The 269,119-nt window shown below is 52.6% G+C and overlaps 88 protein-coding genes across 88 annotated transcripts in view; 45 read left to right on the top strand and 43 right to left on the bottom strand.

Annotated features, from left to right (window-relative positions):
• Positions 1 to 2,784, bottom strand: part of PG994_008737 (uncharacterized protein) — a gene marked incomplete at both ends in the record, with an annotated part of 3,165 nt that extends 381 nt beyond the window's left edge. Inside the window, 6 exons of the mRNA XM_066860146.1 lie at positions 225 to 1,018; positions 1,088 to 1,108; positions 1,559 to 1,674; positions 1,727 to 2,369; positions 2,536 to 2,632; positions 2,687 to 2,784. Coding sequence (XP_066713735.1) covers positions 225 to 1,018; positions 1,088 to 1,108; positions 1,559 to 1,674; positions 1,727 to 2,369; positions 2,536 to 2,632; positions 2,687 to 2,784 — 1,769 coding nt within the window. The remainder of the gene's footprint in view (positions 1 to 224; positions 1,019 to 1,087; positions 1,109 to 1,558; positions 1,675 to 1,726; positions 2,370 to 2,535; positions 2,633 to 2,686) is intronic.
• A 1,296-nt stretch (positions 2,785 to 4,080) lies between these two features.
• Positions 4,081 to 5,235, bottom strand: PG994_008736 (uncharacterized protein; the record flags this gene model as incomplete). The annotated part of the gene is made up of 1 exon (XM_066860145.1): positions 4,081 to 5,235. One exon carries the CDS (start codon positions 5,233 to 5,235, stop codon positions 4,081 to 4,083), a length of 1,155 nt encoding a protein of 384 aa, XP_066713734.1.
• A 4,386-nt stretch (positions 5,236 to 9,621) lies between these two features.
• On the bottom strand, positions 9,622 to 10,383 carry PG994_008735 (uncharacterized protein; the record flags this gene model as incomplete). Its single annotated transcript, XM_066860144.1, has 3 exons — positions 9,622 to 10,128; positions 10,255 to 10,262; positions 10,326 to 10,383. The coding sequence occupies 3 exons, from the start codon at positions 10,381 to 10,383 to the stop codon at positions 9,622 to 9,624; spliced, it is 573 nt and encodes a 190-aa protein (XP_066713733.1).
• A 1,238-nt stretch (positions 10,384 to 11,621) lies between these two features.
• PG994_008734 (FAT domain-containing protein) lies at positions 11,622 to 23,377 on the top strand (the record flags this gene model as incomplete). The annotated part of the gene is made up of 9 exons (XM_066860143.1): positions 11,622 to 11,676; positions 11,774 to 12,256; positions 12,291 to 12,403; positions 12,474 to 12,851; positions 12,916 to 15,945; positions 16,019 to 17,491; positions 17,574 to 22,643; positions 22,695 to 22,961; positions 23,027 to 23,377. The coding sequence occupies 9 exons, from the start codon at positions 11,622 to 11,624 to the stop codon at positions 23,375 to 23,377; spliced, it is 11,220 nt and encodes a 3,739-aa protein (XP_066713732.1).
• Positions 23,378 to 25,251: 1,874 nt separating this feature from the next.
• Positions 25,252 to 27,224, top strand: PG994_008733 (uncharacterized protein; the record flags this gene model as incomplete). The annotated part of the gene is made up of 4 exons (XM_066860142.1): positions 25,252 to 25,741; positions 25,801 to 26,324; positions 26,369 to 26,951; positions 26,998 to 27,224. 4 exons carry the CDS (start codon positions 25,252 to 25,254, stop codon positions 27,222 to 27,224), a joined length of 1,824 nt encoding a protein of 607 aa, XP_066713731.1.
• Positions 27,225 to 28,791: 1,567 nt separating this feature from the next.
• Positions 28,792 to 31,071, bottom strand: PG994_008732 (uncharacterized protein; the record flags this gene model as incomplete). The annotated part of the gene is made up of 3 exons (XM_066860141.1): positions 28,792 to 28,906; positions 28,965 to 30,903; positions 30,990 to 31,071. 3 exons carry the CDS (start codon positions 31,069 to 31,071, stop codon positions 28,792 to 28,794), a joined length of 2,136 nt encoding a protein of 711 aa, XP_066713730.1.
• A 2,448-nt stretch (positions 31,072 to 33,519) lies between these two features.
• Positions 33,520 to 33,759, bottom strand: PG994_008731 (uncharacterized protein; the record flags this gene model as incomplete). Its single annotated transcript, XM_066860140.1, has 1 exon — positions 33,520 to 33,759. One exon carries the CDS (start codon positions 33,757 to 33,759, stop codon positions 33,520 to 33,522), a length of 240 nt encoding a protein of 79 aa, XP_066713729.1.
• A 715-nt stretch (positions 33,760 to 34,474) lies between these two features.
• Positions 34,475 to 38,355, bottom strand: PG994_008730 (phospholipid-translocating P-type ATPase; the record flags this gene model as incomplete). The annotated part of the gene is made up of 3 exons (XM_066860139.1): positions 34,475 to 34,511; positions 34,557 to 36,242; positions 36,299 to 38,355. 3 exons carry the CDS (start codon positions 38,353 to 38,355, stop codon positions 34,475 to 34,477), a joined length of 3,780 nt encoding a protein of 1,259 aa, XP_066713728.1.
• A 3,622-nt stretch (positions 38,356 to 41,977) lies between these two features.
• PG994_008729 (uncharacterized protein) lies at positions 41,978 to 42,692 on the bottom strand (the record flags this gene model as incomplete). Its single annotated transcript, XM_066860138.1, has 2 exons — positions 41,978 to 42,627; positions 42,671 to 42,692. The coding sequence occupies 2 exons, from the start codon at positions 42,690 to 42,692 to the stop codon at positions 41,978 to 41,980; spliced, it is 672 nt and encodes a 223-aa protein (XP_066713727.1).
• A 2,952-nt stretch (positions 42,693 to 45,644) lies between these two features.
• Positions 45,645 to 46,214, top strand: PG994_008728 (uncharacterized protein; the record flags this gene model as incomplete). The annotated part of the gene is made up of 1 exon (XM_066860137.1): positions 45,645 to 46,214. One exon carries the CDS (start codon positions 45,645 to 45,647, stop codon positions 46,212 to 46,214), a length of 570 nt encoding a protein of 189 aa, XP_066713726.1.
• Positions 46,215 to 46,725: 511 nt separating this feature from the next.
• On the bottom strand, positions 46,726 to 47,136 carry PG994_008727 (uncharacterized protein; the record flags this gene model as incomplete). Its single annotated transcript, XM_066860136.1, has 1 exon — positions 46,726 to 47,136. The coding sequence occupies one exon, from the start codon at positions 47,134 to 47,136 to the stop codon at positions 46,726 to 46,728; it is 411 nt and encodes a 136-aa protein (XP_066713725.1).
• A 727-nt stretch (positions 47,137 to 47,863) lies between these two features.
• On the top strand, positions 47,864 to 48,797 carry PG994_008726 (uncharacterized protein; the record flags this gene model as incomplete). Its single annotated transcript, XM_066860135.1, is given in 3 exon segments — positions 47,864 to 48,228; positions 48,291 to 48,606; positions 48,624 to 48,797. The coding sequence occupies 3 exon segments, from the start codon at positions 47,864 to 47,866 to the stop codon at positions 48,795 to 48,797; spliced, it is 855 nt and encodes a 284-aa protein (XP_066713724.1).
• PG994_008725 (uncharacterized protein) lies at positions 48,788 to 49,012 on the top strand (the record flags this gene model as incomplete). Its single annotated transcript, XM_066860134.1, has 1 exon — positions 48,788 to 49,012. The coding sequence occupies one exon, from the start codon at positions 48,788 to 48,790 to the stop codon at positions 49,010 to 49,012; it is 225 nt and encodes a 74-aa protein (XP_066713723.1).
• A 468-nt stretch (positions 49,013 to 49,480) lies between these two features.
• On the bottom strand, positions 49,481 to 52,596 carry PG994_008724 (uncharacterized protein; the record flags this gene model as incomplete). Its single annotated transcript, XM_066860133.1, has 2 exons — positions 49,481 to 51,586; positions 51,637 to 52,596. 2 exons carry the CDS (start codon positions 52,594 to 52,596, stop codon positions 49,481 to 49,483), a joined length of 3,066 nt encoding a protein of 1,021 aa, XP_066713722.1.
• A 2,973-nt stretch (positions 52,597 to 55,569) lies between these two features.
• PG994_008723 (uncharacterized protein) lies at positions 55,570 to 56,128 on the top strand (the record flags this gene model as incomplete). Its single annotated transcript, XM_066860132.1, has 2 exons — positions 55,570 to 55,748; positions 55,813 to 56,128. Coding segments are annotated over 2 exons (495 nt in total), but the record flags the coding sequence as incomplete, so codon positions are not given.
• A 118-nt stretch (positions 56,129 to 56,246) lies between these two features.
• PG994_008722 (uncharacterized protein) lies at positions 56,247 to 57,197 on the bottom strand (the record flags this gene model as incomplete). The annotated part of the gene is made up of 1 exon (XM_066860131.1): positions 56,247 to 57,197. The coding sequence occupies one exon, from the start codon at positions 57,195 to 57,197 to the stop codon at positions 56,247 to 56,249; it is 951 nt and encodes a 316-aa protein (XP_066713720.1).
• Positions 57,198 to 58,759: 1,562 nt separating this feature from the next.
• PG994_008721 (polysaccharide deacetylase) lies at positions 58,760 to 59,921 on the top strand (the record flags this gene model as incomplete). Its single annotated transcript, XM_066860130.1, has 5 exons — positions 58,760 to 58,931; positions 59,008 to 59,082; positions 59,148 to 59,220; positions 59,309 to 59,676; positions 59,848 to 59,921. 5 exons carry the CDS (start codon positions 58,760 to 58,762, stop codon positions 59,919 to 59,921), a joined length of 762 nt encoding a protein of 253 aa, XP_066713719.1.
• Positions 59,922 to 62,723: 2,802 nt separating this feature from the next.
• On the top strand, positions 62,724 to 64,174 carry PG994_008720 (uncharacterized protein; the record flags this gene model as incomplete). The annotated part of the gene is made up of 2 exons (XM_066860129.1): positions 62,724 to 63,167; positions 63,194 to 64,174. 2 exons carry the CDS (start codon positions 62,724 to 62,726, stop codon positions 64,172 to 64,174), a joined length of 1,425 nt encoding a protein of 474 aa, XP_066713718.1.
• Positions 64,175 to 65,359: 1,185 nt separating this feature from the next.
• PG994_008719 (uncharacterized protein) lies at positions 65,360 to 66,219 on the top strand (the record flags this gene model as incomplete). Its single annotated transcript, XM_066860128.1, has 2 exons — positions 65,360 to 65,650; positions 65,710 to 66,219. The coding sequence occupies 2 exons, from the start codon at positions 65,360 to 65,362 to the stop codon at positions 66,217 to 66,219; spliced, it is 801 nt and encodes a 266-aa protein (XP_066713717.1).
• A 6,423-nt stretch (positions 66,220 to 72,642) lies between these two features.
• On the top strand, positions 72,643 to 74,268 carry PG994_008718 (uncharacterized protein; the record flags this gene model as incomplete). The annotated part of the gene is made up of 1 exon (XM_066860127.1): positions 72,643 to 74,268. The coding sequence occupies one exon, from the start codon at positions 72,643 to 72,645 to the stop codon at positions 74,266 to 74,268; it is 1,626 nt and encodes a 541-aa protein (XP_066713716.1).
• Positions 74,269 to 76,307: 2,039 nt separating this feature from the next.
• Positions 76,308 to 77,640, bottom strand: PG994_008717 (uncharacterized protein; the record flags this gene model as incomplete). Its single annotated transcript, XM_066860126.1, has 2 exons — positions 76,308 to 77,277; positions 77,345 to 77,640. The coding sequence occupies 2 exons, from the start codon at positions 77,638 to 77,640 to the stop codon at positions 76,308 to 76,310; spliced, it is 1,266 nt and encodes a 421-aa protein (XP_066713715.1).
• Positions 77,641 to 79,438: 1,798 nt separating this feature from the next.
• On the top strand, positions 79,439 to 80,022 carry PG994_008716 (uncharacterized protein; the record flags this gene model as incomplete). Its single annotated transcript, XM_066860125.1, has 2 exons — positions 79,439 to 79,825; positions 79,864 to 80,022. The coding sequence occupies 2 exons, from the start codon at positions 79,439 to 79,441 to the stop codon at positions 80,020 to 80,022; spliced, it is 546 nt and encodes a 181-aa protein (XP_066713714.1).
• A 2,571-nt stretch (positions 80,023 to 82,593) lies between these two features.
• On the bottom strand, positions 82,594 to 83,802 carry PG994_008715 (uncharacterized protein; the record flags this gene model as incomplete). The annotated part of the gene is made up of 1 exon (XM_066860124.1): positions 82,594 to 83,802. The coding sequence occupies one exon, from the start codon at positions 83,800 to 83,802 to the stop codon at positions 82,594 to 82,596; it is 1,209 nt and encodes a 402-aa protein (XP_066713713.1).
• A 2,890-nt stretch (positions 83,803 to 86,692) lies between these two features.
• On the top strand, positions 86,693 to 89,819 carry PG994_008714 (uncharacterized protein; the record flags this gene model as incomplete). The annotated part of the gene is made up of 6 exons (XM_066860123.1): positions 86,693 to 87,726; positions 88,189 to 88,451; positions 88,507 to 88,541; positions 88,595 to 88,954; positions 89,014 to 89,217; positions 89,397 to 89,819. 6 exons carry the CDS (start codon positions 86,693 to 86,695, stop codon positions 89,817 to 89,819), a joined length of 2,319 nt encoding a protein of 772 aa, XP_066713712.1.
• A 471-nt stretch (positions 89,820 to 90,290) lies between these two features.
• Positions 90,291 to 92,520, top strand: PG994_008713 (efflux pump antibiotic resistance protein; the record flags this gene model as incomplete). The annotated part of the gene is made up of 8 exons (XM_066860122.1): positions 90,291 to 90,600; positions 90,662 to 90,907; positions 90,976 to 90,991; positions 91,054 to 91,636; positions 91,696 to 91,865; positions 91,916 to 91,941; positions 91,991 to 92,021; positions 92,076 to 92,520. The coding sequence occupies 8 exons, from the start codon at positions 90,291 to 90,293 to the stop codon at positions 92,518 to 92,520; spliced, it is 1,827 nt and encodes a 608-aa protein (XP_066713711.1).
• A 1,089-nt stretch (positions 92,521 to 93,609) lies between these two features.
• Positions 93,610 to 95,078, bottom strand: PG994_008712 (uncharacterized protein; the record flags this gene model as incomplete). The annotated part of the gene is made up of 3 exons (XM_066860121.1): positions 93,610 to 94,447; positions 94,604 to 94,828; positions 94,891 to 95,078. The coding sequence occupies 3 exons, from the start codon at positions 95,076 to 95,078 to the stop codon at positions 93,610 to 93,612; spliced, it is 1,251 nt and encodes a 416-aa protein (XP_066713710.1).
• A 5,507-nt stretch (positions 95,079 to 100,585) lies between these two features.
• PG994_008711 (uncharacterized protein) lies at positions 100,586 to 100,878 on the bottom strand (the record flags this gene model as incomplete). Its single annotated transcript, XM_066860120.1, has 2 exons — positions 100,586 to 100,707; positions 100,821 to 100,878. The coding sequence occupies 2 exons, from the start codon at positions 100,876 to 100,878 to the stop codon at positions 100,586 to 100,588; spliced, it is 180 nt and encodes a 59-aa protein (XP_066713709.1).
• A 1,626-nt stretch (positions 100,879 to 102,504) lies between these two features.
• On the bottom strand, positions 102,505 to 103,857 carry PG994_008710 (uncharacterized protein; the record flags this gene model as incomplete). Its single annotated transcript, XM_066860119.1, has 1 exon — positions 102,505 to 103,857. One exon carries the CDS (start codon positions 103,855 to 103,857, stop codon positions 102,505 to 102,507), a length of 1,353 nt encoding a protein of 450 aa, XP_066713708.1.
• Positions 103,858 to 105,011: 1,154 nt separating this feature from the next.
• PG994_008709 (uncharacterized protein) lies at positions 105,012 to 105,872 on the top strand (the record flags this gene model as incomplete). The annotated part of the gene is made up of 1 exon (XM_066860118.1): positions 105,012 to 105,872. One exon carries the CDS (start codon positions 105,012 to 105,014, stop codon positions 105,870 to 105,872), a length of 861 nt encoding a protein of 286 aa, XP_066713707.1.
• Positions 105,873 to 106,530: 658 nt separating this feature from the next.
• PG994_008708 (uncharacterized protein) lies at positions 106,531 to 109,495 on the top strand (the record flags this gene model as incomplete). Its single annotated transcript, XM_066860117.1, has 7 exons — positions 106,531 to 106,812; positions 106,907 to 107,177; positions 107,277 to 107,562; positions 107,684 to 107,882; positions 107,908 to 108,237; positions 108,294 to 108,662; positions 108,695 to 109,495. 7 exons carry the CDS (start codon positions 106,531 to 106,533, stop codon positions 109,493 to 109,495), a joined length of 2,538 nt encoding a protein of 845 aa, XP_066713706.1.
• A 1,142-nt stretch (positions 109,496 to 110,637) lies between these two features.
• PG994_008707 (Ras-related protein Rap-1) lies at positions 110,638 to 111,471 on the bottom strand (the record flags this gene model as incomplete). Its single annotated transcript, XM_066860116.1, has 1 exon — positions 110,638 to 111,471. The coding sequence occupies one exon, from the start codon at positions 111,469 to 111,471 to the stop codon at positions 110,638 to 110,640; it is 834 nt and encodes a 277-aa protein (XP_066713705.1).
• A 3,607-nt stretch (positions 111,472 to 115,078) lies between these two features.
• On the bottom strand, positions 115,079 to 115,778 carry PG994_008706 (aldo/keto reductase; the record flags this gene model as incomplete). Its single annotated transcript, XM_066860115.1, has 3 exons — positions 115,079 to 115,288; positions 115,450 to 115,632; positions 115,674 to 115,778. 3 exons carry the CDS (start codon positions 115,776 to 115,778, stop codon positions 115,079 to 115,081), a joined length of 498 nt encoding a protein of 165 aa, XP_066713704.1.
• A 587-nt stretch (positions 115,779 to 116,365) lies between these two features.
• On the top strand, positions 116,366 to 117,747 carry PG994_008705 (uncharacterized protein; the record flags this gene model as incomplete). The annotated part of the gene is made up of 4 exons (XM_066860114.1): positions 116,366 to 116,620; positions 116,682 to 116,975; positions 117,089 to 117,502; positions 117,541 to 117,747. The coding sequence occupies 4 exons, from the start codon at positions 116,366 to 116,368 to the stop codon at positions 117,745 to 117,747; spliced, it is 1,170 nt and encodes a 389-aa protein (XP_066713703.1).
• Positions 117,748 to 118,291: 544 nt separating this feature from the next.
• On the top strand, positions 118,292 to 119,945 carry PG994_008704 (glycoside hydrolase family 13 protein; the record flags this gene model as incomplete). Its single annotated transcript, XM_066860113.1, has 2 exons — positions 118,292 to 118,690; positions 118,827 to 119,945. 2 exons carry the CDS (start codon positions 118,292 to 118,294, stop codon positions 119,943 to 119,945), a joined length of 1,518 nt encoding a protein of 505 aa, XP_066713702.1.
• A 466-nt stretch (positions 119,946 to 120,411) lies between these two features.
• PG994_008703 (uncharacterized protein) lies at positions 120,412 to 121,284 on the bottom strand (the record flags this gene model as incomplete). Its single annotated transcript, XM_066860112.1, is given in 2 exon segments — positions 120,412 to 120,906; positions 120,925 to 121,284. 2 exon segments carry the CDS (start codon positions 121,282 to 121,284, stop codon positions 120,412 to 120,414), a joined length of 855 nt encoding a protein of 284 aa, XP_066713701.1.
• A 1,084-nt stretch (positions 121,285 to 122,368) lies between these two features.
• Positions 122,369 to 122,620, top strand: PG994_008702 (uncharacterized protein; the record flags this gene model as incomplete). Its single annotated transcript, XM_066860111.1, has 1 exon — positions 122,369 to 122,620. One exon carries the CDS (start codon positions 122,369 to 122,371, stop codon positions 122,618 to 122,620), a length of 252 nt encoding a protein of 83 aa, XP_066713700.1.
• A 625-nt stretch (positions 122,621 to 123,245) lies between these two features.
• Positions 123,246 to 124,480, bottom strand: PG994_008701 (uncharacterized protein; the record flags this gene model as incomplete). The annotated part of the gene is made up of 2 exons (XM_066860110.1): positions 123,246 to 123,982; positions 124,051 to 124,480. The coding sequence occupies 2 exons, from the start codon at positions 124,478 to 124,480 to the stop codon at positions 123,246 to 123,248; spliced, it is 1,167 nt and encodes a 388-aa protein (XP_066713699.1).
• Positions 124,481 to 125,677: 1,197 nt separating this feature from the next.
• On the bottom strand, positions 125,678 to 127,145 carry PG994_008700 (uncharacterized protein; the record flags this gene model as incomplete). The annotated part of the gene is made up of 4 exons (XM_066860109.1): positions 125,678 to 125,869; positions 125,968 to 126,412; positions 126,475 to 126,811; positions 126,953 to 127,145. The coding sequence occupies 4 exons, from the start codon at positions 127,143 to 127,145 to the stop codon at positions 125,678 to 125,680; spliced, it is 1,167 nt and encodes a 388-aa protein (XP_066713698.1).
• Positions 127,146 to 128,081: 936 nt separating this feature from the next.
• PG994_008699 (peptidase family M28) lies at positions 128,082 to 129,602 on the bottom strand (the record flags this gene model as incomplete). The annotated part of the gene is made up of 4 exons (XM_066860108.1): positions 128,082 to 128,156; positions 128,222 to 128,393; positions 128,456 to 129,143; positions 129,203 to 129,602. 4 exons carry the CDS (start codon positions 129,600 to 129,602, stop codon positions 128,082 to 128,084), a joined length of 1,335 nt encoding a protein of 444 aa, XP_066713697.1.
• Positions 129,603 to 130,708: 1,106 nt separating this feature from the next.
• Positions 130,709 to 132,531, top strand: PG994_008698 (uncharacterized protein; the record flags this gene model as incomplete). The annotated part of the gene is made up of 5 exons (XM_066860107.1): positions 130,709 to 130,920; positions 131,115 to 131,225; positions 131,267 to 131,345; positions 131,567 to 131,912; positions 132,002 to 132,531. Coding segments are annotated over 5 exons (1,278 nt in total), but the record flags the coding sequence as incomplete, so codon positions are not given.
• A 222-nt stretch (positions 132,532 to 132,753) lies between these two features.
• Positions 132,754 to 134,867, bottom strand: PG994_008697 (uncharacterized protein; the record flags this gene model as incomplete). Its single annotated transcript, XM_066860106.1, has 4 exons — positions 132,754 to 132,987; positions 133,029 to 133,149; positions 133,315 to 134,348; positions 134,484 to 134,867. 4 exons carry the CDS (start codon positions 134,865 to 134,867, stop codon positions 132,754 to 132,756), a joined length of 1,773 nt encoding a protein of 590 aa, XP_066713695.1.
• A 982-nt stretch (positions 134,868 to 135,849) lies between these two features.
• On the bottom strand, positions 135,850 to 136,852 carry PG994_008696 (uncharacterized protein; the record flags this gene model as incomplete). Its single annotated transcript, XM_066860105.1, has 3 exons — positions 135,850 to 135,966; positions 135,999 to 136,231; positions 136,330 to 136,852. 3 exons carry the CDS (start codon positions 136,850 to 136,852, stop codon positions 135,850 to 135,852), a joined length of 873 nt encoding a protein of 290 aa, XP_066713694.1.
• A 639-nt stretch (positions 136,853 to 137,491) lies between these two features.
• Positions 137,492 to 138,697, bottom strand: PG994_008695 (uncharacterized protein; the record flags this gene model as incomplete). Its single annotated transcript, XM_066860104.1, has 1 exon — positions 137,492 to 138,697. The coding sequence occupies one exon, from the start codon at positions 138,695 to 138,697 to the stop codon at positions 137,492 to 137,494; it is 1,206 nt and encodes a 401-aa protein (XP_066713693.1).
• Positions 138,698 to 141,893: 3,196 nt separating this feature from the next.
• PG994_008694 (uncharacterized protein) lies at positions 141,894 to 143,206 on the top strand (the record flags this gene model as incomplete). The annotated part of the gene is made up of 5 exons (XM_066860103.1): positions 141,894 to 142,080; positions 142,232 to 142,307; positions 142,392 to 142,595; positions 142,696 to 142,917; positions 143,071 to 143,206. The coding sequence occupies 5 exons, from the start codon at positions 141,894 to 141,896 to the stop codon at positions 143,204 to 143,206; spliced, it is 825 nt and encodes a 274-aa protein (XP_066713692.1).
• Positions 143,207 to 143,617: 411 nt separating this feature from the next.
• PG994_008693 (peptidase family M28) lies at positions 143,618 to 146,574 on the bottom strand (the record flags this gene model as incomplete). Its single annotated transcript, XM_066860102.1, has 2 exons — positions 143,618 to 143,869; positions 143,977 to 146,574. 2 exons carry the CDS (start codon positions 146,572 to 146,574, stop codon positions 143,618 to 143,620), a joined length of 2,850 nt encoding a protein of 949 aa, XP_066713691.1.
• Positions 146,575 to 147,642: 1,068 nt separating this feature from the next.
• Positions 147,643 to 150,314, bottom strand: PG994_008692 (uncharacterized protein; the record flags this gene model as incomplete). Its single annotated transcript, XM_066860101.1, has 4 exons — positions 147,643 to 148,898; positions 148,955 to 149,568; positions 149,640 to 149,889; positions 150,230 to 150,314. The coding sequence occupies 4 exons, from the start codon at positions 150,312 to 150,314 to the stop codon at positions 147,643 to 147,645; spliced, it is 2,205 nt and encodes a 734-aa protein (XP_066713690.1).
• A 2,710-nt stretch (positions 150,315 to 153,024) lies between these two features.
• On the top strand, positions 153,025 to 154,312 carry PG994_008691 (uncharacterized protein; the record flags this gene model as incomplete). The annotated part of the gene is given in 2 exon segments (XM_066860100.1): positions 153,025 to 153,725; positions 153,745 to 154,312. The coding sequence occupies 2 exon segments, from the start codon at positions 153,025 to 153,027 to the stop codon at positions 154,310 to 154,312; spliced, it is 1,269 nt and encodes a 422-aa protein (XP_066713689.1).
• A 648-nt stretch (positions 154,313 to 154,960) lies between these two features.
• Positions 154,961 to 155,311, bottom strand: PG994_008690 (uncharacterized protein; the record flags this gene model as incomplete). Its single annotated transcript, XM_066860099.1, has 2 exons — positions 154,961 to 155,165; positions 155,226 to 155,311. The coding sequence occupies 2 exons, from the start codon at positions 155,309 to 155,311 to the stop codon at positions 154,961 to 154,963; spliced, it is 291 nt and encodes a 96-aa protein (XP_066713688.1).
• A 28-nt stretch (positions 155,312 to 155,339) lies between these two features.
• Positions 155,340 to 156,153, bottom strand: PG994_008689 (uncharacterized protein; the record flags this gene model as incomplete). The annotated part of the gene is made up of 3 exons (XM_066860098.1): positions 155,340 to 155,791; positions 155,838 to 155,948; positions 156,021 to 156,153. The coding sequence occupies 3 exons, from the start codon at positions 156,151 to 156,153 to the stop codon at positions 155,340 to 155,342; spliced, it is 696 nt and encodes a 231-aa protein (XP_066713687.1).
• Positions 156,154 to 157,620: 1,467 nt separating this feature from the next.
• PG994_008688 (fungal specific transcription factor domain-containing protein) lies at positions 157,621 to 160,785 on the top strand (the record flags this gene model as incomplete). Its single annotated transcript, XM_066860097.1, has 6 exons — positions 157,621 to 157,808; positions 157,876 to 157,993; positions 158,026 to 158,418; positions 158,475 to 158,624; positions 158,660 to 158,749; positions 158,893 to 160,785. 6 exons carry the CDS (start codon positions 157,621 to 157,623, stop codon positions 160,783 to 160,785), a joined length of 2,832 nt encoding a protein of 943 aa, XP_066713686.1.
• A 2,136-nt stretch (positions 160,786 to 162,921) lies between these two features.
• On the top strand, positions 162,922 to 164,822 carry PG994_008687 (uncharacterized protein; the record flags this gene model as incomplete). Its single annotated transcript, XM_066860096.1, has 3 exons — positions 162,922 to 164,358; positions 164,714 to 164,746; positions 164,805 to 164,822. The coding sequence occupies 3 exons, from the start codon at positions 162,922 to 162,924 to the stop codon at positions 164,820 to 164,822; spliced, it is 1,488 nt and encodes a 495-aa protein (XP_066713685.1).
• A 2,865-nt stretch (positions 164,823 to 167,687) lies between these two features.
• On the top strand, positions 167,688 to 169,743 carry PG994_008686 (uncharacterized protein; the record flags this gene model as incomplete). The annotated part of the gene is made up of 2 exons (XM_066860095.1): positions 167,688 to 168,717; positions 168,851 to 169,743. Coding segments are annotated over 2 exons (1,923 nt in total), but the record flags the coding sequence as incomplete, so codon positions are not given.
• An 8,852-nt stretch (positions 169,744 to 178,595) lies between these two features.
• PG994_008685 (uncharacterized protein) lies at positions 178,596 to 180,300 on the bottom strand (the record flags this gene model as incomplete). The annotated part of the gene is made up of 2 exons (XM_066860094.1): positions 178,596 to 179,100; positions 179,312 to 180,300. 2 exons carry the CDS (start codon positions 180,298 to 180,300, stop codon positions 178,596 to 178,598), a joined length of 1,494 nt encoding a protein of 497 aa, XP_066713683.1.
• Positions 180,301 to 190,556: 10,256 nt separating this feature from the next.
• On the top strand, positions 190,557 to 191,525 carry PG994_008684 (uncharacterized protein; the record flags this gene model as incomplete). The annotated part of the gene is made up of 2 exons (XM_066860093.1): positions 190,557 to 190,604; positions 190,695 to 191,525. 2 exons carry the CDS (start codon positions 190,557 to 190,559, stop codon positions 191,523 to 191,525), a joined length of 879 nt encoding a protein of 292 aa, XP_066713682.1.
• Positions 191,526 to 192,174: 649 nt separating this feature from the next.
• Positions 192,175 to 193,180, bottom strand: PG994_008683 (uncharacterized protein; the record flags this gene model as incomplete). The annotated part of the gene is made up of 2 exons (XM_066860092.1): positions 192,175 to 192,457; positions 192,543 to 193,180. The coding sequence occupies 2 exons, from the start codon at positions 193,178 to 193,180 to the stop codon at positions 192,175 to 192,177; spliced, it is 921 nt and encodes a 306-aa protein (XP_066713681.1).
• A 550-nt stretch (positions 193,181 to 193,730) lies between these two features.
• PG994_008682 (uncharacterized protein) lies at positions 193,731 to 194,762 on the bottom strand (the record flags this gene model as incomplete). Its single annotated transcript, XM_066860091.1, has 2 exons — positions 193,731 to 194,421; positions 194,485 to 194,762. The coding sequence occupies 2 exons, from the start codon at positions 194,760 to 194,762 to the stop codon at positions 193,731 to 193,733; spliced, it is 969 nt and encodes a 322-aa protein (XP_066713680.1).
• A 959-nt stretch (positions 194,763 to 195,721) lies between these two features.
• Positions 195,722 to 197,530, bottom strand: PG994_008681 (ferric reductase like transmembrane component; the record flags this gene model as incomplete). The annotated part of the gene is made up of 2 exons (XM_066860090.1): positions 195,722 to 197,055; positions 197,143 to 197,530. The coding sequence occupies 2 exons, from the start codon at positions 197,528 to 197,530 to the stop codon at positions 195,722 to 195,724; spliced, it is 1,722 nt and encodes a 573-aa protein (XP_066713679.1).
• A 509-nt stretch (positions 197,531 to 198,039) lies between these two features.
• On the bottom strand, positions 198,040 to 198,442 carry PG994_008680 (uncharacterized protein; the record flags this gene model as incomplete). The annotated part of the gene is given in 2 exon segments (XM_066860089.1): positions 198,040 to 198,242; positions 198,253 to 198,442. The coding sequence occupies 2 exon segments, from the start codon at positions 198,440 to 198,442 to the stop codon at positions 198,040 to 198,042; spliced, it is 393 nt and encodes a 130-aa protein (XP_066713678.1).
• Positions 198,443 to 199,670: 1,228 nt separating this feature from the next.
• PG994_008679 (uncharacterized protein) lies at positions 199,671 to 200,417 on the top strand (the record flags this gene model as incomplete). The annotated part of the gene is made up of 2 exons (XM_066860088.1): positions 199,671 to 200,064; positions 200,140 to 200,417. 2 exons carry the CDS (start codon positions 199,671 to 199,673, stop codon positions 200,415 to 200,417), a joined length of 672 nt encoding a protein of 223 aa, XP_066713677.1.
• A 1,903-nt stretch (positions 200,418 to 202,320) lies between these two features.
• Positions 202,321 to 203,605, top strand: PG994_008678 (uncharacterized protein; the record flags this gene model as incomplete). The annotated part of the gene is made up of 4 exons (XM_066860087.1): positions 202,321 to 202,413; positions 202,573 to 202,797; positions 202,864 to 203,469; positions 203,561 to 203,605. The coding sequence occupies 4 exons, from the start codon at positions 202,321 to 202,323 to the stop codon at positions 203,603 to 203,605; spliced, it is 969 nt and encodes a 322-aa protein (XP_066713676.1).
• A 765-nt stretch (positions 203,606 to 204,370) lies between these two features.
• PG994_008677 (uncharacterized protein) lies at positions 204,371 to 205,741 on the top strand (the record flags this gene model as incomplete). The annotated part of the gene is made up of 2 exons (XM_066860086.1): positions 204,371 to 204,476; positions 204,675 to 205,741. 2 exons carry the CDS (start codon positions 204,371 to 204,373, stop codon positions 205,739 to 205,741), a joined length of 1,173 nt encoding a protein of 390 aa, XP_066713675.1.
• A 757-nt stretch (positions 205,742 to 206,498) lies between these two features.
• Positions 206,499 to 207,597, top strand: PG994_008676 (uncharacterized protein; the record flags this gene model as incomplete). Its single annotated transcript, XM_066860085.1, has 2 exons — positions 206,499 to 207,049; positions 207,111 to 207,597. 2 exons carry the CDS (start codon positions 206,499 to 206,501, stop codon positions 207,595 to 207,597), a joined length of 1,038 nt encoding a protein of 345 aa, XP_066713674.1.
• Positions 207,598 to 209,542: 1,945 nt separating this feature from the next.
• PG994_008675 (uncharacterized protein) lies at positions 209,543 to 211,176 on the top strand (the record flags this gene model as incomplete). Its single annotated transcript, XM_066860084.1, has 2 exons — positions 209,543 to 210,615; positions 210,669 to 211,176. The coding sequence occupies 2 exons, from the start codon at positions 209,543 to 209,545 to the stop codon at positions 211,174 to 211,176; spliced, it is 1,581 nt and encodes a 526-aa protein (XP_066713673.1).
• Positions 211,177 to 211,978: 802 nt separating this feature from the next.
• On the bottom strand, positions 211,979 to 212,755 carry PG994_008674 (uncharacterized protein; the record flags this gene model as incomplete). The annotated part of the gene is made up of 2 exons (XM_066860083.1): positions 211,979 to 212,328; positions 212,398 to 212,755. The coding sequence occupies 2 exons, from the start codon at positions 212,753 to 212,755 to the stop codon at positions 211,979 to 211,981; spliced, it is 708 nt and encodes a 235-aa protein (XP_066713672.1).
• Positions 212,756 to 213,776: 1,021 nt separating this feature from the next.
• PG994_008673 (uncharacterized protein) lies at positions 213,777 to 216,715 on the bottom strand (the record flags this gene model as incomplete). The annotated part of the gene is made up of 4 exons (XM_066860082.1): positions 213,777 to 214,193; positions 214,253 to 214,742; positions 214,801 to 214,925; positions 214,994 to 216,715. 4 exons carry the CDS (start codon positions 216,713 to 216,715, stop codon positions 213,777 to 213,779), a joined length of 2,754 nt encoding a protein of 917 aa, XP_066713671.1.
• A 2,370-nt stretch (positions 216,716 to 219,085) lies between these two features.
• On the top strand, positions 219,086 to 219,526 carry PG994_008672 (uncharacterized protein; the record flags this gene model as incomplete). Its single annotated transcript, XM_066860081.1, has 2 exons — positions 219,086 to 219,143; positions 219,249 to 219,526. The coding sequence occupies 2 exons, from the start codon at positions 219,086 to 219,088 to the stop codon at positions 219,524 to 219,526; spliced, it is 336 nt and encodes a 111-aa protein (XP_066713670.1).
• Positions 219,527 to 219,857: 331 nt separating this feature from the next.
• Positions 219,858 to 220,393, top strand: PG994_008671 (uncharacterized protein; the record flags this gene model as incomplete). Its single annotated transcript, XM_066860080.1, has 2 exons — positions 219,858 to 220,080; positions 220,122 to 220,393. 2 exons carry the CDS (start codon positions 219,858 to 219,860, stop codon positions 220,391 to 220,393), a joined length of 495 nt encoding a protein of 164 aa, XP_066713669.1.
• A 1,592-nt stretch (positions 220,394 to 221,985) lies between these two features.
• On the bottom strand, positions 221,986 to 224,011 carry PG994_008670 (uncharacterized protein; the record flags this gene model as incomplete). Its single annotated transcript, XM_066860079.1, has 4 exons — positions 221,986 to 222,729; positions 222,770 to 223,169; positions 223,248 to 223,821; positions 223,885 to 224,011. Coding segments are annotated over 4 exons (1,845 nt in total), but the record flags the coding sequence as incomplete, so codon positions are not given.
• Positions 224,012 to 225,092: 1,081 nt separating this feature from the next.
• On the top strand, positions 225,093 to 226,902 carry PG994_008669 (Prefoldin subunit-domain-containing protein; the record flags this gene model as incomplete). The annotated part of the gene is made up of 3 exons (XM_066860078.1): positions 225,093 to 225,950; positions 225,997 to 226,210; positions 226,280 to 226,902. 3 exons carry the CDS (start codon positions 225,093 to 225,095, stop codon positions 226,900 to 226,902), a joined length of 1,695 nt encoding a protein of 564 aa, XP_066713667.1.
• Positions 226,903 to 227,698: 796 nt separating this feature from the next.
• Positions 227,699 to 228,561, bottom strand: PG994_008668 (uncharacterized protein; the record flags this gene model as incomplete). Its single annotated transcript, XM_066860077.1, has 3 exons — positions 227,699 to 228,049; positions 228,166 to 228,365; positions 228,549 to 228,561. 3 exons carry the CDS (start codon positions 228,559 to 228,561, stop codon positions 227,699 to 227,701), a joined length of 564 nt encoding a protein of 187 aa, XP_066713666.1.
• Positions 228,562 to 229,085: 524 nt separating this feature from the next.
• PG994_008667 (RNA polymerase II transcription factor B subunit 3) lies at positions 229,086 to 230,203 on the top strand (the record flags this gene model as incomplete). Its single annotated transcript, XM_066860076.1, has 2 exons — positions 229,086 to 229,827; positions 229,860 to 230,203. The coding sequence occupies 2 exons, from the start codon at positions 229,086 to 229,088 to the stop codon at positions 230,201 to 230,203; spliced, it is 1,086 nt and encodes a 361-aa protein (XP_066713665.1).
• A 1,064-nt stretch (positions 230,204 to 231,267) lies between these two features.
• PG994_008666 (uncharacterized protein) lies at positions 231,268 to 232,218 on the top strand (the record flags this gene model as incomplete). The annotated part of the gene is made up of 1 exon (XM_066860075.1): positions 231,268 to 232,218. The coding sequence occupies one exon, from the start codon at positions 231,268 to 231,270 to the stop codon at positions 232,216 to 232,218; it is 951 nt and encodes a 316-aa protein (XP_066713664.1).
• Positions 232,219 to 233,507: 1,289 nt separating this feature from the next.
• On the top strand, positions 233,508 to 234,677 carry PG994_008665 (uncharacterized protein; the record flags this gene model as incomplete). The annotated part of the gene is made up of 2 exons (XM_066860074.1): positions 233,508 to 233,783; positions 233,874 to 234,677. 2 exons carry the CDS (start codon positions 233,508 to 233,510, stop codon positions 234,675 to 234,677), a joined length of 1,080 nt encoding a protein of 359 aa, XP_066713663.1.
• A 1,081-nt stretch (positions 234,678 to 235,758) lies between these two features.
• PG994_008664 (uncharacterized protein) lies at positions 235,759 to 236,640 on the top strand (the record flags this gene model as incomplete). The annotated part of the gene is made up of 2 exons (XM_066860073.1): positions 235,759 to 235,772; positions 235,866 to 236,640. The coding sequence occupies 2 exons, from the start codon at positions 235,759 to 235,761 to the stop codon at positions 236,638 to 236,640; spliced, it is 789 nt and encodes a 262-aa protein (XP_066713662.1).
• Positions 236,641 to 238,169: 1,529 nt separating this feature from the next.
• On the bottom strand, positions 238,170 to 238,673 carry PG994_008663 (uncharacterized protein; the record flags this gene model as incomplete). Its single annotated transcript, XM_066860072.1, has 1 exon — positions 238,170 to 238,673. The coding sequence occupies one exon, from the start codon at positions 238,671 to 238,673 to the stop codon at positions 238,170 to 238,172; it is 504 nt and encodes a 167-aa protein (XP_066713661.1).
• Positions 238,674 to 242,068: 3,395 nt separating this feature from the next.
• On the bottom strand, positions 242,069 to 243,844 carry PG994_008662 (uncharacterized protein; the record flags this gene model as incomplete). The annotated part of the gene is made up of 6 exons (XM_066860071.1): positions 242,069 to 242,296; positions 242,353 to 242,610; positions 242,652 to 242,952; positions 243,021 to 243,267; positions 243,293 to 243,480; positions 243,510 to 243,844. The coding sequence occupies 6 exons, from the start codon at positions 243,842 to 243,844 to the stop codon at positions 242,069 to 242,071; spliced, it is 1,557 nt and encodes a 518-aa protein (XP_066713660.1).
• Positions 243,845 to 244,901: 1,057 nt separating this feature from the next.
• Positions 244,902 to 245,752, top strand: PG994_008661 (uncharacterized protein; the record flags this gene model as incomplete). Its single annotated transcript, XM_066860070.1, has 4 exons — positions 244,902 to 245,125; positions 245,194 to 245,393; positions 245,440 to 245,539; positions 245,617 to 245,752. The coding sequence occupies 4 exons, from the start codon at positions 244,902 to 244,904 to the stop codon at positions 245,750 to 245,752; spliced, it is 660 nt and encodes a 219-aa protein (XP_066713659.1).
• Positions 245,753 to 245,819: 67 nt separating this feature from the next.
• Positions 245,820 to 246,794, bottom strand: PG994_008660 (SET domain-containing protein; the record flags this gene model as incomplete). The annotated part of the gene is made up of 1 exon (XM_066860069.1): positions 245,820 to 246,794. The coding sequence occupies one exon, from the start codon at positions 246,792 to 246,794 to the stop codon at positions 245,820 to 245,822; it is 975 nt and encodes a 324-aa protein (XP_066713658.1).
• An 818-nt stretch (positions 246,795 to 247,612) lies between these two features.
• On the top strand, positions 247,613 to 248,245 carry PG994_008659 (grpb/dephospho-CoA kinase; the record flags this gene model as incomplete). Its single annotated transcript, XM_066860068.1, has 1 exon — positions 247,613 to 248,245. The coding sequence occupies one exon, from the start codon at positions 247,613 to 247,615 to the stop codon at positions 248,243 to 248,245; it is 633 nt and encodes a 210-aa protein (XP_066713657.1).
• A 230-nt stretch (positions 248,246 to 248,475) lies between these two features.
• Positions 248,476 to 248,898, top strand: PG994_008658 (uncharacterized protein; the record flags this gene model as incomplete). The annotated part of the gene is made up of 2 exons (XM_066860067.1): positions 248,476 to 248,663; positions 248,766 to 248,898. 2 exons carry the CDS (start codon positions 248,476 to 248,478, stop codon positions 248,896 to 248,898), a joined length of 321 nt encoding a protein of 106 aa, XP_066713656.1.
• A 2,674-nt stretch (positions 248,899 to 251,572) lies between these two features.
• On the top strand, positions 251,573 to 253,149 carry PG994_008657 (uncharacterized protein; the record flags this gene model as incomplete). The annotated part of the gene is made up of 2 exons (XM_066860066.1): positions 251,573 to 252,614; positions 252,698 to 253,149. 2 exons carry the CDS (start codon positions 251,573 to 251,575, stop codon positions 253,147 to 253,149), a joined length of 1,494 nt encoding a protein of 497 aa, XP_066713655.1.
• Positions 253,150 to 253,249: 100 nt separating this feature from the next.
• PG994_008656 (MFS general substrate transporter) lies at positions 253,250 to 255,380 on the bottom strand (the record flags this gene model as incomplete). The annotated part of the gene is made up of 5 exons (XM_066860065.1): positions 253,250 to 253,405; positions 253,481 to 253,756; positions 253,831 to 254,509; positions 254,590 to 255,068; positions 255,144 to 255,380. 5 exons carry the CDS (start codon positions 255,378 to 255,380, stop codon positions 253,250 to 253,252), a joined length of 1,827 nt encoding a protein of 608 aa, XP_066713654.1.
• Positions 255,381 to 256,320: 940 nt separating this feature from the next.
• PG994_008655 (uncharacterized protein) lies at positions 256,321 to 258,860 on the top strand (the record flags this gene model as incomplete). The annotated part of the gene is made up of 5 exons (XM_066860064.1): positions 256,321 to 256,436; positions 256,701 to 256,929; positions 256,950 to 257,467; positions 257,500 to 257,765; positions 257,827 to 258,860. The coding sequence occupies 5 exons, from the start codon at positions 256,321 to 256,323 to the stop codon at positions 258,858 to 258,860; spliced, it is 2,163 nt and encodes a 720-aa protein (XP_066713653.1).
• Positions 258,861 to 259,118: 258 nt separating this feature from the next.
• PG994_008654 (uncharacterized protein) lies at positions 259,119 to 259,451 on the bottom strand (the record flags this gene model as incomplete). The annotated part of the gene is made up of 1 exon (XM_066860063.1): positions 259,119 to 259,451. One exon carries the CDS (start codon positions 259,449 to 259,451, stop codon positions 259,119 to 259,121), a length of 333 nt encoding a protein of 110 aa, XP_066713652.1.
• An 808-nt stretch (positions 259,452 to 260,259) lies between these two features.
• PG994_008653 (uncharacterized protein) lies at positions 260,260 to 260,622 on the top strand (the record flags this gene model as incomplete). The annotated part of the gene is made up of 1 exon (XM_066860062.1): positions 260,260 to 260,622. One exon carries the CDS (start codon positions 260,260 to 260,262, stop codon positions 260,620 to 260,622), a length of 363 nt encoding a protein of 120 aa, XP_066713651.1.
• Positions 260,623 to 261,483: 861 nt separating this feature from the next.
• PG994_008652 (uncharacterized protein) lies at positions 261,484 to 262,456 on the bottom strand (the record flags this gene model as incomplete). The annotated part of the gene is made up of 2 exons (XM_066860061.1): positions 261,484 to 262,260; positions 262,331 to 262,456. The coding sequence occupies 2 exons, from the start codon at positions 262,454 to 262,456 to the stop codon at positions 261,484 to 261,486; spliced, it is 903 nt and encodes a 300-aa protein (XP_066713650.1).
• A 1,796-nt stretch (positions 262,457 to 264,252) lies between these two features.
• On the top strand, positions 264,253 to 266,393 carry PG994_008651 (cellobiose dehydrogenase; the record flags this gene model as incomplete). Its single annotated transcript, XM_066860060.1, has 8 exons — positions 264,253 to 264,456; positions 264,483 to 265,122; positions 265,201 to 265,385; positions 265,416 to 265,482; positions 265,537 to 265,586; positions 265,631 to 265,724; positions 265,806 to 266,038; positions 266,124 to 266,393. Coding segments are annotated over 8 exons (1,743 nt in total), but the record flags the coding sequence as incomplete, so codon positions are not given.
• Positions 266,394 to 267,067: 674 nt separating this feature from the next.
• On the top strand, positions 267,068 to 268,375 carry PG994_008650 (uncharacterized protein; the record flags this gene model as incomplete). Its single annotated transcript, XM_066860059.1, has 4 exons — positions 267,068 to 267,202; positions 267,265 to 267,539; positions 267,629 to 267,851; positions 267,989 to 268,375. 4 exons carry the CDS (start codon positions 267,068 to 267,070, stop codon positions 268,373 to 268,375), a joined length of 1,020 nt encoding a protein of 339 aa, XP_066713648.1.
• Between the last annotated feature and the right edge of the window lie 744 nt (positions 268,376 to 269,119).

Below are 269,119 nucleotides of genomic sequence, written 5' to 3'. Positions count from 1 at the left end.
CCGGTTGTCGAACTAACAGCTTTCTCGAATATTGACGGATTTTGCTGGAACAGGGCCACATTAAGCAACCTAGTCATCGCCCCTACCTCCGATGCTAGCTTTTCAGGGTCGGGTAGGGGTGTTGTGGGGTCCGTAAATGTAATGTTTCGCAGAGCCATCAAGTAGTTAATCGGTGGTACTTCGGGCCCAGGCTCGAACCTCGGCTCGATATAAAGGCGATTTACATGGCTCGAGAGACAAGGGTGTGTCCATGCCAAGTCTCCCCGTTCGGTTGAAGTGGTTCTGTGCGAGGAGCGCGGCATTCACGCACTTTAGCTATGGGGACGAGATGGGGGCGACGGATCCGGTGCTTATGGACTGCTCCGAGAACTGGGGAGGGGTCGAGATTAGTTCTCGTGAGGATAGTGCGCGCCAGGGGCTTGCAAGATGGCACAGTTGTGACCCCATGAGTTCGTGCAGTATAAGACTCGGCACGAACGTCCAGCATGCGATCGAGGGCAAACGGTAAGAAGTAATACTCTTCAGTCAGCCATGGCGGCAGCTTAGTGCCTGTCGTCAAGTAGAATTTGGCGATGGTGAAGTGATCGTTGTAGCCATTCGCCGAGGCGTTCCATGCTTTGAGCAAGGCCCCCAGAGAGTCGTCGGTTACAGTCGGGGTTTGTAGTGCGGGGATCTGGACAGCTTCGTCCGCGGCCACGGGGAGTTCATTGAAGAGAGCACCCAGACTGACGGACAACGCATTGCCTAGGATTGAGATAAAGCAAACGATACCAAGTAGTATATGCCTTGCTTTAGCTGCTTTCCAAAGTAGAAACTGTGGCGGCAGTGAAGTGTACTTCAAGTCAACGGATCTAGAACCGGAGCTGTGGCCCCGCTGTAACTCGGTGAAAGGTTGGATCGTGGCCAACAGACGGTTGAGGAGTACCCAGAAAGCTTTCGACCAAGGTGGCAAAGACAATCGGGACATAGTTCTCCAGGATCTCGAGAGCCAACTGGCTGTCCATTGGTAGCGGGAGGCCTGTAGTGAGTCTCTGTTAGTCGCCGATCAGGTCTCGTAGAAAAGTACAGTCATGAAATGGGTACTTACCCCGAGAGCGCCGTTCAATAACTTTCAAATAGGTCAGGTATGACATCGCTGCCACTAACACCAACACAAATGCCAGACCACTGAGCGGTTTCATTGTTGTAGGTATATCTGGTTTGTATAGGCGAGAGCAATAGTGGCCGTGATTGACTTCCAGGGCGCTTGGCGAGTCAACCATGTCGATCTGAACCTTTTCTCAATTTCTGACGTCCTGTAGATAGAAGTGGTGTTTCTGGAGAGCATGGCGGAACCCATCATCACTCTCAGAGTCTTCCCTAGACAGCACCGTTCTAAGAGCGCTACTCTGTTTGGCCAGACCTGCTACACCCTTGATAGAGTCGGGGTCCGAGAATAGTTTATTGCTGCCACATAGGCATGCCCACAATAAGAATAGGTTCATTACTGCCACTGCGATAAGTAGGCTCTCGACCGCAATTGCGAATCGTCGGCTCACGGCTATCCCATAGCAGAAACTTCGACAATGCCAGTGGCGTTATCCATGTCGGGGCTGGCCTCCAGTGAGTTGATACGGGCCACTGTTATCGAGAACATGACCTGATGCATTGCCTCGAAGGTGCTCTTGAGAGGTTCTGGATCTTTTTAAGACGGACAAGTCGGTAACATTGCTCCCCAAAGCAAAACCTATCACATTAGACAGAGTATGTTGCAGTCCGATCCCCATGAAATGGCGGTCGTCGCTCACTCGGTAGGTGACAGAGTATTCATCTCCTCCGTCTCCCATATCCGGTGGTTGCCCACCACCCAGAAATGATTCGAACGCCGTCTTGTTGAATTCGCTGTCGAGTCTCTCGGCGGTCCCCAATGGCTGTATGGAGTCGCCATGCTCAGTTTGGAGCACGGATTGATTCGAAGACATGGATACTAGCACCTGTTGTTTCCAGTATCTAGGCTCACCAAAAGAGGCTGTTATTTCCACCTCTCCAGGACCCTCTCCGGTAATATGATCATATGTTGTTTGGCTGTACCGTCTAGCCCACACGAGAAGTACCTGGTGGGAGTTCTCTTCGGGGCAGAGGCCTGCTAGGTTGAGACCATACTCTGACCAGCTGTTGGTCTCCCACCCAATATAATGCATAGTGTATGGTGAATAGTCGTCAACTGGGATGTCCTTTACCCTGCAGCCTCGGCCATTGTCGAATTCGTAATAATTGCGCCATCCTTCCCACGATGCCTTTGCGGGCCAGCATTCGAGATCTGTCGACAACTTCGTCGTGGTGACCGTGAGGTTGGTGTCCTTATTAATGAGTTCCGATTCTCTTTGGAACTGCGCTGGCAGTAAGGCGTAACTGGGAGCTGTGAAAGGAGGGTAGGGGGTGGTCGAGGAATATCGTGGCGTATGCGGTGTCTAGCAGCATTCCATCCATCCAGCGAGATTGGCGACTGACTGGTGGTAATTTTGACGCAACCAGGAATGGCGTATCTACACCTACAGTAAGCTTTTCTATCTTCAATATGGCGCCCTGGAGAGGTGTGATTGCACATGTGACGATCAAGACGATCATCCCACTAAGAAACACTGGCCAGTGCCTAAGAGCGATTAGCCAGTCATTCATAGGAGTACTTTTGATGCCATGCACTCACCTTTTGGAGGCGGCCTTGAATGGTACCCATGCAAAGAAGGTGGAAGGATAGTCAAGTAGAAGCGTGTCTTCTGCTGGCGCCCCTCCAGACTTTGACATCTCTATCCACGGCTGCATTCGTTTTGTGTCCGAGGCAACCCAGTTCCATGCTAAACTATACACCACAGCAACCATAGTCGGGAGATAGAGATATGCCAGATTCACGACTGGAGGAAGGTCGTCGGGTGATTTAGACAGAGCCAACCCCCCTCCTTGTTGTTGGCTCTTCTCGCAAGGAACTCGATCACCGCAGCCAGGACTAGTGTTGTAATGAACAAGCACAACAGTGCAGGGGGGGGTTCAAGGTCCATGGCTTCCATCCATCGCGTTCTGCATGGAGATTACTATACAGCAACGATGTGTATGTTGAAGGCAGGTATCCTACCTTTGGCGCTATCCAAGCGGTGACCTCCATTCTTAATCCCCTGTTGTCTGCCGAGAAGAAGGTTTTGGGATGAATTGCTCACACTGCGAGGATTATCCGGACGGAACGTGGGCATTGATGCGGCAAAAATGCAAAACAAGAAGAAGAAGAATCTGATAATGTACAGTAAAGTAAAACAGACAAGTTAGAAACGCAAACATTCTCTTCCACATAGGAATTGGGGAACAGAGAGCCATTTGTATCGAACAAAATGCATACAGAGCAGAGGAGTCGGCAATGTGCACGTTGAACCAACAACGACTTATAGGCGGCTCCTCGTCCAATCCTATGCCAATGTATTCGGATGAGGTCCACTTCACCATGCGGCTATCCACAAGGCCCGGCGGCTACCCAGAACGGGACAGTTATGTTTACATCCGGTCAGTATTGAATGATAACTAAGTAGTCAATGTTTTATTACTTGGTGTAGTAATCTTGTATTAGTCGTATGATAGGAGTTTCATATCTCCCTAATCGGTCTAGAGGCAAAAAGCCCAAGCTGGAATTGGTGTATTCTGCACTATCATCCTTGGCGACCCGAGGAGATGGTACAGAACTGATAACATGCATGTACGGCAGTGGCTACTCTCTTTCTTTATCTCGATCATAGCTTGGATGATATATAAACAAGTATAGACATGTTTACCTAACCATAGGGAAAAAGCTGGGGATGATCCAGTGTTGCTTTATAACACCACAACATTCACGAAAATGGGTATAGCAAGTCATGAGATTGTACATTGTTGTGATCTGTGTAAATTTTGATGTCCTTCCGTTAATTGGTATATCCAGGTGCCCGTGTAAAACAATAAGAATCTATGTACAGTAGAAAGTAAAAAGTGTCCCAACGCCGTCCAATAATCGTTTCACCAGCGGTCCAGATATATCCAAAACCCCGCCCATTAGGCTGAAAGTTGCTTTCTGGCGCATTTCTAAGCACGGAATACTCTTACAACCCGCTTCGCAGCGGACATCTTCAGCTCACTGGACTCCCCAGCTGTGCACTTGGTGCCGGGGGCCATCTGCATGACAGGTGACCAAGTCCCGCTTCCACACTGCTGGAAGGAAGAGCCTCCAACGCAGTTCCATTGTCCGTCCGTGCACTTGCCTGTCAATGCACCAGAGGAGCCGGAACCCGAGCCAGAACCCGAGCCAGAGCCAGCGCCCGGAGCCGGGGCAGCAGGCGCAGAGCTGGGCGCCGGCGCAACAGGTGCGGAAGTAGGAGCTTGCGTAGGCGCAGCGTCAGGCTGCTTGGTCAAGAACACCCCACCAGGAGCGGAAGCGCTGGGCTTAGAAGCCGGGGCTGAGGCAGATGGGTAGCTCGATGCCGGGCCCGAGGGAGAGGGACCGGAGCCGGAGCCAGAGCCAGAACCAGTAGCTCCACTGAACTTTCCACACCCGCCCTTGAGCTCAGTGTGATCAAATCCGTATTTACCGATGTTGCTCTCGACGGATGGCCCTGGGTTAGGGAAGACCCAGTCGTTCTCAACCACGGGGGTTTCGCAAGTGTTGACGCCAGGAACGTTGGCAACGTAAATATCAGGCAGCGCATCATAGTTGGCCTTGTCGCCACCCTTGCCCGTAAGCTCTACGGCACCGCAGTACATGTAGAACTCTCTATTTCCAATGCGGTTGAGCCAGGACACGGAGATAGTGGCCTTGCCAGCAGGAATGTTGTCAGGGATCTTGTAGTCGTAAGTGTCTGGGTCGATAGCGGAAGCGCTCGCAGGGAAGCGGTTGTTGTTCAGGTTGCGGGCCGGGCAACCACCTTCGATACTGTGGATGACCTTCCAGACGCTTTCTGGTGTTGGGTTGGTGTCGTATGAGATAGAAATCTGGCAAGAACCACCACCGTGAACAGCGGTTCCTACCCATTGGAGAGTCTGCTTGGAACCAAGCTCAAAGTTGTTCATGTTTGAGCCTGCCGAGAAGGTTCCGCCTGGCGTGCCCTGGCAGGGGAAGTCGCCGCCACTCAAGGGGTTCTGTTTCAGTTGCGGCGTCGTAAACGGCTTAGGGCTGCTAATGAGCATGTGGGCGTTGCTGATGGCGAAAAGCCCAGCCACCACGAGAGTCTTTGTGTTGATCATTGTGTGAGAGTGTGTTGATATATCGTTCCAGACGATAAGTATCTTGTTGTTCTCAGGGATGAGTTGTGATAGTAGTCAGGGATGTAAGTTTTGTTGAGTCTTGTCTAGAGTGAGACACGCAAGGTTAGCCAAGGATCACGACATGGGTTCTAACTTATACCCGGTCCGTCTTCTCTTTACTTCATTGATTAACCTATACTCATCCTTGCCTCCTGGCGGACAAAGAACCTCGTTATTAGGCTTGACTGGCGTCCAGTCCGCAACACCCACAAGAGTATTGTGCACTTTGACAACCCGACAAAGAGGTTTTTGTCACACGTATGACAAGACAGATGGTCCTACAAGGAACAGGAAGTGTTTAAGGAGCAGTGGCAACTTACTCAGTGCTGCTTTGTCTGAAAGAAGAAACAAGAGCAGATGACTAGTCAACAAGGGACAGAGATCGAGCTAGATCGATGTGTATAGTTCAAGTTGTGAGGACTCGAATGAAAGTGCTGCTCCAGGCTAGTTGGATCAAGGCGAGTGAAGAAGAATAGAAACAAAGGGACCTGGCCTCAAGGAGTGAAGGGAAAGTCTGATAGAGAAAGATCTGTCACTGGCACTGCTGGTGTGATTGTTCAAGTGAAAGACAGTGTAATGAGTAGGGAGAAACGACCGTCTTATAACTGACAGAGAGGCAACAAAAGAATGGAAAGGCAAGCCGTCAATCGAGACAAACACTATGGTGATGGGGTTGAAGTCGACGAGAGGGACGGCGAAGTGGAGTGTGCTGCAGGAACCAGCGTCGAACTAGGGACGATTGGCTATAAGAGGAACGGAGTAGAGACATGGCTGTGCTCAGGGGTTCGATCCCGAATTCCCACTTAGAGCACAGATTTCAGGGCTGGACAAGCCTCCCAAGGATTCCATCACGACAAGTCGGGCGCAGTGCCGTCCTGCCATGAAGAGATCTACTCGTTAGGTTTCGGAGTACTGGTGGAGGCGGGACGGTGGAGTTGCCAGGGGGCCAGAAACATAAAGTCGATGAGTGCAGATGATTGGATCGAGAAATGTTTCGGCTTGGCAGCCAAGGTGACTAGACCCCGTCCTAGTGGCTGACAGATTTTCCCCTTATGCTGGTGACCATAGGTTCTTGATAGAGTCAGGCACGCTGAGAACGACTCAGTTGCCCCCCTGAGTAGGTACATGCTTGAATGACTGCCAAACACCAAGTATATACCATACACCATATCACACGGAGTTAGTGGCATGTTGGGATTGGTCTCGACTGACTCCTGAGTCTGCTCCGCGCCACTTGGGAGAACCGTCCATAGCCAAACACACTACTATAGCCGCCACGGCTTGTCCAATCCCTTTGATGGACCGAATAAGCACTTTACTTTTTCATCTGAGGGAAGATTACCCAAGACGCTTGCCGTTGAGATGTCAGATGATCTGCAGGCACAGAGTAATAATAAGCTTACTCCTCTCCAGGAATACCTACAGTAGTGGATGCACCACTGCACGGACGCCCCCCAAAAAGGACTTTGGTGCAGTAAAAATACTTGTCAGAATGTTTGGACGAATTGGTACAGTGGGCCGATGCACGTCGCCGAAGGCCGTACCGGGTGGCCATTCAAGTTCTGGAAAGCAGCACAGAATACGCAGATATGCGGCGCAGTACGTCAGTCCCAGACTTTTTCACCCTGCTCCCCGGATCCCTGCACCCCTGTCGCGAATTGCTGAAGATGTTAGCAAACACGGCTGTATCACTCGACGGCAGTCAAGCGTTACGCAAAGCTCCCAGAAGAGATGTCCCCAATTCCATCAGCTGCCCCTTTTGGGAGTTTGAGGCCATCTAAGGGGGAAGCTGCTCACCAATGGCGATTTTCTATAATATTCTCTAAACTAGACTGGTGAGGCCTCAGCCAATCTTTGCCGGTCCTGCAGGAAAATCTGTCATTCAATCCCTGTCGCAGACCCCTGCGCCGGTGCGGGGATTTCCTTAGCTGGTCAAGCTGATAGGATCTGCAGCTTAGACTCACCGACACCACTTGGACTGGCCCCCCCTATTAGCTTACATACCTACGATTGCGCTACGACGTTTACACATGCACCTTTCCATAGGATGGCCAGGACTCCCAGGCTACTGCACGTGTAGAGCAGAATGGAAATCTGAAACAAGCCGTGTCTCAACCTCACGATTGCACTTCGAAAAGTTGCCGTTGTCACGTTCATCATCATCCTACCCTCAGTGTGCACAACTACAATACATGTAATCAATCATCCTGAATGCCGAACTCAGCGGCAAAATTACTACAATCAGTACGAAGGTATTCTGTATTTAGCCGGCGCTCCGACAGTGGCGGCCCCTCTTTCGTGATCCCATCCCCATCCGCAGCTAAAAACAGGTAGGACATAATCAATGCCAGGATGTAGGTTTACTACTGTTGTGTCTGAGCCTGCGTGGCGAGGAAGGGCCTTGGACTGAACTGGAGCTGTGTCTGGCAGTGCTCAGTACCACTATTTACTGGCGTCGGCGGCCGCTGGCCGCAGTGTGTGTGCCCATCAACAGCTGTCACTCGGGGACTTGCATGATGTTGCGGGCCCACAGATCTCGCGCTATATCGGGCAGTAAGGTCAGTAAAAGTGGCGGTGCGCCTGATTAGCTTTGAGGCTTCAGCCGATCACTTCAATGCAGTGACCATAGCACTTAACAGCGGCGGCCTCCACGCTACTGTACTCACTCAACTCAGCGCTCTAGCCTCCACCCTGACCTAACGTCTCGTGCACTACAGCGAATGAATGCAGAATCCCGAAGCATACCTAACCTATCTCTCAGTAGGCACATCGCTTTCGTCAAGCGCAAACGAAAAGTTTGCTTTTGCGTCTTCCTACTGATGTACGTGAATGCCAGAAGGAAATACAAACGATACGTCGTATGGAATTCCACAGAATAGAAAAATAATTTCGTCGGCTGCCTCGTTAATTGCTTTGCCACAGTTACATCAAAAAAGAAAGGGGAGACTGTAAGTGAGTAGTGGTGAGTGTATCCTCGTATGCGCAGGCGCAGGGCCCATTCAGCAAAGGCCTGCCCGTTGATCTACGGCTCGATTGGTTGACCCGGCTGGGTGTAACGCCAGTACGGGGTCCAGGGGTGCGTCTCCCTGCGTTTACCGGCTTTCAGGATTGGGCGAGTCCCCAGGCCGCATAGAACCCGACCTCCAGAGCTGTACGGTAACAGGTGCCACGAGCTGAGCAGAAAACAGTTTCCATCTGGCGGCGTTTCCCTTACGCCCACTTTCTACCTGAGAAACATACAGCTTTTGGAATTGAGGCAGAGCGCTTACGGGAACTGTAATTATTGCTTACTCTATTGGCTGGAATTAGACAGAGCCAGTAGAGAGCTCGGGCCAACCGGGCGGCAACTTTCGCTCGTTATACCCAGAAATAGCCAATGTCGAATACCAGGTCGAGACTAAAGTTGGGTGGATCGTATACGCTGATTACTCTGTGCTCAACTCGTATTTTAGAAGGCCGGTCAGCCGGTGTTTACAGTACCATTTGGTGATATATCCATGAAGGTAATACGATATCCTGAGCTGTGTTCTGGGCTGTATACCAGAATGTAAGTAGTTATCGGATTCTAGCTAAGAGAGATTCATACTTTACTGCGGCTAACAAGTGCTTGGCGATGTCTCGCGAAAGTGTCCCGCAATAGTATTACAGCACCGAGAGCCAGCCTGCCAGCTGTCCCTGGTGGAGTTGATATTCGGCGCCTAAAGACTACCCAAAGACTGGGAATTATGTGGAGCCTTCGAGCAGCATTTGTTTTCGAACCTGGTTTTCACGACGATGGCAATAGGCTACAGGCAGAAGTGGTACTCGTCGTCAGTTGGATGCCTCTCACCGAGTCTCACTTCGGTCGCCGGCGTGTCGCTGGGGTGCTTGCGTACATTCCTACCCGAACACACGAGGTCGGTTTTAGTGGAAGACATGGCAGCTGAGGTGAGGTGAACCTGAAGAGATACTTACATATTCTTGTGACGTACTGTAGCTTGCTAGCTATTTACTCATGCAAGGGAGTACGGGCAGAAGCGCCGACTTGAAATGTTTGGAAAGACGAGCCACTGCACTGGCTCATCTGACTGAGCTGTACCACTGATGATTGCTGATACTGCTAAGTGTACGCGGAGAAGAACAATTTCTATGAGCAAACCGCTGTGTATCCCATATCTGGCGGCCATCTGATCCTCTATGGTTCTATCGTTTCATAGCTTTCATCATCGCTTCTCGCAACACATTACTTTCGGCCTAAATCCCCACTGAATAGGTCTCTCTATGCAGCCATACAGACTGGATCAAGAACGACTTTGCGCCTGGCGGTTAAGTTTGTGCGCCCTCAAATTAGACCGCAGCGTCCTTCGCTTCCTCCACCTCAGTTGGGGCCAAGTGATCAGTGTCGTCGAAGCCATAATCCTCGCGCGTCCACTTCCTCATCTTCTGGGTCCGGAACTCGTGGTAGTCCCACTCGCGCGGCTCCAAGCGGTCCGGGTGCTGGAAGACGTAGGTCTGGCACTCGGCCTCGTCGCCCTCGACGTTGCCCTCGCCCTGGTCGTCGCCCACCTTGGTCAGCAGCTTGACGGTGACGGTCTCGCGCTCGTACTCGAAGCCCTCGAAGGCGTCCAGGTGGAACATGTTGGCATCGATCAGGCCCGTCACGTACGTGCCGCGGACGGAGGCGTCTTCTGAATCGGTGTTGTCGCGCGTGATGCCCGGGTAGTCGGCGTGCTGCACACGGCGGCGGCAGAAGCCGTGGAGGACGGCCGGCTGGAACGTGTGCAGGCTCTTCAGATCGGACGCGTCCATCGTGGTGTTGCGGTAGGCGACCGTGAAGAAGACCTCCGGTGCCATCTGTGTAACCCACGTTAGTATTCAGCCACCCATGATATCCCACAAGGCGCAGATGCACTGTATAGAGAGATTGGCAGTGACGGGTTCTCATCTGAAAAGCAACGAGTGCTTGGACTGATCACTTACTAGAGTTCCTGTTCCATGTTAGCTGCTGGTCTCTTGATGCGGGTGTGGATGCGATTCATGGTCTCACTTACCGTAGAAGAATGCAGTATGAGTGTGGCCGGTGCCATCGTTGCTCGACTCGTTCGTCATCTTTACTTCGCTTTTCTTGATTCTTGTTGAGTTGTCGACTGGATGAGGTATTGGGTGGTGGCGCACTCTAAGATGGGATCTGTCGTTTGAAGGTCTGGAGTGATATGATTTGATCTGATCAGGTTGCGAAGGAGAGGATGCCTATAGCTCTTCACCCAGACGAAACCCAGTAAACAAGGCTAAGATGTTTGTTTGCCGGCCTGACAGTTGCCTCAGAAATTTGAAATATTCCGCATGCAAATGTGTTTGTTTACTGGCAGGCATCAACGATTGAGGACGAAGGGCAACGCAAGTGCACTTTGATAAAGAAACAAAACATGTAGCACAAGCTGAACGACCCAAGTATAGACTCAGAAGCGCATTCAACTTCTTCGATTGTACAATTTTCTAAGGCGCCGATGTATCAATCATTGCTCTCTGGACAAGTCCCTGTGACATGTATCAGGTATATTATACTGCAACCCGCGGTTTATATCCTCAGTTGAGTCAATGGGAAATCATTACCTAAAGCACTCCAGATTGCCTACCTCCTAGGGATCTACCCCTCCAACTGCCCGTCCCGGTAAATGGGCTACCATTGATGCAGGCGCGCCGATGATGAGGGGCCAATCTGATTCACCTGCAGCTCCAAAGATAAGATAAGATAACCTACCATCTCAAACGGGAATTAGGTAGGATAAGATGATGATGTAAGCATATCTGGGAGAGGCTCTTCGGAAAATCCTTGGAGCGAGACTAGCGCGCCCCACATGGAATTGGCAGCTCGAGGTCCCTCCACCACGGTTTCTGTCGCGTTTCTCTTGCACTTGCAGGTTGAGCTTCAGCCGGTTGTAATAAAGTGCAGCCTTGAGCTACACGCTTTTGACTTGAAGCGACTTACGACCGTTTTTCTTCTCATGATACCCCAATCTTTCGTTCAAGTCAATTAGCAGCTGTACAAACCATCATCAATGGTAACTTGTACTGTCTTTGGTGCTTTTGAGAGCTTCCTTCTTTAATTTTCCTTTCCGCCAAGTCCAGTAGCATCTTCCAGTGGTGCAATATCGCGAAAAGTGAAATACGACCGGACGACGAAAGCCCATCGCCATATTGTCGGCGCAACAACACCCATGCGCGCATTTGCGCAGACATCCCATCGCGCTTGATACTATAAGGCCCGTCCTCGGTTTTGCCCATCATCAACACATGCGCATGTGTAATTTCGCAAACTTACACTGCGAGTACGCAGTCATCTCACTATGATGGCGCTCAACTTCGAGGATATAGTCAAGAGACTGACTATTGCGGACTTTGGTAAGTTCGATCTGATCTTTAGATGGAACATCCCACATATATAATCCCACAAGCATTGCGCTGCCACATAGGCCCTACTAACCGCGACAATCTACAGAGGCGAAGAGCAAACTCGAGGCTGCCACATTGCTGCGGGACAGCCTAGATCATTACACAGGCAACCCGGTGTCATACCCTCCCTTCCTCAAACGCGTAGTCCCACTGCTCATCAACGTCCTCCGTGGGCCATGTCTGTTCCAGAACAACTCGCCGGAGCAGAAGCTTCGGAACTGCGTCCTCGAAATATTCCACCGATTACCGACACATCAGACGTCACCCGAACCGTTCGAGCCGTATGCAGAGGAGGTGGTGGACCTTCTCATGCAGCTGGTTAAAAACGATAATGAGGACAACGCGACGTTATGTGTCAAGATTATATCGGATATTATGCGGCACCAGCCAAAGGTGTTGCAAGGAAAAGTGCAGCCGTTCCTCACTTTGATCCAGGAACTGTTTGAGCAAATGGAGCGTGTGGTGCGGGAACAGCTGGACAGCACGGCCGTTCCATCCAATGCGACAGGCGCCCCGTCGACGCCCGGCAGTACCCAGACGAACTTCCAATCCCCCTCGGCCAGGCTCTCCAGTGGCTTCCGTCACTGATCTGGGCCAGGACTTGCAACAGCAGAGTCGGCCTCTGCTGAAGGGCATGCAGTCATTCAAGGTTCTTTCCGAGTGCCCTATCATAGTGGTATCGGTCTTCCAAACATACCGGGAGCATAATACCAGCCAATGTCAAATTGTTCGTTCCTCTGATCAAGTCCGTCCTGTGCCTTCAGGCGAAAGCCCAGGAGCAGGCGCATGCCGAGGCCAAGGCCAAGGGCCAGACATTTGCGGGAGTTAGCCCTAATATCAAGAACCGCGCCGCTTTTGGTGAATTTATTACGGCCCAGGTCAAGACCATGAGCTTTTTGGCATACTTGTTGCGCCAGTATTCTAGTCAACTGACCGACTTCCTGCCAACGCTCCCCGACATCGTGGTACGCCTCCTCCAGGATTGTCCGCGAGAAAAGTCTGCATCGCGCAAGGAATTGCTGGTTGCCATCCGCCACATTATCAACTTCAACTTCCGCAAGATATTCCTGTCCAAGATCGATGAGCTGCTAGAAGAGAAAACCTTGATTGGCGACGGCTTGACCGTTTACGAGACAATGAGACCTTTGGCATATAGCATGTTGGCCGACCTGATACACCATGTTCGAGATGCACTATCCCCGAGCAGATAAGGAAGACCGTGGAAGTTTACACCAGGAATCTCAAGACGACTTCCCTGGTACAAGCTTCCAGACTATGAGTGCCAAGTTGCTCCTGAACATGGCAGAATGCATTGCGAAGATGCAGAACAAAGTCGATGCGCGCCACTATCTACTCATGGTCCTCAACGCCATCGGGGACAAGTTTGCGGCAATGAACCGCCAGTATCCCAACGCGGTCAAATTGTCCAAATTATATGCTCAGCAGGCCGCTGACCAAGAGCTTGATACATATCTTGCCGACAAGGAGCATCAGCCAGATTGGGATGAGACTGATATTTTCACCGCGATGCCTATTAAAACGTCAAACCCTCGCGATCGTGGAGCTGATCCTGTTGTCGACAATAAGTTCTTATTCAAGAACCTCATGACTGGGCTAAAGAACACTTTCTACCAACTGAAGACCTGCAATCTTGGAAAGCCTGTCGATCCCACAGTTATACCCACTCACTGGCAGGAGGTCTCGTACGGGTTCACTGCCGAAGAGGTCAAAGTGATCGTAAAGCTCTTCCGAGAAGGGGCTTATGTGTTCCGCTACTACGAAATCGAGAAACCCGCTGCTGAGTCTCAATACGCATCACCAGTCGAGTACATGGCCAATTTCTACATGGTTTCTAGCAGCAAGGAAGAGAAAGATCTTCTGGAAACATTCGCCACAGTGTTCCACTGTATCGACCCTGCTACGTTCCATGAAGTTTTCCAACAGGAGATTCCAAGGCTGTACGAAATGATCTTCGAGCATACGGGCCTATTGCATATACCCCAGTTCTTCCTTGCGAGCGAAGCAACGTCGCCGAGCTTCTGCGGCATGCTGCTCAAGTTTCTCTTGGAACGGATCGAAGATGTTGGTTCAGCTGATGTGAAGAAGTCCTCAATTCTACTACGTCTCTTTAAGCTGGCTTTCATGGCAGTTACGCTGTTCGCCAACCAAAACGAGCAGGTTCTCCTTCCCCACGTTGTTGACATTGTCACGAAGTCTATCGAGTTATCTACGAAGGCCGAAGAGCCGATGAACTATTTCTTACTTCTACGGTCTCTGTTCAGAAGTATTGGTGGCGGTAAATTCGAGCACCTCTACAAGCAGATTTTGCCTTTATTGGAAATGTTGCTGGATGTCCTCAACAATCTCCTCATGGCCGCTCGCAAACCTGCCGAGCGCGATCTTTATGTCGAGCTCTGTCTCACTGTTCCAGCACGTCTCAGTAATCTCCTGCCTCATCTGAGCTTTTTAATGCGACCGCTTGTCGTGGCCCTGAGAGCCGGTAACGACCTAGTTGGCCAAGGCTTGCGTACACTGGAATTATGTGTTGATAATCTTACGGCTGAGTATCTTGATCCGATCATGGCACCGGTTATCGAGGAGTTAATGAATGCGCTCTTTGAGCATCTAAGACCACATCCTTATAGCCATTTCCATGCTCATACAACCATGAGAATCCTTGGCAAGCTTGGCGGTCGAAATCGGAAGTTCATGACCGAAGCTCTCCCAGTCAACTACCAGAATTATGCCGATGATCCAGCAAGTTTCGACATCCGATTGATAGGCTCAAAGAGGGATAGGGCTTTCCACGCTGAATTGGGTATTGCCTGTGCCATTCGAAAGCTAATGGAGACACCCAAGCCAACAGCGAAAGGTGCTTCTTCAAGACAGTATGATGGATTCTACAAGAAACAGGCACTCCAGTTGATCAAGGCCCAGCTAAAGCTTCGCATTGGGTTTGACAATCTCCCGGAGGACCTTCCTCGACTGGTTCGACTGCAGGCACAGGATTTCCTCGCCCGGAAATGTGACAACGACTTGTCAGTATTCGATTCTTCTGACCGGGAGCGATCGGTCGTCAAGAAAGACGAGCAAGACCAGATCATGAAACGCCTGATTAAGGCAATTATGTTTGCCCAGTCTTTGCCAGAATTCAGAGACGAGGCCGACGTGTTCCTGATGAATCTATGTCGACATTTCACAATCATCGAGGTTGGGCGCGGCCTGATAGACCTGAAGCGAAGCGGCAGTCCTTTCAATGTCAAAGCTGGCGAGGGCCCCCTATTTATTGACACTCGTATCCTATGCGACGCTATTGTCGAGTCTTTGGCGTCGGATCTGCCCGAGGTGCGAGATGCCGCCTTCCGTGCCATTCGGGCTATGTATGATTCCACAGCGACCATCTTTGGGCCTGGGCAACAAGTTGGGCGTCTGCCATTCTTTGGCCATCTTGCCAATGTTTTCTCCCATGCTTGTTATGAGGAAGAATGGTTCACCAAGACTGGTGGCAGTCTTGGCATCAAATACCTGCTAACAGAGATCGAGCTTGGGCCTGGCTGGGTTGCTGGCAAACAAGACAACTTTATCCGTTCCCTCGTATATGTTATCAAGGATATGCCGCAGGACCTTCCGGAGAGAACCAGAAACTGTGCTCAGGAGACACTTGAAATCCTCCTCAAGCAGATCACTCGGAACGCGAAAAAGGAGGATGCAATGTTCCCTACGCCCCAACCCGGACAGCCGCCAGTCAAACCCCCAAGGCTCGCAACCATATGTGTTCTCTTCAACGAGGAATTATCCCACCTCAACAAGCACGTGCGGGCGACGGCAAGGCGCTCGCTTGAACTCATCGCGCAAGCCACTCAAGTTGAAATTTGGGAGCTTCTGGATCCTCTCAAAGATCGTCTCCTGACCAACATCTATCCCAAACCCCTTCGTGCGTTGCCCTTTGCAACGCAAATTGGGTATATCGATGCAGTAGCTTACTACATGAGCCTAAAAAATGACTTCATCCCCTTTGACGATTCGCTCAATCGGCTGCTTATGGAGTCGCTTGCATTGGCTGATGCCACCGATGAGTCGTTAGCGGGCAAGCCGCAGGAGTTCCGGACTCACGAATCTATCGTCAACCTACGAGTTGCCTGTATCAGAATCCTTAGCAAGGCTATGAGTTTCGATGATTTCTCGAAGGGCCAGAACAACCCTACAAGGACCAAGATAGTATCAGTGTTTTTCAAATGCCTGTACTCTGAGTCGAAGCCCACCATCGAAGCGGCTAATGAGTCTCTCCGAGCTGTGTTGTCTCACACGAATAAGCTACCCAAAGACTTGCTTCAACAAGGCCTTCGACCTGTTCTTGCGAATCTTCAAGACCCTGAAGCGATTGACGACGCATGGCCTGGACAATCTTGCCCGGCTCTTGCGTCTGCTGACTACCTATTTCAAAGTGGAGATAGGAGCTCGGCTGCTCGACCACATCAAGAACCTCGCAGATTTGACGGTGCTACAGCAAATCTCCTTCACGTTCTTCGAGCAGCACAGTCAAATGAAGGTGATTGCTGCCGTGTTCAACATATTCCATCTTCTCCCGCCGGCAGCCGAACAGTTCAAAGAACGCCTAATCGATACGGTGCTTGAGCTGGAGGAGAAGTTGAGACGAACGCAGCACAGTCCTTTCCGACTTCCTCTTTACAAATATATCAATCGATACCCCCAGGATATTTGGAGCTTCCTGTCGAGCAAGCTGGAAGACATCAAATACGGACGCTTCCTTGCTCAGGTCTTGTCGACATCGGATAGCCAGGTACTCAGAGATCACGCCGCCGCTCATGTAGATGCTCTCACCAAATTCTGCGGCGAGATCGTTGGTGCCAACAAGGACACCAAATATGTCACCATCATCAACACAGTCAATGTCCTAGATGCTCTTAGCCACTTCCCTAACGCTCAGGGCTGGCTTGGGCGAAAGGATATCATCAGTTGGTTACACCTTGTCGGGAAAGATCTAGAGCGCCAGCTTCGCAGCAACCATCTCCCTCCCCACCTGCGCTTACCGGCCAACCAAGCAGCTGAACAGTTGATGGCGATCTTTACAAAGGCTCTTGCGCTTAACACCAAAGACCTTGATTCTCTGTTTGGCTTGGTTGAGTCCGTGACTTCAGATGATTTCCGAGCTACTTCTGCTTTCTTCCAGTTCATATACAAACATGTCATTTGCAACGAATCGATTGATTACTGGAAATCGGTCATCCTTCGTTGTTTAGACATATACTCCGGTAAGCAAGCGAGCCAGAGAACGAAATGCTTCCTACTCCGAAATATCGTGAACCCCATCGTGGCCATGGACATCATGCGTCACTGGAACCAGCTCGACCAGCCTAAGCCCCAGAAGCTTATGAACCGCTCGGTCATTGAGTCCATCAATGCGAAGATCTGGAAGGTCAACCTAGGTGACCCGCAGGAAGACCTAGCCCAGCCAGGAATTGACCACACTAGAATGGAGGTTCTTCAGCTGTCTGCCATGCTCGTCAAATACCATCATGCTATCTTACAAGATGCTAGGAAGGACATCATTAAGTTTGGTTGGACCTACATCCGCCTTGACGATGCAATCAACAAGCACGCCGCCTATGTTGTAATAGGGTACTTCATAGCACACTACGAAACCCCTGCCAAGATCGTCACCCAGGTCTACTATTCGCTACTTCGGACAAGTCAAAACGAGGGACGAGCATTGGTCACGCAGGCCTTGGAGCTAATGGCCCCTGTCCTCCCCCAAACGTTGCAACGCGTCGCCTAGCGACCGCAATGCAGTCTGGGCTATGGCACCGCGACGGATCCTTGCCGAGGAAGGCCAAAACGTCCAGCAGATGACAAGCATATTTCACTTCCTCGTCAGACACCCGGATTTGTTCTTCGAGTCTCGTGACAAGTTCGCCTTACTCATCGTCACGTCTCTTAGGAAGGTTTCTGCGCCACAAAGCTCTTCTAACGAGAGTAAGAAGCTTGCCCTCAACATGATGTGGCTAGTCTGGGAGTGGGAGCAAAGACGTGTTGATGGTGTTCATAATGGCACCGCCAGGACTACGTCCGAATCTCCAAACTCCAGGAAACGGCGCCTCGAGAGCGATCAGCCAATATCCTCCCCGCCTACTGTTCGGCAGCCAGTGCCTACCAAGGAGTACCAGATACCGGACCAGTATCGAATCAAGATGGTCAAATACCTGGTTGAGTTCATCGCGCAGCTCAATGAACGGTACCGTGTGCCATCGGCTAAGCCAAGAGACTCTCCTCCGGGCGCTGCTTCAGCATTGCCTCCTCAGTCAACTGAGCTGTGCAAGAAGGCGATGTCGTTGCTGTACAACCTGCTCCAACCGCAGTACTGGGGTGACTTGGAGTGCGATTTGTTCCCCAACGTGACGGAGGTCGTACTTGCTAGCGAGAGGACCTCGAAGATTCTTAGCGCAGACCCCAATGACAAGGAGGCGTACGATGAGAAGTTCATTACCAACATCATCAACACTCTTCAGGTCGTCCGCACAATCTTGAACTTCAAAAAGGATGAGTGGATCGTCAGGAACATGCCATCCGTGCAGAAGGTCCTTGAGAAGAGCTTGAGATCTGATAATCCAGAGCTGCAGGACTGTCTCCATTTTGCAGATAAAGAATACGACGATGGGCGGACCATGAGATCTATTGTGCAGCGTATTCTCGATGCAGCCCCCGAGGATGTTCCTATGGAAGACGCTGATGTCGAAGGGGAAGCCGAAGCGCCAACGTCTGAAATCGTCACCTTCCTCTCGATGATAGCTACAGAGACCTTGAACGCATCGAATTACGTGTCGGGTGTGAACATTCTCTGGTCTTTGGGGCAACGCAAACCTTCGGTCATTGACCAACACATACCAGCCTTGATGAAAGCTCTTCAAGTCAAGCTTGCCAGAGAGCATGTCACGCATTACAGTGCTGTTACATCTCACCAGCTGGGCGTGACGGCAATACGTGCGGCAGACCCAACTGCCCAAAACGGGGAGATGTCCGCCCACGAACTCGAGATTCAGACAAACCTGATGATCAAAGCAATTGAAGTCACGGCTATGCGCATGGAAATCCTTGGTGACAACCGGCGGCCATTCCTCAGCGTACTGGCCACCCTTGTTGAAAAGTCTCTCAGCATCCCTCTCTGCCAAAAGATTCTTGAGATGGTCGAGGACTGGGTATTCCGATCCGAGGGCACATGGCCTACACTCAAAGAGAAAACTGCTGTGTTGCATAAGATGCTTTCGTTCGAACACCGAGCTGATCCTACCATGCTCACGAAATTCTTGGAGCTAGTCATTCGCATCTACGAAGACCCAAAGATCACTAGGACGGAGCTTACAGTTCGTATGGAACATGCGTTCTTGATAGGTACCAGAGCCCAAGATGTTGATATGCGCAACCGATTCATGGCCATCTTTGATAAGTCTCTGTCACGGACCGCCACTGCTCGTCTGCAATATGTCATCACGGCGCAGAACTGGGACACATTGGCCGATTCATTCTGGCTTGCGCAGGCCTGTCAACTTCTTTTTGGTGCGGTAGAGGCCAATTCGAGCGTTCAACTTCACCACGAGGATTTCCGAACACTGCCCGCATCGCTTGCTTTTGGCACATATGCCAAGGATAGCCGGGACCCATCGGCCATGGCTGATGATAAGTACGACACGTTCATGGCGAATCATCGACGATTTGTTATGGAGGTGGGTGATGTCAAGCTACGAGATGTCATTGAACCCCTCATACAACTGCAGCATGTTGACACGAATCTGGCCCATGAACTCTGGGTGGTCTTGTTTCCCATCTACTGGTCTGCCACCCTCAAGGAGGAGAAGACCGATCTCGAGAAGGGCCTGGTAGTTCTTCTAACGAAGGATTTCCATTCACGACAAATAGATAAGAGACCAAATGTTGTGCAGTCTTTGCTAGCTGGCGCTGCTAAGGCATGGCCCGAGTGCAAAATCCCCCCTCATGTGCTGAAGTTCGGGGCTAAAACCTACGACGCTTGGTACACAGCGCTTGTTCAGCTCGAAAAAGCCGCTGTTAAGTCTGACGGGGAATCATCGACTGTCCGCGAGAGCAACCTTGATGCGTTGGTCGAGCTCTACGCAAACCTCAAGGAGGATGATCTCTTCTACGGTACATGGCGCCGCCGCTGCCACTTCGTGGAGACCAATGCTGCTCTTTCTTACGAACAGAACGGCATGTGGGACAAAGCTCAGAAGATGTACGAAGCGGCTCAGATCAAGGCTCGCACTGGCGTGATCCCCTTTTCTCAGGGGGAGTACATGCTCTGGGAAGACCACTGGGTCTTGTGTGCTGAGAAACTACAGCAGTGGGAAATCCTTCAAGACTTTGCCAAGCACGAAAACCTCCAGGATCTTCTACTAGAGTGTGCCTGGCGCAGTGTTGAGATGTGGCAGAACCAAGAGCACCGGGACAGTTTAGATCACATCATTAAGGGTGTGATGGATGCCCCAACTGCCCGACGGTCATTCTTCCAGGGTTTTATGGCTCTGCTCAAGCTACATAACAATAGGAGTGCGGAAACGCAGACGGACTTCAACAGAGTGTGCGACGAGGCAATTCAACTGTCGATTCGCAAGTGGCACCAGCTACCGCGACGCCTGACAGCTGCTCATATTCCCATGCTTCACAACTTCCAACAACTTGTCGAGCTCCATGATGCGAACATTATCTGCCAGAGCCTAGCAAGCACAACCCAGGCGAATCTCGACGTGAAGTCAGGCGAGCTCAAATTACTCCCAGGTTCCTGGCGAGACCGACTGCCCAATGTCTGGGATGATATTACTGACTGGCAAGACTTGGTTACATGGCGACAGCACATCTTCGCACTGATCAACAGTCAATATCTCCAGCTGCTTCCCCAGCAAGGCCCCAACGCTAACGGCGCTTCCTTCGCATACCGGGGCTACCACGAGACAGCCTGGATTATCAACCGCTTTGCCCATGTTGCCCGCAAACACAACCTTCCAGAAGTATGCATCGCTCAACTCAGCCGTATCTATACTCTGCCGAATATAGAGATCCAGGAGGCATTCCTCAAGTTGAGAGAGCAGGCCAAATGCCACTATGAAAACCCGGAGGAGCTGAGCAGTGGGTTGGACGTGATCAACAACACCAACTTGAACTATTTCAACGCCCAGCAGAAGGCCGAGTTCTACACACTCAAGGGCATGTTCCTGGAGAAGCTGAAACAAAAGGAGGATGCCGATGCTGCCTATGGCACGGCGCTGTATTACGACATCAGCAAAGCCAAGGCTTGGGCCGAATGGGGATACTTCAACGACCGCAAATTTAAGGAAGACGCAACCGACCTCAACTCGGCTAAGCAAGCTTTGACGTCGTATCTCCAAGCCATTGGCAGCTACAAGAATGGGAGAGCTCGAAAGCTTATTGCTCGTATCCTCTGGCTTCTGAGCCTAGACGATGCAAATGGCACGATCGCCTCTGGCTTTGAAGATTATAAGGGCGACACCCCTGTCTGGTATTGGATCACATTCATACCCCAACTCCTTACCGGACTTGGACACAAGGAGGCGCCCAGGGTTCATGTCCTACTTCAGAAGATTGCCAAGTCTTACCCACAAGCCCTGTACTTCCAGCTCCGAACCAATCGCGAAGACATGCTGGTTATCAAGAAGAACCAAGAAGCCAAAGAGAAGGCCCGACAAAGAGCACAGGCTGCTGCCGCGACCAACGGGAAGCCGAATACCTCTCCTGCACAGGCCAAGCAAGAGAACCCTCAGGCGAAGACGGAATCCGGCTCGAGACCTCAGACAGCCAGTGGCGAAGCCGCTACCCAGCCCAAGGCCGAGCCAAGTGACGAGAAAGCTGCCTCTGCTACACCAAACGCTGGCAGTGTTCCTCCTCCAGCATCCACGGCCGCGGGTGACCAAAAGACCGAGACTGCTGCAGCTGCAACTGCAGCCCCTTCAACCACGGGTCAAAAGAAGCCACCGTGGGAGTTGACAGAGGAGATCATGTCGACCCTGAAAACAGCATTCCCTCTGCTAGCACTCTCGATGGAAACTATGGTCGATCAGATTCAGAAGCACTTCAAATGCCCGCCGGATGAGGATGCCTATCGGTTGATCGTCGCACTACTGAACGATGGCCTTGCGTACGTTAGTCGTATGCCTTCTTCGTATGCCAAGGACGTCAAACTGCCTGCTGCGACCGAGACCAACATCACACGATTTGCGGAGACAATCCTGCCAGCTCACATCAAATCCTCATTCGAAACCGACTTTGTATCCGTCAAACCAACAATGTACGAATACATCCATAAACTGCGCAAGTGGCGTGACAAGTTCGAGGAAAAGCTGGATCGTCGCAACCCTCGGGATACGCTGGAGCGGTACTCGAAACATCTCAGTGATTTCCGATACCTGAAGTTTGATGATGTAGAGGTTCCCGGCCAATATTTACAACACAAGGATAAGAACCAAGACTTCATCCGTATTGAGCGCTTCTTGCCTAACGTGGATCTGGTCCGAGCAATCGGCGTCTCTCATCGTCGCATCACAATCCGTGGTCACGATGGTAGCATCCATGCATTCGCCATCCAACACCCAGCAGCACGGCACTGCCGTAGGGAAGAGAGAATCTTGCAGCTCTTCCGACATCTGAACCAGACTCTTACTAAGCGGAAGGAGTCTCGGCGCCGAGATCTACAGTTCACTCTTCCACTGATGGTTCCCCTTGCACCGCACATAAGAATCGTACAAGAGGATACCTCCTATATCACCTTGCAAGGGATTTTCGAGGACCATTGCAGGCGCAATAGCATGCAGAAGGACGAGCCGGTGTTGTTCACGATGGACAAGTTGAGGGCGCTCATTGAGCCCAAGGGAGCGGTTAGTCAACCCCTGCACATGGACCCTGCCAGTCATGCTAACATAAACCAGAAACACGATTCTGGCGTTAATGCTCGCCTTGAAGTGTTTACAGCGATCCAGGAGAAGTGGGTTCCTCATACCGTCGCCCTGGACTATTTCCAGGCCACCTTCCCCGAATTCTCCGAGTTCTGGCTGTTCCGACGTCGCTTCTCTTACCAGCTTTCGGCTTTGACTTTCATGACTTATATTCTCTACATGACGGGCCGATATCCGCACAAGATCAATATCGCGCGAGGATCGGGCAAGATCTGGGGATCGGAGTTGATGTCGTTCATGGCACCGGCCAAGCCTTTCTTCCACAACCCCAGCCTGTGCCGTTCCGACTTACGCCCAACCTGCAGACGCTCATGGGTCCTCTGGCCACCGAAGGCATTTTCAGCTGTGCCATCATGGCCATCGCGCGTTGCCTCACCGAACCCGAGTTTGAGCTCGAACACGCACTCACGCTGTTTGTGCGTGACGAGATGATCTTCTGGTTTACGAGCAGCCACCGGGCGATCCACCTCAACGAAAACCAGTTGCGTGACACGGTGCAGACGAACTGCGACATGATTGTGAAGCGAGCAGTCAGTCTGGCGGCTAGTCCCGTGGGCAACCTGCCGGCCAACCAGACGGTGATTGATCTGATTGCGAAGGCGGTCAACCCGATCAACCTGGGGCAGTGCGATGCTCTCTGGATGCCCTACCTCTGAGCGGGGTACCTCTTTCTTTCTTCGTTGGGGTGGCATGTTTCGGGTGACTTCTAATTTGCATTGCGATGGGGGTGCAGCGAAGGCGTTCCTGGCATTGTACGATGGCGATTCCAAAAAGACTTTGTATCAGGGAATGGATTCTGGCATCATCATGTCTAGGGTCAGGGGAGGAGAGAAAGGCGTACGAACGCCGATGGGCTGCCTTAAGGCAATGGTAAACCCAGATTATGTATAAGAACTGTTGATTGTAATTTGAGTGTCTCTCGAGACACGTTCGCTATTCTAGACACGAATAAAATGTACGCCTTGTATTCATTATGCACGACATCTGATTTTGCTGGGCACCTAGAGTCTCCAAAATGCCAAGCACATGCTAGAGATCCACGGGGCCATGTTTAAAGATGCAGCCGAAGTGTGGTCGTAACGGCCGAAAGTTTGACTGGTTAGTGGAATCTTGTGCTTCCGGCGCACTGGAAGCACAGATGACGGCTCAACCCTACTTGGTGATAGAAGCACATCGAGGACATCATCAAATGGGCGACCCAAAGAGACTCGACAGGTTCTGGACAGGCCAGTCTCGAATGATGGGGTAGAAATAGTGCCATCCGGAAAGAATTTTGTCTATGTAGGGTCGCAAAATACTACTATCCATCGCGATATGAGGTATGTACTGAAACAAAATGGGGGGAAGTGGTGGGGACTGACGGCAGCAGCTCAAGTGACGACTTGCTCCATCCAGGCGGCTAGCCAGGGGTCAGGCCAATCAGAGGATATGGGCCAGGGACCCCTGAACAGAATGAGCAGAAGCTGGGAATGGGGGCGCTGAAAAGGGACCCCTAACCGCAGGCACCGCAGGCACCGCAGGCACCGCAGGAGCTCTGGGATTGCTGGATGACTAGCCCCGAACCTAGGTACGACTTCGCCCTCTCAGGCACGAGTTCATCAGTGGTAAAAGAGTAAAAAGGGAACAGAACGAACAATCATCCCGTCGTCTAATTGGCCAGCGCTCCTCGACTTGCCTTTGTCTTGGTGCATGCTGAGGTCCTGACAGCTGACATATGCCAATCCCGAACCCTGGCAGCGACCGAAATAATCTGGAGGGGGCACCACCAACTAACTTCTTCTTTGTTTCCTGTTCATTCCAAGTCAATCAGTTGAATCAGATTCAATTCAATTCAATTACATGCACACAGCTCGCTGCCTTGCTTTTTCTTGGCCTTTGCCTCGCCCATTCGATCTGCTCGATTATCCCAATACGTACATCCTTATCAATCCAGCAAATCTGGATCTCAACCAGTCTCTTAATTTCGTATCGTTTAATTTGGACATCCGCCGATTGATCCGTTCATTGCTGAGGACACACACAAGCAACTGCCAAGCACTGACTGATCCGCCTGACATCTCAACCTACCTCAACCTACTCTTTCCACATACAACAAGGTTATCTTGACAAATCCTGCTCGCCGGGTCTACCCTCTCTCTGATCGACCTTGGTCTATATACAAGCTCAATTTTAAGCGACATACGTAGGGGGTGTTTGGGGGGCAACCGTCATCGTCACCGTTCTCCATTCCTGCCTCTACTCGAGCACTCAGCCAACAAACCAATCAAACGCTCGGCTCGAGCCAACGTCTGTACCTCAACAGGGGAGCGATCGACCACGCCCCTCTCCAATCCTTTTACCAATCCTCCGCCCCCAGATCTCCCGCCTTCTACCAACCACTTTGCCAGCTGCTAGGATAGGCTCCTTTTCCCGAACAGTATTGCGTACTTGAATGGTTTAATATATATCCCCCCGTGGCCGAGGACAGAGGGAACGGTAAGGCTCGCCGTCCCTCAACCTCGCTACTTTCTCCCACCCCTCTTTTGTAACCATGAAGTTCACCGTGATGAAACTGTTTCGGCGCAGCAAAAAGTCCAAGGGAAAGATAGAGCCCCAGAACTTCAATTACGACCGCGACCAGCGCTACCCCGACGCCTACTCCAACTCCAAGCCTACCAACGGCCACAATAAATACTACAATGGCTCACAGGCCTATCCTACCGGCTCTGCGCCTTGGCTCGATCTCCCCGTCCCGGTCTTGCAGAGGATCTTCACCTTCGTCTGCCCCCATTCCCAAGACGAATCCTACGAGAACTGCGAACAGAGCGCCTTAGAAGATGCTTGCATGCTGTGTGACCAACGAGACCTCGCCCACGCCGGCATGGTTTGCAGGAAGTGGCGCAAGGCTGCTATCCCCGTCCTGTACCACAGCATCCGTATCGACTCGGTTCACTACTGCGAACGCGAGATCTTCCTCTCCGACAAGCGCAAGCGCAACAGCAGTCGTTGGGACCGCAACGGCGTGCCCGAGGACACGGCCGGTGCGCGCCTCTCTCTTCTCTGTCGCACTCTTCGAGACGACCCTACGCGCCTCGGAAAGATGGTGAACTTCCTCAAGACGCCCTATATGCTACGGAGTCGCGCTCCTCGGCCCTGGCCAGGACCATCGCCGTCTTGCCCAACCTGCGCTATGTCGACCTGCCAGACGGCTTCTTCGAGGACGAACCGGCCTACACGACGCTCAAGTTCGAGGTCCAAGCCCGCTGTCCGGATCTTAGAAAGATGACGTTCAAGGCTGGGAGCGAACGGAGCCTCGAGGCCCTGAACAAAGGTGACATCTGGCCAAATCTCGAGGTTATGGAACTCGTCAAGATCAACGTGGATCCGGCTGCCTTGCGCCATGTCCTCTCTGTCTTGCCCAAGTTGCGTGCGTTGAAGATCACCGACAGCTACGTTGTGGACGATGATATCTTCCAAAACAACGATATGCTGCCAGCTTTTCCGGCTCTGGTTGAACTTGATCTCGTCGAGACGCCGCGAGTCACATCGGCCGGACTCGCCGCTTACCTTTCCCGTCGCGATGCACAGATGCGACTGAAGGTGCTCTCCATCATCAGCACCGGCGTGCGCCCACAGAACCTCCAGGATTTCCTGGCCGACGCCCCTAGGCTCCAGGCCTTAACTATGGTGAGCGAAGTGGAATCCGCGTTCCCTCTCTCAACACGCCTATTCCGCCTATCGCAAATTTCTCTCTGGAAACCTTGCGCTACGAGATCACCGCGTCCCCCAAAATGAGCGCGTACATTGGCATGACGCAAGGCTACTACAACTACCTGGCTCAGTCCCTCTTTGCCGGTGGTCTACCGCGTTTATCGTCTCTTTATGTCCGCGACCCCGGCTTTCCGGATACGATGGCCGGGTTGCCGCCGCCCATGCCATCTTTCGCTGGTAGCGGTTCTGCTCGTCCGAGCAGCTCCCATTCCATGAAGCTGGCGCCATCGCCATTCGCTGCGCCCAATCAAAACCGGTTCAGCAGCAATAATCCGTTCGCTTCTGCGGCTTCTACAAACCCATTTGCAGGGGCAGGACATGGTGGTTTTGGCCCGCCCGTCTTGAACTTGAACCAGACGCTCGAAATCTACACTAAAGGCGACGAAGATGATATCGACTGGAGCATCGTGAAGATGGACCCTATCGACGCACCCGGATACGGTGGGGGTGGTGGCCGCCGAGGGCATGCTCGAAATGGCAGTTCAGCCTCCACCAAACGTCCCCTTAAGCTCCTATGGTCTGGCAGATGCCGGAGCAACTTGGCGGGAAGGCGCTGCGGGGGCTCGAAGGAGTGTTGTGATGTCCAACGGGACAGGCGGCTTCCTCGCCGTCCCCTCGAGCCCTGAAGCTCCCACAGGACGCCGCAGTTCTGGCCTGAGAAATGGAAGCATGGATTCGGGTGGCGCTAGGGATGAGTGGCCTCGCCCTATGAGCAGCTCGGGAGGCAAGGGCGACAGGGACTTGTGGCGTTGAGCTTCTCACGAGCCTACTCTTTGCTATGCGTTTGCCTGTATCAGTGGTGTGTCATCAATCGACATTGGAGGCTTATTAGGAAGTGTTATCAATAGAGGGCCACCCTCGAGTACGGCTCCTCGGCATGATTTGCGGAAGGGAATGTCCACGAGGCGGACGTTATGGATTTCCCCGGAGGCAGGCGATCTGCCCAACGCTGAGGGCGATACTCGCTCATTCGACCGTCTTCTTGCGGACGGTGCAACCGCCTGGCAAGAGCGACAACAACGGTGCGCCAAACGATAAATGCAATTCAATCATGCGGCATCGCCATATGACCATCAACGGCCGTCAATTTCATACCACAGAAGATGAGAGCGCCTCTACAGGTGCGGTAGGCAGAATAAGGGGGAGAGGGAGGGAGAACTGGCCCAGACAAACTATTGGGCTTTTTTTAATCTATGGAGCGATATGAAAAGGAAAGTCTCATGCCAAATCACCTTTTTCAATGTACCACTACAATTTTCATGATGAGATGAAAAAGTACCACGGCCGCTGCACAGGAGGTATACACATATATATGCTCGCCTTTGGCTTGGAGCAATAAGGAGACGAGAGGGGGCAGCAGTTTGCTGGTGGATGGTTCTTCATACGTATACCCGGATTTTTTTTTGTTTCTTCTTCTCTTCGTCATATCTTTTTATTCGATTTGGTTTCTCTCTAAAGGTGGCTGCAGCCGTATAAGACCTGTCAGGCTTCGTTGCTGCTTGCCTAATTTGTTTGTCGTTGGTCGCGATGACGGACAAGGGGGGCAAAGGGGTAGGAAGAAGTTGCCCGGGACAAGATTGACAGCAGATTCGATGTTGATAGATTGAATATTTCAAAGTTACCAACGATCATGATGGTGCCTTTCCTAATTTGCTGAATCCTATGTGTGTATTTATCGTAATTATGGTCCAGAGCAAAATGCACTCCTAGGCTATATAACATGGTGATAATAAACAAGAGTCGCACATTGCTGAAAACACACGCATAAGTCTTGACGGATGTCATTGAATATTTAATTCCATTTTGATTATAAACACCGAGTCCCAAACCATACACACACACTTATAATACTGGTAAGTAATAATACCCGAACCCGACCAATCAATACCACTTTACAATAATAATTCATACACACGTGGGCCGGGGAAGAGGAGAACCCGACACACATACACACACCAACGCAGACGAGGAGAAACGGATGAAGGGGACAAGTGAAAAAGCTATGCTGTTGTTATGCTTCGTAATGCTGTTGCTGTTGCATAGTAGTTGAGGGAGGCAAGAGGACGAAGCAAAACAGCCCACTCAACTGCCAGCTAATGCGTTAATCTTTAGTGAGTGCTATGCAAATCAGGCCAAACGAAAAAGGAGACGAGAAAGTGAGAGTGAGGGCTATGCAGGGCTCTCATGTCTCTTAGCCACATCCTTTCGTCCCAAACGTCGTTCAATCGTGCCCCTTCATCCTCGTCAGCGCATGCTTTGATCCTCTAAGCTCCAATTTAGAGGAATCCGTCCAGTCTACAGATGTTCTCGTACAGCCAGCCTAGTTGCCGTTCAATGGAACACTTTCGAGCGGGCTAGCTGTCCCCGAGATACCTCCCTTCTGCTTGGTCCGCAGAGTCAGAGGGAAGGGATACTCATCAGGATCTTCTTCCTCACTAGTTCACAGTTAGTTATGTCTCTCTTCCCCATCACATTCTGGGTCATTCCACTTACGGAAGCTTCCAAGCCACGTAGTCCTCAGTGCTCAGCCCCTCATGGCCCTCCTGCAAGCTAGCAAAGTCGCCAGGCGTCATCATACCCGCACGGTCGCGGGGCGATCCGGGCACAGAGAACGGCCGGGAGATCTTCTGGTCGCCAATACCGAAAGAGTCGTCCTCGCTTTCATGGCCTTCTCCGCTGAAGGATGCAGGATACGCCCGTCGCAAGGCCAACTGTCGCGCCTTGACGTATTCCATACCCATCCTCTTCCAGTCGAGGAGATCGCTAAGTCGCTCGGTTCGATTCCGTTGGTTGATACGTTGGCGGCGGCTCTTTTGGCAGAACTCCAACATCTGAGACGTAAGCTCGTTGACCGAGTCGTCCACGCCCTTGTTGCGGCGGTCCACAATGTAGATACCGTAGTCGCTCGAGTTCTCGATCAGCTCCTCCATGTAGCAACCGAATCCGGACAGATTAGTTGTGATACTTGGGACACCCATGACTGTGCACTCTGCCGGGGTGTAGCCCCAAGGCTCGTAGTAAGACGAGAAGACGCCCAGGTGCGTACCCCAACCGAAATCATCGTAGTCCATGGGCAACACAGGATTACTCGCGTTCAGGAACTCTGGGTGGAATACGACCTTGACGCGGTCTGTAGGGTGGTTGAAGAGCTGAACCCGGCGCAACTGGTTCAGGATGGGATCGTCGCTATCGTTCACCATGTTATGCGTAACAATGGGGGGTAGACCGTGTCGCTTCATAGCAAATAGACGGCGGCGAAGCAAGACACGGTCTGCACTGGTAATGAGCTCCTTTTGGTCTGGCAACGGGTCGCCATCGTGCCACTTCAGTGACCGCTCAAAGATGCGCCGACCAATGCCGCGCTCGATGACATCAACGGTATCCCGAAGCGACTTGATCACGGCCTGGCCTCTAAGGGCTTCTACCGTCAGAGACGAGGTCTGGGCAGGCATGATGATGAATGCCACCACAGTGGTCTTGCTGCCTGCCGCCTTGAGCCGGTGGTTCAAACGGGCCAGAGACTCGATGAACATGTCCACGCCCTTGTTTCGGAATTCGTAACGGCCTGCAGTGAAGAAGTAGAGTGTATCTTCGGGGTTGAAATCGTAGTGCCCGTAGAAATGGCCACGGACAAAATCATGGATCTTCTCCTTGGACTGCTGATGCAGGTTCTGGAACTCGTGCATAGCTGAGAACTTGGTAACGTTCAACCCATTGGGCAATACACCGTCAGGTTTGCGCTTCAGCAGATGTTCGCTTTCAAAGGCGGTAATGTGAGAGACGGTCGTGAAGACATCACAAGCGTGGGCAGCGGCGCGCTCAATGCAGTAGCGGTGGTAGATGCCTCGCTTGCCGGCCTCGGCGTCCACATCAAACCACTGAAGGTTGTTGTAGAAGTCGACCGAGCCAGCACACAGGTAACGGCCGAGGAGGGTGGCATGGGTTGTGAAGATGGTTGTGACATCCATGCGGCGCTTCTTGGTCAGCGGCAGCGCAACACCAGCAAGCCATTCGTGGAAGTGGGCAATAACAGCCTTGGTCTTTTGGCGCGAGACGTACTCGCCAAGAAACCACGCGACCAGGTAACCAAACACAATGGCCTCGTTTGTCTCGTTGTCGCCAGGAGGGGAAGGGATGCTGGCAACATTCCAAAGATCCGCCTTCCACTCGTCCAAGTACTTGTAAGCCGTTTTGGTATCGATCAAAAGGACCCTCGGGGCGCCCTCAATAAGCCAGCGTCCATAGAGAATGCCAATGCCCCGGTTCCTCATGGCCTCGATGGACTCAGACAACTCGGGTGACGTGGGCTCCAACTCTTCCACCTCGACAGCGGCCGAAGCGTGGTTGAGAGGGCCAATAAGTGTATATCGGTCGCCATACTCGGCTGTCGTAACGGGAGCCTTGGACTTGATCACGGAATAGATACCACCGACTACATGGGGCGCATTTTAGTCTCTGGGAGCCGATTGGAAGGAAGACACCGGGGGAAAGCAGTATCTCTGGTGGGTGTGTACTTACCACGATGGGCAACCTCGGTCGCCACCTCGAACAGGAAGTGGTCCTTGACCTCTCGGGCCGGTCTGCCGCCGTTTTCGCTCATACTGACTGCCGACGACAAGCTGCGGAAAGCCAGGTAAAGAGACCGAAGGGTGAGCGAAGAAGGAGTTGGTTAAAAGGTAGGAGGGCTACAAGATTAGAGAAGACGATCGTGTTAGTCCAATGCGCGCAGGACGAGTTGGTAAAAGAGGATGAAATAAGTTTTTTGACTTTGTTCACGCAGCTTTCCAAGACCCGGGTTTTGGACTCGGACCTCACCCAACTGTGGAAACTAAGCAAGGCAGGAAGAGTGATGCAGTGTGGATAAGAGAACCTTCCAAGATCCAAATGCCAGTAGAAGGCAATCCCGATCCGAGGCACGCAACTAAAGGAATAAAAAATGCGAAGGATAAACGGAGGGAGAGACCCCGGTCCGAGGTGATTAGAGAGAGAGAGCTCCCTCGCTTGCTTACTTACCGGGCTTGAAACTAGACGTCACTCCTTGATCGGCTTTGAGAGAAAGAGAAAAAAAGGTAAAGAGGAGTCTGGAATCAGAGAAAAGCTCTCGGGGAAGGGTACGAGAGAGATCGAGAAAGAGGCCTTCCAATTGCTGAAGAACCAAACAACAGCTTTCACTTCACGTGCAACAACCACGAGATCTAAGAAGAAGGTGATGTGGTATGTGGGAGAGGATGGGAAAGAGGGAAATACGACTTACAGAGTTACAGCAGGAAAGCTGGAGACAGTGGAGGTAGCAGCGAGGTGGAGGCGGAGATTGAAGACGGAGTGGAAGGAGGAGAGACCGAAGTAGTATCCATCCCAATGCATGTTGGTCGCCTGTCTGTCTTCAAGGTTGAGAGCTCCGTCGCCTCTTTGCTCGCTCTCAGAGAGAGTGTGTGTACTGTACTGTACGCAGAACAGTCGAAACAACCGCCCATTGTCGAGCTCTCCTCTAAAAAAGACGGCCCAACCCAACTGTGCAGGCGATGGTGTCACTGTGCATCTGAGCTCTCTCCCTACTGCGGCCAATTATCTCGGGGCATTTTAGTGCATGCCATCCCTCTTGCAGCTTGCAAAGGTACCACCGATCAGAGCTGGGAGGTCTAGAGTGATGTTGTTTGTGCCCATTGCCCAGCACGGAAAGCCAGCGAGACAGAGCTATCCCAACGACCCCCCAGAGACCCCACTCCAGCGACTAGGGCAGGCCTGGCAGCAATTGTAGCTCGGTGGTTGGGCAATGGGCAAGACGGAACCACCTAAATAACCCCAGCCGGGTGCCTGCGGATTGGCCTAACCTCATCTTACCCATGGGGGGATTGGGCGGGGGGTTCGTCCTTAGCTGGATCTGATTGCGGGACTAGGTAAGTAGCCCTTGTTAGCACCAGAGCCCCGTCCACCGCCCGATATCTAACGAAAGTGCGATGAGATGCTAACAAAAAAAAACTGGTGATGACGAAAAAAAGCATGCATACTTCACCCCTGTCTACTTTCGCTTGTCGCTTGGCCGCACGCCCAGCCCAGGCCGTTGAGTTTTATCGAGTACCTGAGTCTGAGTCTGGAATCAGATTTCAGCTCAGCACAGGGCAAATGACCATTTTTCCCCGTTGATCCTCATGCCGTCCTTCCAGTTACGAGCTTGGGGTTGTAGATACGGCACACATCATAAACGGATGGTGCCAAACCTGTCTTTCGATCATCATCAGTTCCAGGCCTAAGATGATGTCGTTTTACCCGCCGCATAGCAGCAGCAGCTGAATAAGCAAACGAAAGTTCCCATTCATTTCAATTCCCGCTCAAACAGTGTAGGTACGGGGAGACAGACGGTTGTCTGGCCATTTTCTCTCTATGATCTAGTGACTCTGCACCCGAACAGACATCATGTTCGAGCCCGCTTATGCTTGACCCCCCAGTCGGTGCAGATGGTGCCACAGTATCCCAAGGAGGGTTGTATGTACATAGCTGCTAGCTTAAGGCCAATTGCCAACATCGAGATTACTGCATGCCAATGTCTCTGCAGTGCTTGCTCTTGTAGCAATATCATGTCCAGTATATTGCTACATGTATTGTGCATACAGGCCTGTCGCCAAGTTGATCTGCCAAGCATAGATGCACACACACAAATACGCGAACATTGAACACATGATTGACTATGTGAAAAAAACAACGAACTTGATTGAGTCTTCCGGGATCTGCTCTTGCGATCTACCCAACATTACTCAGTCCGTGACGTCGGGTGTCTATGGGTGGGAAGATTTCTGTCTTGCCATCCCACCAAAGCACCGAACCAAATCTCTCGTCTCGCTTGGGGGAGTGGGTAGTGGGCCAGCCACTGGACTGGGCCTCAAGTCCAGAAGTGCTCGGGACAAGACTCCGGACTAACCAGATCCAGCACCGAAGCTTATACCACTACAATCCGATATACACCATATAAGCTCTCGAATAAACGTTAGAAGTGTGATCGGAGTACATTTCTCATATGTTCTCGGCCATTGTCACTCCTGTTCATGATTGTTTAAAAGGTTGGCTGATTCGTGTCCCCACTGGACCCACTGGGCTGTCTCGTGCCGTGCCATTTTTGCTTGGAGCCCATAGCCCCGGAAAGAGCTCCAGTCGGCTGGCGCTTAACTAAGAATGACGAAATCTCAATGGTCATAGCTCCCGCCCCCTCCACCACCTTCTCCATAGTCTCGACACCATCCGAAGCCATGTGCTCTCCTTTCTGCGGGGTTGGCGCGTTGGCGTTGGATACCATTGTCCCCAGAACGCCACTGGGATACCACCACGCAATGGCTGTATCCATCCAATGATAGTGAATAGCTGGGCCTCGGCTCAAGTCTTAGCAGGCAGCTTCAGTCGTACAAGCATAAAACGACAGCAAAAGTCAGTATAGTACTACCAGCGACTACGGCCCTTTCATGGCCGAGAGATTGTACCACGTGGCAAGCATAAACAAATGATCCCCTGCCAGGTATTCAAATATATCTTAGGTTAGTCACGGCGATACAGGTGGCGATACACCCGGGAAGAGGGATACCCTCCTCACTCTGAATTGTGACCCGAGCGAAACTAACTATACTGCCTGACAGGGGTACTTTACTTACCCTTACGACGTGGCATATTCCCTCCGCAAGATATCAGTCAGGTTGATGGGTATTCGAAACTTGCATTGGTCTACCGCATGAAGGCGCTCAGCTCGAAGTCTACAGAAACGGGCTAATGCTATGCTTGCTGTGTAACATAAAAGAAGAACCCCCAAAACAAAAGAAGAATACATCAATCATCCCTCGCTAACGCCGACCCAATGCGAACGAAGCACCAGAGTTAGATAGGCTCTTTAAAAATGTTCCTACCCAGTAGTCATGTCTCCTCCTTTCTCCTTTTAAATCCCTTGGACCTTCCGATACGACGGCGGCTTCATCGTCCTCCTAATCAACTTGCCCGCGTACGAGGAACCAGGGAGATGGCCCCTATGGCAAGCACTCGCCAAAGGAAACCCCTGGAAGGCTGGTCAGTACAGTGAATAGCTTTCTAGAATAGATTAGAACTTACAGTGTGAGTACAAAGTCGAGATCAAAGTACCTGCCCAGGAAAGGCACGGATCCTGCATAGAACAAGAAGGTGCCAACAATGGCGAAAATCATCGTCGGGTGCCAGGTCGTGATCTCAATGGCCACCATGAGCAGCTCGTTGAGAACAAGCACAGTGTAGCTGACAGCCACCATCCTGGGTCCGTCGACTTCGGTCAGAATCTGCGAGAGGCCCTGGATCATGCCACCCTGGTAGATGGACACAAATACCCAGACGAAGAAGGTACGGTAAGACAGCGAGCGGCCTGACGTAAGTTCCTTGTACAGTTCAGGGTAGAGGTTCGCGAGGTTCTCATCGACGTCTTTGTCCAAAACCAGGGACAAGACTGGACCTGCTGTGTAAACCGTCGCATATCCGACCAGAAGCCAGTCTTTGTACAAACCCTCAGGCTCGAATTTGATTGCAATGCTGTACATAGTCTGGCACACAGCCACGATGAGACCACGATGAATGACAAACTGGGCAAGCTTAGCACTCCGTTTGTAGCTGTTTCGGCCATGCCAGACAAGCAGCTTGGTCAAGTGACAGAACTGCTCAATGGAAAAATCGGCTGCGAGACTTGCTTGTCGCCCCTCCTTTCCGACGATACCAACACCAACGTCGGCGGCTTGGATCATCGACACGTCATTTCCACCGTCGCCAATGCAGCACACCCGCTTCTTGGTGTACTCCCGAATGAGCTTGGCGACTTCCGCCTTTTGGGTAGGGGAGCATCGACAGGCCACAACAGTGGGTAACAGTACGGCCACCGAGACGAATTCGGTTCGGAAATGCGTCAAGAACATCGCCAAGCTCTCGCCATCGATGAGCAGGCAGGCGTCAGTTTTGCTTCTCAAGAAGTCAAGGTGGTCTTGAGCGTTATCTTTCCTCTTAAGTTTGGTGACCACATAGATGTACTGCCCGCGAGCAACCAGCTTGGAGCTGACGGCAACACATCTTGCTGTTTCGACCTTGTCTCCCGTTAACATCCAGATCTTGACCCCGGCATTGCGTAGCAATTCCAAGGATGGTTTGACGTCTCGCTGCAGTTTGTCTTCAACTCCAGTCACGCCTAGTAACTCGAGATCACGCTCAAGATACTGTGAAGCAACTCGCTGCATCCCGGCATCACGGCCATTAATGGCCAAAGATGCTTCCTGGTAACTGTTGTAGAACTCGCGGTATTGGCCATTTGATAGCTTCTTGCGACCCACCACGAGAGTTCTCAGACCTTCTCGTGCCATGTTCGCCGTCTCCTCATCCAGCCAGTCGTTCGCAGCTACGATGGAGGTCATGACTGTGTCGGCACCCTTCTGATAAAACCATATTTCACCGCTGTCCAGGTTGGCCGGGGCGTTCTTCTGTTCGCAGAAGTAGACAATGATGCCCATACGTTTCCCCTCGGACGTGAATGGGAACACTTCAAGGACCTTCACTTGAACCAATATCTCGCCCGTCACCGTCGACTCCAAGGTCATGCTCTTGCGGTCACGGTAAGCAAGCCGAAGACCAACGGATTCGGTCCAGCGTACAATGGCTATTTCATCTGGTGACGACGCTTGGTATGATGTGACCGTCTGGCCGTCTTCCTCGTCGGTAGTGGGGGTAACATTGTGACACAACGCAAGAGCGAGCACGACATCGCGTACTCTTGAACCAATCTCACGCCTTTGCCGAGTTGCTGTGACGCCGGAAGTTGTGGTATAAGCCGAGGAAGGAGTGACCAGAGCTTGGTTGTTTGGGGAGTGAATCCATGTTTGACATAGGATGTCACTTCATCCATGACATCGTTAGCATAAGACACAGTCCCAACATGGATCTTCTTCATCTCCATGTCGTTTTGGGTGAGAGTCCCGGTTTTATCACTCAGCAGGTATTCGATTCGACCCAGATCTTCTGGTATAGTGCTGGTTCGGACTACCGCGCCAGGAATGCCTGAATCGCGCTGGATGAATCGAGAGTATGCGCTCTTCCCCATGTCTAGGTTGACTCGGAGACTGATGGGAACAATTGTCGAGAAGAGCACCAGGAAGCGCATGATTTTGATATACCAAGTGTTTCCATCTGTGTTACCAAATCCTTCCAAGGCCACTAGGATGACAGATAAGGCCAAAGTCAATGCGCAGAGGATCTTGGTGAGAGAGTTGATCTCATACTCAAGCAGTCCCGTCTTGGACCGTGATGGAGCAGTGGACAATGCAGACCGTGTCTGTGGTCCGGTGTACACAATGACTGCCAAAGTAATGGCCTGTGAGGCGATGACCGTATTCGCCCAAGCTGTATTGTCGATCGATAAGCCAGCCGAGTTGTTCTTATCTGGATCATTATTGCCATCGACATGCGGATTGGCTGCTTCTTGCCGCGAGGGCACCAAATCCACAGTCCCAGCAAACTCGTTAACCTTCTTGTCCGGCTTTCCTCCTATCACTCGAAGACGAACAAATTCTTCAAGAGGCAGGTTTTGCGTCAGGGGAGATGCCAGTCGTAGCTTCCAGTCTGTCTCGCCATCAAGTTGGTCTGTCCGGATGAAGGTCTCCCCAGTAGAGCTGTTTTCGCCACCTGCATCGCCCTGATCGACCCCTTTTCCTTTCCCTGGTGTTGAATCGTTGGCATCCGTGTCGACGAGTAGCGATTCCTCCTCGACGACTGGTAGCTTCGAAGGGGTATTAAGGTTTTCCACCGAAGAGCACTTTAGCACCACAACGTCGGCTGGGACACGTTGACCCCTGCTCAGTTTCAGAACGTCTCCCACTCGCAAATCGCGGGCCTTTTTGCTAATTTCGCGGACTGAAGACGAAGGTTGGCCACGGCCTTCGCACTGCATCTGCTCTTCCTCTTCTTGGATATCCGACAGCCGATCTCGGTCCTGACGCCGCCCCTTTTTCTTCAAGGTTGACGATTTCAGCTTCCTGGGAGAGCGTGACGGTTGAACGCTGCGTGAGCCGGGCTCGTCGAATTGTAACACGGCATATGCCTCCGAGTTCGCTTCATTGTCCCGCCGCCGCCGCTCGATGTCGTCGTATGCTTCCTTCCCCATTGTAATGAACAAAACAAAGGCCAGCGGCGCAACATATGTGGAAAGATAGCCTATCCTCAGGGCTGGGATAGCCTGTGAGAGCGCCACCAGCAAGAAATACATGTTGAAGAAGAAGGAGAATTCGTTGTATAATGTTACAGGTAAGAAGGTGAAGGCGGTGTATTTGGCATTCGATACGATATTCGGTGGAAAGCGGGTCGATTGGGTCGAGCCGACAGCCACAGACCTGGAGGCCGAAGGGTCGTTGTCCTCCTGCTCGCTGCCCTCATCTTCGTTGGGGTTGTTGGCGCTGCCGGTGGACATGAAACTGGGTAGCCGCATCGCCGCGCTCACCCGGCCCAGTCTGTCCTTCGCCACGGGTCGTTGTTGGCGGGTGCCGTGCTCGTCAGGGAGGGGGGCATCGTCGGCGCCGTTTCCGCTGCCGTCGGAGTAACGCTGCTCTTGACCGTCGTCGAGGAGACCCATGGCATCCTCGTCCCCGTCGGCCCCGTAGCCGAGTTCGCCATAGCCGCGGGTCGACCTGCCGCCTCGCCGCAGGCCCCCCATACGCAGATTCCGGAGCGCTATGCGTGGCGCTCTTTGTTCCGGGCTCGTCTTCTGACCTAGAATTTTGGCGGCGGTGGCTTCGGAGGCCGTGTTCGGGTCTAGTTCCTGGAGGTCGAGGTCGAGGTCGGCATCCGAGTCAGAATCATGGACTGGTGAATCTGGAGGCTCGGTTGCGCGATAAGGACTTGTTGGTGGCATCCCGTATCGGGTTCATGCCCAAGATGGATTCGATAATTGTGGTTCGGGTTGGAAAGCACGGGTACTTTGAATCAGAAGGTTCGGATTGGTGGAAGGTTGGATGTAGCTTGGCTGCAAATCGTCTGCAAGTGCAGTGCAATGAGTGTAGGTGTGGTATGGAGCAGTGTAATGTATTGGGGACACTCCTGGGTCCTCTAATGGGTTCAAGAAAGGTAACAAAGATGAAGAATGAGGAGTCGAGAGCCGTCGAAGAGGCTAGGAGTTTCATGCGACTCAGTGTACAGTAAATGAATATGTGGCAGCTTGGTGGGTAATGATATTTTGTTACGTCGTCGCGTGCTAGGCAGCCGATTACAGATACATGTAAGCTGTATCCTCGACGCCAGCATCAGACCTCACGTTGAAATCATTTATTATTTAATCGGACGGGTTCTTCCTTTGCGTGCATCAACCTGGCTGGGAATTCGGGTACTTGGGGTCATCATGTCCCCGACATGCCGGCCAGCCGCTTCCAGTGGAGTTTCATATGGTACTGCTACAGCTGAGAGAATGCTAATGTTAGCAGCACCTACCACTGCTACCCCCACTGTCAGCTGGGCAGCTACAGTAAAAGAGATCGCCACTAAAGATAAGCACAAAGGCAAGGGGAGCTGCCACGTGTGGCTAACAAATAAATGAATCTGTGGCGTATTGAACCATTATTCTTCTCTCAGTGACACTCATTATTGAATCGGTATGTATCAAACGCCGGCCTCTGGTTACTTACCTAATATCTGTGTCGCCAGAGGTTGTGAGTATGGTGCATCTATGCGCATTTGCATTTCCACGCCGGCTTCGTCGTGCACATGTCTCAATCCTAGCCAACTATTTTAGTATGACCTCGAGGAAAGACCATTCTTCACCTCGGCAGCAAGTGCTCGATGCTTCAGAGTTGCCAACTTGTGGATCATATAGAAGACGTAAACTGGGAGACATGAGTTTTTATCAATGAGCTGAGATAATAGGTTAATAAATATACGAGCTACCCCTATTCGAGCTGGGGTATTAGAGGCACATGTGGCTGCGTTTGTATGCCTTCGGGTGATTGATACTAGGCAAACTGCTTGCAACTTGTATCAAATGGGCCCTTCTATTCTCTTGCATTCTACTAGTCCACTAACTCTGGAACACGAGGCTATACTCCAAGGCTAAAGTATGCATCCAGGAGCAATGCGTCGGGCATGGGGAGGTTAGCATCGCAATGAATGCTCTGCGGAATATTCCACTATCAGAGCCACTTTTACACCTGGACGAGAAATCACCATCTCCGGGCCGTGATCCATTTCCAATCGGAACATTTAACACTGAAATTGGAATGGCCACTACTCACAGTTTCTTCACCCCAATGCAATGCACTCAGGGAGGTTTGAGGTCATGTCGAACTCTAATATTGCCTTTGTGTCCAGCATCATGTTGCGTAAGACTTATAGAATCCGTTGCATTCTCACCATTCCCATCTTTTCCTCTCTACCCACCGGGTTCCTTCTAGTTAAACCCTTTCTTGCCTTGGGTGACAACAATTGATAAAGGCATTCTTCCACCTCGGCCTCCAATATTGTATACGTCAATAATAAGTCGTCTTACTTCTATCCAACTCCTACAAAGAAGCGGCAGAGAAACGATTATATATACAGTATGGTGCCTCACCACCACAACCATGTCAGAACCGGGCATTCTATATCCATGTTACGGCATGTCCTGGGGGCGTTAGAAGTCACCAGAGAAACCATGGGCAAGAAGAGCAGCAGCAGCAGCAGCTATAACTCAGATACCACCAAAATCAGGGTGGAAACATGGAGCTGTTGCAGTATCAACCCATACACGGGACTCACGTGTGATACCAACAACGACAAGAGATACCAGTAAGTTACTCTCGGCCTCTCCACCCCCCCTTATCTTCTCGATGCCTGCATCTTGCTCCGGTAAATCAAGACTACTAACTGGACACAGCCCACGCTGCTGTCACGTCTGTGGACATGATACCAAGGAATGCACCTCCTGCTACAACCGGCAGGAGATCTGGACGCATTACCCCAACGGCCAATGGGTCTCTCCGGGTCCAAGATCGCTCCCGCAAGGAGTAGGTGACACGTCCGATAGGGGTGATTTGGTGCTTTCTCTTGATACCACCCTTGTTATATAATTGTTTTAATGCCAATTTTTAGTTCTGCCAAAGAACGCCCGGTCGAGCCTCGATCTTTCTTATATATATATTCTCAGCGACATGGAGGTGCTAGATATGTCTTTTTCGCAGTTTCTGAGAGGTCATACATTGTAAACAGAGTGAAGAGTGTAAATACTCATTGCATTGCCATCGTTTTGGACTCAAGTATCCAGGTCAATATACAACCTCCTTGTGTCTCATCTGAGAACTATAAGTGATAGATGACAGCATTTCATCCAGGGCTGTACACCTGAGTATGGACGTCGGCCCGAGTACCGAGGACTTAAATGCCATCTTTACGCATGGGGTGAGAGGGATGAGAAGCAGGGGCAAAATATGGCCATGACGATACATTAGGAACTCCTCCCCATTTGGTCTCATCCGCTAGGAGGCCAATATAAAATCTGACAAATATTAGGTACTTATATCGGTCCATTGCAGGAAAGTCCAAGCTTACATAACCAAAACTCGCCCGATTGTTGAGATACCATATTTCTCTGCTCCTGCCCCGTTCCTGATTTGGTTCACCCTAGGGGAGCATCTGTTTGACAGCGACTACTGTCATATATATAAACTTTGAACTCTACCACAAATCTATGCCCCAGAAGCAGGGGTACAGACGCCCATTCAGGGTCTGTTCGCGCGCTCACCCCCATATCGGCTGAGAGGTTGATCGATGTGCCTTGGACCGGGCGTGTGGGACCTTGGATCGACAAAAAGATCGCCACGCTGGGATCCTTCCAAAACCGAAATGGCATGCGCAAGAGGGAAATGTGTTTCATACGTGACAGCCAAACCTCTAAGTAATCGAGGCCGGCCACAGTCGATGATTACAGCACCGTGATAGACATTGTTATTTGCTTATGTATAAGGGTATCTTTTGTCAATCAAATAAGTACACATGAAAACCAATCACCTGAACGCCGTTCCATAACGCAAGTAGACCTCAGAGCATACGTGCAAGTATGGTAATAGGTTCAAAACCATATCTCAAACGCCCCAACGAGAGCCACCATTATACAATCCTTGCGGTTGCGAATGTTGCAGTCTTTGCATCCCCTCTTCGGTCTTCCCTTTTCCCCATTACAGTACCGCCTTTTTCTCAGTGTAGTGTCATAGCCGAATTTGTAGAAGTTGCTCCCAGGCCGTTTCTTCCAAATTACAGACCAAAACCCATTAAGCAGATCCTCGGTGGATCCGACGAGTAAAAGAAAATTACCGTAACGAAAGACGATGGCTGTGCCAGTACCGCACGACGACTGTAAAACAAAAAGGTCGAGGGCCGTGTAATTAATGAGAAGTTTGCCGTATGGGACAACTTGAAGTCGGATCAACAGGTGGTACGACCCGAATGCCATGAGAAGAAGTGGTGGGACCAAGCACCGCATCTCAGATGTCGTGCAGCCTCATATTGCATTCTTAATTGGATGGGCCCAGAACCTCAAATATGTCACCGATGTTGTGCACCGGCTCCTCGATAGGTCTGCCAAACGCCGCTACTGACCGCTTGTTTCGGAGGGGCGAAGGTTCTAGTAGATCTAGACCTGGGGACTCTGATTCCATTGTTTCAAAGATGGAAGAAGCGGGCGAGAAGCTGGGCTGTGACGTAGCGGGTGAGCTGGTGGCTGTGGTATTTGAGGAAGGAGGCATCGAGAGTCCCGAAAGATAGGCGACAAGAAGGTCGCGAAGGTCCGGGGAGGCAGTGGGCGAGGGTAGTCCCCAGGGCCGGCTGATTCTCTTGTAACCGCGGTTCATCTTCTTGCTGCTGTTGGGGGGACGAAGTTGCCTGTTCCAGGGCGAGGGTGCGGGCCCTCGGTTCCGGCGCCGAAGAGATGCGGTTGCTCTGTCTTCGGCGGAGCTCCGTCTGTTCCTCGGGGAGAGCGAGGTAAGGAATTGGCGGGATTGGCGGGAGGAACGAGGCGACGTGGGCGGCGACGGGAGTGTGGATGCTGTGGACTCAGGAGAGAGAGGACGCTCGAAGAAGTCGATGGCCTGAGAGACAGCAATGTTGCCCGAGATGGTGGAGTTGGCCTCTTGTAATAAGGCCTCCATCTGGTTCTCGTCCAAGTCTGCCAGCAGCTCGAAGACGCGGTCGACCCGAGGGCCGCTTACGGTGGTGAGACTTTCCGAGCATGATGAGTGGTTTAGTGAAGAAGTGAGACGTGATAGTCGGGTTTGTTTGTTTGTTTGTCGCTGTATTGGGAAGGGGAAAAAGGAAGCAAGTTGTCTTTGACCCGCTAGCCACGAGGTGGGCGGGATGGAAGGTGCATCAAATGCAATCTGTAGCCGGATGCAGCTGGAATGGAGTGGTGGGCGCGAGGTGGGTGAGAGGCGGCGGTGATGATTGATGATGATGTTACATCGGAAATGAGGATGCGAACTTGACAGGCTTGGAAAGAAGGAAAAAGGGTGGATATCCTCTTCATTAGTCTACCTTTGTTCGTGACTGTTGGCAGGCTTTATCAAATTTAATGTATCAAATCAACTGATCCAGACCCATTGGAAACCCCGAACTTCCCCTGGCTTGGCTAGACATTGGCAAGGTTCAATATGATCAAACGCATATTTTAGCATGAGGGACGCTGGAGACATTGACAGGCTAAGACTAGGTTGCTAGAGTCCAGCTCCCGCTAATGCAGGTACCGTTCCTGACCGTTCGTCCCTTCGTTTGCTGCCAGTCGCTGCTATTCTGAATGTATCCTAGATAATAGCATTCCCTCGTTACACGTAAAGTGTCTAAGCCTCTCCAAGCCTTCAAGGTGGCTTCTCCTAGAGTGCTTGCACCGTGATTGAGTTCATTGAAGCTATCACTGACAATCAATCCGAGTCGCGTCGGGTAGAAACGCGTCGGCAAGAGTCCCGACTTGACGTGCTCCTGCAGGGGCGGGTTCGCGTTAGATTCAATAGTCCGATGCCGTTCCCTTCCCAATCACGACGTTCGTGTGTTGGCATGAATGGTATGCGACTCAGTGTGGCTGACAAGTTGTTTCACCTTGTCGCCTCCGCCGCATCTCAACAGAGTTCATCAATCATTGTCGTCTAATCTTGTTTCAGATCCATTTGACTAATTGATCGGATTCATCTCATCACAGCTTCATCATCGCTTGTCCCGGTCCCGCGTTCGTTCCACCTCCCTAACCAGGCAGCCGGCAAACGGAGAAACCATTCAAGTACGAGGATGCAGTCTGCCGAAATCAAGCGGCAGATGCGTTGACTCAAGTATTATTTCTGGCTGCTCTCGTAGTGCTGACCTAGCCTACAAGATTCCCACGATTGTCGCCAAACGGCACGGCACTCTACTCCACGCCGCTATTTATGTACAGTGCCGACCAAGTGGAGCCTTTGGCGCATTATGCGGAGGGGCCAGTCCCTTTCATGATCGCAATGACTTACCCCTGGATTGTTGTTGTTCGGTGGGTGTCGAGCTTCAAGTATACATAACGTATTATTCTGGGGCAAAATACGTGAACAAGCAAGCCACTCGCAGACTCGAATCGCTGGATAAATATATATGTACCTTCGCTATCCATAGCAGAGGCGCATAAGAAAAGATTTACACGAGGGCCCTTGCGGAGGATCATAGATGCATACCTAAAAACATTCATACAATGATTCGGGGATTAAACTGTACTGTAGATCAACTATGTAAGACTAGACTGACAGCCACTGTGGTTGCGGCGCTCTTCGTCGTTGTCATGTCAGTCAATCATACCATTCCGGCTGCGATTTACAACTAGGCCTACTTCCAAGACAGTCGTGTCCGTTTCAGTGCCGCAATGAAGGCAGGCAAAGGGCCAGGTCCAGATCAGGCTCTCAGTTTGTCGAAACCCTGCTGTTCTGCTGTGATGATGATGCTATGACAGATAACAGGCATGTCTGGCCCAACGCCGTCGGACATGGCTTGGCTAGATCTTATGCGGACAACAGCGCAGTTCAGTGCGACTGGGAAAAAAGCCAAAAATACGATGATGCATGGGGAGATGCAAAAAGGAGTCGGCCGACCTTGTAGCACTCATCCACCACCGCTCATGAGTGACGTTCTGACGTATGAACCTTAAGTCTCCCCGCCGACTACTGCGATTCCCAGGTCACGGTGAATCTGGAGGGTCTCCCACAGTTAGTCAAGCATGTCGCTTGGCGCCCATCGCTCTGATGCGCCTGCTGAGCCTGTGAGCAGCCCGATGGCTTTATATAGCGCCTTGCAAAAGTTACACTTCGTTGTTGAAAGCCGTCTGTAGGTTTATTGCCCGAATGAGGCCGAGTGGGTGGTTCACTTGACAGAATTAGATAGTCGGAAAGTATATATCTCTAATCCCTTCCCCCGAAACATCCATCACTCCCTTTTGGAGATCTCCTCATGCATTTCGGAAAGCGAATTCCGTTGGCTATCTGCTTATCGACGTGCAAATAAACGTAGATGGTGCATTTGGTTCTGCGACGAGCCCTGGGTTTATCGGGTTCGTGTTTACTCGGATTCCTGTGGTCGTGAGCTAAAAAGTAACCATGACGAAAGGGCTGGGATTAGAGATATATACTTTCCGACTATCTAATTCTGTCAAGTGAACCACCCACACCCACCAACCTTCTTGCTTTCACCTCTACACCTAGACGGGACCACAACATACTGAATATACTTTTCCATGTCTTACATCCTCGCCCCGAGCCAGCTACCGCAAGGTTGGTGCCGCGTAATTCCTTCCGCCATGGCAAGTGTCTTGTACCCCAATGGGAGGCTAAAGAGGATTGCCGCGGCCACTTTTACCCCTTTACTCCTACGAATTCAAGCTAGCTTCTCTCTCATCTCTTTGTCTCTTCGGTCAATACCGCGAATCTGGCCCGTAACCAGCTTGGTGTTTCTCTTTTTGACATACATACTCACGTCCGACCAAAGCAAAGCTAGCTAGCTCATTGGCTGGCTGGCTATAGGGGACACACAAGCTCCGCCAGCCGTCTGTTCGTTCAGCTTCCCTAGCTTCCCCTACACCGGGCCTATCAGCAGAGAGAAGGGAGAAAAGAAGGAAATAGACCCCTCCGTATAGACGCGCCGCAGGACCCCATTAGGACCCCTGTTTCTTTCAATCTCGCGATGCCACCCGTACTGTTCACCCACGCGCTCCTGGTCGAGATGTTGACAGGCCACCCAACGGACCATCTCGACCCTTTCCCGGCTTCCGTCCCACCGGCCGCCGCTCCCGCAACCAGCCAAAATAACCACAACAACTTATTTCACCTGTGGCGCCGGCAGACATCCTACTTCGACGGCGGCAGCGACGACAAGGACGCAATGGGCGCGGCGGCCGAACGCGGCGTCTACGGCGGAGTGGATGGTGGTGGGTACTACGGCGGCAGCGGCGGCGGCGGCTCGTACCTGAGCACGGGCGCCATCGTCGGCATCGTGCTCGGCTGCATCTTCTGCCTGATAGTCCTGGTCTGGCTGTGCTGGTGCTGCGCCGCGGTGGGGGGCCGCGGCCGGAGGCGACGGGAGTGCGACGACGGGGGGCGGTACTACCGCCGGAGGAGGGACGGGTCGTCGTGCTCGTACGTGCGGTCGCGTCCTAGGTACGAGAGGGGACGCACGCTTGTCGTCGAGAACAGCGTTTGCAGACCCGAGCCTGTTGTTTGTAACGGGGGCTGTCGGGGCTGCAAGTATTACTGATGACGAGCTCGGCCAAGTCTGGCTGGGTTCTTTGGTTCATAGAGGGTTATTTGTATAAAGGACATGGTGGATATACTAGGCATCTGGGATACTTGGAGTACATGTATCATGAGGATATGACGAGAAACGACTTTATGTTAACTATTCATTCGACACCTTATACGGTTATTATTGACTTATATTTTCGTATTGACTGGAGACTACACTTTGTTCAGGTAACTTCCTGCACCATCTCCCTGCAGCCATCGTTTATCGCCAAACTCCATCTCCTTAAAAACCACCCCCTAACATCCCAGCTCCGCGGTTCCCAGGGCTGGCGCAGTCGGCGAGTGCTGCCAGGTCGAAGCCCAGCAATAGTGCATTGTGTAAGAGTGCCGTGAAGATGGCCGTTTGGGACAGCGGGCGCGCGTTGGCGTAAGGGTCGGCGAGGAAGAAGGAGGAGGAGCAGACGGAGGGGCAATACCGGGATGATGATGGGGATAAGGTCCCCGAGGCTCTGCTGCTGCTGCTTCTAAGAGGGTGGCAACGACAGGCCTCCTACGAACACTCGTTCTGGGTTCAACCGGCTGCTCCCAGTAGAGTCCGTATCAAAAAGGGAGGGGCTGTGGTCGTATTCTGTGGAGGCGTTGTAGATGTCGGTATTTGGAAAACGGTCCCGTAATACAGTAGGATTTGATATAGAGACCACCTGGAAGGGGTCTCCGAACGCCAAGTCCACCCCCAGAAAGTCTAAAGGGTCAACATGGTCGAGAAAGGAGAAGTCGCCGCCAATGGCATCAGTAACAGCTTGTGTTTCCGGGTGTTGCTGCTCATCGGCCACATCAGCAGCAGCCGGTGTCAGTAACTCGGCGCCGCCATGTTTTCTTTTATCAGGAGAAGTAGTGGTGACGGCAGCGGCAGCGACGCCACCTGAGAATTCCATTCCATTGTCCTCCTTGGGTCGCAACTCTACGTATAGAGGCCTGGCATGGCCCCTCCATTGATGCAATTGCGAACCTTCTCTAAGTTTCTTCTGCCTCTCTCCTACAATAACAAATCGAAGTTAGGCGTGGCCGAAAGCGTGATACATGGCATGAGATGATATACGGTAGATTTTCTGGGCAACCCGGTTTTGTTCCCTTCTTGCCTGCGTCAGGGCCCGCTTCTTTCCGCCTGCTGCTGCTGCGGTCTTTACCTCCGAGGTGCCTCTCGATGCCGTACGAGACTCCATACTTGTCCGTTCGCGTGTCTCTGTGGCCTGGACTGGATAAAAGACCGTGTGAAAGACTGTAGACAATGTAGTTACACGTGGAGGGAACACACGGTTGACGGGTTGGGACTGGGTAAGCCAGCGGCCACTAGTATTAAACCCGGTCTTAACCCCGTGGGCCACCCCGGACTGGCTTACTCTGGCTTACGGGCCGGGAGCCAATCAGATTATACCCTTTTCTCGAGAGCACGAGCCTCATGCGCGTCACAATGGCGAAAGCGCATGAAAAAGAGACAGGTATCGCATCTTGGGTATAAATAGGCCAGGTCCAAGCAGGTGTGCCAACTCGACTGAACTATTTATTATACAGCTCACCAGCAATAGAACGAAAAGAGCAAGACATAGAGATCCCCACAAGGCCGGTATTATTTCCTGGAAACCCCTTATATACTCCATCGCGATGACAGCTGCTAGTCCCACCCCCACCAAGACCATCGCCATGGTCGGCGCCACCGGCCACCAAGGCTCCTCCGTCGCCCAGACCTTCCTCGCCCTGCGCCCGCACTGGCACGTCCGCACCCTGACGCGCAACCCGACCTCGCCCGCCGCCCGCAAGCTCGCCGCCCAAGGCGCCGAAGTTGTGCAGGCGGACCTGGAGTCCTCCTCCTCCCCATCCCTCGAGGCCGCCTTCGCAGGCGGTGGCGGTGGCGGCGTGCACGCCGCCTTCCTCAACACCGACTTCTGGGCCCCGTACCGCGCCGCGCTGGCCCGCGGCGAGACCCAGTACGCCGCCAGCTGCATCGGCTTCGAGACCGAGATGCGGCCGTGAAAGCATCATCGGCTACAGATTCGTCGACGACGACGAAGCTGGAGCGGCTGGTGTACAGCGCGCTGGCGCCGCTGCGGGAGGCCAGTGGCGGCAGGTACACGCATTCGTACCACTGGGACAGCAAGGCGGCCGCGGCGGCGTGGATTGCTTCCGCGGCTTCCGGCGTCGCCGACAAGGCTTCGTTCATCTATGTGGGCGCGTATAGCACGAACCCGCTGCTCTTGCCCCAGAAGATGACGAAGAAGAAGGCCCAACAGCAGGGGACGACGACTGGCGCTGAAGAGGAGGAAGAGGAGGAGTACGTGGTGCGTCTACCTGCGGGCCGCGGAATGCGCATGCCCGTCCTCGACATCACCGCGTCGACCGGGCCCTTCGTGCGGTGCCTATCGAGGACGAGCCGCCCAACACCAACCTGCTGGCGTACGACGAGTACCTCGACGTAGACGGGCTGATGCGAGCCTGGTTCGAGGCAGTAGTGGACACAGGCGAAGACGACAACGACGCCACCGGGTCCAAGAAAAGGGGGTATAACCACCGCAGCCCCGGTTCGCGCAGATGGGCATAGACGAGATGAGCCGCGAGACGGGCCTGCCCCTGGAGGTGCTCGAGGCCCCGCCCTTTGTTGAGGAGTTCGGGTACATGGGGGGCGTGGGCGGCGGCTTCGTTGAGCCTCACCAGCTGCGGCACAGGCCGGACACCCGGGCCTTTGCGGACACCCTAAAGTCGCACGGCAGGGAGTATCTTCTGGGGTCCAAGTTGCCCACGGCGGCCACAATTTGATGAAGGTCTGGCTGGTATCGAATAGGACAGGTTAGGTCGTTCTTGGACGGGAAGTGTCCTGGGCAGCATGCACTCTTTCATGCATTAGCTAAAATTCAGATCACAAGTGACGATGGCAATTAGTAAGTAGCTTTAGGGACCGTGGCGGATAGTAGTAATGATAAGTCACCCCTAAACTTGACATTGGCAAACTACATACAGTACACAATATAAATGCTGCCATAAGATGCATGGAAAGAGTGTAGAAGGCTCCCAAAACCTGCTTAGTACAAGTCTCGTTACTCATATCGCCTATGAAATCTATGTTCGCCTTCGCCTTTAAAACAAATCCCAGAAAGCATATTTGTATGTAAGATGACAACAAACATGATGGAAACTCAATCGCGTCATGCAGCTCCCTTTTCCCCAAAGCTCCCCCAACTCCGGCGTGCCATGCCCAGCAACATCTAGTCATGAAAATCGTTACCCTTATATCGCCCGGAGTGTTCCCGTCCTCCCTAAACCCGAGTTGTATTCGACTTCTTGGTCTCGAGACGGGTGCTCTCGGCGCTTCATTTGAGCAGGAGGCGGCCGGCTGTGAGGCGGCGAAGACCTTGGACCATCCCCTGAAGTCTGCCGAGGCCCGGCGCCTGGGCGCTGCACCCGCAGCGGCGCAATTGCTCCTGGCATGCTCTGGACCAGCGGCATGGGTGGCACATCGGGCCGACCAGGCCTCATGGACGGGGCCGCGACCTTGCTCCTGGTGCGAGCAAGTCCGCCGCCTCTGTTGGCCGGGTGAACATTGCCGATCTGTTGCATGCCCTCTTGGCCTCTGCGCATCAGACTACGAGGCGGGACCTCGAGATGACCGTTGGGTCCTCCTTTGGGATTGCCAACGCTGATCAGGTCTACCAGATGGTTCAAACCTTCGGGGGCTTGGACACCGCGGCCTCCTTTCTTGGCCCATTGAGGGGGCTCATTGAAGGTAGGCTCCAAGTTGATGAGAGGCTTTTGCAGCGGCATACGCTGGTTGACGGGACTAGATTCCGGCGAACCACGTCTGGACTTTGTGGCAGGGACGACCAGTAGATGCGGAACAGCATCGTTCGGGCGCGGGCGGGGTTTGGTTTGCGACTGAAGCGGGAACGCAGGAGGCTGACCTGATTGGATCTGCTGGGTGTTGCCAGTGTATTGAGGGGCGAGTGCATTGCTAGGAAATTGCGAGTTCGACTTCATGGAAGGGTGCAGTGCAAATCGAGGTGGTGCCGGACGTGATTTCACGGGGGAGCGTCCTTGAGAAACAGATGTCTTGCGCGTGACTCCCGCGCAGATTTTCGGCTGCGGTTTCGCGGCAGGGGGCTCACGATACTTGGCGGTATGTTCCACGGCAGATGGGAACCACGAAGGCGATTCGGGTGGTGATTCAGGGGTCTCGGGCCGCTTGTTCAAAAGCGAGGGTCCCTCAGTGAAAGCGCCTGGGGCCGAGTCTTTGGCCGGCTCTTTGGCTTGTTCGGCTGTGATTGCGGCTGCCTTCCGATCTTCGTACCCGCTGCCTAACAAACCCGCACCAGTAAAAGCTGCGTCACTGGCGGGGGCGAGATCATTGATAAGAGTGCCATCCGGTTTCTGGGGCTGGGGCTCCTGTTTCTTAGGTACCGATTTCTTTGGTGTGGTAGGGGGGACAGGTGCAGGCAGAATCAAATCTTTCCCGAATTGTGAGAGGCGTTTGTCGAAGCGGCCCATGTCGAGCAGTGGCTCAAACTCGCCGAGCCTGTACTGTTTCTCACTCGAGGATTCTGAAGGGCGCGCACTTGACGGAGCCACGGTGTTGGCGACCTTGGAAATTGGCTTGGGCACGGAGGGCAGCTGCGGTGGCTTCTCATCGATCTTGGGGTTCGTTACCTGCTTCGCTGCAGGCCTGCGATCCACCAGATACCAGCTCCGCCACCCGAAGACCTTTCTGGAGAATCTTGCCGCTAGTTCGGCGTCCTCAGTGCAGAAGTATTGCACGTAGTTGTCGGTGTTCATGAACATGGACGATTTATGTTGGCTCTTCACGGCGAAACAGTACTTCTTGGGCGGCTTCAGCTGTCGTCGTGCCTGCGCCTGTGTTGGCTTATACATGTCATAGTCGGACAGGTTGCAGAGCCTGATGGTATCCTTGTCAACTCCGCTGGTTTCCGGCTTCTTGGAGCTCATCATCTGGCCGTTGTCCAAGAGGGTGATCCATCGTTTATTCCACTTTCCCGGCCGGTTCGAGTGCTGCATGTAAAAGCGGTCTCCTTGTGGCGGGTCCGCTGTATCAGGTACTGATGCCAGCTCGAGGTCTTGAGCGTCGTTAGGGGAATCAGACTCGGCAACGATCAGGTGGTTGTGGGTATCGTTGTCCCACGAGTTCATGACATCTCGTACATGCTCGAAGCGACGGATCTTGCGCTCCAAGCCGAGAGGGCCGTACGATTCAAGCACCACCATTTGCTCAGCTACTTGGCCATGGTCGTATGCTTTCATGGCCAAGCGGATGATATCTGCGGGTGTGCTCTCAGGGGTTACCGAAAAGGGGAAGGTGTGCTGTCTATAACGGACGGAGACAATCTAGTTATGTTAGCACAAGAAAACTTGGGAGGGCGTATGCTAGGTCTTACTCGATCCCCTGCGTTTACGGCAGATATAGGAGCGTCCATCTGTGGCACAATACCTCTACCACCAGGCACAATGCCTTGAGGGGGCTTGGGTAGCTCCGTGAAGGCATAGTTGTTGTCCATAGAGCCTGTGCTGGATGAGGCTGGCGACAATGCTGGCGACATCGAGTCTTTGCTGGAGTCTTTGCTCCTTCGGCCTTTGGTCAAAGCGACGAACTTCTCCAGAACAGGACTCCTTGGCTTGCTGGACCGGCGACCAGACTCTTGGCTATTGGCCAACTGGATCCGCAACCGTTCGAGGTCTTTCTTCTTCTGTTCAGCAATCAAGTGATCAGTCAGAGCATCGTTGTGTGCCATTTCGCGGGCATAGCGTAGAGCATCTTCTCGCTGCTCCCGCATGCGTTGGCTGCGGTCGTCACCGTCTGTGTTCACCAGGCGAGGGTTACGCTCGCTCGCGACGGTGACGTCGTAACGATATTCGAAGTCGGTCATTTCGCTGTCTTGTTGGTTGGAGACAGGCTGTGCTTGCCGTGATTGTTGCCGCGTGAGAGAAGACAAAGGAGGACGGGAGACGGCAGCAGGCGCATCCTCCTCCTTTTCAGTCCGAGCCTGATCCCGTCGACGGGAAGGCTTCAAAGTGGTCGGGACAGAGGGTACAGGAGGGGTTGACTGAGTATTGTCCGTAATCTTTGGGGTAGCATCGTTGGCGTTGCCAGACACACTAGGTCGCCTGCGGTACCGAGACATGGATCTCGCAATAGACTTTCCGGATGAGGACTCAACATGACTTTGGTTTTGTTGTGCTCCTGTGCGATCGGCAACGCCACCGCTGGCGTCACCCCCAGAGATGAGATGTTGCGCATTGGGAACGCTTCGCCCGCGCTGACTTCTGTATCGAGAGAATTTAGGCTGTTCTTCACCGTTGGTTGGCTCCGAAGTAGCGGCGCCTTCATGTGGCGGCATGACCTAGAAGCGGTGGTGGTCGACCCTACTCGACCCGACCCGACTTGTGTTTTGGCCCGTCTCAGACAATCTATTCAATCGATAGCCGCGAAGCTCGAAATGATCTCCAGCAGGGATTTTCGAACTCGCTATCCAAATCCCAAGGGGCCTTTCACCAAAATGTCACACTCGGGATTCCTGGCTGGGTGTATCCAAGGCCACACGTCACGCGCAAACCCCACAGCGCGCAAACAGCCCCAAAACCTGGAAGGGTTGCAAGCTGCTGCAAGGTAACGGCGCGGGCCACCGACGGAGGGACAAGTACGCTAAGCCCACCAAAAGTTGGTAACGTTCTTGTTCGGCTCCTACGTGCGATGCGCTCCTGAGGGTCTCGGCCTGAAAGTCTTCACCAGGAGGTTATTTGCTGCCCATCACTGGTGCTTTTCGATGTTGGAATGAGACATCACTGGAGAAGCGCCCATACGTGTACCAGCGGCGAGCTGGGTAGAGTTGGTAGGATGCACGAGGCTGGATGTCTATCGTGGGTGAAGTGTATGGGCCGGAGGGTCTCAGTCTCATGTAAACTTCAAATGGTCGGTCAACAGGTGGTTTATGGTGGGAGTAAGGTTGGAATTGTAACAGCAGGGAAGACAAATCATATGCATGTTTTGTATCAAACCCATTTCGCTCTGGGGCTTGCTGAACGATACATGTAATTATAGCCACATGCATGACTAGACGGGTTGGCATGAAGAGCGAATCCAATCACAGCCGTGGGCACAGAGGGACTCAGAGGCAGGTACCATTCATGTACGTAAAGCATAGCGCATACGGAAAATAACATTAACGTACATAGGGGGGGGGGGTCAAGGAGGGGGGAAATAAACGAACGTAATTGGCATGTTGTTTTGCCAGTCACGTTTGGGGCTAGTCGCATCAGAAGAGGACCAGTGGCAGCGCGCAAGCAAGGCAAGTGTCATGGCACGCCCCCAATCATCACAATATTGAATTACCAGCTACCAGCAACACGAAAGAGAACAGACCAGGTGAATTGTCACACGATCATTCGCCGCTTGGACAGTTACTAAGTAAATAGGCTGGAAAAGAAGCAACAAGGGAGACAGAGACAGCAAATGGACCAATTCCAGAACAGCTGGCGGGCTTCGGAAACGGCACCGCCAGACCCCTTGCCCAGACCAGCCCACATCTCAATCGACCAACCTAACCTCCCTTGGCTGGTTCTAATTCTTCTAGCTCTTCCTTAGACGGCACGCAACCTCCAGGCCTGCTGCATCTTCAACCTGCCGCCAATGGATGGCTTGTTTGTTTCTCTGTCAATGCTTGGCATAGGGTGTCGGTGTCTGCCGTATTCCTCCTCAACTTTGAACGTGCTTAAATAAGACTCCATGTACCTGAAGCTGCCTAACATAACCTATTTCATACACACCTTGATCTGGCATGCTGTACATACAATATTGATGTACGTAGGGACTACCTACGGTACCTACCAACATGGAAGTACATTGAAGCCCCCTACCTAAGGGGTAGGCAAGTAGTACAGCTGAATTTAAGTATGTTTGAGGACTTTAGCTCACAAAGCAAGTATATCCACCTGTAAGTACTTATTCAATTAACTTCCAATCAATAGGAAAGTCGTCATCAAGTTTAATGGGATGCCAGGGAGGGAACCAGGTTGTCGACCTGCAATCCCCGGTTTTCCTGTGTAGATTGCGATCCAGACCTAAGACATCCCCTCGATTGACATTTCGAGCTGCAGTCTGATTCGAGCCAGAATTCCTTTTCGCATAGTGGCAGTTCCATCGTCATTTGCCTTAGGTAAGCAAGCCGGGCGACTTCAACCCATCGAAGTGTATATAACATTATCTACTCGGGCTTCCAATTACTACCCGAAATCCCGCCTGAGATACCATTCTGGAACCTATGCAGAGATGGCGGGAGACTTAAACATACAGCAGCGAGCGACGTGAGCTAGTTGAGTCATTAGCCAGAAGCTATATCCGATGGCTATGGACTTGTGTATGTCTTGGTTAAAGTGAACGCATAGATTGCAGGTCTGCATTGCAACAAGACAGAACGTTCGACAGCTCAACCTTACGACCACCACTCCAATCGCAGCGCATGTATGCAGGGAGAACAAATACGAGTTCACGTCTGAGAAGAAAAAACAACTTTGTGAGCCCTGCATGTTTGGCACTTGAGCAGGGGGGAAGGTTATGTATGTTACGAGGAATCACTAAGCACCCAGCCAATAGACGTCCATGGCCTTTTGAGGAGAGGACAGGAAAACCCGAACGTAGCTCTGAATCGCCTCTCTGCCCCTAACTGAGCAAGACTACTTATGTACTACACGTGAGTTGCTCACATAACTTGAAATCTTTCGCGAAATGCTTGTGTCCCTTTGTTCTCCCAATCAAGCACTTCATCGCCCTTTTCGTGCAAAAGAGCGACGGATATTGCCGTGAACAAGCAGGAATAGAATTTGAACCCTGCATTTTTCCAATGATTAGGGCACTCCGTCTGTTCGCCTACCGTTGATATGCTACCGGTCCGTCCCGGCTTCAAACGTGTCGGAGCCCACCAACCACCAGAGCAAAGCTCATCAGAGCTGCAGCTCACAAAGAGCTCGCATGCGTTGCCAAGTCTTCATGTTCTAGTCAAAAGATGCACCTCCTGTTGTGCTACCACCGGCCAACTTATCGGTCCTGTAACCTGATGAAACAAGAGTAAAAATAAATACATACCAAAAACAAAACTCAATGGACGATGCGAGTCCTTCTTTCTCTCAACGAGGCCAACGGTCTGGCGTAACTATCGCACCCCGTACCGCGGACGATCTGGCGGCTCTCGCGCGCATCTTCGAGGCCACTTTCGAGGCGACTGGGTGCCCGGTCGAGGGACCACCCGCTCTGAATCTTGCTGCTGCAACAACGCCTGCATTAGTCGAATACTTCTCCGGCCCCCCCGTTGCGAGAGATTGGGGGTTTCGTAGCTGTCGAAGATGACGATACAACGACGACAGCGACGGCGATAGAGCAGTGCAGCAGCAGCAGCAGCGCTCAGCCCCCAGCCTCCCCGCCGCGGAAAAAGATTCTCGGCCATGTCAGTCTGAGACGCGTCGGCCCCCACTCCACCGAGTCTGGACTCTGGAACGCGTCTAGAAGGGGGAAGCTCATCGATAGCAGCAACAGCAACCATAACAACACCAGCCGCCGACAGCTGCTGCCTATGGGGAGTCTCCCGATTGGCGATCGACCCAGCGGTTCAGAAGCGCGGGGTCGGGGGCCGCTTGATGGACTACGTCGAGCGAGAGGCGAGACGCGAAGGCAAGACACTCGTCTTGGGTGTGTTAGACAAGGACGTCGCGGCGATACGGATGTATGAGGGGCGCGGCTGGGTAAGGTTCGGCCAAGAGGAAGGGTTTGCGGGGAGGGATGGGAGATTGTGGACGATGTATTACTATGGGCTGAGCTACAACGATGCTCTTCCGTCTTCAAGGGGTTTTCCTAAGGACTTCTTAACTCCGGGGCAATAGTCGTGGTATATCAATGAACCAAAATATTAGATAAACACAAAACTGTAGGCCTATAATACTAGCTATTTCCAGAGGACGACAGATATGTACAATCAAAAGCTACAATCTTCACCAGACTTTAAGGCATCCGGGGCTCAGACTCCTCCCTTGTAGGCGATAGAGGCACGAAAGCAGCCTGCGGAAACCCCTGAAACGCGGGAAGATCGCACAAGCCCGAGACTTTACACATACCCACCTCCTCCTGCGCCAGCGCGGTCGAGAAGGCGTCTTGCTCCGCCTTTGTCATCCGTCCCCAATCCGTCCTGCCATCGCGCTGCTGCTGGAGGAAGGCGCCACCGCCGTCTTCTTCTTCGTCATCATCATAGTCATCATCATAGTCATCATCGCCATCGCACAGGACAAGCTTGCGGCGCCGCAGCAGCCTGACGAGATAGGCCTTGGACGTGACGCCGTACCGCGCCTTCAGCTCGGACGGTGTCCACTCCCGCAGGCCGGTCCGGAACAGGTCGCGCTCGAGGATCTCCTCCTTGGAGCGCCCGGCGAAGCTCTCGTTCCACTCCGTGTCCGCCCAGTCGAAGATCTCGTAGTAGTCGCGCATGTCTTCATCGGCGTCGTCGTCGTACCCATCGAAAGCTGTTCTCTTGGCGGCGGTGCTCAGACCTGACTTGCGGCGCAAGAGGCTCCTTCTCCTGTTCCTGTTATGCGGTGTGCGCTCCATGGGTTCCATGAAACCCCGATCATTGGCCCCATCCTCGACCTTGAGGTACGCGCAGCCCTCCCAGGGTCCCGCGCAGTTCCATTTCTCTGGAAGAGCGGGGTCTTCAAGATGCTTGCGCTCGGTGATGTTGAAAAAGGAGGAATCATCCCTGGTATATGAGATCGCGATGTCCTTGAGCTCGCTGGCTGACGTCTCGAGGAAACTGTTGCTGTCAGTCGGGCCCCGCAGTTCGTCCTGGGGTGAACTTGACTCACCTGCGGATACGGGGCGACGTGCCCAATGCCCCTCCTTCTTTCCCCTGACTTCGAACAAGCAGTTGCCCCTATTGACAAATGAGATCTCGGGTGCCATTCTTATCGGACTGTGATACTTACTGGCCGACACTTTTCACCCTATGGAAGGTCCTTTTCGTGGGTCGACTATGTTAGCTCCCTGTACGCAGGTCTACTTCGGTAAGGCGCACTTAGCATACTACGGTATTCAAGTTATATGCAATCCATAATCCCATTGTCAGTCGTCAAGAACAAGAGTGCTTTCGACAGGATGTGGCGTTGCTTTCAGCGTCTAGGGCACAGTGTGGATAAATTGTTACCGGAATAAAGACCACAGCTATAACCTGCTGTCAGGGGCCATTGTCCCAACCCATGAGTAAAATCATCTAGAATGACTTCTTTCTTCAATTCTCCTTTGTACCACTGGAGTAACATCAGTGCACAATATTGAGAGACCAGAGGCAGAGATATCGGGTTTGGCCGACCAATAGTTGATGGCAGACCCAACAATAGTAAAATACTACTAATTCGAGGCAACGACCCCTGGAATTAACATACGTGGCGGGGGCATCCTGAATTGTTGAGCTGATGTTCATCTGGAGAACGTACGTTGGGCAGGAAGCTTTCACGGAACGAACCGAGAGTCCCACTCGGTACTCTGTACAAAAAGTATCAACGGTAAGCTATCTCGTGGCCCACCCTTTCTGGTTGGAATATAAGCAATCATAGCAAACACATTTTCATCGAATCATCCAACTGATCAATTCAGCTCATGATTGCAACAGGCAAGATGGCCGAGCGGTCTAAGGCGCTCGACTCAAGCGACAGCTTGACCATCATCAGATGGTAACAATTCGAGTCAGGAAACTGGCGGGGGTTCGAATCCCCCTCTTGTCAAAGCGTTTGTTTTTTTTGGTGAATATCACAACGATTTCAATTTTTTTTTCTTCCTGTAACTTACACAGCATAGAGTGCTTTCCCCTCATCTATACCCCACCTAGTATACCAGAGACTATGTTCCCAGCTTATCATCGCGGTACACAACCCTCTGATTCTAACCCTGTCGCCCTCTTTTGATGACTATGTATCTCAACCAGGACCGCCTGGTCCACTGAGCAGCTCCGCAGCCAGCTGTGTCCCCCGCACCGCTCCGTTCCCAAACTGGTATCGTGACGGGGATCTCGCGCGAGAACCTGTCTATTTGCTTCACACATCACGCCCGGCTAAATGATCCCAGCCCCCTTGGCCTGGAAGGAAAAATTATATGGCGCCAAGGAGAGCACTCTGGATCCCCTCAGCTGGGCGCACGCCCAGCCGGGTGACGGGAAGCTTGACTGGGAATTTTTCCATGCTTTTGTCGATCGTGAAAGCGCATCTGCAAGGGAGCGTTGCAAGGTTGCCGGAATTCTCAACCGGGCGCTGGGCGACGCTCTACATGATACGTCCCTCATTTAAGTGTACATATGCAGCTATTCCTATTCCCGGGGAAAACCCACCATACGTAGCTGGGCTGCTACCAAGGCAGAGGGAAGTTAGCATGACATGACTATAGATATAAAGACCTCTGGAGTTCCTTTTCCCAAGCTCTTCTTCGTATACCTGTGGTGTTTTCATGCCTATGCCAAGACAACCGACGACATCATGCGCGTATCCGGCATTTTGAATACCGCACTCTTTGCGCTTTGCGCCGCCGCGGCCACCGTGCCGACTCCTGTCGAGGTCCTCCGGCGCCAACACAGTGCCGGCACGGTCATCACCAAGTGCGCCAAGCCAGGTGTCCTGGCTCTGGCCTTCGATGATGGGCCATACCAATGTGCGAAACTCCTACCTATTCTATGCATTTGGCACCGGTGCCAGCGACCCTCGATATTGACCATGTTCGCGTATAGACACATCTAGCCTTGTCGACACACTGAACAATGCCGGTGCCAAGGCAACCTTCTTCTTCACTGGCACGCTTTACGGTAAGGGAGAATACGAATGTCCATGTTGGATTATCGAACGAAAAGCTGACAGGGGCTTTGTGCAGGATGCATCTACAACCAGAAGGCTGCGGTTAAGAAGGCCTACGACAGCGGCCATCAAATTGCTTCACACACATGGTTAGTCTAGCTACCTCTTAGAGAGACTCCAATTTCGCAACATGAGAGAAAAAGAAACATCAAGCTAACCTCTCTTTTTCTCTACCAGGACGCACGCCAACCTGGCCAACCTCGGGACCTCGCAGATCCAGTCGGAGATGCAGAAGGTCGAGCAGGCCTTCGTCAACATCTTCGGCAAGAAGCCGGCGTACATGCGGCCGCCCAACCTGGCGACGAGCAGCAACATGCTGGGCGTGATGCGGTCCATGGGCTACAGCGTCATCACCGACGACGTCGACACGGGCGACTGGAACGGGCAATCCCCCGCGCAGAGCCAGCAGAAGTTCCAGCAGGCCGGCGCGGGCGGCAACGGCCACATCCCGCTCATGCACGAGACGTACGCCTCCACCGTCAACACGCTCGTGCCCTGGCTCATCAACTGGGCCAAGACCAACAACCTCAAGCTGGTCACTGTCGGTAAGTGAAATCCATCATCCTGATCGATCGATCGGCTTTCTCCCCCTTTTCCTCCCAACTTGCTTCTGGGGAAGTGAGTGAGTGTATGGGTGGCATATAGGGGCGCACGTACCCTACTAGCTCAAGCATTACCTACAGTATAACATAATGGCTGACTGACTGCTTGAATAGCCGAGTGTTTGAACGACGCGGGTGGCATGTACCAGTCTGGAGACTTCCCTGGAAATGGACAGAGCACCTGCTAAGGGCATCATGCCCCTCCCTGTCAGCCAGCCAGCCTTTTGGGGATGACAAGCTCTGATACGATGCGGCAACGAATTCCATCAAACAACGCTCTGGAGGCCGGTTGAGCAAAACGAACTAGTTATTCAATAAATCTCCCCCAAACGGCGATGGCAAATATAGCGGTGATTGTCTATATCGAAATTCACTACCACATCTATCCCCTCTCCCTACCACAACCAACAGAACCATGGCTGCTTCAAAGTCTAAGTACAAACTCAGCAACAAACACTCACTCTTGCCTTGAAGACCGAAGTGTATATATCTAAAGAGACCCTTTCTCCCTTGCCCGGGTCGGTATAGCCTAGCGGTAGTATCATTATTCATATACTTAAAGGCAAGAGGGTTCAACTCCTTCTGCGGGCAATTTTTTCTTTTGATTTTTCACCACTACCTCCCATTCCTTCCCATTATCTTCTCTATACTCATTGCCAAACAAAGAAGTGGACGAAACTTGCCTTTTTTTTGCTAGGCGTCTATTGCAGGTGAACTAGGTAGGTATTCTCCAACAGTCGATTCTAATTGCCGGATGGCGCAGGCGGCTCCCATGAGAGTTAATGTTGGAGATATATGTCAGGAGGGCAACGTGATGTCAGTCTCACTCAGCACTGGTTCCAGTTTTGCGGTATTGGGGTCTGCAGATCATCTACCCCGGGCAAAGTGATCAATCATGGGCTCCTGCAGCGTATTGCGTCCGTACAGTAGGTTATGTATGTTGTATGTATGTATACTGATTCCGGGAAGCACATGCACGACATAGCTTCTACCAGTGTTGCATGCCTCATGTACACATATCTGGTCGACCTATCACACCCCATACCGAGGGAGTCTGGGCTACTCCCAGGACCGACGTGCTTTGGTTACGGGCGGGAGAAGGGCCATGTGCCACGTTGTCCGGTGTAACCTGACATCGAACAAGTCAATCTGGCCAGAAGAGGTTGCTCAGTGACGTTTGGAGATGTTTCGCATATGCATTTCCTATCTTCGCACAAGGTGTTGTGTTTGTTCTGGCTTGATCCTTGGCCTGGGACGACTTGTCGGGGGGTGATTCCTACCAGCTGCTGTTACCCGACAGTACCTACTGCAGCCCTATTAATAGCGCTGGGATTGTTCAGCTAGTGCGGGGCAGAACCCGACAGATTGGATCCAATACAGGGTGCTATGTACTCCGTACCTCTATTGGGATGAGCATCAAGAGATCCGGGGGTATCTCAGGTGGTCAATAAAGAGAAAAGAAGACTCATTACATAGCATTACGGTAGCAATAAATCGACCATCGGTTCCAGATACCATTTGCATTGCGTCCAGAAACATCTGGGCGTTCTGATTGCCAGTATTGCAGGGAATGCCCATAAAACTCCTAGACGGTGGTTCCGGCAATTCGGTTTCTCTCGTTGGGCTGTCCTCGCCCAATGGCATTGCGTGACACGGTCATGAAACCAGGAGAAGATTCTTCATTGTCGGAGTTTGCCTTAGGTATCTGGTCGATTTGCATTGCATGAACCACAATCACTCCTGCCACTGTCAAGCCCAACGAGTTTTGTTGCGAGGCGGGCAGAGTTTGCAGCTATTAGCAGCTACTTCTGTCAACCTTGTATGGTTCCCGTCGCGGCTTGTCACTCAAGCACTGCAAATCTTGGGCCAGAGTCATGCATGCAACATCAATGGATCACTGCGTCACCCACTCTGATCCACCTGCACCCAACATGGGATCCCACCTTGGAAGAAAGTATTGGACTTCAACTTGGAGCGACAATTCTTCATTTTATTAGGGAAAAATGCCATGGCCCCTTTCCCAAGTGGCGACATTGTAGCAAGTTTGCTTTAAGATTTTGGTGATTAACTGAGCATTCACCGCCTCGGAAATTGCCTGGTTCTAATCAAATATGCTCGCTGAACACTGAGAACATGAAGGTAGGACTGGCTGTTGTAAGAAGTAATAGGTAAGTGGTGTAAGCAAGTACTGCTCAAGGTACCTGCTGCTGTACGTCAAATGCTCAGGTTGCTTGCAGTGCATGCCGTACCTTATCCACCTGCCCGCACCTTGTCGTGCCTCATCTCCATCTCAGTGAGCTTCAATTTGATTCAATTAATGGAAGAATGCCTGAGAAAGTGTCCATACCAAACCACCGTGATGTGTAAGTAGTAGCATCCACCTGCGCCAGCACATCCACTTGCTGAGTCCTTCTATTACTAAGAAAGAGTTCCAGGGGCTTTATTACCCCCAGGTTCCCATGTCCCAGCAGCCGTCACTGCTTGAATCCCACCCGACACCTTATTTTTGCACACGTGCCTGGCCTAAACACAATTCCATCCTTCAGCACGCCACCTTCATTCATCGTTTACAACACGGAGCAGTTTGCCCGTCGCGCAGTATTGCCATCAGGCTCCCAGCCTCAACCGACAAACTCTCAACCTTCCGAGTCGTCCGTGACTCAATTCTCTATTTGTTACTGCTTCAGGTTCACTCATCTCTGCGGAATAGGCTTCCGCACTGCACTGACTCGCGTGGTGCAGCGTGCGGGTATGATCTCATCTCGCTTTCACCAATTCAACTAACACACTACTAATACGAACGACTGGCGCCATCTACTTCCTGCCACCGCTACCACCGCCGATCCTGCCTGTCGCTATTCTACTCTACTGAAATTTGTCGACCTGTCCTTCTGGCCATACTCAACGACATCGCGACAGTATTTCCCCACGCTCGCAGACAGGGCTGCCGTATTCCCAGGCTCAACCCGAGTCTCCGCCCGCTGACTAGCATGCCCGACTTCTCTCAGCGCTTCCGGCGCTCCAAGAAGGGCGCCATGGGGCCAGCTGCGTCGCCTGTCAGTGCCCCTCCTCTGCGCGAAACTCAGCCGACGGACGATCGACGACGCCTGCTCGTGAGGCACCCCCGACCCTCACCATCTCAACCTCGACAACGCCGCCGCGATCGAGCCACGGCACGCAGAGCGCCACCAGCTTTCACCCGCCCAAATCCCCATTTCGCAACTTCAAGTTCCGTTCGTCGCACAAGCGAGCGCGCTCCCGCCCCGGCGTCGCTGGCGCAGCCGTCCTCGCCTGCGATCGTGAATCATGGCCCCGCCGGGGAGAGCGACCCCAAAGACCGTACTGCCGGCCAGAGCGACGTCGCCCAAGCTTCTAAACAAGGGGGTGGTCCAGGGGACATGCTGCACAAGATCCCCGCCTTCTTGAACCTGTCCGTGCAGGACATAATTGCCAAATATAGCGAGATCATCTGGACGGAGGGGAGCGAACCATGCTGGGCACTCAAGACCCTGTGGCGCATCCCCAGTATGCGCCATTGAGTCCCATGTATCGCAACCTCGACCGGTACGGCAATGTCCAGCCATGGAACAGCAACCGAATCAAGCTCCAGGTACCCGAAGGCGCCACAGACTACATCAACGCTTCACCCATCATCTTGAAGTCCCCGTTGAACCCCGACGACAGGCCACCGCATCGGTACATTGCTATGCAAGGTCCCAAAGGCAATACCACGGAGCACACGTGGCGCATGGTGGCGGAACAGCTGCAAAGCCCTGCAGTAATCGTTATGCTTACCGAAACACACGAGAAGCACATTGAGAAGTGTTTCCCATACTACCCGCGAGACGTCGATGAGACAAAAGAGCTTGGCGAAGCTGACGAATTCGGCGACGGTTTCCGGGCCAGTCTAAAATGTGTCTCGGTGGAAGAGAAAGCCGAAGGCGCAATCGTAATGCGCCAGCTGGTACTGCACGTCGAGGGCCGAGACGAGGACATGGTGGTCTGGCATCTCCTGTACAAGAAATGGCCCGATTACGGAGTGCCGGCGCTGGAGGACATCGAATCATTCTTCGAGCTCATGCGACTGTCACGAGCCAAGAATGCCAGCCAGGACAACCCACGCATTGTCCATTGCTCCGCGGGCGTGGGACGCAGCGGCACCTTCATCGCCCTGGAGCACCTCATGCGCGAAGTCGACTCGGGCGATTTAGAGAACTACGACGAGAAGCATGGGGGCGCGGATGCCCCGGATCTGGTCTTCGATACGGTCAACACGCTTCGGGAACAGCGGAGAATGATGGTTCAGGCAGAGCCACAGTTCCTGTTCATCTACCAGGTTCTCCGGAAGCAATGGATGGAGAAGTACAATGTGGTCGAGGAAGACGACGAGCCGGCCTCTAAGCGATTGGAAGTTGCCCATGACCCTTTTGTGGAGGATTAGGCCTGTAGGCCGCCGAAGATTTTGCTGGGAGATGTCACACACTCTCCATCATCGCTCTTGAAGCCGATGAGAGTTAAATTTTTGCACCCCAGTACAGCCGGTGCACTACTGGGCCTGTCTACGCCATTTGCCTCTTCATTTTAAGGCAGATGTATATTCGTTACCGGGAAGCATGAAGCCCGGATTATTAGGATTGGTTTTGGCGCTTATTTCTGCCAGCAAGCAAGAATGGCCGCCCTTACACACGGCCTTGGTACGAGATAGGAGTTTTCTGCGATAAAAAGCAAGGATCACGTTATCTGATTGGCATTTGCATTTGAGGATCGGAAAGGGAACAATTCAGCATAGCGTGGTATGATCGATTACGGAGGGTTATTTGGCAAGAGATGCATTTGTAACCTGGTGCACGGCGATTGCATTCAGACAGGAGTGTGGCATTGGTCGGTATGGCCGGAAATGGGGGAAACGATTCTCTTCACCTTCAACTTCTCCCTTGCACACACAAGCTTAGATTCAAGTAAGATAGCAAGCAGATGGACGATGGACGGATTGCATGCATTTGAGATACCCCATTACGCAGCGCGGCTCGCCTTTCTCTCTATCTCTCTGCGTTTTATAGAGACAGATCCGAGGATTAGGAGGAGACAGGATAATAGACACAACAGAGCAATAAACACTCTGCTGGCCACATGTACATGAACCATTTGTGTTTATATGTGACACCGTCTCGAACCCTTTTGAGCAACTATATGGAGGTTGTCTTCGACTTTCCCCCTTTTTAATTGGATATTGTCGGATGATAGCTAACATCCGGGATCCCGAAAATAGGCTTTTTGGCCTACATTCATGCCTAAGTAAACAGTAAATATTTCGAGAGGTGAAGACATGCATATGTCTATCATGATTCATATGGAAGCCAAAGGCTATTCGTCGTTCCGCCATTGACAAATCACTGCAACTATTGCGTCACGAAAGTGATGGCGGGGTAGGACGGGTAATAGAGAGAGTTGGACTTACAGTACATAAACAGGTTGTTATATGCAGCCACTTTGTTGGCCACTCACTCTCTTTTCTCTTGGATAAGAATACTTTCTCACCCAAGAGTTGTGACCAACCTGCTTGAATAGTCTCCATATTTCAGCGATATAAACATATATATATTCGTATCCATCTCCCAGGAACACAATGGCAAGCCCCAAGGCCCAACCGGATCTTCAACAACTTGGCGAGCGGCTCCTACACCAGGGGCCCGTCAAGACGCTGCGAACCCCGAAGCGCGTCCGGATCCAGTTCGGCAACACCTTCGTCGCCGACACCACCTCGGCGCTCTGCGTGTGGGAGCATGACTACTACCCCTTCTACTACCTGCCTCTATCCGCGTTCCGGGACGGTGTCCTCCAACCAAAAGAAGAAGAAAACGAGAGGGCAGCAGCATCATCATCATCATCATCACCCTTCTACACCGCCAAGCTTGTTGTAAGGGACTGGACCACGGACCGGGTCCTGGTGTTCAGCCCGGACCTCCCGCCCAACAGCGCGGCGCGCCCCTCGCCGGCCTGGCGCGCGTGGAGTTCTCGGCGCCCGGCGCGGCGTGGTTCGAGGAGGACGAGCGCATCTACGTGCACCCGCGGGACCCGTACAAGCGCATCGACATCCTGCCCTCGACGCGCCCCGTCCGCGTCTTCGTCGGAGGGCAGCTCGTGGCCAGCGCGTCGTCGGCCATGCACCTGTACGAGACGGGGCTGCCGGTGCGGTACTACCTGCCGGCCACGGCGATCGCGGACCACTTGGACCTCATCAGGGAGAGCGGGACGACGACGCAGTGTCCATATAAGGGGGAGGCTAACTACTATTCGGTCGTCTTGCCGCCGGGGGAGCGGGGCAAGGAAGGGAAGGAGACGGTGGTCGAAGATGTGGTTTGGTATTACCGGACGCCCACCCACGAGAGCGCGCGGGTCGCGGGACTGCTCTGCTTCTACAACGAGAAGGTGGATATCGAGCTGGATGGGAAGATGCTGGAGAGACCCAAGTCCATCTTTGCATGAAACCGGGGTGATGACCTTAATTAGCCACCAAAAACAAGTTGAGATTTTCATTAAGTTCAATACATATAATTGGACCACACATATTAGGGGAGATGGATCAGATCAGATCAGACCGGGCTCGACTCATTATTTTACTCCGTATGCATGTACAGTAACCTATGCATGTGTACGTGTAGGGGTCCATCTGCAGATGCTTTTTCTTTACGAGATGTGTAACCCCAATACCCTTTCTCAACATGGCTGTATTCGACTTGTCATGCGCACGCCTCATATGTGCGGTGAGGACGGTCCCACGTAGCTCTGTTGCACATCATAAAAGAACAGCTTCAGTCAGAGCTGACGAAGCAAGGTATGTAATATAAAGCGGCGAACGAGCATAAGCACACCAAAATAGATATAGGGAACGAATGGCACATAGAGAGAGAGAGAGAGAGAGAGAGAGAGAGAGACGAGCTCGGCGTAAGATGACCTGAATATCCTAGCACGAATCCTAGTCCGACGAAGCTCACCGCATCCGGGCAAATGCAAAGAACGACAAGCACGCACATTGTCACCCACCCCCCTGCCCGGCAGAGTGACGAGAGACGGCACAGATGGACCTCCTCCAAAGAAGGGAGTGTGTGGCCGAACGGGGACTTTGTTCAGGTTTTAACCTCCCGGCCCGCCCGTCTGGAAGGTGGCATCGTACATGAGGATAGATAAGCTAGCTGAGATGAGGTCGTGTAACGCTGATTTCTCGTGGCTAAATAGATTAAAAAAATGACGTCGTCGTCGTCGCACAACCCCCTGCCTGCCTGCCTGCTGGCCGGGCCGGAGACGCACGACGCAGGGGATGGGACGAACTGGTTCATTGCAGATCTTGGGTTTCAAAAAAGTTCCTTTGCCCCAGAGATTGGGAGTGGCATGAATTTCTCACTCCTACGATGTACATGCATGCTGGGCACCGGCTACAGTAAGACTTAGGAAGGAGGATAGCGGGTAGTGGGACAGACGGCTTACATCTTACTGCCCTAGTGTAGATATACCTGCAGCAGCCTATTCCTCTTTCCACAAGGCCGAGACAATCATGCTTTCCTTCCATCGGAGAAAAAGACGCGGATTTATCCTTGAGCAAATAGAATAGTCTACATGTCGTCGGGTGATACGCTAGGGCTGCCTAAGAAGCCTTAACCCTCCCCTGGCTAGAGATGCAAGGCTCCGCAACGGCGCCGGCGAGCTACTGATCGGAGACCCCTACGTATGTGCACATTTCGAAGTGTGAGCACGGCATGACGGCTCGCTACGCATCGACGAGGATTTGAAGTTGCTTCGACCCGTTCCGTACACGCAGTTGTGATACGATGATGATGATGTACCATGACATTCTTCCATTTTTATGACCTAGAAATGGAACGCGCATGGTTGTTTTGCCGGGGCTGAATTCTCTTCCGCACACGTGGTGGACATACATTTGATGGGCTGGACTCGATGCAAATCGCTTTTTCAAGCGGGCGACGATGGCCAAGAAATGGGGTTCGGGTTCCCCAGATTCAGCGCATCGGTACAAACATCAGTTGATAGGTACTGTAGGTACATTCTCGCCTAGGCACATACCTCAGACCTTGTTGGAGACCACTGTAGTCTATTTATTTATCATTTATCCATGCTTTGGATGTCGTTACAGAGCAGCAAACAGTTGCCTCTTGTTTTTCTCATCTGAAGCTGGGTTCGTTTTCCTCCCCGTCCCCTCCCCCACTCATCAGTCCTGGCCTTCTCAATATTGGCAGCTTCTAGGAACGTTCTAGCCGGCTTCTGTGGACACCCTTGGCGGTGGAGCCGCCGAGAGTCCTTTCGGATTCTGCCTGTTCGTCCCATGAAAAATCATCCCACCGACCGACCGGTTGGAAGTTCGCAGTTTGGTTCGGAAAGCCACGCGAGGGAAGGGCACCAGCAGAAGCTAATACATTGGGGTAACATGGCCCGTCTCCGATCATCGCTGCATGTGATGGACATGGACGGCTCGAATGTCGGTCACTGATACAGTAGCAGCGTGCTACGACTACTGACTGCTCTGGTTTACAGGTACGGTACAGGGCTGCCAGGGCTCCAGGGTACTTTTGCACGGCGGGTGTGTGAAATGAAGAGCACAACATTTATTGATGGCATTCAGCTCATAGCCCAAATGGAGGTTTGCAGAAGATTGAAAATACGTTGCTGCCGCCATGTGCGCGCCATCGAGGACCGCAGTCCACATAATAGTCCAGAAGTGACAGTGACAGCTCGCTTGAGCAGCATCAGGGCCAATTCCTGAAATGCAAAGATGGTGCGCATGTTCGTCCCAATCTGGCTTGCTGCGTAAAATGGGGGCGGCTACCGTACCTAAGGCAGTCAGACTACCGATTTTTTGAACTGCTGCAGCTCCAATCCCTCGGTTCCCACCCCAGCATTGGCGAGCGAGCTACCTCCTGCATGGCATTGCCGGACACCTGGACCTTTCCCGCCGAACCGAGGGCCGGCCTTGCGAAAGTGATGTCGCTTTGTCGCCCGCTCTGCGATATACATACATACATGCCCAAAAACCTACCCAAGAGAAGCGGAAATGAAATGAGCGCTGGCTGGGTACCTGTCCTGAGGCTGAACGATGAGGACATCTAAAGTGATGGAAAATGCGTATATGCGCATAATCCGCGGGAAAGTACAGATGTTTGGAGGGGGCTTACAAGTTGCAGTGGGCAGGGCAGCCCGTGCAGGAGGCCGGCTAGCGGCAGATGCAGCCAAGCTGTGGTATGGACTGATCACGAAGTTCCAGACACGGAGATGGAGGTGTCTTCGTCTCCTCTTCATCCACATGTAGGAAAATGAGGGAACCGGCTAGCAGCATCGTCGAGGCTGTTGCTGCTGTGCTGTGGAGAGAAGGAATAAGGATCATCCTCTACCTACACTCCATTGCTTCAATGGGTAGGTTATGTTGTTGTTTGATTGGCTCGACTTCAATTGACTTGGGGGTGATTGGGCAGTATTGAAAGCTTGTCTGTCTAACATCATGGCAATATACCGACGACGGACCGGTCAAGATCTGCTTATTGGAGTACAAATCAAACAATCTCTTTCCGGTGACATCGAGATCTTGTCCGCTTGGGACCTCCCCGGTTATTATATTAACCGCCTCGAACACGATTCGCTGTCTGGCAAAGTTGGGTGTAGGGGTATAAGCCGAGTTGCGGAGCTGGGGCAACCTGGCCGGATTCTCGTCCCCTGAGACCATTCCGACATCTTCCCCCGTCCTCCTCCTCCCGCATTTGCTTACGACGAGTAATCAGCTATACACGCTGTATTGGCCCATGTCCGTACGCCTCAGCCGTATGCACCTCAGCCGGACACCCATGCATGTATACCTGCGTCCCATTTACCACGTATGGTCGAAGTCCGGTTCATTTTCTCCCACATTCGGCCCTGTTTCGCGTAATAGCCTGCCTCGTCCTGAAGCCCGCCCCAACTCCGAACGCTACTGATGCCCCATCGGGGACAGCCTCCCCCGTTCGCTCCCAATAATCTGCAACGAGATATCAACACGGGTGGATGAGTATGCGGATGCGTATGCGCACAAGTGCTGCCGCTCTTCATATTCAAGTCTTGAGTGTCATTCATCTCCCAAAGCGTGCATTAGTGATATATATCATGTGTATATAAAACTTTATGGTTTGCGTATTTACATATTGGTACAAGGTGGCCCCAGCAAGCAAGTCATCCTCATCCACAAGTTCTAGATCGTTGATATATAAGCACAGCACCAATTTTACCCAATAACTAATATTAGCTGCTCTCCCAATCCATACCGCTCCTCCTCTCGTCAATGCGTGTGAAATTGCGGCTCTGTCCACTCCCCGTCAGTGTCACCTTTCCACCTCGATCGGTTTCGACTGGACACTATCGTCTAGAGCGAGCCGGCGTGCTGACTGACAGAAACCTTAATCGAACGATACGAGTTGACCTTGAGTCCTCGACTGCTCGAATCCTCTCAGATCGTCTGATTGCCCTATTAGTTTCATAGGCTCGCCTTCACATGTCTTTCTTTCTTTCCTCACCTGCGGCACCTACCTGCTAGTTCTTAGATAGACAGATATATCGGGTACCCAAGCCCACCAGCGAAACAGACTGGCAAAACTCTTTTTTCTATTCCCTGCTGACTCGAGCACTTTCACAACAACACATTTTCTCATCTCTAATCCGAAACCTCTCGTCCTGGCCGTGTCTATTACGTACAACGGCACCCACCGAGAAGACCCCTGGACCCGTTTACGAGTATTGCGGCGAGATTCTGCTTACCATTAAGAGGGGCGGGTGGGCCGTCCTAGCACCGCCATCGAAAAACCCAAGCGCCGAGTCTCCGGTACATCTCTGTTGGGCATTTTGGAGGGAGAGGGGAAGATCGGAGGGTTGCTGGGCTGGGCCATTGTCGAATGGGACTTGTCTGATTGGAATTGGAGGGATTGCCCCTCCATCCGCCCAGAACGCACATACGCACACACGCACACCAGATATCCGGGCACTTCTTTTTGGGCACCCAACCTCGAAACCTAGAGCCTACCCTAGGCCCGTCCGGTGTCAGTCCACGCTGTCTAGTCGACCCCCGGAGGCACTGCCGGAACCTAGTTAACTGTAGGCGCGGCACCATTCCCTACAACGGGCAGTGGTCAAGCTCAGGGCAGATCCTGGGAGAAACATTTCTGGGGACAGGCCGACCCAGGATTCAAGCAATAATCAAGAAAAAACGAGCTGGTCTCTTTTATCCTCCGTTCCTACTACGGTACTAGGTATTGGAAAGTGTTTTTTGGGTGGAGGAGCCAAAGAGCAAGGTACGAAAAGGAACGAGCTATTACCGACTAAAATCATCATACATCCCATTGCATTATTACATATTGACCTAAGCTCACTCGCTCGCACCTTTTTGCCCGTGGCTGCTCCTCCACCACCACCATTCCCATCCGACCCGGCTTTCCTCCCTCTCCCTTCTTTCGCACCGCTGACCGATCACGAACCCCTTGTTCGGGAGGAGAAGGAGGAAAGGGAGTGCGAAGAAGGTGCACAAGTGGTTTTATTCGGTACTGAGATATTCGACATCACCCACCCACGCACCCACCATCGAACATAACTCTGCATACCGACTTACACACACACTACCTATTACCTACATACATACGCCACCACCCAATTGCCAATTTCGGTCACATTGGGCGTACTTTTCGATCAACCCTACCCAATCCCAATCCCACCACTTACCGTTGAAGGCGGTCTGCAGGCGGTGCAGCGGAGGGGATTACTAAGGGCAACGCGAACGAGGAAGAAGCAAGTAAGAGAGGCGGAATCTTACAGTACACGTCCACCCTCCAAATCCAATCTCGGCTGCTCATGCGCCAGGAAGCAGGCGGTCACCAAAAAGGAGGAACAAAGAAGGAAGATCAAGCACGAGATCAATACGGAGGGCGCCGCCTCTTATCCTGACCTGCATCAATCACGCTGCCGACTTATCGAATCCTCCCAATCGGATAAGGTGCGTGCGAGTAGGCGGCCTACAGGAACAAAGCACTGCACCACCACCAGCGAAGAAAAAGAACCAGTAGCAGACGTCATGGCTTCCATAGTAAGTAACCATGTTTGATTTTGGGGGCTTCTGATTTGTCTCTTTTTTTTCTTGCTCCCCCACGCAATGCTACAGTACATGCCAGTGGTCTTCTTCTTTTTCACCGCCTCGAACAAGGCGTCCAGAACGGCACTTGATTGATCGATGCTTCTGATGTTCCCTCCCCCCACGCCACGTTGCTGCCTTGTCATTGTCATCACCGTCACCTCCAATCCCAAAGCCCCCCGGTCCTTTGGGTTCAGCTTGACCTGTCTCGTCGCTTGTACTCACCTCATTTTCTTTTTGGGTTGTCTTGGGCCAATCTGACGGCACGGCGCGAGGCGTGTGCGCGCCGTCTCACCTACACTTGGTACTATGGCGCATTTATTGCTTACCCCTACCAGACAGGCTTATTGCTTACTCTGATAAGAGCAGGCAGTCAGTCAGTGACTGACTGGGGGAAGCAGCAGATCTCAGGAAGAGGAAGATGACGAGAAATTGGAAATGCAACTCTTCCCACCCTTGACCTGGCCGGCCCCCCCTTGCGCGGATGACGTTCCGGAAGCTTGTCGCGTCTCAACCACCAAGATTCCTCGTCTCCTTCCTATTGCCGTTTGGTGTGTTGTTTGACACCAACGCACCGATCGTTCGCATCCCTTTGATTGACCCAGCGGTCGGACATGCCCTAGAACCAAAAGAATGTTCCACGTTTGACAGGGCTCTTCTTCAGCACATTTATATGATCTGATCGATGTCCCCTCCCTCCCAACATGTCTGGGAGGCCTAACTGCCCAAACACCTTTGTCACTTCGTAGTTGATCGCCATGGTGGTCACACATCGACCGCCGACTTCTGACCCCTTACTGACATCCCATATTCAGCTTTGCTTGGCGCATTACTGCGATCTGCATGGCCCGACCCCGTTGATGGTGACCGAGGGTCTCCCAGTCCCATGTTCCCATTGTTACAATGATCGCCTGGACCAGGGCCGCCCGCAGACTAGCGCGGCCGCGCCGTCGCAACCCAACAACGTGACAGACGCTATGCGCAAGATGAATTTGACGACATCGCGGAGTTCGAGTTTACCGGCCTCGGAACAAGAAGCGCAACGCGCAGCCGTAAGGCGCACATCGTCGAAACTGTCTACGAGCAAACAAGCCGTTTCGGCAACTCCAGCCATAGAAACGCCGCCGCAGAGCCCGAGGAAAGCACCCGAGGCACCGTCATCACATGACGCGCATTCAAGAGCCGACCCGAACTTTCGGCGCACTTACGACCCCGACGTAACCAAAAATGCAAATCCCTGCCAGAACTGCGCGCTCACGCTCCCCAAGCGCCAAGAAAGCAATGGCAGTGGCGAGCAAGACAAGAAGGGGGGCAGCGCCCAAGCCGAGCCGCGCGGTCCGACTCTACGTACCCGGACCCCGTACGCCCGTGTTTACGGTGGTTCGAGCAGGGATACGAGTCCACCCAACTCGAACCCTCAATCATCGTGCGCATCTGACGAAGAGGACATCGAGGCCTCACCTACCGATATTACTGCGCGCCCCCCTGCAGCATGCCGCCGACCTGTGACTTCGGCCTCGCAGTCCAGCGTCTCTTCCAAGTCAAGCCTTCAGTCGCACACGCATTACCTCGACTACACAAGCACCCACGAGCCTCAGATAGCCAACACCTATTCCATCGTGAGGGCCTCATGTTTGCGCACCCTCTCCTTTGAAACTCTGCCTCGTAGGCCTGAGCATGCGTCCAACCACTCCGTCTCCATGAGCAACCCGACCGCCTCAACACCACTTTCCCCATTCGCCCCATCGTCGCCTGCCGCACTATCCCATCATAATGCGCCGGCATCGCAGTCCTCAGGTGGCCCGATCTTTTTTGGTGACCCACTTGCTGGCTACACGACAGCCTTCATTTTCCGCATACCTGACCGCCACGCGCGAGGTAGGCGACGGGTTTACGCCTTCTTGGCCCTTTCGACGCATCGCGAGCGCGTCGCCATGAAGGCTTTCAACTTCCTCTCCGTCAAGTTTCAGGAGCTTGCAGACTGGATCGTGAGGCTGGCTGAACAGGAGGCAGAGCGCGAGCGTGAACGCGAGGAGGGGAATTCGCCCATCACCAGTCTTCAGTCCCAGTATACCAAGGGCGGCCAATACGGCAGCGGTGGCGATGCGCCCGGGCCCAGGGATAGCGGCATCGGGCTGGGTGGAGGGTCCTTCGATCGCGAGAAACCGGCGGATCGAGATAGCGGGAGCAGCTTCTTGACGGGCGGTAGTCGGAGCGGCTTCATCCAGCGCATGGGCAGCATGGGCGGCTCGATGGGTCCCGGTGGATTCGCCCCCAAGGCGCGCGGCTTGGCGGAGCTGGTTGGTCTGCCGGATTTCTTCATCGAGTTGCACGCTAAGTTCGTGACGCTCCTGCTGGAACTGTCCGTTGTGATGGGTTCCTAGACGTGTGCGACGTTGGCGGGTAGGTTGTCTGCAATGGGAGGCAGGCAGGCAAGATCTGAGAAGCGTTAGAAGAAAGAAGGAGAGAAGGATATACCCCAGACTTTGGTGTGGCGTTCGAAAGAAGAGGCGAAGATACCCAGGTGTGCGGATGAGCGAGGGGAGAGAGTTACATCCATTTTGGAATATCACCAGTGGTCAGGTCACATAGACTCGACCTAGAGAGGAAAAAGTGGACGAGAAGAGAGCCGCGTTTCAACCCCAAATTTGTTGCGCACTTGTACAATCATTCCGGGTCTGTTTGTGTGTTTTGGTCAACCCAAGGCCTTGCGTTGGCGGCGTTACTAGAAGCAAGGATCGGCGCATAACAAAGGAAAGGTCCAAAGGGTGACGATGGGCGGACATGAAGAATATGGGCATGGGAAGGATGGAAATGGGAAACAACAAAGGCGCTTACTAGAGTGTTTCTACCTGTCTGTCTCAGTCGAGCAGCAGGGAATGATATTATTACGGGCCTCACGGCCGCCCGCTCTTGGAGGTTTGGCATGAGCATCTTTCTCAGTCTCTGTAGAGGTGACGAAAGACGGGAGGAGCGGATACGGGGGATTGTTTCGAAACGCCTCAGCTAAGAGTGTCTTCCGCAGATACCTCGGCGAGCTGGGGCTTCTTCGAACCACATGACGACGACGCTGATGTTGCCGGTACGGGATAAGATGTAACGAGTTACGCTTTCTCTCCCCTTGGACCTTGTTGGTGGTGGTTTTTGTATAATAGAACGAGCGGGTGGGCGAGCAAGAAGGAGGAGAGAGGGCGTGCGAGATAGAAATAAGTTTGCTCAGCTTAATGTTGCTGTGAACGAGAGGGAGGGATGGATCTCCCTCTTCTTTTTCGGTCGTTTGATCCAGCACTTCAGCACCTCATGTACTTATCACCTATTTTTCCCAGTGGGAGAAGAAGGAGAAGGAGAAGGGAAAAGGAAAAGGGAAACAGGAAAATTATCACCTAGGGATGATAGGACAAGAGACAAATAACAAACTAATTACCAGAAATGACGATACTTGAGCGTTATATGAGAATTTAGCAATATGCAACCGAACTGATGTGCTTGCTAATCGTGCTTGCTTGCTACTACTACTTACCTATTTAGCGAATCCACGTACCCCCACCGCCATGACTAAACGAAATGGCGATCTTGCGTGATGGCGTGGTGACCTTGAGGGACCTGATGGCCCTAAAACCGACTGGCTGGTTGATCAGGAATGAGGTGAGAAGAAGAAGAGTGAGTAATGAATGACTTGCTTTGGCGTGCTCCAGTGTTGGAAAGTCTAATGATATAAGTCCTTGGCTTCTTTTCTTCTGTTGCTCCAAGTAAGGGGAGGGGCGGGCGGTCTTGGATGTTTTATCCCAATAAGGAAAAACCAGCTTAGAAGAGTACGGTAATAGGCAGGTAGGTAAGTTCGTCTGTCCGTGGTGGTTTACTCCTCCTATTGATAGGTATTATACTACATATACGTATGGCTTGTTGTGGAGGCAGGAGGGGGGGTGGTTATCGAGAGCCCCGATCTCGGCGCGTGGGACTGAATACTGGGAGCCACTTTGCATACTCGGGGCACCGACTGATCCAGGGGTCTTATCATGCCGTCGAGGGTGGAGATAGTAACCATATACATCGGTATAGAATAATGCGAGGGACTGTTGTGGCTCCTTGCCTTTGCTTGGCTATGTTCTTATGAAAGGATGCATAGTTCTGTGATCTGTTGCTGTTAGTATGTACAGTGGGCGTTACGAGAAGCATGTATAAGATAAGGACCACAACTTTGGGAATGCAAATCGATCGTCTCATGAATGCGTAGATATTGTACAGTGTACATTTTTGATAAAGCACGCCCCCAGTTGGCCGTGTAGACTGGTGCTTGATACTACTCTATGACTCCGTAGGCATCCAAACACCAACCAACTCCATGAGAGCTTGCCCGCCCCCTTGCGTGCTCTTCTGGGAGAGCCCAACCCACCAGACCCCCCAAAACAGATGCGCTTCAGCCTTATTTGTAGAAATCGAACTTGTTCTCGTCACTCGTGCTCTTGACCTGGGCCGAGTAGGCGTCTTCCAAGTCGGACTGAATAATGTTATATCGGTTCTTGCGCACCGCACGCAGACCGGCCTCCTGCATGATAGCAGAGATGACGGCACCGCTGAGCGGGTCGTTGCGGGTGATTAAGCTGTCGAGATCCACCTCGGGCGCCAAGCTCATCTTGCTGGCGATGGTTGAGAAGATCAACCGCCTCTCTCTCCGGTCGCGCAGGTTGGGGAACTCGATCTTTCGGTCCAGACGACCGGGTCGCAGCAGGGCAGGGTCCAGGGTATCGGCACGGTTGGTGGCCATGATAACCTTGACGTTGGCCGTTTGGTCAAAACCGTCCATCTGGTTCAGCAACTCCAGCAGAATACGCTGGACTTCTCGGTCGGCACCGGTCTGGGCGTCGAATCGCTTCGTGGCGATGGCATCGATCTCGTCGATGAAGATGATAGCAGGCGAGTTCTCACGGGCCATGCGGAACACGTCACGGACCATTCGGGGACCCTCACCAAGGTATTTCTGGACGAACTCGGAACCAACCACACGGATGAAGTTGGCCGTGGTCGAGTTGGCAACAGCCTTGACCAACATGGTCTTACCCGTTCCGGGAGGTCCGTAAAGAAGCACACCTCGGGGAGGATCAATTCCGATCTGTTTGTAAAGGTCGAAATGTGTCAGAGGCAACTCGACGGCCTCGCGGATCTCTTGTTTCTGCATATCCAGACCACCGACATCTGCGTACGTCACATCGGGCTTCTCGTCAGCGCCCAGCATAGCGATGGAGGAATCGGCCTCGGGAGGCAGGATATCAACGAGGGCGTTCGAGTGGCGGTGAAGGGCCACAGACGACGAAGGCTTCAGCTTCTCGCGGTCCAGTGTCGACAGGATGCGTACAACATAGTTAGAGCCGGTGCTGGATTGCACAATACCAGTGCTGTTCCCGCGGTCAGTAAATCGTAGATGTAACAGCGGGGTACCCGAGCAACTTGATGACAACGTACCTTTGGTCGATGGCCTCCATGAACTGGCCGATGACCAGCGGCACACTCTGGATGCGCTTGATCTCCTCCTGGGCGCGGACGAGCTCCCTCTTCAAGCTTCGCTGCTCATCCTTGATGTACTCCTCCTGCAGCTGGATGTACTCCAGATGCCGTTGCAGCTTCTTCAATGTGCCGTATTCGTCGTCTCCTTGTGATGACAAGCCCTCGATGTTCTCGACATTGGGGATTGTGGAGGGGGTGGGCTTGTTGTGAGGTGCCACGGTGTTGGCCGGGTTTTCCACGGCGACGTCGCCCATCTTGGCTGATTTGATTGCTCGACCGAGAAACTGGGACAAGAAAGATTGGTGTTCGTTAGGGTCGAGATCAAGGAATTCGTCGCCTCCAAGTTCGCTTGATAGAGGAGGGTTCGTGGTCGTCGGGCTGGGTAGGCAAAGATGGATGAGAGAGTGCTGACGTTCGATGATGAGGTAACGTTGGAGTGGATGGCAATTGCCTGACCCGACCTCTGGGAGCTTAGGGAAGCTTGTGGACACAAACGCGCCAGCCTTTCAGCCTGGTCTTGGCATTACAGGTGTAAGTGGCCAGTGCGCATCGCACAAGGATTTATGCAGCACTATGCGATAGTCAATACTCGAATCTTATGCAATCCATATGTCAACGACTGTTTAAACAGCTGATCGACCTTACGTCGTCGTGTATTAGGTAATGCAGTCGGCTGCAACACTAGCTTCGATGCTTCACTGTTTCACTGTGTGCAGCACTTTCTAGCTACAGTACAATCAATTCAATGCTTGCTGCTAGTAGAGGTAGCTGAAGCAGGCTGGCAGGCACGCAAGGGTATCGGGATCTCGATATCGCATCGAGGTCATCCTTCATCCTGGTTCAGTAACGAGGTTGATTGGCTGGCAATGCCCCAAACAGCCAGGGCGAGCGACGTTCGTCAATTTGAGGCTTGAGCTGGTAGCTCCGTCGTGTTTGTATATACGGAACGGGCTCCGTTATCGCCCGGCTGGTATGAGAACCCCCAAAATGCTCCACCAGCCAGGGAAGTCTGATGCATTACCGCAACAGTAACTTTGTGGGGTCACTACTGCAATAGTTGAGCTCCCGATCGTCCATCCACTCTCAACCTCTGGGCAGTCAAGCATGGCAGGCAGGCAGGCAGGCAGGCAGGCAGCTAGGCATACATATGATTCTGGCATGACGGCCGGTTGAAGTTGGATTGGAAGTTGTAGTCAGGCTACCGGCCTTTTGATCGGTGGAATCCAGGTTGGAAGGCAGCACCATAGATACCTTATACTTGTGTACATATACCCGTAGCATCCTCTTCTCTGTCTGCCTAATGCGCTGGATTGAGAAGTTGATGCATCCCTCTGCCCAACCTTAAAACCTCCACAGCGCCCTCCAGCCTGTAACAAAGCGGCATACGACTACACATTCCCCATCATCAGCCACGGTGTGTGTGTCACAAGCGACTTCGCACCCTCAATGAACTCGAACCGCGCCAACCTACATGCGGGCCAACCGACAAATGAGCTTGTGAGTTCGCCCATCCTCCCCAACCCAATAGTGAGGACCAGCAGGTTAAGGCGACCCCTGGTGCCTGTTTGATGTCCATACAGTATTTGCTGTTACGGTAATTGTACCGTACCGCTAACCCATGCTCAGCCCATTTGATTCGATACTGCCATCTGGCTGCCATTTGACTCATGCCGATGTTCAAGTGACACCCGACCGTTGATTAACTCCCCATTCCTTCTTCTGAGGTATCCCAACCTTCAACTTCCTCAGAACATCTTGAAACCTGTTAAGCCAGTCCGATGGTAGGGGTTTCTGACCTCAGCATATTCATCTGTGTAGAGCTGCCCGTGGTCTAATAAGGTCGTTGTTACATTTCCACCATTTCACCGCCTCCCCTGCCTTCCTTCGGCGCCCGTCCGTCTCAAGTGTGTCATTTATTCATCTCTTATCGGCACCAGCCCACCTGACTCTTGCCGTCGTTCGCGGACCACCACCACTGTACCACTACTGCTACCGCCACGTCAATTATTGACACAACAACTACGAACACTGCAAGCCTGAAAATCCGCAATCATGTCGTCGTCGATCGCTATACCTGCTCCCCGCGGGGTTTCGGGGTTCGAGCAGAGCCGAAAGCCCACGAGCTCGTCGTCGGTATCATCCTATGCCAGCCACAGCTCCTCCCCGCAGACTCCTGGGTCCAGTAAGGCCTCGTCGCCTTCGCAGTCTTCGGACAACCCCGAGAGTCCTGCACCAGCGGCGGCCAAGCCTTCTCAGTATGTCACACCACCACTTTTCTTTAATAATACGTCTTCTTGGGGGCTGCTTCTAACGGTTTGGTCAGGCACCGCCTTTTGCCAGGACGAGTGCACCGTCATCAATATCGGCGACCCGGATGGTCCCCCCCAGATTGGTACGTCGACCCCCGCCCCACCCCACGATGGGTCCTTTTGGAGTCAAGTTGCATCGTACTAATCAGCCACCCTACATATGTGCAGATCTCCTACCTGTCGTCGAGCCAAGGGTTTGCATGGAACCCCGAAATCTTCCTTCCCTCGTATGTCGATTGCGAGTACACCCCGTTAGAAAACCGACGGGAGCCAGTGCACGAGATTCGCCTGAGCGACGAAGAGGTCCGGAACATGCTCCCGCAATGAGCCCGCTTGGGAACCGTGCACGAGGGAGGGGTGTCTATTCGACTTTGGAGCCCTGATTTGCGCTGCTAGATGCATTTTCTCGCAAGACCCGATCTTTCCACGATAAAGGCTCTCTCGGCTTTGGCGTTTTTTGGTTGCGCTCTCACTTCCCTTCGCATTCCTGGATGAGTCCCATACGGCGATTACGCAGGCGACTTGATTTAACTGATTAGCGGCGTCAATCATGGAACAGAGGGATCACACAACACGCGCCTTTTGATTTTGAGAAGGAGTACGATTTGGCAAGGCAGGGCATGACAAGGGGGGCGGAGTCCGGCGTTTCTCTGTTACATACCGCGGAAAGGTTTATATCTGTTATTCAACTGCTTTTCTACTCTACTTCTTGTTCCTCAATTTGGAGCCTGGTCCAGGGGGCTAAGGGGTTTTCCGCAGGGCTGTGTGTCCTAGGGATAAATCCTGGCATACGGCGCCCGCACTGGACATGTTACATAGGTACAATAAACACCCGATTCTATTAACGTCCTGCTGTCACGACTTCAGTCTTTCGCATTTCCAGTGCTTCCTAGCTGGTCACTTGGGCTACATTGTGTTCGAGCAAGCGGCGAGGGGGATCCGGCCCAACACTTCGTCATCGTATTGCTACTGGTTGCGTTGCGACCAAATCCGGTGTGCCATCCGACTCAACCGACCCGATGAGACATTCCACAAAAGGTTCCCGGATCCTCCATTCCTCGGAGATCTTTCGCAAGACAGGCACCACGTGTCAGGGCGAGCTCAATGCTCGTTCGTCACACATCGAGACGCATGCTGCCAAGTGGAATCCACGGCCTGATAAGACGAACCTATTGTTTCCAATCATATTTCTAGGAACCGCCGTCAAGCTGAATTCATTATATCTCTATGGGGAACTATAGTCTTGAAACGGTTCAGGGTCCGTTTGGGCGAGAGCTGCGTCAACGACTAGTTGGTCGATCTCGGAATGGAACGGACGAAGCGCAAACCGTTTTGTACGCATAGTAGGTACATAAACTCCAGCAAACCCGGGCGTTTCAATGACATGACTTTGTTGGATGTTGCCCCGCTATTGGCTACATGCCGCACGACGACGGCGCTCGCCCAGCAGGTTGCATATGCATTGTGCATTCTGTTGATTCCGTTAATGTAAGTATGTCCATATACGGATTTGCATTCATGATATGGGGCGGCTGGAGACGGAGATAGAGGGGGGGTCGTGTCTTTATCAATCACTACCCCACGCTCCCTCATCTCAACCGCGGATCACTAGCCAGGCTCCGATAAGCATTTTGGTAGCTAGCTCTCTTTGGGTTAGTTGCATAGTCATTGCATTGGACACTGTGCAATATCATCTGGAAAATATGTGAAGTTTCGTGAATATAACCTTGATTTCTGTTTATCTATATATATTCTTGATATTCTATCCGTAGATGCCCTCTATATATACTTCTTAACCTGTCGTTTCCTCGAGATATAGGGGGAATTCGCGACACGGAACTTTACCGTCCTCAACCACGCAGCCAAATGACTGCCGACAAACTTTAACCTGATTGGGGGAGGCTACCGGTCAACCAAACCCGCGCGTTCGCGTCTATTGGCAGCGGAGGACTCGGCTAGTACCCGATGATCATCGCTGGAATAGATTGACTTGATTGGATTGGACTCAAACGATGGAGGACTAACTACAGAAAAAAAGGGGGTTGGCCTGAGATGTGTGACAGCCACAACTTACTGGAAGTTGGCGACATATGTTGCAACATATGATACTGAACTCATTCTGTTTTATCTATACCTTTTTCAAGATTGGATCAACTGCTTTAATAATGGTTGCCAAGCTTGCCATTCCCGCAAAAAATGGCCTGCTCAATTTCTGATGGCCGAAATCGAAGGCTACGAACATTCTAAAGGAGTCCTTTGAAACTATCTACTTCACTTCACATGTTGCATTTGGACCCCATCATGGACACATTAATGGGGGGTTATCCATCATTCAATGGTTATCGGTGAAGGTTGCGAGAACCGGCCCGGCAAGAACGGTTGCCCTTTCGAAAGTACCCTCGGCTACCAGTCCACATCTTGAGATCCATAGTGGGCTGTTTACCTAAGATATTGAGGTGCATATCCATCCACTAACGACCTCGAGATCTGGAGGAAGCTGAAGCTCTCCTTTCTCGCGTTGGCGTACGGAGTCATCGCCGATAGCTAAGGCAGGTACGGAGTAGGTGGGTTTCCTGTTTGGGTGCGGGCAATGGATCAATGATCTAATGCCAGAACTTCTCTGGTTCAGATACACCGCTATTATCGATTCGCTGCTGGTATACCTTATCCACTCGGTACGCTGTGGACATTATTCATATGGAAAGAGCGACATACTTGTAGACCTGGGAGATGGAAAGCACATGGGTTGCGCTTACCCTTTTCCCATCAGAGTATGTCATTGGCTTCATTGTTACGCTCGATTGACTTCATAGCAAGGACGGAATGTGAACTTGAATAGTATAATTAAAAAACTGATAAAACTTTTGATTGATGGGTATCATCATATCCGAACGTCAATTACGCATTACTCGCACAACTCCAGGCGTCGCTACCGGATTCGTTATGGATGGCTTCTCCTGAAGCCCACAGCCCCAGCACGCAGAGCAGGAAGCCGACAAGGACCAAGATCATGTTGGACACGAACATGAAAATGTGTTTCGTGGAAACGAACCAGTTGCCCTTGTGCAGAAACAGCCACAGGATGCCAGGGATTCCAAACGAGAACCAACTGGCGAAGAGGGCGCACACCAACCCGAGGAGACTGCTGAAGACGGGGATCGACTCGGCAATCACAAGGGCAATGACCCAGACGGCGATGGTGATGCCGATCCATCCCGCAGTACCGACCCAGGTACGCTTGGCGATGTGTTTGGTGCCGGCGAAGACGCGCACGAAAATGTACTTGGCCGCCACGTGTCCGTAGATGACACCAGCGATGACGATGGTGGGGATAGCGATACCCCAGATGGCCTTGCGGATCTTGCCACTGCCGGCGGCAGTCAGGGCGGGGGAGGGGACGTCGGGGCCCGCGTAGATGTAGATGACCACGGCAGCAACCAGGTAGATGGTGGTGTCGCAAATCTGCAACATGGCCAGGGCCTTGGGCCAGTCCTCGGGCTTCTTGAACTCGGACATGATGCTGAAGAAGCAGGAGTGACCGCTGAAGGCGACGGCAATGTTGGTCACAGCAAGGAAGGCCGTGGTAAAAGGCAGCTTAGTCGCGACGTCGAGGCTTGTGCTGCCGATGGGCTTCTCGACTCCGACGTCGATCATGGTGACCAGGACGGCGGTGAAGATGGAGAAGAAGGATATGAACGACATGTAGCTCGCTCCCTTCAGGGTGCGCGGCAGGTTGAGGAGCCAGAACACGACCAGGCCGACGACGGCCCATACGATGCTGCAGGTCGAGGTCGAGGACAGGTTGTTGAGGCAGATGGTCCACGTGAGCAGATGACTGCCCATGACGAAGATCTGGAAGATGGTCTGCGCGCCGCCGAAGATCTCCTGGAAGAGCCGACCGCACCCGATGGCGTTGCCCATGACCTCGCCAGCGTCACCAAAGCTCTGCACCCAGGGGTGCGCCTGGCGGAATTCGCCCATGACCAGGCCGGAGTAGGTGGCCAAGATGCCCATGACGAGCATCAGGATGATGCCGGGCACCAAGCCGAGAGTGGCTATCACGGCGGGCAGGGAGAGAATACCCAGGGAGATGGTCTCGGCGATCATGATGATACCGGCTTGCCTATACGGTACGGTCAGTCGCTGTGAATATGGACGGGGGTATAAACGCTAATGCGGATCCATAAACGTACCACCACTCCAGAGTCCGGTAGTTGATCTCGGAGCCATTATCTTGTGATAGGCTCTGTGGGGAGTCGTCTCTAGTTTGCGACAGGCTGTCTCTCTCCAGACGAAATCTTCTTTGCGCGCGCCTCCTCGGAGACGGAGGGGACGTTTTTGGGGTCGGCCGAGGCAGCGTTGATGCCGCCTTGCTGATGTGAAGCCATATCTGTCGGCTTTTCTCGAACTCGAATAAGAGGGAGTGAAGAGGGGTGGGGAGAGAATGCGAAGAGCTCGCAAAGAGACTCCCAAGGTGCTCGAAAACTCTATCAAACTTTTCCCAACCAACTAATGAAAGTTTTTCCAAGGAAAGAGGCGCCCTTAGAGAATGTTTTCCCAAAGTATCCGGATCAAAAACCAAATGAATGGATCACCAAACTGTCGACAAAAACTGACGACCGAACTGAAGGACCGGATGGGAAATGTAATAATAACCCCGAGGTTCCGGAAGCAGACGTCAAGCTTTAATCAAGGAAAATGGAATAACCTCAAGTCGTCCGTAATCGGACTCTACGATGGATTAGAAATGAAGGCGAAGGGACTTGCCCAGTTCCCCGATTTTGCCCCCCAGCCAGCGGGACTTGACGGACATCCAGCCATCGTGGACCACAAGTACCTCCTCATTCTGGATCACCTTATTTCTTACTATAAGCAGCGTTTTTTTTTTCTTGCCCCGGAAAGGATTTCACAAGTCGCGAGTCGCGGTCAGTAATGTGCCCCGCTCGTTGGACTAGAGTATATAAGTGTCTGATGGGAGCGGGATCAACGCCGAAGCTTATTAGGGAAAACGAGGGCCGCGGCACTGCCCAATGAAGAAGTCGGAAGCGATGGTCAGCCGTGGGTAGAGCCGCATGAGGCTCTTGGCGTACATATATCGTTTCGTTCTTGTTAATTTCCAGCATCGCGTCCTTCCCCAATTCCATACCCTCGTCGTTTGGACTTAAACAAAGTCACATTCATGCATCGTCGGAATGATCAGCTCGCCTATTGGCCACTCCCCCACAGGCAATTACGTCGAAATTGGCCTCTGGGGAAGCCGGGAAACCCTATTGTTATGTCACTGCAGCTATCACCAGCGAGATCGTCGCGCTGTCCCTGCTGTCCCTGCTGAGCAAGAGAAAAAAGAGTTGTCGAGGTTTGGTAACGATTACGTTATGGTGTCCGCAGCTCCCCACTGTCGGCCCACCGCGTCTGGCCCGTGCCGTGGCACCAAACAGGGCTTCACGAGGATGACGGTCGCATTTCGCCGGCTGGACCGAGACGAATCCGGAGCTATTATGGAGACGCCGACTTTCGGCTGGCGCTGAAAAAAGGGTGCAAAAGAGCGCTATGGCACCCATGGTCTGATGCTTCTGGCAAGATGAGCAGATGAGGCTCCAGAAAAGCCCGGTGACTCTGAACCCTCCAAGTCGCCATCCGACTTCGCAGGTAATGTCATATCGAGTCATGCATGGGTCCTGGGTCTGGAGAACGGCAGATCTCCATGCGCGTTGCAGATGAGGCCAGATAATACGTATCTCTCTGCCTGCTTCTGGTCAAGGCCAGAGGGATGCAGCTGCTGAGCCGAGTTCTAGAACACGCGCTGGATGGTGTGTTTTTACGTACGATCTTCGATTCTTTCCCTGGCCGATATGGGGTATGGGGTAACTGAACCTTAATCCCAGAACGGTGGTTGAACCTACTTTTTCCTCTAACCTTAGGTCCGGATATCCAGATGCCAGATGAGAGAGAATCTGAAGAACACGTTGGAGGCCACTATATGTGACAATATAGTGGGTGTGAGGCGAAAGAGGATGGAAGAAAGAGCAGGAATCTACCTATCTATCTATACACGGTCCACCTGCTGTGAGATCCAATTGTTGATTTGGTACCGAGAGAGGACCGAGTCGAGTGGTGCAATGGCTGTCACATCAGCTGCTAGCGTAAGCATTTGCCAATGACCCTAGCGGGCCCCTGACGTACTTTGCCCTCTCTGGCATCTGGCCTCAACACCACAAAAGTATCGTGGCATTACGAAACAACTGCAGTGGGGCAATGTGTTTTCTGCTCATGGGCCATTACGAATGGCTTTCTTGATGCCAGAGCAAATGTTGAGCAGAGCACGTGAGCACAACATGGCAATGGCAGACCGCAGGAGATTTCGCCGGGAGCCAGGATTGTGCCCATCTTGGAGACAAAGAAGAGCTCCTCCTCGCCCACCACGGCAGCTTATGGCCATATTCGCAAAGCTCTGTCTCTTTGATCAAGCTGGACTGAGGTATCATGTGGGAATGGTTTGCACTCTTCCGCACGACGCAGCTCCTTTGTCTGCCTGGATCTCTGAACAGACAATGCAGAGGGGGACAAAGCATTGTGCCACGAGTTTGCGTCGAAGAAGGACCGCGGTCGTCACGCTGCACTGCAAATGTTCGTTGGTAAGTATGTTGGAGTAGTGTTGATAAAGCTGGTGAGGCGATCTTGTCGGCTCCCTCTGGTTTTCCCCCAGCTACCCCTTTTCCCTTCTACATTACGAGTTTGGATATGCTTTGTACCTTATTTTCACAACTTGCTGGAATTATTCTCTTCTATCATTATTATTGTAATGCCTATTTCACATAATGCCATCATAAGCACAGATCAAGCGGGTGCAAAGCACCGCCCTAAATCTGTTGGCAACACTAATGCAGGACTTTTGCAAAACCCGCGGGAGATTGTCTGGTACATCACAGAACTAATCAAGTCCTATACCGATTACGTTTCACTTGCCTCAACATGTCAGTCCCTCTGGCACAACCTCATGCCGAGACGACTCGGACAGGAGGAGGCGGACTATTGCAAAACTCCATGGGAGTGGCGGCTAGAAGCGGACATCCTCTACCGGTTGTCATGGGAGTGGCAACGAGATGCTGATCGCGCAGTGGAAGAGCGGCGGAGGCCAGCTTCCTATTGGCGGCGCAAGATGCCGCAGCCGAGCTTCAACCTGGCCATGGCGGACCCGGGTTGTTCCGCCGAGACCATATATAGAATGATCGGCGTATACGAGGAGAGGTGGCCTGCTGCCATCACTGGGGATGCAAAGGTCAACTTTGAGTGTCCGCTACGGTGGGCGATCAATCTTGCCCGACCTGACGTATGTGAGCTGCTGCTTTCGAGGAAAGGCTCCCCTTTCCAAGAAGCGTCGCAGCATGGCGAGTCGGGACGTACCGTGCCGCCGCTGGCTTTCGCCCTTCGACTGATGAAGGAGACGTACGACGCGGAACTGCGCAAGTCCCAATTCCCCCTGGCTCTCCAGAAGGTCTTGTCCAACTCCTTCTACATCACGGACAAGGAGGGCCGCGCGAGGGTGACAGAAGCCTTCCGGTCGAAAGAGTGGGCGGGAGGCTGGCAGGAGGTCATGACACTCGTCGTCCGCAGTCTGCTCGACACTGCCCGCTACAGGCCCTGGGAAGCGGTCATGGATAAGATCCAGTGCGCCGTTCGTTTGTGTGTCGACTGGGGCCTTCGAGAGAAGACAGAAACCACAGAAGAAGACCAGGACCAGGACCTTCGTGACCTTTGGGTGCTACTTCAGCAATTAGAGCACTGCGGGTGGCAGGAAGAAGAGCGCGTCGAAGACGAAGAAGAAGAAGATGGGGACTTTTACTACGATTTTCAACGGTTGTACCAGGAAGAATTGTTGGGAGAATCGGTTGACCGTAGGGCTACTCTCGAGAGCATTCATCGAATCCTTGATAAGATGGTCGGCGGGGACCAGAGTTATTCAGAGGACATCCAAGGCATCCGTGACCTCATTGCGGTAGAATTAACAGCAGCGCCGGTCGCTACTCCGGTGTAAGTAACCCAAGTATATATAGCCTTACTTTATTAATAGTAATTCATAATCTACCCGATCGAAATACTTCAGTACATATGTCTTTGTCAAGAGCATGGAGAGCGGGAGCCAGGGTGCAGGTTGTGCCACCCGACTGGGATTATCAGTGGAAAAAGATAGGTATTGTAGATGTGACCAACGACCAACATACCCCTTTGCATCGTCGCCAAGAACAACATCCCCACCCCCCTTTCGCCAATGCCATTTCCTCCGTTTGTCCATGTGGTGCTTTCGACAATTTCCCTTCCGACCACTGCTGTGAAATCTACACTACGCTCAGTGGGAATGGCTTTCTCCCGTGTGCTCGGATTGTCTTTGGTTTCCTTCGCCATTGCGTGGTGTATCTACTCATGGCTTTCTCTACTGCGCAATTACCTCGTGGCTCGAAAGATCGGAATCCCCCTACGCCTTCTTCCCATCAGCCATGGAATTCCCTTCTGGATGATCGTGGACCGCAAGGTTGTCACATTCCTGCGCAAGCTGCCCCTCTTTGGCAACGGGAACTTCACCAGGTACAATTGGCGAGGTTGGGAAATCCGAGAAAAGTGTCAATCGCATCTCGAAATGGGCCCTGTCTGGATGCACGTTACCCCAGGCCGGAATTGGCTCTACGTCTGCGAGCCGGACACCCTGGTGGACATCTTCCGACGCAGGACTGACTTCCCCCGACCTCTGGAGTTGTTTGGTGACTATATATTGGCTTCATTGCTGTCAATCAAATACTAATACGATATTCGCAGCTATGTTGAACGTTTTTGGTGACAATCTGGCTACGGTAACGATCATGGAATCTTCTCGAGATCGAGTAAGCTAACTCTCTCCGTACAGGTCGACGGCGACCAGTGGAAGAAACAGCGTGAGATGGCTAGCTCATGTTTCAACGAATCGAACAACGCGATCGTGTGGTCAGAAAGCCTGTCCCAAGCTGACGATATGACGCAATACTGGACCTCGAGGCCCGCGGTTTCGAGTATTGCGGACGACTCACGGACGCTATCACTTCACGTGCTGTCTAGAGCAGGGTTCGGGAAATCCTTCAAGTTCCAAGGTCATCTTGAACAGGCACCGGCAGCTGTGGCAACAAACTACAAGGAGTCACTGCAGATTGTTTTGGACAACTGTATCCTGATTATGGCCTTGGGTACAGAGTTCCTTTCCAAGCCATGGCTCCCTGCTAGGCTTCGACGGGTGTGCACCAGGCTCTTGTCGCTTTCCAACAATATCTGACCAAACTCTACGAATCGGAGAAGCAGCATATGGCCGAAGGCCACTCGACGGCGTCGAACCCTGATGTCGACGCTGATCAAAGCCTCGCCGAGGAGGCGGAGCCCGCGATGAGCTTGACCGAGCGCGAGCTATACGGGAATATGTTCCTATTCAACGTCGCCGGCCACGACACAACCACCCACAGCCTTACCTTCGCTTTGATGTATCTGGCCATCAACCCGCAGGTCCAAGAATGGATCTCAGAGGAGATTGCCTCCGTTTTTTGGGGATCGTGCCTTGTCTGACTGGGATTACACCGCGGACTTTCCTCGACTCAAACGATGCAGTGCCGTTCGTTCTTATGGAAACGCTCCGTTTGTATACACCAGTCTCGGTAGCCAAACGGACAGACTCCCAAGCCCAGCAGTTGAGCGTGGGCGGTAAAACAATCACGGTTCCTGCCGATACCATGGTGATCGCCAGCTATGCCGCCGTGCATACCCACCCGGAATACTGGGGAGCCGACGCACTGGACTGGCGCCCGTCGCGTTGGATTCAAGACACGGGGGCCTCGGGAGATAGCAAGGAGCTGATAACGCCTCGACGAGGAACCTTGATCGCCTGGTCCGAGGGCGAGCGATCCTGCCCCGGGAAGAAGTTCGTGGCCACCATGGCCGCCCTGTTCCGCCAAAATGGGCGCGTCGAACCGACCAAAAGACCGCCGGAAAGCGCGGCGGAGGCGAGGCACAGGATCCTTCACCAGCTGGAGACCGACTCGGCCCAAGTCCTCCTTCTGCAGATGCTGCACCCGGAGCGTGCCGTGCTCAGTTGGAGAAAGGAGGGTTAGGTTCACGTTTTATTTCACCTACATAGGAAACGGGTCTGTCCAGACCTATGGCAGCAGGCTGATAAGTACAATAATATGTCGAAAGAAGCTACCTGGTAATTATAGCTCAGATGAGACCCTGGAGAAGGATGGGTGGGGACGAGACTGCAATCTACATAAGTGCCCATGTACATATGCACCTCAGGGGGATTCGGCAGATATTACCTACGCACATATGTTATATACATCCAACTTCCTATCCCTGCGCGCATGATACGACCCTACTTACTGATCGAATCCCGGTATGGCAGCCAACGCTCCCTTTGTTGGTCGCACAGGTTGACAGGGCCCAAACACCCAGCACTCCTCGGCCAAGTTTTCTCCCCCCACAGCCTCATAACACACCACCTTGCTCATTCATTCTTAGCACATGCCCAGCGATTCCCAATCCAGTGCACGCGACAGTCCAGTACATAGCACCACGAACTGAAAATGTCTCAGGTCCATGACGATGCGACGACAGCACATCCAGAACAAGGTCAAGTTGTTTACTTGCGCTCATGGAGGCTCGCTGTCGTCATTACCTCTCTCTGCTTCGGTATCTTATTGCTGGGCCTCGATATGAACATCATTGGCGTTGCTATCCCGAGAATCACGACTGACTTCCGTTCGCTGAGTGACATTGCCTGGTACAGCTCCGCCTACCTGTTGACCATCACGGCTTTCCAGCCGCTGTTCGGCAACTTGTACAAGTTCTTCAACGCGAAGACTGTCTATCTCATTTCTCTCCTCCTGGTCGAAGGTACCGAGATAAACGAAAAACCACTCATTAATTTTCATACAAACAACAATATCTGACCAAGACAAAAACTCCCCAGTTGGTTCCGTCATATGCGCAGCCGCGCCGTACTCGGCCATCCTGATCTTCGGTCGAGCGTTTCTTGGATTTGGTGCTGCTGGACTACTTCAGGGCACCTTGGCCATCATTGGGCTTTCCGTGGAGCTGAACAAGATCCCGCTCTATCAAGTGATCGTGGTCAGTTCGCTCGGCATCAGCGTGTGTCTCGGTCCTATTCTAGGCGGTGTCTTGACCGACCATGCGAGCTGGCGTAAGTTCGGCTGCATCATTCCTCTAATTATATTCCATTATCCGTATGAAAACGCTGACGGAACCCAGGATGGTGCTTTTGGATGTATGGTGCCCGAAGCCCCTGCGAAACGGTCTTCCGACTATACTTTGCTGACCTTATCCCAGAAACGTGCCCGTCGGCGTGTGCGTCATCGTGGTAGTCTTCCTCTCCGTCCACATCGGCCAGCCCTCCAACCGGGCCGACCGGGAGTTAGATCTGCGTAAGAAGCTGAACCACATGGACAGCCTGGGAACGACGCTCTTCCTAGGAGCTGTCTGTTGCCTGCTGCTGGTGTTGCAAATGGGTGGCCAGAAATGGGCATGGAGAGACTCCCGATGCATTGGTTCGTTCGTGGGCTTCGCCGTGCTGACCGGGTGTTTTGCACTTTGGCAGTGGAGGCGTAGGGACCTGGCCATAATCCCCTTTCGCATCCTTCGAAAGCGCTCGATTGGCATGGGAGCACTAGTCTTGTTCTCACTTGGCATGTCGAGCCAGACTGTAGGCCCTTCCCTCGGCAATTCTCCTCGTCCACGGCCAAAACTATTAACACGCTCCTCATGCCAGTATGCCTACTACCTCCCCATCTTCTTCCAGTTCGCCCAGGGAGTTTCTACCACCGAAAGTGGAGTGAGGTTCATCGCCCTCGTGTTGCCGCAGATAGTCGGTCTTGTTATCGTCGGGGCAGTCGTCACGAGATGGGGTTACTATGTAAGATGCTTCATGACTTCACAAAAGCATATCACATCGCTTACCCGGTCTGCCCAAAGATTCCGTACATGGTCGCTGGGGTGATAGTCACATCTATCGGCGCGGGCTTCCTGACAACGATTGACATCACCACGCCCACGCCAGTATGGGCGACTTTCATGGTCATCAACGGCCTTGGTATCGGAATGGCTCAACAACTACCTTATACTGCGCTACAGGCTGTGCTAGAGTAAGCATATTTGCCAAAAATGTTCTGCGTATCCCAACTAACAGTCTTAGGCCTGAGGACGTTGCGACGGGCAATGGTACGTATGACTCGGTACCGCCACGGTAACCAAGACTAATGTAATGCAGCGATCGCGGTATTCTCGTACCAACTAGGATGGTAAGCAATACTTCTTCACACACGGAATGGACCGCTACATGGCATCCATAAAAGCAAACCCCAACTGACCAGAACCCACCACAACGCCCTAGGCGTGGCCATCGGCCAGAACCTGCTCCTCGCCAAGCTCATGACCGCGGTCCCGTCCCACACCGACGCTGTGTCGCCGCTGCAGGTGATCTCCACCGGCGCAACGGGCCTGGGCAAGATCGCGCCCTCGGCCGAGGTGCTCCGCGACCTGCGGTCGGCCTACGCGGAGGCGGTGCGTGACCCGCTGATCCTGGCGCTGGCGGCGGCCTGCCTGGCGTTCCCGTTCGCGGCCGCCATGGAGCGCATCAACATCAAGACGGTCGCCGAGGAGCGCCGCGAGCGGCGGTTGGAGGAGGAGGAGAGCAAGTTCGCGGAGGCGGAGGCGGGGTCGGAGATGAAGAAGGATGGCACGCTGTTGGCTGTGGGGCCTCGCGGGAACGCCGTGAAGGTTGGGGAGGGCGGTTTGTGAAGGTGAGCGGTCTGTGGCGCATTCACGACATCTTGCCAGGAAATCTGAATTCCCAGCGAAATACATTGAAAACGGGCATAGATTAGTAGATTCGTTAAACTTAATCGGGTTATAAGTTATTACGATATTATTATAACCATTAATATTTTCTCCACTTATTAAATACAAATTATATAAATATTAAATTTTCCGGGTTCCGTCTAGGTGGCGCAAGGCTTGATACACAACGCATGTGAAACTTATGGTCTCCCGAGGAAAACAGGTTCCCATTAAACGACTCATTAATCTTTCCAGGCTCCAGGATGCCGGCAAAGTACGACATCTGTCGCTGGCCAAGGCATTAGGTTTGGAAGTTGGACTTCGTTCCGGGTCAGATTCCGGGTGTTCTGTGCCAGCAAGTTTTACTTCAGGGGCACAAACTAGGTAGATATAATAACCAGAACCAAACGCGATCTCTCCGCCACTACTTCGGAGAGCTATTGAACGGGTTGCTAGAACAGGATAAGAAAGAACGATGGGCTCGACGTTAAGATCGGCCGCAACGCCGTCAGAAAAATAGACAATGACGCGCGTAGCTTAGTGTTCAAAACAGATATCCCGTTTTAGAGTCTATTGCGCAAATAAGATGCGCCATACATCTTGCCGAATTCTGTGGGCAAAAGTGCATGCTCGGAGTCATTTTAAGAGGAATTCGGTTGGTGGTAAGTCAGGAAGAGTACGAGCCTGGGTGGCTAAGTTTGAATTATTCCTTACCATAGAAAACGTACTTGGTAAGGGGCGTTACACTATATGCCCAGCAGCGTCATACTCGACGCTGGTGGCTGCGCGGCGGATGGGGAGAAAAGAGTCAACACGATAGACCACTAGTGCTGATAAGATTCGAACTTGTCATCGAAGATTATGCTTCTTTCCCTCGGGGGAGATTACCTCTCAAAATAGATGTTCCCCCGACGGTGAAACGAATTTTCGGGAGAGTGGGAAGAAACCGTCGTAACGACGAGCCGAGTAAGTCCAAGAAACAAAACACATCACAACAATAGTCGGTTAGAAAAGTAACGGAGAAAAATGTGGTATTGTAAACTCAAATCGCTATGAATAAGCCCTCGAGTTGGGCGGGCGGTACGCCGAGTACCGCTTTGGCCGAAACGCCTCATATCGTTCTTCTGAGGGCAGGGGCGCGACGTCGTCCTGAGAGTACATACTGCTGACCGTCGCGAGGCTCTTCCCTGACGGCGTTCGGTCGCAGGCGCTGACGCTGGCGCTACTCATGAGCGTCTCCCGGTCCCCGCTGAGGGCCCTCTGCTTGCCCCGCCGGGCCGCCGTGATGTCCTCCTCCTCTCCCGACTCCGGCACGCTCACGAGACTGTGTCCGATCTGCTGTTCGGGGTCGGGGGTTTCGGCGCCCAGGTTGAGGGTCCAGCTCGACACCCGCCCTCCGGAGTTGGCTCGGGGCCGCGCCAGGGCGCTGGGTACGAGACCCGTGCCGACGATGGTTTCTGAGGGGCGTCTCTCGTTCCATTTGAAATTCGATCCCATCGATCGCTCTATGTCCTCCTTCTGGAAGGAGCCTGACCGTTTCCTGACGTATTCCTCGTACTGCGTGTCCCTCTTGTGGTCGAAACTTGTGCGCCGCTCGTGGTCGGGACGGGTCGGCTGTGGCGTTATCGATATCTGAGGGACTTCTCCTGAGATGCTCCGACGCATCGAGGTGAACGCTGCTCCGCGCGACCTCGATTCCGATACCGCCCCCAACTCGGCCGTGTGCTCCGGGCTGACGTTCACACTACTTCTTCGAGGATCGTAAGTTGTGTCTTCGGGTGCCGCAAAACCAAAGGGCTTCACGTTGTGAGGAATATGGTAATCATCATATATGAGCATACGGCGATAGACCGTTACTCCATAGATAGCTGTCACAATGGTGAAGAATCTACCACAGGTCAGTCATGCTGTTATGGAAAGGTACAAATCTTGAGGGGCTCGATGATCAGGCTGTGATGGCCGTGGTTGGAAGTCGGGCTCAGGTGAATGGCGAAATTTCATGCGTATGATATAAACTCGACAAAGCAAAGACTGGTAAACTTACAGCAGAACGCAGTCCATCCCCAGGGCTATGATGGAGTACTCCTTTTCTGTATGTTGGAGGTACACCACGACGTCTAATGCCAAGATGGCCGTCGAGAGCGTGACGCTGAGGATATTGCCGACCATCATACCGAAGGGTGTCAACGCTTCAGCAAGGAACTTTGCGATTTGGATGGCGTTGATCACGAACGAAGCCAAGGAAAAGGCGATATTGGTAACCTCCCAACTAAGTGGCAATATTAGGCACGCGGACCATACATTGAGAGCTCGAGCGGACGAGTAACTTACACGAACTCCACCGTTGGTATTTGGCCCGGTTCTCCTTTGTAGGAATTGACTGAGTTTGAAAGCCGGTAGGAGAAGACGCCCATCAGACCGAGCTCCAGCGGTATCTGTATGAACCAACATGGCAGCAAGATTCTCTTCCGCCACTTGGCAAAGCCAAAGTGTGCCTGGTCCCGATGTGATCCGATCATGGTGTCGACAGTAATGCCACAGTCTCAGCTGTTATAGGTCGAGGCGAAGTGTCCAGGGAGATAAATACGGAGGTGCCACCGTCTTTGGTTCAAACGCAAGGGAGCCGTGCTGAATAGTCACACCGAGTTGTTCATAGTAGTCGACAGTATAATAGAGAGTGGAAAGGAAATTAGTCGTCAATGATATATCGAAAGGCCATCTGTACAACATGGAAGATGGGGGGCCAGCTAGTGTTATAAACAAGAGAGGCGATAAGAGCCGCCACTCTGGCGTTTGGGGTGCTGAAACCCGGGTGACGGGCGATTGGTAACCATTCCCAGGCCGCGCCAGCCAGACCAGCCTCGAAGCTAGGCAAGGCGAGCATGGGAGCAATCTCATCCAGCGCGGGTCCCCAACAGAAGATTGAGAAGCTCAGCCTCCTCTAGTCGGGATACACAGGCTGCGCTATTGGACCCTGCCGAGCCACAACGGACCTCTCGACAGTCACTCCTGGAGCGCGATCAAGTGGTAAGGGGAACTTTGCTGCTCTAGCAGGCCAAGCCCTAGCTAGTTCCAGGCTGGTCTGTGAAGCCAAGGGCCGAGTGGCGTGCGGCTGATGAGGAGGTAGTGCCTGGGTCTATTTCCTGCCGTTCCAAGTTTGATTGGAGAGCGAGGATGGCCCACAGAACCCGGTGTTGATGTGTTGGCATCCCTTGCTCTCAGAGTTCGACCTACATGATGCAATTACACCTGAGCGTGTTGGTTCTCATGGTGGCCGTAGTGCGTGAGTGTCAGTGGTCAACGATCTTACCCTTGGCCCCATTCGCGACACACTGTCAGGCAGCAGTGCCTCCCAGCACCAGCAGAGCCTACAAACGCCGACGCAACGGATGGTGTTTGCGAAGGAGGGGGATGTCATTAGACGAGCGGCTGTAGTGCCGCTCCCCGTGTATCCCCATGTATCCATCCTCCTGATCGTCTAAGCTTTCGACAGGGCTGAGTTTCGAGGCTATGGGTGGAATCGCCGCGAAGAAGTGGTTCGGTCGATACCTAATAGCAGTCGACCGTTGATCCGACAGCTAACCTGCTATATTTAGCATGTTGGCATCGACAGATTCGACACCGCTTCGCTGGTGCGTTGAGTCAAGTGGGGAGTCGTCGATAGTCAGACGGCCCTATGACTAGCAGACTAGGTCTCTGCCTAGGTCCTGTAGCTGCTGGTTCATCCGTTGATCAGAACGGCTTTGGGATTGGGTCAAGCTGGCGAGCTATGATGATGTGCTTTAGCCAGCAAGGACAGCGTCCTTTGAGGATGGGGTAAAAGCAAGCCCCGCTCGGCACGACCTTTATGCAAGCTTGTACTTCTTCATTGGCACTCTTTATTGGCACTCTGCAACAGCTGTACTGTACCCCGGAACACAGTCACAATGAACGTAACCTTGGAATGCTTGTCGGCTTGCCGTCGCCGTGGCTGTCATCTTCGTCTAAGCAGTGGAAATTGGGAGCGGGTCTTGTGCCGACCGCAATACAATGCAATGCTCCAGGAAGGATTTAAGGGTTCTTCCTACTTTCCAATATTGAAGCCGAACCTGGTTGCCTGGCTTGGGCTTTGCTGACCTTGGAGTACCTAAACTGACAGCTGCAGGGCATGTGCATGCCACTAGCAAAAAAATAAAAAAGCCCTAGCCCCTGTCAGGTAATTAGCGGTGTCCCGAGAAGCCAAGCCATCGGGTCCGAAGCTGAGCAGGTCAACAAACATGCTTATGTCCGAAAGAAGAAACGCCTGGGCTTAGCTAAGCTACTCACTCATTCATCTTATGAAATTGGATACCTCCCCAGTGTTGTTTTTGGAAGGTTGGGTCATTACCTTATGGTATACGCCAAACACACTACTATACTCCACGTACTTAGGCAAGCCTTTCGGTAATGGGACCGAGGACATTTTCATTCTTCGTTCTATTTTTAGATGTCTCCACGCTCGTCGCTGATGTGGGCAGGGAGATGAAATATATTTTGACCCGTTAATGAGGGTTGCCAGTCGTGAGCAGGATTGGAGAGAGTCGCGACAACATAGCATGATGGTCGTATTTGTTTACGAGAAGATTATGTCGAATTTACCATACCCTGCCTCCTCCCAGCCGGCTGCTGCTCCCCAGGTATCCAATCCTTCGTCCCGCGCCAAGGACGGTTGCCCAGCTGCGGCTTGACACCGACTTTCTGACATGGCCGCGCTTATTTCAATCTCGCTTGTTTCGGGATATGGTATGAATGAACATGCTTGCGGCTTAAGATTACATCTGACATCTCATTGATATTTATGCATAAAGTCCTAATACTTTGAGTTTTGCTGACGACGGAGATTGAGGGGCCCCGACAGCACACGCACGCATTACAGTAGGCGCTCAGAATCTTGCCAACCGTCCTGTCGGAGGAATTACAGTTGTTAGTTCTGACACGTAAAGTAGAAGAAACTAACAGCGTCTGCTGAAACGGTGGATCATCCACTCCGTCGATGTGCGGTGAACTTGAGCAGAAGAATCTCCTGGGCTTCACGGGGAATATCTTCCCCAACCCGCTCGCAAAACAGAAAAAGGGAAGCACCCAGAGCTATGGGCTGGACGGATTCCGATCGTGCTAGAATCATAAGTTCTTGCGTCCCAGGGCCATGGGACAACCCCTTGGCTAAGTCTATGCGGCCTGGCGGCGGAAGCTACCCCTGGTCCAGGGCTGATCACCCGTGCCGCAAAAGACCTCCTCGGGGATGAGAACTCGGACCTACCAAAACGCACTTCACCCGAGAAGTTCACTCCCTCCATTTTGGACGACCATACCGAAAAGGGGAAGAGTACCCCTGGTATGCTTACTTTACGATACTTAGCTGTTAGTTCATGTACCATACAGCCAAGCATAAGTAAGAGTACGGGTGAAGGCGGAAGAAGCAAAGGCCAGGCGATGATGATCGCAGTGCGTTGGACTGTGCCGCCGCTTAGGACCCCCGTTGAAGCAGTCGGGAGGCTGGTCAAGATCCAAAGCAACCATAAGGAAACCAAGGATGCAGCTTCGCCAAGCGGACAGGGTTGGATACCGTAAAGCAAGAGCTGAGCGGGCTAGCCTTCTGGTAAGATCGAAGACTCATATAATCACGAAGTTGAGCATTACCCGGCGGGACGATACACTCAAAGGGGTAATATAGCACAATGGTTGACTGAAACTTGCGATATTCAGGGCCAGAGGCGGGCAAGAACTACTGATTAGTGCCATCCTGCAGGACGATAGAGAAGGTACAATAATCCCCCCACAGGCGATACGGCATATTGTGCTTCTGCCGGTTTGGCATGCCCAGGAGGTCCTGGCTCGATCAGTTTCCCGCCCCTCCCTGGAGCCCACCCGTGGCCACAGAGTGGTACTTTTCTGTAGACGATTTGATGCTATCTCTATAATTGGAAACCCCACAACCTGCTTACTATACTGCCCACAAAGGAAATTGGAGTGTTGTGCGAGTTCTTTCTGTCTCTCTCGTCAGCTTATTATACAACACCTCGCTATTTTATAATACCATGCCCTTCGAAAAATATAGTCATGTGTATGTCTTGAACCCTCAACTGAAGACTTATCTTATGAGCTGCAAGACTAGTAGTGTCCTTCTTGCAGACGCCACGGCTGGACGACAAACATCTTAAGAATCCTGAATCTTGAACCCTAGCCCTCGGGAGAAACCACTCCGCGACTAAGTTTGCCACGTGCCGACGGTAACGCGGTTTTATCAGGGTCAATAATCCGAGCAGTACGCTCTCCGGAGTAGATACGTTATTATTCTCCTTGCTTTTTATAAAGTGTCTTCCTGAGGAGTACAGTATCAGGGCTTCTACTCCCGTCTGGGGTGGATGTATCTCAGTATAATTACCATCTTTACGAGCTTCCTTTTTTTACTGATTAAGGTAGTAGAAGAGGAAGCGAATCCACACAACACACCCCTGGGCGAGGCCGTGAAACACACTGCTCTCCCGACCTTGCATCCTACGCATCCTTTGGGCACAAGTCCGAAGCCTGTGAACGTTACAGTAGTCTCATATATCAGAGAGGAAGCATGATGCATTGCCATATATCGTAGAATTGGATGGTTAAAGATTTATCAAGTCGGCATAGCCTTACCGAATAGCCAATCCTGCTGACAACAGAATGATCGGCAACATGATATAAAATAGCTGGCTGCGAGACGGGTGGTGGGACACACATGGCCGGTATATATATGTCTTGCACTCCCCAGCTACGACTGAACAGAGATTTGACGCATGCCCAGCACATCATCAGATTCTGCTCTACTGCGGACACTTAACAACCTGGAAAAGGCATATATGGTGCGCACGAGTATATAGATAGGGTTATGCAGCTAGCCAACCAAGTCACTGTTATAGTACTTACTATAATAATAACGAGGCGATGCTGGACTGATCACTCATATCCTCTCGCTCGGAGTTTCTTGTCTGCAAAAAAGATCAGGACTCTCTCCCGACTAAACAATGTACTCATTATTTCTAATCGTGGGAAAAGTCAAAAAGAATTCATGCGGCCAGTGTGGATTGAACACACGACCTCCAGATTGATGTTCCCGAAGTTAGACTTCAGTCTGGCGCTCTCCCAACTGAGCTATGTCCGCTGTAGTAATGAGACGACGTTATCCGTAGTCGCACACTGTGTCGGCCGCTATTGAAAAATACTGCTTTTATCATGGATTATGTAGTAGTGTGGTGGAGTAGGGCTTGAGGTGCTCAGGCAGACGGGTTGGTGACGGATCCACATACAGTAGTCGTAAGCTTATGGGGGAAGGGGGGACTGGGGACTGGGGAGTCATATGTCTGGTGGCCGACGATAAAGCACCCAAAGGGGACTATCATGTAGGTTACATGTATACTATACTACATATTGTTGACCTATGTGTATTGGCCTACCTTTGTACAAGTAGGTGGGATCTGGAAAGCAAAAGCAACTCCTGGCCATCAGAGAAACATTCCACGCCCGCCAACACACGTCTATGGAATAATCCATGTCCTTGGTCATTGACAGAAAATACATCGATGAGCCGGGTCATAGGAGCAACAAGCAGTGCTGTTACATGGTGCTATCTACGATCTGATGGACTGGTCACTGAGGTGTCTCAGCAAATTGAAGGCCATTAGATGAGGTTTGGATATTATTATTTGGAGCCGGGCAGAAAACTGCTAGGTCTATACGGCGGCTCCAAGGTATATATTCGATCTGTATCATTGCAATATCGTGAGAACCCTTGTATTAGTAGTGCTCTTCTATCCTCCAAAAAAAAGGTTTGGGCCCAACTTCGAGGCAATACGCTTCCCCTCTCCCGATCCTACTCCGTGAACCCAACGAATGAAAAAAGTGTTGTTGAATGGGTAATAGCCATGATGCTCGCAGTGCTGGTTGGTAAATTCGCCGTTGGTGGACGCTTTGTCTGCTTGCTTGCTTGTCGACTATTCCCTTCTCCAATGTAGAGAAAGAATGTAGGGGAGCTCTACTGGCCAGAGTTCTTCATGGCCATGTTGACACCAGCCGTGTCGAAGTTGACGGCGTTTCCGTTGGTGTCGGACATGGCGGCATCCTCGACAGAAGGTGCTGTCTGACGACGGACCTTTTCTATTGGGAGAAAAACAACATGTTAGTGTCTGCTGCTGGCCACACCATATAAACAGAAGAAGAGCACCACACGCTCGAGTGGAGCTAGAGGAAAAAGCTGGGGAGTAACGTACGGAGCTCGGCAGAGCCAAGAGCGAGGAAAGCAAAGGCAGTAATGAGAGAGAACTTCATCTTGACGGTTGTCGGTTGGTCGAGTGACTTGTTTGTGGAGGGTGTTGGTGAAAGTTGGTCAAGAAAGTCGGCCGGCGACAAGTACACAGTACAGGTAGATGAAATGAATTAAAGTGAACAAACTGGTAGGGACTGAAAGTTCAGGTATTGTTGATTGAGAGATGGAAATGTTCACTCGAAGATGATGGCCCAACTTGGACCTTATATACAGACTTGGCCCTCTGCCGGGAAGCGCCATGTTTGACAAAATCCCCTGAACCCGACCCCAGGACAAGCTACCAGTATGACCCCAGTCGAAAGTGAAGCGTCTATCCGTGTAGAAGAGAATGGCAATCTAGTGCTGACGCATACCGCATGGGCGCTAGCGGGCGTCAGCCAGGCACGAGCCGATGCTGGAAGGGAGGCTGATCTCAACGGTCGACACGCGTCGAGCCGTCCGGATTAGGTAAGGGCTGTGCACTTGACGCCGTGGCCCGTTACAAAAGCAACACGAATATCAAGCAGAGGACTGTGAAAACATTGGGCGATCAAACCGGCCAAGCTTTGTCCCATTCGCAAGCCTGGGGGAAGCTCGGTAGGAACCAGATTAACTCGTGTTTGGATCGCAGCCAAATGAAGCTTAATGGGCGGGGGTGGTGATTTAAACTTGGGTGGGGATGGCTGGCCAGGCCCACGCATTCCCAGGGGGGCATTTCTGGGCAATTGAGGCTCCCGCGGGGGAGCTGGAGGTGGGATGGCAGGGGACGGCAGGGGTTCGAGACAAATCTGGAACGGCTAAAAGGCTTGCCTGGTGCGAATTGGTGCAGCAACACCACCCTCCGTGTCTGCAATGCGACGCAAACGTCCCCTTCTTGGGATGACGCCCCTCAGCCGGTATTCTAGACTTCCGGTTCCAAGCTGGTTCGGAAACGATTAAGCCACGCCTGACAGTGAGGCGCTAGTCGATCTCGAGTTAGATTTTAGGTAAGCAAGTAAGCAAGCATTGGTGTCAACGGGTAGACGTAGATTGACGTCGTCTCCATGTTCAGACCATCGAACCTAGTGTAGTGGGATGGCATTATCGAGGACTGTAATTGGGACGATAGCTTTCTCTCAACTTAAGCGCAGACATCAGATGCAGACTGCTCGAAGCCGAATCCGCATTAGATAAGTGGTGGAATGGGCAAGTGAAGTAACATTATGACATCTTTGTTGTGCGGGTCGCTGGCCATCAAATTGAATCATTGTTTCGGATTTGTCTAGATCAGCGCGGCCCACCTCATTAAGGTATTGGGTCTCAGGGTATTGACTGCGCCGCTCGGCTTTGGGAGTATCCAGGCCAGACCACGTTCCAAAACCAGGTCCAAAGAAGCTTAAAAATCGGGATTCGTTTGGGCGATGGCCACCCAAAGCAATGATTTTCTTCTCAGCTTTCGTAATCGTCGTCATGAAGGGGCTACCAAGAGTATTTTGGCCCACATCTTCAGAAACGGTCCAGCACTCCAGTCGCATCAAAGCGTTTGTTTTCCTTCCTCCATTCTGTAGTCTGGCACCTAGGGGGAATCTCGAGTGCTGGTCGCTGCAAACCGAATATGAAAACGACGGGGACAGCAACATTTACTCTTCGTATTCCGTGCTACATTCTCATCAACCGCCGGCGATGATCTCGGCGGTCTTGTACTCTTTCCCGTCCAGATTCTCATAGAAGCCCTTGTGCAACCCAGCCCGCTCTCGGTCTTCTGCGTTAAAGGGGCCCTTCACGGCGCCCCAGAAGTATTTCTTGACATTGCTCCTGAATATCTCGACCGGGTCTGTGCCTTCTTGGCTGCAAATCCACGTAAGCCAGCGGTGGCCGGTTGTAACGTGCGTGATCTCATCGTTGTGGATGATCGTCAACGTATCGACACTTTCCATATCCTGCGCTCTGCGGAACTTCTCAATCGTCATGGGATTCACGTCGAGCCCGCGGGCTTCGTGGACGAGCGCGATGATGCTGATACGGGATCGCAGATCGTGCGCCGTCGTCGAGGCCGACTCCCAGAGGCCATGGTGCACCGGCAACGCGCCGAAATGGCTGCCAAGTTCTTCGAGCCTACTGCGGAGCAAAGAGAAGTGCTTCGCCTCATCGTTGGCGACTTTGAGCCAGTCGTAATAAAAGGTCCGCGGCAGTTCACGCGATGGTTGCTCTGCCGATGGGTTTGTCCGAAAGGTCGCAAACCGTACACATATGTCGATAGCAAGGTCTATAGCCCACTGTTCTATGTTGGCAAGAGCGTGCATCATGGCGATCCGGCTCTTGAGTGTGCCGCCTTTTCCGGCCTTGGGCATTGCGCCAGGGGCGACTGTACTCGACTCCTCGCGTGCTGGTTCCTCGGGCGGATTAATAGTCCCGGCACCCAGTTTCATTGGATTTGACGACTCTTCTCTTGTGGCGAAGAGGGAGAAGAAATGAGTGGTGAGTAGGATCTTGTGCTCAGGGTTGGAAGTGTTCAGGATGTGAACGCACCAGTCGCACATGGTGGCCTTGTCGTCGAGGTATACTGGTCCTTTGCTGGTTTCCGTACGCGGGCCATGCTTGAACTTGACCTTCTCACTTACAGGCTCGACTTTGGCCAGTCTGATGTCACGATCCGGGAACTGTAGACACACTCTACCATCTTGTATGATGACGGGGAAAGTGCAAGCCTTGATGCCGTAACTCGATTCACCCGTCTCCACGTTGAAGTCGTAGGCATGCCATGGACAGGAGGCGATGTAAGCAGAATCTTCGATATCGACGTGAGCCTCGGTCATGGGACCGCCAGAATGAGGGCATTCGGCCTCCATGGCATAATAGGACCATCCATCTTTAGACTCATTCGACCCAAGGGGTTGAGGCGTTGATGCTTCAATCCTGGGCAAGCGGAACAAAACTAGACGTTTTCCGCTAGACAAGTATATGGTGTATCGCGTATGGGTGAGCGAGGACAACGACCCAACATCGATGAGAGTGGCAGCCATGGTGCTTGCACCTTGCCGATGATAAGATTGGGGAGGAACCGCGAAAGTTAAGGTAGGTGCTCCGTAAGGCCCAACCGTTTTCTTACGAAAACCGTTGGTGAGCTAAGCTAACCTCTAGGAAGCGTGGTCTCAGCTAACATTGAAGTCAAGCAGGCATATGCTTACTTAATTCAACATTGAACGTACTTGTATTCTTGGGGCTGCCTATCTTCTTCCCCACATGCAGTGCGTGTTGATCGATCTGGTTATAATGGTATTGTGTCGTTCAAAGTCTTTTTTATTAGTCGAACGACTCCCCACCAATTGCTCTGCCCATGCGGTGATGGGCCGCTGTCATTAGCGGGGCAGTCGGGATGGCCTAGAGTGGGCGGATGGGCTCTAAGAACATCAGGGTCTGCTATGTATGTCATGTAGGTCATACATAAATAAGTACATACGCTACAGATGATAATTCTGGGAAAATTGAATGATCTACGGAATATCGATATGGATAATGGCATTTGACCTATAAAACTGTATAGTAACTGTGCTGCTTATTCAGTCATGCATGTACACACGCACGCAAATGTCACCCATGATGGCCTGAATTCTAGGTGCCTAGTCAGGTTCCGACCACCATCACACCATCACTCTACTCAGCAGCGCGGGATGAAGCGAGTCTAGCCAAGCAGTACTGTAAACTATATTGCTTTGCTCCCAAGTTAGGCGAGTATCTAACATCATCCATTCGACCAGATTGATTGGGTCGCATCTACTGCTGAAAACGACGACGCTTAGAGCTTGTCCAAATTCAATGGCAGCTGGACGAGCATCGGAGCATGCAGCCCAGTTCCCCCAAGGTTCGTGGATAAGTAACCACTACAGGGATTCCTTATCACCACAAACTCCACCCGCCTTTTAGAGGCTTAGCCAGAGCCAGAGCGGGGTGAGTGCGTGACTGGCCTTTGGGCTGACTTACACTCCAGGGAATAAGACGCCGTCTCGGACTACTTGCCTGCCTGCCTGATTAATAAAGACCTCCAACCTGCTCGATCCATCTCCCGCGTGCCCAGATCTTCATCCTCCATCTTCAAGTCGCTAGGTGAAAGATTGCCTGGTATTGTCTCACCCGAATCCGACAGCGCTGGAACCCCGCCCACGTCAGCAACCTCATCATGGCTACGGTCGAACACTGCCTCTACTGCTTCGAGTCTCTGGCTGCCCATCTTGCCGGACGCAAGTCGTTGGCTCTAGAAGATATCGAGAAACTCTACGCCGAATTCTGCGAAGCCGACAACACCCCTACTGGACAGGATGGCCAGACCGAATCCGACACGGGCGGCTCCAAGATGGGTGCCATCAAGAAGCGCATCCCCGCGCTCAGCCGATTAGCCAAAACGTCGTCCTCCAGCAGCGGCCCTTCCTCGCCCTCCTCGGGTTCGAGCCTGTCGCTGGCCACCGACACGCCCGACACGTCCATGTCCTCCCTCGAGACCGAGACCGAGCGCGCCGCCCCGCTCACCGAGTCGCCCCTATTCGTCACCTGGAACACGGTCTCGGCACGGTCGGGCAACACGAACCTGCGGGGGTGCATCGGCACCTTCGAGGCGCAGGAGCTGGAGGAGGGCCTGTCGTCGTACGCCATCACGTCCGCCATCCACGACATGCGCTTCGACCCCATCTCCAAGCGCGAGCTGCCGACGCTCGAGGTCGCCGTGACGCTCCTGACCGACTTCGAGGACTGCGACGACGCCATGGACTGGGAGTTCGGCACGCACGGCCTGCGCATCAGCTTCACCGACCGCGGCCGCCGCTACGGCGCCACTTATCTCCCGGACGTGGCGTCGGAACAGGGCTGGACGAAGGAGGAGACGCTGGTGAGCCTGATGCGGAAGGCGGGTTGGGTGGGCAAGAAGGACAAGTGGCAGGACGTCGACCTCAAGGTCGTTCGCTACCAGGGAAGAAGGAACACGTGCAATACCCTGAGTACAAGCAATGGAGGGATTGGGTCGAATCTCAAGGAAAGGCATAGATAAACCGCATTTGGAGTTTTGGGCGCATTTCAAAGTGGGAAGCGAACATCAGGCGTTCTCTGAGAATTTGATACGGGACCCGGGGTTCTGATAGAGGTAGATGGTTTCTGCTCTGTTGCCTTTTACGGTTATTTTCAGATTCGATAATATACACTGACTCTCAATCCTTCACTATTTGCTAATTGCTACGTCTAGAAATCTCCCTCTTCACCCAGAACGCGCTTTTCGTGTTCAGCCCATCAACTTTCTCTATCGGATACGCGGGAAGGGGTGTTTGAAGGGGCGGTGCCAATACTTTAGACCAGACTCCTGAAAGACCGTAGATGAATACGCCAAAAGGATTCCTGATGCAGCCAGGGCTGGCTGGAATGTGGAAACCATGGATCGCCAGTTCCTGGTACCTGAATATCGATGTCTCAACCTGCTAAAAATGTCTTACTTCAATTAGAAACGAAGCGTCTAGTGCCTTTCCGCATTTTTGGTATTGTCACTGGGGCTATAGCTTCAAATTCCACAGGGGGGCCCCCTTCAAGCAGTATATCTTGCGTTGTTCAGGAAGGCCGGTCGCGATAATGTTGACTATTATAACTTACGCGGCGACCAGTGGTGCTGCCGACGTACATCGAGAACCGCAACGAAAATAACAACCATCATCATCACTATGGCTCTTTCTCGTGTGATAGGCGCCTGCGCGCTCGCCTCATTAGTATCCGGTGCTTGGGGGGAAGATGTCGGCACTAGCAGCAGCACAGCGTCGAACAACCACTCGGCGGCAGCTACGCCTGCGCCGGGGAACTTGACGAAACCTACGGGCCCTACGGAGCTCCTCTCCATACCTCTGAAGCGAGTCGACAGCCGAGCCGGAGCCGCTACGAGCGTGCAGAGGCGGTACTTCAAGACGAACGTCCTGGGCGTTTACGGCGCTGCCTACCTCGCCGAAAAAGTAAGTGCAGCAAGCAACATGCTCTTGTCCTTCTGATATGACCATGCTCTCTCTACCCACCTACCTTACCTACCTACTATATTGCGAACGAAAGAGAACTCACATCTTCCTCTCGCTGTTTGCAGTAACGGTCGGCACGTCGACCAGCCCCCAGAATGTGGACATACTCCTGGATACGGGTTCCTTCGAGCTCTGGGTCGACCCGGACTGCGCCAAGTCCAACGTCGCCGACTTCTGCCAGGCGTTCGGACAATACGACCCGACCAAGTCGTCCACGGCCACGGATCTCGAGCAGGCGTTTTCCATCCAGTATGGCTCGGGCAACGCCTCGGGGACGTATTATACGGACGACATCTTCATTTCTGGTATGTTTGTTACCTACTTATCTACTACTGAGTAATAGGGGATAGACGGACCCTGTTTGGCAGAGATCGCGTACTGACCACGACCATTGCTTATTATAGGGGCCCAGATTACCGACCAGCAGCTCGGCGTGGCCAACATGTTGGAGTTCGTGTGGTTCGGCATCATGGGGCTGGCCCGCGGCAAGGGCAACGGCTTCCTCAACTACAACACGGTCCTGGACTCGGTCGTCGCCCAGGGGTACGCCAACAGCCGCCTCTTCAGCATGGACCTCGGGTCGCAGGGGCAGCCCGCCGCCGTCATCAGCGGCGAGATCGTCTTCGGCGGTGTGGACACGAACAAGTACGCCGGAAACCTGATGAAGGTGGCGACCGACCCTTCTGATGCGTAAGTTACCCATTTGCCATCACTGTTTCCCAATAACAATCTTCAAACTATACCCCCTTCAAGGCTGTCCTGCTTGCGTTACAGATCGACAGTTTGCTGACCTTGAGATTCTCTCCCCCAGTCACTACACGGTCCTCCTCACCGGCCTCGCCCACCGCCCCCCAACGGCCCAAACCACCACCCCCGTCCTGAGCACCACGAACCCCTTTCCCATCATCGTCGACAGCGGCACGACGCTCTCCCTGCTCCCACAAGACCTAGTCGAAGCCCTCGCCGCGCAATTCCCAGGCGACACCTCCGACGGCAACGGCGGCTACAAGGTGCCATCTTCCCTACCAGCAGCAGCCGGGCACCGTCTCGTTCTCGCTCGCGACCTCGTTTTCCAACACCGCCGCTTCCTCTTCGGACGTCACGATCAACCTCCCTTACTCCGAGTTCTTCTGGAACGCGGGCAACGACAACTGCTACCTCGGCGCCTGGTACGACAACAGCGTCAGCGTCCACATCCTGGGCGACACTTTTCTGCGCGGCGCGTACGTCGTCTTCGACCAGGACTCGGACGCGCTGTACCTGGCCGAGTACGTCGCGTGCGGCGGCGGCGGCAGCAGCCTGGTCTCAGTCCCGGCGGACACGGACGCGGTGCTCGCTATCCCCGACAGCTGTGCCGCGGCCGGGGTGCGGGCGGGAATACCCCCGGGGGCACGAGCAGCGCCACGCTGGCGGGCGGGGAGGTGACGAGCTCGGGGTTGGATGGTCGCGTGGGGCCTACTATCAACCCGGCTGGGCCTGCTTCGGTTTCTAATTCTGCTACCGATACTGCTAGTGCATCAACAACAGCAGCAGCTGTCCCGGAGACTACCCCAGCGGCGTCGTCGTCGGTGACTGGTGGTATATCATCGAGGGCTAGTGCCTCTACTTCTGTACCGTTCAGTGACCCCGGACTCGACCCCAGCGCCGTGCCGGTCGGCGGCAGCGGCGCTACTACTGCATCCCCTTCAGCTACCTCTTCGGCACCCTCCACAGGCAGCACCAACACTCCCGATCCCAACCTTGTTACTCCTGATGCTACTGGAACCGCCAGAATCGCCGGAATCGGAATCGTGAGTGGGACCATCACCAGCACCGTGACCAGGCTCATCGTCACCACCGTGACAGCCTGCCCACCGCCACCGGCGCCTCCGGCCTGGCCTGCTTCCCCGGCCAAGTCACGACGTGCACCAGCGTCTACGTAACCACCATCTGCCCCGAGGAAACCATCAAGCCCACCACTACACCAGCCCCCGCCCCCGCCCCAGCTCCGGCGCAGGGAGGCGCAGGCCCAGCAGGGGCAGCAGCCGCAGGAGCCGGGGGATCGCCGCCTCCTCAGGGCGGTGCCGTCTTCGTCACGGTGACGGAGCAGTGCCACACGTCGACCTTTGCCGTGACGTCGTGCCCGCCCGGCGGCGGCGCCGGGTGCACCGTCGGCATGACGACGACACAGATGTACACCGAGTACCGGACGGTGACCATGACGGCGGCGGCGCTGCAGACCGTCGTCCAGACGGTGCAGGAAACCACTACTGCTGGCGGTTTCGGTGGTAGCGGGAACGTTGGCTTCTCCCCTACTGGCACGGTCTTGCCGCCTGCGGTACAGGCTGGCGGTGGGTCTGGGCCGTACAGCAACAGCAGCAGCAGCAGCAGCAGCAGCAGCAGCAGTAGCTTCAGTAGTAGCTTCAGTAGTAGCTTCAGTAGTAGTAGCGGTGGTGGCGATGTGAGTACTGGAGGGTCCAGTAGTAGCGGCGGCGGCGGCAGTGGTGGCAGCAATGGAGTTGCGGCGGCTGCTGTATGTGCAGGGCCGAGCTGCGCAGTGGTGGCGCAGGGATCCGTGCCGACGGCGATGGCGTTGTCTGTGTATGCCGGCGCGGAGCGGAGCACGGGTGTTTTGCAAGGGTAGTGGGCGGCTGTTGGAATAGGGGCTTTGGTCTTGGTTTTGGGTGGTTCATGATGGAGCTTGTTCTTTTCTTCTTCTTTTTCATCTTTCGTCTATTCTTTAATCATTGCTAGGGAGAGGGTATCGCATTATCTTGTCCAAGGCAAGCTGCGTTTTGTATTTTGGAAAGTCGGGTGTTCCGAGTCTTGAGAGAAATAAATAGTACCTGGAGGGTTGGGTTCGAGAGTTGGGATGGAACTGCATTATTATAGATAGAGTAGATAGACGACTGAATTTCCGATGCATTACATTTCAAAGCTTCGAAATGGTTGACTTATTCAATTCATTCTGCCTACTGTCCGAACCCTCAGCTAATATCCCTAAAGACAAGATGCAGCAACCCCCATCCTAGTGACTCCAGCTAGTTGGTCCACGCCCCCCTTTCTACCACTTTAAACGTCCCCCACGTGTACGAGACCCCGTTTCAAACTTTAGTCTGTTTAAGCAAGCATACAATTATCACCAGAAATCATATTTCACCCATCACTCATGAAGTAATTTGACAATATACTTGGAAACCTGGTTTCTTCTGAGGCTGCTGCTTCAAAAGGAAGCATGTAAAGACAGCTTCTCTCACTGTATCTGATCTCGACTGATTTATTTGCAATTCATTTCTCCAACAAGAAGTTCATCGTGTAAGTAGTGGGTATCCCTTTTCGCCTTTGTGTGCCCAAAATACGCCGCTATACAAGTAATGGAGGAGAAGGGCTCCCCGGGGATATAAGGTATATATGGTTGTGTTGACCCAACACAAGTTCAAAACAGAACAAAAAAAAGACTTGGGGGAATATAAGGGAAAAGAAAAGGGCCTCCTCGAACCCCTCGCCATGCTTTCTTTCCAGCTCCCCAAAATACTGTTGGGTTCCAATAAACAGCCAACCCCTTAAACAATCAGGCTTGAAATGGCTTGGACCAATAAATATATATCATCATGCTAATTTCGACAGGCTCGTCATTCATGGGTTCCGATCTCCAACCGTTCGTCGTTGTCAACTCTCTCCCCCTGTATATATCGGTGCACTCTCCAGTCGTGTTTCCGTTAGGCTCTATCGAGCCAAAGGGAAACAAATATTAAATTCTAAATTTCTTAATTCGAAGAAGAGTCGTTACCAGCACCGTAAACTCTTCCAGAAGCCGCCGCCGTGGCCGAGCCGCTCGCCATTAGTATCGAGCCGGGGCCCTCGGGAGCCGCGCCAGCGCTTCTCGGGATCGCCGCGGTCGCGGTCGCCTCGGACAATGCCCAGCGGCGTGAGGGGCTTGGTGACACCGCGGCGGTCCATGTCGGTGTTGTCGAGGACGCCGAGCTCGGCGAGGCGGCGAGCCTCGACGACGCGCCGCACGATGAGCGCGAACGTCTCCTCGATGTTGACCTCGAGCCGCGCGCTCGTCTCCATGAAGCCGCAGCCGCGCCGCCGCGCCCAGTCTAGCCCTTGCGCCGCCGGCACCTGCCGCGACTCCTGCAGGTCGCACTTGTTGCCCGCGATGATCTTGACCGGCGGGATGGTGCGGGCGCCGGAGCCGGCCCCGCCTCCCACGCTGTGGTGGCTGTTGGGCCCCAGCCCGGCCTTTTGCGCCCGGCTCGCGTTGTCGATGCGCGTCTCGGCCTCCATATCGATCAGATCGTTGAAGTAGGAAAGGGCATCGAGGCTGTCGGCCGAGGTGATGTCGTAGACGAGCAGGAAGGCGTCAGCGCCCAGATTGGACGAGGCCCACATGCCCCGGTACTCCTCCTGGCCCGCCGTGTCCGTCAGGGACAGGTGGTAGCTGTTGCCGTCAATACGCCGTGTCACGCTGTACGAGTCTTCGATGGTCGGATCGTACTCTGAGGTCCACTGCGAGCGGACGAGCCGCAGCGTGATGGAACTCTTCCCGCAACCGCCATCGCCACATATCGTTATGCTGATAGGAACCGGGGGTTGGGGATCTGACGTAGGGTGCATGACGGAGGGAAAAGACTGATTGGTATTTCTATTGTCGCAGTTCGTTTGTTCTCGTTATTAAAGTGTCGTGTATTATTCTTCTTCTTTTGCGAGAATGGTCGCTGAAGGGGTATCGTGGTTTCCCGAAGGAGAGGCGGCGGACCAATTGTAGCCGTACGAGGCGCGAAGTCGCTAAAATAAGTAAGAAGCCGAGAAGGATCGCGGAAAGCCTTCGAGAAGAAGACTAAAAGGCTTCCAGGCGCCTGAAGAGGCAGCAAGCACTGAAACGTGGTGTTTCTAAAGCGTGCCCGGGGCGCCGCCGGTTCCAAGAATGGAGCTTCAAGATTTGGAAGACGTGGCTGGTCCTGACTAATAACCGAAAGAATATAACGGTCGGTGTTCGACAATGGTGGAGTGCGCCAACGATGCACGGCGGCGCAAAGCGTGCACTAGGGATGAAGTGGGTGTTTGATGACGGAACGACAAAGGTAAGAACGTCAGTGTTGGTCAAACACTGGCCTGATTCCCAAGATCGGTGCAAGTCTGGTTCGTCCCGAGTCTGGTAAAGGAATGCGACGTGACACGAAACCACCCACTTGATTTCCTCGCAAGAATGCGCGTCTATAAGTAGGTATGTAGAGACGGGAGATGACGAATGGGTAACGCCGGAATTCCCGGTTTGGGTCGTTGCGGAGGCGAGGGGAAGTTTTGCTTTCTGTTCTTTGTTTCCTTCGTTTTTTCTTTCCACTTGTCAATTTCCCTCTTCTCTCCTCCCCTTGCCGTGTGCCTCGGAAAGTAGCGATGGGCTTGTCAACCAAGGACGGACTTGGATGAAGGAAAAAGAAATATCAAGGATCCTCCACCGTAGTGCCGGGGGTGTTCGTGCTACTAAGATGAGCCGTAACCGTGTACCGTAGTCTTGGTGGGGGGCTTGGGGGCCTAGAGGGTCAACACGCCTGCCCGATTCGCCAATTCAGCTTCAACGAGATTCTGGAAATCCGTGCCGGGCCGTCCTAACCAAGCCTTGAACTCTAAGGACAACCAATCGGCGGCAGGATTCAACTGAACACGCGGCGTAATGATGATGTTGCTCGGTCGAAGAAGCGGAAATGACTGAGTTAATAAAAGCAAGCGTAGGTGAAATAAGTCGGAAACATATACTCTGTACCAATAACAAATACCAGTAGATATTGTAGAATCAGAAGCGAGCCTTGGAAGGAAGAAGAGGAGACGAGAGAGCAGAAACGAGACCGTCGAGGTCGCTTTTTGATAAGAGAACAGAGGAAAATAGACTGGCGCAAACTTGATGCTTCACTTATCCTATCGCTTGACCGAGTGTTCCATTCAGGGTGGATTGGCTACTATTGTAGGAAAGGGATCCCTGACAGCTGGGGGAAGGGGTTGGTTGCAGTTGCAGATGCAAGGTGTGTGCTCGAGCCCGGTTGCTACCCTCGCCATCCAGTCTCGAGTCTCTTTCTGTCATAGTCACAGCTAAACCTGGTTCGTTGAACTATGATAATTAATGATCCTACGACCTACTCCGTACGTGCTACCTGTAACCCCAATACGTGAATAAGTTGGTTATTTGTTTATTGTTTACCCAAGGCAGGGCGTCAGGTCAGATCAGATATCAAATGGCTCTCCCTGCAGGCGAATTTGATGTATCAGATCCGTCGGGTACCCGGGCAGCGCCACCGAGGGAGAGATTCGGGGAGGGAAGGCAAATACGTGCCTGGACAGAGATCGTCTCAGATCTCCAGTCCAAAAAAAAAGCAGAAACGTTTCTTCTGACGGCTGTGTACCCCGTCAGTTCGTCGAGGACCGACCATGATCAGGCCATCCCCATGCTGTCTCAGCGTAGCGCCAGGAAGAGCAAGTATCAATGAGGGGTAAACCAGTACCATAGGTCCCGGTCGTGGTGGTATGTAAAAGGTATGTCGAGTGCGTGCATATGCACTGGGCTCGACTAAGGTTGACAGAAAAGCACCACTTGAGTGTAGGAGTACCCGTAGCTCTGGCGAATAAAAGCATCCAACGGCCCGTGATAGTGATTGATAGGTATGGGGGAGTGTCCAATTGCAACCACCAAGGGACTGTGATCAGTGGTCGGTTACAGGTGGTGGTGGGGCCGATATACGTTGCTCCAAAATTGATGATACCATCCAACTGTTGCAGCACCACATCGAGCCTTGGATGGGCGACTTTTGTAGGTATCCTTAATCAGGCATCAGGGGCGATCCGACCGCTGACAACGGCCGGAGAGGGGATTTCTGCTGGGAGTCTCGGTTCTTTCCAGGTTTGGCACATTGTGAGGCGGACAGTGCAAGCTGCTTCTGGGGAGCGCTGGGGTTCTGGTTTGGGGCATGATCGCCAACATGGCTGAACCATGAACCATTCCTCTCCAGGAGCATTCTGGCACTATGGTGGATGGATCTTCGAAACCGGTCCGCGCAGACACAGGCAAGAGGCAGACGAGGAATCGCCCAGAGTAAATAATCATCATCAAAAGGCTAGATGCACACTACTACATCCATCGTACTTTTTTCTTCTAAGGTGGTCAAGGTCATCCAATTCCCTGAAGCAGCTGAAAGCTTGAGCTTGCCCGGTGGACGCACGTACTGTACTTTGCGTCGCTAGCCCACGCCCACGTGCGTACAGGATTATTTCCTCTATTGTCGACCCCACTCTCGGACATTTGCTTGGCCTTAGTTCGATTTGGGCAACTCATTCGCAAAGGGAATTCAATATCAGGTACAGTTACTCTACAAAACACGTAATCAGGTTGCTCATTTCTCTCATTCGTTGACATTACATTATACAGAAGCTATTATAGTATATGGATCCATGGGAGGGACATAAACATGTTTCGCCCAGTGACATCGGTTGCGGCAGGGTCGCAACGTGCCCCAGATATGGGATGGTATATGGATTGGGCCGCGAACTATGGATGGCGTTATGAACCTTACTAGTGAGCCGACGTCTCTTCGCTCGACAGATCCCAACACAATACCTGGTTGGTTGTTAATTGCTCAAGTGCATACGGAGAACAGGGCACTGGCTACGGAGTATCGACCTTGGGAAAGTCGGACGATGACAGCGTACAAGGCGCAATGATCGTCGAGTGCCGCGACGTCTCCGAGTCCCACTTCCCCCCCATTTTGTGAAACAGCTTCATCCTCAATGGGCTTGTTTTCCCACTCGGGGCTCGTCGGCAGTTGCTACACTTCCGGCGGCGCAGCTGTTTAGCCCCATCATCACAGGCCGGCATTGCTTTTCACTAAGCGACCACTAGTCGGGGCCCGGTGCATGGGTCTCAGCAAGATGTTTTAGCATGAGACGGGGGGCTGGCGGCAACGAGCCGGTTTGCCTTGTTGGGCAGCCTGCCCTGCTAATCGCATCACACTCTGCTCATGAGCGACTCGGCCGAGAGGACAATCCCACCATATGACCAAGCCTATTCAATCATGGGTTCAAGAAACCAGTTCACTTGGCTGGGCCATGAAAGAAACGCGGCTGTTCTTGAGGCTCTTCCGAATTTCTCCACACAGCCAGGATCTCATCGGGCAGTGTGCCTGTTGATAGCCGACATGGCATGCATGTTCTGCTCGATCTGCGCCGGTCAGGAGCCTCAGAGGAGGATACTATCGCGCTCGCACAGCTGCGAGTAGGCGTCGAAGACCACGTTATGTTTGCACAGCAGGGGGTCATGCTCTCTCTCTGGCCTAAACACGGTCAGATTATCCTGTCGCTGTTTTGCAGACGGCTTGGCGTGCCCCTTTCGCTCGCAAATCGCGATGAACCTTTCCACGGTCTCAGCGGGGAACTTGGAAAGACTATACTACGAGACGGGAGTGATGTCAGACTTCGAAGGGCAGCAAGCTGCCTCGGCACCCTTGCCCTATTGCAATGCCCAAGCCGGGTTTGGTCGCTTGACCTCTCGGGGTGCTCCTCGAGCGGAGTGACCTCGTCAGCGAGACGGGCCTACATGATGGTACTGACCCTGTCGACACCCAGTGTTTCCAGACTGCGGTCGATGCTTTTGCGGGTAGCTTCCTTGGCCAGGTTACATTTGCTGCTCTGTCCGGGGAAGAACACCTTCCTGCTGATAGTGAAGCCTTTGGCAGCGGCCTGCACCGTACCTATCAGGTGCTCGGAGCCACTAGGGTTATTTAGAGAGGATGGCTATGCAACAGTATCAATCTGGTTAATGCCGAGCAGTGCACATTTTCAAGGAAGAACGAAAGCGTGACTTCCTTCTCGTGGGCCAGGACGTGCCCCAGGTCAAAGAACGCAGTGCCGTAATATATTACAAGGTATTTGTACGACATGGTTGCTAAGCATCTAAGGTCCGGTAGGTATACAGGAAAGGAGTAGGTGATATCACAATGGTCTGCACATAAAGTCTACCTACCTACATTAGGTAGTGATGGTCACATACGAATAAATAAGTGACCGATGTTGGGTGGTTCTTTCTCATTCTCAAAACCCCATTACGAACCAATACTACCTAGGTGTATATCAATGGAAGAAACGGCGGATCACAGATCGCAAACTTCCTGTTTGTTCACCCTCGCTTCAGCAAACCTAGATCGGCACCGGCACCGGCATCACGAAGGTTGCCGGCCGATTATGTTGAGGTCAAACTCTCGCAACGATGATGTGCCACACAGTGCCTAGAACGGAGAGCCACCCCGCGAACGAGCTCCAACACAAAAACGGCCGTTAGCTTCCTTTCCGACCCAGTGCAAAGGGTGCCTAATTTACCAAGGGCCGATCGCCGTTGAAATTAAAGGAGAAACAATAAATGAGCTACTAACAAAATACCATTGCATCTAGATGGAATTATTTCCATCTCTGTTTCGAGAGTCATATTATACATATCGCCAAGCCAAGCCAGCCAGCCAGCAAGCCAGCCATGCCTTGCGGTGCTGGCCTCGGGAGATCGTTCATCGCCCGAATCGCCCTAGCTCTGGTTCTCTTGACCGTTACTCTTTGTCTCCTGTGGTACCGGGATCTCGTGTCGCCTCCGTCGCGTGTGCTCCCCCACGCCCCCTTTAACGTCTTGCAAAACCACGACAAGCAGCCGCAGCCTGGAGCGACGACATCGCCGGCGGCGCCCGCTGCGCAACAGCAGAAAGCCACTTGGGGCCCCAGAAATGCAACCTTGGGAGTATGTTACTTCAATTGTTTCTTCGTCGCAACTTGTATTGATGTTGAATCCTTGTCTGTAGTTTGACGCTATCCTCGCCCTGTCTAAGGGAGGAGGCCAGTCATGGCGTGTGCAAGGTCTGCAAGCAGCGGCGGCGTTGAGTGGCTTGAACGTTACCGTGCCGCCGCAGCCGACCTGGCTTCCCGAGATGGTCGAGGCCTTCGCCGCCCTTAGCCCTGAAGGCGTTCCGAAGCCCGAGCCAGGAAGCGCAGCCGCCTGGCTCGCACATATCGACTTGCTCAAGTACGTCCTGCAGAGTGAGCTCAACTCGGCCCTCATCGTCGAGGATGATGTCGATTGGGACATCCACATCAAGGTAAACTAACCGACTCACCCATCCGCCCGCCGCCATGGACCATCCAAGCACGCAGAAATCAATAACATCCCTTTTTTGTCTCTTGACCTCGTCTGACTTGTCCCCTCTTCCAGGATCAAATGAGCAACATTGCAGAAGCCGTGCGCCAGCAAACGCATGCGCCGCATGATGAGAGCAATCCCTACTCTAGCCAGTGGGACATCCTGTGGATCGGCCACTGCGGCGACACGCCCATGCCCAACGAGACCGTCAGCCTCTTCAAGGACCCCACCGTGCTGGAGCACAAGCGCTACGTGGGCTTCGCTGGGACCAAAAGCTACCTGCAGGCGCACATCCCCGAGGGTCAGCGCGCCGTCTACCGGTCGCAGGGCGCCGTGTGCTCGTACGCCTACGCCGTGCACCGCGGCGGCGTGCGCAAGGTGCTCGACTTTGTCTCCACGGGGCTGGGCCAGGCCTACGACACCAAGCTGTTTTATGGGTGTCGCTCCGGGCTGCTGAAATGCGTCGCCGTCACGCCCGAGGTCATGGTGCACTTCCGCCCCGACACCCAGTTCGGCCAAACTAGCGAGGTGAACCGGCTGAACGAGGCGATAACGCGCCGGGGCGCATGGCCAGCGACGACGGGAGCATCGGCGGCCAGGAGGGGGGCGGGCAACCGGACAAGGTGGCCGTTTCGGAGGCTGAGAAGATCACGGGCACGACCAGCAATATTCGGCAGAGCGCGAGATGTATGAGTCTATGGAAGAAGGCTTGCATTGGTGGCCATAAGTAATTTGGGACGATGCCAGTAAGCACAAGCCTGCTACAAAGCCACTGCTGCGATTACAAGGGCCATGAAAAAGAAATGGAAGAGCAGAGGCTGACCATATTGGAAACGACGGCCTCTGTAGATCTTGTGATTGCTTGTACATAAACACGAACATGAAAACCTGCCATACAAATCTTCAGTCACATAGCGCCCAGCCCTGGCGAGCTAACTGAGAGGGGAGCTTGTAGTGTAGCGTGGGGAGCAGCTCAGCATAGAATAACATCCAATCCCACTGATGGAAATTCGACATTGAATATTGGCAGTCGCATTGTAGCATCTTCGGACCTTTGCTCCGGTTGACGGCAAAGGAGGGCGAGTGGCTCTTGCTACTTACGCCCTCCACTACGTCATAGGCGTAACCGGACACTACGTGTGAGCCACTCCTTCCTCGCGAGACATGCCTACAAAACAAGAGAAAACCGACCTCAACAAACTCAGCACCTACAAAATACTAAATCATCGAACCGTGTGTACTGTAAGCTCCCGCAAAGAAATTCGCGTTGTCAGAATGTCTCAAGAAGAAGCGGAAGAAGAAAACCACTGTCTCCTCCAGGGGTTCGAATGGCACGTGCCCGCGGACCAGAAGCACTACCGGCGCCTGCAGGGCGCCCTGCCCGACCTCAAGGCCATCGGGATCGACAACGTCTGGCTCCCGCCGGCCTGCAAGGGCGCGGGCGGCGCCGCGGCTAACGGCTACGACGTCTACGACCTGTACGACCTCGGCGAGTTCGACCAGAAGGGCAGCCGGGCGACCAAATGGGGGCCCAAGGAGGACCTGCTCGCCCTGAGCGAGAGGGCGCGGGAGCTGGGCGTGGGGTTGTACTTCGACGCCGTCCTCAATCACAAGGCGGGCGCTGACGAGAAGGAGAAGTGCCGGGTGCAGGAAGTGGAACAGGAAGGTGGGTGTGTCTCAAATGGCATCGTGCAATACCCCCTCTCTATCCCCATCCTACTTCCTCTTTCATTCTATTTCCTCGCCCCCTCTCTTGCTTGCCTTAAAAAAGCCGGCTGAGTCTTCATCATTGCTGATCGGACATCGCCAGACCGGACCAAGGACGTCGGCAAGCCGTTTGAGATCGAAGCCTGGTTTGGGTTCCACTTTCCCCGGCCGGGGCGACCAGTACAGCGCCCAGAAGTACCACTGGGAGCACTTTTCCGGCACCGACTACGACGACAAGCGCGACAGTATGGGCATTTTCCGCGTCGAGGGAAAGTGCTGGAGCCAGTCGGTCGGCCGCGAGGCCGGCAACGCCGACTTCCTCATGTTCGCGGACCTCGACTACTCGCACCCCGAGGTCGCCGCCGACGTCCTTCGCTGGGGCCCCTGGGTCGTCCGGCAGCTGGGGCTCCGGGGTCTTCGTCTCGACGCGTGCCAGCACTTCTCGGAGCGCTTCACCAACGAGTTCGTCGCGCACCTCGAGAAGGAGTTTGGCAGCGATTCCTTGTTTCTCGTGGGCGAGTTCTGGGTCAAAGACAGGACCGAGATGCTCGAGTACCTCGACAATATGCACCACAAATTCTGGCTCTTCGACGCGCCGCTCGTGTACCACTTCTCGGCGCTGTCGCGGCAGCAGGAGCGCGGGGATCTGCGCACGGTGTTCGACGGCTCCCTGGTGCAGGCGCGGCCCGGCGCCGCCGTCACCGTCGTCATGAACCACGACACGCAGCCGGGGCAGACGGTCGACACGCCCATCGCGGCCTTCTTCAAGCCCCTGGCGTACGCGCTGATCCTGCTGCGCGCCGAGGGCTACCCGAGCGTCTTCTACGGCGACCTGTACGGCATTAAAGGGAAGCAGCCGCAGGCGCCCGCCTGCGACGGCCGCCTGCCCGACCTCGTCCTCGCCCGCAAGCTGTACGCGCACGGCGACCAGGTGGACTACTGGGCGGAGCGCCACTGCGTGGGGTTCGTGCGGCGCGGGACCTCGGCGGCGACGCGCCCATGGGGGCTCGCTTGCGTCATGAGCAATGCCGGGCCTGGTCGAATTCGCATGGAGGTTGGGGAGGCGCATGGGGGCAAGGTCTGGACGGATGTGCTACGGTGGCGGGGCGACGTGGTGCGGATCGATGACGGCGGGTTCGGGGATTTTCCTTGCGCTGGCAAGTCGGTCTCGGTCTGGGTGAACAGGGACGCCGAGGGGAGGGAGCGTTTCGGCAAATTGTAAGTACCGTCTATCACCCATCACCCACCCCCTTTTTGGATTTGGTGGGCTAGTTTGCATGCACTAACTCGGGGGTAACTATTTAGCGATGCCGACATCTACGCAAAGGCTTGAGTGAATTAGTGGCATAGGGGAGATGTTGAGGCTACGAGTAGGTCTTTCGACATTGGGATGGGTGATTCACGGATTATGAGTCTCGCTGATCAACCCCAATATTACACATGTTTTATTTCGTCATCACACAGGGCTTGTCACTTATTCATTAAATCGAGGTTTAGGGGCATAATAATTCATTGCTAACTCATTTGCTACTTCATCGCGAGGGAATCGTCGCATATTCGCTACTACATCAGTGTTACTCAGATCCATATGGCATCATCGCTTGGGCCATACTTTATCTTGAGATCTACTGAACAATGGCATCAATGGGTGTGTGGACTATACCAGAGCCAGTCTACAGAACTACCTCTCAAATTGGCTCGAAGGGTGAGTGGTAAGCATCGTCGTCGTCGTCGTCGTCACCGATACCAATAAAACGCTGCAGATCCTCATCATCACTGTCGCCAAGATCAATGAGACCGGACGTGTCCGGTGCCGGTGCCGGCTGCGAGTAGTCGAACTTGGTGGTTCTGGAGGCGTTCGGCTCCTGGTCCGGCAACAATTCGATGATCTGCGCAAGGGTTAGGTCAGTACCAGGGGTCATGTCGTCGGAAAAGGGGCCGCGAGGCTGATCACGGTCATCGTCCGCAACGTCAAGCGCCATATTGTCGAATAGACTGCTGATGTCGACCTCGCCCGACGTGGTGCCCTGGGCTGGCTGCTTCTGCTTCTGTTTCTTCGGCTTGGGTTCAAGCACGTCAAGCAACTGCTGCAGATACTTGGGATCATCCTGGCGAATGATCTCATGGTAGCGCGCCAACTCCTCGAGATCGTCACGGAAATACTGCCGCAACACAGCCGTGTCCTCTGCGTCTTACATTACAATGTCTTGGAGGTCGAAGGTGGACTTCTCCAACGATGGCGGTGTCTGCGGCTGCTGCGGCTGCGGCTGCTGCTGCTTGAGCAAGGCGGTTGCAGCCGCTTCAGCCTGTGTCCGTTTCTGATCCTTGGAACTTTCGATCTCGGTCAGCTTGCGACGAACATGGCCACTGAGCAGGGGTTTTAGTAGAGCAGCGCCCTTTCGCTTCTTTGGCTGGTCTCCGATGCGAGAAGGTCTCATAGCCGGGACGGGCCGTGCCGGTCCCGCCTTACCGCCGATGGACGACGAGGAGGAGGCACCCAAGTTCTCTTTGCATTCCTGGCATTGCGTCAAGAATTCGTGGGGGTTGGCACAGGCCGGCATATGGAGCTGTTCCACTTGACCGACCTTACTGCAAACCGTACATCTCATGAAGCGACACATGGTTGTGTATGTTCGTGTCCTGAAAATGTGAAATAGTTTATGGTATCTTCTTTGGTATGAGGTTCTGATGACAGAGTTGTGTGTGATGGGATAAAGATTGGACGAGCAAGGGATTCCCGGCATCTTTATATACACCAAGAAATTTCGTAACATTGGTATAGTTTCCAAAAACAACCATGGTCTTTACGAACTACATGTAGTGTGAGGTAAACAATACTATTATTTGACAAACGAATACATACTTTACCTGGATTACTTCCTGTCTTACTCTGGCATTGAAACAAAAGCGTGTTACGGGGCCTTTATTGTCGGCCTTTGTTCCGTAACATTGGTACTGGGACCTTTTGTGTTGACCTGATGACAACAATGAGGGAGATTTGTTGCTTGGTCAATCTCTAAACGGCGCACCTGTTTCCCTGAAAACACAACACCAAGAACAGCAGGGTTACATTATTGGTTTTAACAACCATGGCAAATCCCCTTGAACAGTTTGATCATTTCTCCCCTTCGCATCCATGACTGCTATCAGATATTTCCAGGGGAATGCCATCACTAATCGTCCTGCAGTCAAGTGATGGGCATGATGGGGCAACGACACCGGCCTTTTCCCCCCTGACCCGGCGGGGAGAGACGGCCTCCAACCCAACAGTAGCAGCAGCCCATGACTACACAGCACCAGGGTCATATCGGCGAAGAGCTCGTACCAACCTCTGCAACCAAAGAGGATGTGACCGAATAATGGCAAGTGCCCCCCTTCTGCTTCCGCTTCTTCTTCTTCGCAGCACCACCAGGCAACGCCGAGCGGCAGCGGTAGACACAGAGAAAACATCCGCGCTGACTTGTAATCGGCTAGGCGGAGAGGCCGAAAGTCCGGCGTGTACGAGGGCGCCCAGCTCGAGTGGCACGTAGTGAAGCATGAGCCCTTATTCCGCTTCCTCGCAGGTATTCAAAAACTTGTGTTCTTCCGAATGCATTGGAATCACCTCATACGGGGGTGAGTCGTAGACTGCCTGAGATCGAAGGCATGAACCAAGTCGAAGTCGAAGCCGAAGCCGCAAACCAAGCAAAAGAAAAAACTACAGCAACGACTTCCAGCAAGCAGCATGCCTACCTGGCGACTCGGATCCTCACTGTAGGCCTGCAAAGCACGACACCCGACACTCCCCTAGACCTCCAGAGCCAGAAGAGAAAACGCGACGGGGCCGGTGACGGTGACGACATGGCCACCCAGCGTCGTATTCCTCCAGGTCTCGGTGGTAATACAGAATCGCAATGATGAGATGGGTAATGCCCAGGAGTCGCTGACCACTTTGCCCCATGATCATTACCCGAGCCATCTGATATACATACCTGGTTGACTTGTAAACGAGTCACACTGTATTCACGAGATAAAGAATCATGGCAATGGGCAAGAGAATATTCATCTGCAAAACACTCCGTACTACTTTCGGGCGAGACCAAACTCCCCTTCATGACCTTATGTAATCAGCGCTGCTCATCCTGTTGCACTGTTCAGCCCATTCGCGTTATGGGCGGGATACCCCAGTTCTTCTTTCCTGATCTACGCAAAAGCAAGGGTTCACAATTTCCCTAGATCGTTGAGCGTGCCATTTATTTCCTTCTTCCCCTCAAATCGACACAGCATCGGAGCTAAACTTTCCCACATGACAAATGGTATTGGAAAGTGACCCTCCTCATCTCGGCATGAGCGTAGAGGCCGTGATAGGGACGTATGAGTCGGTTGTCCGACTGGCTATGCCAATGTTGGAGTCAAATACTCCGCCGCTTGGATTGGATATGCAATTGGATTGGTTCTGTCGGTGAAGGCGATGAGCGTGTTTTTTTTGGTGCCAATGGTCGTATCATTGGTCTGCGTCAGTCTATCGATTGTCAGGTATCGCCTAGTGAACCGCATTGCTGTCGCCGTCGTCCTTCTCTACAAGGAATCCATTAAAGTCAATGGCTTTGAAATCGGACATGCGGTAACGGTGCAACTGGTTCAGAGTCGAGTCGTTCCAGAAGACCCAACCGCACATTCGACGGGTGGCGATGACGCTTTCAGCCTCCCGTTGGGTAATGGGCTTGATGGTGTCCCTCATGTGTTTAATTTGCCGATTGCGCCACTTGTTCCATGAGTAGTTAGGCTTGATTCCTGCGCTCATGATGCCGCCCTCATCAAAGCGGACTATGTTCCGTTCTGCATGTTGAGCACCTGTGAACCGTGAACTACGTCGGAATCTGTGGACTTTAGCCCATTGGTTGTTGCAGCAGCGGCGCATTGTGCATTGGGGATCGCCGTTCAGGACGCCACACATGAAGTCCCTGTGATGGTTCCCAAGCATCAGCCCTTGGCCTCCATCATTATCAGAAGACTGAACACGCTGTAAGATGTCCTTGTAGACGAGTCTACAGCGCACATCGTGCGGTCCCACGACACTGTCCCACACTCTCTTGACGCCACTGGCGAGCTTGGCCCGTAGAAGAACGTCCCGATCGTATGGGGCCAGCCATGCATTAATCCTTAAATGTCGAACGGGATAGGTTTGCGACGTGAGGTACCGTTGCTTGATATTGTCCTCGAATTCCATCTCCTCACAGATAAGCATTTGAAGCGAGTAGAGATAACCATAAACACAGGCTACTTCTTCGGTTTCAGAAGGGGGAGTTGGATGAGTGGGTTTTTGTTTCCGTTATACTCGCCGTTACTTTCAAGGTGGGCGTGAACGCGGGCATACAGCTCGAACCGGAAAAATGCGCGTTGGAACTTGGTGAGCTCATCTTTAGTTAAATGCTTGTTGGGGCGGATTTGGGATGCCGTTTTCTTTGATCGCAAAGTCGGGTGAGCCCAGCTGGGGACGTTGTTGTAGACGTAGAAGTCCTTGAGAGGATCGCATTTGGCCTTTGCTGCATAATCGTCGATGAAATGCTCGATGTAGGAGCCCAGTCGAGCGAGAGTAACAGCGTGGCGGAGACGGAACATATCGCCAGTATAACCAGGAACGGTGCAACTGAGGGTGCGAGAGGGAGGGCTGCTTGGCTCGGCAGGAACGAAGGCAAATTTTCTTTGCTTCCAGAGCTGAACGGCCCTCTCGGCCGCAGGTTTCCACTTCACGGTCGGCTTGTCGGCATTGTCCATGTTGGGAGGGTAAGGCAGAGAGGCTGCTGCCAAGGCATCGTTGAGGACCGCGGGAGAACGCCACTGCTGAAGGTAACGCTATGCTCGAGGATCTCATTGTAGTATCCGTAGAAGATGCGATGGAAGGTGGGTGATGCGGAGATGAGCGACAGTATAGAGGCGGCATCCATCTCCTTGAGAATCATCACCTTGAGCTCAATAGCCAGAGACTCCAGCTTTGGCGACACCATGGTGCCGTTGGGGAGCGGTGCTAGACGAAACTGTTCTCGTTTGTTGAAGTCAAGCGGTTGACTACGTTCACTTTATCAACGACGGTGGGCGATCATGATCACCTTGGGGTGTATGATTGAAGAACGATCGCCGAGGCCAAGATGTTGAGGCTGCTGGAAGGCAAAAGTGCTTCTTGATTCTGTTGATTGAGAGGGTGGACGCAAGTGTGGTTGTGCCAGGTAGGAGCTCTTGAATAGTACCAAAAACCAAAAGCTTCCCACATCACTTAAACTTCACCTGAGGTCGACCAGACAATCACCTAAGGGTAGTACTGGTAGATTATCCCACAGGTTGGAGACGAAGCCGCGGTATTGCAAAGACTTCGTCGTTGCCTCCTTTCCCATCACGCCCCGCTCTTTCCGTTTGACTGCTCTGTATTAATTCAACTCTTGCTCGGAAACTGCCACAAGATTAGCATGATTGCTACTCGAGTCGGGATCTGGATGTTTATCCCATACGCGTGAAAGCGCGAGGCACTACGGAATAAGCACACCGTATAAGCATGGCGACACGCGATTCCACAATTCCAGGAGCACTTTCCTGTCCATGCAATCTGGAGTAGCCGACTCCAAATACATGACCACAATGGGATAACTGGCTGGCGATATATTTATTGCCACAGATACCGGCTGGCTCATTGGAGCAGATGCGGATCAAAATGCTCCCAGGACATGAATAAAACGCGGAAACATCAAAAGCAGCTAAGCGGCCAAGTGACTCATTCTTACAACTGACTGTTTATCTGCGCAAGTGGAGAAAAAGGCTAGAAACAACCCATCAAGAGGGCACAGAGGCGGAGGTTGACAATGGCAAGAGCAAACCTTAGAGGAATGCGATATTGTATTTTCCCATCTCCCAGACCAAGATGGCAGCAAATGACAAGATTGGATCTCGAAAACAAAATATAGCAAACCAAAATAAGGTATTTCAATGAACACCCCTTTTCTCGACGTACACTGGCCAATCTCCCGGAACCGCGGCAACGAAGGTCTTGTAAGACCACTCCTGTTCCGGATTGACGAGGGAGATATCGTAGCGGCGCACGATCGTCGGCAAGATCTTGGACAGCTCGATGCGTACGAGGTTCTGCCCCACGCACGAGTTATAGCCCAAGCCAAACTACATCACACAACATGATCGATAGTCAGCCATGTCGCGCTTTTCATGAGCTTTTGGGGGGTGTGCGACTGAAGTAGGAGCAAGAATGAACAACTTACAGGTATAAAGTACTTGTCCAATGCTGCCGTCTTCTTGTCATCCCCAAGCCACCTCTCCGGCACAAACTCGTGCGTGTCCGGGCCCCAAAGCTCCTCTGACAGCAGTATGCTGGGAAGGTGGACAGAAAGCACGGTACCGGCCTCGAAGGTCCGGTCTCCAATCGTGATGCCGCCGCGCGGCGCCACGCGCTGCAGGCCGATGGTGGAGGGCGGACAGATGCGCATGCACTCCTTAATGCACGCTTGTAGATACGGGAGCTTCTGGGCTACCGCAAAAGAAAAGACGGGATGGTCCTGAGAAGGTTCTCCTTCTTGTTGCTGCTGCTCATGCTGCTCTGTTGCAGCCTTATCGATCTCTTCTTGGAGTCGCCTCCAAGCTGTAGGGTGACGGACAGTATGATAGGTAAAGGACTGCAAGGCGCATGTGACGGTATCCGCTCCGGCGCTGCTAGTAAGATTAGTTTCAAGAACTTTGACAACGTCGTAATGAGCTATTTGCCTGCCTACCTGACATTGGACGTAGCAGCCGCTTGCACGTCCTTGGCCGTCAACCGATCCGGCTGCTCCTCATGCGTCCGGAGCCAGTGCGCGACGTAGTCGAACCGGGCGTCCGGGTCCCTCTTCCGCTGCTCCAGCGCCCTGATGCTGCGGTCCACGACGTAGCTGGACGGCATCACCAGCCGAAAGAGCGGGGCGAAAAGGGGGCTCACGAGTAGCCCCTGCAGCCGGGGGAAGTAGGGCAGCACGGCCACGTAGGCGCCAAACGCGAGCCCCTGCCGGAGTGAGTCCTCGATGTCGCCGCCTCTCTCCAGGAACCCGAAGCTCTTGGAGAAGATGACTTCGCCTAGATATGTGCCCCGGGTCCGGTCAGTTGCGATGTTCTGCCAAGCCAAAAGGTCGTCGGGGTCAAATTCACAAGTGTGGTCCGAAAGGAGTCAAGGGGCGGGCAACCGGATTCGTTTTTTAAGGGGGTTCGCTAGCTCACCCATGATATCGTAGGCGATGAACGTGAAGAACTTGGACAAGTCCATGGGCTTAGAAGATGCCGCATGCTCGTCCAACCACCCGAGTAGGAGCTCTATCTGGGCGTTTATAGCTTGCTCTGACTGCAGGAGGCTCGAGGTGGTGTAAGCGGACGCCAGCAGTCTAGACCTCTCGATCTTTTCCTTGGGGTCCATTTGTAGCCATGGGGGTCTTGTACGTAGAGTCGGGAAAGGTCAGAGTCTTATACCAATAGCCCTGTACGTGTAGTCGTTATGAGAAAGGGAGCGCATCAACTAAACGCATCTTCTGGAGTAGGCACCAACCTTGGACAGCGGTTCCCGCAATAGCTTCCGTGGTCCATCGGGATGGGCGACACTGACTTCGTCAGGCGCGATGCGCACGAAATGGCCCAGTCGGCGATGGAGAGCGGTGATATCTCTTGCGTGTGTTCCATTCTTGATAATTCTCGCGTGCCAAAGGCGTGTAAAGGCAGCTAGGTGTGGACCAGGTACGTCTCTAAGAGCCCAGTAACGACGACAGACTAATACGACGAAAAGTGTTGGGGCCACAAGTGCAAGTATAGTTTGGATTTCGATTATCGCTTTAGGGTTGATTGCCTCAAAACTTGAGGTCCACATCGCGAGACGTCCTTTGTCCGGCGTCTGTTCTTCTTTCTGGCACTTGCCGGTCGAACCATTTCCCTTGAAGGCAGCCGAAACCACTGCCTTTTGACCTGAATGCTTCCTCCTCTCGACTAGAAGACCTAAACAGGCCTTCTGTTACATTCATTTGAAAGTTGGATTAATAATGCGGCAAATCCCGTCGAGGTTGACGACGATCCTCCCTTCCGGACCCTCCGTTTTCCATTTTCCAAGTTTTTTCCTTTTTCTGGGGAGCCAATGCAGAGAGGATCTGGAGCAAGGGACAAAAGCGAGATCCGGGTGAAGGTACCCACCGCTTCAGCTTCCTTATCACGATGCCTAAATCGTTAGTGCTGACTGCTTTCTTGGGCTGCAAATTTTCCAAATGCGGACAGTTGCACTCGATTTATAAAGCTGCATTATCATGCGCAATATGACGTGGCAAACCTGCATGAAACGGGTCGGACTGGCTCGGGATTGGCGAAAATCCTATCTCCAGACATTATCCCATCCTGCCTGCTCGACGGCAAAAGCAATAGCCAGCTTGCAGAATTCGGCCATGTGCTAGACATCGATGTACGTTCTTAGCGATTGGGTCGACGTGGGACTTAAGTAGTGTCTAAACTTACGTCGAAGGAGAACTTGCCCGTCTCATCATCCACATACATGGTATCATTCACAGTATGCATGTACGGGTTGTAATCACCGGGGAACACTCCTCCGGCTGAGGGATCGCCTTCGGTAGCGAACGCCGAGGGGTAGCCAAGCTTCGTGTAAGACATATAGTCGGAACCACCTCTTCTGTAATGAAAGGTTAGACCACGGCATATACTTGGATCCTGGACAACGCGGTTGATACTTACGGGTCAAGTGTGGTAATGAGGGAAGGAAGAGAGGTGTATTCTTCGCCCAGTTTGGAGATCCACTCCGTCAGCGGGTCATCTGCCTGGGTCTTGACGAGGACAATGGATTCAGTCGAGTTGGTCGCCACAAACGCTGTCGCATCGAATTCCACCATGGCTCCAATGCGCGCCCCCGATTCTTTCTTGTAGCACGCCACCAAGTTGCTACCTAGGTTGCCCCCTTCTTCGCCCGCATACCAATGGAACTCTACAGGGCCATCTTTTGGGGTGAATCCGTTCGTCGCGAGGACCCGGAAGGCTTCAAGAATGGTCACGGTCCCGGAGCCATCATCGTCGGCGCCTGGCGCGGGAAGAAGAGGAAACAGGTAGTTGGCCGAGTCCTGGTGGGCACCTATGACTGTCAGGGGCAAGCTCCAGTTGCGCACTTTGGGCTCGAAGCGCGCAATGATCGACGGCTGCGGGAATGGATGAGTAAAGTACTCCAGCGAAATATAGCTATGGAGTGGCGCCTCGGCGATGATCTGAGCTATTTGATCATGAATCCACTGTGCGCTCTCCTCCCCTGTGGCACCTCCGAACCAACGATTGTAGAATCCAGTCAGGTGTTCTAGATCATCATACATTCTCTGCGTCGAGACCTGATGTAACAATGGCCGGACAAGGGGCTGCTTTGTGAAATTCGGAAGGTCTATAGTTTATCGGCATTAACAGAGAGGGCAAGTCATTTCGGGTGCCAACGACACTTACGGGCTTTCCCGGCTTGTATGCCAACGTGCTGCGCGTAGAATTCGTAATGATCAGTAATATCCACAAACTTCTTGTGCTGCCTTCGCAACCGCAGCTTGTCGCCTTCCGTCATCCATTGCGGCTTCTCCTCGCCCTGTAAATGCAGTAATTTTGGCTCTGTAAGCTCCTTGACTGCCTCGGGATGTAGAGCGACAAAGGCATCAACTGGATCGGGATGCTTGGCTAGAGCGGCCATTATCGCATCATCAACGACATGAGGGGGTCGAGGTCCTGAGGTTTCGCGAAAACCGCCAAGCACGACTTGGCTGTCGCCAGAGGGCGTGCTGGCGACGAGCTGCGAGCTACCAAGTAGCAAGCAAAGCAGTTTGCTGGTTCCATCGGATCCAAGCATCGTAAGCATGTTTTAGGCGAGTGGTTCTGTCCAGGTCCCGAAGCTTGGTCTTTGCCTAAATGCGTGAAGCTAAGTTTGGAGAACCCTCTCGCCCTTCAGGCTTAAATGTACCTGCAATCGCGGCGCAGCACACCTACATGCAGGTAAGATTCCCTGCAAGGAGTAAACAAAAAATCCTGGACCAAACCCCAAGTTGCGATGGAGGCATAAGTTGGAGAGTACGTAAGCTGCATCATGAGTGCTATCATTTCATCCTTGTTCGGAATAACTGAACGCCATTGGAAGTGTAACGCCGAGCACACCACTAGCCCGCGATTCGTCCGAGCTGTCGGGACGAAGAGATAAGGTAAAGAGGGAGACACACCCGATTGGTGCAAAATTGGGATGAGTGTACGTACGTAGTAGATTGCTTCGTCTGGTTGCGACAGCTTCACACCATTCTGATTGCAGTCGTCTTCATTCCAACGCAAGCCTCATTCGTTTCCATCATGTTCATGACGCGGCGCTTTCATGGTACGGGGATACTGTGCATGGCATCATGGCATCAAAAGTGGTCCAACTCCGACCAGCTGCCCTCTCCAAATTTGGTAATCCGAGAGGCGCTGTTGAAGTAGAAGAAGGAAAGAGGAAAGAAGGGCGCTAACATCAACATGGAGGCTGACATTGGAAAAGCTGTGAGACATCGGGGGGAACCTTAAGGCTAGGTAGGCGCACATGGTCGCGGCTGCCCAATGCGGCAATTAGTCTGACTTTTATATGATATCTGTCGCGTTCAATCGGTCGTGAGACGGCACAAAATCTACTATTTCCCCATATATAGAGGAACCAGATATCGAGATGTTGTTAGACGCTCATAAGCCTACCTACACTCCACGACTTTCGAGTTGATGGCATCATCCAGGCCGGTGTCGGCTCGGCTAGCGGTCGACCGATTAGGCTGACTACCTAAATCCGAGGGGGCCGCACTGATGTTAACCTAGCGCTTTCCGGATGGCAGTGATTAATGACTTGCCGATGAAGCCATGATGGATTTTCTGCTCTTTCATTGTTGTTGGCTGTCGCGTGCTCCTATGATACCTACTCGTATTCTCTCTATCAGATATTGATCAGCAAGTATGGAGAGCATTGTGCGACCATTCCGCTGGTTCTACCATGAATTCGGAATCATCTCGATCCACGACAGTGGCCGCAATGCCTGGATCATCATCCTTGCAAGACTTGCCGCATGTTCGCGCATGGTACTATATCACTCATTTTGGGTACGTACGCCCCACAACGCTGCTCTCTCGAGCGAGGGCAGCGGCGTGAGGAAATCCACTCACCCGTTGTGACTTCATAAACTGACAGGAACATGTAGCCATCTACTTCGCGGCGCTAGACTTTACTGATCACCAAATCGGGCTGTTCATGACCCTAACACTGCTTGGCGATGTCTTCCTAGGCACCTTTCTCACGCTGATTGCGGATCGCGTGGGGAGACGCAAAGTGTTACTGGGTGGTTCTTTTTCTCATGATATTCAGCGGCATCATCTTTGCAACCTTTGAGAACTTCTGGATCCTGCTCTTCGCCGCCGTTGTTGGCGTCGTCAGTGTCACTGGTGGGGACTTTGGGCCATTTCGAAGCATCGAGGAGTGAGTTACTCAATAATACCGTCAGCTGCATGAGGCTCCAGGAAGTCGACTTACACGATTCTGCAGATCTATGTTGTCGCAGCTAACTACACCCTCCACGAGGTCGGATGTTCTCAGCTGGTACGTCGCGACCTCAACACTCGGGGTCCTCACTGGGAAGTGAAGCAGGTGGTCGCATCGTCCACACATTGCGAGAGCAGAGAGGCTGGACAATTATCAACGCATATCACGCACTCTTCTGGCTCTATGTTGGGATGGGCATTGTGAACGTCATTCTGGCTGCACTTTTGACCGACGCCTGTGAGCTGCAGCAACAAGACGGCTATACTCAAATCCCACAGGGTGAACAGCAGGGAGCCAACAGGGGTACCGCCGCGATATCGAGTCTCCCCAGCTCCGCACCATTGTCACCTCAAGTGCCACAGAACTGGTTCCGTCGGAGTACGACTTGGCTGAGTGATCGCTTATGTCAAATTTCTGTCCCAACTCGCCGGGTCATGTACAAGCTGTGGATCTTGCTCGCTCTCGACTCGGTCGCAGATGGGATGGTGCCTTATTCTTGGACGACCTACTACATGGACGAAAACTTCCACCCATCAAAGTCTACTCTGGGTGATGTGATCTCGGTGGCCTACTTTCTTGGCGCCATCTCTGCCATGTTTGCTGGGCCACTAGCACGACGGATTGGTTTAGTGAACACAATGGTCTTCACCCACGTTCCGTCATCTGCTGCTGTGCTGCTTTTTCCCTGCCGAACATCTTCTGGATGACCGTAGCTTTGCTCTTTGTGCGAAGTGCCCTGAACCCTCTCGATCAGGCCCCACGCACCGTGCTTATTGCGGCTGTCGTCCGACCCGAGGAGCGTACTGCCGTCATGGGCATTACCAGTCTGGTTCGGACGTGTGCGGCCATGATTGGACCTACGTTAACCGGACTACTAGCGGCTAATAAGCAGTTCTGGCTGGCTTTTTTCGTGGCCGGTATTGCTCGACTGTCGTACGATTTCGGTCTCTATGCGATGTTCATCAACATCAAGCTCCATCAGCATGAAACTCAACCGATCAGCACTTTGGACGGGCAGGTGGATGAAGAGCAGCCTCTCGAGCTCGAAAGAGTATCTTTCTCTACGACTGATAGCGAAGACTTGGAAGTCAAAACGAAGAAGGAGGGAGGAGGAAGGTGGCGCGAGCGACTCACTTCAGTTGCCCGTCGGGAACGAGAGGGTGAGGAGCAGAAGCCCGCACAGATCTTCTGTATTGGACACCTAAGCTCGAGAGAAATACCCGAAAAGACTGCCCTGATAAAAAGTAGACGAAGTAACGACAGCAAAATTGATTATAGACTTATTGGGTATCGACTGTTCCTTGTTCTCAGTGAACACACAAAATCCTGCAACCGAATCAGGGAACTTGATCTTAACTAACACATTGCACTCCACCGATCATTTCCAGATTGCCTCTGGATCTCAAAGCAATGCCGACATGATTTGCAGTTTCCTTCCTCCACAGCCTACTCGCGAAGAATGGTTTCATAGGCTCTTGTCAGACACGTTCTCCATCTGCGTGGTCTCACCCTTATCGCTCATGTCCCGGCTCGTCTCCTGTACCGGCGGCGGGGCCGACTGGTCCATCTGGTAGAGAGGCGGCATGGGCGCCGGGTTTTGGAACAAGACCCACTTCTTGAAGTACCACGGCAGCTTCTTCAGGTAGTAGGCTGCATGGTCTCGATTCCGGACCTCGAACACCCGGTCGAGCTCCTCGAGCTGAGGTTCTTGGTCTCCGGCAGGAGGAAGTAGCAGAATACCCAGCCGATCAGGTTCCACGTCCCGTAGTAGCAGAACGCGCCCGTGTCCCCGAAGGCATCGACCAAGGGGAGCCAACTGAAGCTGATGATGAAGTTGAAACCCCAGGTCACCGCGGTGGCACTATCATGCATTTTATCGTTAGCTTGACTCTGTTTAGAAGACGTGGGGGAGGGGTTAAAGGGGGTGGTGATAAGTCAAGATCAAAGCGCTATGATGAACATACCTGCACATGCCGATATCTCGGATATGGAGTGGGAATGCCTCGGCAGAGTAGGTGAAAGGCACGGACCGGAGCCAGGCGAATAACAAGCCATGAAGACGAACAGGCCCGTCGCGACCATGGCGAGCCGGAACTGTGACGGGTTATTGGGGTCCTCGTCGGGGATGAGGAAGCTGAAGCCGGTCCAGTACATGAAGATGGCCATGAGCGGGTAGGTGACGAGCAGCAGGTTGCGGCGGCCGAAGGTGTCGATGGTGTAGATGGCGGGGATGGCGAAGATCCAGTTGACGAGCCCCGTGCCCATGGTGAAGAGCAGGGCCTCGTCGCGCGTGTAGTTGGCGCGCTGGAACATGTTCATCGAGTAGTACACGATGACGTTGACGCCGCAGAACTGCTGCATGAACATGACGAACCACGACGACTGCGCCGCGCGCCGGTTGCGCCGCACCGTGAAGAAGTCCTGCCAGCGCCGGCCCGCGCGCTGCGACTCCTCGATCTGCAGCAGCTTGTGCGCGTAGTACATGTCGCGCGCGGCCTGGGCGCGGCTGAAGCGCAGGCGCGAGATGGCGTCGAAGGCCCTTGTGTACTGGCCCTTTTCCATGTACCAGCGCGGGCTCTCGGGGCAGAAGTAGACCTGCAGCATGACGACGAGCGGTGGCACCGACGTCGAGGCCATGATCCATCGCCACTGCGTCTCCTCGCCGAAGATGGTGACTTTGCTGAAGGCGACGCCCATGATGGTGCCCAGTGCGATACCGAAGGCCGTCCACATCTGCCACATCATGGTCAGGGCGCCGCGGATCGTCTTGGGCGTCGACTCGGCCGAGTATACGGGCGTCGTGCTCGACTTGGCGCCGACGGCGAAGCCGAGGAAGAAGCGCGCCACCAGCAGGTTGTACCATGAGTCGGCCGCCGCCATCCAGAAGCCCGTGATGACGGACATGGCACAGCTCACGAAGATGGTGCCGCGCCGGCCCAAGTACTTGTTCAGGACCGGGTTGCTCCAGCACCCGATCAGGGCGGAGCAGAGGTAGGGCGCGCCGTTGACGAGGCCTTGGATCTCGGACTTCGTAATGTTGAGTTCGTTGAAGTAGAAGTCCTAGGTGGGGGTGGTGGCAAAAATGGATCAGCAACACATTTCTTTCTTCTTTTCCACTCTCGATTACCTCGAAGAGGGCTTGAGAGTGCTGGCTAGGCAGAAGATGTATCGAGTCTATAAACGTGGGTGGCTTACCTGGGCAGCGTTCACAGCCGACTGGTCCATGCCCTGAACGATGGCTGAGCCGGCACATAGCGTGCAGAGGAAGTAAAGCATGAACGGCTGGCTCCACCGGTGAGTGATCTCCCTACGAAGCAGGTTCTTTTCGTCTTCGCGCAGCTCCTGGATCTGCTCGAAGGCGTAGTCTTGGTTGGTCACCTGCGCCACCAAGGCGCCCTTGACGAAGTCCTCGCGGTGGTCGGTCAACCCCCTTTCTTGAATGAACCCTTCGACGTCGGCGATGACCTCGTCTCGGCTCATCCCTGCAAGGGGGTTGTTCAGGAGAGTGCCAAGGGACGCCGCATCTCGGTGGCTGACCTGTGGCTCGGGGGCCTCGGGGTCGGTACGCTTCTCTGCCATGGCAGCGCTTCTGCTATATGTATAGGTTTATGTCAAATGTCCTATATATCTTGTGCGGTTTCACTCCCAATATGAGTGAGAGGGAAGTAGGTGAGAGGCGTTGGCACGCTCCCGCCGAAGGGGGCCAGGCGAGCGTGGGTGCTTAAATAGCCATAACACGGGGTGGTCTTGGGTAAGCCCGCTGGGCCAAACAAACGCCCGATCTCATTCCACGTAGGTGATCGACCGTGTTTCTTCCCCATACTCCATGCTACAGCATGTACCCACTGGATTGGGAATCCCAAGAAGCTGGGGAAGGTGGACCACCATCCTTCGTTCGAAGATGCGCCGTGGATGCGCCGAGTATTTCTTGGTCTTGTGAAAATTTTGGTCAGCCGCCATGGTACAATGTCACGACCATGGCGGTTTGGAGGAGTGATAATCGGCATTGCGGCATGGTGTAAGACGGTCGAGCAGGCCACCAATGGCTGGGCGTAAGTATGGTTCCGGGCGAGACCCAAGAGCCTCAGGGTCTCGGCTGACGAAATGATGGCATCTCGGCGTTCTTGGTCGCACTCCCGATGACGCAAGCCGGGAAATATGCCAAGATATAGGTTATGGGCGCCGAGAATAGGTGACTCGGCGGGCGGAACACGATCTGCACAGCCCGCACGCCGGGATTTACCAATATAAAAAGGGTAAAAAGGGAAAAAGAGCGCAAAGGAGATATACTTATTATATGTAAGAGATAATCAAGCCTTCAATGATATTTTGAATTGGAAATATGTAACCTAGGGTTACTCGATAGGATCCAAGAGAGACCGCCTGTTATGTTGTTGGTGTTGTGCGGCAATCCCTGAATGAATGAAGAATACGGCGGAAGCCAAGCATCTGGTTCAGACTAGGCCGCATTCCCAAGAAGCCAACGTTCCCACATGGTGCCACTCATTCTTTTGGAAGCCTGGAGAGCCTGGAGAGCCCCGACAATAAGGAACACCCTCTTTCAATCCACATTGACATTGTTACAAACTTCGCCAAACGTCTCCATCATATGATTCAGCCCGTCCCGGACCTCGAGCGCCCGCACGGCGCAGTCCTTGCCCAGCACCATCTGGACCTCCTTCCCAGACCCGCCCCGGCTCCCTCGCCCACCACGACGTCGTAGATGGCCCGGACGGCCTTTTTGTGGTCGCCCTTGGGCTGGAACTGGCCGCTCTGGAAGATGTCGATGGTCTTGCCCACCATACTGTTTTCGTAGTCGGAACCGAGCGGCTTCTCCACCATTCGCGTCGAGCGTGCCATGGGGGTGTCGAAGGCCCCCATGTACACCTGCAGCACGCGGATTCCGAACTCGGCCACTTCCCTGGCCAGCGTCTTGCTGATGCCTAAGAAGATAAGGATATGTTAGTCATTTGCCAAGGCCAAGCAATCAACTCGTATTTATAGCCCCTTTTCGCATAGCCCATTCTCTACAGCGACTTACCATCGAGTGCAGCCTTGCTCGCGCCATACACGCCCAACGCATGCCGCGCCTCGAGCCCGGACCCAGAGCTCAAATTGACAATCACGCCGCGGCGGCGCCGACGCATGTGCGGGAGCGCGGCGCGCATAAGGCGGTAGGGCCCGAAGAAGTTGGTCTCCATGACGTCGCGGACCTCTTGGTCGGCGAAGCCCTCGACGGGCCCCGTGATGGCGAAGCCGGCCGAGTTGACCAAGATATCGACGTGGGTATCCTGCTCGGTCTCGAGGCGGTCGATGAGGGCGCCGCAGTCGGCGTCGCTGGCGTCCAGCGGGAGCCACCGGCCCCGGCCCGGCGGGGTGGCGGCTTCGATCTCGGACACCAGCGCGGGTGTCTTGCTCGGGTCCCGCGACGTCGCGATGACGCGGTGGCCGGCCTCCAGGGCGTGGCGCGCGAACTCCAGGCCGAAGCCGGAGGAGCAGCCCGTGATGAGCCAGGTCAGTGGCCCTGGGCTTGGGACGGTGTCGTTGCTGGTGGAGGAAGACATCTTGGTGATCTGATCTACTCGTTCTTCTCTCATAGGACGAATAGACGATATCGCGTTCGGCCTGGAGCGATGTTCGATAAAGATAGAAGTCTTTTGAGTATTTTTCCCTCTCCTTTACGATTCAAAATAGGAATCTTTACATCAAACCATTATCTTGTTGTCTTATACCGGAGGTGGAGATAAGCCCTTGTTATTTCCTTCAACTCCGTTGGCCCCGAAGCCACCCGACTTGATTAAAAACGAAAGTACCGGGGCTTTGCACACTTGCTGCTTACTTTTAAGAAAGATCGCCGGTTGAATGCCGTCGTCCAGCAACGGTAAAAATACCACAGAGACGAGAAGTTCTAACGATATTAACCTTCCTGTCACTTTAGCTCATCCACTTCAGTTAGTCCAAATGAAGGGAAGTATGGCAGTTTTGTTGAGGCTTCCAGTGCCCCCCTCAAAGTGAGTGGCAGGATAAGTAAGATCTATTCATGCCTCGAAAAGTACCGTCGGTGGTCAGACAAGAATCGATCTGATTAATCCAAGTCAACGAACGAGAGTTGGGAGCTAGAGGGTATAATCTCTCAACTCCGTTCATAAAGCTGAGATGCCAGTAAGCTGTGCTGTATTTCTACCATCAAAAGGGGCCCCAGATTAAAACTCCTTAAACTCCTCCAGACGATAGAATTCCAAAGATCTTGGCTGCGCTGGATATCTTGTCTCCAGCTGTCCCCTAACAGTATCAACAAGATTGCGCAAGCGCATTCCGGTGTTCATTGCGCGATCAATCCCGCAACTAAGGTTATCCATGTCTATGCATATTTCTGCAAGCAGCTCCCTGGATAACAATCGGTAAGGATCTTCCATTCCATCAAGTTCCTGGTGTTCGTCCACAACGGGCTCGAGGATGTGTAACGCTTCGAAGAGATATCCTCCTTCTTTGTATGCCTTTGCCAGCCAATGCTGGGCCATCAGTCGGTTCGTCTCATACTCATCGTACTCATCCTGGCTGTTCAGCCTTTTGTAATCCTCCACTGTCTGCTCGAGCGACTCGATTGCTCGTTCCGTCTGTCCGCATTTCAGCCTCGCTCTCCCAAGCAGACATTCGGTTTCTAGCCTCGCAATCTCACGCTGAAACTCGGTTTCCTGTGAACGAGGATCGTGCGGGTTGAGGTTAGGAAGACTCTTGTGCATCTTCATGATGTCCTCGAGAATCCTGATCCCCGCCCCTGTGGTCTCCTCGATTTCGATATACGCGCTCGCAAGGGCCCTTTCACAACGTTGGCAGGCAGGGGTATCTCTACCAAGGTGCTTGCGTTGCGTGTGAACCACAGCCTCCAGCAACGGAATTGCGTATCCAGCCCGTCCAACCGCGAGATATGCATTTCCGAGGGCAAACAGCAGCGAATCATTGGGTACAAAGCTAGAGTATTTCTTGGTCACCCTTCTCCGCTCCAAGACCTGCTCGAAGAAGCCTATGGCCATATGGAAACGGTGGTCCAGTGATAAGCATTTTCCGACTCGGAAACACAAATCAAACTTGGCCGTATGAACTCTGTACCGATCGCTCTCGCTCTCTTCAAGTAGACGAAGTGTGTGTGGTAGATAGAGTCTCCATAGGAATTCGCCTCTCGCCTGCCAAGCGTTTTCGAAGTGCCGAAGCGTCATTTTCATGGTGTCGTCGTCCATCTGTATCCATTGTTTCACCGCATAGTGCACAAGACTATGCATATCGTACAACGTGTCATGGTAGGGATCCGGCACCTCTTCGCAATCCTCCATATTCACGTCGTCTGTCTCTCCATTACCTGCGTCCTGCATCACTTCATCATGCCCCTCCCCGCTGTGTCCATCTTGCATGTTTCCATCGCACATTCCTCCATCGGGCATGTCTTCATTGCCAGTCTCGCCATCGCCCATGCCGTCGTCATCGTAAGTCTCGTCATCGCTCCGACAAGTCAAGAAAGCGTATGCACAGAGGGTACCGATGGCGTTATGCATTACCTCCTCCGTTCCTATCTGGGCCTGGAGCAAGAATGACAGTGGAATGGCTTTGGACTCGATGCAGGAAATAAAATATAGTAGACTGCCTGCGGCTTTGTCTTCGTCCATGATCTGCTTGAAAGAGACATACCATGTCTCCGCCACAGTGTTCACGGATTCTTTGTAGCGCGTGTTGTCGTTGAAACTCCGGTTCAGCAGAGTGACACGGTTCTCTGGGCTCCGGAGGAGTTTCAAATAGCCTTCGATGGTCACCTTGTTCTTGTTCAGGTATGCAGCCGCCTGCGCAATGGCCAAGGGCAGATACGTGAGGTCGTCCAGGAGCTCCGCCACCGGCTTCCTGTCGCTGAGTAAGGGCAATTTCTTTTCGCTCAGCGACGTCGACAGAAAGTTCTCGGCATCCTCCGCACTCATTGATGGCAACTCGATAACATCATCGGGTTCATCGACCACATCGATACCGATATCCTTTACGCGTGTTGTTAATATCATCCGTCCCGTGCCACTGCTGTTTGTTAGGTAATCGCGAATGCCGCCCGAGCGCCCGAGGGCAACGTTTTCATCATCAGCATTATCAACAACCAGTAGCCACTTCCCTGACTCTGCGGAGTTGAGATAGTTCCAGAATGACTCCTTCGGGTCTTTTGGCCCCTCCTTGTCCCTAGTAGTATCCTTGAGAATACCGACATTCTTCCCAATATTGAAGCACGCAAGCTCGAAACTCTCACGAGTAATGAAGGGCACCCAGAAGATCGAAACGTCGCGATGGTGGGCCATGACCCAGTAGGCAAACTGCAATGCCAGCTGGGTCTTACCAACGCCACCCAGTCCACAGATGGCGAGTAGTCGGCTGTGGTTTCCCATCTTTCTCGGACCCATGAGGAAATAGCTTTCTCTTCATGTCTTCCAGGTACTCACTCCGGCCGGTGAACTTCTTGTTCACGCGCAACGGAATGTGGTATTGAGTGGCGTGGTCCATTTCGCTTCTACGAAGGCGTGTATCATCTTCGAGTCACACATGAGTTAGCAAGCTGCTCACGTACGTATGGAAGGGGCGGTTTGAGGATGTGCGTGCTGTAATAATTCATGCGAGTATCCCAAACTATAGTACGCTCAAGGGATCTCAGGCAGCGCAGCGAGTCGCTGCCTTAAGGCGTGGGACCCCTCTTCGTCCTCGTATTGAGCTCCCACGACACTCCCTCCTTCAACTCTCATCGACGAAGCAAGTGACTCACTTTTCTCGAGCGCCTTCTTGTAAACCTCATAGACGTAGTGCTGGACGAGTACCAGGTTGTCTTGATCTCGCTGCTCATCCGGTGCAAACCTGCACACCTCTCCGTGACCCCCTTGCAGCATGACAATACTCTCGTTATTGCCAGCTAAACCCAACCGGGAGCTCGTTCGTGGCACATACTATTTCTAGTAGTCAGAATCCCGGGCGCTGTCCTATATCGGGAAGAATCTACTTACTTTGTCAGAATCGCCCCAGAAAGAGACGATGTCGTAGAGGGGAACTGGTGCCGCCGATGCTCCTGCAAGAGATCGGGGAAAAAGCCGTCATCTTCCAGTGCCTTCAGCACGCCTGAGCCTTTCTTCCAACTCAATGCCTTCGCAATATTGGATGCTGCGGTTCCTAGCATCAAGTAGTCCGAGTCTGCTCCTTTTTGCGGTGTCGCAAAGAAGACAAGCCCTGTAGTCGCGTTCTTGATCCAAGTCCACTTGGGGTTATTATGGGCATTGATCAGCGCCTGCTCTACCAGCAGACCACCCATGCTGTGGCAGAGGAAGATGATAGGCCGTGTTTCAGGCATGTCTCTTCTCGCCGCACTGATGACATCGAGCAGGTTGCTCGCCTTGTCGACAAAGGTGCTTTGGTTTTCTCCGAAGACGACCGACGCGTTGTATTGGTACAGGAATATTCGCGCAGTGGGGATCATGTCTGCAAGTTCGGCCTGCAGCCAGAGGTGACCGTCCGGCCCATTAGGTGTACGCCATGTATCCCAGGCGTGGTCGTCATCCCTCTTGAGCCGCGGGTTTAGACCATGAACTGCAATGATGCTGACAAGGGTGTTAGTTCAACAGCTTTATTTGGGCTCGATAAGGACCCTGCTTACTCGACTTCGGACTCTTCGCAGGGCGTTTCTGCTTTCGGATCTGGAGACAACTGACGTAGCGGCTACCAGCTGGTTAACTTCTGTCATTTTGAAAGGGGAGCACCAAAATACTGACCATCTCTTCTGTAAGTACCCGACGCCCGCATCAACATAGAACTATTTCTTGATTGCGTGACGATCGATCCCGGTGACTCAATAATCGATCTGCTCGGCGCTTGTGGAGTGAAAACGTAGCAAGACAGGCAACGCAACACTCTCCGGGTGATATATGTCGACCTGGGTTGGGCGGCATTACTGCCACACTGGCAACCCCGCACGTCTGACCAATAGCCATGGCGTCGTGATCAATGTGAGACGCACTCTGCAGCCGCCGACCAGGAGGAGAGGCTGCCATGGTTGGTCTGGGGTGGGATGGATGGCCAGTTTCCTTTTTTGAAAAGTGATAAGGTACAGCGAGGTAGCATCTGCGAGGATGGGCGTCAATCAAATTCATGTAAGCGAATGGGAGTGACAGGGGGAGGGGGAGCGAGCCGTGTGGCATGAAGTTCTGACGTATCCTCTGCTGTCGGCAGTCCAAGATAGGGAAGGAGGCGAAGCAACGGTGATGTGAAATGGAGTCAAAAGAAAACCGCCTGCATGGGGATCTCACGAGATTTATATAAGAAACCCCTGAATCCATTTCGATGCGACTGTGGTATTGTTTGCTACGGGAGTAAACATTTCTTGAGTTAACGTTCGCCTCGGCTCCAAAGAGTTGGGGCAGCCGAGGTCCAATTACTCGATCCCTTGCGTCCAGGCACAATGCGCGGCAAGGAATATATAGGGCTTACTTACACATACCAAAATTCGCAATATACCCCGCCATAAATTCCGCAACACGCTTATACCATTATCACCATTCTCATAATCTTCATCACTACCATCACCAGCATCATCACATCATGTCTCCAAGCGTCAAGCTCGCCACCCCCCTCACGGCCCTTCTCGGCATCCAACACCCCATCATGCTCGCGGGCATGGACATGGTCGCCGGGCCGGAGCCGTGGGGGTGCCACCCACGTGGGCTGTCGAGAAGTTGCACAAAGCCGGCATACTTTACATGGTACGCCTGCTACATCCCATCTGGCTGTAAGATTCTTGTCATTAATCACATATTAACCATGGTAGAACATGGTCGGACATCCTAAGGTACGAAGGTCAAACATTTGAGTATGTACGCAGAGCCGGACTTGAGGAAACTAACAAATGCAACACGTCACAATGTAGCACGTCCACAAAGCCTGCCAGGCCGGCGCCGATATCATATGTGCCCAGGGTGGTGAAGCAGGTGGACATACAGGCGACATACAGACGAGGTAGGCACCTTTCTTCTTTGCGCCATCGAACCCTACTACAGAGGGCGCTGCAACTAGCCATAACTAACCTATACTAAAATACAGCATCCTGACCCCCGCGTGCGTAGACATCGTAAAACAGTACAAGTCGCCCCTGACCGGAAACCCCGTCCTCCTCGTGACGGGCGGCGGCGTGAACGACGGCCGCAGCCTCGCGTCCGCCCTGATGCTCGGCGCGAGCGGCGTCTGGGTCGGGACGCGGTTCACTGCCGCGGTGGAGTCCAAGTATCCCGAGTCGGCCAAGAAAGAGTGAGTTATAAAAAGACTAACACCCTTCACGACGGATGATTCTATAGACATGCGACCCATCAATCAGCCACTGACTATGCGTACGTAATCCACTTAACAGGGTCATCAACGCCACCTACGACTCCTGGGTCCGCAGTCTAATCTGGTCCGGCCGCCCCCTGCGCGCCCTCCGCACGCCCTACATCGACGACTGGGAAGCGAACCGGCAGGGCGAGATCCGGGACCTGACGGCGCGGGGGCTCGTGCCCCTGGAGCACGAGCTGGACAGGCTCCACCGCGAAGGCAAGCTGACGGAGGAGATCGAGGAGCAAGCTGCACTACGGTGAGTTTCTTCTTTTCTTTTTTTTTCCTTTTTGTTTTCTTTTCTTTTCTTTTTCTCTCTCTTTATCTTTTACAGAATTGCTTAAGAAGCAAACTATGCGTATATCTCATGTGACATCCCGTATCTAATCGCTATGCTTCGAAATTCATCTAGACCTATCGGAATCGTGGCGGGCGCTGTCAACAAGCCCGGGCAAACGGTGGCCGAGATCGTCAAAGAGATGGTGGATGAAGCAGCTGAGCTATTGGGCGCAGCTCCCACCTACTTGACAACTAGTTCAAAGCTTTGAAGCTATAGGATTATTGCTCATGGAGACGCGGGAGAGTTGCTAGCTACCTGTACGGAGTAGCGAGGTTGCCCAAGTAATGTGAAAACGAGGTGAACAGGAACGTGGAGAGATATATATTTGCAATACAAGCCATAACGGCATCTTAACAATCTCGAAATAAACCCGCATCAATGAGCTGTCCCGAGAGGGCCCAACCCGTTGATGCCATTGTAAAATTACATGCGAACACAGCATGAGAACTCAGGAGTCCTTGCAATTCACCGCGCGCGAGCTGCCAGGAGCAAAATGCACACGTATTCCCTAGGAACCAATCTGACGGCAAGCCAACCAACCTAAACGCCAGTGATGATTATAATACCCCTGAAACAAACTCACTTCCCTCCCTCTTACTGATTACAATGCTCTCTCAAATCATGAAAGACTTGGAGCCTTCGACCAGCCCGTCCCCATCTTCGTGACCGTGGACCAATCCGGCGCGAACCTCCGGATCTCCTTAAGCGCCGGGATCGCGGTGCGCCCATCTTGTTCGTTCCACAGGCAGACGACTCGGCCGTCCATGCCCTCTTCGCCCACGTTCTTCCCCTTGCTGAACTTCCAGGAGAACGCGACGTCCCATGGGCGCCCCCACTCGCGGCTCCACAGCCTGAGCTCCTTGGAGCCCGCCTCTCCGATCCGGGGAAGCGGGGATCCTCGTCAGACCCCTTCACGACGATGTCGTCAACGGGCCGGTCGAAGAATACACGGCAAGAGCGCGTGTTACGTCCACTGACCCGGATGGAGGCGCTGTTCAGGCCCTTTTCGCGTGTCACGTTGAGGCTGAGCCATTGCGAATAAGTCTTCTCTGGCGGCAAGGTCCCGTTCGTGGGGACGACCCGTGGAGCAAGACCTTTCCACGAATACTCCGTCAGGTCGGATCGGGCTGAACTGGTCTGCTTGACTATATCCTGCCCAGCAGTACTGGGAAGGCTGCCAACAATATCGTCCATGAAAGACGACTCCACTCCGGCAAGACATACTTGATTTATGCCGGTGTCCAGATTGAGGCGCTGCACGAAGAAAAACTTCATACGGCTTGTTGGAGAGAAGGGGAAGGCGGCCAGGTTGTAGATGAGTGTTCCGATGAAAACCAAGAGCAGCACCGTAGGTATATGGTAAGAATGGCGGTGGATAAATGGGGACAAGGGCGTGAAGACGAGTACGCTCATCAAGGCCACCATAATGTAGACGAGGAGAGCAGGACTGCCATCCACGAGCGTTTGGTTCGTAGCAGTCATCAACAGAAGCCCGATTTGGCCGAGAATGATAGTCGTGATCGGGGCCAGGATCAGGAATTGGAACACCCAAACCCAGTCTGCAAGGTACTGACTCCAAATCTGCTCGTCCCCAAAAACCGATTGAGAACCAATGGATCGTTCCTGCAGACCAACGTTGCTACCCGTATTAAGATGGTCGGAGCGGTTGTATCTAGCAAAGGTTGTCTTTGATCCTCGGAGAAGTGACGTAGACTCGGTTGCCTCTTCGGCATCGTCCTCATTCTCACCATTAGTGGTCGTAATAGGCTGCGTGCCAGAGGATTGCGGCCTATCTTGCGCGTCACTCTCTGTCGTTTGCGGTCGCTGGGAGTCGGCCTCGAAGCTCTGGTCCTCAGCGTACTGGGATTTTGTTGGCAAACTGAAAAGCTCGAGGAAGCCTAGGAGCGTCGCAACGGAAACAGCCAGGAAGTACCATACGATAGGGTAGCCCAATGCCAGCTGGTATCTTTCCTCATACACTGTCTCAATCACAAGAAGAATCCAGCCAACGGCAAACAGCCACAACAACGCATAATGACGGTTGAGCGCGGTTGGTCGAATAAAGTTGGTAGCACGCGCCAGGAACCACATACAGTAGATCCATGCTGATGCCATCATGGACCACACCGCGTAAGGACTACTATACACAATGAATGGGTTCAGCTTGTTGAGCATGAACGCGAAGCCCACGAGTATAGCAGTGGAGGCGATGAAAATGGTAGGAAATCGAAGAATGCCGCGCAGCGCGTGCAAAGAAATATTCTGATCGTGATCAGATTCAGGGTGTGGTGGCAAGCAGTGGCTAAATAGGTAGAACTTGTCGAAGTGGCTGAGGATAGCGCCTGTGAGGATGAGAGCAAGGGGGGCTACAACCAGAAGGGACACCGAGACGGCGAACAGGGAATGAAGTTCAAAAGTGACGAAGGCTTTTCCGAAAACGTCGAACCACACGGCGGAGCTCCCTTGCCCACTGGGGACTTGGTGTTTCCCGGCGGCATCGCCTTCAAACGTTTTGCCTGTATCGGAAGTCAAGGCTTGCATCGTAGTGACGGCGGCCGAAAGCATGTGCCAGATGGAGTTTGGGCTAGTGTGCCGCGCATCGTCGTCTTCGGTATGATAACGGGCCCGGGGTTCCATGAAAGCAACATCCAGTCCACGCATTCCCATATTCCCATTAAACACCACATAATCGGTCTGGCTTCGGATGAAACCAGACTTGAAGGCATCGCCGCTTACAATGGTACCAAAAGGATGCGGCGACTTCTTGTAAGCCGAGGCTGCCTGAAGATCCGTGGCACGGAACAGGGTAGCTCTTCCTCCCGCACCCGCACCCTCGAGGTTGAGGAAGACGCGGGGAAAGGCCGAGACGGGGTGCCGACCGAAGACTCGGGCTCCATTCAAGTAATCTTCTTCGCCGTTGTTGAAGAGTGCGACAAAGCCTTTCGTGGGTTGATTGCCTTCCGTGGTAAAGTGCTTGATAAGTTGGAGCAGAGTAACGACGCCCACTCCGTCGTCTGTGGCTCCATGACCGGTTGAGACACTGTCGTAGTGAGCATTCACCATCGACCCGCCGGACGAAGGCTGGCCGCCGTGTCGCCACCAGTCACCCTCGTCGTCCTGGGAGCCCCTCACATAGACGATGATGTTGGTTCCCTCAAAGTAGGTGCTGACGCTCGGAGCCGTTGATGCGACACTGCTCGCAGCCGAGAAGGTGAGGTTGGACATCACGTCATTGAAGACAACAACAGGAGCGTTGGTGTCGGCTGTGGGGACGCGCATGGCGGCGGATTCAACCCCGTACGCGACGCCATTGGCCTTGAGGAGCTCGTCGATGCGGGTCAGTAGCCAATCACGGACTTTATCATTTTTACGACTATTATAGGGATGGTAGCCATTGCTGAGCTTTTTGAGATCTAGCCATGCTTCGGTGATGTTGACGCCAGCATAGGGTGTTTCCGATGGAGGCGCCGGGACGGTATTTTGCACAAATAGTAGCGCGACAATGACTGCAATATACACGACAGTGGTGATGACAGTCACTTGCGAAGGGCGGAAGGCGAGCGGATTGGCTACCATGGTTACAGGTTTCCCGGAGAGAGGAGAGAAAGCCGAGTTTGTGCAAGGCAATTTGATCAATCCACGGAGATGATGATGGTGGCCTACTGACGATATGACATGATTTGGAGGAGAGCAGGCAAGCTTCGAGCTAGACGAGGATTAAGCAGTTAGGAGGTTCGAAAGGAAGAGTAGAGTATGCGCGTAGGGGTCTGTCGTATGTCGGTAAAAGCTGTCTCTCGTCTGTCCTAGGTGAAGTTGAAGTTGGAGAATGAATGATATGATGCAATCAACTCCGAGAGATGCGAGAGGTGCCTGGCAAGTCCAAGTCTGGGTGCTCAGATCTCAGATACGTAGTGTCGTGCAGTCAGTGGACATCGGCAGGTTTTAGCTGCATCCACCATCCACTGGATAAGGCAGTTCTCCGCCTTCTGGTGGGGGGACTTGGGAACTCAGCCACCACCCATTAACCTACAAGTACTTGTCGGGACTTCGACTGTGCACAATGTATGGCCATCATGACCATTCGATGAAGCCAATTGGATCACTCTGGATCGACTTGGCATCGCTTTGGTTTTTTTGGTTTTCTGGTTTCCTTGAGGTGTAATAGTAGCATATCCCTAGCTGATGATGTGATTGCGGCCATGCTCGGTGTAGGATAAGATGAGACATAAGTAAGTACTCTTTCACTTATTCGGGTTTCCTGGCTTATATTAGGTCCGGAATAACTAATAGTAATGGAATAGCCAGAAGAGATGAAGCGGTGGGTTTAGTTCACAGTAATAGAATAGTCGTCGATATGTGTAAGTAAAGTAGGTTAGGTTGGCATACAAGGTTATCAGTAGTTCCGTTTCGGTGTCCGCAAGAAGACAAAAATTGTATCCATGAACCTGCAAACATTTAGAAGACATTGAGAGATGGAAAGGACAGAGTAGGTGCGCACCAAAAGAATGTATATTAAATTACTATCTGAAATCGGTCATGTTTTATTGAACTTCGTATTCTTCATCAACCTTCTCTTTAACGCTCCAAGTTGGTTGGACGTCTTAAGCATAAGCTACCTCGCTCACCGCCACCGCCAATGGAGTCTTATTGGCCCCAGACACCAGCATCTCTACCTTCTGGGTAGAAGAACGCCACAACCGCGATGATGATGTACACGGCGCAAAGAAGCGCTCCCTCCAAGTAGTTACTCCTGCCATCGAGAACCAGGAAGTTGACAATGAAGGCAGACACGAACAGGCACACCGTCTCAAAGAGGGTAAAGTACAGTGTCATTTCACGGTTCATGATCCAGCCCAGGATAACGACCAGCGGCGTGATGAATATGGCAATTTGAATAGAACTGCCGACAGCGACGCCGATAGCTAGATCCATCTTGTTCTTCATGGCCACCGTCAAGGCAGTCACGTGTTCCGCAGCGTTGCCAACAATAGGCAGGATAATCAGACCAATGAAGGTTTCGCCAATGGTGCTGGTTTCAACAACGGCATTGATAGAATCAACCATGAACTCGGCGCATACCGCCACAAGTGCGGTAGAAATCAGAAGTAGCACGATGGCCGAGATCCTAGAGAGATCATCATCGTGCTCTCCTGTCTCTGGGCCAGCTCCCTCGACAAGAGCCGAATGAGGTATCGTCGCAGGCAGCATGGCACCAGGAGCCCGGTATTGGACTTCGTTGAGTCGGTCAGGTAGCGAGTTTGTTCGGCGAATTCCGTATCGTACTCGGGGTACACGTCCGTTGGGAGCATTAGGGCCCTGGACGGGCGCCTGCGTGAATACAGGCGGCGCCAAGCTCTTCACTGGCTTGAAGGATATAGCCCGGAGATTCGTGAAAGGGCGTCTTGGAGGGGCCCCGGGTGCGGCAGGATCAGTAAGCCCGTCCATGTTGGAAACGGTATCGGCGAAGTCAACACGACGAGGTTCAGAATCGGATACTCCGGGGCCATCAACTTGCACGGCTACAAGATCACCAGCACTCGACGCGGAGGTAGCGGGTATGTTGCCCTCTTCATTGACAGGAGACGCGTTCTTTCGGTGTTTACGATGCTTGTGCTTCCTATAACGATGCTTCCTGTGGCGCTTTGGTGGCTCTTCCTCGATGGCTTCTTCACTACCCTCGGTGTTCATGCGCGGAAACACGGGCTTAGTTGGACCATTTGAAGAATCGCCAGACTTTGATGCATTGTCTGCCAAGGGGCTTGCGGGATTGGTGCCAAACGAGGATGAGCGTTGCTGTTCGTCAGCCGTATCAACAGAGGCCACGCTCGACTTTCTGTGACGTCTGTTTCGGATGGCTCTCTTTACGCGCTTGGACATAGTATTGCCCGAGTGGCTAGAGCCTGCCGAGTCGGAGTCGGACGAGTCGCTCGATTCCGAGCTGGAAGTATCGAGCCACGCAGCAGCAGGTCCAGGGTGGACTCTTCATCAATGATGTGCTGCGGGGTCGATTCATACATGTATGCATGAGACTTCAGCTGGAAAAGAAGATAGATGACATATACCAGTAGGAGGATGACACTGGTTCCTCGGCTGATCTTCAAGGACTCCGCGTCTGCCTTGTCGTTGTTGGCGAACGAGGCATGGAAGGCAGTTGGCAGAACAAGACTACAGACGCTCAGACTGAGCAGACATGCACTCATCTGCGTAACGGTGCTGTTGTATATCTGTTCCCGGAAGCGTAGTCCTCCGAAGAAGAAGGCCATACCGAGAATCAATAGAAGATTGGCCAGGATTGAACCAAGAAGGGAGGCTTGGACGATACGGATCTCGTCCTTTGCCAGAGCAATGATAAAGATGATCAGCTCAACAGCGTTACCAAAGGTAACGTTGAGAAGGGCGCCGACCGCATCACCAAGTTTCCGAGCAACCGACTCCGTGGCATGACTCAAGAGGCCAGCCAGGGGAATGATGGCAACAGCGTTGATGGCGAAAACGGCACCTGCTGGCATGCCAGGCACATTGGCCACGGCGATTCCCACAGGAACGGCAAGCAGCAGTAGGTTGAACCAGCTATGGCAAAGAATTTTCGCAGTGGTCTGGTAAAATCGTATGAAGACATTGGGTCGGGTTTTTGTTTCTACGACAGTCCCGTCCCCTCAGGTTCCGATGCCTGACCAGTTGCGGCATTGTCAGACTGTGTATTATCGGCGACTTGTGCTTGACTGCCATTGTTGCCGCGGATGCTCCGGACAGCCGCGCTGCCATCGGGGTTGGTGCGGCTACCATCTTTCTCGTTCGTTTGTTGAGCCTGTCGATTCTGGCTTATAGGAAGCGTCGGGGATACTGTGGGGTCTCCATGCGCGTGTGCTCTAGCCCATGAGCGTATGCGATCTGTATACGCAAGTGAATTAGAGGAGCTTTTCTTCATCGATAGTAGATGGTTGGCAGATGCGACGATAAGGTCGAGCAGTTCTTGAACGAAACAAGAAAGAGAGGAAGGAGAGGAAGAAGGTGTGTAGAAGAAGAAGTGAGGCGAGAGGCAGCCGCGCATCTGATTAATAGTCGTAGAGCAATGACTGATGTGGATGGGGGGCCGGGGGTGTATCTGACAGGGGATGGGCACTGGATGTGGGCTCCCTGTGAGCGAGTAACGGCATGGGCAGTGCCGTTGTCGTAGTGCGTAGGTACATACTCAGATAAGAGCCCACCGGCGACCATCCGGGCCACTCACGTCTCGACATGACATCTGGCGAGATGCGAGCGAAAGCGACGTGGGTCTCCTCAGCTTTTGCGGATTTGAATGCACCAGCATTCATAATTTAGCCACTAGCTTGATTCGCTCCTGCATACCGGATTGTTTGATTTGTGGATGGACTTTTGGATCCAGGGGTAGACACATTTTGGGAGGAAACAAACATCGGTCGCCAAGACAGAGAACAGCCGTCATGTCTTTATACCTGATGGATGCCAACCCACGATGTGTGCTTCGCCTATCAACAACATTGTTGATGAAACGGTTACGCCTGATGTTTTGAAGCCCCAGAGCTTGTCGGATATGTACGACGTAGAAGCAGCCCTTCAACGGGTAGATTGCAGTAGCTTGGGGCGCGAATCCAAAGTAAGGCATGCGTGGAGTGGAACTCTCCATCGAGGCATGTTTCCCTACTCGCCTCACTGCGAGATGGGTTGAATGAATGGGGAAATGTAGTTTTCGAGGCTCATGTATCTGTGTAGCAGAACACCGGGGCATTTGGTGCCGGATTGATCTGATAAAAGGGCAGTTACGTACGCATGTTTCGCACCGCGAAGACACTATCGTGCTTGGCTGATGCTTGTCAAGTCTTAGTTGAGGCTTGTTTTGGTCTCGTGGAAGGCTTGGCGGCTCTGGAGCTGGGAATTATGGAATTAGGTTACCGCTCGGGCGTGCCGCTGGGGTTTTCGTCTGGTAAAGAAAAACGATGAAGAGAAACAAAAGGCTTTCGAACGTCCAGTGAAGTAGGCTGGAACGAGATACCCAGAGATGTCAATTCAACTTTTTGTTAGTGCTTTTGTTTTGGCCCGATAAAATGAGTCTCAGGCTTGGCGTCCCATTCACCAGCGGTGTCAACGGTCTAATAGCATGTACAGTATGGGGTAGTGTGGGATAACCGCAATGTAGTGCCAATTTGTGTTCTGCGAGGGCCTGTGGGTTAGAAATTATGCCTCTACGCAGCATCTGCTTACATGGCATAACCTGATACGATAGACTATTCGGGAATAACCCCGGTGCGCAAGGCGGACCCAATCAAGTTTATTAGCCGGCAGGGAAATTTCGAATGTTCGATTGAGCTTCAAGAACCCGAAAACGCAACTTAAAAGATGACGTAGTATTTGGCATTACCCTGTGAACCAAGCCATTCATGTGTACGCTACGTGCGCCACGTCACCTGGATCAAGTCATGGATTGGCAAGGCGTAATCGCCGCTACTAGTTATCTTGTACTACTACTACAGTACTCGACATCCATGGAATGGATATCCAGTGGCGGTGTATGATTCGAGATAATACGCAACAAGTTGTCAGACCATACAACCACGATCAAGCTCAACTTCTAATCGTACGGTACCTAAGGTATACACGCCGCCTGTTAGATCCATATAGCGTAAATGCCATGTAGCCAACGTATGTTTGTTATGTATGTTATGTATGTAGGTATGTAGTTACACCTCGCAAAACGAGCCTCGAGCAAACTGTATGTAGTATGCATTCGTCAGCCAGTTTTCTGTTTGCCTGCCGCATGGGTCTCCATTGCGTTTTGGAATCTGCGGGTGCGTTAGTTGCTCCCCACCAGTGCTCGGAACCACACTCGGCTTGGTATCATGTACGCAGTGCGGTAGAAGCTCTCACTGTAGGTGTTGGATGTCTGTATCAACTGGAATGCAATGTAGACAATATCCAGATACCGTTTCTGCCTGTATTCATTCTATTGTAGGCTATGACAGTGCCAATCAGATGACAATCAATGAACAGCAAAAGTGGGAACGCCATGGGCCAGATGGAACTATTGCCGACAGAGATCGACGAGATAGCACTTATATATAGTATGATGCCACAGTGATCAAGATAACATTCTAGCTTGACCTGGCTGGCTCTTAGCCGAGGGGAGATCTGCGGCCTGCTACTCAAGAACCTTCGAGCCTCCAACGGCCCCCTAGTTACTTGAAATACGAGGACGTCACCACCTACCTCTTCGGGCCTTCATTCAAATTCCGAATGCGGGGTACCTAACAGCCACTCTGGGGCAACTTGCGTCGTACCTGCACAACCATGGAGTGGCTGAGCTGTATCTCCGTTCAAATAGAGGAAGAGGCAACATTGAAGTACTTCCAGTTCAATCATCATACTTAGGCTAAGGCTGTGAGTAAGACGAGGTACCTTACGTATTGACTGCTAGAAGGACCGTCTGAGTCCTTTCACGTTCGTTCTCGTGATGCGTGACTACTCAGGGTCAATTACAAATAGTGCCATCGCAATTCTGACCAGATGCAACTTCGCAGGTAGCGAGAAGAGGGACCAAGACAAATAGTACCATCTTGGCAAGTCAGCACAGCCCACCTGCTCCTCCTCATCAGTCAGGCTGAAATGTTTCCCGTCAATCCCCATGTTTCTTTACGACAAAGCTGGCAAAACAGAAATAACTTACAGAAATAACTTTACTTGGATATCTTCCTCTCGATAAGAGGAGCGGCCCGGCCTGGTACACCTTACGCCCAGTCTGCCGTCCACACGGGTAGCCATAAACAATCGACCACGAGAGGCAGCGACATGAGCAAGTAAGAAGAGTGAGTTATCAACGTATCAGCCGCCCTCCTGACATACGCTAGTTTACTCTACCATAGGAGGCCTACCATTACGATTTGAGAAATCATCCGTACATAAATAAGCTAAGGTAGTCAGCGAGGCGCAGTCTGACTTGACTCAAGTCATAAACCCCGTTGATCGCTCCGCAAGTTACAGCACAACATACCATTCCACTTTCCATTCGTCATGTGTTTCGGCAGCAAGAAAGATAGTTCGAACGAGCCAGCACCAAAGCCAGCCCAGATTCCGCAGAATATTTCCAGCAGGGCCCCGCCTGCATCTGCATCCGGAAAGATGCCTCAGGACTTTGCTCCCCCGGCTGGACCGCCGCCGTCAAAACGCCCCAACGGACCCGAAGATTACGCAGCGCCCTCGGGCCCCCCTCCCAGCCACTCACAGGCCAATGACTTTGCCCCCCCCCCCGGCCCGCCTCCGTCCCAGGCCGCCACTGGCTTTGCTCCGCCGCCGGGTCCACCGCCAGCTCGGCGCAACGATGATTACGCTCCCCCTCCGGGACCGCCCCCACGTCAAGACTTTGCGTCCCCGTCGGGTCCTCCGCCTTCCAAAGGGCATGGCGGATTCGACGATTTCGCACCGCCCCCGGGTCCACCTCCCCCGGGACAGTCGGGCAAGAAGCACGCCTGGGAAGAAGCCGTTCCTGACATCTTGGAACTACCACCACCTCCGCCGTTCTTCGCGGCCCACGACTTCTCGCCAACAAACAATGCTACCGAGCAGGAGGCTGAAGCAGGCGAGGACTTCTGTCGTAGCAACCCCATGCTACAGCCAGAAGCGCTCGACCCGGCCAATGCACAGGCTCAGCAGCAGAGCAATTTCCGACTCCTTTGGATAAACCAAAAGGTCACGATCGCTCCCCGTTGCCTTGGGTGTATGGAAAGGTTTCAGCAAGGACGGCACGACTGACACAAGCATCATATCATGGCCTCCTCTGTACAGTGTCAGCGCGCATGGTCCATGGGCTACAGGCCGCACTAAGGTCATCTACTACGAGGTCAACTTTTTGAGAGACAGCCGCCAGGAAATCAGCATGGCTCTTGGCTTCACCGTGCCTCCGTACCCCGGCTTCCGTCTGCCGGGCTGGCATCGTGGCAGCTTGGCCGTCCACGGCGACGACGGTCACAAGTACATCAATGACCGCTGGGGAGGCAAGGACTTCGTGCAGCCTTTCAAGCGCGGGGAGACCGTGGGAATTGGCATGAAGTTCACTCCAGTCGGGGGTGATGGCGTCAGTGTGAAGATCTTCCTCACCAGGGACGGTGTTCATCAGCCACAATACGAATGGGACCTTTACGAAGAAACAGACATGGTGCAGGATGGGGGTGTTAAGGGCTTGGATGGCTTCCGTGATCTGTGCGCTGCTGTTGGTGTGTTTGAGAAAGTGCACTTCGAGATCGTCTTTGCGCCCTGGCGCTGGAAGTGGCAGGGCCTTGAAGAGTACAGCAAGCATCATTGAGAGTCGAGTTCAAGTGCGCACTCTTGACGACACATTGTTGTCTCTTCGTGTATTTTTACCGCCACGAGACCTACAGATAGGGCGAGTATGCAGAGACCACTCTAGCTTCGTTGTTTTGATAATCGAGTATTCAATTTCCTTGACCTTAACAGGGAGAAACTCTGCTGATGATGGACACCACGTCCGAACGTTGACCAGTTCAAAACATGTTTTAGCAAGGTGTTTCTCTGCACACCTGCTTTGGAAATCATTGCCATGTCCTAATACTGATGAATAGTAACTCGTGCACGATAGGTTATGGCTGAGTACGATAAGCATAGTTGAGGTCAAAAATGCAGGTTCAACAAGTACTATAGCAATGCACTCTCTCAAATGTGTCTACATTAGTGACCTGACGTGGTCGTGAGAGCTCTCACGCCTGAAGCGAGCTGGCCCCTGTGGTTGAAAGCATATATTACTCTATCTTGCTATACTCTTGGGCGTATAGCCCAGTGGGCACACCCACCTCTACTAAAGCTGACAAGTGTTGCACATATGAGAATGCCCGATCGGGCCATGGATGAGTACTGGGCTATATAGTATGCAGTGGATGTCTTGGCCTGCAATGGTACGAAGAATGTAAGTAATAAATCTCAGGCATCCTAGCTTTCATTTACAGTAGACCAACGCAGGCGTATCATCACAGACAACAACGACCATCTTCGCTCCTCCACCCCCTAATTCAAGGGTAAGATGGACTTCCTGAATCTCATCCAATCTGTACTGCTGTACGGGAACTTTCACTCTGTCCTCTTCTACATCCTTTACGATTTGCTCAAATGGCATCGCATGGAAGTCTTCTGGTCCTCCACTACTGAAACAATGTCAGCACTTTGACGTTCTCGGATACAACTGTATCATCTCATTTACTTACTAGGCACAGAGTCGAACTCGATTTGGAAGGTCTGATATCGGATAGAACTGGTCCAGCTCCCATGAACCGCCTTGGATGCCCGTCATGCACACTGTGCCCTTCGGCACAGCGCACCTAAGCGAGTCTCAGTGTCGTAGCTCCGTTCAGCTCGAGGACCTTGTCGAAGCGGCCCTTGGGGCTCTGGGCGACTTGCCCCGCAATCTCGCCACCGTCCACGAAGACCTCGTCGGCGCCGCTGTCGCGCAGCATCTGCTCCCGGGCGGCACTGCGCGTGGTGCCGGCGACGCGGGTCGCGCCGAGCGTGCGGGCGAGCTGCAGGGCGCACAAGCCGATGGAGCTGGTGGCGCCGCGGACGAGCAGGCTCTCGCCCGCTTGCAGATCGAGGCCGCTCACAAGCGAGCCCCATGTCGTCTGCATCATCTCGGGCAAGGACGCTAGCACGCTGACCGGCAGCGATGTCGGTGGGATGGCGCGGATGTTTTTGGCATCGACGCAGGTGTATTCGGCATATGATCCTGGGATCTCACGGCCCAGCCCGCCCATGCATGTAGCTGTTTCCGGCGAACCTGCTAAAATCGTGAATACATCATATCATATTAGGACGCTACTGACCGAATCTAGACCCTATGGGGTGCGGAGGAGTCCAGGACCTCCGAAGGCTACAACGCGTCCGATACATTCGATGCCAATGATACGTGGGAACTTCAGAGTTGGAGAATGACCCTGACGAGTATACATTCTCGGGCATGTCAGAACCGAAGCAAATATCGAATGGGACGCGGAAGTTACAGGTACCTGCTCGGTTTATCCCGAAACCAAGGATCTTGATCAGGACTTGCCCCTTGGCAAGGGTGGGAATGGGGATATCTTGCAGTTCCAAGACATCAATGCCCCCAACTGCGCGCATTGTCTTGGGTAACGGGGCCATTTTCGTCGAATAAGTCTCGCAGATATATCGCCAATTCTCGGCGGACTCGTACGACTTCAGCTTGACGACCAAAGATTGATATCAAACTTACTTATAGTTGCCAAGACGAAGAAGATACGGCGGGTAGACCCTGATCCGCAATGGCGGGGTTGTTGTGCCTACCGGAAGCCGGTAAACTGGCGGGGGTGAGACCAGCAAGGGTCAAAATGCCCATTATCCAATCGGAAAGTCTGAGCTAAGTAGATGTAGTCGTAGATAGACGTCAGCAATTACAGTCAAGCCACACGATCCCATCCTCCTGGATCAGCACCTGATGGAATGCTGAGATAGCATTCGGGGTTTCGGATCATCGACCCAGCACGGCGACGTCCAGTATTGTTTTACAATAAAGACTTGTTGGAGCGGCCCCAGCACCCAGGGACCATATCACTATTCATTATCTTCAAATTCATGTTCTTTACCACTACCTTGAAGTCGGAGTACCCCTGCTACTCCTCATTCCGCACACCAGGTTAGGGCGCTCGGATTTAATCGCCGAAGTCCGGCAACCTCATGACATGATGATGGTCTCAAGACGTGCGGACTTGGCTGGCCCCTATGTTTCTTCTAATATTATCGCCTTCCCTCCGCCACCATCGTCCTGCTTTGTACTACTGTCGAGCATTGGTTCGTCGTCATATTCCCGTATGAATGCCATCGCCCGAGTAAGCAGAGCGGCACTAACGTCGTTGGCTCCAATGGTAGCGGCCGATCCGATCAGTATCTTCTTCACACCATCTCCCTGGCGCCCCCTCTTTCAGGGCTGAAGATGAAATCCTGCTTACGAAAGCAACGCCAGGGAATCTCCGTCCGCGCGAACCCCACCGGCCAGCACCATTTTCCTGTTCTGTTCTCCATCTAATCGATGGAGAATGGCTCCATGGAGATGAATTCTTGTCGGTTGTCGGTTGACTATGCTGGTCTGACACCTGATGGCCAGGCTGACAACCCCGTTGTCAACTCTGTATGTTTTCATCCACAACAACTGATCGGTAAAGCCATATCTCAACGGCCATTTTAATCCCATGAAACCGCAAGGAACCATTGCCGCCGACCGATGAGCGCGGCCGATCCGACATCGGTTATCGTTGTGCTGTAATCACCTCAAAAGTTACCCCGAAAACCAGCAGACCCGCGGCAGAATCGGGCATAGTCGACAGCGAGCCAGCCAATTGATTCATTCATGCCAAGCAACCAAGCAACCCGTGCTCTGCGTGCATGTACTGCTGCTACTCCTTCACTTTTCCCGAACACTACAGATATTTTCTGATTTCCTCATCCTATCTCTCGACTCAGCGCACGGCATTTGCGCGCTATCTGCCCTCCATAGCGGGAACAAGCAACAGCAGCAACACCCGCTGCGAAGGCTAAAGAACGCAGCCCACTCTTTCCGTGACTACTGCGCCGGCGCATGTCATGAATAACACCATGACCATGGATTTCTCGTCCGCCCCTCAGACTGGGAGCACACCAGGGTCATCCGTAGATTCCGCGATCCGTGACAACATGCCCGTGGCCCCCATGCATGCTATGAGTGGAATGGGTGGCGGCGCACCCGCTGGAGCCACCATCGTCGACCCCAGTGTCGAACCCTCGTCGGCCATGAACCCACGATCGTAAGCACAGCTAGCTCGATGCGCAACACAGCCGTCATTTGACTAATGCAATCTTTGATGTTTACAGCTGTGTTACCTGCCGCCGCCGCAAAGTTCGCTGTGACAAGCACATGCCGTGTGGCAATTGCCGCAAAGCGCACATCTCCTGCATCTTCCCGGCCCGGCCCGAGCACCGAGACGGCCTCGTCCGAAAGACCCGAACGCCCCACCGAAACAGACGAGCGAGCGAGAAGTAGAGTTGATGAAGCGACTTCGAAAGCTGGAGGGCATTGTGGAAGAGCTGAGCGGTCAGATCGAAGTCGACACGCGACAACCCGCGAGTGCCGGCAACTCCCCCGAAGATTTGTCACATCCCGTGGGAGAAGAAAGGAGACTAGAGAGTACCGAGACGTCGCCCTCTACCGCGTTATCCGGGCGCACAACGAGACCAACCGACCCGGGGAGGAGCACCACCGCTGTGGGAAATACAGCTTGCCAGGCTGCGTTGAACAGCCCAATACAGAGCCCTGGCGGTAGCCAAGTCCATCGAGATTTCGGACGGCTAGTGCTTAACGATGACGGGAAAAGGCGATACGTCAGTAATGCGTTCTGGTCGCGGATGAGCGATGAGGTAAGACAGCCGTCGATGACCAACACTGGCTAAATTGACTGACGCTTGTGGCTCAGCTTTCGGCGCTTCGGGCGGAGACAGAGAAGTTCACAGACGAGGAGTCCGATGTATCAGACGATGATGGAAGCACGCCGGCCACATCTACCTCCACCAAGGACCAGCAGGCAGATCACCATGCTTTCATATTCGGGTACAGGTCGTCTGATGTCGATCTGAGGAAACTCCACCATTGCCATCACAGATTCCCTTCATCTGGCAAATATACACCGAAAACGTCGACCCAATCGTCAAGATCCTCCATGTACCGACGATGAACAACGTTGTTCGACAGGTGAGGGCTGATTTGAACAGCCTGACCCCTGGACTGGAGGCTCTGATGTTCGCAATATATTATGCGTCAATCACCTCAATGGAGGAAAACGAAGTGAGCATAAGATTCGATTTTTGGTTGAAGCCCAGTAGCTAATGATCTAGGTCCAAATCAACTTCAACACGGACAAGGCACGTTTGCTCGACCAATACCGATTTGGTACCGAACAAGCCCTTGCCAAGGCCAACTTTGTTTGTACTTCGGACGCCGTGGTGGTACAGGCGCTCACCCTCTATCTCGTGGTTGTCCGCCGAAACGACAGCACCAGGTTTTCATGGACGCTCACCGGCCTTGTCATTCGCTTAGCCCAATCTCTGGGTATGCATAGAGAGGGCACCCAGTTTGCAGATTTAACCCCCTTCGAAATCGAAATGCGTCGCCGCCTATGGTGGACTCTGGTCGTGGTGGATCTCAGGTCGGCCGAAGATCAGGGTACCGAGTTGGTGATAGCCGAGCGGACGTGGGATACCGAATTTCCCTTAAACATCAACGATAACGACTTCGGCCCCGACATGAAAGACTTCCCAACCGAGAGACAAGGCGCTACGGATGTGACATTCTGCCTCATTCGGTACGAAATTTGCAGCCTCGCCAGGAAATTGCACTCATCCGTTAATGCATTGGCGCCCTGTCCGAGAGACACTCAAGTAACCTTCCAAGAACGCGAGGCCATGCTTCTAGAGATGTATAACCGCGTCGAAGCCAAGTACCTGAAGCCTTGTGATGATGCGAAAGGCGAGTTGCTGCACTGGGTGGCGGCCGCAATAGCCCGACTGATCATGGCCAAGATGAGCTTGACCGTCTACCAATCCGTCCTCTTTCCTGGTGTAGGATTAGAGGTATCGGAACACGCCCGAGATCGCATCTTCAACTCTTCCGTCGAGGTTGTTGAGTATAGTCGACTGCTCAATAACGAGGAAAAGTGCAAACAGTACAGGTGGCTTTTCCAGACATACACCAACTGGTATGCTGTGGCCTACCTATTACTCGAACTGGGTAAGCGCGAATGGTCACCTCCTATGGAGAAGGCGTGGATGGCGCTCGCCTCTACTTTTCAACTCGAGCCAGGAGAACTGGCCAAGCTACAGGGAAACAATGCTGTCATGTTTCCCATTCGCAAGTTATTCGTGAAGGCACAGAAGCATCGCGAGTCGGAAATCAAACGTTTGCGCAACGATCCCGCGGCAGCTGAAAAGTTGGATATGGCGGAGGACAACATGACAGCACCAATGATCACATTTCAGCATTTACCAAGCTCTGTGCGTACTTCAATAGCTCTAGATCGCTGGCGTACCCTTATGGGCAGGCCAAAACCAGACAAGGCTCCCCATAGGTCGTGTATGGATGTCGTGCCTGCGACTACCCCTCCTAATTCAGTCAAAACGGTTACACCTCCAGCATCGGCATACCAAAAGCAGCCGGAACCGGACTTCACCCCGACGCAATTCTCTTATCTTGATCAAGCCATGTCGCAGGTTGTCTTTAATTCGGAGAATCTATGGAGTGCAGCCTATGATGTTGCTGGGATCGGTGGACCAAACGGGCTAACCACTGAAGCACAACCTTCGATAACACAGCCGCCGCGCACCATGTCTGACTATGCCAGCAATGGAAGTTCTGGGCTCAACTCTGTGGGCGGCGTATTTTCTGGGGAACCCTTTACCACGCCCGCCACGTCATCGCAGTCATTGCAGCAACAGCAACAACAACCAACAGCAACAGCAACGCAGTCTGGAAGCGCCAAGTCGACACCTCAGCTAGACAACAATCCCCCGCCGTGGCTGTGGCCAGAGGCCGGCTGGAATTGGGGCCCGGGTGCGAGCGGACCGCCGGCGAACCTGACGATACCGATGGCGCTTCCGGATGATATCGACGTGAACATGGACGAGGACTTCAACTGGCAGGATTGGCAGCAGAGCATACGCGGGCTCGATATGGATGCTGCCGCGGCCGCGGGTATTCCAAATTTCCACGGTGGGTTTACAGGTGGGATATAGACAGGTATTGGTCGGGACATATTGGTGGATGAGTTATATTATATAGGTATATAGAAGGTGAGGGAGCTCGTGGTTCAGGTGCTATTTTGCGTTGATGGATTAGAAGGGTTGGCGCTCATCATCATCATTCGTGGATATGGGCTCAGCGTTGTGCGTCTTGGTGTGAACGAAGGCCCCTTTCCTGGCTGGGTTGGATTTGTTATGATTCCCCATTTGCTCTCGCTGCCTTTGTAATCTTGTCCGTAGCGTGCTGGTGTCTCAGGAACTGTCTTGCTGTATATGGTGAGCATTGTGGAGATTGCTGTTAATGATTACGAGCAAACCTTTATGAGGAGTGTTTATTTTATTTATTATTTTCCTGTAGCGTGCGAGGGATGTCACTCATGATGTTTGGAACGATTACCCCTTTTCGGTCAAGATGCCCTAGGATGCACTTACAGCCCCATCTGCGCCTTTCTGGAGGACGCATGGATGACCCCTTTTGGGCAAACTCATTGTTCGTCTACGTTGAGGACATCGAGTCTACAGCTTGGTGTAGATTTCATTACGTTGAGCGCACCAACAATATGGTATAAACTACCGAGGAAAAGTAGAGAAGACAATATTGAGACTACCTGGAGCATTATCATCTATAACGTTTCTCTTCAAGTTGTTCCTAGTGGATCTCGGAACGAGTCTACCCCAGCAATAACTCGTGTAGGTACAAAGCTTAGACGAGATAGTCGGGTGCCGGCAATTATCTACCTCATGAACCAACTTGCTAGTGCTGGATGGATGAGGATATTCCTTGGCAGGTTCTTGGAAGGGTTACCCAAAGCCTCGAACCCATCCATTGACCTCGCCGTAATGATAGTGCTGGGATTTGGCAGAAGGATGCCCAAGTATAGTAACATCAGATGCATATATAATTGTGATGTTATATCCGAAACGAATAGAGGTAACTGGTTCGCTTCACGATCGTGGAATGTGTCCCACCGCTATGGAGAGGCCATTGGCTGCGGTTATTGGCCGCGGTTATTGGCTACAATGACCAACGACGGCCTTTCATCGGCTGCGACAACACCATGACCGGCCTTATGGAACAATGATGCTCACCCAAGTCCTCTCCAACCACATTCGGGGAGGGAGGGACGGTAGAGACTTCCAAAAACGGCGGAATCAGCTGCTAGAATCGCATACTGTTTCATCGGACTTGAATTCCAAGACGGATCAGTGTTTGGTCATCTGTCATATTCCATCATTTCGTCAGGCAGACAAACAGGCCGCACCAACAAACACTCAAGGTCTGCTTTTGGACACCTTCGAGATTTAAGCCTCTCCGTCTGGAATGCAGCGATACGCACACTCCCTGATGAGCCCCAGTTGCCGTTGCGGTAGCTCTGCATGTCATGCTGGTCACATGAGGCCGGAGAACAATGGGAAGGTTGCGGTTCGCCTTCAAGAGGTCGCACTGCATCAAGCCCCCCCTTACAAGTAGAATTCTCCTGGGAAATACTCCGAGAATCCCGTGGAACAGATGCGACTGCGGGCCGAAGAGTGTGAACCCTAGACCCGACGACGAGCTTTCAAGTCCTGGACGCCAGCTTGGTCTAAAATGCCTGGACCCATGATTCACTTACAGCCATCTGGACTCTGCGAAAGAAGCAAACCTTCCCTCTTCGTCTAAATAAATAACGACGAACAAACGAAAGGCAAAGCCTCCTGTTCAAAGGGGGGAAAGTGGCAGAGCGTTTGTATTTGATGATTAGTAGTGAAGTCCTAAGAGGTAAGTAGGCGGAGTTGACGAGATTGGGCGGGAGATATCCGCTCTGCCCGCTGCTGAGAGCCTTGGTGTTTTAGGCGCGACGACAGTGGGGTTGGAGCTAAAGATCCGCTGTGGACTGTTTGGAGGGCCCCGCTTCTCCCCCGATGGACCAGCCTTCCCAGCACCCTCAGGTTAGCGCGCGAGGCTTCGCTGCGCAGCCTGGCGACGGGATTGATTCTAAATAAAAAAACATACCTATGTCATCAATTAACCAGGCTATGTCAATAGTTCTATTTCTGCCATTTGTGTAGCCTGCGACAGTGTTCCTAATTTCGTCTGCTTCTCCCTTTCATCCTCATTTCCACCGCGCGATGAATCCAGCCCGACAAGCTATGATAAATGGTGGTGGTGGCCGCAAGTCGCCTGCTCGAAGCGGCATCACTTCTCCCAGACGAGACCCAAACACTCGAATTACAAAACAACCCGCACGACCCCCAAGCAAACCAACCGCGGCCTACATGACCCAGGATGAAGCGTCAAGGAAGTGGATGAACGATGAGGACAAATTCGTCCTGAGGCAGTCCAAGAAGAAGGCCGACATCCGAGTGCGCGAGGGTCGTGCTAAGCCCATCGATCTCCTTGCCTTCAACCTGCGATGGATCGACCAGGAACGCGATGTCTTTGACGACCATGACGGCGATGTGGAAATGAACGTGCCTGCTCCGCTTGCGGTCATGGATGGCTTGAAAGAGGCCCAGCTTGACGAGCTGGAAGGGGAGATAACGTCGTATCGTTCGCTTGAGACAAACACACGGAACCGGGACTACTGGACGGCCTTGCAGACCCTCTGCGCCGACAGAAAGCGCAAGATCAAGCCCATGGGTGCGGAGGAACGCGCGGTCAGCTCTGTCGGTGCCGATGTCGACAGGATCCTGGGCCCCAAGACCTTGGAGCAGCTGGAGAAGCTCGAGGGTCAGATCAAAGCCAAGCTGCAGTCGGACGAGGCAATCGATACCGATTACTGGGAACAGCTGCTTAGAAACCTCCTGATCTACAAGGCCAAGGCCCGCCTGACAAAGGTATATGAAGCAATCAAGGAGAGCAGGGTCCGGCAATTACGTGAGCAGAACCCAGACAGGGCAGAGGCTCTCGCCTCCTCTGGCCCTTCCACCGTAGCAAGCGCTCAGGATGGGCCTGCCACGGTTATCTCCCCTCCCAGTCAACCTGCAAAAGGCATTCCAGCGCCGGTGGGTAGCGCCGGGCCCAGCGGCAGCGCCACCCAGCCAACAACAACAACAGGTCCCACCAGTGTGCCGGGAACAGCCAGGTTCTCCGCAACGGGCGGCGAAGACTTCTCCCAGGCAACAAGGGCCCTCTACGAGCGCGAGGTCGCGAGGGGTGTCAGCGAGAATGAAGAGATCTTCACGGCCGAGGAGACTGTGCCCGGTACGGATCAACCACAGTGGGCCGACAAGTACCGTCCACGAAAGCCGCGCTACTTCAACCGCGTGCAGATGGGCTATGAATGGAACAAGTACAACCAAACACACTACGATCATGACAACCCCCCACCCAAGGTCGTGCAGGGTTACAAGTTCAACATATTCTACCCGGATCTCATCGACAAGACCAAGGCACCCACCTTTAAAATCATCCGGGAACACGGCAGGCGGCGGGGCGAGTCCTTCGCTCCTGCGGGAGAGGAGGACACCTGCTTGCTTCGCTTCATCGCCGGCCCGCCGTACGAGGACATCGCGTTCAGAATCGTCGACCGTGAATGGGACTACAGCGCCAAGAGAGAGCGTGGCTTCAGGAGTAGCTTTGACAAGGTATGCATGTCTAAATATATCCCCTCCCTTACGTCGTGTTTCACGTGGTTAGGACACCCCGAACACTGGTTCGAGAATCTCGTTGGGACTGGCCTGTTGCTCTATGCACCTACTACTCACGAGTATCGATACGAGCAGCCTTCCTTGTCGCGCGTCTTCTCTACTCACCCAGTCGCCACCGTCTGTGGCATCATATGGCGTTCTCTATGTACAACCGCTTGACGCGCGGGTCCCATGGTCCCTCTTTGAGTCGTCCGCACCTCACACACCCACGAGCCAACGCCCCTCATGTTCCTCTCTCGCGTGCCTGGTTGCAACCCTAGTCCATGCCTTTACTAATCTCCCACACGTGCAGGGTATCCTCCAGCTTCATTTTCAGTTCAAAAAGGTACGCCCCGATGACTTGCCCAGTCTCGATCGATCATATACTGATGTACCGCGTCCAGATTTACTACCGAAAGTAGTGCTGTCTCTGCACTGTCCGTGCGGTTACCCATTCGACGAATTGGTTTGCGACAAACGGCTGTTTGCGTGGCTAGCGGGCAAGCATTCAGTCATGTCACTTTGGTGACCCAACATCTACAACAGCTTGCATCTCCAGTGATCGGAACACCGGTAGCGGTCACATAGTAACGTACATGGTACAGCATCTTTGAACCGCAGCGGCCTATCTTATTCGGTTTCCTGTAAGGCGTCTTCTTTCCTGCTCCGCCTTGATCTTGTGACACGCTTCATTAGGGAACGGCTGCCTGCGAGTGACATGGCTTTTCCTCACCTTCGATACAACTTGCCATACCGCCCTTCCTGCCTTGTTAGCAAGACTCTAGTGCCTTGGGCGATTTGGTAGACAGTCTGAGTATAGGACGACTAACCACGGCTCAACCAGCGGTCCTGCAGATGCAGATGTTGTTGAGCCTTATGACTGGCTACGTGGGTGCATTTGCGCAAAGCAACGTTTATGCAAGGAAGCAATCAAGCAGGGCTCCGCCATGTTTCAGAAAACACAATACTATGATTATTCTCTGGCGACAGTACTCGACTCTCTCTTACCTCTTCGCGCGTGTGGTCATGAAAGCGCTCCTTGCATCGCGATGGTCCCGTCTAATCTTGGGGATGATCTGTCGCTCGGATCTGGACACGTTCGATGATCACACTCTCGATGGTTGAATGCACGGTACAATGGATGGCTCCCCCCTCAATAACCTTGAAGCTGCTGTATCAGAACTCAGATGTAGGGCTATCAGCTACTTTCCCTGATTGGCTCCATTTGGCGAAGTCATGTCAGAGCTCTATTGGCATGCAAGCAACCGGGAGTGGAGCGGCATAGTGCCCTGGATTCCCGCTGCAGTGCTTGTAGCATCAAGGAACGGAATCGCGGCCCACGATGACCTGCATGAAAGGACTGAAGGGTCAAGGAACGAATCTAGGCAGCTCACATATCTCCTACACGCTCACCCTCACCTACATACTCCTGTCATCTCAGAGGCCCGCCTCTCCCCATACCTATACAATGCTTTTGTGGACCACGGGATGTGCAATAGCTGCTGCTGCTGCTGCTGCTCAGTAGCTAGGAGGTGTCGACGACCGCTTCTTGACGACACACACTCACACACACCCCCATAGACCCCATATCTACGTACACACTCACACTTCCAATTTCTACTCCAAACTCAGGTCACATCTGCGGCGCAGTGGGGCAGCTTCACTCTCAGGTTACAGACCGTCTGTTACCCAGAGGTCAACCATTTGTGGTGTAGCCGTATGGCCATACACCCCCCCTGTACGGAAGTACTTGTACTGGGAAACAATATCCCGAAGTTGCCTGGAGAAGAGTATAAGTGTGTGCGTAAGTGTGTGTATGTGTATCTGGCTGTATGCTTGTTCAGGCCGACTTGTGTGTGTGTGTGTGTGTGTGTGTGCAATGCGATGCTAGTCTAAAATATCCCAACATTTCGTATGACCCTACAGACTGCGCGATGTCGTTTGCAACATGGCCCGGAGGGGAAAACATGCATTGCGCACAGTGGGATGCACCCTGTTTATCTTGTACTCTTGCCATGTACCTGCTAGCTGGGTACGGGGTACGTATAGCCAAGTATATTAGTTTACTGAGTGAAAAAGGCTCCGCCGGCGCACGCATCAGGACATGGACTGACTGATAGACCCTACCCTACAGTGTACACATACTTGGCTACTTACTCCTACTACACTCACACAGCCAGAAACCTTGCACGCACCATATCATACCATACCACAAAGCACGCAACGCAACGCCCTCGCAGAATCCAAACAGGGTTGTTCAAGCTTCCTTTTTTCCCAGCCAACTCGTGTGTGTTGGCCAGCGGTTGGGTGAAGCCGGGGTACCTCTTTTGTCGGTTCACTTGTTCTTCTCGTTCTTCTCTCCCACTTCCACCGTCCCGGCCTATGAGAGGAAGTCTTGGCGCATGCTACCCAATCCGCCTTGATCTTCTCCTGGTGCATCTAGGCAGGCGCATCTGTCTAGCAGCCGATCCCTGCCCACCACCTCCCCCCCCCCCAGGACCCCACCCTTGTCGGGCAAGGGTACTGTAGTGTCTTCCCTTGCTCACTTTCACCCCATACCTATTAGGGATCTGATCTCTCGCGCATATTGTAACGAGTGGCCCTGCCGTCCACTGCAAGTACCTTTGCCCTTTGAGGACTACTTAGCACCCTTGTCATCGAACCCCCAGGTTCCATACATATTCATAATCTCATCAAAGGAATAGCACAGACGAGAAGCACGGTCTTGAACCAGCAACTCAGACCTGGCCCTATAAGCTAACTTAACTTCTGACCTCGAGACGTTGAACAACATCCCATAAGGCCAAGCAAGTCGCCGTCTGGAAGGAAGCATTAGCCCGCCCTACCTTCCTTCTTTACTGTTACTTGACCATCTTTTTGTGTGTGTTCGCTTTTCTATCTTGACTCTTGTTATTCATAATCACTCGAGTATCCCGACTACTCGCTGTGTGGTCTCAGGTGGCTGCATTGTCTTCAAGTTACTTGACGTCGACTGCTCTCATACATAAGAAAAACCCAAACGCCGACTAATACGCACCATCATCACCACCACTCGTCGACAACAAATATCCTTAGCCGTGGTCGTTGCCGTTGCTCCTGTCGTTGTTCTTGTTCGGCTTGCTATACGTTTACTTGGGCCCTCCTCCCGATTTTGGTTCCGCGGCCCGTGATCTCGCTTGCTGCATCAGTATCTTGTTTCGCATCCTTCCCGCCCCTCCTCCAGAGAGCAAAAACAAAAAAAAAGGGTCCTGGACCGGGCAGCATAACGAATAACGGCGGTGTGTACCATGGTTTTAGTCTACTCCGACTCTGGCCTTTGCGACGGCGTGCCCGTCAACTACACCTCATCTCCCACTTCGGACTCCACTGGCAACCTAAAGCGGCTTTGCACGACGCAATCACCGGACGGGACCTCCCCAATCTGGACAGCTTCTACGCTCCCTCTCCGACGCTGGACGCTGCTGCTGCTGCTGCTGCTGCTGCTGAAACCGTCCAACAGCACCCGCACCCGTCCCATATCCTCCTACCTGCCCTCAACACCGCTGCTGCTGCTGCCGCGGCTATTCAAACGTACCCGCAGATCCACTCGGCCTCGTCCTCTGATACCCCTACTAGCATGTTGGCCACGCCCCCCAGCACGGCCGGGGTGGACCACGAAGAGTATACCTACCAGGGCTCGCCCGCCGACTCCTGTGGTGCCGCGCATGTCCCTGCCCTCTCCGCTAGGTCCCTCTGACACGAGCCCGCGAAGCTGGTCATCGCCGGACCTACAGCAGCTCCACTACCCGCCGGGCTACTACCAGATCTCCAACAAAGGCCAGCAGCAGCAGGACTTCCCGCCCTACGGCGGAGGACACCATCACCATCACCACCACCAGCCCGCCATCGCCACGGCAGAGGAGTCCTTCTCGACGCAGCCAATGGACTACTCGGTCTCCGACTCGGACGTCAAGAATGACCCGGGCATGACCATGGGCCAGGAAGCACCCGGTATGACGCCGGACCACACCGAATCGGCCATGTCGGTGGATTCGCCGCTGTCCAGGCATGGGTACAGCAGCGCCTACCCGTACGAGGATGGTGGCGTTGGGGACGAGATGCCTCACCCCCATCAGCCTGAGCCTGAGCCTGAAGAGGACAAACCTGGCGACGTGCCCTACGCGAAGACGATCGAGAAGGCATTCCGGACCAAGGCGAGCTATTCCATGACATTACAGGAGCTATACCAATGGTTCCGCGAGAATACTTATAGGGGCCGGGCCACCAATAAAGGTTGGCAGAACAGCATCCGGCACAATCTGAGTATGAACAAGGTACGTACAGGTAGCTATTTGAATAATACGTAATTTGGGCACCTCTTTTCCCTTTTCCCTTTTTACCCTCTTACCCGTACCACCTTTTCACCCTTTGCAGGTAACTAATCATCTACGAACTTGAAAAAAATCTACAGGCATTCGAAAAGCGAGAAAGAAGGCATTTAGCAGGGGGCGCGACGACCGAGTCCGGGAGCTCAAGCGATCTAACGAGTGGGTGCTCGCCGACTGGGCCATCCGGGACGGGGTGCAGAGCACGACGCGCTACCGCAAGGCCAACTCGACCAGCCGGCGGGGGGCCTCGTCGCGTGCGCAGCAGCCGCAGGGCGTCGTCTCGGCCCGCGCGGCGTCGGGGCGCAAGGGCGGGCTGACGGCCAGCAAGACCAAGGCGGCGCACAACCGCGCCCTCCTGCGGCAGCAGAGCATGGGCATCCTGCCCCAGCACCACCACTTCCACGCTACTGGCGCGGGCGGTAGCGGCGGCGGCGGCGGCAGCAGCAGCTCTTACCACCACCAGCAGCAGCCACGCCATCACAGCACCGCCTTCTACCACCAGCCGCAGCGGCTACATATCCATACTGACTACAACATGCACGATGGGCGCCATCATCTCCCCATGGAGGCGGATTATACGAGATTGATACCGCATCATCACGACGAGCCGGAATCTTCCGAGGGCGGCAGCCTCCTACAGTATACGGGCCAGCACCCGCTGACCTCCATGGCGAGTATCGGGAGTGGGTCGGGCTACTACCACCCCCAACCCTACCTGGCGAGCCAAGCCTCACAGCAGCAGCAGCAGCCGTATCCTCACGAAACATACTCCTCCCATCACCACCACCACCAACATCAGCAGCCGCCGCTACCCCCTCAACCTCACTATGCCCGACCTGAACCGTCACATTTCAAGGTGGAGCACGCGACGAGCGTCTACGAACCACCGGTGACGTCGTCGCCCTCGTCCGCCGCCATCCACGGCGTGTACGCCAGCGTCTTCACCAACGAGATGGGGAGGGCACGCCAGAAAACCCTGTGCGCCCCACTACCCTGCCCTACAGATCCAGCAACGGCAGTGGGTGGGCCGAAAGCGCCCAGTCATAAAAGCCCTACCTACCAGGGTTCTGGGTGGGTGGGGCTGCTAATGGGCGTTGTAGTCGGGTACATAGTCGTGGTGGTAGCAGGCGAGCGATTAGGGGGGGGGGGACAGTCAGGATGTCAGGCAGTCAGGCAGGAGGTGGTGGTGGTGGTGTGACAAGAGTCAAAGGAAAGCACCACCTTCTGCCGCTTGGTGCTGGGCATGCCAGATGAGCTACTCTGGTTAGTTGTACGGCAGCTGCCAGGGATGCCCAGGGTTGACAGGCCGATGTGGGGGCGGCTGCAGTAATAACCTAGTACATCTATTTTTCTCATCTACTCTTTCCTTTTTTTCCTTCACATCCTCCTTTCACAAGCCCGCGGCAACAGGCGTTAGTTACTACTTAGCATTATGGTTTTTGGGAGGCGGCCCCAAAGGAGGGTAACCAAAAAGGGAATGGGCATGGCATGGCATGGCATAGTCTTTTATTAGAAAGCGTCGTCACCGGCATCATGGTCATTATTAGCGGGGGGTCACAATTTCCATTCCTCAATCTTGATTCAGTTCGGTAATCCAGGCAGCTCCTCTTTCTCTTTCGGTCCTTGGATACCGAACCGCATGCGTGGTCTGGCTAACCTGGCCGGCACCGGAAGGGCAGAAGAAAGCAGCAATGGTACGATTTTCTGGGAGAATCCGGCGAGAGCCATCGCGATAGACGATAGAGACGAGGCCGTTAAGAGAAGGGTCAGAATAACGTCGACCAGGACAAGGGTGCTTAGCTTGGGAAAAAGGCTTGGCCTCGGTCGATCTATCCACTTACATGCCTGCCACCCTCTGCTGCCGTCGTCCTGCTTCAACCAACCAACAACGTGCCGCTGCAAGAGTACTTTCTTTTTGGAGTCCCTCCCTCGCCCTCCCTTTCTATCTCCAAAGAAAAGGACCCGGTTCTCCGCTCCGCTGTCATTGGCACGACGGCGCCACTCTTCCACTTCCGTGACTTCTCCCCAGGCTGCCCTAGCCTGAATGGGAAGACGAAGAAATCTCGGTTCGATTTGGGAGGGTGGAGAGACGGACAGAAAGAATGCAGAATAAACCCAGGTCGGCTCTGAAGTCAATCTCAAATTCCCACCGAATAAGGTGGCCCCTCCCCAGGGCGACTCGATTCACGATTCACAAGCTGACGAACGCCTGCGCAACTGGACGGGAAATGTCCCGGTCCACCCCCGCTGCAACGCCGTTAGTAGCGCCTCTTCTGTCTTACCCCTCCAGGCCATCCATGCACAAATCATACCCTCTCTGCTGCTGTCACTTGTCAACTCTTGTCGAATCTCGGGTGATACTACTTTCCGAATCGCTCGACAAGAAGTGACCTGCAAACGGCGCCCAGCGAATTGGGACCGGCAGGACGAGCCAGTGTTTGGAATGGCACCATACCCTGCATAACCGGATGCTACCCAACTTGGGGACGCATGATGCAGGATACCCGGCCGCTGCGGAAAAAAGTGACGCGACAAACCACGACTCGATTGCCGCTTTTGTATTCTCCGAATGGTGGTTGCGATGGCCGATGATACTCCTCCTCCATTCTGATCTCTGTCACCCCCTCCAGCGTCCTCCATCTCGCCTTTGCCTTGCCTCATCTGCCGATATGCGAAACATCCACGACATCATCACCGTCACCGCTTACTTGTTTTCGGGCTCGGATCGATCACCCAATCATTCTTCACTCCGAGTTTCTTCCTCGAGTTTGATGGCATGTTCTCTTTCTCCTCTTTTTCTTTCTCTCGTTACTGTGTTCCTTGAGCAACCCATTTAGACACAAGAAAAGCGACGGGACAGAGCAGAGGGACAGGCTTTGTTACTGTCACTGCTGCTGCTGCGCCTGTCCCGTCGCTGTAATAGCAATATGCAGCTAGAGATACCCAATCATGATGGGAGGCCACTCACTTGAATTTCCCTTATGTTCTTTGGTTTTTTACTTTTTCCTTTCTGAGCAATTGCGCTGTTTACTGTAAACATAATTTTAGGTCTCTGTTTTTGCGATTTTTCTGTTCTTCTCCCTTTTTGCACGGTTACGAAGGAAAAAGTCAGCTATGAATAAGAGAAATAAGACATGGGTTAGATTGTGTCGCGTTTGGGAGGGGTCACGGCCACGGCCACGAGCATGGGCATTGGCACGGGGCATTGGACATAGCAGCGATGGTATCATGTTTTCCAGTACTGGCAGACACCCAGAGGACAGAAAAGGAGGGGGGCTCGAGCGATGGAAGCCCTCCCGGGTACGGATGGGGATCGGAACCAACACAGCACATTCTCGGGCCGGCAAGCACAGCGACCGGAAGCGGGTGGTCATTTCGTCAAGTCAGATAGTCAGGATAAGCTTGCATGTAGCGGTGTCCCAGGCCTGATCTGATGATGACCGGTTTGGTGGTATCATTCACGATTTCCTCGGGCTGGTTGGTGTGTATGTATGTATGTAGATCTCCGCGGATAACATTTACGTCTCTTCATCGCCTATCACCCGTGTTCTTCTGTATTCAGAAGGTGGATTTGAACGAATCTGCAGCAACCACAAGTCTCTGCTTGCTTTTTCTGTGGGGTGTGTGTTCCTTTTCTTTTGTTTCTCTAACCAGCAAACAAACTTTGCTTTTACGCCGCTCTTCAGCTGCGGGCAGGACCTCCAATGGGGCACTTTTTCTAGTCCCCAAGCTTTTCCCCGGATCTTGGGCCGAAAAGTGTCAGAGAAGTCTCCGTGTAGTGTAGCAGCGCCCAGTGAACAGGGGTGGATGGCTATCGAAACCACTGGCCGACTGGTGAATGGGAGCGTGTCCCTCTCTCGGTTTGTCCATTGGCCGACGCAGCAGCCCCCCCCCCCCGAAAGGCACTAAACGTGCCTGTTCCTCCAGCGCAAACAGGGGTGCTCCATTGGCGTCCCGAGTGCTCGGGACGAGCCTAGCGTGTGTGTCTTGGCGTACTCGGTTCCGAGTGAATGAGTGAGTGTCGTCTTACATCCTCCATGTACTACTACTTACTTGCGGTTTCCAGATCTCTATGGATGTATTTCTTCATGCAGATGAGAGATAGTTTCTGGAAATGGGTTGATGAGGAAGGTAAAATATTGGCCCCCAGATTATCGTCGCCATATCTACCTACCTATCACCTGAGGAAGGCGCGGCGCCACCTCTCTCTTTCATGATATCTCTGCCCCGGAGCTTAAACTTCACTTGACGTATGCACAGTGAATCATTGAACGCCGCGGCAAGGTTTTGATAAAGGGGCACAGCACGGCGAACTTGGCAAGGGCGGCTAAGAATATGTATGCATGGAGGACTCTGGCGAATCATCGTGCTACAAGGGGCCGGGTCCCTACCCGGTGCGCACAAAGTGCCTGAAGGGCTAGAGAGACTCGAATCTCTGTATGTTTGATCTCCGATACCATTTTGGCTTCTACGGCTTGAAACAGCCAGTGCTAGAGGTCGATTACCCATCCTGTATGAAGAAATTCAAAGAAATACCATGCCAGAAGAAGAATATGAAGTTGTGTGGGAGTGAGAGGGGGGCGCCTTTGCCGTTTGAAGACCCCCCTACCTATCTCAACGTCTTTCTTGTGTAATGTAGTGAAACAGTGACATGACAGAGCGTAGGAAAAGACAATTTAGCCCCCAAGAGGAGGAAGCGCAACGCAGCAAGGGCTGGAATCCTTCCAAAACAGCCAGGTCAGCCAGCCAGCAATAGTTGTGGCCGAATGTGCGAGGGGCGGGTATCGGTCCGCCGATAGGTACCCTTCTCCCTCGTGTCACTTCTTCTTGCGCAACTTGGATAACTGATATAAGACTAGAATAGAATAGCAAGCCATATCTAGACTGCTGCTACTTGGCTGCAAGGAAAAGGCTTCAACGACGCGTGTTCATGCTTTCTTGTCGTTGTTATAAAAATAAACACACACATACTCCGCACACTCGCTCCTCTATTCTATCCTCCTCTAATGATTGGGCGACGGTGGTGCTTGGTATGAGACATGAGCACTGACTATCCCACGCGGTGATGCCGAGCACCGCAGATGAAGAAAGGGATGAGGGGAGCACCCGCGATACACGTGTTCCGTTATCCCTTGATCCAGCCCTGTTGCCGCTTTGCTGCTCTGTCTTTATCTCTCATCCCTTGAAAAGTCAGCAAGAATAGAAACTCATGTGCACCCGCCTTCTCCCCCCAGCTTCAGTCGGCCCTGTTGCCCCATCTGGAGGAAAAGTGAAACTCGTCAGGGGGGCTGGATACGCACGTTAGGGGGGCGATCGCCGTCATCAGTCAGGTCTTCCGATGTCCGTATCCTTCTTCATACTAATATGTATGTATGTAGTGAAGTGGTGGGATCAGTTTGGGAGTCACGATTGAAGAGGCCATGGCGCTCGGGGGCGGCTACGAGGACGGCTACGAGGACGGCTTGCCTCGTATGAGCCGCCACATCCAGCCGGGTAGTTCTCCCTTTCCGGCCCAGAAAGCGAGATTGGCACGGAGAGAATAGTCCATGGTGGCTGCAGTGGCTGATGGAAGCTGTGATCCTCTTCTGTATAGTGCCCGCCCCAGACTTGATTGGTTGATCTGAACAAAATTGCTGCTATACGCTTCTTGTACCCTCCGACATCATCATGATGAACCAGTACGCTGTACTTCACCTGGCATGATTCGAGTTGCATCTGGTCTCGGAGAACATGTCGACATTAGGTATAGTAACAACAACATGTCTATTGCTGGATACTATCATTGAAAACTGCGTCGCCCGAAAAGTCCTTACATCAATATCAAGGGCAAGAAGCGGTGGGATATGAAGCTCGAAATAGTATAACCGTTCACTTCCGTGCCTTCATGTGGCAGATGAGAGGCCGAGATGGTACAATCTAGAAAGGGGGGTGGTGTATGGGGTACGCTCCCCATTGGCAGCGCTGTCACACTGGCAGATGTCATCCGCGGGGGGCTTACTACTTTGCCTCTCTCTCTGACCGCCATGTACGATTGATTGTAGCCGTGACCCGAGAGCTAGGGAAGGAAGGACACCCATAAATCTCTATCGGTACTAGGGTTGCTTCCTAGGCGCCCGGAGCTCCTTCGATTGTTCATGATCGACCACCACCATTGCCCACTGCAACCTCACTTCATCGTCAGCTTTCGACCCAGAGAGTCGGGAACCACTCAGGAGCCGCCGGGTCGTCGCAAAGCCTTCTACATACGGGGTCACGTTGAAATCAATAATACGCCTGGTATTCGCCGACCTGGTCTACCTTATCATACATACGCATCGTACGATGCCAAGTAAGGGCGCGTGCCGTGGTCGATACTCCGAGCCGCCAGGAGTGTGTGCCCATTTCTCGGACCTTATTGGGAAATTGATGACACTTTCATCATTGGCAGGTTCCGAACAGGTTTAGGGAGTAAAGTGTGAGATGCAGTTCTATTCTCAAAAAGTTCACGATGGTCATTCGATGTGACGCATGCTGACTGACCTTCTTTAGGTACTGCTCCCATTTTAGGTGGGCTGGCGACCGATCGACCCCCCCCCCCCCTGGTGTAAGCAAGGCGCATCTCACGATGCCAGTACTTTCCTCCTTCCTCTCTTCATCCATTTTATCCAAGATTCGCTTTTCCAGAAATCGGGTCATCACAGGACATATGTCCTTTACGCAATCTAGATAGAATCACGGATCGAACTATTTTGGAGCGTGATGCCCGCAAAAAAATCGGAACCTGGTTGGCAGATCTGCGGTTGTGTAAAGTGAGGCAGCGAGTCGCGCCAGCTATCTGTCTCGCGTGTCGGTTCTACCCATCCATATGTAGCAAACCTGGCGGCTAATGTGAAACTCAGCTATCCCTACTTTACTTTGTATATCTACTTAGATGTGCAGTTGTCAGTAGAACCCAGTATATGCGTCAATGCAAGCCTCTCTCTCCCTTCCAGAACAACACCAAACGGCCGTAAAGAATGCAGACGGACCGGGGCATATGTCAGTCTGTCTTTTCGTGCATATTTAGATGAAACTGACGTGTACAGGGCATCAACACCATCATTCCTACAAACAGCAGCATAGATACGAAGCGACCAGCCGCCCCTCCGTCACTTGCTCTACATACTACTTACTGCTGATCAATCTCCCCCTTTGAAACCGGGGTGAGTTAAGCAACCCCAGCATCGTCATGTCCGTGTGGGTGGAAAGGCATTCACACTCTACATCCCTGTATTCTGGCCCTGCCGTCTTCCGCCCGACATTGATTGACGTACCGCAGGAACCCTTCCCAGAATGGTGCTGTACAGGGGGCCTAGCTACCTGTCAGATTCCTCTCTCTCGCGTTGGCTCGAAATGGCTATGGTAGCGGCGTGTTCAATAGCTCGTAATGGCTCTCTCGAATACACAACCCGGGTTATCTCCTCCCAATGAGCATACAGTACGGAGTATTAGTAGTCGAAGTAGTAGTAGGATCACCGTGCCCCTTCCCCCTCTCTCCCTTCCCCCGGCCCCGGGCGCCCGCCAATCCTACCTTGCCCTAAGTCGGTTATCCATCCCCTGGTCCAAATCTCGGTCCCGAATCCGTCACATTCTGTAGCTGAAAGGCCGTTTGTGGCTTCTTCACGGAAGCCGTCGTGCTGATGACAGTGGCTCGGCCCGAGGGCAGCTTTGAGCGTACAGTCAGGAGGCTGAGGAGGAAAAAAGGCAATTGAGCAGGCGGCCCCAGCAAAGCAGTCATCTCCCTGCAGCCAACGAAAGGAGGTGGATTGGTGGCTGGAAGCGCCTTCTTTCCTTTTCACACCCGGTCGTGTTCATGCTGGGGCATACAGCAGCATATGAGTAGGTCCGTGATCGCGACTAATAGTAAGCATCATTTCTCCGCAACAGCTTCCGGTAGAAACCTCCGGAGGCGTACCAAGATAATTTGCCGGGGGGGGGGGGGGTTGCCTGCCCACCCAGTAGTAGCCCATGACCTCGATGCCATGGTCTATTCGGAATGCCGATCAGATTGAGCCCAGGTAGTAGTAGGCTAACTAGTAATTTCGTCTTGTCCTCCCCTCTGTTCACTAGACAGGCCCCATTACTATACTTAGCATCAAAATAATCCAAGGTCAGCCGACAATACGGAGTAGACAAGTTCTAATTGGGCAAAGGTTGGTTGCCAGGCTGCCCGGCTGTCAGGCTACCAGGTCGCTGCTGCACTCATCAAAAAAGTTGCCCACGGCAAGCAATTCTCTAGCGGGCATGGAGCTTTCGTTACGTGCGTTACGTGGCACCCCATGTAATCAACTATATACTAGCTTACTCCAACATCTGGGTCAAGATGACGACGACTGGCAATAACCAAGGAAACGGCCGAAAAAGGTTTCTGGCATATCTAGCTGCGAGCGTATGTATCTCTTCTCGTCTTTCGTTTGCCAAGACTGACGTATGTAGCTGTTGGTTGGCCATTGGGTCTACAAGCTACTACAAAGTACTCACTGATACGAGGTAGAGGCACTGATCAGTGTGGAAACTTCTTGGAGGCTGCTGGCTAGCGTTGCGAAAGTTGATCCTCTTCAATGAAGCCACTTTCGTTTCATCCAAGGCGGCCTCGTATCACCAACAAGAAACTAGATGCTGGCACCCACGTGGCGTGCCGCGTGGAGTGGCATTTCGTACTACCTCGATTCAGCTCTTAGCTCGTTTGGTGCGTCGTTTGTTGCTTGTCCCCTTTCTTTGAAAAAGAAAAAAAGTCAATCTTCAATCATCGCATTCTTTCGCAGGAGCCGCCACTAACGATCTTCTGCAGCGACGGAGTCTACATGATTTCCATACTTCCGTTTCCGTAGTGGGTGGATTGGTGGCGGTGAGTACGAGGCAGTTCGTGGACCGCTTGAAGTTGATCACTAGCAGTAGTGACGATGGAAAGGGGAGGGTGAACCCAAAGCGTGTGACTTGATCACCAATTCAGGGTCACAGGCCGGTAACAAGGCAGTCAAGGGGAAAAGGTAGTGCTGCAGAGAACAATGAAATATCCCGACGGGGTCGCGACATGCAGACATGTATGTCAATCGTCACCGTTGGCCTTTGGATATTGTATGCGATGAGCCGATCATCTGGATGCATAGTACAGATGACCATCCCCACCGCCCCTTCAGTGAGGTGAGGATGTTGTGTCTCACGACCGTAGACACCCCCCGAGACAGCCAGCCAACCATGACGCGAGTTTGGAGGGGAGGCTTCACTCACTCATTTCACTATTCATACTGCCAAGTTGACATCAGTACTGCATCGCATAGCATTGGGATGTGTCACCTCGTACGACAGTTATAACGTTGTCGTGTGGTACGGCAGCGTCCATCGCGATGTGATGCCTCAGATCTCTCATCTTCCCTGCAGCTCCCAGCATCATCGGGCGGCACATTGCCTTCTATGGCGTTTGATAGATGCCGAAAAGGGGTTTTGGCTGTAGGTAAACGGCATCTGTGCAACCTCAGGCTGCCTTAAGGACCGAGCCCCGTCCGTCCCATTCGCCTATTGAGGCAACTACGCATGTTGACTCAAGTGCCCGTGGAAGTACGGCTACTGTGAGCCCGACCCGGCGGCCACCCGCATCTCTCATGTGGGATCGGGAAGCGACATTAACGTGCCTAAGGCCCCTGGTAGGGTAGGGGGTGTAGAATAGGTAACGTGCCCTCATGATACACATCGCTGATCTTGAGCGAGTGATGAACCATGATATGGAATGGACTTGGATTAGCCAGCGCTACTAGGATTGCGTTATTCGAGATGGGTGTAGCTGGCGAGAAATTGTCTACATGGCCACGATCAGAACCTCCGTTTCTTCTTAGCGGGCGCTGCCGCGGCTTTGCGCTCCAGGTCCTTTGCCAGCTCAGCTCGCCTACGCTCGGCTACCTGCTCCTCCGTCTCTGATTCTTCGGACAATTCCTGTCCTGCGTGCTTGGAACTGCTCTGCTGTGCTTGCTCTTCTGGGCGTCGCTTGCCAATGACTCCCAGCCGGCCAGCCTTGGGTTTAGCGGTGCTTGCTGTCGTGGCACCCCGATTTTGATCTAGAGAAGGCGACCGTGACTGTCTAGTTACTGTCTTGGATCTGCCCCCAATTGTCCCTAGCCCGCCTCTCTTGCGTGGAGAAGGGGGCGGCTTGGGCGGTGAAGAGGGTGGGGCGATTTCTCCTTTTGGGGCCCATCGTCCGATTCCGTGGCATCGTCGTCGTCTTGACGTGAAGGTTGCGCTGGAGTCGGGGTGGGGGACTTGACAGGTTGTGGGGTTGATCCTCGCTTCTTTCCGATGAGCCCGATCTTCTTGGCAGGACCTTTCTTGGGTGAAGGTTTCACCGGCTCGGTATCAGATTCCGATGCTGTATTATCTTTGTCAAATGGAGTGCCGCTCTGGGACGATTGGTTCGCTGAAGACGATCGAGCTCGTTGGGAGACACCTTTGTTGCCTATTGTACCTAGTCGCCGCGGAAGGGGCTTCTTCGTCTCCTTGCTCGGGAAGGGCGGTTGCTTGGGTTAAAATCAGACCCATCGTCCTCGGTTGTACCATCGTCATGTCCTGCATCATGTTGTTGTCTCCGCTTCGATGCCAGATGGGGCGGTGTGGCTTGAACCTGGAAGTCATCGTCGTCATCCGTGGGAGTTTCCTCTTTTTGCTGTACCTCGTCCTTCTCTCCGCCCTCTATGGTTTCTGTAGATTCCTGAACGAGTGTTGGCACGGGTCCTGCTCCCATGTGCTCCCACCAGTCATTCAAGTCATCAGATGCGCGAATTCCAGAATCTTTCAGATGAATAGCATTGGGACCTCCGAGAACATCTTGAACAAGAGATGCTGCATCACCAGGAGCTGGGGCGCCTTGGCTCATAGCCAGTCTCCATTCAGACTCATTAAACGGGGCAAGACCGTTGACCTTGGTACCCGCTGCCAGTCGCGATATCTTGCGCTTCCCAGACAGGGCATTGAAGACATCCTCTAGCCCTGTCCCCACAGCATCAAGCTTCTCTACTAGTTTGGTGATAACGGCATCCTTCTGATGAAGAGTAGCGATTAGATTTTCAATCTCATGAGCCCGGGCTTGCTGTGACTGGACTAAGGGGAGTACAAGCTCCGAGGCGAGTGAGGCGGGCAACTGCTTGGTGAGATTGACGGGCCATTTCAGGGGTTTCAGGCCGCCTGGTAGGGTGCAGGTGATGAGTAGTACAAGCCCTCCTTTTGGGGCGGCCTCCAGTGTGAGCTTGGTCTGGTGGTGCTGCGGGCTCGACATATCGAATGCAGCCTGGAGGTAGTTGAGCAGAATGGTCATCTGATCAGGGCCTTCTGTGAGATCGATGCTGGTATCCTCCTGGATGCTTCGGGTAAAAATAGCCTTTCGGTCTAAAGACTCGGTCCATACATTGGCCAGATCGGACACATGCAGTTTGTATGTATTGGTGCCGAAATTGGGTGAGACGATCAAGGCGGGGATGCTATTTTCAAAGGCCGGCAGCGGCACCCACTTCAGAGTCGTTGCTGCCATGGAAAGGGCGGAATGAATATCCGGCCGGGATGGGGTCAAGGCCAAGTGGTCGAAGGTAGGTATGGTAGAGACGCAGTCAATGCGAATGCAGTGTGACCGGGTCTGGACAGCATCGAAGGGAGGCTCCCGAGTAAGAAGACCCTTTAGCCCTCAGTAGGACCTAGGAAGATCGCCTCGGTCTCTGAAATTGTTGTAGACTCCAAGGTGATGGACGACGTGAGCGGTCAGCCAATATGAAAGCGGTAACGGCGCGTTGCAGAAGCGGCCTTCCAATTTGGGCGAAGTGAGGAAGGTGACAATGCCAAAAACGTAAGGGGATTGCGCCAAAGACGCTGTGTCACACGGCCGAATGGACCGAATAGTTATGTTATTGTCTTGTTTCGATTCGAGGTCGTGGTTGGCAACACAAAGGGCGAATTGACGTGCTTCTTTGTTCATTAGGTATCAACCAGGCAGACGCGGCGACGGTGAGCTCCAGTGAGGCTGGGAGTGTCTGCAGTAATCCAGCGCACGGACGTTTTTGGTTTGATGCTGTGCACCCTTCAACCTCCCATCAAAGAAATTCCTGTCTACTTTCTACGCAGTGTGCACAACATCTCGATAAATGAAAATGATATGTTGGGATCCAGTCTAATTTGTATAGATACATTGACCTGAAGTACCTGAATACTGAAAGTTGGGGGAATCCCATCACTCGGCTGTCATCCAATCTATCCCAAGTAGCTAAATCGATCAGTTGAACCTTGGGCCGACAATGAATGCTCAGGGCAGCTAGGCGCTACGGGTTAGCCTTTCAACCCCCTGTAAGTTGTTATGTTACAGGGCCTTCAGGCCGGGAATTCAGCTTTCTCGTTTCGCTGATACAGCTGGAGACCTCAAATGGCCACAATAACCGTTCTCACTGCTCCATAGAGCTGTTCACTGGCAGCTTTGAATTGGGAAACATGTGTAAATCGATAAAAATATGGCACAATTGCAAATGATAATGGCTTGATTATTACCCCTATTCCTGACTAAAAGTACACCAATATCTGCTGAGGTTGCCCGAACCGCGGTGTTCGGAGAAATGACCTCGGAGACTTTCCTAGCATATAAGGCAATAATCTTGAACTTATTGCAACTTCAACTAACGTATCCCATAAGCGAATGTCTTATACAAGCGAATGTTCTATTTTTTTATACCCTTTTTAATAAAATATAAGTTAATTTTATTATAACGTATTTAATATATTAAAATTAATTAAAATCCTTATCTTTAAATATTTTTATATTATTTTAATAAGTACGCGTATTATACCCGGGCTCTCCATAGATTCTATAACGTTATAAGCGTGTCTTAAACGTTTTTATACGATTACTCCTCCGACGCGATTCGTTTTATAACTATCTATTAACGTCCTTTTAAGACTATAAGTCTTTTCTAGCTTATATACGAAGTGATCCTTTATTTTATAGCCATTTTTTTTTCGTACGGCGGCGCTAGCTAAACATTTTATTTACTTTTTAAAGTATCGCGTTCTTACTTTTTAAAAAAGTAACTCGGTATATAATATACGTTATAACTTTTATAATTTAGTTAAAACTAATTAAAATAAACGTTGAAAAGTTATTTTAATATTATATAATATAGTTTTAAACGTATTCGGTTTAAGATTAAGCTTTAATCGAGTTATTTAAAGTTTTTAATTCTTAAGGAATAAGTAAGCCGAAAAACGTCCCCGGAGGTGTTAAAATACGTAACTTTATATTTAATTATAAAATAATATATTCTAAATTATACGGGACGAGTCTTGTCCTTCGAAAGCCTCCTCGTATATTTAAAACGGTGAAAGTCGCTTAGAACGCTTTTAAAAACGCTAGTAGGAAATCCTCTTTTAAAATATGAGTAATATGCGTGTTACAACCTAGCTTAATTATGCGGCCCGGACCCACTTTACGGGAAGGCACCACGATATTCCGCAAGAAGGCGCTTACCTATGCGACCAACTAAGCAAGACCGCAAACAAGAAACAGAAACCGGCATTACGAACCAGACAGAAGGCACCTCCTGAGATACCCAGCCCCGAACAAGCAGAACGAACACCCACGAGCCTAGGGAAGAACTTCACGAACGAAGGATCACGTGACCGGCTCACTGGATCACCGGCTCAATTAGAATGAGCCACTGATCTAATAAATTAACGGCTTAGGGGATCACTATAAGGAGTATTGGTAAGCTATTAAGCCAAAGGATCGGTGGAGGAGAAATTAGATATATAATTACGAGTATTTCTTATATATTTTAAATAAATATTTTTTATTTTAACGATTAATTTAAATATTAATTTAATATATTAATAAGGTATATTATTTTAATAAATTTATTATACTTTTTAATTAAGTTTTATAATTAATTAAAATATTATTTATTATATTAAAAGACCGAGTTTTTTATACGTTTAAATACTTTTTCGTTTAAGTTAATATAAATTAATAGTACGTTTACAAGGTTTTTATTAAACCTTAATAGCCGTTCATTATATTTTAATCGCTTTTATTCTTACGAATTATTACTTAAACCTTTAAGTAATATCTCTTAAGAAACATATCTACCTTTACTAATAGTAATACTCGTTACGGGAAAGGATTAGCCGCTGGACTTAGCGCTACGTAATTACCCTTTCTTATAAATATCGATAGCGATAATAATAATAACGAGCAGCAAGTATTTAAGGAGCGACTTAAGGCTTTAAAGTAAAAGAATACTAATTATAAGACTTATTACGCCCGATTCGAGAATAAGAATCGTAACTTCCGGAATTATTAGCGACCTGAATCCTTTAATAAGGATGAGACCGATTCTAGCGACCTACGAGAATAGATCCGAGTTCTTTAAGTAGCTGCTAATATTATTTAAACCCTTGTCGTATTTAAAGGAGGAATAAAGATTAGTACCCCTAATATTTTTAATAAGACTAGCGGGAATTTTCGAGGATTTTTAGTTTAGGTTAAGGCTTATTAACGGTTTTATAAAGGAACGTTTACCGATTTAACCTAGCGCGTGGTGTACGCCGCTTCTTTTTTAAAAGGTAAGGCACTTATTTAGTTCGAACCTTACCTCGACGAACTTATAAAATATGATTAATAAGTCGAACTATACCGAAATAAAACTTAAAAAATTTTTAATAGTTACGAGGGATTTAAGGAGGCCCTTAAATTATTTTTTTAAGATCCCGATAAGAAACGGCAGGCGGAACGAGAACTCGAGACCTTACGATAAAAAGGGTCTATAGCTAGCTACTCGGTAGAGTTCCGACGTATTATGGCACGTTTCGATAATACCGAAAACACTAAAATTATAATATATTATCGAGGCTTTAAAGAGGAGGTTAAGGACGAGCTAAGCTAATTTAATACCCTTACTAACTTCTTTTAATATATAGAATTAGTTATTAAAATCGATACCCGGCTTTACGAACGATGTAAGGAGAAGTAAGGAGGATAACCTCGGTAGAATAATTAAAGCTAAGCTAACCGAGCTAACGTTAAATAACCACGATAACTAATTAATAATAAGTTACGATTTACCGTTTACGGTTAATATAGTAGATTTATAGACCTCGACGTTATTTAATAAAATAATAAAGGCGAGCGTAAAAAAAAGGACGTTACTTATTATAACTACGGGAAGAACGGGCACTTTGTACGGGACTATAGAAGCCTTAAGAAGACGTTTAACCGTGTCCCGGATGAATGATAAGTTAACGTTATTAAAATAAAAGAAACCTTAATAACTATTAAAGGAAGTAGCGCTAATAATACGTTAAACGTATTATACGGTAGTTTATTTTAAATAGCCTGCTATAACGATAGGTACTCTATTTACTTAGTAAATAAGGAAGGAACCGGATAATTCCCTAAAGCCCCGAAGAAAGGAGGCCGTAAAATACGAACCCTCGTTATAATTAAACGAGAACCTATAAGAAATATTACCCTCGTACCTTATAAGTCGGAAGATAAAGGTATTAATTTAGAGGGATACGAATAATTAGTCGGTATACCCCTAAGTGAGCTAATATCCGAAATTACGAAACCACGAAGTCTAGAGGTAGACGGATAGCTCGCTATCCCCGGCGTCCCATCCCCCGAGTCTCGGAAATTACGATAAACCCTTATTACTTATAGTTTCGAATAAGGAGTATACGAAAACTATTTTATAAAAAACGACCTTCGAGTATTTTTTATTTACGAGGTTTATTTTACGTTATTATAAATATTTTATATATATAACGCTTATATCGAATATTTCGCGAAGAAATTAAAAAACGATTAATTTCTTCGAAAAATTAAAAAAAAACCTATTACACGTTTATATTTAAATTATATAATCGGGAAAGTTAAAACTATTATTCCCGACTTACGGCGAGCGTACTTATTAATATAAAAAAATCCTTAATAATTAAAAAAATACTACTTAAAAGAATAATATTAAACGATATATAACGAGGACCGATATCTCGACTACATATAAGAAAAGTTCCGAGCTTTCTAATAATTATAAATAACGCGAGAATAACGATCCGCTATTACGATCGATATTTACAAAATATACGATCCACGCCTTTAGGAGGACGAAGAATTCCGAAATCGGGTATTCTAAAACACGAATGAACGACTATTTCAAATAGCCGATATTACTAGTAGCCGCATTAATAACAACGGCGAAGTTATCCTAATCTAATAAAGACGGGCTAATAACCCCGTAAAATCTTAAACGGAATTAAGGTTTATAAAGGAACCCGAATTCTAAATACGTAAATTAATTATAATAACTAGATCTACTATACCACCCCCTATTTATAAGCGAGCTACGCTGTATGAACAGATTCGGCACTATTAGAGATTAGTTAAAAAACGAATTAAGTTCTAGTAGTAATCGGAAATAGTCGCCGCCGAATATAGAAGGACGATATTAGGCGGGATAAAATAAGTCCTTATATATTATAACGGATAAACGAGATATTTATAAATATATTATACTATTAATAAACGTTAAAAGAGTTATTATTAAAGCGTTACTCGATAACGGAGCGTAAAGAAATTATATCTTATTAAGAATTATTAATAGCTTAGAATTAAATTAATAAAAGAAAAACGCCCTATACCGACTTAAAACCGTCAATAAAGGACTTATAACCTACGAAAATAGAAAAGTACGAAGGGAAGTTGCGAACTTTTCGGTTAATATCGGAAGACGTTATAAACGAATTACGTGTAATATTACAGAAGTATCAAGATACAACATAATACTAGGGATACCCTAATTACGGGTAAATAATTTTAAAATTAACTGGAAAACAGGCTAACTTTAGTAAGATATACTAAGAAGAGGTTTAGCCGCTGGGCAACGTTTTAAGAAGGGACCCCCGAACAAGCCTAAAGTCCTTCGGGTATATATTATTACTAAAGAGCCTAAGCCGAGCGTTACGACGACTATACCAGAAGAGTACCGGCAGTTTGGAAACCTCTTTAGTAAGAAGCTAAAGACGGGTTTACCGCCTTATATACGGTAGGATTACGAGATACCCCTTAAGGGAGGAAAGGAACCACAGTTCATGCCGATATATAGAAATTAGTCACTTTCGTAGGATACGTGGTATCCCCGGGAGAAATCCGAATAGAGCCCTCTAAAGTGTTAATAGTACGAAAGTGGCCTAAGCCTATAAACGCTATAGAAGTTAGATCTTTTTTAGGATTAATTAACTATTACCAGATCTTTATCCCCGGATTTAATAGGATAGCGACACCTCTTACGCACTTAATACGGAAGGATATACTATTCCGATGGATAAACGAGAAAGAATCGGCCTTTTAAACTATTAAGGATAGGATCTTTAACGAACTAGTACTTCGCGTAGCAAATCTTAATAAACCTTTTAAGGTCGAGACCAACGTATCAAACTATGCGATTAAAGGCTAGCTGAGTTAACGAGACGATAACGGAAAATCGTACCCCGTCGCATTCTTTTCTAAGAAATTAAATAGACTAGAACTTAATTACCAGATCTACGACAAGGAGTTAATAATTATTATTAAAGCTTTCGAAGAATAGAAACATTATTTAAATAGTATTAAAAACTTTATAAAGGTTTATACAAATTATAAAAACCTTATAACGTTTATTATTAATAAGGAGCTAAATAAATAATAAATACGATGGTTAGAATTCCTATCGGAATTTAACTTCGTTATTATTTACCGAAAGGGTAGCGATAATAGCAGGGCCGACGCTTTAAGCCAAAAACCAGACCATTAATAAGACGTGCTATTAGAAACACGTATAATCCTTATTTATAATAAGGATAAAAACCTAATACTATTATAATATATCTAAGCTACCTATAAGGTATAGCTTTACGAAAAATAGATTAAGAAATTTAAAGAATATACCCCCGAGATAACAGATTTTATAGACCGGACCAGGGATGGACTCGACATTAGAAATGGACTTAAGTATTGATACGGTAAGATCGATATCCCGGAATAGTACCAGGAGGAGTTTATTAAGAAGTTTTATACGTATTTAGCCCACGGATACTAAGGAATTTTTAAGACTTAAAAACGAATTAATAAGTAATTCGATTATAAGAATCTTAAGGAACGAGTAACTAAAGTAATTAACAAATACAACCTCTATAATAAAGTTAAAACCGCACGATACTAACCGTATAAGGAGCTACAACCTATATTACCGCTAAATAAAGCTTAGAAAACGATCGCATTAAATTTTATCGTTAAGTTATTACTATTCGAGGAACTAATAACCAAGGTTAAGTATAATAATATATTAGTTATTACTAATAAACTTATTAAATATACCTATTTCCTGCTATATAAAGAAGTAAACGATATAAATAACTTAATATACACCTTCTTTAGAACCCTTATTAATTAGTATAAATTATTAGAAATAATTATCTCCGATCGAGATAAGTTATTTACCGCTAAATTCTAAAAATCTTTTATAGCATAACTTAGAGTTAAGTATAAGTTATTTATAGCCTACTATCCGTAGACCGACGGATAAACGGAACGTATAAATTAAATATTTAAACAGTACTTACGATACTATATTAATCACGAGTAGGATAACTAGGTATAGTTATTACCTATAGTATAATTTATATATAATAACGTAAATAACGAGACCACATATATATCACCTTTTAAAGCAAACTACGGGTTTAACCCCGACGTTATTTAAATACCGTTAAAAGGAGAGCTAGTACCGATAGCGACTATTTAAGTCGAAAAACTAAAACAACTCTAAATATCGTTACAGGAAGACCTCATCTTTCTTCAAGATCGAATAAAGAAATACGCCGACAAGAAAAGGATAGAGGGACCTATCTTAAAAGAGGGGGAAAAAGTTTACTTCCTTTAATAAAATATTAAAACTAAACGACTTAGTAATAAACTAGACTTTAAAAAGATTAGACTATTTAAAATCGCCGAAGTTATTTTAAAAATTAATTACCGATTATCGTTATTTAAAATAATATAGATATACCTTATCTTTTATATTTTATTACTCGAACTAATATTAATAAACGTAAAAATTAAGACATAGCTAGAGGTTAAAATAGATTAGTATAAATACGAAATAAATAAAATACTCGATAAAAAGTAAGACGGACGAAGCTAGAAATACCTCGTTTAATAAAAAGGTTACCTATTAAAAGACAATACTTAGGAACCTAGGAGATACCTAGAGAACGCCGCTAAGAAACTTCGGGATTTTAAAGGACGGACGGCAGGGAAAAATCCATATCCGTCCCGAACTAGTTAATTACCCTAAAACCACTAAAGCTATGAACGTCGGTTACGGCCTCGGACTCCGCGCGCTCCTACGTTTCCAACTCGTCTAGAAAACGAAGACCACGACGAGCTATCTCCGCACCCCGAGTTACCAAGGACTCCCGCTGGACTCTAATTTTCTCAAGACGGAGAAAGGCTTCTTGAGCAGCCCGATGAGCTTGCTCCAGAGCCGCGTTAGCTTAACGGAGCGAGTCGCTCGCCTCTTGCTCTGCAAGACGAAGAGCCCGAGATTCGTCCACGATACGTGACACCGTAGAGACAGACGTCTTTAAGCTATTATAGGATACGTTTAAACGAATATATTTCCGATATCGGTTAGAACTTTTTATTATTTTATACGTTTATTTCCGCGACGTATATAAGGAATAAGGCGGGACTTTAACCCCGAACTCGTTAATAAGCGTTATTAAGTTATAGCGTTATTCCGTTTTTTTTAATTTAGGGCGTTAAGCGGAAAACTTTTCGATATAACCCGATATTATAATAAATAAATATTATAATAAATAAAGAGAGTAAAAAAGCTTACCTAAACCCGGTAAGGTAGATAAATAAGGGTATTTAAAGAACTTAGCGTTTTAAGGATAAAGTAAACAGGAGGGAGGAAATAGTATTACGACCTAGCCTAATTATACGGCCCGGACCTACTTTATAAAAAAGTATTACAATATTCCGTAAAAAGGCGCTTACCTATATAATTAACTAAATAAGACCGTAAATAAGAAATAAAAACCGGCATTACGAACTAAATAAAAGGTACCTTTTAAGATACCTAGCCCCGAACGAGCAGAACGAACATTTACAAGCCCAGGGAAGAACCTCACGAACAAAGGATCACGTAACCGGCTCACTGGATCACCGGCTCAGTTAGAATGAACTATTGATCTAATGAACCAACGGCTTAGGGGATCACTATAAGGAGTACTGGTGAGCTATTGAGCTAGAGGATCGGTAGAGGAGAGATTAGATATATAATTACGAGTATTTCTTATATATTTTAAATAAATATTTTTTACTTTAGCGATTAATTTAAATATTAATTTAATATATTAATAAAATATATTATTTTAATAAACTTATTATACTTTTTAATTAAGTTTTATAATTAATTAAAATATTACTTATTATATTAAAAAACTAAATCTTTTACACGTTTAAATACTTTCTCGTCTAAGCTAATATAAACTAATAGCACGTTTACGAGGTTTTTATTAGACCCCGATAGCCGTTCGTTATAATGCGCCTGTATAAAACATTTAATTTCTTTTTTATACGCCTTTTTTAATATATAAAAATAGTTAATATTAAGAGGTTAGAACTTATATAACGAATAAAAAGGTATATAAAATATAATAATCGAGTTCTTTTTATAATAGAGCTCGAAAACTATTAAGTAGTAGCTTTTATAGCCGTTTAAGATTAAGAGGCGATAACGACCTTTCGTACGAGACTTAATATATTAATTAAAGTATCGAATCTAGTCCTCGCCTTTTTTATTCGTAATTTAGTTATTTTTAGTAATTACGATTATTTAATCCTTTAATAATAGGCTATTTTCGTACTAGGAAAAGAGGTACGTTTTCTTAGTAAAAATAATATACGGAGGGATAGCGTAACCGTATAAACCGACGCTTTAAATAATTATAACTTATTCCCGGTTCCCTTACTATATTACCTTAGGCCTTCCGCATTAATCGGAGGTGGTTACGATTATTTCGGATAAGATTTAACCTATAAAAAAGCTGGTCTCGTTAAAGTTATAAATATCCTCCTCTTAGATCTCGTATTTATATATTATATTTCGTATAAGGGTAAATTACGCGCGATACGCGTCGGGATTTTTATAAAGGACTCTTTAATAATTAATTCTTTAATTAAAACGCGTCCGGAGGTCTAGTTATCGTCGTACGAAGTTAAAGGCTTAGTTAATATCGACGCGTCCCGCGTCGCGTAAATTAAATAATCGATTCGCTATATCTTTTATATTATTTAGCCGGGGAAGAAACGATCGCGTATTTAAATTAATAATATATCGAATAATCGTATCTTTTTCGAAATTTAAAAGCTTTCGAAAATTCGTAAATATTTCGCGTCGTATAAGTTAATTATTTCGTTTACATTATAAAGTTTTTAATAAGACGTAATAAATTAATATAACTTTTTATATATTTAAAGTTAAGTCTTTTTAAAGCGCTTAAAACGCTAGAATTATATTACTTTCTTTTTAAAGTTATAGCATTTTCGGACGTAAAAGAATATAAAAAAAGGTTAAGGCTATAAGGAAATTTGTGAAAGTGGGACATTCGCTTGTGTGGGACATTCGCTTGTGGGATACGTTAGGTAATTAAAACCCATATGCTTCGAATATCGTTCCTATCTCTGCGCCGACCTGCTGATCCAAAATGACGATTATCACCATTGACATTACATCGGACCCCGTGTGCCCCTGGGTAAGCAAAAGCATGCCTTCAAACTTCACATACGTTTGCAGACAGCAGAAATAGGATTGACGAGAACAATGCATGCCATGCTGTATATAGTGCTACATGGGCAAGATCCGCCTGGACAGAGCCATATCCCTCTATCAGAAAGTCTACCCGGGCGGCCGCCACGACACTTTTAGCATAGTCTGGCATCCCTTCTACCTGGAGCCGGACGCTCCCGCCGACACGCCGGGGGTCCCCTGGGCGGAGCGGCACGCGCAGAAGTTCGGCGGCCGCCGCCACGATGATGACGGTGGCGAGACGAAGGAGAAGGAGGAGTCCGAGGCGAAGATCCTGCACCTGCGGGCGCAGCTCGCAGCCAAGGGCCGGCAGCACGGCCTCAAGTTCAGTTTCGGCGGCAAGATCGGCCGGACGCGCGACGCTCACCGGCTGATCGCGCTCGCGGGGCGCCAGGAGAAGAAGGGAAAGGAGAAGGAGGGGGCGGCGGACGTAAACAGCGACGACGACGACGATGCTGGGGGATTGCAGGATCTAGTGGTCATGCAGCTCTTTCGCGACTTCTTTGAGGGCGAGGCCGACATTACCAGCCGCGCCATGCTGGCAGAGCTGGGGTCGAAGGCCGGGCTGGGCCGTCGCGAGGACCTGTTGGCGTGGCTGGAGAGTGGCGAGGGGGGCGAAGAGGTGGACGAGCAGGCGCGGGGGGCGAGGGAGGAGGGGCGGATGAAGAGGGTTCCCCGTTTCGTCGTGCAAGGGGAGCATGTCATTGATGGGGCGCAGGACGGGCAGGCCTTCATGGAAGCCTTCGTACAAATCAAGGAGGGAAGGGAAGGGGGAGTGGAGGAACAAGCTGCGTCATCTTCGACAGCGGCGATGGGCAGCGACCCTGGGACTCCAACTAGTTGTGCACCAGGCGGTTCTTGCAGCTGACGAGGGTTCTCCAGCAACTACTGCGAGGGCCTTGTGATGTCTGCTCTGGTTTGCCACCCCAGGCAGGGCTGTCCTGTGGTCATCAAAGGCTGACAGGGCAAACCGGTCTAGGCACTTGGTTTGCTTCTTCTTTCTGCAAGCAATACAAAGCCCTTTAAAAACCGAACAAACTTGATAAATGCCATGTACAATAAATGCTGTTTGCATAGTCTAATGACAATGCACAAACAATATGTGTACACACGCCTCATTTCTGACATTAGTTGCCCATCTCTCAGGCTAACTGTTCCGCAAGAAAGCTTCATGCAACTCCCAGTTGAGTGCGGTCCCCCCTATTCTCCAAGCGGAGGACGCCCACGTGACCGATTGTGCCAAGTTCAGGGAAACTTTGGAATACACCTAGGATGAATCTCTTCCAACCGCGCGACCAGCTCTTTCCATATCTGATCCTCTGTACGTTTCCCATCCTCATTCGTGAGCCATTCCGGGACCCAATCCCTTCACAAGCGAAACAATCTTGTCAGTACAGTCATTCTGCTCAGATACCTCATCGAAGAAGAGATGATAGTAATACACAAGAAGAGAAGGTGAGACAGATGACATGAGAGAGTTGTAGTAGATTAGATTCAGGCTCATAGGAAGGAAGAACTTACTCCTTGATCTCACACCCCGACAGGAACTTCCCATGCGTCTCCTCTCCGGCCGCGACGCCGTATAAGATCGTCCGGCTTCCCGCCTCGGCCGTTCTCGCCCCTATGAGGACGCGGAGCACGTCGATGTAGAGCTGGTAGTACCAGGTCGAGTAGCGGGCGAGGCCGGTCCGGCAGAGGCCCGGGTTGATCATGTTGATGACGACGCCCGTCTTCTCCGGCGGGTACAGGCGCGCGAGCCTGCGTACGATAGGAATCTGCACCAGTTTCGAGAGAGCGTATCTGGAGGAACGGTTCATAGTCAGTATTAACAAATAGTGGCGGGAATATGAGAAGGATAGATAGGTAAAGGTCCCTGGTCGCGTACCGGTTCCGCATGTTCGCCTTCTTCTGGTCGTTCAGGCCGTCAAAGACATCGTCCCTGATACTGTCCAAATCGTCGCGGACCGAGAACGCCAGTGCGCTGGTCACGATGACCAGACGGGGCTTGCTTTGAAGGAAGCGCCTCGCCGTGTCGGCGAGCTTGGGCAGCAGCAGCAGCCCGAGAAGGGTAGTCGAGATATCGTTAACGACGACCGAGGTCTCCTCCTCCTTTCCTACCTCTCCCTGATCCGCCCCGTCGCCCGTCGACGTCACGGTCGTCCACTGGTCCAGGTAGACAGCAGCATTCGCGAAGAGGGCGTCAAGGCGATCGAGTTCGTCATCCGCACGCCGCGCGAAGCGCCGCACCGAATCGTACGAGGCCAGGTTGAGGCTCCAGACCTCGGCGACGCCGCGGCGGCCGGTGGCGGCCTCGATCTCCTCACGTGCCCGCTCACCCGCGGGTGCGGAACGGACGGCGAGGATGACGCGGGCCGCCTGGGCGCGGACCAGGTGCTTGGCCGTCTCGAGCCCCAGGCCGATGTTGCTCCCGGTCACGATGTACGTCTTGCCGGCGCAGAGCTCAGGCGAGACGGGGAGGGGCAGGGTGTTCCATTGTTCCTTGAGGAACTCCCACATCAACATATTGAAGATGAATTTGGTGTCAGAAAGAAGATTGGGAAGCCGATGAAGTTAGGGAGAAGTGAGAAGTTTTCAGCCAGGAACCACTCGACTTAAGTAGGCGTATCAGGGTTTACTGGCCGCTTTATATCCGTCCAAACGCCGGCCTTAATCAGTGGGAAGCGCATGTCGTAAACAAGAACCCACCAACGTAGGTTAGAATCGAACTGAGAGTCGACAACGCGGGCTGTATAGAACCTCATCGCCGTAGTTCCGAAGGCCCCGTGGCGGCATATACTCCACCTCCATTTCCCCTAGGAAGCTACCTGGCCAATCAGTGATTGACTTCCTAATCGGGACATCGTGTCTTGGCAAGATCCGAATGGCGTCAAGTGGTGACGGATAGTTGACGCAGCCCGGCAGCTTTGCGCTTAATAGCATTGGTTCCAACCCATACATTCATGAGTGATGATTATATGTCTTCATCCCACCAAGTAGTGCTGGCGGTATGGCCGAGTGAGTTGTTTTGTTTTCACGCCTAACTTCAACTCCCCTATGTGCTCCCCGGAGCGTCTCAAAGCCTACTGGTGACTATTTCTCCGAACGATTTCCAGATAGATTCACCAGCTCCGTCATGAACCCAAGGGATCCACGCCACTTTGCGCAACACATGCCGGATTTCTGCCCAGGTCCGCAGGCGGAGATGCTCACAAACACGCGCTATCACCGGCGATAACCACTCTTCGCCCTCGCTTTCGTCGAAGACCTGGATGCCTCCGCAGAACAGACACCAAAGCAGCAGCTCATAGTCTGCGGCGGTGTCGGACCTGAATGCTTGGGCGCTGCATCTCAATGCCCGGCCTAGGAGGTCGTATTTTGCCAAACGCCGCCCGTACTCCGGTCGGAAGGTGACCATGTAGGCGAGGAGCGACTTGTGCACGAGATTGTCGCGACCATGGTGATGCTCTCTCATCACGGGCGCCACTTGGAGCAGGGAGCTGGTGAGTACCAAAAGGGCGTCCGTGTAGTCCAAGGCGAAGAGTTTGTTACCGCTTGACCGGGTGTTTAGTAACTCCGTAAAGTCTATCACGTCAAGAGCAATGTCTAGAAGGTCTGTAGAAGTATCGCGAAACCATGGCAGGTTGGTGTGACATTGACCTGTCTCGCGGGCTCTTCGAAGGCCGTCTAACACAGTACTATTTGGGGTACTATCACCGTAGAAGTGAATGGATGAGCCTGTGTGGAGTGAGAATTCGATGTCCAGCCTAGAACTTATCAGTTAACCCTTGGCCATACCATGAAGCCAATACAAGGACAGAAAATTGTACCTCCAGACTTTCTGCCCAATGTGGCGATTAATGAGGAATAACTGTCTCATGCCGCCTCGTAGTTCGATCATACGTCGCAGACCTTGGAAGTGAAGCATCGCCGTGGATTGTTGCTGGTGCAAGTCCTCGTGCATAGCCAGCGATGTCACCACGGCTATAGAGCTATCGCATAGGGCTTCAGGGCCCGATAGTCTTTCGTTGATGACCTGGTAGGCTTTGGCCATATGGGTCATGACCAGAGAAGTCAAACGAGACTCACCCTGGCTGAACGAGGCCATGGTTGCGGCCATGGCCAACATAAGATGACAGTCTGATACTATGAGTACGTGCAGTGATGCATCCGGGGCTGTTTGGAACCGTGTCGAACTTACATGCTTCATCTTGAAGGGCAAGTCGAAACCAGACTGTGTTGATCAAATCATACTCCTGGCAGAAATCCGACGGGTATAGGGCCTCGGCCACGATCGTGAACCCTGCGGCATCGTCAGTATAAGCGCGATTGGCATAAGCAGTTGGCCGGCTTCACATCGATGAATCAGCGGCCGTGATTCGGGCGTGAGTTCATGAGGAAATGAGACTGACGAAAAGTCGGACCAGTACAGATTTATCAATTCCAATACTCTCGTCTCGCCGTACACCATGAGTCGGGGATTTATGCTATTGGTTGATGGAAAAGGTGAGTCTAATAAGATATGCTTCACCGGCGTGATGCCATGATGCCTCTTCCTGGACGGATGCGCCTTCCCGTTGTTCTTCCCTTTCACTGGGATCGGGCGCTCAGCGTTAGCACTTTGGGAATCGACGTGGAGGGATAGAGCAGCGAATTAACTTACTAACATGCGACCGGATCAGTCGCCGCTCATGGCGCCCTACTTTCGTAGAGTCGATGAATTGGAAAGACATGGCATTGAACTCTTACAAAATGCCATTGAAAAACCATACAAGCCCCTGTAATCGGTACATCATCTCCTTACCGCGATGAACCTGTGCAGGTTGCGGAAGGTGGGCAACACTCCGCAACCAAGACGTGCTAGGTTACACCCCGCCAGGCGGGGTTAAAGATTACGGGCTTAACGGCGTTTAGCTAAGAATACACATTCAATAAGAGCCTGGAGAATGCTGATGACATCAGCTCAATTGTAGCGGTCCCATATGCTCGATGTGAATATTAATACTGCATTCTATTTGGCTGGGGTAATAAGAAAAGGCCGCCGAGCATTACCATGTAAACCCTTCGTTATGCCACCAAATGTCTCTCCCCTTTTTTGGCCCATGCACCCACGTACTCCCGCAGTTCACGAGCCATGGCATCTGGCCCGCATACCAAAATGGCCACCCGGTCTTCAACACCCTGTCTAAATGCATCATCGACAATCTTCTTCAGGTCAGGCCGTCTATGGTTGCTAACAGCAGCGTGCTTGGCACGTCTGTGATCCCTTTGCATATCGTCCAATTCGATCTCACCGTCGGCGCCACTAGTGTTGTCAGCCCGACCATTGTCATCCGGCCCGAAATCGTTACCGGTTAGGTAGAGATGGACACGATCGTCGTCCAGGATGCTTCCTCTCAGCTCAGAAGTTGGCCAGGTGGCCTCGCCCGGTTGTCGAACAGCCCAGATCATCTCGGTGCGGACCAAGGGGTGCTCGCGAGTGAGGTAATGATAGATGGGCAGCGTAAAGGTTGCGCCGACGCCTCCCGCAAAGAGAAGCACCCGATCGAATTTAAAGCCCAGAAATTGGGGGAAGTATCTCGCAACGCCGTACGGACCCTCGATGCCTAACGAAAACCGTGTAGCCGCTCTGCCCATGCTGGCGAGTCTTCCAAAATTCTTTGTCATGGGTCCCTGGAGCTGACGTGCAACGAGGGTGAGTTCCCACGAGTCTTCGCTAACCGCAGCAACGGTGAATGGACTGTAGATGGACTCAAAGACCAGGTTTGACGGCGAGAGTGGATTGGCACTCGGGCGTGATGTTGGGGGGACATTCACATAGGCATGCGCACCGGGGCTTTCCTTGAACTGCGCTGCCATCTCGGGTGACACCGTGGCGGTGATTTTGACGAGATCGGCGCCCGGAATCGACTGCAGTGAAGCTTGCGCGGTAACGGTATAGAACTTGCGGACGCCGATGTCAACCAATATTACCGCCAAGGCCTCGATCATAGACAGCCTGGCGTGGTGTACATGGAAAAATATGACAACCGGCAGAGTCATGGCAACCGAAAGATGGGTAGCAAAGAATACTCGGTAGGAGTACTCACGCACCGCAGCCAATGCCGTGGTGTTCAGAAGCGTCATGCTGATAATGCCGACCAAGCCTAGCAGCACAGTTGTGTTGGTACTCATCTTCTGCACAACTCCCATTTGAACGAACTTGTTAGAGTAGAGTACCGCATGCACAGCGAGAAGGAAGTACACGATGCGGCCCAGCGTCCGATGCCAGCGATTGACTTCTTCGTGAGAGGAACGGAAGGCATAGGCGACAGGGTTCAAGTACTTCAAGGACAGCAGGTATTGGATAGGGAATTGGGAGCAACCAATAGCGGCAAACTTCTTGGTCAGATGGTTATAGTCTGTTCGAATTGTTAGTATCTCGCCAAAATATGGGTGACCAAGAAAGATGAGCCACGGCGGAGTTATTACTCGACGATCGCACGTACCATTGCCGGTGCCAACGAAGCATAAGAACACAAGCCAGATGGTCCAAAGGCTGCCAAATATGAGCTGGTCTCTCCGGCCCCAATTTGTTCCAGCGACATAGATGTCGCCCCCAAGATACCAGGAGATGCGACGAAATACTCGAGCCGCAGAACCTGTGGTGGTGCTCTCTCTGATAAATTTGGCCCCGGGCGAAGTCGGCACGGCATCGTACGCGACACTCTGGGCGGATTCTCTCCTAGAAAACCAGACAGTGAGCCTCACGATTAGAGCGATGGCAACAGGCAGTAGAGTAGAAAGCTGGGCATAGAGGCCGTAGCTATCCAGTGACAAGCGTCGGGCATGCTTCTCAGCATCGCTTATTTCAGCGAATGAGTAGGACCAAGCCATCCTGGCAAGCGCGCATAAGTTGGGGAAAACAAAACAAAAAACAAGATGTTCCGCAAAAACGCGACTTTCAGCCACCAGCGCGTGTGTGCTGAGATATGTCGGAGAACGAGTGTTGAGACAGACAGTCAAGCTGTTCGAGGTCCAATGTGCGCGATAAGCAGCGACGCAGGGGACAGCTAAGCTGGCAAGCTGGCCCCTGGAGCCGATGCCCGACACCTCGCAAATTGCATGCTGACTGATACGGAAGTTCTCGTATGCACGTACCCGGGCCATGAAGGCGCTTTCTCTGGTTGATGAAATAAACCCCAACCAACTCATCCAGTTCAATCGGCGTATACCATCGCAGGTCAGATGAAATCAATGTCGATTATTCTGATGTGCACTCCAAGTTCGGCAACGCACCTTAAAATATATTAAATGGCACCATGCGCAACCCGAGCCCTTGGAGCTCAATTTCCAACTGCTTGGTTCCACACCCTCAAGGGCATGAGTGCGGGGCATCAGCTCTCTCAACTGGCGCCTATTTGAGCAGCAAGATAAATGAACAGAGTCGAGTGGTCATCCTCTAGAAATGCATCAAAAACGCACCCCAGACGACGTCTGGTCATACACATTACTTCGGCCTTGGCCTGGTCCTCCGAGATGCGAATTCCATTCTTGTCCTGTTCCCAGGTGATAGCTTCGATCTTCACGCCGCTGCTGTCGGTGCCGCCTGGCTTCACATGCAATACGCAGAAATCCTTGCCCGTCGGGTTCGAGTAACGTGGAGGAGATGTTGTCGCTCTGACTCGGATCCGTGGCCGAGACGCGCCATTTGTCATCCCAAGACTCCGGCTCGAAATCGGCCTTGAGCTTCTCAAAGTCGGCATCGCTGATGCTCAGACCCCACGGTGCTGTAGCAGGCGCCTGCATGGCATGTACGTTATATGCTATTTACTTTGTATGTGCGTTCAGAATAATCTGGCTGGTGTTCCGAAGTTCGCACGCACTCCTGAATGCTAAGAATGACTGCAATGAGAAAATAGAGGGCCTCGTTCGCTTTCTGTGGTCTGCTTATCCGCGGTAGATCGACTAAGGTCCAATGGCAACCATGTGCGTTTCTATTGAAAGAGAATCCCATGGAGTTCTCAACCGCCACCGCGATGTCATTCCGGCTCAATGCGTGCGTGCGGCGCAGATGGCCAAGCCCTGCCAAATCAGTCAACTCCATTTGGTCCAATGCACGTTTCGTAAACGCGCGGTTGAAGGCGCCAAATCTTGAGGCTGGAAATTGATGCGAAGAATGCCCAGTGAGAAGTCCTCATGGCGCTGGTCCGGTCAAACTACGAACTTCGTGAGGGCCTGAAACTGACGGCCCTTCTTCTGGCCATCCAGCTTGGACATCGAAATCTCCGCAACTGGCTGGCAGGTAGGAAGCAAGCGCAGCAGATACAGTCATGATTTAGACCGGATCCTCAACCCTTCCTCCAATTGACGTCTTTTTGATTAAACTATAGGCAGTAGGATCTGAATGGCAGTGTTAGCCGCATACCCTGGTTTGATTTAGACGGTACAGTAATAGGCAGGACCTCCATTGCCAGGCTGCAGCAAAGTTATTTTTAACCATGCTTAACCCAAGAATAATGGATCGGTGTCCGTCATGGGTCTGAGTACCGTAGATTATGGCAGTGCGATTGGCTTGTTGTTTGTTTTGGCGGGCGGCTTACTATGGTCGTATATCGGCCCCAGATTTCTTATCTCTGGACACCACGCATACGTCTTTGAGCTAGACTTACTCTGTAGATGAGGGCCAAGACTTTCTGACGGCATCTTACTATCATGCGCAAGTAAACATAGCAATTTACAGAAGCCTCATGCGCCTTGAACCACACAAGCTTCGGTTCATGATGTTGAATAGAGGATCATCAACAGAACAGGTGGGGGGCAGAGTAAGATGGTGAGATTAGCCAGGGGAAGACAAACAACCATGCAAAGAAGGACGAGCGATCAGGTATACTTAAAGGTCAAGAACGGCCTGTTGTAAGTGGTCTTCTTTTGTTCATCATCAACAACATCAACAGCACCATCCAGCAGATCTTCCCAGACCTCCTTAAGATCCCAATTGCCTACTCATCCACATATCCCAATTCTCCCATTCAAAATGAAGTTCTCCGCCGCCACTCTCCTCCTCGCCGCCTCGAGCTCCGTCTCGGCCGCCAACGTCGCCCGCGACGACGGCACCTTCACCGGCCTCGTGGCCCGGGAGAACATGCCGCAGACGGCCTACGACATGGAGACGAACTGGATGAAGGAGCAGGGCAAATGCCGCGTGTACAAGGAGCTGGGCGTCAACAAGAACCAGTTCATGGAGCTGTGCGAGCCCAAGTGCGGCAAGCTCAAGGAGATCGCCAAGGACGGCAAGACCCACAGCGTCACCTGCTTCAGCCGCGAGACCAAGATCTGGACCGACCCCAAGAAGCACGACTACGTCGAGGGCGACTGCAAGTGCGACCTGCCCATCGTCAACTGGGCCGGCGATACCTTCGTGGCCGCACGTGAGTAACCCCCCTTTTCGTTTTTCAGTTCCTCTTCTTGTTATGATGGTCACGCTAACGCATAGAACTCTACAGTCCCCGCCGTCGGCCAGGTCACTTGTGCCGTCTGGACCAAGGCCATTGAGGATGCCGCCAAGATCCTGACCAGTGTGAACGGCGTCCGTGCCGCCGAGACGGGAAGCGCGGCCCTGTTCAAGGTCGCCAAGATGCTCTTCAAGCAGGGCAAGTCGGAGAGCAGCTACGAGAAGTACGTCAAGGAGCATCTGGCCAAGGGCGACGCCTGCGACAAGTTCGACCCCAAGAAGATGTGGGACAAGGCCAAGGAGATCCCCGACTCCATCCTCGGCCTCTAAGCGTTTTCATCATCGTCATCATCTGCATCTCTCAGGAGTTTAGGAAAATCTCAGCAGGATTGTTTTAGGCTCGGTTCGTGATAAGAGCAGCTGCGACTGCTGGGTTGGATTGGACTGTATTCTATATGCTTCTTTTTCAGGGTGACCTCTTTTGGGTCTTCAATTTATAACATCGGACACACTTTTTGATCTTCGACAATTTGACCAATCCTCTGAGGACATTGTGAAAGTAACCAGGAGCACTGAATGAAACCTTGACATGCCGCAGCTTAAAAGTGAAGAAATAATGTCTCGATTGCAGACAAAGTATGTGTCGGACATGAAGCAATTTTCCCCACCAGTCGTATCTTTCATAGAAGTCTCAAATAGATACAGTTCAAGCAGAATCTTGACATGATGTTTGTCCCAGTCAAGGAGGGAAATCATTGGACTAGTGAAATGTGCTATGTTTGTTTCATTTGTTTCATTAGGTGCCAGAGAGACTTTATGACTATAGACATGAGTTATCACCATTTTCTGTATAAGTACGTGACCCCTTTATAACAACTGAACAGCATCACCAAATATCTACCACACGAGTGCGAGTAGAACTACATACCTATGATAGAATAAAATCGAAGGCCGCTTGTTGTAGTACCACCCATGAAGAATGTTAATAATCTTAGCCCCGAAGTTGGCGTTTGAAGAGCCATGCAGGGCGAATTTATTCCCGGCACCAACGAACCGGCCGAGTGGGCGAGCCAAGACGCTTAATACATCGGGCTGGCGGCCGCTTGTCAGGAGTATTCTAGATTCAATTACCCAGGGGCACGATCGACTAAAAGATGGCTGCCATCGCATACATAATGCAGTCCTTATTTGACCGCTTATTTCTTAGAACCCGGTGAATGTGTGCCCCCTGGGAAAACAGCTAGTAGGAACACATGGCAATGGTGAGGCTTATCTCCGAGAGCTGAGTAATGAGGCAGGCATTCCCCAGTCCGTATTAGGTAAGGCCTAACGCCGATGAGAAAAGACTGTTAGCGGCTCCCGGGATGTGCTACCCCTCCGCTTCTAATGACGTCTGACGTGTTACTTGCAACATTGAACCCATCTCTAGGCCAAGTCCAGATGCCAGGCCGGGGTGCTCGTTTTCATGTGACATGATCCGAACTTGACATCTAGCTTGCCAATACAAGTACCAGTAGGTGGCCATAGGATCTGCTGGCTCAATTCAGGGAAACGGATGGAATATGATCGATGGGGGCAGATCACCCCCCACAGTTACCTCGCGACTGCCGAACGACTCGGTACATAACTGCCGTCACGATAGCAGCAAGACATTGTCTCTTACTTTTCTACAGTGGGTCTCCGTATGACCAAGATGGAGCCACGAGTCCATGACCAGAACATGACGGCATGAAACGGGGCCGTTACACCCGCACACTATAGGACTGGACCTGGCAACGCCGAGCACTAGGTTAGGTACTTACGGTACTGTGGATCATGGCAAGGCAATAAGGGAAGAAGCGGAGCTGGTCGACAATATCCCGCTCCTCCTTCCGCTCCTCTCTCGCCTCTGACTGGACGGCTATGCAACCACACTACGACTGTTGTTGACACTTCACGTACTACTCGACCGGTTCCAGAAGAAAGCGGATCAAATTAGCAAGGCCAGGCAAAACTTGGAGGTTGTGGGAAAAAAGTCCCGGCTTAGCAATGCACGTGGAACGACGAACTTCGGGGTTTATACCCATTCTTTCACAGGACCCCTCGCCAGGGTTCCATTTCGAAACATGATAAGAAGGCTGGCCGTCCCCGGCTTTTTGATCGATTTCCTCCTTACTTGTTTGACTGTTCATCTCATACAATCTACTATCTATCGAAGCTACAAGACACGACATCATCACAAACCAACAACAAAATGGCTCCTCCCTCAACCCAGAAGCAATGGATTATCGCGGCCAAGGATAAGGACCTGGACGGTCTGCAGCTTGTCGATGCCCAAGGTGCCCGAGTGCGGAGAGAGCGAGGTCCTCGTGAAGCTTCACGCCGCCTCTCTTAATTACCGAGATCTGGCTATCCCCAAGGTACGCTTGTTATTGGAACCCGCTTTGCATGAACTGCTGGCAGGATCAATGTTTGGGCTAACGAACCATTACTTGCTACTCACCAGGGAATGTACCCTTTCCCATTCAAGACCCCCGTCGTTGCCTGCTCAGATGGATCTGGCGAGGTCGTGGAAGTCGGCTCCAAGGTTACGCAATTCAAGCAGGGCGACAAGGTCCTCACTCTGTTCAACCAGGGCCACCAGTTCGGTGAGATCACCCCTGCCGCCGCCGCCACCGGCCTCGGTGGTGCCCTGAACGGAACCCTTCGTCAATACGCCACTTTCAGCGAAGTAAGCAAGCAATTCACCCAGTAAAACGATGACATCGAACACCCAGCTGACATTGACGGAATATAGACCGGCTTGGTTCGCGCTCCCAAGAACCTGAACCATGCTGAGGGCTCCACGCTCACCTGTGCCGCCCTGACTGCCTGGAACGCTCTGTACGGCCTCAAGCCCCTGAAGCCCGGCCAGTATGTCCTCACCCAGGGCACTGGCGGCGTCAGCATCTTCGCTTTGCAGTTCGCCAAGGCCGCTGGCGCCACAGTGATCGCCACCACCTCCTCTAAGGAGAAGGGTGAGGTGCTTAAGAAGCTCGGTGCCGACCACGTCATCAACTACAAGGAGGACACCAACTGGGGCAAGACGGCCAAGAGCCTGACCACGGACGGCCAAGGCGTGGACCACATTCTCGAGGTCGGCGGCACTGACACCATGGAAAACTCCCTGGCCGCTGTCAAGATGGAGGGCATCATCAGCATCATCGGCTTCCTCAGCGGCGCCAAGCCCAAGGCTACCCTCCTTGAGGTCCTCAGCGGCATCTGCACGGCCCGTGGTGTCTTCGTTGGTTCCAAGGCCCAGATGGAGGAAATGGTCGCCGCTATTGAGGCCAACGACATCCACCCCGTCGTGGACAAGCAGCAGTTCTCCTTCGAGCAGTCACGCGAGGCTTACGATTACATGGTAAGTGTTTCCAGTCACCCCTCCCCCACATTTATATACAAAGAATATCCTTTTGGAATACCAGATTTTCTAACCCTTATCAAACACACAGTGGGCCAAGAAGCACTTTGGCAAGATTGCCATCAACATTGTATAGATATAAACATGAGCGAGCGAATCATGTATAACCAATGAATTAATGAGAAGATACCATATTGATACCAACCCTGTTCTTGCTTCACGTTCATCCGGCGTGATCTTCGTATGTACAGCGTTATCGGTCCAGATCAAGTGGAATGCGGCACTGGCAACATTCCTGTTCGCAGAGATATTCTCCGATATGCACCATTATGCACCGAACTCGAATTCCTTCCGACTGGCTGTTAAGAATCCATTGTACGTCTGCAGGCGCTTTGATGCAGAAAGACTATTGCCAATTATTGGAACAATACTTCTGGTAAGATGCCATGCGAACCGTGGCACTGATGATCACGTTCAACGTGGCGGAGCGCAGTCCGGACGGCTTTAGTCAGAAAACACCGAAATAGGCTTTCGCCAAATACAGGCAACGTGCACCGGGCGACCAGAAGGTAGAGAGAGTCTTGCAGCAGCATGCACAACATACTTCTCCATGACTGAATCCAATCAAGTAATCCTCGTGAGGTTCGAGATTGCCTTATCTAGAAACACGTCAAAGGCGGATACCATCGGCCAATTCCGAGGGCGCCGCTAAGGGTGAAGCGGCGCTTTGCGGTGGCACCGGGGCAGACTTGTGGAAGCATAAAGACTAACAGGAAACCCCTCGTTGTGTACTCCGTAGCTCAAGTGCGAAACTACCTAGACAAAGACCAAAAACGCAAGCAGAGAAACCAGAGAAAATTTTCCTGAACTCGAAAAGACCTTTCATATTATACCGAATATCATGAATAAGGCATCCAATATCCATGTGGAGCCCCTTGTCTTCCCCGAGTCGTCGGGCATTGACTTTGGCGCTTCAGTCTCCAATGTCGATATTGAACACCTCAGTGGTAAGAATCAAATGAGAAACCCAGATCTTGAATTTCATTGTCATGGGACAGCGACAAGGGACTATGAAATGAGATGATACTGAATAAAAGGGAGAATACCCGTAACCAATCGGTAACCTCCTTGGTAAGCAACCCCATCTCTGTTTCCCTTCACATAGCAAAACAGATACGCTGACAGGCAATCCTCCCCCACTACAGATGCGGACTTCGCTGCTATTCGCGAAGCCCTCTTTACGCACCAGGTGCTCGTGTTCAAGAACCAGAGCCACATGACGCCCAAGGCGCAGTACGAGCTGACGCATCGCTTCGACCCGGCCGCGGCATCCAAGTACGGCCACGGCGACACCGCGACCGGCCACAAGCGCAGCATCCTGCACCCGGACCTCCGGACGATCCCACACCAGCCGCAGGTGCAGGTGATCGGCCACGGACGCGTTGATGAGTACGAAGGGCTGCGCGAGCTGCGGCTGCGACACCCGCACCACCGCACCTTCCACGCGACGGCGGTGCCGGACCACGAGGACCGCGACTTCACGCGCTTTTATCGCTGGCACATCGACGCCGCGCTCTACGGCGCCGACCTGGCCCCGCCCGTCGTCACGACCCTGCTCGCGGTCAAGGTGCCCGGGGGCGGGCGGCGCCAGACGTGCCGCTACGAGGACGGGTCGGGGGACGAGCTCGACGTGCCGCTCGGCACCACGGCCTTCGTGAGCGGCGAGGCTATGTACGACGCCCTGTCCGAGGCGGACCAGGCGTTCGCGCGCACCACCCGCGTTGAGTACGCGCCGCACCCGTACGTGTGGATGTCGGCGGCGCGCTCGCGGGCCGACGGGCTGGGCCTCGTGTCCGAGGGCCGCGAGCTGGGGCCCGCGGACCTGCCGGCGCCCGTCGACGCCGACTCGGTCCAGATCCTGCCCATGTGCTGGCGCAACCCGGTCACGGGCCGGCTGGCGCTGCAGGTGCACCCCTCGGCGGTGCGGCGGCTGCACCTAGACGGCGACAGTGACGGCACCGTGGTGATCGACGAGCTCGAGCGCGTGCGCGACATCGTCCACCGGCTGCAGCGGCCCGGGATCGCGCCCCGGCGCGTCTACGCCCACGACTGGCGCGAAGGCGACCTCGTGCTGTTCCACAACCGCGGCGTGCTGCACTCGGTGGTCGGCGCGTTCGCCGAGGACGAGGTCCGGCTGTTTCGGCAGTGCAACATCGCTGCCAGCCACTTCCCGGAGGGGCCCTCAGCGGAGCAGGCGCAAGTGGCGGCATGATGGGGGCAATGTCAGGTCCTGAACAGATGTTTTTTTCCTCCTTATCTGTATTTTGGTTTTGCTACGCGGGCCTTTACCTCACCTGCGCCGAGTCGGACAGACACTCGGCTCACACAAGTGTCGACTGATAGCTGCTAGGCGGTTTTCTTTGGGATTAGTTCTGCTGTGTGTAGATGCCTACAAACGTGAAGTATGGCGCTCTCTGTCACATCTTGAGGCTCAGCACGTTCTCTTTGAGAACCAACGGTTAGACACTCGATAGATTTCTAGAATATCTGAGCAGAAAGATAAATGGTACTCGAAACTTCATGACAGTAGCGTAACAGTGATGCTCCAGCCTCAGTAACCCGTGAATCCATTACGTACATGTTGGAACTCCCAATGAAATTGAAATGCGATCAAATGTCTAGCTACAGGGTATGGGCCGCTCTTACTGAAGCTATCCCCGCTAAGGCCTTAGCTCCGACTGAACGAACCGACACCCGACACCCGACTTAACCAAAAGCGGGCAGCTGTTGGCGGAAGAATGTTCCACCAGCTTCCTAATTATTAAGTCACCACCACCAATCGATGACTTGACCTTCCACAGCTCCTCTGGGTCTACCATCGTCATTGTGCCATTTTTGCCATCCGGTCATTGCGGATATAACGAACAACCATCAATACATCAAACCCATTCCAGGGTCTTGGAATTGAATTCTTCTTTCCAACTTCCACTTGTTTGTACCTAGAGATACCCGAACATCATAAGCCATCAATGACGTTCACCATTGCGGTCCGCCAAGGCCCCGCCCGCCTGGCGACGAAACTACCACAGCTCACCAAGACGGCCTTGCGCACCAATGCGCCCATCCGCTCGTTCCATGGCGCATCGAGCAAGACCTCACAGACATTCTTCACTTCGCGGACGGCGACATCCATTCTTCGAAATACCTCTCGAAATGCCTTCTCGCAGCAGTCCCGTTCATACCAGTACCAGTCCGCGCCAGCGGCCGACCCGGGCTCTCTGATGCGTCGCCTGGTCACCGGAGGAGCCGTCTTCGGTGGTACCCTGGTCGCCATCAACGCCGTTTTCAACCGGGAGACCCGTGAGGATGGCGGCATGCCTCCTTACGAGCGCGAATATCTCAACTCGACCTTCTTGCACACTGGCCTTGGTATTGGCATCATCGGGTTGACCGCACGCCAGATGGTCATGTCAGGTTTCGCCTACCGCCTGATGGTGACAAACCCTTGGGCTGTGGCGATCGGTGGTTTGGCTCTCAGTTTCGGTACCATGATCGGGACTCGAAGCATTGATCCTGACAAGTAAGTCATCAATTTGCTCTGACAGTTGTGTTCCCATGCAGCTCCTAACATGGATTTCTAGCTACGTTCCCAAGTACGCTATGTGGACTGCCTTCAATGCCACCCAGGCAGCCTTTATCGCCCCTCTGCTTGCCTTCGCCCCGCAGGCCCTGATCGCTCGCGCCGGTCTGTATACTCTCGCCATGATGGGCTCCATCTCGGTTGTTGGCGCTACCGCCAAGCAGGAGAAGTATATGTACATCGGTGGTCCTCTGCTGGCTGGTGCTGCTCTCGTCCTTGCCTCGGGCTTCGCCCCGATGGTGATTCCCGCCACGGCTACCAGGACCCTGGCTCTCACCGAGAACATCTGGTTGTACGGTGGCCTTGCCGTCTTTGGCGGTTTCACGCTCTACGACGTCCAGAAGGTCCTCTACCACGCCCGCATGGCGGAACAGGGAATCATTAAGAAGGACCCCGTCAACGAGAGCATTTCGCTTGAGCTGGACTTCCTCAACATCTTCATCAGAATGGTGCAGATCTTGATGATGCAGCAGAACCGACGAAAGTAGAGACTTGACTCGTTAGAACGAATGCCTGGGGATAGATCTCGATGATACCTATGGCAGGAGAGACAAATCTTTGGTTTAAGGAAGCCAATGGTCGATGCTCAAATTTGGGAAATTAGGACCAAACATGACTACTTCAAGAATAGCAAGCAACTCCCCTCTTGATGAGTTATACTAGTTGCGATGAGGTCTTTGTATTATGGTGTCTATAATAATGTAAAACATACATGAACCTACTGACGTGTTCCAACATTGAGTTGTCCCTGAATGACATGCAAGAGCTTTATGGATACCAACCACATCGGTCTTCGATTCAACCAACCAGCCTCTTTGCCGTGGTTGGGTCAAACTTGTTTTGTTTCTTGTCGGTCCAGAGTTGTATCTATGCCTATCTCAACTATAGCTAAGAAGGTTTCGAGACTTATTCTAGCAGGCCGTTCGCTTCTTTAGCTCAAGCTCTGGTTTTTGCTGAGCCTGTGCTGCGCTGCGCTGTGCTATGATGTGCTGTGTGCCGTTTTTATTCCGAGTCACAAAAAAGGTTATGCTTTGCCAAGAAGCCTGACATGTCGGAAGCTATCCGTGTCTTGTAACGGATATATCCACCGAGCACCAAGGGCTGGATTTCTGTTCTTTTGGAGAGTCAGGTTTGAGGCAGTTCGGCTGGGAGGGAAATTGAGAATCTGCAGGTCGTATGTAAGTGCGTGTAGAGAGTCCGCATTAGCACATTGCTCATTACGGGATTGCTTACATGCGTGTAGTAGTATGTAGGTTAATTAACTGCAGCTTCTGCTGGCCCTCTGCCCTTCTCATCCTGCCAAAGTCAAAAGTGTCTGACACCAAGACGCTTAGTAGGATTAATTGTAGTTCGTGTGTCTCCTTAGCAGCGAAAGATGCTCGCGGAACACGCCATGGCGCCCGAAGGCTGGGATGGAAATGGGAATGGCTATGACTATGTAATACACCGGATTGTCGACTGAAGTAGTCCTCCTGTCGGTCTGGACTTTTACTTATTTGATGGTCTGCATCATTTGGAACCCGAACCATTCGATGATTCCGTCTCTTCTTCTTTTCCCGTCTTTGTATTTCCTGCCCTTCGATTCTGATGGTGATCCTGCCCAAGAGACGAAGTAGTTGAAGCCTATACCGTATCATCCCAGCACACCTACCTTATCCTACAGATACTTATATACCCAACATCTAAAATATGTCGAGAACGTTTATGGAGAGACATGGATCAATGTGAGTACGATTTTGCATGTGCTTGAGCTGGCTTTTCTTCGTGTTCCCGACCCGGCCTACGTTCAAGGGAACCTGTATGGATGGATCGGAAGTTTACAGAGCACTTAACGCCGGGTACCCCCTATTTGCATTGATTCGATTGAGCATATGCCTGCCCATCCCCAAGTCTCCGGGCTGAAATGTCATGCGCCTGCCTGCCTGCTTGCACGCACTTCTAACTCCCCAATGGCAAAAGTTGAAAGGCACAAGGAACTGCAGCCGCCAATCGCATGGGAGAGGAATGATTTGCAGCAAGAGGCGGGAGCAACAGCGCCTTTTTCCACCCGAAGAGACAAAAAAGAACAATAGTCGTTCCGTGATTATTCCACAGGCGGCCTGGAATCAAGTTCGCATGAGTGGCATAACCACCCATAGAGTTCGGTCAACAATTCATGCGCCTTCTTCCCTCTTCCTTCTTCCTCCCTCTCCGTCCCGCCCTTCCTGGAGAAAAAAGCAAACTATTCTAAGCGGTTTTAATCCTTGAGAACCATATCCCAGCATTCAATTAATTGTACACATATACACACACCAAAGTGAGATGAACATCTACGCTGACAACTGATCCTCTCTCTCCCCCCACCACAGCAATTCGGTGGGACGTCTCAAGTCCAAGCGCCTTGCGCACTTCGTCAAGAGGGTCTCGTCTATGCGCATATCCTCCCCGCCAAACATGGATAGCTGGAGCCAGCTGTTTCCTCAGTCCATGGACGTGACTGGCGCAACACATGACACCTCCACAGGGGATGAAGATGTGGAAATCATCGGCGCCACGGCCATCTGTGGCAGCAATGTTGCCGACACTAGAACCGGAGCGCTTGGTACCGGTCTCACCTCACTTTCGCCCTCGTCCATGACGGTGCGCAGCAAGCCACAGCCAGCGAGGTCGAAACTTCTGGATCTGCCACAAGAACTCTTAGACTCCATCACCAGCTACTTATCTCCTGCCAATATCGTGGTGCTCGCCCTCGTCAACAAGGAGTTACTTGGCCGGTTCATACAGTCCGCTGCTCAACCCCCAACGGAAGAGAGTCCCCAGACGTCAGATCCCGACGCCTCGAGTTCCTCCGGTCTCTCGGGCCAGCCCACGAATGTTCTGACTCCTCTGGCCTCCAAAGCGTTGGGCGACTATGTCAAGAAAGTGGATACGCCTAAACACCGGGTCCGGAGTGCTCTCCTGAGTTTACTGGATAATGACCTACTGGATCTGGTGTATTGCTATAAATGCAAGCGCCTCCACGGCCCCTTCGTCCCGTTCAAAGACCGCGTGTTTGCCCCAAAGAAGGCGATCAGATGTGTCGATCATCCGCCGGATCATCACATCCCGTCGCGCGCAAACCGGAAGTTGCTCCGAATCATCACAAAACGGCGCAAGCAAGGAGCCGAATATACTCACCTTATGGCTCAGGTGAACAATACCGCCACGGTATACAAGAACGGAATCTTGGTCCAGACGTCTTTGCGCATGAGATATCGTGGCGACAACCTCCTCCTTCGGCGTCAGCGCATCGTTTCTTCGGTCGACAAGACACCACTTTCCCTTTGGCGATTCGTCCAGCAGCTTTCTGACTTGCCTACCTCCTCTGCCACTGCTGACCCAAAAGTGCTCACAATCTGCCCACACACGACGTGGCGCTCGCGATATTCAAAATTGCTGGGGCAGCTGTTGACCCACGTTTGCAAAAAGGCACACAGGGGAGACGTTAATGGCATTCCTCCGGTAGGCGTCATTCCTGTAGCAGGCATGTGCTCGGTAGATTGCTTTAGCCATGAACCTTATGATGTTTCGGCCAACACAGGAACGCCGTCTTCGACAGATTTTCCCAACTCGGTGCCGGTCTTCCCCCGCCTGACTTATTGGCGAGTGTTCCCAACAACACTCTGGATACCTTTGGAAGCGGCGGCGGATGTCTCGCTTGTACGACTGACTACCACCTGGACGTCGTTAAACTGCCAGAGCCATTCAAATGGGGCTTCGTGCTCACTACATGGCTTGACCTCGGCCACGTTGATTTCTGTCCCAAATGGGATTCACACCGAGATCTCCGACCTGCGCGACCATATGTAAGAGTTAGCGACGAGCTTGGTGCAGCCTGTCGGCGGTTCGAGAACGTGGCCCAGGTGGATCAGTATGTGCCGGCTATCGATGAACTCAACCTTGAGCGCATGAAGAACTATGGCTGGGCCGAAAGGGCAGCGCAAGGTCGGGATCGATATGTCGTCTGGAACTCAGGACATTGTGCCAACCCAGTTACTGGGTGGTACGCTGACCCCGATCCACTGCACGAAGATGATTTGACGACTTGAAAAAGCCGTCCAGTCCCAGTCCAGTGAGGTTCATTGAATTGTGCCTTAGAGATATTTGAGATTGGGATTTTTGTACGGATACCATTGAGCCTATTCGCATGGGCGAGCTGCTGGAGTTATGTTTCTGCACGATGGATATTAGAGTTACCAAGGCTGCTGTAACCTTAACCTGCTGTGGTCTTATCACATTGTTGCCTATAAAGGTCCGAGGCAGTGGGCGTCACCTTATCTACGGGGCCAAATGTTATCACACGGGGCCTTCCTAGCATCTTAGATGTTACATTCAGAGCCATCCTGTACAGTTAGATCAATAATAGGTCTTCGTACAGATACATACAACGAGAATTACACACATAAACAACTGCAGTCCAGCGGAAAATGGAGGGAATACTTTGACCGAGGAAGCCTTGGGTGTACGAGATATGAAATCACGAATAAGCCATATGATCTTCCACTGCTGAGTTGAAATATCAGAATGCTCATCCATTCCTTCGAAGAGAGCTGTGTTGAAGAAATTAATAATAAGGGGTATGTGTTGGGCCGATACGAAATTCCAAACCTATGTACATGTGTGTTCCCGACAGAGCGGGAGGAATTTCGCCTGTAACGAACGCTGTCTCTCCCCCCACTCTCTCACTGCGTGTGATAATGGCTACAAAAAGGTACCTGTTATCACCAGCATCCCCATCCCCTACCTCTACGTTACCAAAAGTTGATTTTGTCCTGCTTTTTTCTCTTCCCCTATTCGTGGTTGTTCTTGCCAAATAGACGCCTACCTGCCTGCCTACCTGCCTACCTGCCCCTAGTTCAGCGGCGGGAACTTGCGCAGGAAGTGGCTGGGGCACTCGTAGCCGCCCGGGTTCTTGTCGAGGTAGAGCTGGTGGTACGTCTCGGCATCCCACCACTGGCCGGCGGGCACGATGTCGGTGACGACGCCGCCCTTCCACCACTGCTCGCTGGCCTTGGCGGTGACCTCGCGCGCGACTTTTTCCTGCTCGGGGCCGTGCGTGAAGATGGCGCTGCGGTACTGCGTGCCGACGTCGGGGCCTTGGCTGTTGGCCGTCGTCGGGTCGTGCATCTTGTAGAAGAACTCGAGGAGGTCGCGGTAGGTGAGCTGTTTGGGGTCGTAGATTATTTGGGCGGCTTCGGCGTCTGTGGTTTTGTGCGCATGTTAGTGATCGATGAACCATACATCTTGGGGGTTTAGTAAGTAGTACGTACGACCGGTCTTGCCATTGCACACCTCGCGGTACGAGGGGTTGCTAGCGTCGCCGCCGATGTAGCCGACGCGCGCATCGTACAGGCCCTTGCCCGCGAAGTGCTTGCGGTACATGTGCTCGACGCCCCAGAAGCAGCCGGCGGCGACGGTCGCCTTCTCAGCGCCTTCAGGGATTGTTGAAGCCATGCTGCCGCCTTCGGAGCCGGATACGCCGAGGCGAGTGGACGTGGTGAGGGGCCGGAAGAGTCGGGAGATGAAGTTGGGCGCGCTCTGGAAGAAGGCCATGTGCAGGATTATATACGCGACGAGGGACCAGAAGGCGATGTCTTTGAGGAGACTTAGCAGGGCAGAGATGTTCATGTAACGTAGTTAGAGGAGGGGAAGGATAGAAGGCAATAATTCGGTCTCACGTTATGGGTTTCGTCGCATGGTTATTATATAATTGTATGTTAAAAATGCATTGCGCCATTGAACACTTCCCACATTAGTGCCCCTCCCTTTTGGAGTGGCAAAGCGTACTCGGCGCAGAAGTCGTGACGTGTGAGGGGCAAGAGCAGCAGCAGTGATGGAGCGGCGTACATGGGCTACTAAGCTAACAATACATGGGGACGATAGGCGATGACAAATCCCCCATAGGGCGGGCAGCAGTCGGCGCTCAGGCACTGCCTTTGGATTGAGGCACAGCACAGTTGGGCCCGCCCCAGAAGAAATCAAATTCAGGGCCTTGAGGCCTGTTGCTTTCCATCAGCCAAGCGGCCCAACCAGAACTCACAATCTTAGTGCTCAGATGCATTCGACCACATCTTGGTTTATTAGCCTCATCAATTGATTTGGAATATATTAGCATGTGATTATTTTCATTAAGTATGCATATTTTCGCCGAAGCCCGGTCATAGCGACAACGACGAACTGCGCTGGACTTACTCATTGTCCGGCATGAAGCTGTATCGTACATCGTAGCTTACTATGTCGTACTTTCCCGCTCCCAGTTGGGGTTCGTTCCAACAGGTCAGACAACCTGGTATTTTGAACCTCCAGATCAAGCAGTTTTACTTAGGTAGGCAAATTAGCGGCCAGAAAAGGTGGATTTTCATGAGACAATATCCCCTTCGTCTCAAGCGTTCAACCTTCTCCGTCCTTTATCCCACCGAGATGACCAACCTGGAGCCATCTCGCCACTGATAGTTTTCATCTTGGCTTGCCTTAACAATCAATGGATTTCTCCTCAATGTCGGAACGCTCGATGGATCTAGTTGCAGCCGGGCATCTGGTTCTCTGGATCTCGCCTGTCAGGCCGCATCGCGGCCAGGTCTGCATGCTCAGCAAGTGCTGATTACGGGCCTCCAAATAAATGGACAAAGATGGAATTTCCAGCATTCCATCAAGTTTGCAAAACCTTTCCTGCCGGTTCATGCGACGAGTAGCAAGCACTGATGTACTTGTCTAGAACTCGCGGACCAACAGGTTTGACCAGAAACTCGTCCGCGCCCGCATTCTCCGAGTTAATTCTGTCCTTGTCCGAATCCTGACCCGTTACCATCAATATGAGCGACTTGCAAGATCCGTGCTTCTCCTCGTACGCGCGGATGGCCGCCGTCGCTTCGACGCCATCGCAAATCGGCATCTGCAGGTCCATCAACACCAACGTGATAGGCTCCTCGCTTTCGGCGGCCTGCACAAACTGGTCTCGCGCCTGGTTCCCATCTTCGGCCGTGACATAGGGGATGTTCCGTCTTTTGCAGAAATTCTGTAAGATTTTCAGATTGATTATATTGTCATCCACCAGAAGTGCACGGAGCTTTAGGTGATGGCAGTATCCTGAGAATCGTCCGGCATCGGCCCCCGGATCTCTGCTACCGGCGGTGCTTCCGGCACAAGAGAATTATCAGAAGTCTGACTTTGAATCATGCTCACGATCGGGATTGTGGCTGCCTTCTCGATTGCCACCTGAGCTGGAGGGATGCCGGGAGAGATCGCACTGTATAGCACATCTGCCTGCCGCAAAACTTTATCGAGTTTTAATCGGTACAATGGCCCGTATACTTCGATCCGACGTTGCATCTGCCGTTCCTTCATCCAAGCTTCTCGAGAGGATTCCGGAGATGATAGCCACAGAACGACGGCTCTTGGGTATAACAACTGAATACAGGCTACCCCATGGTGATTGGCATCAGTGACAATATAGCGAGCGGATACCGCGTCGCTACGCTCGAACCCATTTTCTTCCAAGTGGATGACGGTACGACTGACGAGGTGGTCAAAAGCCGACCCATTTCTTATGTCGTGGAAGGTGCTAGGCTCTTTGGGCCTCTTCAGGTTGTGTTTCCGGAGTCTTATCTTCCACAAACTCCAGGATGGGATCCGTCAGTTCAAGCCGAAAATGCGAACCCATTCCTGATACCGACGAAAGAAGTTTGACATTTACCCCAAGCAAATTCGCCGTCTTACTTGCAAGTGTCAATCCCAGTCCTGCACCAGCTTTATGAGGGTTGATTTTCTCATACGGCTCGAATATTTTGGTGTAGTTTGCCTCGGTAATGCCAATCCCATTGTCAACGATATCAAATGTCAGCCTCGGAGAGTCGCTCGAGGACGTACAGTCAACGAAACAGCACCTGCTGGTACATCGGAGACTGCGTGGATCGCATTCATCAGAAGCTGCTGCAGACACTCCGTGAGGAGGCGCGCATCCGTTGTGAGCATGATATGACTGCCTTGTGGCAGATCTTCGATGAAGTCTATCGAGACCCCTTGCAGCTCTGCTCTTTGAAGGTACGATGTCATATCTCCGATGACATCACGTTCTAAACTGGCCAAACTGTATGGACTTAGATGCACCTTTGTTGCGGTACTCTCTGTCCAGACATTGTGCTTGATGATGCTGTTGACCGTCGTCATGAGCTCTTGGCCTGAATTCCTGATCGTCGCCACGTTCTCCCACAAAGAGAGTGCGTGCCTGCTTTCGCCCCAGTTCACAGGCGGAGAACCGGCTAGTGTCATGGCGGTGAGTTCTTCAGAGAGAAGTTCTACTGATCCCAAGACGCCGTGGATGGGTGTTCGGAGCTGGTGGGTAATGCCTCGAATGAAAGTTTCTCGAGCAAGCAATGCCTGTTGAAGCAAGCGATTTTGGATGGTGGTCGCTGTGATCTCGGCGATCTTAGATACGAACCACGCGTCATAATCATCCAATACATGCTGAACCTCGTTCGACTCCACGACAAGGTACTTGTCAGAACTACCACATCGAGCGACGATGGCCCGGACAGTCTGCGCAGACTGCAGGTCCTGGTAATTGGAGGACTGGATGATCGAGTCGATGAACTCAGTATCTTCCCAAACACCCTCGCTTATGTCGGAGTAAGCGATGTCAGGTCGACCAACGAGCTTGATCTTGCCGTCGCCCGTGGATTGTATTGAGACCTGGGCGTTCGAGTAAGCCTGTTGGGCCATGGCCAGCGCAGCTGTTTCATGGGCATCACCGTCGACGCTGTTCCTGAAGGTCGCTAGCATTTCGTTCATCTCCTGCCGCCGTTTGAGACGCCGTTGTCGCGTATGACTTGCAATGGATGCGCTGATAAGCTCAGCGAACCGGACAAGAAGATCCTTTTGGTCCGGCGTCAAAGGTTCCTGTGGATGGTCGGAGGCTACACAGAGACTACCCAGGGCGACATCTCCACCATCTTCGGCCATCAACCGCAGGTGCGTGCCAGCATAACTCTTGAGACCCAAGGATTCGACTTGTGGCGCGTGCTTGAAGCGCCAGTCCTTGGACATGTCGGGCACCATGAAGACACTACCAAACGTTTGGTTTATGGTATGGGAGCAAGGGCTTTCTCTCCGGGGAAGAGAAGCCAGGGGCATGTTGGCCGCAGCCACTCGGGTGAAGGTCGACTCGCTCAGAAGCCCTGCGATGGCATAGCCCCAGCCAATTGCCTTCTGTAGGCCATTGACGAGCGTGTCGATCTTGGCCAAGAGAAGTTCATCTTGTTCAATCTGCCTGGTGTGGTACCAGTATGCCGCCAACCTCGAGGACTCGTTTGGGGTGAGGTAGGGTGCGAGATAGCGCTCGTTGTGTCCGGAAGGGGGTTCTGGAGACGACGGCGCATCTGAATCCCCAAAATGCTCTTCGTGAAGGTCGGGGTCGAAAGGCTTCAGCGGTAGATGCGCATGCTCAACATCCAATGGCGAATCTATTTGGCTTGGTCGATGGGGTATCGGTTGCCGGAGAAGATTCGAGGTGTAGCTGAACGCGTTGTGCGGAATGCCGCCCTTCCCTCGACCCATCCCGCGACCGGTGTGGTTGCCAGAATGGCCACCCATCCTCCCAATCGCTATGGCATCAAGACATCAACTGCCCTGGTGAAGTGAAGAATTTGGATGTGATTCAATTCTTTGCGTCATTCACGTCGCATCAAGGTTTGCTTCTCGTCGATCTTTCCTCGTGGCACTTTAAACTTGAGATCGGAACAAAATCGCTGGAGCGCTCTCCAGAGTGAATTACTAGCTGGCAAGGTACGTCAGAGTACCCGAGGAGGGGATAACCAGTTTTTCCTTTAGCAGCCGATGACCATCGCAGCCGCAACCCACTAACAGAAGAGGCGAAAAATAACGGCCCCTCCAGCCATTGGCGTCGAGAGGGCGTTCTGGGCGCTGAGGCCCTCCCCTAGCTGAAGAAGCAAAGTTTCCCCGTGTGAGCCGTGTCTGCATAGTCGAGCTGTAATCTCGTCCGCCATCGCCGCTAGGTCCTCTAGCGCCGGCTTTTAGGGGGGAAACCTAGAGTCTAGACCGGCCACAACTTGGCGCTAGCACTGCTTATCTGCACCCAAGTCCCGACCAGATTCCCAGTGCTGATTCTTTCCACACGAGTGAGTACCTCTGTACCAGCTCAGCCGGTAAGGCGACGCCGTGCCTCAACGTGTACTTCAGCAAACCTTGGCGTGTCTTGGAGCTGCAGCTGTGTTTTGGGCTGGGCTGGCTTACGAGCCCAACAATCTGGATTGCTCCTGCAGCACTCTCCACACACAGAGCCAGGCGCTTTGTGGGTAAACGGCTTTAGGGTGGCAATTATGGCTACCGAGCAAGAGTGCCGAACGGTGGTCTGGCTCCCTCGGTTTCGCATCTAATCTAGATTTATTTGCCGTTGAAATGGGGTTTAAACCTAGCTCACACACTGTCACATGGAAATCTGGGACAGACTTCATCAGGGTCTTTGCTCGACCTCAGGACATGGCAGATGTGCCCCAAGTCTGAAACAGTATGATAGACAATTGTGGTGATTGATTGATCCCCAAGGGAATATAAAACCAACCCTCCCCCGAACGCAATGGAATTCAGGTCAGTTGGTTGTCTATACTTGAATGATAACTTGAGCAATTTGACAACCAAAGGTGAAGTTAGTGCACGCACTCGGTAGAGTGCACCGAGGAGCCAGTGGCCATCGAGCTTGAGCGCGTCTCGGACAATATTACTGACCTCGGGCCTAAGCTGCCACGGCTCGGGCTACCGATGGCCACGCCACTGGGGGTGTTGGGGAGCGGCCGCAGTCATTGTTTTTCGCGCGAGCTCCATGTTGGAGACGTCTCGGCGTGAGTGGTGGCCGTCAATGAATTGCATTTCGTTAGTGTCAACCAATACTGAGCCTGGTCCTGGTTTTGGTCGCCGTGGCCCCTACCACAGATCTGTGCGATGTGCTGCTCGGGCCGCGCCACTAATCGGTCCCGGCACGGCGATGCTGCCCGTGAGGACGAAATGGGGTGGTTCTGCGAAGCAGCCCGTGTCTGCCACGTGGGACGGATGGATGGGTTGGCCACTGTATGAAGTTGCGGACGTCGCCGACAATGATAAAGAGGAGGGAGCAAAGGTACGGCGACGCGGAGAGAGGATTGGGAGCAATGCCGGCGACAATTCAAGGAACATTGACAAGTGCTGGCCTGGACTGGATTATGGAAAAGCCGAGTGAACAAGTCATACTATGGTTCCGGAGAGCATTCGGGAGACCATTTCGTTTTAGGTAAGACATGAGATGAGATGGATCATTCTGTCTGGTGGACTTGTACCTGTTCATACTGGGAAAATAAAGCGACAAATAGCTGGTCCAGTAGAGGAAAGGTGAAGGGTTGGTGATGAAGCCGTGAAGTTAAGTAAGAAATCTAGCCAAGAATAATAGGGATAAATCGATTTCGTGCACTGATTGTCCAAGAATTAGGAGGGCTGCTTGACAATCGGATTGTCCACGGTTTGGTATTTGAGCTGCAGCTCCAAACCTGTTCATTCATTTTAAAGGAGGGCTCTCGCCGATTCCACAACCAAATGACTCAGAACTTCATCAACATCATTCACCACTTTCATTACAACCTCGTCGAGGTTTACATATAAAAATCTAACCACCATCATTACGCATCGCAAGCGAGAGAAACCATCAGGTCGCCGACTGCAGGCTGTCGCTTCTGGTCTTGCGACCCCCTTTCCTCAATCCCACGCTTAACCATTCGCGAATGTTGCTGCAAAACACCACGGCCAGAGAAGCATAGCTGCCAGAGCCGATTCTACCTTCTGGGTCTCGCACTCCACAAGGAGAAGGGCAAGCTACAGCACTCAGCAAGAACACATATTACCTAAGTGACTACCACCAAGACCAAGCCCCAGACCAAGCCCCAGACCAAGACCAGGACCAGGACCATGATTACGAACATGGCGTCGCGCCCGGCTACGAGGGGAAGTCCCACTGAAGTCTGGTCGCAGTACGACAGTAAGTTCATATAGCCGATCTCTAGGCCGCATATCTTATGGCAGCACTGCATCTTCCACTTTCTATTCGGGTGCCAGAATATTATGCTGATGTTTTCGCTCTTAGTTGTTATGCGCACCCTATCCCTGATCGCAATCCACTGCCAACTGCAGATGGTTCGCATCTACCTGGACCAGCACGAGAGCGGTCCAGACGACATGGACCCCGAGGTCACGCGCACGATCGCTCGCCTCCTTAGGGCCCTCGGCCAGGTGCTCAATGACATCGAGGCCTGTGCCGCTCAGGATGCTCAGGGGGGCGCAACCGGCAACGATGAGCAAGTTGCCTTCGTCATGTCGTACTATTATGACGTTCGGGAAGTGGTGGATGATTTTCTTGTCTAGGTCCTTGAAGCAGTTTAAAGCCTTCATGAAAGTCTGTTTAAGCAATATTTGGAAGTGAGGTATGGGCGAATTGGGCAAGGAAGTACGTTGTAGCTGGTCATCGGCGTATGAAACTCGGGACATGCAGGAATTGGGTTAATATACGCCTTCTGAAATAAGAAATTGAGAATTTTCTGTTAGGTGCTACAGGAATCAACTTTTTTCTTTTTCTTTTTCTTTTTCTTTTTCTTTTTCTTTTTCTTTTTCTTTTTCTTTTTCTTTTTCTTTTTCTTTTTCTTTTTCTATTTTTCTTTGGCCCGCAGCAAGCGCAAGCGCAAGGACGAACTGGACAATGGACAAGCTAGGCTGGAAGGACCCTTCCAAGGGCGAGCCATTCACATACAACCCAATCTCACCAACAGCCGTGACCAAGGAACTGTTCGAGGAACAGGAGAAACGAGCCGGCACCAACGCGACCCGACGAGATGGCGAGAAGATGCAGATCGAGGCGGACAAGGTGGTCGTAGAATTGGCGGCCATTACAGAGGCACAAATGATCCTCCGAGGCCTTGCAGGTGGGAGAAACCTACATGGTAGAAGTCAACATGCTCCCTAGAGCAACGATCCAGTACGACTTCTCAGGTGCCAACCAAGGACGGGGACGGCTGGAAGAGATCCAGCCGCGACAATACCCCCAAACTTATTCACACTCATGATGAGGAGGACGTTCATCCCAACGGTGAGGGTACCGACGACAAAGGGAGTAGCTGCCAGCGAAATGGAGGGGCCATTTGGTCGTCCACCAATTGGCCGGGAAGTCTCGGACTTGCGCACGAACTTCGACGGGCGGGGCTGGCTCTGGCGGAAGGCATGACCTGTGTATTGTAATAGGTCGCCGACAAATGGTCGGATGGCGAAGTTTTCTTTGATGTCTGATGAGACGGAATGATACACGGGACAATTGTCTGTTCAGGAACGCTCCCGCGTTCCTGTGTTTGCAATGGATTAGAGAAAGACCTATACCTTTTAGATTCCGTAAAACCACGGCTGTACATAGTTTCTCCCCTCAACAATTCACATTATCCCTCCTGTTCGCTCTGTTTTCTACCTGATCCCGGCGACGTAGAACTCCGGAGATCGAGGGTCAACAGCTTCCCATACGACACGTTCAAAAGGACTCCGATGGAACGAAATCTCTGGCAGTGGCGTGACGATGAACCATGGGTTCAAGCACAGTCCTTTTCTTTGGCCTTCCTGCTGATTTGCTGTCTGATTCTCGTTGAAATAGTCTTCGGGTTGATTGTGATTTGTGTTCCACCTCCATATGATTCGAGATCCTTCTCGTGACGGGTGAGCGTCGCAGTTGCCTGATGCCTCGCTTAGATTGCGTCCTTCCATGTTGCAGAAGACATCTCCTCTATCTAGTACAGCTCGCCAACGTAAGCCACACTTTACACACGCGCGATATTACTGATGTTGATTTTCACTTGAGTCATTGGCAAGGTGGAAACACAAACTGACAATGCGTCACTACTGACTCTAAACCACCCCTCTCACTTTGAGCTTGTCCCAACCACGATCTCATCCTTTTTGTCCATCGGTTCTAGAAGGCCCCAAGCCACGTCGACATACCGCCTTGACAGTCAATCGCGCTTCTCTGATGTGAGGCAACAACAGCGAGTGTGCAGTCAGTCTAGCCTTATCGACGAACACTGTTGCTTTGTTTACCTGTTTACCTGTTTAACACATGTGAAATACCCACATGCCCTCATAGCAAGGGGCTGGAGGAAGGTGGAAGCGGCTGTGGGCCATGACATACCCGAAGTCTTTCAGATATACCAGTATCTAATAGACCGGTTTTCAACACATATGGAGAGAGTGCTCTCATCGTTCGATAAAGGAGGGTTTGAGTTCAAACACATCCAGGATACCCGCGGGAATCCACAGCAAAGCATCACTTCCACCTTCTGAGGTTTATATACCCCTTTGATGCCCCTTTCACTTGCCCAGGTCGGTGTAGCCTAGCGGTAGTATCATTATATTATACTTAAAGGCAAGAGGGTTCGACTCCCTCTGCGGGCATTCCTTTTTTTCTTTCGCATTATTACCATCTTCGCCCTTCAACCTGTTTCTATTCTACATGGTACCAACCCACATATCGAATAGTCCTTTTCTGGCTCTAGAATGAGCAAGCATAGGTAGGTCTACGTTCTTTGCATTCGATCATTTCATACTTGTTTTTTTAGCTGATGATCGTTAAGATTGAAGATGACCCGGGTGATGATGAGAACACCAGCCTCCACCACTCATCACGAATTGCGAACCGGGAGGGCCTTTCATAATTTAGCTCGCCCTTACAGGCTAATCTCTCTGCTTGCATATACATATGTCGCCGATCACAGGTGCCGATTCTGTAAGCCGAGCAACGTATGGCCGTACTGGCCATCACTGATGGGCGATAGCCAAGCAAAAGCGGGCGCTTACAACCTCGCTTGCGACGCCTGCAAGGAGTCCCAGTCCGTCCTTTCGAAAGGAACATACCGATCACCCTGCAACCACAGGATCACATCGTCCTTATTGCCCTTCTCTTCAGTTCCGATCAAGTCCGGGTCGACGCCCTCTTTCCGTAGCAATACCTTGTTCTGCTTATGATTATGGATATGCGAGCTGGCCTTCACAATCCTTAGGAACACGGGCACCGCATACTTGGGCAGCTCGCCCTTGGCGAATGCCGCGAGCTTCTCGAACTCGAGAGCATCAGCAGAAGGATGAGTGGAATCGAGATGAATAGCCGCACAGCCGGCGCGACCTTCGTGGTGCGGCACGCTGACGCCGTACACATTGGCCTCGGCGACGCCGGGGAACCGGCCCAGGACCTCGGCCACCTCGGCCGTGGACACGTTCTCCGACTTCCAGCGGAAGGTGTCGCCGAGGCGGTCGAGGAAGTACCAGTGCCCGTCGCGGCCACGCCGCAGCGCGTCCCCGGACCGGTACCACAGGTCGCCCCGCCGGAAGACGTCGCGGGCGAAGCGCTTGGCGCTGGCCGCCTCGTTCCGCCAGTAGACCGGCCAGGGCTTCCCGTCGGGCACCGCGACCAGGATCTCGCCGCCCGTCTCGTAGGGCACGCGCTGGGCGAAGCCGGTCACGGGGTCGCGCCAGATGTCGTCGTTACCTGTTTCGTGGTCGATGCGGACAGGCACGTACGTGTCGCGCAGGCGGTACCGCTGCAGGAGCCCGTGGTGCCCGACGCAATCGCGCAGGTACGGGCCCGGTCCACACGACGAGGTGCAGCATCCCCTCGCTCGAGCTGAAGAACTCGGCGATCTCGGGCACGCCGAACCGCACTTGGAACTTGGTCCAGACGTCCGGGCGCAGGCCGTTGCCGTAGGCGCCGCGCAGGCGATGGTGGCGCTGTTCTGGCGGCGGCGGCGGGGCGTTCAGCAGGTACCGGATCGTCTCGCCCACGTAGATGAAGAACGTGGCGCCGGAATCGGTCACGTCGGGCCAGAATGCCGATACGGAAAACTTGGGCGCGATCGCGATCCCGACGCCGCCGAGCAGGAGCGTGGTCGTGGAGATGATTCCCGTTCCGTGGTATAGGGGCATCGAGTTGTACCAGCAGTCCACCCCGGGCTGGCAGCCGAACGGGAGGTTGACGTACGTGCTACACAGGTGGTCAGGTTAGCCACGAGATGAAGCCCCCTATTTTCGTTGATTATAGCAATGTAGGGAAGCAACTTACCCAGAACCGTGCATACGGTTCAGACTGTATGCACACCCTTTCGGCAGCCCGGTGGTACCGCTAGTGTATATAAGGCAGTACGGGAAATCGCCCGGTATGCCCTTTCTCCACTTCTCCTCTGGAACCACCAGAGGTCTTGTCTCGATTTGCTGTCTGAACCCGCTGTCCAAAATGAAGATGCTCGTCTTCTTCGACTCGATGTACCTCCTGCTCCCGGCCACCCTCGCCTGGCATTTATCATCTTCATCCACGACTAAAACCTTGGATTCGCAGACGTCGAGGCAATGGTGCAGCGGCCGGCCTTCCAGGTTGTAGTTGATCAGGGCCGGCGCCGCGCCGATGCAGTGGCACGCGAACATGACGGCGAAGAACTCGACGCTGTTCAGGAGGTAGACGGCCACGAGGTCGCCTGGCCTGATGCCTTGCTCTAGGAGCCATTGGGCATATTTGGCGGACATCTCGTACAGTTCCTGGTACGTCACGGTCCGGGCACGCGACCAGATGGCTCTCTCGTCGGGCCGCTTTCTGCAAGTTTCTTCCAGAACGTACCATGGAGACATCTTGCCCTCCTTTGCTGGTTGGAGTTAGTCACTAGGGGATCGTCACGGTTGATCATGGTGAGGGGGTTATATCTGACCTCTTTGGGCGTGTAGCCTCTCGCCTGCCTTTTGATTTCTGACGATTCTGAAGTCCCGGCGAAGCTGATATTTGCCATCGAGATAAGCGGCGGCTGCCAGCATGGCGGAACCAACAGCTAGGGCGAACTGTTAGCGAATAGATCGTATTATGAAGCCAATGTCACTTACCGAGAGCCATTTTCACTTAAGAACCAAGAAACAAGTCACCCGTCACAGACAGCAGAGCAGATAGGTCAAGATGTTTTTTACCCCGAGAAGTTTGGTGGTCAAGTGTGTCAATCAAGGGAGTTGACGTAGTAAAGCAATCTTGACTGACGGTTATGTATGTGTCTTGCCGGAGGGCATCGACACAGCATCTTGGAAGTGACGACAGAAACATGCCTACCTCATCTATCCCCAGGACCTTGCCTCGGCCTTCGCACAAAGGCAACTAGATAATCTACCCCTCAAAATATGTACCCCAACATCGACGATCCTTGCTAGTACATGTCAGACTATGCAGCTCGAGGCGGAAACGGCCCCATCCGCTCCATCCATTGGGTGAAGATGATGGGTTTGTGACATCGGTCAGCCGAAGGACGGGGGAAAGCTTGACCGGCGACTTGAATCAAAAGTTCGGGGCGTTTTAGTTATTTACTCCTGATGCGCTCGCTAAACTTACGCACCAACGGCTTGGCTGTACACTCTTCAAGTCGTTCAATCACGATGCCAATGGCGTTGACCTAATAGTGTTGCGTCAAAATACGCATGTGTAGATAGATAGGTGAAATCCCCGGGCCCAGAAGTGCAAAAGTGCATCCAATCCAGCAAGCCATAGGAAGAAGTACCAGACCCCAAGCAACTTTGGTAAATGTCGTCATAATTGGTTTCTGAACTGCTTCTGTGTGAGGTCGAAAACGGCCGGCACTTCGTCGGGCTGTCGTACGACTACTATCTACCATCGCTCATCTTCAGTGGTAGTAGTAGTAGAACTAGTTGGCGATAGGATAGCTGGCGAGGACTAATAATGCCCATCGTCCCGGATGGGCTTGCTCTATGACCCGTTGACTGGTAACGGGCTACATAAGTTGGTTGATAAGGTGCGGAGGCTGTTCCGCGCATGGCCCGAGCGTGCGTGGACAAAGAAAAAGTTTTGGCTGCCGCAGACCAATAAAACGGGCTGCCAGATCCCCCAAAACTTTCCCCTCTGACTGCATCCACTGACAAAATGTCCTCCACTGCAAGCAGTTTTATTGACGTCGAGCGCCATCGTCAGACGCTCGAGCAGAACCTCATCAAGCTCGAAGAGGCCTTGGACGAATGGCGCCAGTGGAAATCCGAATATGAATCGTTAAAGAAGGAAGTCAGCTCGCTGCCGGCCAACTCCCCGAGCCTGACTAGCACGCGGGAAGCCTACCATGGCGATCTCGTCAACGAGAAGGAGCTGCAGGACATTTTCGGAAAGGGAGACTTGAAAACGGTCCAGCAAGTGATCAGCGTCCTGACCAACCGCATCGATTACGTCTCGACGAACATCAGTTCTCTCGAGAACCAGCTCGAGGCCGCGCAGAACAAATTCGCAGCCGCCGATGTCTTCAGCAATCCCAACGCCGCCGACGAGGGCGGTCTGCCCATAACGGAGATTATGGAGGAGCTGGACGATGACGACAACGTCCTCTCGTACAGTCTGCAAATACCGGCCGACAACCAGGCGCAGCTCCTCGACGCCCTGAAGAAAGCAGGTCTTGCTGAAGCACCTGTTCCGCCTGCCTCAAACCGACAGCCTTCTTCTGCGAAGCCTATAGAGGACGAGGCCGAGGCTCGCGCAATCGCGGCCAAGAACGAGGCGGAAGCCCGTGCGAATGCCATCAAGAACAGACAGATCAAGGTGCCCATGAGGCCGAAGGTGCCGGCGCAAACAGAACCAGAAGCAGAATCGAAAGCCAAGAAAGGTGTCAGCTTCGCCGAGGACACCAAGACCGAAAAGGATGAGCCTAAGGATGAGATACAGAGGACGCAGAATGCAGACCAGATTGAGGAACTGATGCGCCAGGCCAAGGCGCAAGAGGAAATCATCTCGGAACCTGTTATTCCGACTGACGAATCCGAGGAAGAAGCCCAACTTCGAAGAGAACATGCTGAGCTACAACCTGTCTGAGCTTAATCCCGTTGTCGCGGAGCTGACGCTCGAAGAAGGTGATTACAGCGGTGACGACTTTGATAGTGAAGAGTACTCCGACGAGGAGGACGATGAAGAGGAGGAGGACCGCTGGGGCCGGTCCACCAAGAGCATGATTGATGATGACTACCGACAGAAGATGATCGAAATCCAGGAGCGCTTATTGGGTAGCCAGAAAGCGCCACGGGAACCCTTCCACAAAACTATACGCAGAGGATAACGATGGCGACCTTCAGGGCATCGGGCGCATCACCATCAAAAAAAGGACCCCCCTGCGACAGATGGTGACACGCCCATATATAAAACAAAGGGTGTGCGCTTTGCTCCAGCTCTTGATGTTGCCGACGAAAAGAACGCAAGCCAGGTCGAGCCAGCTGAAAAGCAACCTGTGACGCCCTTTGTCGAACCCCTTTCCGCCGATATTGTTGAACGGAAGAGCAGCACCACTGCAAACCCAGCACAGAGCCCGGCCCCTGCCAAGAAAACCTCCAGGTTCAAATCGAACAGAGCAGCTGGGCCCCCTACACATGGCCCTATCAGCGCAAACGGTATCCCCATTCTGCCGGAAACGCCTGCCACGCACAGCCCCTATGCACCGTCAGGGCCAGAGGGTAAAACCCTGGCTGACGCTGTGCTAGAACATGATAGTTCTTTGGCCCCAAAGGAACCCGATGAGCTCGATGCCGGTCTTTTGCGCCAAGAGGCCGCAACCGAGTACTATAAGATGCGAAACCGACTGATCCAGAAACAAGGTGGGTTCATGAAGGAGGACGAAAATCCGATCCAACCTCTGGACGAAGAGGAAGGCGGCCCCAAACGTTTGAGTCGCTTCAGAGCAGCAAGGCTGGCAAAGCCGTAGCCTGGAGCAATCTACAGTAGCTCAATGACGAGACTCTGGTTGTTCTTGACTATGTGAACTTGACCTCTGTCCCGCACTGAGCTTGATGAAATGTGAACTGGAATTACCTTGTCTGGAAGCAGTGGCAGGATCTGTGACAGACACCCTTACGGGCATCTACCATCTTGGATGACCCAAATACTGATCTGTTCAGCCCGACTATGTTGGATCCCATATGAACCTACCAGGTACTGTAAGTCACGGATTCGTATTCGTTTCCTATGTCGTATGCAATCGTGAATGGGCCGGAATATGAGAAGAGAATAGCAGAAACCCAACGGAATCGCTTTTATCTGACAATTGATGTTCGGCAGCTTCCATCTGCCGTGGCATTACTCGCGATTCCAAGAACAAACTCACAACAGGGCCCTCTGATGCCATAACCTGTGGTTTTTTTTACCACCTGCTTGATGGTTTCGCGCAATTCGTTTCACCCTGTACATCCCAAATAGCCCCTGATCAATGATCAATAATACACTGTTTGAATCATTGGACTTTTTTATTTTTGTAGCTTCTCGTTCAGTATAGCCACACTTGTTTTGCTCGACTCTTGTCATCGCTAATGCCACTCTCATTACTCATACCTGCCGTAACTCGTAATGCGATTTTTGGTCTCTCGACACCCGTTCGAGTAGCACGGCCATGCTTATGTCCATAAACAACGTAAACCAGCCATGCTACTCTCCCGGTCCCCTTCCTCTTTTCGATAGACTCCCCTTTCTTTTCTTCCTTCTCGGCCCCCCCCCCCCCCTCTGCTTCAGCTGATCTTGGCGTTGCTGAAGTCCATCTCGGGGTGCTGGTCCTGGAACTTCTTGAGGATGTCGGCCTTCTTCTGCTCGTCGCTGGTGGGCAGGCCCTGCTCCTTCTGGCGCTGGTCGAACATCATCTTCTCGACCATGCCGCGCGTGGCGCCGTCGAGGTCCGACAGCTTCGAGTTCTCGGGCTGGATGCGCGAGACGTTGATCTTGGGCGCCGACGTCACGACGTGCGCCCACCACTCCATCTTATTCTGCTTGTCCAGGTGGATCTCGATGGACTTGGTGCCGTCGGCGTTGGAGGACAGCGTCCAGGTCGACTCGGAGGTGCTGACGGCGTGGGGGAAGTCGCCCTGTTTGGGGGAGAAAGGAGGTGTAAGTTATATAGCCTGGGCAAGTAGATCAAGAGAGAGAGAGATAGAGAGATGTCGAGAGTGTTTGTGCTATGCGTTTAGGTACGGTAGCTTACATCGATGATGGGGGTTTGGCCCTTGACGCCGGCCACCAGCTTGTTCTTCTTGATGTCGACGACGATATCACGGCCCTTGTAGTTGCCCGGGATGCCCGAGATGACGACGTCGAGCTCGGCGATGGTCTGCGTCCACTTGTAGGGCAGGGCGTCCTGTTCCTCCTGCTCCTTTGCGATCGCGGCGGCCTCGGCTTGGGGGTCTGGTGCGATGGGCGCGCGGGAGAATGTTAGCAAAGCAGCTCTGTAGTGTCGTAGCTATGGTGGGCTTGTTTCTCTGCACATTGCGATGAACAGATGCAGAGGAGCGCAGCCCGTAGGATAGAGTCAGACAGTTAACAGTGTAGGGATCTGGTAGTTGTATATGTTGCACTGAGGGTACATACCTTTGTCAGCCATGTTTGCAGATTTGTGATAAGCTGGAGGTATGTAGTATGAGGGAGCTGTCGAAATTGTTACAAATGGTAAAGGATGACAAAAAGCTTCTCGGGTCGGTGATGCTAAACTTAGCGCGGGGTCGTGGCAGTGGGGGTCTCTCCAGTGTTCATTCAGCCTCCTGCCTGCAGGTCCAGTAGGCGCGGAAGGAATTCCATTGATGTTAACCTTAGACCCGATTTATTTGACAGCTCCCATTCCACTCCAACCTCCTCCAGATCGCAATCCTCCTCTTCCTGCTTCCCAACACCTTCGCTGGGTCTAGATCGCTTCCTGGCCGGCTTGTACTATCCTCGGGGTCTGATTTTGATCGACTGAAAACCGTTCACGACCCTATCCGTCTACGATAAATCGATTCTCGCCACCGAAGCTGAAGCACAGACAGCCAAACCTCGTCTCGTGGGTCGAGTGCGCCAGACACCACATTCATTCCAAACTACAACCGCGGGCACCATCGCCCCCAAGCCGTGCCCACCCCTTCCGCCAGGATGTCACGCAAAGCGGTAACGAGTACGGTCACCCAACCGTCCAACGCCACTCTCCCCTCCGACATTTGCCCAGTATGCAAGCGCGTGCGGTACCTCAATACCGACATGAGGTTCCTGATCAACCCCGAGTGCTACCATGCCATGTGCTCACAATGCGTCGACAACATATTCAAGTCCGGCCCCGCGCAGTGCCCCTACGCCTCGTGTAGCAAGACCCTGCGGCTGCGCGGTTTCCGAGAAGCCTGGTTCGGCGACTTGTCCGTCGAGCGCGAGGTGGACATACGGAAGCGCGTCGCGGCCGTCTTCAACAACACGCAGGACGACTTCGAGACGCTGCGGGACTATAACAACTACCTGCAGGATGTGGAGGACCTCACCTTCGCGCTCGTCAGCGGCACGGACGACGAGAGGAGGAAGGCCGAGGCCAGGCTGGTGGCGTACGAGGAGAAGAACAAGGCCGACATCGACCGGAACAGAAAGAGGGGCCGGGAGGTCGAGGCGGCGAGGAAGAAGCGCGAGGCCGAGGCCGAGGCGGCCTCCAAGGCAAGACGACTGGAAGAGCAGAGAGAGGAGGAGGAAGCGCGCAAGGAAGAGGCGATGCTCAACCGCGAGGTCATGGAGGCTCTCGCACGAGGCGAAGCGGGCGAAGCTGCCCAGATCCAGCAGCGCATCATGGCACAGAAGAAGAAGACGATTGCACGACTCAACGGCGAGCTCTTCCCTCGGCCTTGGACAGCGGCCCGTCCAGCATGCTGTCGATTCGTGGGCTCAAAGCGAAGCGTACGGGGCCCACAGAAGACGAGGAGGACCGGAACAAGCCGTACGATCCGTTTGGGGCCACCGACCTGGACCCGACCCGGTACGAGATCCACGAGACCTACGAGAACTCATGGCTGGACCCTGCTAGGACAAGGGACGACCATCGCGTGCCCGGTTACAGCGTGCAGGAATACGTCACCCGTGCCATGTTTGAGGCGTTTGCCGGGCTCGGCGTGGCCATCGACGAGGAGAAGGCGGGCGCGCAAAGGGCAGTGGGTATCGCCGGTGCCAAGCATGCCGCGCAGGCGAACAAGACTACTGGGATAATAAGTAAAACCGGCGGTGATGTCTTTGGTTGAGGGCGAACTTCTTGGTCTTCTTCGGTGAGATAATTGTGGCTCACGTATGGGCGTACCCATTTGCATAGCGTCGGCGTTGCCTACGGGATATTTATTGGGCTTTAGAAGACTGTGCTTGACAGCACGATGAAGAAAGAATCTATCTATCTATAGTATTAATAGACTTTGGCCAGCTTGGCCCCTATGTGTCCCGTGTTTAAAGTAGTACCTAGATGGCCGGCTCAGTGGCCTGTACTGGATACAATTTTCTGATTTTAAATCAAGGTAGAAAAGGTAGACTTATTGAAGTTCAAATATCTGTAGAATCTACTTAGTACATAGGGGGCTGTCGTTGACGGGGGACAGCTGGGGACGGGTGTTACTTGGCATGTACGGCTGTGCCCCACGCTGCGATTTGCAAATAAAAAAAACGGAGCCGCCCAGCGCCAGAGGTTTGCTCGTAGCGCATTCTTACCAGAGGTATCAATAAAATGGGATTGATCAACCGCAGCTCCATCATGTCACTGCTCTACCTACCACGTCTAATATGCGACCAACTGTGAAGAAGCACTCGGTCCTGCCGGTTCGCGCTATGCAACTAACCGTACCATCCCTTCTTCCACCGAGCAGGCCCCGGGTATGTACGTACCGCTTGGTTTCCTACTCGAGCTTTCATCAGGTCGCCAGTAACATCAATAAGCGACCCAAGTCTCGTCCCAGTTCACCTTCACAATGCACATTTACCCACGCCAGCGCCTTCTCTACATGGCTGGCTATGCCGGTGGGAAGCAGGTCTTGGTTGCGTACAAGGAGTAATCAAGTCGCGGATGTGGGATCCTGTACAGCAACGCACAACTCGAGTCGATTTCGTGTGGGCAACCACACTCCCTCAGCACTTGCAACCAACATAAGAACGATGATGAGCAAGAAGCAGATGAAAAGCGCGGCGGCCAGACTGCCCTTTACGCCCCCCCGCTTCTATTTCCCTCCTGAAGATGATCCGAGGGAAGGCCAGAGTTATTTCCGGTCTGTCTTGCATTCGCAACAGTACATGGTCAACGAGCCAAGGAGGCAGCCAATCCAAAATGGAACAAGCAGCGCCACGAGGTCAACCTGACCGTCTTTTTCGAAGCCGTCTGGTATCTAGCGGACGGCTGGGGCAAGCACCTCTTCGTCGACTTCTGGGCCGCGAGCTTCTTCTGGGACCGCGTGAAAGCGGCATTGCATTTCCATCCGGATGTCAGGGGCCCCTATCTGAAAACGCTCGCCGGAGTTTACTGCGATGGCCGTTTGGCGTTCTCGCCGGAGATGGACCCGCAACCACCCAGCGCCAAGGCGAAGTGGCTGATGGAGCTGGTCGACCGTGTCAACGAACTTCGAGCGCAACCGAGTGCGTCCGGCCAAGGGCCGTCCCGGATTTGGACCTGCTCATAAACGGCTGGTATAAGCATCTAGAAGTAGTGTTGTCGGCACTTGGAGTACCCCGTACGCTACAGGAGTTGCTTCCACCAGCTGTCGATACCGAATTCGAAGATCAGTTTAACTCGGCATTTCAAGAGAAACTCATCTTCAGCTCGAGCTCGGGCAAGAAGCGCGCTCGCGATCCTGAATATTACGAGAAAAAGAAGGAGGAAATAAGAAAGAAACGCGGATTCAGGATCGGCACAGGAGTAGGAGGGGATAAGCAGATTAAAAAGGAAATGAACAAACTCGACTTCCTAACCCTGAAGGCACCAATTCGCTTCCAAACGCTCGAAGACCAGTTACAGGAGGACCAGCCACAGGAGGACCAGGACGCTTCCGAGACCAAACTGGCTACTGCAAACACTGCAGCTGCACCGCCAACTCTACCACTAATGCATGCAGGAAGACCAAGAAAGGAACACAATCTTTCAGGCTTACTAGAAGGTCCTCCGGAGTTCATCGAGACCATCCGTGAGGAGGTAGAAGCGAAGAGCCGTCTAGAAACAGAGTATAGGAGCCGTTTACAAGCTAAGCGCCGTGGCGGAAAACGAGGCTCGGGCGTGGTTATTTGACTGCTTGAGCACACCCTGGCATCAATACAAACCAGATTGTTTTACTAGCAACGTTCGCAGGTACGCAGCTCTTGTTCAACTTAGATACAATGTAATCTAATTCAGTCGGTACTTTTAGCCGCTAATCCCATCGCTGGTAGGGACAATGACAAGGACCGGACTAACAAAAAAGATAACAGCCGGCCTTCATCCCATGGGCACTGTTTACCCTGAGGACCAATTACTCCATCATGTAATGGTAACCACTTGATATGTTGGGCCTGCTCTGCTAGTACTCCAAATCAAATACGAGTGCCTGTCCTTTTTTCCTCCTGTCGGGACTTCTAGCCACCAATCCCCGGTTGCCGAGTACCCCGTGCCAAGGTTCAGGTCCGCGGAGATGCCATGGTCCACTTACGCAAAGCACCCGGCACCAACGACGGTCAGCCTCCTCGCCTTACCGCCAACCCGCTAGCAGCGAGTTTCTGTTACTCCATCTGACGCCAACGCCGGCAATTAATTGGTCATCGCCCCAAAACCCAGCGTATAGGAGCAAAGCGTGTTAGTCAGAACCCAGACCCCCCAGCCTGATCGCCATTTCCTTCCTACCTGCAACTTGCTCGACCGAACCACAAGTACAAAGACACATGACACTGTCGTCCAGTGACGACGTATGTAGGCATGTTACTACAAGTGAGTCTTATGCTGCTTCGGGTTTCTCGGGGGTCTCGGTATGGAGGGGCCGTCTGTTCCATGAATGGACGATTGACTAGGTTGGATCTGGGGATCTCGCATGGCTATATGTAGAGTATGCCTGCCCAGTCAGAGGGTGGCTTCGGCGTTACCTGTACCACCCCAAACGGCTTCATTGAGGACGATAACCCTCCAGGCTGGTATTGGCTGGCTTCACGTTCATCAGTCAGTTGCTATAGGCTTTGCGTAGGTAGCTATCTGGGTTTCCCACCTTGTCGGACTGGACGTGTCTACCCCAAAACCCCCATACCTCCTCTCTGGCCGACTACTACTGCAAGCCCTCCCGAGCCGAATAAACAACCGTGGCGCTTCCCATTTGGTGTGCCCGACTTGCACCTTGCCGACTTCCCGCAGCTTCGAACAGAAAGGTGAGAGTGTACTGTGACCTATTCCGGGAGTATTTGGAGTTTTTGAAGACCACTTGATGAGTTCGACAAACCCGACCTGTCACTTCCATGCTTTTAAACCTCGAAAGCCACGAAAAAAGGACCCAAGAACTAAAGTTGGATTCTGCTCGGACCGGGCAAAACAAAAACGACTTACACCATTCGCCTCCGATGAAGCGGACACCGCTCGGCAGCCCGTCCAAATGGCACTTCGACCTCGACGCCTACCTCAACCCGTTCCTGCCCTCGCCGCCATGGAAACGCCTGCCGCGGTTCGCGACGCATGTTGCGGGCTACCGGCCGCGGCCCCAGCAGCCCGTCGGTAACCTGGCCATGATTGCGTGGGCGTTTGTCGGCATCTTTGCGTCGCTGAGCATCATCGAGGTCGTGGGCCGGCACATCGACAGTTTTCGGTCCAGGGGCGCGCCGCTCATCATCGGGAGTTTTGTAAGTGTGACTCGAATCCCATCTTCTACAATACCTAGGGAAGCCCAAGCACAATATTTCTGAACAGACTAACATGGCAATGCTGTGAAGGGAGCCGCCGCAGTCCTCGAGTTCTACGCCATCGAGTCGCCGCTCTCGCAGCCGCGGAACTCGATCCTGGGCCAGGTCCTCGCCAGCGTCGTGGGCGTCGCCGTGGCCAAGCTGTTCGCGCTGGACCCGGCCCTTTTGTCGGACATTGGAGGAGGACCCGAAGCGGGCGTTGGTGGTCCGGCTCATGACCTGACATGGCTTGCCGGGGCGCTCGCCTGCGCATCGGCGACTGCTGTCATGGCCCTGACGGGCACGGTGCACCCGCCCGCCGGCGCCACCGCGTTGCTCGCCGTCGTGGACGCCGATGTGCGCGCCCTCGGGTGGTTTCTCGTTCCCGTTATGTTGCTCGGCAGCACGCTTATGCTCGGCGTGGCGCTGCTCGTTAACAACCTGCAGCGCCGATTCCCGGTCTACTGGTGGACGGCGGGCGAAGTAGGGGGCTGGTGGAGGGACAGAAGGAGGATTGAAAGAGGAGAAGGTGGTCACAATGAGGAGCATTGGGGCCCTCATATCGAGACGAAATCATCACATACATCATCTCGAATCCCTAACAATGTTAGTCATGACGACGATAATACAGATCTAGAGCTGGGACGAAACGCGAGCGGCGCGACGCCGTCGGATACGACAACGACGCGGGATAGCGACAGTACGCTCAACATGGAGACTACGCGGGGTCGGGACGGATACACTGCCAAGGACCGCAGTATTGTCATCGAGGCGGACCGTGTCGTGGTGCCCGACGATGTCTACATGACTCCGGAAGAGCGGTCGCTTTTAGAGGAGCTCTGCAAGAGGTTATGAGGTTAGACGATAGATGGGGACGATTCAATGCCACTTCAGTTCTGCCCCCCGGGCGTTTTCCACACCCAAGTACTCCGTACGCGAGGGGTAAATTGCAACCGTACAGGGGACCGCTGCTCTACACACTGAATGCTTGGCATCTCTCGGTCGCGTTCCAATCTATCCCAACCATGGTTGTGAAGGTGCTGCCAATTCTATTGAGCATTGATAATGAGCCAGGCTTCCGGAGCCAAACCCTCCTATGTATACCGATCTGAAGTCGGGACGGGACGTATTTCAGTACAATGCATCGTCACGATGCTTCATTTCTGATCCCATTCACCCACCCTCCGAGAGACTGTTCCTCGGTTCACGCTCTAGGAAGTGATATGTCATTTTCAAGGTTATATTGAGCGTTTACTTGTGGTAGGATAGTGAGTGTTTACTTGGAAGACAACAATGAACGCGTCGTCGTGCTCAAGACGCGTCAGGGCAGTTTGTACTCCAGTACTGCAGGTCGCCGTTGAACTATCTTGCTTCCAATCTCTTCTAGGACTTTCTCTTTGCATTTTGCCTATATTCCCAATTCTCGCTGGTTGGTTTTGTTTGTGATGTCTCCGTTTTGTTACGTGCAATCTCTAGTACACGAGCTGCCCAAAATACATGAAAGCGTCCTAAGGCGGTTCGTAAGGGTAGGTGTGACAAAACTCCTTTTTAACTTCGAACAGGCCTCTTTTTGGTTAGTCCGCCCATTTTCGACATACATTTACCTTTCTACCTTTTTACGTATGTTCCCTAGAGCGACGACGTCTCGGTATATCGTCGGGTAACCACTGGCTAGTGGCTAGGGTTAGTGGTTAGTAGTTAGTAGTTGGGGTCCGGGTATGTGTATACTTGTATTCCGATGTTGTGAGTGCGATAAGTATCGATATGCCGATTCTGGGAAATGCGACAGATACCAATGTGCCAATTCCGGGAAATGCGAAAATGGAAAAGAAAAAAGCAACTAACCTTTCCAGGCGGTTTTGGTGGTAAAAATCAGTTTTGTCACACCTGCCCTTACGAACCGCCGTCGCGTACCATTGTGCTTTTAGCTTTCGCAATGGGTGTCAAAGGGTGAGCATATACCGCAGCACTCTCCCCGCTCTCCCCGTCCGTCCCCGTTGACTTATATGCCCTTGCTGACCCGTCCCCCCCCCGGCCCCCCAGATTCTGGGAGACAGTGTCTCCGATCCATCCCGGCAGAACGCTTCCCCTGTGGGAACTCAACGCCGAACATGTCGAGGAGACCGGCCGGCCAATGCGGATCGCTATTGACATCCCGATTGCCATTTACAAGTACATGTCTGCTACCAAAAAGGTCTACAAAGAGAACCACGGGGGGATGAACCACCCGACCCGCAATCTCTTCTCCTTTATTCTCCGCATCCTCGAGGCCGGCGACCAGCCCGTGTTCGTCTACGACGGCCGTGAAAGGGCCCCTCTCAAGCGAGGCGCTCGCACGAACGCCGTGGCGCCGCGGCGCGGGGGGCGCGGGGGGAGCTCAGGGCGGACGACGGACGACGAGAGGCGCGAGCAAAACCTCCATTATATCATCGAACTGTCCCAGGAAATGTTGCGCTGGTTGGGTCTCCCCTGCATCGTCGCCTCTGGAGAGGCCGAGGCGGAGTGCGCCAGGTTGGAAATGGCTGCGGTCGTGGATGCGGTGATAACCGGCGACGGCGACGCTTTCTTGTTCGGAGCCCGGACCGTGCTGAAATATATGTTTGCGGACGACGAGTCCAAGGGCACCAGCAGGGTGCGGGTTTTCAAGATGGGGGGCTTGGAAAACGCGAATCCTCCGCTATTGCAGAGCGTCTTCTTCTCCTTGGCTCTCTTCGCCGGCGGCGATTATGACGACAAGGGCCTTCGGCACTGCGGCCCCGATCTTGCCCTCAAGATCGGCGCGTCCGAACACGGTGCTGCTTTGTGGACGCTGTCGTAGAACGGGCTGTGGGATCAATTGCCACACTGGAGGAGGAGTCTGGCTGAGACGTTGCGGACAAATGTGGATTTATTCGGAGGACGGCATCCCGCCGCCGCTGGGTACTTGAATGACAGCTTTCCTAACCAGACCGTCGTCCGATATTACATGGACGAGATCAACAAGGAGCCAGTAAGAAGCATTATTGACTAGAATAAGGAGGCTAAAATCCCGCGCTTGAGAGGGTTTACCAAGGATGCTTTTGATTGGAAAAAGCGACACCACGCCGTCAAGTTCGTGCGTAAAACCGCCGTTCCTGTCCTTATCTGTACACTTCTTCGTTCTATATCGGCCGGGATAGACCATCCAAGCGGGGCAATCGCCACTATTTCGACAACCGAAAAAGAGGAGCGAAGAAGCGAGCCAGGGTCAAGTTCGACTACAGCAGCATAGTCGGCGTGGACGTTCACGACGAGCCGATCGACGAACGCTACAAGGGCTACTTGACGAAGACGGAAGTAGAGAACACACCGGTGTGGCTCCCCTACTGGCTTGTACAGCAATGCCCTGGCCTCTTTCAACAAAAAGGCGCGACCTCCGCCGGCAGTACCAAGAGAAATTCTACCGGGGCGGGCACGACTGAGGGCGAGACCCCTGCCAAACGCCCTCGAGGACGCTAGCCCGGACACGGCGTCTGGATCCAAGCGTGGTCCAGGCCGACCGTCCAAGCCCGAGCCTATAGAAATAAGTGACGACGACTCCGGCATAACGGTTCCCAAACGTGGTGGAGGCCGGCCACGCAAGACCAAGGGTCCGGCTGCTACCAGCCCTTGCGCGACGACGACACCCAAACGCCGTTCTGCAGACCGAACACCCTTGGCATCAATTGCTTCCCAACTCGAAAGCTACTACCACGACGGCGCTCCGAAAGTCTGCCTCTGCTTCGGCAATTTGCAACCCGAAACCGGCGAAGCCAACAGCGACCGAGTTAATAGACTTGGCGGAAGACGACTCATAACGAGGGGGAAATTACATGGTCGCATATTGAGATGTTTTTTGGTGCCTGAGGACGGTTTATTATTCTTTGAGGAAGTACCTATATGCTGCTGGCGGAAAGGAGGTGCCATGTATCCGAACAAAGCATCCAAGCAGCCGCACGAATTTACGAGCATAAGGCCCTTGATAATGTTTCAATGGACAAGCTACACAGATCTCGCAGGATATAGAGTCATGCAGTCGGATGTATTACAGCACATTGTCTCCTAGATTGGGTTTTTATCTGATGACATTCGAGACTGTTCCTAGAGCGAGCTAAGATAGGGAGTTTCAGACTGATGATTGAGGCTCTAACTAGCTAACAAACCAATGTCATATCCAATTCACAAGCCACCGACCGAGCCTCCTGCATCCGTGTCGTGAAGTATAGCAATTGAGGGTGTATCGCGTCCCCATCTTCCGACACGGCGCTCTCAGCTCCACGACATGGACGGTTCTCGAAAACCTTGCCAAGATACCTCGGGGAAGTCCAACTATCGTATCAAATATATTCCTCATAGTCCATAGTCGCCTCTCGCCCGCCGGCCTTTCTGACAGCGGTCATTCTTGCAGCCCTCGCACAAGTCCGCTTCATGTGGCGGGCCAGTCTCATCGGTCTCGAAAGGCGGCCGCTCCTGCGGCACTCCCGCCCAGTGCCGAAGCCGGTACGCCACCCGTTCCACATATGAGCGTTCGTGGAGTGTGAAGGTGCCCAAGGTATTGCACGACTTGCAGCGCTGGTTGAAGACCGTGGCGTTGTATCCCATGCCCTGGCCTGTGTTTGCGAATTGCCGGATCAGGATGCCGACCTTCTTGCTGGTCCACACCGCCTTCTTGCAGCTGTCGTTGTCGCAGGCGAACCGGCCCATCACGAATGTGTCGTACTCCTTGCGCGCGTCGGCCTCTTGCCCCTCCTTGTGGAATACGACGGGGCCGACTTGTTTGCTGACGGCTTTCAAGACGCGCTTGTGAAGTAACGGAAACACGAAGAACGCTTGGGAGATTTTTCCGTTGGCCATGATGACTTGTGGTAGAACCTTGCAGGATATGGGTTCAGGCGAGCTGGCAATGATGCGAGGTTCGTGGGATCAAGGACTTTTATCAATTTAGGGAATATGGGCTAGAGGAGGTCAGATTGAGGCTGGAAGGTAACTCAGGACTGTTCAGAGGCGAGCTGTCTCAGTCGTCGGGCCACGATAGCTTTGGTGAAAGATACATGTAGCTCCGGCACACACACGCAGTGTTGGCGTAGCTGTGGAGGAAGTAGATATTGTGGAATGGTGGAAGGAGGAGGGCTTCGTGCTGAATTTTCAGCTTCCATCACTTCGTATATAATCTGGAAGACCTGCTGCCTAGGTTCTGGTTCTTTCCCCGTCATTCGGGCAGGAATTTGGCCGACCACAGCCATACCGCTTTTGACGAACAGACGATCTGAGGAGCAAACGGCGTGCTCATACATTAATGGCTGGGTAGCAAACGTAATGCATTTTACCCAAAATGTTTCAACCAATTCTCTCGTCTTCGTTTGCAAGCTGGAGGAAAACTGCAGCCTCCCATGTGCCTCGTTTGCCCAGACGGTTATTGGTGTCTTTGATATCATAGAACGAAAAGGAAGTGCGTTGGTAACCAGTCCAACTCCTTTTCTATCCTGCGTTCTACCCCTTCTGTTGATGCCCCTTCATGCATATGTTGTACAAAGATATTCAATAACCCCCAAGTAGTCTATCGAGGCCCAAAATCCCGAAGCACGCCCCTTTTTCTCATACTCAAGCAACCAGCATCTGTTCGGCCAGATACTAATAGTTACAGACAAACTCACCTCCAAGGAATGCGACTCCTATTACAGCCTGCAGCATACTCCCGACTTGAAGAGTTCTCCACCGTTATTCCCCCAGATCCAACCTTTGGATCTCTTGGTGGCAACGGCATCTAGTGGCGCCTGGTAACATGAACGAACAAGGGCATGTCGAAGCGGGGTTGGGCCAAAGAGCGGCTCATGCAGATGCGTTGGTAGAACCAATTCCTTCTCCATTCAGTGTAACCAAGACCCTTGCCCCGACGTGGGCAATGACAGCTGCACTGGATTTCTAACATGCAGTCTACTTGCAGTCGCTGCCAGAATACCAATATGTCGAAGATTGTGGCCATCTGCGGCGCAACGGACGCTATGGACTTCTTGTGTCACCCTCCTTCTCCCCGAGCGTCTCCCAGTATTCTTATTATAACCACACACCATTGCTGCTTCTCCAAAGTGTCAGGACTCATGGTCTCCAGTGTTGTAGCAACTCTGAAAAGAAACGCTGGTCGAGTAAGACTGAAGTCATCTGCATTCACACCTAACAATTGCCTCAGGTGAATTCCACATAGCAAACACACAGTTGAATGGCGTCGAGGAATAATCTAATAATAAACCATCAAATCCCTGCCCTCCCTTCAGAATCCGATGACGAGGTCGACGACGCTATGCTGGCCCCCTGGGCTCGGATGGGGCTACCCGTGCAAACGGCGGCTTCTCCAGTACACATATGACCAGAATGACTCCCCTAGATTGAAACCTTGTGCTGCCACTGTGATCGCTGGAAGGCCCACGCGTCCCTAGGTAGTAGAAACCTTATGTAGCCAAAGGTGGTATAGGTCTGCCAGACCTTTACAAAAAGATGGGACTACATAGACTTGAAATAACCATGAATTCCTAATAATATAAGGACATGTGGGGTAGTGGTGCACACCCGGAATGCGTTCAACCTTGATTCTGTCGAGAGCGACACAGGATGGAAGGCGTGAGCTCGAACCTCACCAAGTCCAATAATTTCTTTTCCTTTTCTCTCTACCTCTACCACGTAGAGGGAATGCCGGTTTAAAAAGTCTTTTGTGAAACTTTTATCCCTTGACCTGTCTCGTACTATAACAACGTGGCCCCCGACTTCCGGCCCCGGGATGGACCAGACGAGCACATTTGGACTTATAGCTTCAGAGATGGCACTGGCAAGATGATACGCGGGGAGGGCACTCAGAGACAAGACAAATGGAAGCACATATGAATTTGGGCCGCCAGCAGACAAGGGAGGCTTGATGCGGAGATTGGCTAGCAGCTGGGTTGGAAAAATTGGGAAACGGTTATGAGGTTTTATGAATTAACGAGTATGAAGATGAACGATGGCTTTTACCAAGTATATCTGTTCGTTGCAACAACAGCAAAGACGACACAGTCTATATTTCTACGTCGGGAAATATGTAACAGATCATTTGACAAGGCTTTTCCTAGAACAGAGTGGATAGGCCAACGGTATCATATCTACATAATTGTTTCAAGCGATGTCCGAGGGCAGTGGACAACAGTTGGATCCATTCCTACAGCGACCATGAAGGCCCCAGACTCTGATCTATGCTCAATAACTTGTCGTAGCCCTCAGTCACGTTCATCTCCTTCCTAGAATGCGTCATACTATCAACCGGCCGCTGACCAAGCGCGGGATTCGAAAATGCACGGCACCGTCGTCTAACCGACATCCGATCGGGATACACCACGGCTTTGAGATTCCTATCATCAGTCGGCATAAATTGGGCAGACGAAACAAACATGACGTACAGTCGAAGCGGGTAATATACTCCAAGTTCGAGAAGAATAACATGTAAGGCATTATCGAAGTTGGCGCCACGGACTGCGATGGCAACAGTGGACGGATGAGGTCTTGCGGTACAGGTTCATCCGTGAAGACAGTAACTCGAGGGAGAGGGTGAAACACATGGTATCTCCGTTTCAACGGCAGGGTAGAGCGACGGGCAAATGAGTGAGAGAGTACGCAGTTAACCCGATCGTGGCCAAACTTGCTCTTCAGGTAAAGAGCTGCGCTGTGGTTTAGAGGGAGGGTCTCCAGGTGCTTAGCTATAAGTATGCCTGGTTTCCATTTCTCAAACCCGACACCATCCTCATGGCCGATGATATAGGTGTGAGCTTAGGCTCTGGCTTTTCACGCGGATGGAATCCAGTGAGGAATGGAGTTGTCCGGGTAAAGATCCGTGGAGGAATTGGCCAGAGACAGGCTCCCGACACCACGGACAGAACCCCTTGCTGGTAATGCTAGCAAGGAAAGAGACCCCTCCGTAGGTGTACGCTAGATTGTAGGCTTGACACCGTTGCGCCTAAATCAGAAGAGAGTGTGGTTGGTAGTTCCAAGCTTGTGCTTCTAGTTGGGAACTTTTATTCTCGGTAACCAACATTTGCGACGTCTTTGTTCACTCTTAGTGGTAGAAAGAAGGTCCTATGGTGTCGGACCGGAGTAAAAATGCGGGATCTCATTGATTGTTCCAGTCCGCCAGCACCGGATTGGTGGCCGAGTTCATGTCGTGCAATACCAACAAACCCGTTAGAACTTGAAAACCCGACCGGTGAAAATCTTAGTCTCTCAATTCATCAGGCCTCTATCTCCATCGGTGTAGGTTTGGTATGAACCTCCACATCTATATTGAGAAAATAACCTCGGACGCCATCGGTTTTACAATCGATCAAACTAGCGGTAATGACAGACTCGTTGCCCGCCCCGTCCGTGAAGAACGGGCAGCTCTGCGACCGGGCCAGCTTGGTCGACTTCGTGGCCGCAACAAGATTGTTGAGGTAATCCGCAGCGACGTAATCGGCTATCTCTGTCCGTGTTTCTAGGAACCCTAGTGCATTGCGCCATGCCCCCTGCCCTCGACCCAGATCGTGCAGACCGGACGGCCAGGCTCGCCGAATTCGTAGCCCATCGTCGAGCAAGCGACAATAGCTCGCGTCGGGCCCTTCTGGGCCGTTTCTGAGCCGCTCCCGCTCCCGCTCCCGCTGCCGCTGCCGCTGCTTTCGGGGGCTGGGGTGGGATCTGGGAGACGGATAACGACCCAGGCGTTGATACTCCGGCCCTGGTGCATAAAGGTCCGACGGGTCTGGTCCCATAGGTGTATCGGTGCGACCCTTTGGATCTGCGATCGCGTACGTACCCGTATGCCGCCGGCAAACCGACGTTCGAGCCGTTGCGACTCCGCGGGGGAGACGTGCTTGCAGATGTGGATAGTGGGCGGCGCGTCTGCGAGGTATCGGCGGTGCCGAGCCGTATAGAGCATCCAAGGCCTCGAACGTACGTAGCCGTCGGCGGTTTTGGCGAGGTAGATGCCCTTCCACCCGTCGGAGTTGGTGGGCCCCAGTTGTCCCGGTGCGACACGCCCAAGTTCAGGACCACGCTGCCGGACTCGTCCGTGACTAGGGCGGTCTCGATCTTGAGGCCGCGGTTGGTCACCACGAATTCCTTCTCCACGCAGAAGCCCCTTATGCGATGCTTTATGCCGTGCGCCGATCTGAAATAGAGCGGCGAAGGGCGAAGATTCCTTGGTACTTTTGTTCGTCCGCGTGGGCTTCCTGGCTGACATCGTCGTGGTCCACAGGAGAGGTTGTCCATGCTAGGAGCGAGAGGTCGCCACTGTCCTTGGCGATCTCCTCCTGTAAGCGCAAGAAGGCCTTACGCCCCTCGCCGTAGATCATGGGCATATGCACGTTGAAGATTCCCAGCAAACAGTATGCTTCGTCTTCGACTCTGGTTGTCTCACGAGTCGAAGCCCACGACATGCGTCGGGCAATGGGCACTTTGTCCAGATCCGTACTGTCGACTCAGGATTTCGGCATCGATACCCGTCACCTTCGCCAGAAGCCGTGTCATGTTCGGCGTGGACTTCAACCACGGAACTCCCCAGGACTCGTCATAGAACTCAACCTTGCGGGGCGCAATCAGCTCCTGAAGCGTCCATCCCCGGGTCACCCACCTGCACTTCGGGAACTCCGCCTCGAGCGAAAACAGTCTGTTTCTGGGGGCAAGTCCTGCAGGTACGCGATGCAGAAGTCTGCGTCCTTGTACCACTGGAACATGGAGTTGATGGCCTCGGAGAGCTCTGCACTGCTCGTCTTGTTGATGCAACAGGTATCAATCCAGGCAAAGTCGAGGCCGCGACTGCGGGCGATGGCGCATGTGCGCTCGATCTTGGCGAAGCCTTTGGCCTTGGGCCCGGCCGGAGAAGAGAAGTTGGCCACGTCCGGGCGCTGGAAGTCCTGGAAGCTGATTTCCTCCTCGGCGGCGCCCCACGTGTGCGACAGAATCACGTAAGTGCCCGGAACCGGGTTCACAGTATACACGAGCGCACCAGTGCGCGTATCAATTAGCCACATCGCGACAATGAACGACTTACTTGCTTACGGCGAAGACACACGAATGATGAGTTGCTCGGTGGTGATGCAGTCAGAATGTCCCCGCACTTGCTAACCTACGGACTAGGAATAGCGCCCTAAAAGAGATGTCGGGCTGGAAGACGCGCTCCCGCTGTCCTTCTCGTGGACGCGAGAAGCGCGCTGTCATGCATGACGGGGTAGGGCTGAAACAATTATCGACGGTGCGATGTAGGTCGAGCTGAATGCCCTTGTTCTCCACCAGCTGCTTACTGTAGCTGTTTGTGAACGTTTGTGGGGGGTGAGCACATGCGCTGATAGGAATGAAATGAAGGTCAGTTCAACCAATGTAACCGTCTTGGCGATCTGCAAGAGGTGAGATAATGGGAAATAGAAGTGAGATGGGAAATGAATGTCTGTATCTCTAGGTGGCGTTTGTGCCGTTATTGGTGGCTTCATGGGGAAGCGACAAGGCCAGTTATTGGCACTGAGCAAAGGTGCCTGGAATGGATTATAGAGCTCATTGTAAATTCAAACTCGTTCATGACAGAACTTCGGGACTTCCGGTTCGAGGCCTTCATTCATCCAACCGCTGAGGCTGTAGATGCATGGGCATGTGGTAGTTTTGTCCTTTCACAATGTGTAAAAGGCTTGACTTAAGGTGAATGCCAATCAAATTCATGCTACGGATGAAGCTGCCCATCAATGCATTTATCCAGAAATGCAAATTGGACTTCAAATGCATACACACATGCATCAATCTTGGGCGCTGAATGCAAATGCAAATGCACATCATTGATGCACTCTTGGTTCCAATAGCTTGCATACTGAATGCCAAAAAGTGCAAATGTTACAATTTACGAAACCTCTCATTCAGCTTTCAATCGCTTGTATGTATCTACTCGATGCCAACATGCTTTAGAGCGGGGGAACTCCTCGACAAGCGAATATCATTCAAGGTGGCAACTGGTCCACCATTTATCTCTTCACAATCGATGACAGCCAACCTACCTACTTACCCAAGTACGCCGACACGATAAACTCGGACAAAATCCTACCAATGGCTGAAACAACCGCAGATGTAGAGAAAAGTGCCGGGCGGCTGTATTCGGAAAGCACCGACGCCGATGTCAACGGCATGCTGGGCGGTGTCCCGTCAGTTGCTGGGTTTGCCAACGTCTCCAAGATCGATCTGCAAGGGTCCCGCGGGTTCCTGGCCAAACTTGGTATCGGGTCTACCAATGGTCGCCGAACGCTCAATGCGGTCCTTGAGGGTGGTGCTGGGTGAGTTGTCCACGAAGGAGATTGGCTAGGCTCTTTTCGACTGATCCATTTCTCGGCGGACATCACAGCATAGGGCGAGTCACAGAAGGCTTGTTAGTCAACATCACTGACCACGTTGACGTGATTGAACCAGTGACCAAGTTCACTGCGGCTCTCCAGGAGAAAAGGAAAGTTCGCACCGTGTTCAGCATGGGGTTAGAGGAGTGGCAGCCCACAGAGAGCGTCCATTACGATCTGGTCTGGACGCAGTGGTGCGTAGGCTACCTGAGTGACAAGCAGTTGGTCGAGATACTTGAAGCACTGCAAGGCGACAGTGAATCCAGTCGGTGGCGTCATTGTTATAAAGGAGAACCTGAACTCCGCTGATGGGGACTATATTGATCCAGTCGATGGGAAGTGTGACAAGGTTCGTCAGTCAATATATTAACCGATCGCGTATCGGTTCAATGCCTTCCCCATAAGCACTAACTCTACAACTTTGTTGGATATAGGGCCGACAGCAAGTTCCAGGAATTAATCAAGCAAGCTGGATTGCGAATCATCAGAATGGACACGCAGCGAGGGCTCCCAAGAGTCCAGTCGAAGAAGCTCTTCCCCGTTAAAATGTACGCCATGAAGCCGGAATAGGAGGATTCAACTGTGTATCTACTGCTATGCGGTCTAGACCAAAGGAAATGAAAACCACATGTAGCGATCAATTGAGGCGACCGATCGCCTGTAAGAGGATTCTTTCTATTTGTTCCCATCGGTGGTAGAGCATATCCCGCTGCGCCGACTCCCCAACCTGCAAATCCCGTATTTTGCCTCTTATTCCTTGTGCTTTCTCCAAAGCTTCACCGAGTAGCACTTTCAGCAGTTCCTTGGCCGCGGCTCCCAATTCCGGGCTCTTGTCTGTGTCATCGTGTAAAGCCAGTGGGGACTCGCCGGAGGATGCAAGCATTTGTAACACTGCCATCAAATGGCGAGACAGCCCCGAGTCGGCAGTGAACATATAAGGGCCTGCGTACCCATTGCTTTCCAGGTCCTGGATCTGGGTGGGGGTCAATCTGGGCAGGATCACCTCGTCCAGGCAGACGTAGTCCCATTTGTTCTCGGGCATCGCGAAGCCATACTCGGCCAGCAAGAGGTCGTTGGGATGATCGCCGTAGGAAGCAAACACCTCCTCCCCGGGCTCGTATCGGCGACGGACCGTGATCGTGTACCCCTCCGCGGCCGAGTAAGCGACGTGACATCCCTCGTCTGCGTGGTTGAACAGGTCGGCAACCGGGAGCAGCGCCAGCCGGTCCTCCCACGGGAACGCCTCCAGCTCGGGCGTTTCGAGGTAGAAGGTCCGGGTGTTGACCAGCAGCCAGAAGTACAGGTATTCGTCCCACGTCAGGGACGGGAAAGCCTGGGCGACGGCGCCCCACTGGCGCTCGAATTTGGCGTGCTGCTTTTGTACGATTTCGCCGGCGGCTTTGGGGAGAAGCGCGCGAAGATCGTCCGGCCACGTGAAGGGCATGGATGCGGCGAAGTCCGTGCTGCTGGGGAGCAGCTTCTTCCACGATGCGAAGCCGGCACTCTTGTCAAGAGCCAGATCCGCAGCCAAAACGCCGTGGAAGGGTAGTCCGGCGGGCAGTTGACTCAACACAGCCTCTGATATCGAGTGCAAGCTGCGGACGGCTTGCATGGGATGTCCAGAATGGCTTCTCCCGGCTGAAGTAGAGAAGTGAATTCAGTATACCATCCGAGTCTTGCTATGGGGAATGGTTGGTGAGGAGCGGAAGCTTCATTTGTACCTTTAATGCGCGTGTGGCGATGACGCCAATTCCCCTCCCCGGAATCCTGGCCGGTTTGATTCCATTCAATTGGACACCTTGACGTTCAGCCAATTGAACGAAATCATCAATTTCACCCATTTTATTAAAGAAGACATATAGACACTGTTGGCAGACAGAAAGAGAAGAGAGACAGTGCTGTGACATACTCTACTTATACAATGGGATGTTCTGTTACCAAATCCCTGGGTCCGCCTTGTTCTAGGCCCTGGGCATTCCCCCGCAGTCTCACCGTAAAACGTGCCATGTAACAGTACGTCACCGTAACGCTCGCGAGCTTCAGTCAAGCTCTGCTGCTAAATCTCAAGTATATGTTGTGATTGCGATAATGAGAAGCTATAGCATCGATATAACGGGGAAAAAATGATTGCGTTCCCACAGCTTCGCAACAGAATCGAGAATGTCGGTCGGTGCTGTTGCTCTGTACTCCCCAAATGGCGGGGTTTCAGTGTCGGAATTCGGTGCGACAAGTGCCATGCACCGAGCGGAATGAACTCCGAGACCAATACGGCATTGCAGGAGGTTGTATCCGATTCACTTACACCGGTCAGACCTAAAGGAAGAGGTCGAGTAATTTCTCAAATGAGTTCGATACATTTTACAAACCCGCCCAAAACACCCAGATAGACAGAAAGCAAGTATACCTCCTACCCCGTGGATCAATCATAGGATGATGCCATCATCATCAGAAGTGACAAAACACCACCACGATGCCAACATGAGCGCGGTCCAAATGGTAGCGGGCCCGCGGAACAAAAAGCCCCTCCAGATCGTCGATCCCAGCCCGGCCTGGGCCTCGACCTTCGCCGCGCTGGCGCAGCAGATCCGCGACGCCCTCGGCGACCGCGCCCTGGCCGTCGAGCACGTCGGCTCAACCAGCGTGCCCGGCCTGCCGGCCAAGGACGTCATCGACATCGACCTGGTGGTCGCGGACCCGGGCGACGAGCCGGCCTACGTGGGGCGTCTCGAAGAGGAGGGGTTCGTCTTCTACTTCCGCGACCTGTCGCCGGGGTCGCACCAACACCGCTTCTTCGGTCGGGACGGTCCGCCCGTCTGGGTCAATTTGCACGTCTACGGGCCCGACTGTCCGGAGGTCGCGTGTCATTGCGTCTTTCGGGACTGGCTGCGCGCCAACGAGCACGATCGGGATCTGTATGCGCGGACGAAGCTAGACGCCATGGCGGCTTGTCGCGGTGGGGGCGAGACCATTCGGGAGTACAATGCGCGCAAGGAGCCTGTCATTCGGGAGATTTTGGATCGTGCTTTCAGGGCTAATGGGCTTCTTGGACCGGGTAGCGAATGATATGGCTGTTCTGGTTATTGAAACCATGATGATGATGCAATTTGACTTGAACTGCCTAAAAATGTAGCCCTTACATAGCGAACCCCTCCAGTGCGGTTCACTGCCCATTAGTGGGGCCGTTTGTCCAACTGCCAGAGCTTCAGCATTTCATAAGAACGTCAACACCTTTCAGTTGAAGCCACTTCTCCCCCACCAGCATCATCCATAATCTATACAACCCATTTCCAACCATGACTGCATCATCTGGCTATAATCCTGAGTGTCTCTCAAGTTTGCCGGTCGATGACAAGCTTCGCGAATTCTTACCCACCTTCTTCCGGCTCTCAGACGACGCAGCCAGGAATGAGGAATGGGTAGAGTGCTTTTGCCCAGACGCTACGGTCGTCATGGGGGGGAGATCAAGCGCACGGAACTGCAAGTGAGTAGATATATACATATCGAGCAACATCTTCTTTCGTCGCGGTTTTTTGTCAGACCCGAATGAGACTTGCTGGTTAACTAATTGGGTCGCTGCTGCTAGGCATCCGTCAGCTCCGGGGCAGGATGTGGACAAAGTAGCCTCCAGAAAGCATACACTCAACCGCTTCTCTGAGGATACGAGCCGGGGGACTGATGAGGAAGGAGAGAGAGAATTCTGGTTGACTGGGAGGTGACATACGGGCTCAAAACAGGCGACACGAAGGCTTCGTATTGGACTGCACATGCCAGGGTGAAGGAGGATACTGATCGGGTTCGATTCGTTTACTACAAGGTGGAAATCCACGTTTAGCAACCGACGCTGGTAATTTTGTCGAATTGATTACTGCATGGACAAGGCTACTGACGTGTTCAGATACGTTGCAGCCTTCTCTGGGTGCAAGCACTTACTCGAGGTGGTTATTACGCTGCGTTGGAGCTCTAATCGTGATGGTCATTGTCATTCGTAAAACGCCTTGTGTCGTGTAACCACACTCTACATGTGGAAGATGGACGGACCAGGTCACTTTACTGTCTAACTCTCAGCCGTGATATGGTTCTGGAGCCTTCTCTTCGTCGCCCATTATTTCCCGATAACACACAACGTTGAAGAGGTCCGAATTGGATGCGTACCTTCAACAATCATCTAATCATCCACAGTCATGGAAGACTACAATGGAACCTTTCAATACCTTGGACGAACCTACAACTGCTCTACGGAGGATGCAGTTGACCCAGATATCGGAGGGATCGGAGTATGTTCCCAGCTTTTCCTTCCCCGTGGTTCTAATACGAATTGCGACAGGTGATGCTATCCTTCTGGCTGTCGGCGGCCTTCACGATTCTCCCAATCTTGATCGGCTATTATCTGGATGCTCTTCCTGGGATCGAAACCAATGAGGTGGACGACTTGATTAAGTCTACTTTCAGACTCATATGACACCTGCCTTGGAGACTCATCTCGAAAGATCGTGTAATACCCAGACGATCTCACAATGTGCCCCTGAACGTCAAGAAGGCTTTCCAGAGCTTGATAATTGCCTTCAGCGACCTCCAACTCGTGACAGTCCTTGCTTATCTTATTGCTATCTTTGTGCAAGGGGGCTCCATATCCGCCTATTCAATGCGCCTTGCTTCCTCAGCAGCCTGGTTCTCGTCCATCGTCCATCTCTCATCTCTTATGGTGATTCGGGAGTGAGTAGACTCTATCCTCTACATCCATGCCAGCTCCTGATCATCGGGCCCTTTATCGCACCGCAGGTACTTCGATCAGAGGTTTTGGCTCAGTCTTGTGAGGATTTTATTCATGATCCCAATTCTGGCCTTGCTTTTGACTGCAATCATGATTAGTTCAAACGCCAAATTTGCACCGCCTTCAGTTGCTGCTCTCTGTTTATACCAAAGAGGCGACTCTAGCAATCGATACGTGAACGGTCTGGCTATAGCCTGGCTCGTATATTCTTTTGCGACCAGGTTGACTTTACTCCTCGGCCAGAGCTATGTCGAAAGAAAGCCCGAACTAAATACAACACATCTCTTGGCGTGCTTTCTACCGTTCAGCTCTAAGACCTAGAGGCCTAGTGAAGGCGCGTATTAGAGCCAATAGTGACAGCATTCTACAACGCACAAGTCCAGGCAAACCCATCATCGACTTATGGATGTCATGCATAGGGCATGTGTACTTGGATTTCATTGAGAGCTTTGTCTGGCAAATACTATGGCTTCTGTACGGTCTCGCATATGGCTTCTACACGACGTCAGGGGCTTGGGAGCAGTGCGACGATTTCAGCTCAGGGGGCTCCGACGATCATAATCCATACGGCTGTCAAGAAAAAACACTTACTATGGGGTTTGGTCAGATAGTGCCACTTGTGCTTCTTCTTCTGCCATTGCTGGCATGCTTGGAGTCTTTTTATAGACAAGCTTTCGATGATAAACCATCGTCAAGCCCACCAGTTCTGGTCAACATTGAACCAAGACCGCACAATGACGTCGCATCCGGAAGGGGCGGCCATTTGGATCTAAACCGACAACAAAGCGAGCTTCTGGGTTCGCAAACCCCGAGACAAGAAGCGATCACCCAGCCACAGAACCGGACATCTGCTGCTGATACAGAGTTCTTGCCACACCAACCAGAACCTCGCTCCATCCACGATCACCGCAATTCTTTGCTATTTCTCTTCAGAACGAGAACCCCTATGAAAAAGGTGTACCCAAAATGACAGCGTTATCGATATTTTGGGTTCACTTCTTATGTTCTATTCTGGCAAACTATCTTTCTCTTCATGGTGGTTGGATTCTTACTCCTTTGTTGCTGCCCGTCCTGGCTCCTGCTATAGTTTTGACTGGCCTGGAAATTTTCATGATTGCGAGATGATGCTTGAGGCGCTTTTGATATGAATGTCGGGCGACGCCTTGTCATGGCTGTCCATCATGGTGCGATGGAAAAGGCCATTCGACAACATGGGCTTGTGTTGAATTGGCTGTTGTGAATAAAAGAAACATTGCTGTCTCTCCTACATCTGTCTCAATGCACGCGATACTTACGCTACGCTCCAGTGCGGGTACCTCACCAGCTTAGTGCCCCTTCTTTGGCGTCATCCCGTGCTGCCGAGGTTCAAAGAACAACGCGTCTTTATTTTGTCTCACCATATCTACGGCTTCAAAAGCACGGGCAATCCATGAATATAGAGTTTGCGAATCAGGGGCAGTCTTGTGGGTGTCAGTGCGGGTCGCTCGTTTCGACCTCGAGCGATAGCGAATGCGAGATGTTCGGATGATATTATCTTGGTATTTCATCTTACGCCCATCACAATGAATTCTCTTTTTGCTCATCCCGTTCCTTAGGTAATGTTGAGAACGTGAAGCAGAATGACGGAGACTTACGACTTCATCGTAGTGGGAGCCGGCCTCTCGGGGATCAATACGGCATACCGCCTGAAAACGGAGGTTCCCGAAGCATCGTGGACTATCCTCGAGGGGCGCGATAAGATCGGGGGGACGTGGTCTTTCTTCAAGTTCCCCGGCATCCGCTCCGACTCGCAGCTGACGCTCTTCGGGTTCCCCTGGCGCCCGTGGCTGAACGAGAAGGACATGGCCAGCGCCTCTCTGATCCTGGAGTACATCGAGTCCGCGGCTCGCGACGAGGGAATCGACAAAAAGATACAGTTCCGGCACCAGGTTGCCACCATCGACTGGTCGTCCGAGGAGCAGCTCTGGACGCTCGGGGTCGAGGTCCATAGCAAAGGGCAGCAGCAGCCGCAGCGCAAGACGCTCAAAGCCAAATTCTTGCTAAATTGCACGGGCTACTACAATTACGACAAGCCGCTGCAGACGGAGATCCCGGGGATCGACCGGTTCCGCGGCGTCGTCGCGCACCCCCAGTTCTGGCCCGAGGATCTGGACTACGTGGGCAAACGTGTTGTTGTCGTCGGGTCCGGCGCGACCACCATCACCATTGTGCCCGTGCTGGCCAAGACGGCCGCGCACGTCACGATGCTGCAGCGCAGCCCGTCGTACGTGCTGAGCCTCGACTCGGTCAGCCCCACGGGCGCCCTGATCAAGCGCTACCTGCCCGCATGGCTGGCCCACCCGGTGAACTGGTGGCGCTGCCTCCTCATGGAGCAGCTCTTCGTCGCTTTTAGTCTTACCTTCCCTAACGCCAGTCGGCGGCTCGTCATGGCCGGCATGAAGAGGCAGCTGCCCAAGTCCGTGCCCATCGACGTCCACTTCAACCCTAGCTACCCGCCGTTCGACCAGCGGCTCTGCTTGACGCCCGACAATGAGTTCTTCAAGGCCTTTCATCGGGACAATTGCGATATTGTTACGGACAAGATCGAGACAGTGGTGGAGGATGGCATCGTGACCAAGTCGGGGCAGAAGATCGAGGCTGATATTATAGTCACAGCTACCGGTGAGTACCCAAGGAAAGACCATTCCGATTTGTGTGCGCATGTGCAAGTATTCTTGGGAACTGACCTCGTGGAAACGAAATAGGACTCCACGTGGAACTCCTGGGCGGGAGGACCCCCGTCGTCGACGGCGTCCCGGTCAAGATCCCGGAGCAGTACGTCTGGAAGGGGGCCATGCTGACGAACGTGCCCAACGCCGGCTCCGTGACGGGGTACACGACTTCGTCATGGACGCTGGGCGCCGACACGACCGTGCGGCTGCTCCTGCGCATCTACAAACACATGCGGCGCGTCGGGGCGACGTCGGTGGTGCCCGTGTTCGACAACGAGGCCGACGGCAAGGCGCGCGCGCGGCCGGTCATTTCGCACAGCTCGACATACCTTCAGAAAGCGAAGGAACGGTTGCCAAGGATCACGGGCGATTCGCCGTGGTACGGGCGCATTAGTCCCGTGTACGATACGTGGCAGCTGTGGTTTGGGAGCATCACGAAGGGGATGCAGTATAATATCCCGTCCTCGAAGAAGAAAGTATCATGATGACGCCAATTGGATCATTACGAGGTGGAAAACTTTTCGAAAGCTGTAACTGTTTCGAAGATTATCTCTGAATATACATACCTATATAATATATACTGCTTTACGCCTTCAACGGTTCCTTGCTCTGGTCTGGTGTATCACCTGGAACCGCGCCTGCTGCTTCTTTTGCCCTCTCCTTGTCTACCTGCTTGAGGTTCTTCCAACCAACGCCGAAGCCAGTCAGGAGTGCAACACATGCTGCCGCCAACTGCAGGTACTGCACTCATGAATAATTAGTAATTGTCGTAGCAACTTCCCCTGGTGGATTGCTAGGGTATGCAAGTTAACTTACGAATACGTTAACGATCGCTTTATTGTATGCGAGTAACACCCCAGGAAGCTGAGCTGCCGACACGACCTTCTGCGCCTCGGTGATTCCGATATTAGCAAAAGCTCTGGGATCGACATCTGGCGCGTACTTGGCAAGAGCTGAGGGGAAAGATGAGGTCATGATGGTCTTGGCCACGCAATTGAAAAGCGCCCCGCCGAAGTACTGAGCGAACATGGCGTACGCCGAGGCGATGGATGCGTCCTCATTGGGCACATTCGCCTGCATGGCAGTCACAAGCTAATTCAACCGGACAGACACACGAATCAGTTATCTACGGTCAACTCGGAGGTGAATCTAGGGCTAGAACTTACCACTTGAAGCGCAAGTCCTCTGCCCGCGCCCACCAGGATCTGATAGCCAATCCACTCGCCCGCCCCCGTAGACGGCACGAACATGGTCGTGAGCCCCGACCCGAGGGCGATGAAGACGTTGCCCGCGACGACCTCGGGCAGGTAGTAGCCCGTCCTCTGCACGAGCCCGCCACTAACAACCGAGAAGACGAGCTGCGCGAGGATCAGGGGCAGCAGCATGGTGCCGCTCTGCAGCGCGCTCGCGCCCCGGACGGCCTGGAACCAGATGGGGTACCAGTACAGCGCCGTGAAGGTGCCGCCGGCCTGCACGACGGCCGTGAGGCTGATCATGGTCAGGACGCGCCGCCGGAAGAACTTGGTCGGGATCAGCGCCGCGTCGCCCTGGTGGCGGAACCAGACGCCCAGCAACGCGAAGCAGGCGAGCCCGCCGGCCATGAAACCGATCACCATGCCCGAATTCCAGGCGTACGTGGTCCCGCCCCACTGCAGCCCGATGAGGAACAGTGCCGTGGAGAGCGCGAAGGTCAGGAGGCCCACGAGGTCGATCTGGATTAGCTTCTCGTAGAGGGTTAGAGGGGCGGCAGGATTGTCAGTAGTGGGCTGTGATGGCGCTCCCATACTGGGGATTTTGACGAAGAATCCGATGAAGATAATGACGGCGCCGCCCAGCGGCAAGTTGCTATGTTACATTAGCAATTAATAAGTATGTGCTGATAAGAAAAGGGGAGAGGGGGGATAAGAAAGGAACATAGGACGCACATGTAAAAGCACCACCGCCAGCTAGCGCCCGCCGTCAGAGCCCCGCCGATGACGGGCCCGACCGCTTGGAACGTGGCGAACAGGCCGAGGAGGACGCCGTTGAGGGCGGACCGCTTCGCGATGGGCACCGCCATGGCGATCAGCGTCATGCTGCCGGTCAGGATGCCGGAGCCGCCGACACCGGCGACCGCGCGGGCGCCGATGAACATGGCCGAGGAGCGCGCGAGCCCCGCCAGGAGGGAGCCGAGGAAGTAGATGGCCAGGAAGGCGAGGAAGGTCGCTTTGGCGTTGAAGAGGCGGAAGAGCTTTCCTGTTAGGGGGGATACGGCGCATCTGATTGTTGTTATTATGACTGTCAGGACTTGAAGCTCGGGGACTAAAAAGGGGTTCCCGCCTACGTACGTCGTGACAAAATACGATGAGGCATACCAGCCCACGTCGGCGGTGCTGTGGAACTCATCTGTGATGATGGGTATCACCTTGGAAGAAGCCGTATTAGAGGAATGAAGTCACGACACGATCATCACGTGTCTGTTCAGGGGGTAGGTACACACCGTGGAGGTGATGGTGGCATTCAGGGCGATTTGGAGAATTGACAAAAAGACCGAGAACAGCAGCAGTAGGAAAGGCAGGCCTGTGAGATTTGGTTGTTGCGTATTAGTCTCCACGTCGGCAGGGTGGTCGCTGCTGTCGTTGTCCACTGTGGGCATTGACGCCGGGTCTTGCTTCTCCGCATCGCCAGATCCCCCCTCCACATTGAGACCGGTTGCCGCAGCGGGCAGCGATTTCATCGTCGGTCGGTTTTGACATTCCCGTTGCCCCGGGATGATTTTTCTCTCTGTCAACCAATCAAGACTTTCAGCTTAGGTCGATTACTGTCTGGTGGCTTGCAGCTCAGTGTGCTTGATTGTGCGAGCGCGACAGAAGGAGGGCACGACATGGTCATCGATTTCTGAAATGAGGAACGCTGCGGGTTTGCTTGCGCTTTTCAAGTTACACGGCATGATCTATCATTCTATGCTTTTTGTATCAACTATGGAGACGCTGTTGGTTGTTTTGAATCTCAGGTTCTACAATCAACACTCATGACATCGCGCTGACCAATAGGAAGCGATTAGGCATCTCGTTTAGGAGCAGTTAGATTAACGGATGCCGGGGATTTGGTTTAAACTCCGTTGCCGATCAATTCCCACACCTATATTCTACGCTACCTAGGAAAAGCACTGCTAGAGTATCGTGTGTTTTCGCCAAGAACTCGCTGCTGGAAATGGGAGTATTCCATTCACTTACACCATCATAGTAATAGTCCTCAACAAATCGAAGCGTCCAATTAATCACTCTTGTCAACAGCTTACTAAATCCATAAATATCAAGTCCCTAGGAGCTGAAAGGAGTTCTGGTAGGTGGGCCCATCGTATGCCAATCTGTTAGGCGTTTACTTTTGTCGCAAGTCTGGCGTCAGCAACGGAGAATTTGCAAAAGTCCGATGACCTCCTGCATCCAGCCCAAAGCCCTTCGAAGGATTTGAGCTATCCTGCAGTCCCTCTCTGACAAGAAACGGACGTCAGATGTATTCCCCGTCCCTTCCTCTACACCACCTATTGACTGTTTCCACCATCGTCCCATTACCCGGATTGAGGTCTTGAGGGCGCATCTTGCCGTACCTAAGGCTCCTTACCTAATACTGGGTTAGTAAGGCGGTGGCCCAGCGTCCAGCGCCCAGCGTCCAATATGGACAGGCCCAAAAGCGCGGCAGTCGCAAAGTGGGGCGCTGCCTGCTCTCCGTGTGCAACTGCCAAGGCCAAATGTTTGCGTTCAAATGACAGGCCAGGATCCAAGTGCGACAGGTAAGAGAGAGAGAGAGGAAGAATCAATCACCACTCTGATTTTCCTATACCTCACATACTAGCTAGACTCTTGGATAGCTCTGTAAGCTTGTACTGATCTTGGTCGTAGGTGTGAACGACTAGAGAAGGACTGTGTTGACCAGGTTCATCGCCCCAGAAAAAAAAAGGCAGAGCAAACCCTCGTAAGTGCAAAGTCCAGTCCAGTGGAGGGACAAGACCCTCGCAACCGAACAATCTCCATTCTTACCCAAGTCGTGTTCCCAGGAGAACCGCCCAATTGGAAGAAAGACTCAATAGCCTGGTTGAGATCCTCCGGGCCACCAATGCCGGCGAAGTGCCCGCCTCCTTCAAGAACCCCCCTAACCCTGCTGATGATCCCCACTGCATCCCTTCCGAGACCTTTCCCCGGCCCTCAGAACCCCAAAGAGCGACCGTCGCACCCAGCTCCGGCTTTACCCCGGCCGGCACCGACCTCAGTGAGACCTATCAAACAGTCCCTCCTACTACAACCAGTATGCCCCGCCGCGCTGCATATGTCGTGCCCCTGTCGGCGAGAGCGTCGAGAGCGTCGAGGACGATGATGTCTTGCTATCCATCTTTGTGACCAAACTCAGCCAGAGCTACCCCTTCGTGGTTTTGCCTCCGGGCATTTCAGCCCGCGAGCTCAAAGCCACCAAGCCCTTCCTCTTCATGGTAATCCGCATGGTGGCCTCGGTTCGCCACTTGAAGTCCATGAGAGCGCAGAGCTTCCGCATCATGAAGCACATCGCCGACTACATGCTGGTGCGCTCCGAGAGATCGCTCGAGATGCTCCAAGCTATCCTCCTTGTCCTCGGGTGGTACCACTATCATTGCATGATGCACAGCCAGATGAGCAACCTCTCCCACCTGGCGACGAGCTTGTGCTCCGACCTGGGCATCAATAGGCCGCCTGGGCTGCACGAACGTACGAGACTGCTCGTGCTCAACCCAGAGCAGCCCAAAGCGAGAACCAATGACGAGAGAGGAGGGCCCTGTGTGGCGCCTGGTACGTCAATTCGTGCATCGCTCTGTCTTATCAGAGGGTCGAGCAAAGCAAGTATACCGGCTATATCGAGCGATGCGTAAAGGAGCTGGAGGCGGCCAATGAGTACGAAACCGATTCACTCCTTGTGCAACTGATGCGCATCCAGCGCCTTTCGGATAAGATATCATGCCTACACAACAAAGGCGAGGATGATATCGAGCTGCCCGCTATTCCAAGGGCTCCCACCAGCGCATACCTGGGTGCTTTCCAGGCAGAACTGGACAAGTTCAAAGCCCAGGTTCCGCGGCACGTGGGGAGCAACCGTGAGTCATATCATGCATTTGAGTACTGTATGGAAACCATACGCTAATACGAGACATGCAGGGGTACTATCCGTCCATATATGTACTGCGACCCTACGCCTCTGGGAGCCGCCCAAGATGGACGCTACCGTACTGGAAGACCTCTCCAAATCGCTGACGTCGTTGTCCATCGGAGCTCCCTCCACTCTGGATTTCCTCTATCGGTCCAACGCCGCCCTCAAAGCTTGGTTTGAGTGCTGGCTATCCATTGACGTTTCCGAGTACTTCTATCTCACCATGCCGCTCTGCGGGCAGCTCATAAACGCTGTCATGCTGCTCTCCCGCTGGTTCAAACTCTCCAGCATGGATCCACCTACCGCGGGGCCTCCCAATCCGCCGCAGCAGCCGTCGCCGCAAGATCGTCGCGACCTAAGCGAGATGATTGACAGGGAGGACGTGGATCGCCCCGGTGTCCCTGCCGCCGCGTTGACTATCAAGTCGCACATCTTGGCGCAACCAGAGTTGCACTTGGACATCGTCGGGATTCTGCGCGCGCTCGTCGCCCGTCTCGAGGAGGCTCGGAGCGCTCTAGGCGAGACCCAGGGGGTTGGCGTGGATAACAACATATGGGACCTCGCGGCCAAGAAGATCGGTATCACCCGCCTCAAACTCGAACGCTGGGCCGAGATCGTTGCCACTATGGGCATGGAAGGGCTCCTGACGCGAAGGCACGACCGGGACGGGTCGGCGTCCGACGAGGAAGTGGAGGGAGAGGAAGGGCGAGGTAGGGAAGAAGAACTTGGCTCGGCACCTCGAGGACCTCTATTTGCTGCGGCTACGGTGGATGGGAGTGCAGCTATGGAGGGGGTTGAGATGGGCAGTAGTAATAATGCTGGTGCTGGTGTCGGTGCGGGAGCATGGCCGCAGCAGCCTCACACCCCTGGCCTGATCCACACCGAGGCCTGGATGTACGATAGCAATATGCTGGCCAACAACTTGTTCGACGAGCTGGGCCTGGACCAGAACTTCTTCTACGACAACAACGACTACGGCGGGGCTATTCTGAACAGCCTGGGCGGCGGGAACGCAGGTGTCGATCAGCCTCTCAATCGATGATTGGAGGGTTGGATACTGCGAAGGACTTTTACGATGTATCGATGCTTGATGAGATACCACTTTCTGCAATTGTTACGCATATTAAATCACTGCCACCATGATTCATACACTCCAGCAGCTCCACCACGAGAATATACATACACCCCAAGCCCCTTTTGACAGTTACGCGTTACGCACTACCCACCTCGCTGCTCCCCCCTAAGTAAGGGCCCTCACGCCTACACCTACAGATACCACACGCCGCATGCATCTATCTGGTTAGCTGGCTGGGTTGCAGGTATCATCATATCCCATCCTGAATTGGTAACTGGTGAGTGGAAAGTCATCGCTAACCATCGCCAGTTGATCATTGAGCCCAAACCCCACGCCACTGCAGTGCCGCCCGTTGTCCCCCGCCATCGCCATGCACTCGATGGCGGCCCCGGGGATCAGATTGCCCGTTGCGGGATCGGTAGCGCTGCTGCCGTCTGGCGCCGCGCATCGCATCTCGCTGTAGACGAGGATGAAGGTACAAGAGACTTGCCTGTAGTAGTCGGTGTAGGGTTGCTTGACATTGCTCCAGGCAGTCTGGTATCCGGCAGAGGACTGCATGGCTGTGGAGAGGACACGACTGGTTGATGCGGTAGGCATCACGTCTGAAATCTGCGTGGAAGCTATATATTGGATAAAAATCAATTCAACAGTAGTAGATTCCGTCAAAATTGTTGTCGCAATCGATTGCCCAGGGTCAATTGCAGAGGATGTACTACTCTGAGGGGCCATAGAGGTAGTCTTGCTGTCATTGGATGCGGTACTTGCGAGACTACTGATCTGCCCCGTCCCAGAGCCCACTGTCGATGTTACTTTAGAATCTGTTGAAGAAGATGAAGACGTCAAGGATCGGTCATCTCCGGGCTCATCCGAAACAATTACCCCATTGCGACACTGTCGAGCTGCCGGAGTAGTGTTAGCCCAGCTCAGCAAAGGACACACGAGACAAACGTAAATGGAACTACATACCCTTGTAGACTATGATCGACATCGGCTGGCAACCGGGGGGGCATGTGCCTGGCTCGGCGAAAGTAACGTAGACCTGACCTGGCAGAACCCCGCCTCGCCGCCAACAAACGCCGTGTTCTGTCAATGGAGGACTGAATAAAGGACCACGATGGCCGGGGAGATGTCGCCAACTTCTTACTCACTTGGCGCCAACGGGATGAAAATGTCATCGATGCCTGTGTTGACGGTCCGGCTATCGCTGGTCAGCTGCCCCTGAGTGGTGATGTTGAAAGGAGTACCGTCACTGCATGTCTCGACGGTGCCCCCGACAATGATGAATCCTCCGATCGCATCATCTTGTCTCTTAGTCCGTCTACTTCTTCCTTGGAAACTTCTCGTCTTATTGCTCGGTGGTCCAGGTATGCCGGGTACGACGCTCAGCAGCACGGGCACGTTGTCAGTCGTCGTGGACGCCGTGGTTTGGGCAGCGACAGTGCTTGGCCTGTCGGATGGTGTCGTCGAGAGCGGTATCGTAGAAAAAACACTGCTTGTCAGACTGGTTGAAGAGGCCGTCTCCGTGGAGGAGATGATGTTGTTGCTGTTCGTGCTTGTGGGGACAGCCGGTGGGGGACCCCAGGAAGAACCGAGTGCGAATGATGATGACAGCACAATGGTCTCGGTTACGGTAGAAGTGGGCGCTTCCGCTGTGGCTGTCGTGGCAGAAGCTCGAATGCAGGAACACGCACTCCTGAACCGTTCCCTGGAGTCGCAGACTGCAGCCTAGTACGGAAAGCCGGCTACCTTCTCCTCGCAATCGGGCACAGCGTTCGCTGTGGTCCTTTGTGAACCGTCTGAAGAAGTAATTACAGTGTGTTGGGAGTTGATGGTCACGGTACTGGTGATAGACCTGTATCAAGGCAGTCAATATCAGTCAGAATTGGGTCCTACGTTGGATATACGGTATAGACCTTACTTATACTACTGGAGGCGTGAATGTGACCGCCATATGCCGGGCACAATCGGCAACACAGCTCTCTCCGCAATTGACGCCTGAAGTGAAAAGATCAGATTTCATGAATGACCACTTGTGAACAACTGGATACATGCTTTTTAAACAGGCATCAGGATAGCATGAGGCTGCGAAGGTGCCCGGAAGACTGAAGAGTAGGATCGTGAGCACTCCATGGCGGCGGAGCATGGTGGGTAGCGGCTCTCGCTCGACCACTTCCCCTGAAACTGATTAGGCGGTATTGGTTCGCCCATCCAATTCATCACGATTCCCGATCGTGACCAGCATCTATATACGCCATGGCCATCATAGCGATGATGAACCCTTCATTTGACACATTCCTAGCTCAGCTAAATACTCATTTACGTCCCCCCCCATCAACTGCCGTGCCGATTGATCTGCCGATCCATTCGCAACTCCCTAGCTAAAGTGAGACATTAACAATCGACATCTCGAGAAAGTCGCAATTCGCCTCGAAATTGCCATACAGCCATGAAGAACCAGATCTATTAAACATTCTTGTCTATGGGATATCATGAGCCAACAACACCCGCCAAAGTAAGTACATACATAGCAATTGATCTACATGAAAAACGCGCATCCTCTTCCTTTTCCTTGTCTAGCACCCAACTGAGTCTATCTGGGCACGCCCAGTTGTTTCAGAACCTCGACGGCGCCCTGGTCGAGCCAGCACCGCAGCTCTGCCTCGTTGGCCACCGAGACCATGCCCAACAAGCCCAGGGTGTTGGCGTAAGCACCGTTAAAGCCCGCCTTCCGCCGCGGGATCACCAATATCCAGTTCCGGCCCAAGGCGACGTTGTGCGGGACGTGCTCGGACGAGTTCTGGTCGATCCGCAAGATCCTCCGCGCTTCCACCATCATCTGGCCGTACAGGTCGGTGATCTGCTTGGGTCCCAGATCGTTCTCAAACCGCCGCAGGATGTACTGGTACGGCGTCCTCACGGCCGCGTCGCCAGCCGCTATTCTCCCCGACTCCTCCTCGGGCCAGGGCTTGAGGCGGTTCCGGCACAGCGGGGCCAGCTGCATGTGCTTGTGCAGGCGCGAGCAGCCGCCGTCCTTGCCACAGTTGTAGAACATGAAGTGGTGCCAGCCCAGGGACTCGAGCAGCTGGCGCGCGGCCTGCACGTCGTCGAGCGCCAGCGGGTCGTACTGGCGGCGGTAGCCGTCCTTGGTCAGCAACAACAAATGCGGCCGGTACATGCAGAACTTGTTGAAGGCGACGCAGTGCGTGTCGCTCACGTCGGCCATCTCGTAGCCCGACACGTCGATATCGGAGCCGGGGAAGTAGCCCGGCCGCGACGGCCGGCGCGCGTGGCAGGCCTTGGTGGGCTCGTCATCGTTGCCCTTGATGTAGGGCTTTTTACTTATGGCCTGCGTCACGGCGAATTCGAACTGAAGGGGGGTATCAGCGCCAAGAGTTCACTTCACGGTTCGGATCTCCGCCACAAAAATAGTCACCCACCTTGTACCCATCGACTTCCTGGACCTGGATGTCGGGTTCATTGTCGTAGAAGATGACGCCCTTGACGACGCGCCGATCGAACTCGGCAAGCACGTCTAGCTCGCTCAACGTCACGGTCATGCTCATTTTCAATTGGAGAGAGCGACAGTCTAGGTAGGGATGGATGACACGACCCGCTAGTACGGATGCGACGCCGTCAGTGACCACAAGCTTTTTTTCCGGGGGCCAAAGAATGACAAGGCTCTCTCTTGGTCCGGCGATCAGATGTGGGAGGGATCGGATAAAACGTAAATTAACGAACGAATCGGAGCGTGTGTTTGGCGCACAAGTCTGGGAATAATCGATGTTTTAGAAGCTGCCAACCTTTTCCCCTTTACTCTTTTCTTCAGTCGAAACAGAAACTCGAAAGCGGCTCATGGTTTGGAATGTGTCCCCTGTCTGAAGTTCAGTTTAACGTGTCTCAGACAGAGTGATCAAAGTCGGTGAATGAAACAGTGGGCCTCCGAGGGACAATTGGAAGATTCTGAAGATCAACCGGGCTGCTTAGGTTAGCACGCTCTGCTGTCCTATCTTTTTTTGAGGGGCTCACCTCTTGTTGGCGGGCTTGCGGGCCTACCGGGGCTAAGCGGGATGTCCCCTAATAATTAAGGCTTAGTACCTGACACCCGTTCCGCCTTGGATTTCTTTTTTTAGGGACCACTCCATCTGTCATCCATCTCGTCATCACTGACACCAGGAATAATTGCAATTGGGCCCATATCTCCTTCTCATTAACCAACCACGTCGTCACATGCATCGCTCGATTGCTGGAAATCACCAAGCAACAAGTGAAGAGCAGCCGTCAGCATGCTGGCAGATGTCTTGAAAAGCTGCAATAAGAAACCATGATTCTGGATTACCGCCTTTTACATTGCCATACAAACACACAAGTCACCTGGGGAATTGGACAATGCATGATACCGACATGCTTTGCTTGTTTCGTCGCACATTAATTTTCCTTATCCGACCGACGGAGCTCTTTGCCCGTCAATTGAGCGACACGCACGACAGATTTCCTGCTCGTATCATATCATGTTGAATTAACTAATAAATGTGTCATGGACATTTCATTTCCTCAGTTCTGGGAGTTCTCAACTCAGATTACATCACCTATGACCATCTCGCCACAAGGGACGGGCGCAGCCATGTCCTCATGACAATGTGTGGCAAGGGTATTACAGCTTGGAAGAGCCTTGGTCGCCGGTATACCCGCCGTAGCCCATTGCAATATGAGCAGATCGAGTGCTTCGTCGGCACTTCTGCCGGACATCGCAAGCCGACCCTCTGGATCAGCCGTGCCTTTGCTGCACCCCAGATTCTTGGGCATGTCGGCTAATAAGTGAGGAGCCACTGGGTCCGGGGATGCGGATGCGTCCGTTCCCTGTTGATTGGGTCGACCCAGATTAAAAGTATATGAAGCCAGTGCATTGCATGTTACCTGACGCCTCAGTATGCACCCCTTTCAACTAATCACAACTCATCTCCGTCGTGGCATGTGGTGGACTGCATACAGCCCTTGCTGCAGGCATCCTGGATCAAGCTTGGCGAGCCCCGAGGTAATATATACTGCATCTGAGGCCTTGGAATTGAGATGCTGCTGCCAAGGTAGGGTATAAAAATATCGCCGCTCCTGGCCCGACTGTTATTCATATGTCGGATGAGATCTGGGTATGGTGAGTGTGACTTATCCACAGTCTCATGCGATTGACTTTCATGAAAGCCCCAAGGTGACCTTACAATACGTACTTTGACAATATCTGAACCCGGAGCTCGCCATGGATATCGTGTCATTCCATAGGCTTATCAGTGCCGCGGTGCTCTGTACGATGGACTTCCTTCAGTCCCGCTTACATGCTATCCTCGCCTGCTGACTCTATGTAGTATCCCACCCGTGGGCGGTCTTGGCTGATGTCGCCTTCACCCATCCTGCCGATGTGTGCTCAAACTCGACGGCATGGAAGGAGACTTACGACTACATCATCATCGGCTCCGGAGCAGGGGCCATGCCGATGGCCGACCGTCTTACCGAAGCAGGCCATACCGTCCTCATGCTTGAGAAGGGTCCGCCGTCAACTGGCCTCTGGGTGGTACCATGAAAGCCCCCTGGCTGGAGGGCACGAACCTGACACGCTTCGATGTGCCCGGGCTTAGCAACCAGATCTGGCATGACCCCACCGGCATCACCTGTGACGACTTCCCCTACATGAGCGGGTGCCTGCTTGGCGGCGGCACGGCCGTCAACTCGGGCCTCTGGTGGAGGCCACACCCAGCGGACTGGGACTATGCGTGGCCAGCGGGATGGAAGTCGTCCGACCTTGCTGGCGCCACCGACAAGGTGTTTGCGCGTATCCCCGGCACCACGGTGCCGAGCCTGGATGGGAAACTGTACCTGCAGCAGGGCTTCGACGTGCTAAGCAAGGGGCTGACGGCCAACGGCTGGACCTCCGTCGTGCCCAATGACCACCCTGACCGCAAGAACTGGACCTTCGGCCACGCTTCCAACATGTTCGAGCACGCCGAACGCGGCGGACCCCTGGCTACGTACCTGGTCAGCGCGAGTCGCCGGAAGGAGTTCACGCTGTGGATGAACACTACTGTGCGCCGTGTAACGCGGATCGGGGACTACATCACCGGGGTGCAGATTGAATGCGGAGGCCCTTCTGCCAACGTAGGCACGATTAAGGTGACAAACCAGACAGGGCGTGTGATCGTGTCGGCTGGCACTTACGGATCCGCAAAGGTCTTGTTCAGGAGTAAGAGACCCCGAGGAAGGATGCTGCTGCACTTGCCTACTCTATCCAAAATAGAACGTTTCTAACACGATCGAACAGGCGGCATTGGCCCGACGGATCAATTGAACACAGTAAAGAACTCGACAGATGGGATCACCATGATTGCATCGGACCAGTGGATCAACCTGCCCGTCGGATACAACCTAGATGACCATGTTGGAGTAAATGTCCCATGTCCTAGTCCTACTACGACTCATGCTTGCCGCCGCTTTCTGACGAATGATGTAGACTGATATTGAGATTGCCCACCCGAGGTCGTGTTCTACGACTTTTACGCCGCTTGGGATAAGCCAATCGCAGACGACAAAGCACAGTATCTAGGTGAGACCTGAAAGAAAGCAGGCGATGTTCGGAGTTTTAGCTGACATCCCAAAGAAAACCGGACTGGGATCTTGACCCAGGCCGCGCCCAATCTTGGGCCAATTGTGAGTGAAACCTCGCCTGGGACCCTTCTTTTGTAGTAGACAAGCTCATGTCCACGCAGTTCTGGGAAATCATTCACGGTACCGACGGCATCGACCGCCATCTGCACTGGCAGTCACGCGTGGAAGGGGCAAAGAACAGTGAGTGAACATGAAAGAGTGCAATGCCAGTCAATGCACGGGCGGACGACTTGACTGACCTTTACTCGTACGACTGAACAGCATCCATGACTATCACTCAATACCTCGGTACGGGAGCGCAGTCGCGAGGCCGCTTGATCATCAACAAACTGCTCAGGATGCAGGCTACGACCGCACCCTACTTGCACAACGACGCGGATAAAGCGGCCGTCATTGCCGGCCTCGAGAAAGTGCAGGGCTACTTCAAGTCGATCGCAAACCTGACTTGGGTCCGTCCTGCTCCGAACGAGACGGCGACGCACTACGTCAACTCGGTAAGTGGAAGCTTACTCTCTACCTGAAAATAATCAATTCTCCTACTCTGCGACCCGCTAACACGGCATGACCAACACCGAAAAGATCCCCGCCACACCGGACTCGCGCGGCTCCAACCACTGGCTCGGGTCGGCCAAGATCGGCCTCGATGACGGCCGGCAGCCCAGCGGGACGGCGGTGGTGGATGCCAACACCAAGGTGTACGGAACGGTCAACCTGTTCGTGGTGGACGCGTCCATCTTCCCGGGCATGATGACGGGCAATCCCTCGGCCATGATCGTGGCGGCTTCGGAGCACGCGGCGCAGAAAATTATGAAGTTGCCTTTCCCCAAGACCATCATCTCAAAGAAGTGAGGAAGGGGTTGTGTCTCCAAGTGTGTACTGCATGCATCGCGCACGCCGCCGATGTTGATAGGAATGCGGGGGTTGTGTACTTACACGAAACGATGGATCCAATTTCACGTATGAGTATCATTGTACACTTGGAGAATGGAACTGTGTGTGATATACTTGATTGCTCGGTCTTTGAAGCGGCGATTGTTGGCTCAATGAGTGGGGGGACACAGCATCGGAGCACATCCGAAAGATGCGGCTTTGAGGATCCGAACATGACGAACAAGGCGATGTCTCCAACACGTGTGAATCCTTCCCCAAAGCAAAACATGTCTAGATTGATCTTAGATATAAGGCTCCTGCTAATCATTCACCGGTGACCTCCGACACAGTGTGTCCATGTTCTGAGATATCGCTTCATATTGCTCCAACCCCCACAGAGGGCAGATAGATGTCTTGGTGCGGCAATCGACGGAGGCAGCTGCACGATAACGCGGAGTATCCCAATCGGTGATATTGACGCGATTCCGGTTATAAAGTCCATGATCCCGTTGGGGTTCGGTCTAAGATGGCCAGCCATCATGGTAGAGTATCGCACATCACATTTGCCTACGAAAGCGTTTCTCTTGCAACCTGGCCATCGTGACTGCGGAATCTTAAGACTACACATCTGAGAGCAATATCACGATCTTACGATGCCAGAAGCGTACCACCCCCACCCGGACTACAGCTACCCCCGCGACTTCAAGGGCTACGGCGAAAAGGGACTGCCTCTCCAATGGCCCAACAACGCCAAGATCGCCGTCTCCTTCGTGATCAACTATGAAGAGGTAATCTTCCTTCCCTCCTTCCCTCCTTCCCTCCTTCCCTCTCTTTTCCCTACTGACTTGAGCATTCCAAAAAGGGCGCGGAACGGAGCGTCCTGCACGGCGACGGCATGAGTGAGCCCATGCTCAAGGAGCAGCCGGGCCAGTACCGCGTCAACGAGCGCAACTACAACGCCGAGTCCGAGTACGAGTATGGCAGCCGGGCCGGGTTCTGGCGCCTGTTCCGCCTGTTCAACCGGCTGCGCATGAAGTTCACCCTGTACGCGGTCGCGCAGGCCGTCGAGGAGCAGCCCGAGGTCGCGACGCGGTGCGTCGAGGAGGGGCATGACGTCGCATCTCAGTGAGCCGTTTTTTTCTTCTTCTTTCTTTCCCCTTGTGGCGACGAGAAAGAGAGAGAGGGAGGTTACTAATATAAACGACCGCATATAGTGCATATCGGTGGATCGAGTACCACGGCATGCCCATCGAGAAGGAGAAGGAGTACATCCGGAAGGGCATCGCGTCGCTCAAGGCCCTGACGGGCTACGCGCCCCGGGGTTGGTACTATGGCCGGAACAGCCCGCACTCGCGGACGTTGGTGCCGCAGGTCTACGAGGAGATGGGCGAGACGCTCGAGTGGATGAGCGACACCTATGCCGACGACGTGCCCTACGTAGGTTCTTTCTTGTCCCTTCTTTCCTCTTCTTCTCGTCCTGTGTCCCGTGTTGACCTCCATCGATACCATCATGACTGCCAGAAGAACAACCACTCCTACCCACCTACCTCATTAATCCTCACCTCGAAATGCAGTGGATAGACCTCGCCCACGAGCGCGACAGCCCCAACCCCAAGGGCTGCCTCATGGTCCCCTACTCGTACGACTGCAACGACTTCAAGTTCCACGTGGCCGGGTCCGGGTTCCGGGACCCGCAAGGGTTCTTCACGCACCTCAAGAACGCCTTCGACGTGCTGTACGAGGAGGGTCAGACAGAGGGTACGGCCAAGATGATGACGATCGGTTTGCACTGTCGCATCGTCGGCCGCCCGGGCCGCTTCGCCGCCCTCCAGCAGTTCGCCGAGTACATCGCCGGTAAAGAAGGGGTCTGGGTCGCGACGCGGTCCGAGATCGCGGAGCACTTCAAAAAGGTCTATCCGTACAAGAAGGGCTGCCTGGCGGAGGCGGCGTTCCCGAATTGAAGCGTTGGGACTTTGCGAGTTTGACGGCTTGCGTTGATAACCAGTCCATGTGACGAAGTGACGAAATGAAGAGAGAGAGAAACTTGATCTAGCTTGAAGTGCAAATATGGTTGAAACCCGATTGGCAGACCTCTTGTGTAACCCCTAAATAGATGCACAAACGTCATCATGTTCACACTCGTTCCACGACTCGGAAGGTCGAATTCAATGCAGGAAGCCATAGAGAGACACTGAGGAATCCCCTGGAAAGCATGACATGTGCCAATGATGCATCATTACTATTTGAAGTATTGTCTTCTTCTTCTCTTTTCTCGGGCGTTGCATCCGTACAGCGTTTGTCGTATTTCATTTCAAGCTGTTGCCAGTTCCTTCCAGGAGTGCGGGGGCTGAAATCTGATGGTCGGCGAGTCGGCTCCGAGTCGGGCTTAAGCAGAGCAGTAGCAGCGAGCGGCACAGCAGTCGGTCACTGGGCGTTATGCGTTATGCGCAGTCTTCATCTTCGGCCGATCTTCAGTCCTCTCCGGCTGGGGCTGGTGGCCGGCAAATTATCTTTCAGCCTCTAATTAGCGATCAGGGAGCCAGATTAGAAGATCAGAGGCCCGCTTTCGTCATCAGATAACCTGAGATTGAACATGGACCGGTCTCGATTCGCGACGGAGACCATGGACTTTAGCGGGCGTTTAGCGGGCCTTGGTGGCATTCTTGGGGCATTTTGATTACCGCCGGACTAGTTACTAGTTGACT

The sequence above is a fragment of the Apiospora phragmitis genome, assembly GCF_038363925.1.
Source record: "Apiospora phragmitis strain CBS 135458 chromosome Unknown utg000008l:1.0-3514335.0:1.0-3519231.0, whole genome shotgun sequence".
NCBI lineage: Eukaryota > Fungi > Ascomycota > Sordariomycetes > Amphisphaeriales > Apiosporaceae > Apiospora > Apiospora phragmitis.
Note: the sequence above shows the minus strand (reverse complement) of the source record. Positions and strands in the feature narration are given on the sequence as shown.